At 37.7% G+C, this 221,903-nt stretch overlaps 2 protein-coding genes across 8 annotated transcripts; one reads left to right on the top strand and one right to left on the bottom strand.

Annotated features, from left to right (window-relative positions):
• Positions 1–30,319: 30,319 nt before the first annotated feature.
• On the bottom strand, positions 30,320–171,538 carry LOC131429416 (zinc finger protein 569). 2 transcript variants are annotated; one of them, XM_058593511.1, is made up of 13 exons: positions 171,215–171,538; positions 171,012–171,164; positions 158,692–158,787; positions 73,987–74,178; positions 73,809–73,925; positions 35,540–35,800; positions 35,177–35,469; positions 34,807–35,023; positions 34,621–34,732; positions 34,467–34,562; positions 34,037–34,410; positions 33,519–33,979; positions 30,320–33,356 (listed from the first exon to the last, which is right to left on the bottom strand). In XM_058593511.1, the coding sequence occupies exons 6-13, from the start codon at positions 35,669–35,671 to the stop codon at positions 32,339–32,341; spliced, it is 2,703 nt and encodes a 900-aa protein (XP_058449494.1). In that variant the 5' UTR covers positions 35,672–35,800; positions 73,809–73,925; positions 73,987–74,178; positions 158,692–158,787; positions 171,012–171,164; positions 171,215–171,538; the 3' UTR covers positions 30,320–32,338. The 2 variants fall into 2 exon arrangements, with proteins under 2 accessions (XP_058449494.1, XP_058449493.1); XM_058593510.1 differs by lacking the exon at positions 158,692–158,787.
• On the top strand, positions 56,918–221,582 carry LOC131429415 (ankyrin-3-like). 6 transcript variants are annotated; one of them, XM_058593503.1, is made up of 16 exons: positions 56,918–57,962; positions 151,788–151,895; positions 155,699–155,995; positions 156,067–156,222; positions 156,348–157,201; positions 157,263–158,290; positions 171,548–171,661; positions 193,114–193,360; positions 194,884–194,961; positions 203,422–203,646; positions 203,710–205,409; positions 205,473–205,709; positions 207,254–208,291; positions 214,129–214,560; positions 215,719–215,842; positions 219,407–221,582. In XM_058593503.1, exons 1-16 carry the CDS (start codon positions 57,822–57,824, stop codon positions 219,852–219,854), a joined length of 7,227 nt encoding a protein of 2,408 aa, XP_058449486.1. In that variant the 5' UTR covers positions 56,918–57,821; the 3' UTR covers positions 219,855–221,582. The 6 variants fall into 6 exon arrangements, with proteins under 6 accessions (XP_058449486.1, XP_058449488.1, XP_058449487.1 ...); XM_058593505.1 differs by lacking the exon at positions 171,548–171,661; XM_058593504.1 differs by lacking the exon at positions 194,884–194,961.
• The last annotated feature ends 321 nt before the right edge of the window (positions 221,583–221,903 follow it).

Raw genomic sequence — 221,903 nt, 5'->3', positions numbered from 1 at the left:
CGCGGATTTCACGGTTTTCACGGATTTCGCGGTTTTCGCGGATTTGGCGCGATTTCTGCTAAGATTTTGGTGCGATGGCGCGGATTTGTCGCGAATTTCTAGAAACATCATTTCACATTTGTGAATCGTTTGTTCGAAAAAAAAGTTCTTTGCGAATTTTTGAAAAAACCCAAAAAAAATAAGGATGTGCGAACGTTTCAGCAATTGGTCGAGCTGGCCGAACTGGTGAATTTTCACCTTGATAAAATCAAAATTTTCTAGAAGGCGGTTCTAGCAAATGTTTTCTTCAGTGGACAAAACTTCGATTTTATGCTCTCCGAGTGGTACAAATTACTATTTCAGCAGAGCTGTTACCAGAAATTACAAAAACTTTTCGATATATGTGATTGAGTTTCCCTGTTCTAATGTGGAAATCGAAAGAAGATATATCTAACTGGTCGTGAAATGATAGTGAATATAGGACTCTGTACAACCTCACCATTTGCTGTTACCTCTGGAGTTCCTCAAGGATGTCACCTTGGACTGTTTATAATTTTATTGTATCTCAGCGATCTAAATTTTTCAATCAAATGTATGAAACTATGGTTCACCGATATTTCATATAATAAAATCAGCAGCTGACTTAGAGTTCCTACAAGAACAATTGGATAATTTAACTAATTGATGTAAAATCAACAAAACGGTTGAAATGCCACTAAATGCTCCGTCATATCTTTTAATCGCCAAAAGTCGGTATTCAAGTTCGATTATAATATTTCAAAAACTGTTTTCGAACGTACATCGTTTGTTTACTATTTGTTTCTCGCGTTACCAAAAAATTCTCTGATGTACATTACTTGTATGCACTGTATTGCGCTTTAGTTCGCTCAACTCTGGAATACTACCAAAACGATATCCTTTAAAGTTACCGCTGCAAACTGATTGGTCTTGATTTATTATCTGTTCGTCGCGATGTTTGTAAGGCTAGTTTTGTGGCAGTCCTATTTCAGTGTCTCGAATCGATTGCTCCGAGCTATTGCAATTGTTGCAATTAGACATTCGACGTAGTAATCTTCGATACTATTTTTTCTCCGGATTCCCTATGTTAGAACTTATTATGGATAAAACGAGTTATAAAGTAATCGTTCCTCATGTTATTGTCTCATTAAATTTTGTTGCTATAGAAGCACTAGATATAAGGAAATGTATCATTTGAATGATTGTAATCTGTTGATGTAAAAGATGAGGAGGTTTTATGCCTGCTGGAGAACAAGTTTGACAGAAACTAACTCCAGTGGGTTTTTCTCTTCTCCAAATGAAAGAATAAAAGATAAGGAGGAAAAGAAAGACATTCAGAGTAAAATCCGACAGCAGGAGTAGGCGCTGTTTCAGAAAACAAAAGCTAATCAAGAGGCAGCAAATGATTAAAACTGAAATTAAGGTGACGTTTCGCCGTCGTCAGGTCGAAGCGAGACAACTCAATGCTTCCTCTTGCTTTGTCGTCGAAATTTCACCCTAAATTGCAAATTTCTCCAATACTAACCCGATTCACGAAAAATCAAAAACATACGATTGTAGATAAATGATTTTACTATGCATTTGGTGAAAAATATCAGTTAGAAAGCATTTCTTTCGCGATTTATATACGAATCGATAGAAAAACTAATTATCTAGAATCGTATGTTCTTGGAATATCCGTTTTCTTCCCCGTTCTCTCGCAATTTTGGGTAAAGTGTGTGAGACCCCGGGATAGGCAGCGAACTTCACCTGCACATACTCGCATATCAGTTCCATGTCGATTTTTGCCAATTTTGAGTTATCTTGAGGAATGAAATCTGTTCTTAATATACTCTCAGAAGTTGCAATAAAAGTGGAGGGTTTGTTTAGTAAATTGTAAAAAATATATCAACTCATGTCTGTCCCATATTTAAAGTACCCGCATATCAGTCCCAAGGTGGCTCCCTTGTTTGGACTCGTGATGAACAGAAAGTCTTCTGAACTCCTTACTCCAATTTATAAGTCATATTAGTTGATAGCCATACAAACTTACTTCGGCGGTTCCCGATTTCAGGTTTCGGAAGGAGCGGTTTCCGGTTCAAGAAACTTTCAAAATGAAACTCACATCGATTTCCTAATATTTTCAAACAAATAAGCGCAAGAAGATCGTGATTGTTCGAGGATGCCAAATTGGGTGAATAAGGTGGATAGTGAAGTAATTGGAATCCCTAAATCCCTAAATCGTAAGAGCGATGCTCATATGTTACCGTGGTAGCGATATTCGGTATTCAATCGCTCCAATAATGCACATTAACACTATGGTTTAATTTTCATTTTTCAAGGTAGTTCATAAAAAGTTTGCCATGACAATCCAAGAAAACTTACGTCCGTCCGTCGAAACTGACCTGTACGATCAAGGTTTCATCAACAATTACCAACCTACACCAAAAGTCTAACCAAATCTGCATCAGCATAGCCAAACATGCTTCCGGAGTGTGCTCACCTTCGTCGTTTTAGACCAGAGTATGCATTCGCGGCATCCAGTGAAAATCTTTTTAATCTGCAGAAACTTAAACTATGGTAAATGGTAACATTTGTTTAGTTTTCTTTGCCTTTTCACCTCCCAAACAAGGCAAAAATCTTTTTCCAAGTATTATAATATGTATAAAGAATAAATGAATAAATAGTATGTTTTTTACAATCTATAAAAATATTCGATTTCGGGAGGGGCCAGAGCCCCTTGGACCCCGCTGGATAAGTGCCTGTAAACCGATAGTATATTGTTAGCTCCGTTGCAGTGATCGAAATATTTAGAAGATGATATTTCATTCGAAATCCATTTCAGAATAATAACACAACCTATTACTCAAAAAAATATCGAAAAAAGTTTTGTTTTTTATTTACAGCATGCAGAATGCCTACTCAATATAAAACGAAGGCTGGTGTAATCTGCGATCACCCGAAAATTCAGCAGGAGCTACGAAATGTGTCAAAAAAGAACATGTTTCATGTTTTCTTTTTCTTAATTTTCTATCCAACATTCTGTGAGAAAGTATAACACTCACAGCTGTTTTTTTTTCAGTCAAGAACGAGTACTGCCTTCTTGTCTTGCCCACCTCGAATCAATTCACAACAAGTGGCATCTCACACTGCAAAGTAGCATCTCTAAAAAAAATACTTTCTTGTGTTTTTTTTATACATGCCAATAACCTTAGACTCAGGGAGGTGTTACCTCAATCAAATTCCGATTACCCATTTCATATACAGAATAAATCGTGTTCGTGTCGTAATATCGATCGATTAATCGAGTAATCGATTAATAACCCAGATAATCGAGTAATATTTAATCGAATAGCTTAAAACTAATATTCGATTATTGAGCTAATCGAATAATTAAAAAAATCCCATAGTAATAATCGAACGAATAATCGAGTAATCGATTGATAACTCAGATAATCGAATAAATTTCAATCGGTTAGTTTCAAAATTATACTCGATTATTGAATAATCGAGTAATTCGAAATTTCCGACATCACTAGTTCCGAGGTCACCGTTCCATCAATCAACCCCGACTAAATGAAATGTTTGCATCAAATGGATTCAAATATTACAAAAAGACTTTCGATCCCTTGCAATTGTCAAGCAATCGACGCTAATATAGTCTATGTTCTTCAATTTTATATGATTAACTAACATTTTCCAATCTTATCAATACTTGAGTTTCCATTCAATGTTACATTTCTTACCGTATCGAAATCTTCCGAACCTTCGAGCTTCTGAACCAGCCAATTACACCCTTGGGACATAGTATGATATTGCACACTCCTGAATATTTTTCTATAGATGCTCCTGCATGAAACACTAATAATAAGAATAGAATTTTTATTTATACTCAAAACAGTTACTCTTGCTTATAAGACGTATTTTGCTTTATACGTCAATGTATGTAAGGATGATAAAGAAAAATGCTAATTTATGAATTACAAGGATGCTGCAGATGGTTTTTATGAAAACAAGTTGATAATTGAAAGTTACATATACTTCCGCAATAACACGTCAAGACGAAATACTTCTTATTTGAAGGGTTTTTAATAATTTTCGCGTTTCAAATGAATTATCACATACAAACCGATTCACCGCCTCTCATTCTGCTACTAACGAAAAAGGCGATAGCATCCAGTCTACGCCGTTCTAGGATAGGAAATTGTGAGCACTTAGTTATCTCACTTTTAGACAACAAGAAAAGTTTTCTCTTTCATCTGGTGTTAAAATTAATACTCTATTTTTCATAGCTTAACTGCAAATTCTTTCAAAACTAGATGTTGAGAGGTGGCTCATTCCTGAGAGTACGTCCATTTAATTCAAGGCAGTCTCATGACCACGTCAAGTTCAACAAACCAGTGTATGTGAAGGAGTTGGAAATTTTTCTCCAATATCCTGAATAGAATTACGTGTGTAAATCATTGGTCTTCAAAAACTATCAGCCTCATAATAATATTGTCAAGAGCCTATTTCAATGCACTGTTCAAGTAGCGAAGATAGCCCAGAAATACGGTTTAAATGCATAATGTTAACATAGTAAGACTCATAAGGAAATATGATATAAGAAATTGTGAGTACATAGTTATTAATTCTTCTAGCGACTAGAGTTCAATGAATGAAACATGTAACCATGAATGATGAAAAGTACCTTAATTTTAAAAATAGAAACTAAACTCTGTAACTTTTTACGTTCGATTATGCAACATATCTGAAAAAGACTTTTTTTTTAAATAATGTATAGCCCCACTCCTATATTTTTTCAACTTCTATGCGAGAATTCATTTCTTTCAATTTATTCTCAAGTCAGTGCTCATTCTCGAAATATTGCAAAATAAATTTCGGGTTGAGTATCAACGTTGTTATGATATGCCATTGTGCTCTATACAATGTCAACCTAATTAACCGACACATACGAACCCAAGAAGATACCAGCTATTCTGACTAATCCTATGTATACGATAATTTCAACTAGTCCTAAGCTTTTTTGTTCGACAGGTTTGGATCTTTTATCTGTTGTTTGCAGAAATCTTCTATTATTATGCTTCAATCATATATTTGCTTTTCAATTATGCTGCATATGTATTTTTATATCCCTGTATCAGTTCTACACGATGAGTACTCTTTCCACGGCTCTTATTATTGGACGAAACAATCTATGCCCATGTGACTTCTCCGCAGAGGAAAGCTTTCATTTGTCCTTGCCTAAAACACCTTTAAAAAGCGCCTCCGAGAAGAGAACGGTTTCATTATCGTTTCCACCGAGTCCCGTTTCGTATGCTCACTGACTATCAGTGACTTACTAGCGGTAGTAAAATTACCAAAACGCAGAAACAACAGGACAATCCACCTAAAATCAAAAGCTCTCCCATGTGATTCGCAGCGCATGCTCCTGATCGTTGTCCTCACAACCACTGATAACAACAACATGCGACCGAGCCTCTGCCGAAATGCAGAAAAAGCTTCACATTCCTTTGGAGAACTGATACTCCACGATACCCCGCACCATGATTGTGATTTGATGAGCAGAGAAAGAGATATCCGTTGAATTTTCCACCCAGATAAAAAGCGGCAAATCAGAAGTAGAACGCCAACCGAAAGAGCAGTGGCTTCTGCTCTCCAATGTACCTACATAGAACAGAACTGGTATGGGCTGAACGATGTAGCGGTGAGTATTTTCCAAGCGGATGTGAGATTCTAATAGAGCATTTTCAGGGAATTTACGATTTCCACGAGGCAGCAAAAAAAAGTCGAACAAAGCCTATCTTATCGTGCAAGTATGTGAATGAACAACCAACATCAACTGACTACTGGTTGTAGGTGTTTAGGGGTTTTGTGTACCTTATCAAAATACGTTACAAAAGTAGCTAGAACCATTCAAACTATTGTTTCGAGGTCTAGGTCAGTTTTGTTTTCTTAATTTTTGTTAAACGTGCCCGTTCAGTAATGTGATCTGCCTCATCGTTGGGACCATTTGCCATTAAATGGGATAGACAAATTTGAAATACGTCGAAGTACAAAAACAATTTTACATGCACTGTCCAAATTATGAAAATTCACATGGACTTCCAGCGGTTATAAATAATTATTTGCACATCCTTTTGTCAGAGAGACGCATGCACTTTTCAAATGGCGACTTGGCAACATTCAAAATTAGCTACATGGATCTCCCGCAAGGCTCATGCCTCAGTCCGCTTTTCTATAATTTTTATGTGAACGACATTGACAGCTGTCTAGTCTAGTGCACACTTAGGCAATTGGCAGATGATGGTGTGGTTTCAGTTACTGGACTCAAAGCTGTTGATTTGCAAAAATCATTGCAAGATACCTCAGATAACTTGTCCGTTTGGGCTGTTCATCTGGATATCGAATTCTCTGCGGAGAAAACAGAACTAGTCGCCTTTTCAAAAAGTATGTTCCTGCGCAGCTTCAGTTTCATATGATGGGAAGAATGATCCAACAGGTTTTGACTTTTAAATACCTCGGATGTGGCTCGATTCCAAATACACGTGAGGAGGAAAACATTAGGTATCTGATAACGATATGCCAACAAAGAGTAAATTTTCTTCGAACAATAACAGGATCTTGGTGGGGTGCTCATCCGGAAGATCTAATAAAATTGTATCAGACAACGATACTTTCAGTGATGGAATATGGATGCGTTTGTTTTCGTTCCGCTGCAAACTCTCATATTATCAAACTGGAGCGAATTCAGTACCGTTGTTTGCGAATTGCCATAGGCTGCATGCATTCGACACATACAATGAGTCTCGAAGTTCTGGCGGGAGTTTTTCCATTAAAAGATCGATTTTGGGAGCTTTCATCACGCCTGCTAATAAGATGTGAGGTGCTGAATCCTATGGTAATTAATAATTTCGAACGACTAGTCGAGCTTCGATATCAAACAAAATTCATGACAGTATATTTTAACCACATGTCACTGGAAATCAACCCATCAAGATATATTCCTATCCGTGGCAGCATCCTGAATGCCCCTGACTCAACTTTATTCTTCGATACATCCATGCAGCGCGAAGGGCGTGGAATCCCGGATCATCTACACTCAACTAAAATCCCAAAAATATTTTCAAGTAAGTTCAGGCATATTGACTCTGAGAAAATGTTTTACACAGACGGATCGCGAATTGAAGAAGCGACAGGGTTTGGTATGTTCAACAATAATGTTTCGGCCTCATTCAGGCTTCAAGAACCTGCATCTGTTTATATAGCAGAGTTAGCAGCAGTTCATTATAGCTTGAGTGTAATCGTCACATTATCTCCAAACCATTATTTCCTCTTCACAGACAGTCTGAGTGCAATTGAAACCATTCGCTTAAACGCTGCTGGCAAAAATGAACCGTTTTTCTTGGGCAAAATAAAACAGTTTCTGAACGACATATTGAATAATAATTATCAAATCACAATAGTTTGGGTCCTGGCTCATTGCTCCATTCCAGGCAATGAAAGAGCCGATATTTTAGCCAAATGTGGTGCTATTGAAGGTGAAATTTATGAGAGACGGATTGCTTTCAACGAATTCTATAGCGTGTCTCGCCAAAGAACACTTGCTAACTGGCAAGCTTCTTAGGAAGTAGATGATCTGGGTCGATGGATGCACTCAATTATTCCGAAAATATCGACAAAGACATGGTTCAGGGGACTGGATGTGAGTAGGGATTTCATTCGTATGATGTCCAGACTCATGTCCAATCACTACACGCTAGACGCACATCTCCTTCGAATTGGGCTCTCCGAGACTATTCATTGTGCTTGTGGAGAAGGTTATTGGGATATTGATTATGTCGTTTGGACATGCGTGGAGTATCGTGATGTCAGATCTCAACTAATAAATTCTTTGCGTACCCAAGGTAGTCTATCCAATGTCCCAGTTCGAGACATTCTTGCTTGTCGTTACCTTCCATACATGAAACTTCTTTATCATTTCATAAAGAAAATTGGAGTTTCAATTTAATAAAGGACCCTTTTAAGACTTAGTTCTGATTCCAGCTGCGACCATGTGTTCAACCAATAGCTAAATTAGAATAGAAAAATATGTAATGATACAAACAAACTCGAAATAGTTTATGAAATTATTAACAAAATGTCTGAAAATAACAGCTTATTTTATAATTTAGAGAAGTTAATCGTTTGGTTCAAATTATATATCCGAGTAGATTTCATAAATAATGATATTTAAGTAATAAGAGGAATATGTTTTAATAAATTTAAATCGTTGTGACTATTTTAGAATTGTATTAAAATAAGAATTTTATGTAAAAGATGTAAACCGCCTTAAGAAATAAACGTATTTATGGAAAAAATTATGAAAATAATCATATCGTCATTCCACAATTGGTGACGTTAATACCATTGCGTAAGCCGGGAACAAGTAACGACAAAGTAAGGATCGTATGTATCCGAGGGAAATAGGGAATTGGAGATACTGCACACACAATCACTCGGTACACAATAAGTGTTTCAAGTAGTGACAACTTTACGTCTTCTTGCCGGTTTACCTTTATCTTCACTTATCTCATACTGCGAAGAGGCAAGAGCTCTGGGCACAGGCCCAAAAGTTTTGTTTCGAATGACATAAAAATTTGAGATAACATTCTTGAAATGTTTTATTATAACAAAATACAAAGAGAAAACATGACTTTTCGAAAGTGTTAGACCCTACGCGCTCCCTAGAAAAAATAAATTGTTCCCTCGATTTTATAGACAATAAACTTTAAACGTGCTTTTCTCGAAAGCACGTTTTAAGAGACCGTGTGTGTCGTCATTAAAAAACTACTCCACCAATCGTTTTCATATTTTTCACACACTTTCTACATATAAAATATCCAGCCCCAACGTTTTCCTCTTAAGTTTTTTTGTTACTTTGGGTAAATTTAACAGCTACAAAAGAGGTTCAAATCAAATAAAAACGTAGGGGTCTACAATTATGTTATTTTGGTTTTTTGACTTCTTATAATTTTGCGCTGAGATACAATGGACACCACAAAACGCGTCAACTTATACTTCTTTACGAACTTATTTCACAAAGTAACATAATCTCAAATTTCAACGAAAAAAATACGAAATGCTGTTCTAACGATGCTTTGTATTAAGAAAAACCTGTTTTAATCCACCTAGTGGTGTAATGATGCCTTTCTCATGTACATATAATATTGTGGTATTCTATTCAAAAAAATTCTCTTCGAGTTTTGAAAGAAACCAAGAGATTGTTTAAGCATAACATACAGAATAAAAGAGTGCTTTGATTGCGTAAGCCATCCTTAAGAAAACGAAATGGGTTCACTATTATATGCACTTTCCGGAATCCGGAACCGGATACCGGAAACCAGGATAGCCGGAATCGGTTTGTTTAGTTGCCTACTGATAATGACTATCGATTTGTGTAGTTTTGAGACCAGTTTAGAAAAATTTTTATGTTTTTTGTTTCGCCGATTTAAGTGACGGTGTACAATATTGAACACACTTTACCCTATAATTCCGGAACCGGAAGTCGGATCCGGATGAAATTCAGGAATTCCGTATGGGACCGGAAGACCTTTCATTTGAATCTATCGGTCAAACCATCGCTGAGAAAAGTGAGTGAGATCCATTTTGGTATATATGACCACTATTTCCGGTACTTCCGGAACCGGATACCGGAAACCAGGATAGCCGGAATCGGTTTGTTTAGTTGCCTACTGATAATGACTATCGATTTGTGTAGTTTTGAGACCAGTTTAGAAAATTTTTTACGTTTTTTGTTTTGCCGGTTTAAGTGACGGTGTACAATATTGAACACACTTTACCCTACAACTCCGGAACCGGAAGTCGGATCCGGATGAAATTCAGGAATTCCGTATGGGACCACGAGACCTTTCATTTGAATCCTAGTTCGTCAAAATCGGTTCAGCCATCTCCGAGAAAACCTAGTGAGATTATTTGACACATACACACACACATACATACACACACACATACACACATACACACACACACACACACACACACACACACACACACACACACACACACACATTAACATCCGCTAAAGTTGCCGCTATCACGAGTTCTCTGAAGCAGGGAGGCACCAGTGCAGCTCCGTGAGCTCAACGAAACAAGGGAAAGAGGGGGTTGCTGGGGTGGATAATGTCTCTGTTTCCATTACTCCAAAGAGGCCAAGAACATCTCCAGGAGACGAGAGACCAGGCGGTTCCAAGAGACCTATACGCCTAGACGAGGACTCCTCTGAGGAGGCGGCTGAGCAAAAGGAAGGATGGAATACTGTTGGTGGCCGGAAAACAGAGAGAAAAAAGAGTCAGCAAAAGCGAAAGGAGCGGAGAAAATTGGAGCAGAAGGGGAAAGAAAAGTTTGTGCCTCGTCAAAGGACACCAAAAGGGGACGCAGTTCTCGTCAAGGCTAACGAGACTATGACGTACGCAGCAATCCTCAAGAAGGTCAGAGAGGACCCGGAGCTGAAGAATCTCGGTGAGAACGTGGTGAGAGCAAGGCGCACGCAAAAAGGAGAAATGCTTTTCGAGTTGAAAAAGGACCCTACGGTCGACAGCTCGACCATGAAGGAGCTCTTGGGTAAATCATTGGGTGAAGGAGCGGAAGTGAAAGCTTTATGCCCGGAAACGATGATTATATGCAAGGACCTAGATGAGGTCACCTCAGCAGAGGAGCTAAGCGGTGCACTTAAGACACAGTGCAACCTGGGCGACGTGCAAATTATGATCCGTCTAAGGAAAACATATAGTGGCACACAGACCGCGTTGATTCGTCTACCAACAATTGCTGCTAACAAGGCATTGGAGGTAGGTAAAATAACGATCGGATGGTCGCGGTGTTTACGGAGAGCTGTACCGCGAGTGGAAAAGAGAGCGGAAAGATGCTTCAAGTGCTTGGACTTTGGACATCGAGCAGGAGCTTGTAAAGGCCCCGACAGATCCAAAATGTGCTGGAAATGTGGAGGGATGGGTCATGTTGCGAGAGACTGCACGCAAAAACCGAAGTGTATGCTTTGCACTTCGGAGGAGGGAGATGATCATCAGACTGGTAGCTTCAAGTGCCCTGCCTACAAGAGGGCGACTGCGGGCCAACAGTAATGGAGATAACCCAGATAAATCTGAATCATTGTGATACCGCACAGCAACTGTTATGGCAGTCAATGACAGAAACGAAGTGCGATGTTGCGATAATCTCAGAGCCGTATCAAGTTCCCCCTGATAACGGCAACTGGGTGTCAGATAGAACAGGAATGGCCGCGATACACGTCATGGGAAGATTCCCTATACAGGAAGTGGTCGAGAGCGCAAGTGAAGGCTTCGTGATTGCTAAGATTAACGGCGTCTTTGTATGCAGTTGCTATACCCCTCCGAGGTGGACAGTGGAGCAGTTTAGCCAGGTGCTGGAACAATTGACCAATAAGCTAATCGGACGAAAACCAGTAGTCATAGGAGGAGACTTCAATGCCTGGGCGGTGGAATGGGGCAGCAGAGTAACCAATGCAAGAGGATACATCCTGCAGGAAGCTTTAGAAAAGTTAGAAGTACGATTGTGTAATGAAGGCTCCGTTAGTACATTTCGGAAAGACGGTAGAGAGTCGATCATCGACGTCACGTTCTGCAGTCCTAATCTGGCAGCAAACATGAATTGGAAAGTGAGCGAGGAACACACTCATAGCGATCACCAAGCGATACACTATCGCATCGGCCAACGAATCCCAGTGGCGACACGGAGAAGCATTACCGATGGGCGAAAGTGGAAGACGAAAACCTTTAACAAGGACCTCTTTATTGAGGCACTTCGACCGGACGGCGGCGTCGATAATATCGATGCGACCGAACTGAAAAGAAGAATGATGATGGCTTGCGACACCACAATGCTGCGAAAATCGGAGCCAACGAATAGCCGCCGCCCAGCTTACTGGTGGAACGAGACGCTCAGTACGTTACGAGCTGCTTGCCTCAGAGCCAGGAGGCGGGCCCAGAGAGCAAGGACAGAAACAGAAATAGAGGAACGCAAGTCGGCTTTTCGGGAAGCCAGGTCCGCTTTCAAACGGGAGATTAAGCGTAGCAAATCAAATTGCTACAAGAGACTGTGTCGAGAAGCAGACGCCAATCCCTGGGGGGACGCATATCGAGTTGTGGTGGCGAAAATTAAGGGTCCGTCCACCGTAGCTGAGATGTGCCCGAACAAGTTGAAAGAGATCGTGGAGTGTCTCTTCCCGAAGCACGACCCGACTACTTGGCCACCAACACCGTATGGCGAAGAAGAAGCCGACTCTGTTAATCGGCAAATTTCTAACGAAGAGCTTACACAAGCCGCAAAGCGACTGAAAGTCAAGAAAGCTCCAGGCCCGGATGGGATACCAAACGTGGCGTTGAAAACCGCGGTTCTGGCGTATCCAGACATGTTCCGAACTGTGTTACAGAAGTGCTTGAACGAAGGCAACTTCCCAGACATGTGGAAGATCCAGAAGCTGGTGTTGCTGCCGAAGCCAGGTAAACCACCGGGTAATCCTGCCTCGTATAGGCCTATTTGCCTGCTGGACACACTTGGGAAACTCCTGGAAAGAATTATTCTCAACAGGTTGATGAAATGCACAGAAGGCGAACGAGGATTGTCGAACATGCAGTTCGGTTTCCGTCAAGGAGTGTCGACGATTGATGCAATCCGGACAGTGCTTGAGAGCGCTGAGAAGGCGTCCAAACAGAAGCGAAGAGGTGACCGATACTGCGCCGTGGTTACAGTGGACGTGAAGAATGCTTTCAACAGTGCCAGCTGGGAGGCCATCGCCACAGCACTACACCGAATGCGGGTCCCAGATTATGTTTGCCGAATCCTAAAGAGCTATTTCCACAATAGAATCCTGGTGTACGATACGAACGAAGGACAGAGGTCAGTGCGAGTGACGGCGGGCGTCCCTCAGTGATCCATTCTCGGTCCGACTCTCTGGAACGCTATGTACAATGGGGTCTTGACACAGCAACTTCCCAGAAAAGTGAAAATCGTGGGCTTCGCGGACGACATATCGTTAACGGTGATGGGCGAGTCTCTGGAAGAAGTAGAGGCCTCGGTGACAGTGACGATAAGCACGATTGAGGGCTGGATGAACGGAGTCAAGCTACAAATAGCTCACCACAAAACGGAAGTGTTGTTGGTGAGCAACTGCAAGTCGATCCAGCGTATCGAGATAGATGTAGGGGGACATGCGATTTCAACTAAGCGAGCTCTGAAACTTCTCGGAGTGATGATCGACAACCGGTTGAACTTTAACTGCCATGTCGACTATACCTGCGAGAAGTCCGCGAAGGCGATAAATGCAATAACGAGGATCATGCCAAATGTCGGTGGCCCGAAAAGCAGCACAAGACATCTGTTAGCCAGTGTATCTTCGTCAATACTACGGTATGGTGCTCCTGCCTGGGGAACAGCATTGAAAACGAAGAGGAACCGTGAAAAGCTCAACAGAGCATTCCGGCTTATGGTCATACGAGTCACGAGCGCCTACAGGACAATATCGTCGGAAGCAGCAAGCGTTATCGCTGGAATGATCCCAATCTGCATTACCCTGGCGGAGGATATCGAGTGTTATCAGCGTAGAACCACCAGGAACGTGCGAACGATGGTTCGAATCGATTCGATGGCGAAGTGGCAGCAGGAGTGGGACAGTACGGAGAAAGGTAGATGGACTCACCGGCTCATTCCACATCTGTCGCCGTGGATGAATAGACAACACGGAGAGGTAAACTTCTACCTAACGCAGTTTCTATCTGGCCATGGTTGTTTCCGGAAGTATCTGCATCGGTGTGGTCACGCCGCGTCTCCATTTTGTCCGGAGTGTGAGTATGTTGAAGAAACGCCAGAACATGTGATATTCGATTGTCCCCGGTTTGCGGAAGTACGTAGAGAAATGCCTGCTCTAAGGGTGGATAATATATCTGAGGAAATGTGTCGTGAAGAAGGCACTTGGAATGCAGTAAACAAAGTGGTAACACAGATACTCTCGGAGTTGCAGCGAATATGGAGAAGGGATCAGCGAGTAAGCGTCGGATCGAGAGAACTTCCTTCGTCGGTGTAGTCTTGATCCGTCGTCGGGGACAAGATTAGTAGACCACGTCATAGCATCGTAAGGATACAAGTATCGAAAACGTCGGTTTCGAGAGAACTCCCAGCGTCGGGGAACTCTCTGTCGCGGTAGGCTAGATCCTTCGGCGGGGACTAGTCGAGTAGCCACCACAACACCGACTTGTGTCGTCGGGGCGCCAGCCAACCAGAAGCTATGCTCCAACTGGAATCGCCGGACCGACCTCGGCACTCTCTCGAGCCTCTTTCGCCGGGGAACTCTCCGTCGGTGTATTCTAGATCTTTCATCGGGGATTAGGCGAGCAGATCGTGGCGTAGCACCGTTAAGATAGTCGGGGCACCAGTGAACCGGAAGCCATCCTCCAACCGGCATCATTGGATCGACCCAGGCATCCTTACGGTCGGACCGTAGACGGGTATCGAAAACGTCGGTTTCGGGAGAACTTCCATCGTCGGGGAACTCTCTGTCGGTGTAGGCTAGATCCATCACCGGGGACTAGTCGAGCAGACGCCACAACACCGATTCGAGTCGTCGGGGCATCAGCGAACCGGACGCCATGCTCCAACCTGAATCGCAGAGCAGACCTCGGCACTCCTTCGGGTGTCCCGCGTGGCGTAAAAGGGGAAACTCTCAGTCGGTGTAGACTAGATCCATCGTCGGGGATCAGTTGAGTAGTGCGGCGCGACGTAGCGGCATTGGGTTGTCGAGGCGCCAAAGGTGGATCGAGAGGGATAAAGATAGAAACTCAGGAGCTCATTTTCTCCCAAACGAAGAAGTGCATGAGCACAGCCGAGATGTATATAGAGAGTAGGAGCTCATTTTCTCCCAAACGAAGAAGTGCATGAGCACAGCCTCCCCCGAAGTATTGAGCTTAGCTTAGTTCCGGGGGGATCAAGGCAAGATGTCCAAGGTGTTTTAGTGGGTAAGGTTCAGCCAGTCCCACTCGCTGGTTCACAATAGCGGTAGCTTGACAACTACTGAGCGCGTGAACTGGGAAAGTACATAAGTAGGTATTTCACCTTGTAAAAAAAAACACACACACACACACACACAGACATTGCTCAGCTCGATGAACTCAGTCGAATGGTATATGACACTTGGCCCTCCGGGGCAATTTTCACTGGTCGGCTTTTCAAGTGATTGCATAACCTTTCTATATGAGAAAGGCAAAACATTTGAATTCATTTTTTTGAGCGATAGCTCTAAACAAAATTCGCAAATAAGAGAAAGGGGGCAAAGCGGGGACAGGAGCAAAGTGGAGTTTTCTTGATACGTATTCTCAGAGACGGTGGAACAGATTTCACCCAGGTGTTGGAGGGGGAGAGGAGATTGGTTGTTGAAGGAATGTTATTAAAATCGGATTTCCAGGTGTGGAATTCCACATCCAGACATTTTTCAGGTGCGGCGTTCAGTATACTCCCAATGGGGTTTCCGCCGCCCCTGTGTTTTCTTGTTTATGGTTCCAGCTAGTGAAAAAGTTTGAAATTTCGTTTTGAAATATCCTCGAACTTTACCAAGCGTTTTCGTCAATTTTCTTGTAGAAGTACCTTATGATAAAAAAGAACCGGAATTTTCATTTTAAAATTCCCGCGCTTGTCCAATCGGTAAACTTTTATTCTCTCAACGTTGGCAACACTTTTATTCACATTCTTCACATTCGAATGGCGCTTCGAAGGCATCCATTATAAAAATCGCCACACGAAAATTTTTCAACTTCTTTGTATAGACGCCAAACAAAAACTAATCGTACGATATGCGTTAAAATTTGACAGAATGTGTATAAAAGTGTTGCCAACGTTGAAAGAATAAAAGTTTACCGATTGGACGAGCGCGGGAATTTTAAAATAAAAAATCCGGTTCTTTTTCTATCATAAGGTATAACATTTATGACACCAATCTTTTGTTTAGGTGCATCGTTATAATCGTTCGATATTTTCAATCGCATGTGAGGAATCTAAAAAAAAGTTTCGTAGTGTTCCATAGTGCTCTCTTTTGCGCTTAAATAACGTCAAATATACTATATATCAATATGGATCACTCTTGTAACATACATTAAAGTAATAAGTATAACTTGTTCTTTTGTTTACTGTAATGCACTTATCATACTATTTATTAATATTTTTTCAGTGCTAAACAAACTTTCTATTTATCGAATTTTGGAATGGATAGTTGATTTTTACTGTGTTGATTATGAGCAATTTTAAGTTCACTAAGCAGTATTTCCGGGAAGTTTTTGTTTTCTGTTTTAATTTGGAGAAAAGTGCAGCTGAAGGGTATCAAATGCTTGTGGATGTTAATGGTGATAATGTTCCAACTGATAAATCACGTAGGGAATGGTTTCGACGTTGCGAGAATGAAGATTTCAGCGTTGAAGATAAGTCTCGCTCTGGACAACCAAAAAAAAATTCGAAGATAAACAGTTGGAGGCATTACTCGATGAAGATCCGAGTCAAACGTAAGAAGAGTTTGCAGAATAATTGGAAGTGACTCAACAAGCAGTTTCTATACAATAAAAATCCATAGGAATGATTAAATAAAACGAGGCAGTTGAAGTTATGAGCTGGCAGTTAAAGTTATGAACTGAAACCGAGAGACATTGAAAGGCGATTTTTCACTTGCGAACAGCTGATTCAAAGACAACAAAATAAAGGGTTTTTACACATCGAATTGTTACTGGGAATGAAAAATTGATATTCTATGATAACCCCAAGAAGAAAAACTACTACGCTATACCCGGTCAATTGTTGCCATCGATATTCAACATCAACACCAAAACCGAATATTCATGGTTCGGAGGTTATGTTGTGAATCTGGTGCGACTAAAAGGATGTTGTGGAGCATGAGCTACTACAACCAGGTGATACTGTAACGGGCGATCGGCAAAAGCTGATGCGTTTGAACCGTGCATTACGAGAAGAAAGGCAAAAACATGATAAAGATATTCTTCTGCGTGAAAACGCTCGGCCTCATGTCGCAAAAGTTGTGAAAAAATAATTGGAAACGTTCAAGTGTGATATTTTGTCGCACCCGCCCTTTTCTCCTGATATTGCTCCTTCTGATTACTCGTTGTACCGATGGATGCGGCACGATCTGGCAGATCATCGGTTTACTACTTTCGAAGAAATCGAAAATTGGTTTCAAACTTGGATCACCTCTAAAGACGAGACATTTTGTCAAGATGGAATTCGAAAATTGCTTGAAAGGTTTGAAAAAGTAGTAAATAGCGATACTTTGATTAACCTTTAAATTCTTTTTATTTTGAAATAAATGCATTTTTGATTTCGAAAAAAACGAACCGAATTAATTTGTACTCCCAATATGGTGGTACGTTTTGGCGTTTAGGAGTTATATGACATTTCGAGTTTTTGTAAGGCAATTTGACTTACACTAATTTAAATGAATTAAAAAATAACTCGCTCTCAGATTTCTCCTCAAACATTTCTTATTTCATGACCATTCCAAAACCGTATAAGATTAATTTTTATCGATCTGGCTTCTGTTGAATATTGATATTAAAAGATTAACTAGTTTTTAATAAAAAAAACAATGTTAACTTTGTGAAGCCATCATCAGTTCAAGGCATTACCAGTGTATGCGGGTAGACTTATAATAGATCCGAACTTAATTTTCAGATAGCTTTCATATAACTGCTGTTAAGAAGGCCAAAATGGGTTTTGAGGACCCAGCGCCTTCCAGTAGGAACATCGAGCCATATAATAAAGAATTTCACTATACCAGCTTAAACCCGCCTGATGGTTTGTTTGTTAGAAGGGTGCGTCTAACTCATTTCAGACCTTCAGGGAGAAACACAAAGCTTCCCCCACGTGACTCATGTTGGCAATCCACTCCATCATCCAGTCATTCACTTCTAAGATACCCTGATGCACTTCCTGCCCCTCCCCGTTGTCGATATAATTGAGCATAATACAATATAATCACACTCATTTTTGTTTACGTCCGTATCGGCAGTACGACGAACGGGTACTTTCGAACGAATACGAATAAGCCATTCTTGTTTTCACTCGAATTAATTTGAACGCGACTCGTTTGCCACAAAAAATTCAAATATCAGTAAACTTCTTCAAATAAATGCTACGCCTTGATGAACTCAGTCCAATTCTTGTGATTAACCATATGCGAAACGCTAAAATGTATGGCAGTTCAACTTCAAACGATACGTGTATTCGAACATCATTCGTACGAACGGAAAGTCCCATTCTCGTTTACGAACGAATAGACGAAATGACGTGGTTTCGATTCGTCAGTTTTATGTTGCGAATCAATCGTTCGAACAAATTGAAAAAAGTTTAACCGATTTCTAACAAATTTATTTTCGAGTCTAAAGGTGATTTGCAATCAAATCATAAATTTGTGTATTGCAGAAAACATTTAGAAAGCATAGCAGTATAGTAAAATGCTGTTTTTTTTCTGGCGAGCCTTCGAATATATGCGCGGATGCGAAAAAATTTTTAAGAGTCACCCTACATTTACTCCGAAAATTATTGTAGCTAAATCAAGCTAAGAAGGCATCCTGTTCAAAATAAAATTTCTTACAACTATGCTGTAAAGTGCAATGATTTTCAAATTCAATTAGAAAAGTTAAATTACAGATTTTAATCCAAACATGGACCACCGTAAAACCTTTTTACATGAAAAAATGCGCCTGTTAGTTATGAACCACTTTTTGTGAAGACACTGTGAAATATTTTTGTCTCGCCGATTTCCCGTTTCGGACAACTGTGCATTCTGCAAAACTCTTTTTGAACCGAGGCCTGGAGGGCCTAGTGTCATATACCGTTCGACTCGTGCACTCGATTTTCTCGGAGATGACTGGACCAATTTTCACGAGCTTAGATTCACATCAAGAATGTCTTTTGGTCCAAAAGCCTGCTATTGAATTTTACCCGGATCGAACTTCCGGTTCGGGAGTAACGGGGCAAAATGTGCAAAACAAAATGAAAAAAGAGCATTTGTTCCGGATTCGGAATCACAGGTTGATAAGTATAAAAATTTCATTTTAAGTAGTGTTTTTATACATGACACGGAAAAATCAAGTAAAATATATTCATATAGCCGTATAATTCTTCAATTAGGTAGGCATGGCTAGTTGATGACCAAATTCATTAATTTTGGGTATACCGGATCATCGTTTCTGCTTCCGAAAAAGTGCTCGTATGCTTCAAACCGGAAACATTCCAATTTCTCAAAAACGGCTAGACTAATTTTCACAAACTCAGATTTAAATGAAAAGTATTATGTTTCCATAAGTTAATGTAGTATCTTATCCATTTCCGGGTTCCGGTTTCGGAAATATAAGGTAGAGTGTATAAAAGTGCAACCTGCCATATCGCTCTGATAATGAAAACAAACTTAAAAATTCTACTAAATTTAGGTCAAAATTGTTTTAAAATGATTATACCATGGATGTTCATGATACATAAAAAAGATACCATTTGTTGATGATATATAGACTGGAATTAAATGTTAAAAATACAAAATCAAAAATACCATGCGCACTTTGTATTTTCGTGCCAACCTCTTCCGAGCATATTTCTCATCCATTCTCGTGCTTACTTGTGTCAATGTATGTGGGACAGGCGGGTCAATTGAAATTATTAGAACTACAAAATTGTAGTACATATGATAAGAAAATAAGGGGATTATTGAGAAAAAGAATGAAATCATAGACTATCTCTACCAAATTTGCAATATTTATACCGGTTTCTTGAATGTTAGGGGGGGGGGGGGGGAAGTACCTTGCACCCGCATAGGTGCCGTCGCTGATCTCATCTATTAAATCGCCACATTATATTATTAATTACTTGTCTTACATTCAACGTACTACGATGTAATCGGAGCCAATATCTTTGCAACAGTTCAAAGAAGCTACAACAGAATTGGTATGAAAGAAAGGGCAAAATTTATATTATAGCGCTGCGAAAATTCGAAATGAATGCACCAGTATTCATGTTATCGTTTATGCCAATGCATAGCAGAAATAGCCGATCTCAGTGTAACTAATAGATTTAATATATCAAATAAATAGGTGTATATAAATAAGAACTTTACATTGCTAGATTACAGCAGCATAAGACATGCGCTCTGTTACTTTATTCGTTGGCTAGCTACTGTAAGAAGCCTTTGTAGGTGCCTGGAGCCATATGCAACATAACTCATTCAGTGTTCCATGTGCATTGATATCACAGTACTTTGACCAATTGACGATCGGTTTTCGTTTGCGAAAATATATGAAAATTTGCATGCATGAAGCATTTATAAATCCATTTTTTTTTTCATTTTGAAAAAAAAATTAGGATGTTGAACACTGGTTGGATTCTACTGGAAGCAAAACACGTTTATACAACTACTCAGAGCGTTACCTATGACCCCGACATAGCGTGGCAGTGCCAAATAAATTTCAAGATTTACATTTAGAGCAACACACTGTAGGGTTTCTAGTTTTCCACTTTCGATCGAGTATAAATTTTTAGCAATGGTAAACTGAAATGGAATATTTCGATGTATAAATTAAAATTTCATAATTATTCAAACAAAAACTGAGGGTGGAAAAGCAAACGCTTGAATTGCAATATAAGCGCGAGCAGGCTGCAGATTGAAAAAAATATGAGACACATAATCAAATATGTCAAAGACATAACTGAATGGCGTGCATACGGATTGAACTGACATACTTTTCCTCACGTCAGAAAAATTTTCTGTAGTTTAACAAATTCTATACCTATTTATTATAAAATTTTTAAACAAATATTAGAGTAAAACATTTATGTTCAATCCTACCAAAAATTTAAAACAATTGCAATTTATTATGATAAACTAAAATGATGGCGACGACCGACGTACAGCATGTAAAAAAAATGAAATGAAATCAATTTATAATGCAAAATATTCGTATTTTTGTATTTTCTGGAGTACCTTTTGGGAAGTGTAGAAAGATATTAGTTAAATTGTTGTATCTGAAACATATAGCAATGTATATGTCATAAATTGAAAGGATACAATAAAAAAAAATTTCGACTGAAAACGACGTGGTTATTTCGGTCGCGGCTCATTCGGTGTACGCCATTCGAGCCACTTATAAACCACTGTTTTTTTAAGATCGTTGTCGTTTTTAACGCAAAATTTAATACAAACTCGTTGAAATTTCCAATCGATTTTGAAAACTGTACAAAATCGAGAACACGCACAATCGCAGATGTACTTAATAAGCGTAACTTTTACAAATGTCCAGGTCAATCAAGCTGAAAATTTTATAGAATATCAATGACAGATGCGGCAACCTATAAAAAAATTATCGGGTGACTGAGAACGCCACACGGTGGTGATTCCGGGAACTTTATGATCGAAGTAGTATTTCGACTTTTCGATAAATGCATTTGCTGATTTCCGGATAATTGTTAATCACTGATGAGCTCAGCACAAGATTTTGCTAAATCTCGGTAAAAAGATGCTCTTTACCTTTACATCCCCTTCTCGCTGATTGTTAGCCACAGCAGCACCTTCTTGGGGAGCTTGGTGTGTAAAATGAGCTTCCCCTCGGAGCTCACTTCCTTCGTGGGGGAAGTGAAATACGAAGTGCCATACCAATTGTTGCCATCCAGGGTGAGATAGGTCTCGTCGGCCATCATCGCCGCCACGTCGCGATTCGCTGGGAAAATCTAGTTGATCACCTCTGGTTGTTGTCTAATAGTGCCAAGATTTTGTAGATGTCGGTATTCTGCGTCCACAAAGTGTCGCATGATGCCCGTTTTCGACGCGGCGGTTAGCCGTTCTTTGAACGCACATACTTCTGAACGGAATTGCTTCACTGTTTTTGCCATCACTGTTAGAGTTCGACTGATAGAGCTGTCAATTTTTCTTCTGCTGACTCATGGGTTACTATGATTGATGCTGCAGACATGAAACTCAAAGAACTTAAATTTCTGTTGAATTGCGCAGTTTTTAAAAATCATAATTGCGTTTGACTTTGACACATACAAGGAGAGGCATTCCAAATGCAAAATTGATAAACTTCAAATGATTATTTTACATGAAGAACTCCAAGTTTTACAAATGTCCGTAAATTGTTTTAACTGTAACCTCTTCAATTTTGAAAAGGCACTAGTCACTTTAACTTCAAGTATTGGTTTTAATATCAAATTAAAACAAAAACATCGTACAAAAAATGAATCAAATTTAAAACACAAACATCGTACAAAATTTTTTTTGGCTCTTTAAAAAGCATACGCACTTTTTTGAGTGTGTATTTTTTAGAGTGATACAACTTGAATTCCTACAACAACGCAATCTTTGTACAATTAGTAGTTTTTGAGTTACAACTTATTTATTCATTTATTCATTTGAAGCAGAGAAAAGCCCGGTAGAATAAGTTTTTGCCAAAGCTGTCACGCATTATCAATGATAGAAGCCAACCAACGTTGCCAGGTATACCGATTTCTCGGTATTTATACAGATATTTGACCTCTATACCGCAATACAGATATGTACTCCCAAAATACCGATAATTCACGGATCGTACAGATAAATACCGATTTTCGGGTTTAGCTTGGATAGACATGAGAAAAGGTTCCTGTGGGACCTTTTTTTTTTTGGTCGCCAAAATGAGCTTTGGTGACATTTTCCTGGTACTTATGTTACGGAATGCTGATACCGATATGGTACAGATACATTTTTGCTCCGAATACAGATTTTTGGAAAAATGACCTGGCAACGCTGAAGCCAACCCCCACCCTCATATTAGTTTTTACCGTCTCATTCGTAAATTGCGTAAGTTTCGGTTGAATATCTACACTGCAGAGTATACGGTTTTCACTGACAACTGAAAATGATCGATAGGGTAAATGAAGAAATGAACACAATTTTGAAACGACTGTTCTGCATATGTCATTAACAGGATATGAATCTCATTCTCATAATTTGCAAGTGAAACTGAGAGTGACATTTATTTCTTGTCATTTTCGTCTATTTCGAGTCTGGTTTCTGTCAAATTTAACCTCCATCAGGCATAAAACCTTCTCGTTTTTAGCATCAACAGTTTACAGTCATCCAAATGATACTTATTACTCAAATCTAGTATTTCTACAGTAACTACGAAATAACTATTTCTTGACAACATTTCGAGATAAATTAAAATCAAATGTACTGAAACAGTGATTGAATATACGGCACTAGTGTTTTAATAAGCGGTTCTAGCATAAAGAATCCGAAAACAACCTATTTTAATCCACCTAGTGGTGTAATGACACCTTTCTCATATAAATTATAATATCACATATATAATACTGTGGTATGCTTCAAAATAATTTTCTTCGAATCTTGAAAGCATAACCGAAATCGATTTGTTTGACCATCTACTGAAAAAAACTATCAATCGGAGTAGTTTTAAGGTCAATTTAGAATTTTTTTCGGTCCAGCCATCTCCGAGAAAAGTTAGTGCAAAAAACGTTACATACACACTTTCATACACGCAGACATTTTTCGTACTCGACGAACTGAGTCAATCAGTTTACACCGTTTGTGAAATATTGTAAATGACGATGAAATCACTCCAATTCTTGTGATTAATCATATGCGAAACGCTAGAATGTATGTCAGTTTAGGTTCGAACGATACGTGTATTCGAACATCATTCGTACTGACGAAATGTCCCATTCTCGTTTACAGTCGAATAAACGAAATGCCGTAGTTTGGATTCGTCAATTTAATGTGGCGAATCAACCGTTCGAATACATTGAAAACAGTTTCACCGATTTCCAACAAATTTCAATTGGAATGTAAAGGTGATTTTCAATCAAATGATGAAGCCTACGAATATTTGCGCGATTTCAAATTTTTACTTGTCAAATTTAACCATATCTATTGGATACTTTATGGAAAATACGCCATGAGTAAACATGCTATTTTATATTAAATGCATGATTTTACCTATGTAATAAATGTGTAGACTATCGAAAACATGACAGAATTGCAACAAAAATGCAACATATTTTTTACAGATACTACTGATCGTACTGCTATTTTCAATGCTTTCTTTTATTTTGCACGAAGTTTAATTTCAAAAATCAACTGAACGGCTTGAATAAAATTGATCTTGAGTACGATATTTATATATTATTTTTTTTTAAATAACTATTTGTTGGAATATGAGTTAAAATTAAATTATTAAGATTTAAATTGGGTGTTCAGCCACAAGTGATGACTTTTCAGCCCTATTTTATATATGATTTGGTTGTTACCATGAGGACATCATTTGCTTCCGCAATTCTGAGATTTTTGTGTAGGGAAAATTCTAAACCTACTTGTATTGTGTAATGGGGAAAACGAACTTATATACTAACTTACTAACTAATACAGAGAGCGAATCGATTCAATTGAAGATTGCATCGATTTTTGTTGGAATTTGCTTATAATATTATGTGACATTACATTTAATGGTTCTATATTTGTGAGTCTGTGTAACACATTTGTACTAAACCAGGGAGGACGCTTCAAAATCATTTTCAGAATTTTATTCTGAATCCTTTGAAACGTTTTCTTTGTGGTGGAACAACAGCTTGACCAAATTGGTACCGCATAAAACATGGCTGGTCTGAAAATTTGTTTATAAATTAACAATTTGTTTTTTAGACAGAGCTTAGAAATTCTGTTTATGAGAGAATATAAACATTTAATATATTTATTACACTTTGCCTGGATTCCTTCAATGTGATCCTTGAAAGTGAGTTTTTTGTCATACGTTAAACCTAAGTATTTAGTTTGATCAGACCATGTCAATTCCAAGCCATTCAATTTGAGAATGTGATCATTGTTTGGTTTAAGAAAAGAAGCTCTTGGCTTATGAGGAAAAATAATTAATTGCGTTTTTGCTGCATTTGGTTTAATTTTCCATTTTGACAGATAATCACTGAAAATATTTAAACTTCTTTGTACGCGACTGCAGATCACTCGTAGATTTCTACCTGTGGCTAACAGACTTGTGTCGTCACAGAATAACGATTTCTGACAACCAACGGGTAGATTTGGAAGATCAGAAGTGAAAATATTATACAAGATTGGAGCTACACTCGAACCCTGCGGAACACCGGCTCGTCCTACGGGTAGCAATTCAGATTTACAATTCTGATAGCTAACCTGAAGACATTTTTGCTATTAAACCTTTGTGCCAAACACTGTCGAATGCTTTTTCTATTTATATATTATGTAGCATTCGTCACTTCTTTGATGCTTGGAATCTTCCTAAAAAAAAACTACCTGCGATATCGATAATTCTTTTGCACAGGAAACGCGTTCGTACACATGCGAGTGAAAACAAGAATGGATTGTTCGCATTCGTTCGAAAGTATGTACATAGCCAAACAGTCATAAGTTTTGTTTTACTAGTTGGTTAGTGCGATTGATTCGAACGTAAACGGTAATACGATTTTGACATACTTTGGAACGCATGACATACGGCCGTAAACAAGAATGGGGGTGCATAGATTTTTCACATTCGAAAAAAGACGACGGATTATCATGATTATTCCTGGATGGATATGCAGGTGCTCTCAAAAAAGTCTAATTTCAATGTGTATCAAACAAATTATAGTGAAGTAATTGATCGAAACAGTTAATTTGAGTGATAGCAAAGACATCATATTAACAAGATATCCAGCTCTCACATTTCCCGAACAAATCTTTGGCAACGAATCTCGTACATAGAAGTAGGGGAGAGAAATGTCAAATTCGTACGCGCCAAAATAGCAGCACTCGCACCCATACAATTGACAAGATATGTTGAATGAAACGCCGTGCGATGGCGTTGCTGAACTGAAGATTGATTTCGCTCCAAGCTGACAGGGTCTGGTGATAGACAGCTGTGGAATGTGTAAAAAAGTATTAAAAGTGTTATTTATTAAATAATGTAGATTCGCGAAATTAAAAAATGTTCAAGCGACGGATACTGCTAATTCACCGCCCAAAATTGAACGATGCCAACCGATCGAAGCGCCATCTACATATCATTGTCGATGTTATCATATTTATATGGAATGTGTGAAAATTTACAAATCAATTGTGTGATTCAAGCTGAAAATCTAAAATTGGTCTGCAGAAAACCCATCCGCAATTTATTTTATTTTTTTCAGTAGTATTGTGTTATCTCACGTTGTTTGCAGCAATGCGAATAGGAGAAATAGGATACTGGTGAGATCGTTCCTTAGAGATATTTCACATATTTCTTTTCTACAATCACCCCTATTCTGTATTTCGATCGAATCAGATTACTTCGATCGTATGTCAAAATTTGCATTCTGTAATTCGATCGAGTGATGATTTTGTATGGAAAACTCGAACTCGATCGATATACAGGATGCAACATTTCGCATTCGATCGAAATAATCCGATTCGAACGAAATTCAAATCGGGGTGAATGCCTTGTTATATTTCTGCACAAGCCCGTACCCAGGGTTTAATTTCGGGAGGTGCCCAGAGATAAAAAATAATGTTTCCGAAGATGGCTGATGTACCTTATTCTCGGTGTGCCTTTTACGAGTGTTTTTAATAGAGAAACTTAAACTTTTCCACTGGAACTGTTATTGTATTACATTTCTTTAGGTTTACTGTTTTATTATTTTTGTAACACATGTCTAAGACCTTCTAAATAATTATATACCTTATGATAAAAAAAGAACCGGAATTTTCATTTTAAAATTCCCGCACTTGTCCAATCGGTAAACTTTTATTCTCTCAACGTTGGCAACACTTTTATACACATTCTGTAAAATTTTGACGCATATCGTACGATTAGTTTTTGTTTGGCGTCTATACAAAGAAGTTGAAAAATTTTCGTGTGGCGATTTTTATAATGGATGGTTTCGGCTCGCCTTCGAAGCGCCATTCGGTCGATTGTTGTGCGGTATCGACGTCATATTCATAGATCCACACCTCATCACCAGTTATGATGCATTCGATGAATGTGGGATCACTATCTGCGTTGGAAATCATCTCTTTGGCCACATCAACATGACGCTGTTTTTTAATGAAATTCAGCTTTTTTGGCACCAGTCGAGAAGCGACGCGTTTCAAACCCAAAACATCAGTTAAAATGTGTCCGGCTGATCCTTAAGACATGCCCAACAACACAGCAATCTCTCTAATCGGTACAGAACGATTTTGCAACACGATTTGCTTCTCCGATTCAATGTTTTCTTCAATAACAGATGTTGTTGAGCGACCAGGGATCTCATCATGATCCAAGCTTGTACGACCACCTTTGAAGGGTTTATACCACTCGTATGCCTGTGTTTTTCCTAGACACGATTCACCAAAGGCCTTTTCTAACATTTTCAACGTTTCAGAACACTTAAATCCATTTGCAACACAAAATTTGATGCACGCACGTTGTTCTAAATTTTCATCCATTATAAAAATCGCCACCATCGTATCTGTTTTTTAATTCGGGAGGGGCCAGGGCCACTCGGGCCCTCCTTCTGGGTACGTGACTGTTTCTCCTTACTAAAAATCGGGTTAGACTAAACTCCGTCGATTTTTCGGGAACGATTGATCAATGAATTTTTTTTCTTCGGGTTAAACGCTAAGTTTAAGATGCGTGCAAAAAGTTTATCATCATGCAGATATTTCTTGCGACCGTGCTTAACTAGGACGTATGGGACCGTTCATAAACTCTGTAGACTCTTTAGGGGGACAGGGATCTCACGAAAATCTACGTTAGTGCTCGAGTGGGAGGGGGTGGGGGGGGGGGGGTTTAAACTAAGGTCTATGTAGTTTCAAAATTATTTGACAAATTTTTCAAGACATTTAGAATAGCTTCCGTTTCCTTCGATTCATTAAGAAAACATTAAAAAACAGTTGAACCAAATGCACGTGCAACCTAAACCGACTTAGAACATGAAATTTGTAATAACGTAAATGACCACTCTCGTTCACAAGTGTCGTAGGATAGGACCTTACCACAAGTGTCACAGGATCAATGTTAGTAGGGCAGGTCCGTGCGCAGGGGGGAGGGGCCTTTGGGACTTTTAACTGCCCCCCTCCCTCCAACCCTCCATGGAAGATTTTTCAACAGTGAGTACCGTGAACAATAGAGTACTTTTTATATAAAAGTGCCAAAAACTTGACTTTTCTTTCAAATTTTTGCACCTTCCCCACCTTCCCTCTCCCTCTAATCCTCACCCCCCTTAACCCCCCTATCCCCTTTTTCACCCCTCCTTTGAACCCCCTCCCTTTGCCAAAACATACCTTAAATGTTGAAATCGAAATTGCTAACTATTTCCACCTGTAAAATTGTTACTTTTAATCACTCTACAAGGAAACACATTTTCTTTTTTATCATTCATCCAGTCAAACCGCTTGAGATTTATTGTTTATCTTCATCTCTTAAATAACTGCGACTTTATGACAACGCTTTATAATAGCGAGATTATCATTACCTGAAAACAGATACCGGTATGGTATCAAAATTCATCAAATTTAATTAAAATTGAAATTCGTCATTTCAAATCCATGTGACTTTATTACAGGACTGCGCAGAACCAACTAAATCGAGTCGATGGAAAAATTTAATATCCTTTTCGCAATTCTCAATAGAATAAAATCTTTTACTAAAATTATCAATTTGCTCTCATTTTCAAATAGTCTTTTGTTGCGTTCGCTGTATGCAGACCCTGTCAGCTTGGAGCGAAATCAATCTTCAGTTCAGCAACGCCATCGCACGGCATCACATTCAATATATCATGTCAATTGTATGGGTGCGCAGTGCTGCTATTTTGGCGCGCACGAATTTGACATTTCTCTCCCCTGCTTCTATTTACGAGATTCGATGCGGACTCGCCTGAGGGCACCATGTTCGCAAAAAAGGATGTTGCCAATGATTTGTTCGGGAAATGTGAGAGCTGGCTATCTTGTTAATATGTTGTCTTTGCTGTATGTCATGTAGTGTCTTCTTGTTGGAACAAACCTTTTGTAAATATTTCCACTAACACTAATTGCCCGACCGCCGTTGATTATCTCACTAGGTCAAAAAATGAACGGTATTTTTCTTTTGAAAGCCACGAACAGGCTATTTGGACTCTAAAACATTAAGTTTCGCTGTTGGACACAGCATTGCCACAATATTTTTTTCGATATTCACGATGGATCAACACAACTGACCGATTATTTTTAATATAAATCGACACTATTTCGAAGCGTTCTCGGGGTGTATGTCAATACTTGGTTAAAACTTTACTTTGTTCAATCTTTTTGCAAGCTATCAGTGACTTAGGACACAGCAGAGCAATTCCAGGAATGAGTAGACGAAAGTGACAAAATCAGAATCGACCTTCTTCGATTGAGATGAAGCTTTGCACATGGCTTCAGTATGGTAAACCATAAGTTTTAAACCGATGGAGAGGTCAGTCCGATTATTTTTGCATTTCACAAAAATTTCCTTTTTCAAATCGTTGTAACTCGGAAACCGTTAATTGTACAAAAATGCCGTTCAGGAAGAAGTTGTAGGGAATCGATTGAGCACTTTAAAAAAATATACACTGAAAAAAAATCACAATGACCTAAATGTATGATTTGTTAGCGAAACTCCCGACAGTCGGCTGTCCGGAGTTTTACGGATTTTGGGAAAAAAGTTCTTATTCTAGTAGGAAGCACACAAATTGCAACGTATTCTCGGTAGCCGGCTACCCAGAGCAATAAACATGATAATATTATTCAAAAAATTACAATCCTTCCTTCCCAAGTAGATCTGCATTCGGACGTGACCGGCGTCGGTATTAATCAGCATGCAGGGATCAATGCAGTTTATGCAATGTGTACATTTTGCAAGTTTGATTGGTTCTGATCATTAACGGAGCAGCAACACACGGGTCGTCTCTAACGCTAATGCTAGATATGAACTGATGGAGAACGATAGCATTACTGATGAATCGCTACTTTAAAAAAATGGTAACAAGGGCCGCGGAAAAAGTGAGCCACCAACCGTGAACTCAAAAAGAAAATTGTGTATATAGATTTCTCTATAAACAATGATGAACGGAGTCAGCTTAGATCACGGTAATTTAACCAAATTGACCCAAATGAACTGAACTGAACCGATTTTAAAAAGCTTAGACCCAAACAATATTTGAAACATTTAGGTCAGATTTTTCTACGTTTAGAAAATCAAAGTACATTTTCTTTCGTTACTATTTAAACAAAATTAATTATCATCAATTCCAATTTAAATTGTTTTTACACTTTACGTTCTGCGTGCTGGGTGGGTCAACGATTATCCGGCATGGTAGATTTTTAGTTGGAGAATTCTCTATTTTTCCATTCAATTGTTGACTCACGCATGTATCAGAACGAATTTAAATTTATTGTATTACCTTCCACTATATAAATCAACGAAATAAGAGTTTTAGATTTAGATTTGTTTCTTTTTTTGCTTTTTGCATGCATTACGCAGCTATGCCATCATGCATTTTTACCAAAAGTAACGCAGATTTGCGCAATTAACTGGAGCCAATTTATTACCTATTTGCTTTTCTGTTTTCTAGCAATGAACTTTATACGAATAAATGAAAGGAAATGCTTACTCGATGTATTGTTTTATCTAACAAGTAATAATTCTGTTGCACTAAATTGGTGCTTATCGAAGCCTTCGGTTACAGGTAAGAACGATCAATTGGTTTTCTTTTGGGGGCTGTCCATAAAAGACGTCACGCTTTTTTTGACGATTTTTGACTCCCCCTCCCCCCTTTGTCACAAATTGTCACAGAAGCAAAGACCCCCCACCCCCCCTATGTCACATGTCACGAATTCAAAATAAATAAAATTCATCTCAATACATTCTCAATATGTTTGAAAGGCCATACAAATATGAGGGAAAAATCGATTTATTACATGCTGTCATTAGATTAAAAAATATCCCTAAAACTACAAAATCATCGGAATTATTTTATTAATATCAATTATATAAATTAACGAAAGTATTTGGTAGGAATTGATGAAACATTTAAATCATCTGTTTTATTCCTCCTAGGAGTACACAGATTTATTATAGTTTTAGGTAAAGAATCATATTTCCTTAGTGTAGCATACAGGGCTGGGAAAATAAAGACCAAAACCTCATCAAAACGAGATCACTGCTGGAGAATCTTTTCATGATCAGTTGATCAGTGAATTTTAAATCACATCGATCAATATCGGTACTGATGTTCCGTCACACAATGGGTAGTGATTTTGAGCTAAAAAGATTATTGATTTATGTAAGTTCAATCATTGGATGATTCAATATGCTTTTATGTTGATGGAGGAAAATCACATATGATCAAGACATGACATGATCTACGTCTGAAATCGTTGATCTCCCGCCCATTTTCAAATGGAGTACAATTGAATAAACTGCGCCAGAATCAGATAAGAGAAATTCTTATGATATACTATTATCAATGCTAGAAAAGCAAATTACTGAAAAAATTGTCAGTGCATAACTTAAGTTAAACCGTGTGAAGGTATCTTTTCTTTTTTACTCATGTTAGGCAAAAATTTATTAATTTCGCTAATTTACTCGCTCCTCCGTGCACTTTTGCTGATCACAACAGAAATGATTTCCTGCATCACACATTTCCGAATTTACAAGAAGTAGCTTTTACATCAACAAATACACGTTTTCCTATAGAATGTAAACGTTTATTGTGGAGATTGTTTCAGGAAATTGGGCAAAGCAGTAACATAATTAGGTTTATCAAAAATGCGCTCATTGAAAATATTAAACGTCACATTCCAAAAACCTCCCCCCCTCCCCCCTGTCACAAAAGGTCACGTTTTATGAAACACCCCCCTCCCCCTTGCGGCGTGACGTCTTTTATGGACAGCCCCTTGCGTATTTCGCCTATCTGTGAAGCAGTTATAAGAGTAACATCGAGTAGCATCGAGATGCATTATGTTTGTCTTTTTATCTTACTCTTCTAATTTGCTTCCACGACCAGTTGAGTTCTGAAACTATGAATAATTTTTTGTTAATGAATTTGATTTCTAATCGAAATATCCCTGCTTGCATGGAAAGTAATATAGAAAGAGTTAATTGTATATCAACTAATCAATACTCAATTAAAATATGAATTTTCATCTTATGTTGAGTTTACGAAAGATTTAAGATAGAATGACTAAAAAGTTTAGCATGACTAAAAAGTTTAGCAATGTAACTACATTTTATTCAAACACTGTGAAACTTCATAAAATCTATACCTATTCTATGTTATCGTTTCTCGGATAAGGCAGCACATAACCTTCTGGTAATTCATGATACCCGCCACTCACAATTTTCGAAGCATTCGGTACTAATCCACATGTTGTTTTATGAGATCTTTTGTGTGCTTGAAGATTGGAAACACAACTGAACCTCAATCCGCATCCCGAGCACATGTACCGCTTGATACCGGTGTGCAGGGACAAATGTGTGTGATAAGATTCGCGATGACCGAAACCTTTCGAGCAATACGGACAAACAAAAGGTTTTTCGCCAGTATGGGTTCGTTCGTGAACCTTTACTTGACCGTAAGTACGATAACTCTTGCCGCAGTACTGACAAGAGTGTGGATATTCTTCCGTATGTATGGAATAATGATGTTTCAGCGATGAAGCGCTATGCAAGCATTTCTCACAAATTTCGCACTTATAAATTGGATCCTGACCGCAATTGGCTCGTTCATGATCGCTTACTGCCGATCGAGAACTGAAATTTTTACCACATTTTGGACAAACGTAACTATATTTCGTCTGTCCCTTTTCTGAATGAACATTTTTCATGTGATTGGCCTGGACGTCCGGTTCCATGAATCGTCTATCGCAAATATGGCATATCATGCGATGTGGGTGCTCTGCATAAGCGTGATCTAAAGCATCTTCTTCGTTTTCATAGAAGGTGACACAACAGGGACATTTATGGTTTTTGATTCCGTTCGGTCCGTGAAGCGGAATATGTTTCTCCAGAGCACGCTCGTTCGCGTACAGACGATCGCAGTACCGGCACTTGTACTTCCTATCCTTTGTCCAGACTCGACTGTACTGCAACGTTTCCAGCAAACATCGAAACAAGATTCCGTGTGTTCGTTCTAAATGGCGCCCGATAAGATACTCCGTGGTGTACTGTGATGGACAGTGTTCGCAACGGAAGCAATCGATCGAGATCTGTTTTACATTATCGTCGAAAATCTGGCGTTCTGCTTTCAGTTCGCGTTTTTGTTGTGCTATATCGACAATTATCCTGAAAAGAAAATATTCATCATTCAAATGAAAATTCTCCTATATTTTTACAAATTTTATCATAATGCAGAAGTTATAGTTTAGGCAGTTAGGCTTATGCTAAACCTCATAATGCTAAACCTCATAATGCTAAACCTCAAAATACTTCAAAAGTAAAACTTACGCATCCTTTGGCAGTCTTTTCGGTATGTACGGCCGTTTTGGTCTACCGCGTCGTTTCTTCGTGAGCACAACCGGTGGTTTTTCGGTGAAAACTTTTCTTACGTTCACCGATTCGTTGTGACGGGCTGTGGTAGCTTCATCTGAATCGTCATCGTCGAGGAAACTGGTGGCCAACTCTCTGTCAAATTCTTTCTTCGCAAACAATAGTTTCTGCTCTTTGGTCGGCTCATCTATCTCTTCAATTTTGACATCATCATCATAATAATGGGACACGTTTTCTTTGAAACACTCATCCTGAGAGCTGCCCACAATGTAGTTATCGAAATCAATCGTTTCCGATAGAATTTCCTCAGAGACAATCGTTTCTCCAGCAGAATTCTCATCGATACCTTCCACAATGTAATGCTCCTCGTCATCATCCTCGACCTTTACATCAACGATTTCAATCATTTCGGTAGTTCCCTGAAAGGGCAACTGTTCATTTCATATGTTCTTAGAGTGACAAAAGTTTCACCTTACCTCTGGTTTCCTATCATATGCTTCCTCTTTGGCATCGTTAGAACGACCTATTTCACCAGGTTCAACCTTCAACGTTACCAGTTTAGAATAGTTGTGATTAAATGATCGCTCATCTATCTCAATTTCAGTGGAATGTGCTAATTCCGAAAAAGTAGGTTTCTCATCTTCCTCTTCTTCATCTGTCGATTGATTGCTGTTATCCGGTAAATCTTCAAACGCAATCTTCGGTTTCGGTGCCCTTCTTCCAACACGTTTTTTCGGTGACAACTGATCAACTGTAATTTCTTCTAGTTTCGGTTTCTTTTCTCTTGGCGGTCCGGATCGCTGAACAACCTTTTGATTGTTCACCTGTCGGTCGGTAAGATTTGGCATAGCTGGAAATGGCGAGACTTTTTTATTTAAATTCCATTTTGATATAATATAAACTTACTTTTTATGTTCGGACGAGCTACAATTTTATTTGTTTGACAGTATTGTGGCAAGCCACAAGTGTCCGGTCTTGCTCTGCGATGTTTTAATAAATTTCCTACAATACGAAAAATCATATAGTATTGATAGGGTTAAAACTATGCTAACCAGTTTACCGATGCAAGAAAAACGGCTTTCACAGTGACTGCAGTAATATGGTTTGATTCCGCTGTGGGTCGTGGAATGGGTGATCAAACTTTCTCTGTGAGCAAAAGCCTTATCACATTGCTGCGAGGTAAAGAAATGGAAATGTATTATCAACAGATCGAAAAATGTGCTACGCCAAATGATGGTCAACATACATTACACTTATAAGGTTTTTCGCCTGTATGCATCCTTTCGTGAACTTTAAGTTGACCTTTGTTAAGAAAACTTGCTCCACAATAGTTACAAAGATGACTCTTTTCACCGTAATGTTTGATCATGTGAGCATTCAAGGAAGCTTGGGTCAAATAGCGTGATTGACATATTTGACATTCATATTTTTTGTCAGATCCGCACTTGGATGCGATATGAGCCCTTGAAAGTACATTAAAACATTTAATGAATTGATTGACACTATTAGAATCACATTCATTGTTCATTCTTAAACGAACGGTCAATACCTGTATCTGTTACAATTACGTAGCAGAATAAAGCAGACGAATATCATCCGCGTGACAGGATACTTACTTCATTTGAGCAACCGAGCGAAACTGTTGTCCACAGGTTGGACACATATCATACTCCCGATCGCGTCCATCGTGCTCATTCTGAACGTGATTGTTGTAGTCATCTTCAACTGGAAATTCTTCCTTACACAGACGACATCGGAAAACGCTATGTTCGCTGCGCTTGTGCTGGTTCCGGTCCCAATCGGTGGTAAACGGTTGTTGACACAGTGAACAAATGAATCCACCGGGCGGTTCATGACGTTTCTTGTGTCGCAAATAATTCGACTTGTGCAGAAAAACTTGATCGCAAACCTTTCAATTTCACATAATTTATGCTTATTAGAACAATTTCAGCTAAAATATACGCCTCATTTCAACTTACACTACAAGCGTAATGAATACCATCCAATTCGTCATCAGACGATTTTTTCGCCACTGGTTCCTGAACTGATTTCGGTGGTCTTCCTCGTTTCCTCACAAGTGGTGGCGGTACGTAATCTTCGTCTGAGCTCATTTCTGTTCAATTTACGAAATGACGCTGTTTCTTTGCAGCGTCACTATCTTTTCGAACGGCAATAATATATTTTACACAAGTAGCTTCGAATTTTATTTGAATGTTTCACGGTTTTGTTGACGTTTGTAACTGATTTAGGTAAAATTCAACAATTTAGAACAGTAACGACTTAAAACCAATAAGTCTGTAATACATTGTTAAAATGCAGGCATCCATTTTAACTTAAAAAGCGACTGGATGAGAACAGAACGAATAAACGTGTGAATAAACTTTTGATACGCACACATACACTGAACGCCTAATGTAGAAATAACACTGGTGGCGAGCAGAGATGCCATTTATACATATTTGTCTGCGATGTACAGATTTTTGCATGCGCGTATACTGATTTCATACAGAATGCAGATTTTATACAGATTTGCAAAATTCAATAGAGATTCATTGACAAAAGGATGGATGTTCACGTAATGTATTTGGTAGAAGTGACGGTATAAAAATTAAAAAATTGTCTGAATATCATCAAATTGTGTAGGTTTTTCAATATTACAACGTGTGAAACTTTGTCCAACACAGAATTGAATAACTTAAGGGTGCTCGTTAAGTTCTGAAATCCAATGTCAACTTACGTAGTCAACATTTCAAAAGTATACAAAATTGAATTTATACAATTATAAGCGGTCCTTACACGATCATTAAAAGAGTCATTACTGAAATGTAATGTCATTTTTAATGGGCATTAGTGATGAATTCTCCCTACAAATTTGGAATGTCATTACTCAGTCATTAAAAATGACAATAATAATTCTCGTGTAAGAGGACTGCTATACAATAAATAAAGATTTTCTATGCAAATATCTGGAATCTCTGGTTGCAATATAAGGTAATCTTGGCTGTTTGTAATTTTCTCACGCAGGTAAACATCGAAACAAAACATGACTCAAAATTTTATTTCAGAGCTAATTTGTGGTGTTTTCGGGTATGTAGTTCAATTTCTCTAAGTTATCAAGTATTTCCGTCTAGATAAATTTTCTCAGCTATAGCAACTGGAGGTGATTCGACAGATGATCCTGAAACTCTCGATGTTTACACTTTTAGGCTGTGAACCATTTCGCGGTTAATTTTAACTTTGGGTTAAAATCTGACACTCGAGCGGTTAGTTTGATGTTGTCAAAAATAACCCTGCTCGAAAGCATGGTAATTTTTGACAGATCGATGGTTATTTTCCGACACTGAAAAAAAACTTACAATGAAAATTCTAATAATAATTCTTTAGTTGAAATTATTTCCAGTGGAAAATACACCCAAATAACTTTCCGTCCGTCAAATTTAGAAATGAGCCGCAGTTTCAGTTAAATTTAACTACACGACACAAAATAACCCCTCAAGTGTCAGATTCCAACCAAAAGTTAAAATTAACCGTGAAATGGTTCACAGCCTTATTATTCATAAAAATATGACAACCACACTCGAACAGAAAAATGTCCAATTACCATCGTACACTGAACGTAACCAAGTATTCATAGCTAACCAGATCTTTTGCCAGCTTCTACAAATAAAGGGTGATTTTTTAAGAGCTTGAGAACTTTTTTAAACAATAAAACGCATAAAATTTGCAAAATCTCATCGGTTCTTTATTTTAAACGTTAGATTGGTACATGACATTTACTTTTTGAAGATAATTTCATTTAAATGTTGACCGCGGCTGCGTCTTAGGTGGTCCATTCGGAAAGTCCAATTTTGGGCAACTTTTTCGAGCATTTCGGCCGGAATAGCCCGAATTTCTTCGGAAATGTTGTCTTCCAAAGCTGGAATAGTTACTGGCTTATTTCTGTAGACTTTAGACTTGACGTAGCCCCACAAAAAATAGTCTAAAGGCGTCAAATCGCATGATCTTGGTGGCCAACTTACCGGTCCATTTCTTGAGATGAATTGTTCTCCGAAGTTTTCCCTCAAAATGGCCATAGAATCGCGAGCTGTGTGGCATGTAGCGCCATCTTGTTGAAACCACATGTCAACCAAGTTCAGTTCTTCCATTTTTGGCAACAAAAAGTTTGTTAGCATCGAACGATAGCGATCGCCACTCACTGTAACGTTGCGTCCAACAGCATCTTTGAAAAAATACGGTCCAATGATTCCACCAGCGTACAAACCACACCAAACAGTGCATTTTTCGGGATGCATGGGCAGTTCTTGAACGGCTTCTGGTTGCTCTTCACTCCAAATGCGGCAATTTTGCTTATTTACGTAGCCATTCAACCAGAAATGAGCCTCATCGCTGAACAAAATTTGTCGATAAAAAAGCGGACTTTCCGAATGGACCACCTAAGACGCAGCCGCGGTCAACATTTAAATGAAATTATCTTCAAAAAGTAAATGTCATGTACCAATCTAACGTTTAAAATAAAGAACCGATGAGATTTTGCAAATTTTATGCGTTTTATTGTTTAAAAAAGTTCTCAAGCTCTTAAAAAATCACCCTTTATTACCAGGCTTTACACATTCTCACCAGATCTTTACCAGATCCTTACGCTTTTGGTCTCTAAACGATAAGTGGTGAGACCTTTTTTTGTTTTTTTGCTCAGTTCGCTTTTGCATCTCATCCAAATCAGTCGATAAAACAAAACCGCTTACGTTCGGAACAGAAGAAATCAAGTACAGTATTGTGTAGTGAACAATAGAACGACCTCGAAATGAGTGAACCAAACGAACAAAAGCTACCGCCGACACGAAAGAATTGTTGTTGACTTCGGGCAGTGCAAAATTCGACCTTCGATACGAGAACTTGAAGGTTTGCTTAAGGAGCAAATGCATCTTGACATTAAATGTGTACATTTACTTCAATACAATAAGACCAATAATGTTATTTACATCCAATTTTATGAAGAGTTGGATGCAATTCAATTCGCAAAAGACAATAACAATGTGTACTATGTGGAACACGAGAACATTAAGTACAACATTCCAGTATATATTTAAGATAGTGATATAGAAGTGCGTGTGCATGATCTTCCCTCAAGCATCACCGATTCATATATTCGCAAAACTATGTCCCAATACGGAGAGATTCTCTCTATCGAAAAAGAAAAGTGGGAGAATTTTTTCCTCGGTATTCTAAATGGCGTACGTTTGTTACGCATACACTTGAAGAAGGCTATACCTTCTTATGTGATTTTGGGTCAAGATACAAGAATTCCGTGCAAATAACTTGTTACCTATGACAATCAGATGGCCACATGTCAATATTGCCAAAAAGCTGTTTGTGGGATATGATATATCAAAGAAGGCGTTGGAATAAACGCGTAGAAGAATCAACAGTGAGTTGCCTCACATTTGGAATCAGACAGTCTTCAAGGTAAGTCCAATCATATATTTACTGGTCCCGTATGTTGGGTGATTCTCTGGAGATATTAGCAATTCACATTGGCGACCATGGCAGCAATTCTGTCTTAAAACCTGCGATAAAAAGAAACATTTACATAAAATAAATGCTTTGTAAATGAGGATCACCCAACATCAAATGAGAAAAATTAATAAGAAACAAAAGTTTCCGTGCCACGAATGCTCCAGAATGGGCACACGTATCGAGCGTGGTTAGATACAAAAGAACTTGCTTTTGTATAGCTTTCGCAACGTTTACCACGTGCATATAGTAAATTATTTGGATTGGGACAACCAATTTTCAATTTACTATATGTACAAAAAAAAAAACTGGCGCCATCAAAATGCGTGGTTCGAGACGACCGCTAGCGTGCACCTGTGGTGATGATCGGGATGACCATCGTTGTTGGAAAAAAGTCGCATGGTTCGGGACGGCCATGAAATATCAACAGTATGCAGTAACCTTAACAACATAAACAGTTAATGGTTACCATAGTAACGAATTGGTGTAATACTAGAATTTCTACAATTCTTATGTGTAAAGCTTTGTCGGGACGACTAACAAGATACAAAATTACAAGCGAAGTTCGAGACGACCGTATAGTGGCAAATGTGGCGTTGTTCGGGATGACCGCTAAGCGACAAGAGTGGCGTTGTTCGAGACGACCGCCAATAATGAAAATGTGCCATATGATTCGGGACGATCACGTGGTATCAATAATTCACAGTTTCCATAGAAACGCGAAGTTTGTTGTTACCATAACAACGACATAGTCAATCGTTGTTATTTTTTTTTTCTTCGCAACGAAAAATTATAGTCAGAATGAATGATTTAAAAACATCTGTTTCATTGTGTTGCAGAATTTGCACGGTGACTTCAAACATTTTACGTTTAAATCATGTCAGGATCGGATTGGGTTTCTCCTCGCGAGAGTGATTATGAAAACGACACCGATATGGAGAGCGATATCCTTTCCTCGTCCATCGAATCGTAAGTGTAAATGAATCTATTTATTTTCCTCTCTTCGTTCATTGGTTCATTCTAACTCATAGTGGTTCAGCGGAAGTTTGTGAGTCCGAACAGAGTGACACTGATGGATCAGAAGACGTCAGAATGCCTGCGACAATCGAGAAGTCGGGACAAACAGAGATTCAGAACAGCAATAGTTCTGTTCCATTGCAAACTAGTTCTACAGAATCGGATGCACGCAATGCTGATGTATCCTATAACATCGATAAAGAAGTCACAAATGAACGACTCAATCGTATGGAAAGAATATTAACCCAGTTAGTGGAAACATTACACCCAAAAAACCAACGGCCTCTGTTAAACAACGATGCTGATAAAAGTTGGAGTTGCGCTCGTAATGCAGCAAACTCAGCCATTTCAACCGAGACAGGTAGTATTCATTGGGAACACATAAAGCCTTTTCCCCCCAACGTACCGGCAAACAAAATGTGGGAAACGTGGAGTCGCTATATCGAAAATTTCGAAATAGCATCCTCACTGAGCAACGCACGAGATCCCGTTCGTCGTACACAACTGTTGTATATCTCCATGGGTGAACAATTACAGAATATTGTACAAGCTGCAAAACTAAGACCCAGTCTCGAGGATCCAAACTGCTATTCGATTCTAGTAGGAAATATAGAAAGTTACTTGCGGTCAATGATCGATACAGCAGCAGAGCACGAAGCTTTTTCCGGGATGCACCAAGAAAAGAATGAAACCGTGGTTTCATTTCATGCACGGTTAATGGGAAAGGTGAGACTGTGCGGCTACAGTGAATCGGATCAAGAGCGATTCGTTCGAGCGCAAATGTTAAAAGGAATGACTAATCGTGATCTCGCTAAGGCGGCAAGAACATATGGACATGACATAAACTTTTTGGTTCAATCTGCTACGCGAGAAGAGGCCTATAAAGCCGAAACTGTAATGCAGGATAGCTTGAATGTTGCAGCGGTGAGTAGAAATGGAAAAAAAAATAATCAACTCGAATCGAAAGCGGCAAATAAGTGAAGAAGGTTCGAGGTCACTTACAAAACGCAGTTATAGTAGCGACAATCGAGGCGAAGGAAGAAGGAAACGCTGTTCCAGGTGCAACCGTCATGCTCACAAGAATTCACCTTGCCCCGCAATTAATCGTACATGTAATACATGTGGATTGAGAGGTCATTTTTCCGTGACTTGTCGAAAAAAGCGAGTAGACCAAATTCAGGCCAGGATCGATCAGACTGAGTCTAATGACGAAGAAGATAAAACGCAGGTATGAATATTTAACTATAATAAAATAAAGAATATCAAGTAGTTAGTAACTTGTTTCTCATTTTTTTGTTGGCTGCTCTCACCCCAATTCTTGTAGCAAGTAAATAGTCTCTCGATCAATGACGTAATAGTTGATTGCCGTGTAGGTGAAGCTTGCATTATTAAGTTTTTAATCGACTCTGGATCAGATGTAAATGTCATTGGCGGGAACGACTGGATTCAGTTAAAAGAGAAATATGAACTAGGAATTGTAAAATTAGAACCAATTAAAATTACAGAGCATCAAAATTTACGAGCCTACGCCTCATCGCAACCAATGAAAGTTGCTGTCGTATTCAGAGCTAAAATAGAACCAGTTACAGTAGGAAAACCACCAGTGCTTGCCGAATTCGTAGTCATTAATGAGGGACGTCGTTCACTTCTTGGTAGATCAACTGCAAGTGACATGCGTTTGTTACTAGTTGGAGCTTCCGTGAACAATTGCGAGAAATCATGTCCAAGCGAGTTATTTCCAAAAATGCCAAATGTAAAAGTAAAGTTCAGCATTGATAAATCAATCCCTCCAGTAAGAAATGCGTATTACAATGTTCCGGCAGCTTATCGAGAGGGAGCAAGGAAACGTTTGCAATGCATGGAATCGCAAGGCATAATTGAAAAAGTCAAACATGCACCAGAGTGGATCAGTGGAATGTCAGCTGTTGCAAAAGGAAAGGGGGATTTCCGCTTAGTAGTAAACATGCGCGCCCCAAATAAGGCAATCAAACGAGAATACTTTCGACTTCCACTAATTGATGAGATGAAAGTAAAACTGCATGGAGCTAAATATTTTTCCAAATTGGATTTAACTAGTGCCTTTTATCATCTTGAATTGTCAAAAGAATCTCGAGAACTGACAACATTCATTTCTGAAAGCGGAATGTATCGATTCACCAGGCTCATGTTTGGTGTCAATTGCGCTCCTGAAATCTTCCAAAGAGAAATGACAAGAATTTTGAAGGAGGTGAAAAATATCATAATTTACATCGATGATTTTCTCGTATATGCAGAAAATTTAATCGAACTTCGTAACACCGTTGCGCAAGTATTACAAATACTTCGAGCAAACAATTTAACACTAAATATGGCAAAATGTGAACTGGATAAGACGTGTATCGATTTTTTGGGTCATGTGTTAGATCAAAATGGCTTCCATATTAATGAAAGCAAAATAAGAGACATACAGAAGTTTCGACAACCTGCTACTGCATCCGAATTACGAAGCTTTCTCGGCCTTGCGTCATTCATAAGTCCTTATATTAAGCAATTTTCTGACATTACTAGTCCATTATGGGCTGTCGCTACAACGAATACCTGGAAATGGGGATTGGAGCAAAAGAAAGCGTTCGAGTGCACTAAAGAAAAGATCATCCATTGTACCAACACACTGGGTTATTTTTCAGAAAATGACAAAACTGTGCTATACACAGATGCTTCTCCTGTTGCGCTTGGAGCTGTACTGGTTCAGGAAAATAAATATAAAACACCTCGCATAATCAGTTTTGCATCCAAAGCTTTAACAACAACAGAAAAAAAATATGCACAAAACCAACGAGAAGCACTGGGCGCTGTGTGGGGTGTTGAACGGTTTTCGTACTTTCTTCTCGGAAGAGATTTTGTGCTACGCACCGATGCAAAAGGAATAACGTTTATCTTGGAACGGCAGCGCGAAGATTCAAAAAGAGCTTTGACCAGAGCAGACGGATGGGCACTAAGATTGAGTCCATATAGCTACACAGTGGAATACGTACGGGGCAGAGATAATATAGCTGATCCATCATCACGGTTATATGATGGTATTGATGGACCATTTGAAGAAGATAATAGCCCCTGGGAAGTAGCAACACTAGAAGCTAACTCTGTAAAATTTCTTACTGAACAAGAACTGAAAGAAGCAACTGCAGGCGATGAGCAGTTACAACAAGTAGCCATTGCACTAGAATCCGGTAAATGGCCAAAACACCTTCGAAGATTTCAATTAGTATCGACTGATCTTTCAATTCATGATGGTATCATCACTAAAAATGGCTGTGCAGTAATACCTCTAAAACTCCGGGAAAAAACGTTAGAGGTATCCCATACAGGGCACCCACTAGCGGCCAAGCTGAAGAGTATATTGCGAGAGCGTGTATGGTGGCCAGGTATGCCAACTGATGCAGAAAAATGGGTATCGTCTTGCGAAGTATGTGCAGCTAACGGCAGACCAGAAAAACCGACTCCGATGAACAGAATTTTGGCCCCGAAAACAGTATGGGAAACTATAGCGCTGGATTTTAACGGACCGTATCAAAGATTCGGGGGGATTTCTGTTTTAGTTATAGTGGACTATCGCTCTCGATATTTAATCGCTCGAGCAGTAAAGTCTACTTGTTTCGAAATCACTAAGTGCATCCTTGAAGAAATTTTTCAAAGAGAAGGGTTTCCAAAAAGCATTAAAACAGATAACGGTCCTCCGTTCAGTGGAGAAGACTATAGAAACTATTGCACAGAGAGAGGAATTAACACCATATATTCAACACCATTGTTTCCTCAACAAAATGGTCTTGTTGAAAACTATATGAAAATTATTAACAAAGCAATGGCTATAGCATCTGCTAATGGAACAAACTTCCAGATAGAACTACAAGACGCGATCAATGCTCACAACGCAGCATCCCATGCAATTACCAAAATTCCACCGGAAGAAGTAATGCTTGGTCGTAAGATCAAGCGTGGTCTTCCTCTTCTTTGTCACACTAGGACTAATCACAATGAAAAATTATTAGACGCATTGGATAAAAAAGCCAAATTACAGGCAAAATATCGCGAAGACACAAAACGCTGCGCAAGGAAGTGTAAAATTCTGCCAGGGGATAACGTAATTATCGAACGAATTACACGCGCTAAAGGAGATTCAAGATTTAGTACAAAACGTTACACGGTGTTAAAAGAAACAAACGGTAATCTGCTCTTAAGCGATAAGGAAGGTCAAATATTAAGACGACACGTTTCCCAGACAAAAAAAGTTGGCTTATGGCGGGGAAAAGAAAAACAAAAACAGAATGTATTGGAAAAACAAATTCGACCGAGTAGAGAACATAAAGTTCCGGATTACTTACGGAATTATGTTTTAGTAATTGAAAAAGAAATGGCTTATCATAAGGTTCAAAAGATGAACGGCTAAAAAAAAAAAAAGTAAAATAAGGAAAAATACATACGTTTCTGGTGTACGAAAAAAACATTTTTGTATTCCATTTCTTTTTTTTTTTTTTTTTTTTTTTTTTCTCAGATTGCATATTTCCTTCGTTATTTGTATATACAAATATATTGTGATTCCCACTATCAGAATACTACTCGAAGAAACCTAGTAACGAAAAAAAAAATATATACTAAATAATAAATAAATAAACTAACCTTTATTGAAAAATAAGCAGCAGACGCGAAACTGTTTATTAACCGTTAACATTTTACATTGAATAAACGACAGTTGTCATTAACTGTCATTTTCGGTCGCATTCAGAGATAACGTTGCCAGGTATACCGAATTATCGGTATTTATACAAATATTTGACCTCTATACCGCAATACAGATATGTACTCCCAAAATACCGATAATTCACGGATCGTACAGATAAATACCGATTTTCGTTGATAGCATAAATAGACAGGAGAAAAGGTTGCTACGAGTCCTTTCTAAGATTCTGGTACCGATATGATACAGATAGATTTTTGTGCCGAATACTGATTTTTAGAAAAATGACCTGGCAACGCTGTTCAGAGAATTATTTTCAGGAAATGTATGTGTATGCCCTGCAAAACTTTCGAACATCACAGTGACGTCAATAAGCAAGGGGGTAAAAACATAATACAAATAAAAAAGGGCAATATTTGAGTCTCACATTACCCTATGAAATTTGTCGACCCGTATCGGTCCGATCATCGGCCCGATTATCGGACCGATTGAGCACGATATGGGGCCGATCGTAGCGCTTCCATCGGCCCGTCATCGGACAATTCTGCACCATTTGCATCAACCGCGTCGTCCTAAGAAAGCTTTATTTTTACATTATGTATCGCTAGAGAAACAGAGCGAAGGAATATCAAACAAGGCATTTTCAAGACGACGTCTTCCCGATAGGGTGTGAAATAGTGTTGAACATTATTTTGTTTCGATCATAGAGGCTTTAACCTTAAGGTCATTCGCCTCTTAGGGCCAGAAAAACTCTGGCCCTATGTTCGGAGTTGAAAATTCAACCCCGATATATCCCATCCTCTGTGTATAAGACATCCGCTCTCTGCTTTGGTATTTCTTCACTCTTTTGTTCTATCGATACACTATGTAAGCTTGAAACGCAGTCAAAAGCTTTCTTGCACGATGCGTCCGATGCTCGGATTTACTGGGTATTTGCACATGATTCAATTCCCATTTGCATCAATTTCATGTTTTTTTTAAATAATAATAATAAATGAAAAATTATGACATATTAAGATATGTTAATTTTTTTTCCGGGAGGAGAAGGGAAATGTGGGATATGATATATCAAAGAAGGCGTTGGAATAAACGCGTAGAAGAATCAACAGTGAGTTGCCTCACATTTGGAATCAGACAGTCTTCAAGGTAAGTCCAATCATATATTTACTGGTCCCGTATGTTGGGTGATTCTCTGGAGATATTAGCAATTCACACTGTTCACTACGCTGAGTCATGTGATAAACTGGACAAGGAGACAACTACACCAAAGGACAACGGTGCTTCCTTCACACCAACCCCAAGCAACCCCAGTAAACCTATGACAGCCACCAACAACAATGAAGCATCCCCTTCAATGAATCCAAAGTACACCAGCTGCAGTTAACAACTTACCTTCAACCAACCAGCAATTGCAACCAATGTACAACAAGGTGCATATACAGCAACTAGCAACGAAAAGAAGACGTACAGATAAATAACGATTTTCGTTGATAGCATGGATAGACAGGAGAAAAGGTTGCTACGAGACCTTGGTTTTTTTTTGCTCACCAAAATGAGCTTTGGTGACATTTCCGTGTTGACGAGATTCTGATACCGATATGGTACAGATAGATTTTTGCGCCGAATACAGATTTTTGAAAAAATGACCTGGCAACGCTGTTAAGAACCGTATTAAAGGAACAAGCGAAAAGTGGAATGGGATCATGTCAGATTGTTCGAAAAATTTGTAGGTTTCTTACCATCACTGATTACCCTAATCGGATGAACACATATTGACAGTACAGCAGTACTGTTTGTAAGCAGAGATTTTTTTGTTTGTTTGTTGACAAATTGGATAAGACCATTTACGGCCCATATCGCCTAAAAAGAGTTTAAAAACACGTTCACGATTGGATATGGTTTGTTTTTGAGATTTATTAAATAAGAGTGACTAGTTGCAAAGTGTAAAGATGATTGTTTAAGATGTGTTCTTCCTTTCTTGTTTAAGCTTGTTTGTAAACAGTACCGCTGAACTGTCAAGGATAAATGCTTGTTCATTTGTGACGTCGCGATAAAAAATCTAATTTCTCTATACACGGAACCAGTAAACTACCGAGTTTTGAGTACTTTCGTGTAGGTTCGAATATCGGGCGTATCGTGAACGATTGCGTTTGGAACAATATTGACGTTTTCATTGTGTCACGCTAGAACACAAGAGTAAATAATTTTTAGCTCGCTATCGGACAACGTCAGCCCGATAATGTCGATGCGATTTTAGGTTGACACGGTTGAGGTAAATGATGAAACAATTGATAGTTAATGAAAAAAAATTTCGTTACCATTTCTTTATGCGAGACCTATTTTTCTCAAGAAATTGATCCCGTTCACAATGATCATATCAAATTAAAAAATTCATTCAGTAAAAACCATTCAAGCGAAGAGGTTGTGTTTCGATTGTACTGGCTCGTGAGTTAACGGCTGATACCGAGACAATTCTAAGCTTCAGGTAGTTAAACTGCCCATAGCAAACGTAATATTCGGGGCGTTTCCCGACTGGAAAGCTAGCAACGAAGGCCATCCCGTTCATACGCACAGAGGTGTAGAAACACAGAGGTGCGAGAGCATAGAAGTGACGAGTCACAGAGGTGCCATCGCATAAAGGTGCGAAGACGAAGGGGTGCAAAGGCACAAAGGTGCTAAAGCAACCCAGTGCTGATCTACCAGGTACCAGAATTTGTACGCTGCGTAGGATCAAAAGAGACGGCATATATCGCGAGGTGCTACACTGCAAGCATCGCATTTGATCGCCACCAAGAGCAAAAGCACTGTACCTGGGGTCAGGTACAGGCAGCACAGCAAGTGCAGTGGTGTTCACAACGACGGCAGAGCAACTGAGATAGCAGTAAACGACAGAAGACTGCCAATTGGAAACAGCAGAAGACTGCCAATTGGAAATCGTTGGAAGAGCTTCACGTCGTTCTTCACGATAAAGGAACAGAGACATCAGCTACAAGGTAGATTTAATTTAATTTATTTTTTATTTCTTATATCTGAAATTTTACTAAACATAAGTTTTTATTTTGGTATTATTAATTTACAAAAAAATTTAATGTAATGGATGATCTTATGGAAGATCATCCGAATCCGATTCCGGATACTAGTAAGAGTTTAAATACTCCGAGGGCTAAACATTATCCACAGGGTACCACTGGGCCATGGATAGTCTATCTTCGAAAAAAAGAAAAGATTTTAAATTTGATGCAAATTACCAAGGATTTGACATCACATTTCTCTGAAGTTAAAGAAATATGTAAAGTTAATAGAGATAAAATTCGAGTTGTTGTCAATGACTTGAAACAGGCGAACGAAATTGTAACCTGTAAATTATTTTCTGTTGAATATCGAGTTTACATTCCATCGAAGGAGGTGGAAATTGACGGTGTCGTGACTGAAGCAAGTCTGACGGCCGATGATTTACTTAAAAATGGAGTTGGTCGTTTTAAAAACTCCATGCTTGAGGGAGTTAAGATACTCGAGTGCAAGCAATTGTACTCAGCATCTATTGTCGATGGAAAAAAGTCGTATCGTCCCTCAGATTCGTTTCGTGTAACATTTGCCGGATCTGCGTTGCCTAGCCATGTCTATATCGATAAAATTCGTCTTCCTGTTCGGCTTTTCGTACCGCATGTTATGAATTGCACGAACTGTAAAAAATTCGGGCATACAGCTACTTACTGTAGTAATAAGTCCAAATGTATCAAATGTCAAGGGCCTCATAAGGATAATCTTTGCGATAAAAATGTTGAAAAATGTGTTTATTGTGGGGAGAGACCTCATGATGATCTTTCAGTATGCGCTGCATTTAAGTTGCGTAAAGACAAAATGAAGCTTTCTTTAAAAGCACGGTCTAAGCGCACATATGCAGAAATGCTTAAAACGGTCATACATGTCTCCCCCTTGGAAACCGAAAACGGTTTTTCAAATCTTATGGAGCCAGAGGAATCTGACTCCGACGGAAATAGTGAAGATACCTCGTTTGTCACTCCTCAAGGGTCTGTTAAGAGGAGATTAACAAACCACAAAATACCTAAAAAGACACCTAAAATTACATCTTCAAAAAAAGATCCCCGTGTTAAAGCTAAAAAGCCAAATTTAAAACCAAAAACTGTGCCTCCTGGTTTGTCAAATTCACAAACCAATCCAGAAACTAGCTCAAGGAAAGACAATAATCCAGTGGGCTCCGTTTCACATTCACCAACAGGATTACTTAAGTTTTCGGAAATTGTAGAATGGATTTTCGCAGCATTCAATATTTCTGAACCTCTAAAGACTATCATAACGGCATTCCTTCCAATAGCTAGAACTTTTTTGAAACAGTTATCAGCTCAATGGCCAGTTCTTTCAGGTTTTGTATCATTTGATGGATAATTTATCATCCGCCGCAAATGATTCAATCACTGTCCTGCAGTGGAATTGTCGAAGCATCATGCCAAAACTTGATTCATTTAAAGTTTTGTTGCATAGTCAAAAATGTGATGTATTTACTTTGTGCGAAACATGGCTTACATCAAACATAGCCTTAAGTTTTAATGACTTTAACATTATACGTCTCGATAGAGACTCTCCGTATGGTGGAGTGCTTTTAGGAATTAAGAAATGTTATTCCTTTTATAGATTAAATATTCCTTCGACTTCTAGTATAGAAGTTGTTGCTTGTCAAATAAACATTAAAGGAAAGGACATTTGCATTGCTTCAGTATATATTCCTCCAAGAGCTCAAGTTGGACAACGACAGCTTAATGAAATTCTCGAAGCCCTTCCTGCTCCACGTTTGATTTTAGGAGATTTCAATTCGCACGGAATGATGTGGGGTTCCGTTTACAATGATAGCAGATCATCCTTAATATATAATATTTGCGACAATTTTAGCATGACGGTACTAAATATGGGTAGCATGACACGGATCCCAAGACCTCCTGCACGTCCAAGTGCATTAGATTTATCTCTTTGCTCGACTTCAATTCGACTAGATTGCACCTGGAAAGTATTTCCTGATTTACACGGTAGCGATCATTTACCAATCATCATCTCAATTAGCAGTAACAAAGGCATTGCTAATTCAGTTAATATTCCATATGATTTGACAAAAAATATTGACTGGATTAAATACCAAAGTAATATTTCAAGTGCCTTAACTTCAATGGAAGAGCTCCCCCCACTTGAAGAATATGACTTCCTCGTTTGTTCGATTCTGGAGGCCGCAGAACAAGCCCAAACCAAACGATTTCTTGGTCCATCGTCTAACAGAAGGCCTCCAAACCCTTGGTGGGACAAAGAGTGCTCAGATGCTAAGCACGCGAAACAAAATGCCTTCAAGACGTTTTTAAAACGAGGAGGAGGAACTCCTCAGAATTTTGAAAAATTCTTGACTTTAGAAACCAAGTACAAGAGCATACTTCGGGCCAAGAAATGTAGCTATTGGAGACATTTTGTCGAAGGTTTGTCAAGAGAAACCTCAATGAGCACTCTTTGGAATACGGCCAGACGAATGAGGAATCGTAACGTAGGAAATGAGAGTGAGGAATACTCGAACCGATGGATATTTGATTTTGCGAGGAAAGTTTGTCCAGATTCTGTTCCTACGCATAGCATTATTAGGGAATCTTTTTCAAATAATGGTTCCATTGATAGCCCCTTTTCTATGATGGAATTTTCCATAGCACTCATGTCTTGTAACAATAACGCTCCTGGGTTGGACAGAATTAAATTCAACTTGGTGAAGAATCTGCCCGTCCTCGCAAAAAGACGTTTGTTGGAATTGTTCAACAAGCTTCTTGAGCAAAATATTGTTCCACCTGACTGGAGGCAAGTGAAAGTTATCGCCATTCAAAAGCCGGGGAAACCAGCTTCCAATCACAACTCATATAGACCCATCGCGATGTTGTCCTGCATCAGAAAATTGTTCGAAAAAATTATTCTACGACGTCTCGACACTTGGGTCGAGACGAACGGTTTGTTGTCAGATACTCAGTTTGGCTTCCGTAGAAATAAAGGGACGAATGATTGCCTTGCATTACTTTCGTCTGACATCCAAATTGCCTTCGCTCAAAAGCAACAAATGGCATCTGTATTTTTAGACATTAAAGGAGCATTTGATTCAGTTTCCATTGATGTTCTTTCAGACAAGCTTCACCAACATGGACTCCCAGCGGTTATAAATAATTATTTGCACAACCTTTTGTCAGAGAAACGCATGCATTTTTCACATGGCGATTTGGTAACATTCAGAATTAGCTACATGGGTCTACCGCAAGGCTCTTGCCTCAGTCCGCTCCTCTATAATTTTTACGTAAATGACATTGACAGCTGTCTAGTATCCCCATGTACACTAAGACAATTGGCAGATGATGGCGTAGTTTCAGTTACTGGACCCAAAGCTATTGATCTGCATAAACCATTGCAAGATACCTTAGATAACTTGTCCGATTGGGCTGTTCATCTTGGTATCGAATTCTCTGCGGAGAAAACAGAGTTAGTCGTCTTTTCAAGAAAGCATGATCCCGCGCAGCTTCAGCTCCATATGATGGGAAGAATGATCCAACAGGTTTTGACTTTCAAATACCTCGGGGTGTGGTTTGATTCCAAATGCACGTGGGGAGGACACATTAGGATTCTGATAACAAAATGCCAACAAAGAGTAAATTTTCTTCGAACAATAACCGGATCTTGGTGGGGTGCTCATCCGGAAGATCTAATAAAATTGTATCAGACAACGATACTTTCAGTGATGGAATATGGATGCGTTTGCTTTCGTTCCGCTGCAAACTCTCATATTATCAAATTAGAGCGAATTCAATATCGTTGTTTGCGAATTGCTTTAGGCTGCATGCATTCGACACATACAATGAGTCTTGAAGTTCTGGCGGGAGTTCTTCCATTGAAGGATCGTTTTTGGGAGCTTTCGTCGCGACTGCTAATAAGATGCGAGGTACTGAATCCCCTAGTTATTAATAACTTCGAAAGGCTAGTTGAGCTTCAATCTCAAACAAGATTCATGACTGTATATTTTAACCATATGTCACAGGAAATCAACCCTTCAAGATATATTCCTATCCGTGTCAGCCTCCTAAATGTCCCTGACTCAACTTTATTTTTCGACACATCCATGCAGCGCGAAGTGCGTGGAATTCCGGAACACCTACGCTCGTTGGAAATCCCAAAAATATTTACAAGTAAGTTCAGGCATATCGACTCTGAGAAAATGTTTTACACGGACGGATCGCGAATTGAAGAAGCGACAGGGTTTGGTATGTTCAACAATAATGTTTCGGTCTCCTTTAGGCTTCAAGAACCTGCATCTGTTTATATAGCAGAGTTAGCAGCAGTTCATTATAGTTTGAGTATAATCGTCACATTATCTCCAAACCATTATTTTCTTTTCACAGATAGTCTGAGTGCAATTGAAGCCATTCGCTCAAAGGCTGCTGGCAAAAATGAACCTTTTTTCTTGGGCAAAATAAAACAGTGCCTGAACGTCATATTGAATAATAATTATCAAATCACAATAGTTTGGGTTCCGGCTCATTGCTCCATTCCAGGCAATGAAAGAGCCGATATTTTAGCCAAACGTGGTGCTATTGAGGGTGAAATTTATGAGAGACCAATTGCTTTCAATGAATTCTATAGCGCGTCTCGCCAAAGAACACTTGCCAGCTGGCAAGCTTCTTGGGATAAAGATGATCTGGGTCGGTGGATGCACTCAATTATTCCTAAAATATCGACAAAGGCATGGTTCAGGGGACTGGATGTGAGTAGAGATTTCATTCGTGTGATGTCCAGACTCATGTCCAATCACTACACGTTAGATGCACATCTCCTTCGAATTGGACTTTCCGAGACTAATCATTGTGCTTGTGGCGAAGGTTACCGCGATATTGACCATGTTGTTTGGACATGCGTGGAGTATCGTGATGTCAGATCTCAACTAATAAATTCCTTGCGTACCCAAGGTAGACTATCCAATGTCCCAGTTCGCGACATTCTTGCTTGTCGTGACGTTCCTTACATGAAACTTCTTTATTATTTCATTAAGTCCATTGGAGTTCCAATTTAAATTTTATTTTATGTTAGATTGTTTTCTCTTCCATGAGCTCAACCAATAGCCAGCTATCTTATATTAAATAAAAGTGATGAACTGATACAAACAAACCTGAAATAGTTATAAGATCATGTACAAAATAAATGTATTTCATTTAATGTAATTTATAATAGCAACTCGCTTGATAAAAACAGTGTTTAGATTAACTAATGAATACCAACATACTAATAGGATATTCGAAATGTATTAGGTTTAAAGTACTATGTATTGTAGATGCCACGGCGAAGAAAAACTTATGTATATTGCCTATGAAATAAACGTATTTATGAAAAAAAAAAAAAAAAAATTAAAAAATTAATCAACCTGACATCAGAAAATCTCACAAATATCTTATTTATTAAATGGAATTGAATGAACTGAAAAGAAAATCATGTATATTTAATGAGCGATCCAATGTTGTGTTTCTCTAATAGAGGCATAAGTGTGTGAAAACGATTATTGCAAGTTTAGCTGTTAAAATGCAAGGAAAACGAGTTCAAATTTTTTAAATCATTTATCACTTCCAGTCTCAAGTATTTTTTCGTGTTAGGATAATATTTAAGGGGACGGGTACAGTGTGATGGGTTAGTCGAAACCTTCCACGCAGCGCACCTGGCTTCGATTCCAAATCCTGCACACAGGATTAGAAAATTTTTCTGACTCGAAGAGGCGAGCTACCTTAAAGTTAAAACCTCTATAATAAGGATAAGCATCTTTGACTCATTTTTAAGTTGAATGGAGTGAAGCAATGAGCTGGACCCAGAGAATAAGAAAAATTAAGGATAATTTTAAAAAATAACCAACGAAATTAGGAAGCTTTCTTCGGTTTTCTGTATTTCAACAAGCAAATTTTGTTGAAAAAAAAATATGAGTACTTTTTAGGTAGAACGCTTTATTATCTATTATGAGTGTTATATACATTGTTTTTATATTATTATATCATTATATATTTTATATCATGGCTTTATCATTATATTGTGGCAAATCTCTACTTTTTTCAAGTCGTCCAACGCCGGTTTCAGCATATCGGGAAAGGAATCTCACTCGGTCAGAAAAGGTGGTTTGTTAAAGGCTCTTTATTTGTCCGTCTCTCTATAGTTTCTCCATTGCCTTCCATGTATCAATACAGTTAACAGTTTCTCGAGTACAAATCGACGAACTTGTATCCAAAAGGCAAATACTGGTATTAGGTACAGCCGTATTTCCCAAAAAAATAACTAACTCATATGACTTATGGAATGCCTGCTCGTAATTGTTCAATAACATAGTCTTTACAAACATATCCTCCGGTTTATCTCCGCTGTCTTCGATCTTCGTACAAATTGGCCAGCACCGGCACCGATAGCTGCTTTGATTGCAAAAATTCCTTCCCCTACCATGTTTAAAACTTAAAAGTTCGGGATAGGCTGCCCGTTGTTAAACTTTACCGTAGGCTTTTCAGATGACATAGTGATTGATTATGAATTATGAAAATCCTAGCTAAATGTTAAAATGATCCAAGCCGCAAATCAATGAAAGTTTTCAACATTGAACTTAATAAGAAGTACGACATCATCCAACTTTAAACTTGAACTCATTATATACAATATTAACGTTGTTTTAAACTTATATTTAAGGTTAATTCTATTGGCAATGAATATCAAAAACTTGACCGAGATTTGAACAGCTAAGAGCTTCGGGAAATCGAATTCCGGCAATAGCGAAAGTATTGATTCAATAAAACATTGATTATTTTAGGAAATATATCATATCGGAATTCAATAAATTTCATGCAGTAGATTAGCTTAGTTTTGCACTGAAGAAAAATTGCTACTTTGATGAATCACCGAATCGTGGTTGTCTAAAAGCTGTTTATCGAGATATATCATTATTTTCTGTAAGTTGATATAATTATTTTCCATTAGTTGATATCATTATTTTCCGTAAAACTACCATTTGCTAGTAAACACATTAATTTACAAAACCGAATATCAGTACAACCACAGATAACATATATACAGTCTCGAACAACATTTTTCAAAATCCTGTGTAAATTTCAAATTTGCTATACGTTGGAAACACTACTGCCACCTACTCGACTATTCGCCGCGATCTTTCAAAACGTTTCACTACGTTCCGGAACGATAACAAACTGTAACAATTTTAACACTTATCACACGATTTCCCTAAGTGTTAGAGATAAATTTATTTCCATGTCGCATAAATCACACGAGAACTCGATCGGAATAAAACAAAAATAAATTTACCATTTTAACCAACAGCAAAACTAAAATTTAGCGTGAAGTGAATGCTGTGCTTAAAATTGTGGGTGATGTGAAAGCGGCACCCAAATCGTGGTGGCACCTCGTGTCGATCGTTGTCAAATCTGCAAGTGTTCGTCACGCTGATAGAGGATATTTTACACAGTTCATACGACGACACGACCAGACATTTCGAATAAAAATCGGAATATAAAGTGATCGTGAGCGATGGACCACAAATATAGCGACCCCTTGGAAATGATAAAAATAATCTTCTTGAGCAACAGTGTTTTAGTTGCTACGAACTAGTTACCAAGGAACACTTGTACCTCAAAAAAACAAACAAATTGAAAAAATGCTCTGCGTTCGAAAATTGCTCTGTTAGTTCAAGGTAAATTGAAAATTTGTTTTATTTATTCGATTAGTGCTTATTATTTTTAATCTAGCATATCTTTGAATAAGTGAAAATTGACTCAGATTGCCGATAACAGTTATTGAAAGCTCCCAGCTTTATCAATTTTAGTAAGATACCTTGCATTATTATTCCTTTTAATGACCTTTGAAACATATATCTGCTTCCAGGGCCGGAACGTTTTTTTTTTCAATCTGCTCTGTTTTATTTTTATTTTTTTGAAGATAACTCAACCGATCTCGGATTCTTAAAATCTATCAGCAGAGTAAATTTTAGCATGAAGACTGACGATTTCAAAAGAAATTTATTTCTTATGTATCAGTTCATTAAGAAAAACCTGAAAGGCCCTCCGCAAACGCACTAATAAAAGCGGGCAAAGTACAGAAAGTCTAAAACAACATAAGTGTAGCAAATTTTCATCACCTAGAAGATTTCAATATTTAAGATCACTTACAAAAACAAATTGTAATTCGCAATATTTATAAATAAGGTGAAATCAGCTATCAGTTGCTTCAAAGACAAAATGAAATCTACGATTGGTTCAGTTTCATACTTCTCCAGAGCCAGCTAAATATCTTTCGGAGATACATACTATTTATGAATTAAAACACAATTTTGAGTGACTAATTTTTGTTTTTCTAAGTATCATATCTTCTTGCTTTTTATGTATTTCACTGCAACTTAAACCAAATGTTTATTCATATGAACAAATTCCCGGTTTTCGAATTCAATGTATCTACCGGTTGTGCTATCCATACAAGCTGTAAACGTATGTAAAGCTTTTAAGTTGACTCGATTGATGCAAATGGTATAGAATTTTCGGTTATTTTTTCAAAAAGGCGTATAAGCAAGTGACAGTTTCTCTTTGTTTACTTTCTCTTCTATTAATTAGCAAGCGGTTTCCACGTTTATCACTCAACTCTTTGCATGAAATGATACCCCAAACTTTCGACTTTCAAACAGAATAGTGATATCAAAGAAAATCTTTTTAATCATATCACAATAATCGAAAGAGAGAGTTATTAAAGAGAAACTGTCACTTGCTTATACACTCTAATGCAAAATCAACCGAGAATTGTCCGATGACGAGCCGATCGCAGCGATACGACCGGGCCAAAGCCGTGCTCAATCGGACCGATGTTCAGACCGTCGCGGCCCGACAACATTTACCGGGCGATTTGTCTTGTTCGAATTTACTGGGTGGATTCGTATATACGATTTTTGCGGACAATGGGAACGAATACATGTTACTCTGGATCTGACTACATTTTGTTAAACATGTAGTTTTGTGCAATGATAAACAGAAAAGTCAAACATAATCGGTTCATTCATTTTGGGCTTCGTTTCAAGTCGTTTAGTTGTTCAGTCAGTCTTCGGAAAGACCTTGTTTGCGTTGGTTATTTTATTCGGGTTGTATTCATTGAGTGATATAGAAGAAAAAAAAATGTTCCAAATTATTACAATTTAATGGCTTTGATTTTTGGAGATACAAAGTAGTTGAATTCATCGAAGATTACCGGAGATATATTTTCAAGTGATTGTTGAATAGTATAGTGTATTGTGTATTCATCTGAATTTGCTGGAATATCTTGAAGAAGAGAAGCAATCCCCCTTCACGATAGGAAGAGCTTAAGAAAAGTTTGGTAGCAACTAGATATTTCTTTATTCACACATCCAGTATATTATTAGAATGCCTTTCTAATACTTAATGTTTGGGCAAACGAAAAAGCTTCTAAAGATGTGTATTTGAGTGAAAATTTTAGGGGTGCCAGTAATAAAGCAGTGGATTATTGGTATAGGTGGTGTCCGAAGGGCACCAAGTGTGATCTGTTTGTGCTAGTTTAATTTACGCTAACCGGAAAATAGACAAAGTACAGTGGAAGCGAAAAGTGAATTAAATAACAAAGGGGAAAGCATCGAGAGCAACAAAAAAAAATTGGTGCTGTGCCGTAGGAAGTAAAAGAATAGCCTAAAATAAAGGCGGTGCTGTGTAGAAAAAGCCACAAAGTCTAAAAGTTCGGTTTTTTCGTCTGCAGAGGGGGTACTTCCTGTTAATTCGCACAAAAGAGTGTTTGGTTGGAATCAGAAGCAGATCATCGAGAATAATTTAACCAGCTATGATTGTTTGAAAAAAATCAATATTCCTCGCACAAGGTTAAACTAGGATAAGTTGATTGGCAGCAAAGTGCGAATATAGATATAATTGTTTGCACCTGAATCGATTTGGAGAACTAAAAACTGATTTGTAAAGATGGCTCTGGAAGAAACTCAGAACGGATCGGTTGTCCCGCAGAAGGCAGATGCGCAAAACCAGCACATCGAGCCAGCCTCGTCAACCGAGAAGCTAAATGCTGTCTCTAATGGAACCGAGAAGTCCCGCAATAATAAACAGGTAAATATCCTAGATTAGTTTGAATTATAATTCGAAGAAATCACTGAAATATGGTGTACTCAACAGTACTTTGGTTTGAAGTGTTTTCTGGCTCACAAAAGCTCGATTAATTCGGGTAAAAGTTTCTCGATTTCTCCGTCTTCTATTATTGCTAATATCGGTATCGGTATTATAATAAATGCAAAATTTTTAAATTGTGTTTTTTTATCAAGTGAAGTTGTCCATAATGCTCAAATCGTCAAAGTAAAAAAAGGGTTGACCACCAAACGATGAGTGGTTGGACATTTAATAATATGCATAAATGATTTGCGTGCAAACTCGAACCACAATTGTTCCGCGGTGTGTTTTTTATTTGATATGAATGTGCGCGAGAACTGAACCAACCGGTTTAAAAAAGTGTGTTATATATGTAGAGGGCGTTCAAGCACAATGACTACAGTTACTATAGAATAATAACTACGACACTGGACTATCAATCGACAGTAAGTGTTGAATGGAGAAATATTCTAGTATGTAGGTATGTCGGCAGTTCTTAATGAGATATTTATATTCATGTCGTTTGATAGCTGCTGCCTCGTGCTTCGCGAGAAAAAGAATTTCTGATAAATTGATTCAATTCAAACAATAAACAGGCATAGGTTTCCTTTCATTTCTCAGTCGGGTCATTTGATAACATGGTTCTGCTATTTTTAGCTAGACCGGCAACAACTAATCAGAACAATCTAATTGTACAAGTAGACAAAGGAATAAACGTAATAAATGTGAATGTGAATGCCGATGCCCATGCGTCATAAGACCCAAAAGTTAATTGTATACTATTGGTAATTTAAAAAAAAATCCCAAAAAAGAGTATTTATATAGCTTCTTGTTTTGAAACCATAAAGATAATGTAGATACGAACTCCCACCTATTATTTTATTTATCACAACCACAAAATAAAGTATACAAAATATTTACGAAACGTTAGTAACATACGAAAATTAATTGTTTTAACAACACAAACTGCTTATGACAAGAATTCCGGAACAAATAGTCATACGCAACGAACTCTGAACTGACATAATGTATCTTAAATTGATTCTCATGAAACGATTATTTCTTAGTTTGATTTGGTTAACGTGTATCGCACTCACCTGGGTAACAGCTTGACAGCTCCCATTGTTCTCTGGCGTTGCAAAAATTTTGGTTCTCTGGGTTCTGTCAAAACGATTTATTACATTTCAAAAGGGCGTTATTATGATCTGAATGAAAATATATTTTAGGTGTTCAATTTTTTTTTCCAATTTTGTCATTTCGTAACAAAATTAGCATCATGAGTTTCTTTTGCATTAATTGCTTCGCACGGTCAAACTTCCTTGCGAATTGTTCCATGTAAAGTTTAAAAACCATATGTAATACTGTGGTATTCTCCAAAATAATTTTCTTCGATTCTTGAAAGAATAACCGAAATCGGTTTGTTTGACCATCTACTGATAGAAACTATCAATTGAAGAAGATTTAAGGTTGATTTTGAAAATTGTCTTACGATTTTTCGCCCTTCTCAGTGATGGTACAAAATTTTTAACACACTTTACCCTATATTTCCGGATCCGGAAGTTGGATTCGGATGAAATTTGAGAATTCTGTATGGGACCACAGGACCTTTCATTTGAACCGAAGTTTATGAAAATCGGTCGCGCCATCTATGAGAAAAGCTAGAAAACAAATTTTCGTTTTTTGCACATTTCACCCCATAACTCCGGAATCGAAAGTCAGATCCAAATGAAACTCAGAAATTTAGTATGGGACCTAAAGAGCTTTCATTTGAATTTAAGTCTGTTAAAATCGGTTCAGCCATCTTCGTTGGTGCACTTATTTTCACAATTTTTTGCACATTTTACCCCATAACCCCATCGCGGGAAGTCGGATCCAAATAATATTCAGGAATATGACACTCGGCCCTCCGGACCTCGGTTCGAAAGTCGGTTTTCACAGCGATTGCATAACCTTTCTATATGAGAAAGGCAAAAATAATAATTAATAGTAGATTACGATGATTGCTCACTGCATAAGTGTTCGAAAAAACCATTAACACACCAGGAGCGTCGTTCAATACTCGGAATTACGCTGTCTTTTGTGATGGATATTATCATCAATGTATAATGGAATGTCTCCGAAAACATCTACCTTCACTTCTAAGGGCCTACGTTTTTTCTTGGTGGATTTAGCTTCGTGCCATTACTTGAAAGATGTTTTGGAGTGTTACGAGGCTAATGAGGCCAGCTTCGTGCCGAAGAGTTTCTGCATATCATCGCATGACAACGCCACAATCTGGTGACCAGTAGTGCCAGAACAAGACCGTAAGTACTATCAAGAGGAAGGCTCGTGTATTTGGATATGGTACTGAAATTGAAAAAAGCGAACATGGAAAAAGTTATACAATACAAATCTTTGATTTGATTTCCTGAAAGTTTGAAGATCGGTTGAATGGATTATCTTTGCCGAAAATTTTCTTGTGATGCAATCTCTTTACGAGAAAAGTATATTAAATATCTCGATAAACATTACAAAAGTTCCCTAGTGCAGTTTCTCTTTGTTCACTTTTTCTTTCAAGTATTACGACATATTCCTGTATTTTCCAACAATTTCTTAACCACAGATCGAAAGTCGATGGGTTCAGTCGCTCTTCTAGGTGAAGAGTTAGAGAGATGGATTACCGATAGGACCGTAATAATCGAAAGAGAAAGCAAACAAAGAGAAACTCTCATTTGCACTCATGGACCTTTTCTCGTGTTCGTCTTCATATGTCACTATCACAAATTTAGATCTGTCTAGCTACGATCACGTCATCTATTTTATATTGATATTTGTTCTACAGTAGCGAGAAAAGGCATTGAGCAATGGTAGCAATGATTCGGAATTTTGCTCGCGCTTCGCGAAACTCCATACTATTTGCATACTATTTCGGGATGTCGCAAGCAAGCTGGGATTGACGTCCACAGCCGTGTATCGAGCTAAAAAGTCTTTACTTGCGAAAAGAAGGTGACTTATCGTTATAACTGATAGACAAATCAAGCCAGCCAGAGTACGATCGCGAGAGCTGTACGTGAAGATGCAGACAAAGTATGATTGCGTCGTACAAGAAAACGAAAGCTACGTCTAGACAGCCTTCAAACAATTTCCTGGATAGGTATATTATACCGTAACTGGAAGAAAAAAACGTGTTATTAGTTTTCGAACGCATTAGGATGACGAAATTTTGCCTAGAAACTGTATTTGAAGTGTGTACACCTGTTCCTTGAAGCTTGTATAGCGACATTTAACACATGGGCTGAAAAGTCCAGGGCATAACAAAGAGAACACGATTTTTTTAGTTCAAAATTAACTTTATTCATCAACGTTATCTCCATCAAGAGCAACGCAATCATCCCAGTGCCGCTCTAACATTTCAATGCCACTTTCGTAGAACGATTTATCTTTTACCTCAAAATAGTCACTTGGAGCCAAATTTGACGAATACGGTGGATGTGGGAGCAATTCGAAGTTCAATTCATGTTGTTCTGCCATTGTTTTGATTTACTTGTGACACGGTGCGTGGTTTTGACGGAACAATTTTTTTTCCTTTTCCATATGCGGTTGTTTCTTTGCAATTTTAGGCTTCAAATGCTCCAATAACGCTATATAATATTTACTGTTAGTGGTATTTCCTTTTTCAAGATAGTCGATAAATATTACACCACGCTTATCCCAAAATACCGAGGCCATATCCTTTCCAGTTGTTGTGCTTTCGGGTGCTTTGGACAAGGTTCTCCAATTGCGGTCCACTCAGATGATGATCTGAAGTGATGAATCCATGTTTCACCCATTGTCACATACCGACGCAAAAATTCCGGTTTGTTAGGATTACCCATGGCCAAACACTGCTCAGAATCATCAACATGTTCTCGTTTTTGGTCAACAGTGAGCAACCGTGGCAGCACACTTTGAACAAAGCTTTCTCAGAGTCAAATAAAGTCAATACATTCTTTTGATATCTTTACGATGGTAGCAAATTCACCCAACTTCACTTCTCGATCGTTCAAAACGATTTTGTGGATTATTTTATGTTTTCTTATGATACCGGCTCATTTGGACGTCCACTGCGTTCTGCATCATCGGTGTCTCTACAACCACGTTTACAGTCAGCAAACCAACGTTTTATTGTTGTTTCTGATAGAGCGGTGTCTCCATAACACTTTTCAAGCCATTGCTTTGCTTGAACGGTATTTTTTCCATTGTCCATAACAATAATAAATAACAAAAGTAGCGTCACTCTCAGTACAATAACTCACAAACTAATGAATAGAATATCATGAAATTTTAACAACTGTCTTTTAAAGGTTAGTATTAACTGAAAAAAGGTGACTGCAATTAAACTTGCGCCATCTATGTGTTAGCCCGGAACTTTTCAGCCCGTGTGTTAGTTTAGTAATCAATCAGAAAATGTATGTATGTAAGTACCTCTTGCCTTTTCTCAAGCAACACAGTTTTTCCACTCTCATTCGGCTGGATTTGGCAAATTGCCATTGCGGAAACATCCAACATCCAACAACATCCAGGTCTTTTTTTTATTCAGGCTTATTTGCGTACAAGCTTTACGTGGCCGATTGAGTCGATTTTTTAAATATTTTTTTTTGAGTTGGATCTCGTTGTCACCCTTTTTTAGGGGGAGCTTCCATTTCCCTCCTGCGAGTATTGAGGGGAACTTCGTTCGTGGTTCTCCTTGTCATCCATTGCCGCATCGATGGTATTGTTGCTGGTTTCGTTGCTAGTTGCTGTAGATGAGCCTTGTTATACATTGTTTGCAGTTGCTGGTTGGTTGAATGGTAAGTTGTTAACAGCAGCTAATATACTTTGTTCTATAGGGGATACGTTGGATGGTTTCGTTGAAGGAGATGCTTCACTGTTGTTGGTGACTGTTACAGGTGTACTGGGGTTGCTTGGGGTTGGTGTGAAGGAAGCACCGTTGTCCTTTGGTGTAGTTGTCTCCTTGTCTAGTTTGTCACATGACATCGTAGTGAACAGCTTTTTGGCAATATTGACATGTGGCTGATTGTCATAGGTAACAAGTGATTTGCACGGAATTCTTGTATCTTGACCGATAATCACATAAGAAGATATAGGCTTCTTCAAGTTTATGCGTAATAAACTTACGCCATTTAGAATACCGGGGAAAAAAATTCTTCCACTTTTCTTTTTCGATAGAGAGAATCTCTCCGTATTGGGACATAGTTTTGCGAATATATGAATCGGTGACGCTTGAGGGAAGATCATACACACGCACTTCTATAGCACTATCTTCCATATATACTGGAATGTTGTACTTAATGATCTCGTGCTTCACATAGTGCATATTGTTATTGTCTTTTGCGAATTGAATTGCATCCAACTCTTTATAAAACTGGATGTAAATAACATTATTCGTCTTATTGCATTGAAGTAAATGTACACGTTTAATGTCAAGATGCATTTGCTCCTTAAGCAAACCTTCAAGTTCTCGTATCGAGGGTCGAATTTTGCACTGTCTGAAGTCAACAACAATTGTATTCTTTCGTGTCGGTGGTAGCTTTTGTTCGTTTTGTTCACTCATTTTGAGATCGTTCTATTGTTCACAACACAATACAATACTTAATTTCTTTCGTCTCGAACGTAAGCGGTTTTGTGTTTAATCGACTGACTTGGATGAGATGTGAAAGCGAACTGATTATCAATAATTATATAATAAAAAAACATGTTCAATCATAAAGCATGTCATGCAGCTGATTAACTTACCCTATTTAGCTTGAACATTATACACAGACGTAACAGCCCGGGTAGAAGTGATTTGCAAACCAATTATTAAAAGCAAACATCTCAATGGTAGAAAACAACATTATTTAGTTTGAAATAAGAGTTAAATCGGGGACGGGTATAGCGTGATGGGATAGTCGATGCCTTTCACGCAGCCCGCCTGGGTTCGATTCCCAACCCCGCACATAGGTTCAGAAAGATTTTCTGGTCCGAAGAGGCGAACGACCTAAGATGTTGAAGCCTCTATAATTGAAACAAAAAAAAAAAGAGTTAAAATATCAAAAATCATTGCAAAGTCTGCATGATAAAATAGCAACAAAATATAAAACTCTACCATTGTAACTTCAAAGCAAGAGCGAAACATTAAGACGAATTTTTCAGTAATTTGATTTTCTTGCTTTGAGAATAGTATATCATAAAATTTTCTCTTATCTTATTCTGATGCAGTATATTCAATTGTATTCCATTTGAAAAAGGAACCACTGTATCAATTGTACTTAATGAAATTGGTATGCCTCATCAATAACGAAATAAGATATAATAACAAGTCTTGATGCTAAATAGATTTTGTCTAATCTATCAAGAACAAGCCTTCGATTAAATATCAAGAAAATATGAATTATTGCTATGACAGCACAGGAACAGGTGTACTTATTATATTTGTTACTATTTTGATTTTCGTTTACTATTCACATCTACCCGGGAGGAGTGCAAGTTTTGCTAGGGCAATTCAAACGCGCCTTTCAAACGCAGCGGCTGCTGTTTGCTTAAACCCTGTGCTCCTGTTACTTTCATAAATTAAATTCATGTCAAAAAGCGTTTTATTGAGTTCAATCCAAATAGTGCATCATCATAAACATCATCATCAGCATCAACCAGCTGGAAGTAAAACAATGTCTTTTGTCGCTCTAATCACTATGTGGTGTGAAATATTTTTCTAAACTAATTTTGTATGGAGCATTGCTATTGCGTAGAGAATGATGTCAAATGATGAGAATACCTTATAATAAAAAAAGAACCGGAATTTTCATTTTAAAATTCCCGTGCTTGTCCAATCGGTAAACTTTTATTCTCTCAACGTTGGCAACACTTTTATACACATTCTGTCAAATTTTGACGCATATCGTACGATTAGTTTTTGTTTGGCGTCTATACAAAGAAGTTTAAAAATTTTCGTGTGGCGATTTTTATAATGGATGGTTTCGGCTCGCCTTCGAAGCGTCATTCAGTCGATTGTTGTGCGGTTTCGACGTCATATTCATAGATCCACACCTTATCACCAGTTATGATGCATTCGATGAATGTGGAGTCACTATCTGCGTTGGAAATCATCTTTTTGGCCACATCAACACGACGCTGTTTTTGAATGAAATTCAGCTTTTTTGGCACCAGCCGAGAAGCGACGCGTTTCAAACCCAAAACATCAGTTAAAATGTGTTCGGCTCCATAAGAGATGCCCAACAACACAGCAATCTCTCTAATCGGCACAGAATGATTTTGCAACACGATTTGCTTCGCCGATTCAATGTTTTCTTTAGTAACAGATGTTGTTGGGCGGCCAGGGATCTCATCATGATCCAAGCTTGTACGACCACCTTTGAAGCGTTTATACCACTCGTATGTCTGTGTTTTTCCTAGACACGATTCACCAAAGGCCTTTTCTAACATTTTCAACGTTTCGGAACACTTAAATCCATTTGCAACACAAAATTTGATGCACGCACGTTGTCCTAATTTTTCATCCATTATAAAAATCGCCACACGAAAATTTTTCAACTTCTTTGTATAGACGCCAAACAAAAACTAATCCGTCAAAATTTGACAGAATGTGTATAAAAGTGTTGCCAACGTTGAGAGAATAAAAGTTTACCGATTGGACAAGCGCGGGAATTTTACAATGAAAATTCCGGTAACGAAACGAAACCGGTATTTTCCCTAACTCTGATGATAAGGAGTGTTAAAAGAGCATTTCCCAAAGATACAAAATGGACAATGTTCCATGATTTTGGAAAAGTCGCATTGACACGCGTAATCCTTAGTTATAAATTCCTGTAGGATTGCTGTTATTACTAATTTTCACACCCCTCAGCGGGGGATCAACGATTTCAGACGTAGATCATGTCATGTCTTATCTTGATCATATGTGATTTTCCTCCACCAAGATCAAAGTTGATCGAATCATCCAATGATAGAACTTACATGAATCAAGAATCATTTTTGCTCAAAATCACTACCGATTTTGTGTGACGGAAGATCCGTTCCGATTTTGATCGATGTGATTCAAAGGTCACTGTTCGCTGACCAGAAGTGATCTTTATTGGGAAAGATCACAAGCGATCTTCTCCGGCAGTGATTTCGATTTGATGAGGTTTTGAACTTTATTTTCTCAGGCCTGAATGTTACACTAAGGAAATATTATTCCTTAGCTAAAGAAATAATATATCTGTGTACCCCTAGGAGAATTAAAACAGATGATTTGAATGTTTCATCAATTCCAATTAAATACTTTTGTAAAATTATATAATTAATATTTCGAGATTTTTTTTTTATCTAATGACAGCATGTAGTGAATCGCTTTTTCCCTCATATTTGTATGGTATTTATTTTGAATTCGTGACATGTGACATAGGGGTGGTGGGGGTTCTTTGCTGCTGTGACAATTTGTGACAAAAGGGGGGTGGGGAGTTTTAAAATTGACAAACATGACGTCTTTTATGGACAGCCCCTATGCAAAAAAATGGTTAACCCCTCAATTAAAATTTTTTAGCTCACGTGAGTCGTGCCGTGGCATTTACCGCACATTCTGTTTTCGCTCTTCGTGATGGCGACCAAGCGACGTTTGATTTCATGACACGGCAATGTCAAGAGCAGTCAAGACAGTTTTATTGTGATTGAATGACATTTTCCACCTATCCAGTGTTTTTGATGCGAGAGATTTGATGTCGGGAAGATTCGGAAACGCAAATTGTCTGAAGCCGGCTCTTGATACTTCCGCTCCATTACCGGGGTTTTGGTTCGCGGTGAAGGCGAGTAATAATCAACCAAAACACATACACACAATCCCAGCCGGTGGTTGAAATAATACGGTATCATCGTGAGTCGTGCGCGCGATGACGCAATGAATGCGATTTTTAGCTCGGTGACAGATGCTGCCAGTTACGAATTTGACCTTGTAGGAATATTTTGGTTGAATTTGATTCGTGTTGTTTTCTTGGTGGGGGGAAAATTAATGCATGAATTGTAAGAACGTGTGACAGCATCCGCTAATTGATTTTTTTTTCATGATAATAGATCCATTAGAGGTTTTCATACAATTAATATACAATCTTCTGCCCGTGAGGAGAACCAAACGAGAATGCTACTGCATGATATTTCCTACAATGTTCAACACAGCAGAGCTGCAATATTGTTTTTATCCTTATCTGACACGTACAATGTATAGCTCTCTCAGTACAAATAGTTGAGTAGTTCTTACATTAAGGTGTAACAGATGGGAAGCCGACGTGTCATATCTACAATCACATTGTTGCAGAAATTCCTTTCTCAACTGTCGTAACGGTTTGTGCTCATGGCCACACTTAAGGTAAGTTCTATATAGGGGATTGTGTGAGAAAAATTGTTTTAGTAAAAACCTGAATCGAACCTTGTTGCAGAAATCAAAATTATGTTGCGCATGGTCTTGCTGACACTGTGAATTGTTCCAGATTTGGACTGGAACATATAACAGTTAACGCTTAACGTTCTGAACAGTCGAATTCTGGATCGCCGATTACACTTCGATACAAAAATACTTTCTGGCGCTACTTGTGAGGATGAAAATTTGAACATCGCTAGATTAAGTGAAGGGTGCTATACTTGCCTGCTAATTTCATGAATTGCTTTCTAGTTCTATTTTCAGCGTGAGTTTCAATCGTTCACTGATTACTTTTTTTATTGAGTGCACTGTGTTGTAGACAATACATTTGCAAGTACGTTTTATCAGAACACTTTAATTTCCATAGGTAATTACATACATGCAGTGCCGTTCCTATTAATAATATATAGTCTTTCTATGGTTGTTCTGGTATAGTGCTCATTATCTATGTATGAATATTGCATAGTTAACACATTTTTGCAAATGTTATGTGTGTATATATTTTCATTTTCACAGACTATAGATTATCGCAAATGATCCTTTCGGGGTTGGGTACCAGTGCTCATGACTGTTTCCTTATTTGTGAGTCCTGCATTCGACTCATTAGTGCTAACGCCACTTAATGGTTCAGCATAAACGCATAAGCGCTTGTCGAGCTGAGGGTAATCTATTTTCGATCCATTCACTACCACTCTAAACCTCAATGCTTCTGGTTAGGTCATGATTGTTTGTAAACAACGTACCGCCATTGTTTGTGTGATCGACGCACTAGCACTTTTTATTGATTTATAGTGGTTTTTATTCGTTTTTATTTCCTGCGTTACTCGTAGTCTCGATAAGAATTGGACAGTTTTTTGTGTCGTGGTGAAGTGAAGATAATTTGTGGTGTTTTTCGGTCAGTTTCGTTGCCGCTCTTTTGCTATCGTATCGCGAAGTGACGCCTATCGAAGATATCGTTTTATCAAGATACTCAGTTTCACGCTCTTTCTCACCCGACCGAAGCGCCATCTGAATTTCACTGTTGGCATCTTGAGATTTGTTCACTATGGCTAATGCTTGTGATCGTTGTGCCAAAACTGTAAAATCGGAGGAAGATTTCGTTGAGTGTTCAGGTTTTTACCATCATTTGGTACATATGAAATGCGCAAAACTCAACAAGCCGTTTCTGAAAGTTTTGGACGAAAATCCCAACCTGTTTTGGATATGCGATGAGTGTTGTAAACTGATCAAACTTGCTCGTTTCCGCGACTCGGTTTCTTCGTTTGGAAGCGCATTTGCATCTATCGCAGAGAGAACAGAATCGATTTTTGCTGAGCTGAAGGCCGAAATTAAAAAGAATAGCCAGCAAATATCTCGTCTCTCGCGCAAAGTGCCTGTTTCGTCGCCGCTGCCGCCGAAGCCCGACGGATTTGGTCCCAATGCGAAGCGTCGTCGGGAAGATAGTTCTGAGCCAAGTAAAACCTTGGAAGGTTGCCGGAAACCATCGGATAACTGTAATATCGCCACAGTTCCAACGCCCTGCTCCCTCGTATGGATTTACTTGTCACGTTTTCACCCCAGCGTTAGTAAGGAGCTGGTTTCGCAGCTAACAAAAGATGGTTTACAGTGCAGCGAAGATGTCACGGTCATCCCGCTGGTGAAAAAAGATGTCGACGTAAATACTCTGAACTTTGTCTCCTTCAAAGTTGGGATACTGCCCAAATTTCGGGAAGCGGCTCTTAATCCCGACACCTGGCCACAAGGTGTTTTGTTTCGCGAGTTCGAAGACAACAAAAAGCAAAACATCTGGTATCCTCCAATCGATATTTTTCCACCGATTCCCGACGAAAATGGATGCAGCACCGTTATGAATGTAGACGAAGTAACACCCAGCCCGCTCCGTTTGATGAGAACACCGCCCCGGCAAACGTTATGAGAGTACAATGGAACCACACCGGGACGCACTGAAGTTGATATTTTGGAAGCTCTCGAACCCCCCGCCACAGTCGTGCCACAGCAGCCAGCATTCTCCAGTCGTCCTGGTCCTGTGCGTGGGTGTGGTGAAAGAGTCTTCCAAATGTCTCATCTCGGCAAGTATTTGCATATTCCGTCCTTTCCAAGTGCTGATCTCTCTCGCACTTATAGATGTCCTCCTCTCGCTCTGAATCGGATACCGGGATGCACAGATGTTCGCACCATGGAAGCCCCTGATACGTTCCCCACAGTCGAGCTATTGCAGCCAGCGGTCATCAGTCGTCCCGGTCCTGTGAGTGGGAACGCGGAAGGGGTCTTCCAAACCATCTCAGACGGCAAGTACAATTCAGTCTCAAACGATTCAGGCGTTGATTCACTTCCCGTCGTTTGCAGTTATCCATCGCACGATCAATCTAGTCAACCGCTGCACTTGTACTACCAGAACGTTGGAGGCATGAACATGCACATCACTGACTATTTGCTGGCTTGTTCGGATGATTGCTTCGACATCATCGCTCTTTCGGAGACGTGGCTCAGTGATTGTACGCTCTCCGTTCAAGGTTTTGGATCCAACTACGAAGTCTTCCGTACCGATCGCAGCCCCTTAAATAACTCAAAAACTATTGGAGGCGGGGTGCTTATCGCAGTGCATCGTCGTTTGAAGGCGCAACTGATCGAAACCGCATCTGGTAAATGCGTCGAGCAGGTTTGGGTGCGTTTGAAACTGGTCAATTTTTCCCTCTACCTCTGTGTGATATATCTTCCTCCGGACCGATGCCGCGATCTACCGCTAATCGATGCACACATACAGTCGTTGCAAGAAATTACTTCCACTCATGTACTACCCGTAGATGAAATCTTGATTGTGGGAGACTTCAACTTTTCCAGCATAAAATGGCAAACAAGTTCCGGTGGTTTCTTCTTTCCTGATCCGGCGCTCTCCACTTTCCACATTGGCATTACAACCATGCTCGACGGCTACAACCTCAACCTTCTTCGACAGTCGAATCCTGTCGTTGATGAAAATAACCGGATGTTGGATCTTTGCTTTTCAAGTAGAGAAGATGTTGCACCAAAGATTAGTGCTTCACCGTTCCCTCTGGTCAATTCCGTTCGTCATCATCCTCCACTACATATTGTGCTCGATTCAAATCGCTTACAGAACGCCTGCATTCCAACGGACATCATCTGCTATAATTTTAGTAGAACCGACTACACCAATATGACCGACTTCTTGACGCAAATCGACTGGGATGAAGTTCTCGACAACGATGATGTCAATGCTGCTGTGCAGACGTTTTCTAATGTTATGAGCTACGCAATCGACTACTATGTACCGAAACGATCGAGACGGCAGACCCGGCATCCACCATGGCTGACTGCGGAAGCGAGACATCTGAAAACGACCAAAAGAGCCGCTCTAAAGAGGTATTCTAAACATGGAGGATTTTCCCTGCGTAATCACTACGTGCAGATAAATCAGTTGTACAAGAAAACCGTTAAGCGCTGCCATGCCAACTACTTGAACAACGTACAACGAAAACTGAAATCAAATCCAAGGTATTTCTGGAAACATGTGAATGAGCAAAGGAAAGAATTTGGGTTGCCTTCGTCAATGAGCTTTGGAGATCGTACTAGTTCGTGCACACAGGAAATCTGCCAGATGTTTGCGGAAAAATTTTCTAGGGTTTTTTCAAATGAAATCCTGACTCATCAGCAAATTGCTGCCGCAGCACTTAACGTTCCCCTGTCTAATAACTCATTGAACTGCATCAATATTGACGAAGACTCAATACGGACGGCAATTGTAGGAATGAAAGCCTCAAATTCTCCAGGCCCTGATGAAATACCGGCAGTTATTCTTAAAAAGTGCTCGCGTGGAGTAATCGCTCCCCTCTGCAAATTGTTTCGAATGTCTCTCACTACAGAAGTTTTCCCCAATTTATGGAAAGCTTCCTTTATGTTCCCAGTCCACAAGAAAGGCGATAAAAAGGATATAAACAACTACCGCGGTATCACTTCCCTTAGCGCTATACCAAAGCTGTTCGAAAAGGTTATACTGACACCAATTTTCAATCACTGCAAGCAATATATCGTCGATACTCAACACGGTTTCATGCCTTACCGCTCAACAACTACAAACTTACTATCGTTTTTGTCTTATGTGTTTGATGCAATGTCTAACGGTTCACAAACGGACGTTATCTACACAGATCTTTCCTCCGCTTTCGATATAATCAACCACGACATCACGGTTGCTAAGTTGGACAGACTTGGATTCAGTTCGAACATTCTTCGTTGGTTGCAGTCGTATCTTAGGAATCGTCGTTTAGCAGTTAAAATTGACGATCATACTTCCGGAGAGTTCCTCGCATCATCCGGAATACCACAGGGTAGTCATCTAGGACCGTTAATATTTTTACTGTACTTCAATGATGTCAATTTTGCCTTGGAAGGTCCTCGCTTATCGTTTGCTGATGATGTCAAGATCTATCACATCATCCGCAACTTAGAAGACGTAGCCTTTCTCCAGCGGCAATTGTTAATCTTCGCAGATTGGTGTAAAGTTAACCGTATGATTGTAAATCCAGACAAATGCTCGGCCATTACGTTCACGAGGAGAAAAATGCCATTGCATGTCGAATACTTTCTGGATGGATCCTCGATTGGAAGATCTACTAGCGTTAAGGATCTTGGCGTCCATCTCGATGAGCAACTTACATTCAAGCATCACATCAGTTACATTGTAGCTAAAGCTTCCCGTAGCTTAGGATTCTTAATGAGAATAACTAAGCACTTCACAGACATACACTGTCTAAAATCGCTTTACTGCTCGCTTGTTCGTTCAACTCTCGAATATTGCTCGGCAGTTTGGAACCTATGCTACCTGAACGGTGCTCATAGAATTGAGGGAATACAGCGTAGATTCGTTCGCTTCGCTCTTCGTCGATTGCCGTGGACCGATCCTCATCAACTACCTAGTTATGAAAGTCGCGGGTTATTAATGAGTCTCGACACATTACAAGTGCGACGAGAATTATCACGCGCTTTGATAATAGCAGATATATTCAACGGTAGGATCGACTGTCCCGTTTTGCTCAACGAAATTAATATTAATGTGCGACCCAGAGCTCTCCGCAACAGTGCTTTTCTTCGACTTCCTATACGACGTAACAAACAATGGCGCAAACGGTTCTATTATTGGTTTACAGAGATCGTTCAACCGCGTTTCATCTGGGTATGATTTTAATGTGTCACGAAGCAGAATACGTACAAATTTTCTGAATATTATTAGGAATTATCATTAGGACCAAATTGTGTCTGTTGATTGTAAATAAATAAATAAAATAAATAAATGATTTGATAATGGGTACCATAGGTACTCCGGGTATCTTAATAATACCTTTCTTCTCGTGGTACCGACTGGGATACTAATAAGTTAAGTGAAGGGGTAACCAACCTCGGTGGATGCTTGGTTGTGTGCTGACAGAGACAGAGTATAAGGAGTAGAGTGCGTTCGCGTCATTACTTCTGTGTCCTTCTGTGTTAGGAGCGGTGCTTAACAGCGTCTGACTTGTAGCGGGTGGCTGAATAAGAAATTCGGTGTCTCGTCAGCTATATCTAAGACGACAATCTCCAAACGAATTTAGGCAGCAAGTTCCTAGTATCGATAATATAAAACTACGGACCCGAACACTAGGTTTGGACCGAAAAAAATAAATATCTGAATAATATTAAAAAAACATGTTAATTTTCAAATATTGCATTTAATCTTCTAACTCCGCCTTCATCCTTTTACTTGTTTTAGATTTTTTCGTGTTTCAGTCCTAATATCATACACTTGTATCAAACTGGGCTAAAGGTTTGAAGCTATCTCCAAAAAAAAAAACACCACAATTTATTCAACCCCAACTCATAAAAGCGAGTTAAGTGGTAAAGCTAACAACCAAAACAATCCAAAAAAAGTGCCGCTGGTTGAATGTGATAATAGGCACCATGCTGCAGTCATTATTTCAGCCACCGAAATGTGAATAGGAGTGATTCGAGCGTAGAGACACCACACGAAGCAGACAACCAAGCTAGGGTAGTGCATCCAATTATTGATTATCAACAAATAAGAGATCGAATCGGTTGGACTGCTATAAGACATTTACAGATGATGTATTCCCACGTCTTCCGAACAAACATAACAGATAGTATATTTAATCGCAGAAAATACGCCTCGTTTTATTAACAGTGAATTTTCTTTCGAACTAGCATTTTTGTTACTACTACCATGACTACCTCAACAGTGTATGTTTAGACATGACGAATAAAAATGGAAGCCACCAAATGGGCCTATGTCAGGTGAACTTCATTTGTGATGCCGGGGAGACAAAAGAAAGTCGGAGAATTTAATTAATTATAGAGTATGCGACTAATTAAATTAAGGAAAATGAGGTTAGCCTTACCCGTCGGATTGGTTGTCGCGCATCTGTACAACTGACTTTAATAATCGTTGTTTATTTTTGATAAACGATCATTTCATTCGATCATTTATCGCCTTCAAATTGATACAGTGTAATAATCTAAAATGGTTAAAATTACAGTTAATATCTTTTTTTAAACTTTATACTCGATTTCATTTACCTTTGGTTTTCTTAGGTAGTCACATTTTTCTGTTGATAAACTAAAGAATGAATAGTCTATCAAATGCTCTACTATTGCTGTTCAGTGTCCATGCTAACCGTTGGCAAAAATATTGTAAATATAACTGAGAAAATGATCCACAGTCCGAAGAGAAGTGATTGGTCGAAACAGTTATTTTGAGTGACAGTGCAGCTGTAACAAGTATGTATGTTGAAAAATGTGTTAAAAGTTTTATTTAAAAATGCTGATTCGCGAAACTGAAAAATGCTCAAGCGACGGATACTGCGAATTTATCTCCCAAAACTAAATAATGTCAACCGATCGAAGCGTCATCTGAATATCATTGTCAGTGTTATCAGATTTATAAGGAATGTGTGAAAATTTACAAGTCAATCGTGTAATTCAAACTGAAAATCTAAAATTGGCCTGCAGCAAATCCATAAGCGAGTGTTCATTTTTTCAGTAGTGGTGTGTCATCTCGCGTTGCATAGAGCAATGCGAATAGGAGAAACAGTATGCTGATAAGATCGTTCCTTAGAGATGTTCAACATTTTTCTTCTGTACAATGTCTTATTATATCTCTCTTTACTAAAAATCGGGCTAGACTAAACTCAGTCGATTATTTGGAGAACGTTTGATCAATGGATCTATTTTTATTTGGGTCAAACGCTAAATTTCAGACGCGCACGTGAAGTTTATAACCGTGCAGATATTTCTTGCGACCGTGCTTCACAAGGACGTATGTAAATATATTTTAAACTACGAGGAGAATCCATTTGGTATTTTTTTTTTTGGTTAGGTAATAGATCTCGGATTTTTTTCACTATGATTTAAATGTATGAATTTATAGCGAACCTTCCGACTGTTCGGAGTTTTACGGGTTTCGGAAGAAATTTCGTATTTTAGCAGGAAGCACATATTAATGCGAAATGCGATAAAATTGCAAAATTTCGAAAATTTACTAACAAACGACCCCTTCCTGTGATGCAGGTGAAAATGCTGAGGATTCCTCGGTTTCTGGTAGCAACATGCATTGAACTAACAATCTTTCCTTTCCAAGTAGATCTGCATTCGGACGTGGCATTCCGGCGTCACTGCAGTTTACGCAATGTGAAACTACGTGCTGTTCCCAAGCAAGAAAACATTCTGCAACTTTAATTGTTCTGATCAATAACGGAGTAGCAACACATGGGCGGTCTCTAATGCTAATGCGATTCCGAAATAATTGGGTAATACTAATAAAAAATTAAAATAATGCTACATAATTTCTCAGAGATGGCTGGACTGGATTTTGATTTGATTAGATTTCGATTGAAGGTCTTATGATCTAAGAAAATCCTACATTTTAATGGATCTGATTCCTGGTTCCGGATTTACAGGGCTGAGTAAAAAATGTCAATATTAAGAGTGTGTTTCCATATCTAACGATGTAAAAAAGAGCGAATTTAGATTCCGGAAGAATCGAAAGTAGTATTCCCTCCCGTGGTTGGTGGGCTTGACGGTATTTCAAACATCATCAGATACAATCAATTAGAGTTAGAATTTAACATAGATATATGTTACAGCTTTATCTTAATTATTGAATTTAATGAATGAAATACGGAACGACTTGAATAAGATGTTGATTGCATTACGCTCCAAACATCCGGGGTTTGGAGAGGCCGGTAGGGCTTAACTGAGCTCTGTTTTATGTTTCATTTTCACACTACCGGCCCTTATTACCAGTGGAAATTAAGTGAATTAAGTGACGTGAACGTATCCCAATTGGGTTTCACACGATGACGAACGGTAAATCTAGTCCATCTTTAACGTTTATTGGTGGTTTGTGTACCATGGAATACTGTGGAATAAGATAGAATATTGTAGAATAGAATAAAATAATACAGACTGAACAAATGAGCAAACCACTGATAGCTGTCAAACAATGTTCATCCAGTTCATTTTGTGAGGTTGTGTCGTTTTCATGTGAGACCTGATGGGTGAGATGATCTGTGAGTGAAGTGTAAGAGAAAGTGTATGGAAGAACGGTAATGAAGGCCACCGTTTCAGCTCAGGACTAACGATCGACCAATAGTAGAGATAAAAGTAGGGTAACGGTACCCTCATTTATCTCAGCTCTATTAGTCATCTCATCTATTTTCGAACTACTTTTTCTGCGGTAGTGCTTCACAAATCCGAAGCACAGATATTGTAGTCGATTTTATAACAATGCATTAATTGAAAGTCGAGAAATCGGTAAAATAACATGGTGACTCTACAAATGAGATGATTATTGGTACATTAACCCTAGTCAGAATCTATTAGAATAGAAACAGTAGCTCAATGTTACGATGTACATGTATGTATGTATGTATGTATGTATGTATGTATGTGCATGAGTATGCTTACCTGCATATGCATATGTATATGTATGGGTAAATTGCATGTGTAAATAATTACTAACTCAACATTTCTATTCCATATGAAATTAATTCACACTGAGAAAACTAAAAAATCGAACTAAGAGAAGCTCTTAAACTTGGAAAAGAAGAATTATACAGAATACCAGAAATATTTAAAAAAAGAAACGACTATAATATAATAACAGAGAAGTAGAGCAAGTATGCAAAAAAACATCAAGTACCCAACAGGTCAACCCATTCAAAAGATTATTATTATTGTTATTACTATTGGGTGATTTTTTAAGAGCTTGAGAACTTTTTTAAACAATAAAACGCATAACATTTGCAAAATCTCATCGGTTCTTTATTTTAAACGTTAGATTGGTACATGACATTTACTTTTTGAAGATAATTTCATTTAAATGTTGACCGCGGCTGCGTCTTAGGTGGTCCATTCGGAAAATCCGCTTTTTTATCGACAAATTTTGTTCAGCGATGAGGCTCATTTCTGGTTGAATGGCTACGTAAATAAGCAAAATTGCCGCATTTGGAGTGAAGAGCAACCAGAAGCCGTTCAAGAACTGCCCATGCATCCCGAAAAATGCACTGTTTGGTGTGGTATTTTTTCAAAGATGCTGTTGGACGCAACGTTACAGTGAATGGCGATCGCTATCGTTCGATGCTAACAAACTTTTTGTTGCCAAAAATGGAAGAACTGAACTTGGTTGACATGTGGTTTCAACAAGATGGCGCTACATGCCACACAGCTCGCGATTCTATGGCCATTTTGAGGGAAAACTTCGGAGAACAATTCATCTCAAGAAATGGACCGGTAAGTTGGCCACCAAGATCATGCGATTTGACGCCTTTAGACTATTTTTTGTGGGGCTACGTCAAGTCTAAAGTCTACAGAAATAAGCCAGTAACTATTCCAGCTTTGGAAGACAACATTTCCGAAGAAATTCGGGCTATTCCGGCCGAAATGCTCGAAAAAGTTGCCCAAAATTGGACTTTCCGAATGGACCACCTAAGACGCAGCCGCGGTCAACATTTAAATGAAATTATCTTCAAAAAGTAAATGTCATGTACCAATCTAACGTTTAAAATAAAGAACCGATGAGATTTTGCAAATTTTATGCGTTTTATTGTTTAAAAAAGTTCTCAAGCTCTTAAAAAATCACCCGTTATAACCATTAAAACATTATTATTTCATTATATTCCTATTACAATTATTACCATTACATTCCATACAGACCATACCACAATTTACATTATCACAAAACCAGATCAACGACCATTGTCATTACAAAAACAACAACTGAACTAAAAAACACAACCACACGTTATAAGGACAATTTTATACAATCTATTTGAATCAGCACAATAAAAACAGTGACCAAGTGGGCACCATAGCCTAGGGACATCCGTGTGTTGATTTAAAATAGAAGCGTATAGAAGCAAATCTTATCAAGGGTCCAGTGTAGAACTGAAGCAAGGGACTGCTGTCACTGTGACTACTTACAAAAAAAAAAAGAATCGAAAGTAGTATTCAAAAAACACTGAAATGGAACAAACATCGATTTCTTAGAGATGGATACACCGATTTTCTCAAACTTTAATTCACATGAAAGTTCTAATGATTTTGTTTCATAGGAAATTGTCTTGTAATTATTTTTTCTGATCCAATTTTTGGTTCCAGAGTTACAGGTTGATGATTGACGAAAATTTAAAACTTTCAAGGAAAATGGGCTTGAAATTTTCAAAATGTATCTCTGGATTTTTCTAATTTGTTGGTCTTGTTAGTTTTTGATCGGGCGGAAGTTCCGGAAGTAATAGTAGAAAGACTCCGGAGTAGAATTTATACCGATTTCTTTGGAGTTTATTAAACTTTATCAGGGCCCGACTTCTGGTTCCGGAATTACTGAGGGTTGAGTTATGATTTCAAACAATTAAAATTGTGAAGATGCCCTTAACCTTATTAGTTTATGACCAGACAAACTCACTTTGACTGTATCGATTCCTAATTTCCGTTTCCGGAAACATTGAAGGTAGTAGTGTGATGATGATGATGAAGGTAGTGGTCAGAATATTAAAAAACGAACATACATGGATATTTCCGAGATGACAACCGATTTGTTGAATTTTATGCGGATCCTACTTCAAGCTCCATAATTCCAGAGTGGTGAGTGTTAGCAATTTCAAGCCGTATGCTAAACGACGGCGCGTAAATGATACGAAATCTAGAAAATTCGTATCTAAGCAATGAGAAAGGTCTTCTTAGTTGATGATCAAAACAACTCATTTTGGTGGGGACGGGTATAGTGTGATGGGTAAGTCGATGCCTTTCACGCAGCCCAGGTGGGCTCGCTTCCCAACTCCCGCACATAAGGTCAAAAGTTTTTCTGGTCCGAAGAGGCGAATGACCTTAAGGTTAAAATCGCTATAATCGAAAACAAAACTTGTTTTGGCAATGTTGTTTTTTTGTTTATGGTTTCTGCGTCAGAAAAAAGTGCTGAAAATTTCCGTAAGAGAATTTCATTGATATTTCATATAATCGTCAATGAGAATGCCACCATTTCACCACTAGGAGGATTAAAACAGGAATTCAATTTAAACTTACTTAGTATGGAGTATCACCATCAGAAAATATATCTTGGAATTGTCTTCTCTGCTTGAAGGTTGACAAAATCAATATTCACCTATCTGAATGTATTTTCTGATAAGATAAAAGCGGTATTCGCTGGATACGATGTGCTAATTTTCGCAATTTCGCGTTATCTCACGCCACATATGTATATTTTTTAATTCCGAGTCAGGTCGGCTAAGCAAAATGTTCAATGATACGAGTAAATGTTTACGTAACGATCTCGTGTTTGGTCAGCAAATGTTGCTCGGTTGGCAAACAAAAAAAAAAATTGGGACCGGTTTTTGTTTGTTCTTGGTACAAGTGCACACATAAACAAACACCTACACCTTCAAAGTCTGTAACTGTCAGTAGACCTTATATGTCTCGTAAGCAAAAAAAACCTACCGTGAATTCTGGAGCTCTTCCATATAGCTGTAATTTTCGGGTCGATAATCTTTGACCAGTAGCGTAAAAGCAAGGATTAGAAGCAAAACAAGAATTGGAAAGCTATGTAATGTCCACGATATATCCTCAAGTTGAATCGCATTACATCAAGCCGACACGGGTTACAAAACACACTCCAACTAACACCGGTTTAGGATGACAAAAAAATCGATGTCGATTGAATTCCTGCATGATCACAGCACCATGCAAAAGAAGAAATCCAATAATGAAAATTGCATAACTATTTCTTGCTACCGGCAGATTGTGAGAATGATTGACGTGGTTGCTTCACTTTCACCAATCAATCGCCTAGGAAAAGGCGTTGCTTGACCGCCGTTTGTTTGCGGTAGGCAAATGCATGTGAATGAAAAAAAATGTGGGTAATCGATGATAATGAAAGTGTTATCGTCAGGCCTTCAGTTTCTACCGAAGCGTGGCCACCGAAACTGAGAAAAGTTTTTATTTAGATGCGTAATAAAATTTTTCGAGATGACAGATACATAAACAAGGAAAGTGAAAACTAGCTAATCCAGTTACTTGAAATTCGAACAGGAGTGAGGGAGGAGTGCCAACTGTACTTCAGAGGCGCTTGAAGAACTGAAAACATTTTAATTCTGATACACCAGGATTTTGAATTTAGATTGATCGCAAGATAGAAGTATTTTTTGAACTTGAAAACACGTGCTATTTTGCTATTTCATGAATATTGCTTCTATACTACTAAAAAATCATTTCATTTCTCCATTCCTTCTATTCAAACGACTCAAAAGCATAAAGGCTGAATAGAGCCGGCTTATTGTTAAACATGTTGTGTAAAAAAAGAATGAACTTTCTTCTCATAACCTTGGGCAGGGAAGGATACTGTTATTACGCAGAGTGAAGGGCAATTGGTTCACTGTTGTCGTTAGTTATACATTGGAATCAGCTGGTGACTTAATCGAAGTGAAGAAGTGCTTTTCCAACAATTCTTCTACATTTTAATTCAATTACTGCCCACTTTCATTCTGTTCATTTTATCGAGCTCTTATTTTAGTCGTGTCGCGAACAGAATCAATCCACTTGACCTTGAGACATAGTTTTTAAACTACCACTCTGGGACTACTTATCAGTTGCACGAATCTATCATTGATTGGATCTGTATGGAGATCGAACTTCTTTTAGTTCATATATCTCTCCCTCCTTATTACATCATATTATTTTGTAATAAAATTTTATTGGATACAGTAATTCAACTCTTTAATTTGAAACCTCGTCGGATGGCATCGATTAGTCATTACTGAATGAAAACGAATGCGATCCTGTTGTACAGATTCTACTATGAAAGTAGAAAAGAATGCAAATTTATTAAAAACTCTGTACTAAAGATTCTGAAAAAGTAGCCTAAAACGATTCTATGGAAGACATTTTTGTTGGGATTTACATAATAACCAGTAGTAAAATCTTAACATCTTATTCCATGGCAACAAAAAACGGATTTGAAAACTTTCCTTTTCTTCGCGTTTCGCCTTTGGTTCATCAGTGCTTAAAGCAGTTCCAATTGAATTGCGGTCTCCGCATAACAGTGCAATTTAAACCACTAAGCCAGTAAATTTTACACGAATTATGTTACACTTTTCAGATATTTCACCGGGATGATATCTTTTCGATGGCTTAAACGAAAACGAGTGATGACTGACTTTCTGCCGCAGAATGTGAACATTTAGGGGTTTTTGGTCACTAAGTAACCGTTTACTTTATGACAACAACCCCTAAATGTTTAGATTTAAAAAGTAAATTGTGTTAAATCAACTACATAAAATTTTCTCCATAATAAAGGATTTGTATCGAATCACTGATCAAATAGGAATTCACGCTGTTGGAACATTGGAGATTATTGCCGTTCTCAGTGCATAAAAAGGAACAAGACAATTCTCAAATGTCTCTCCCTGACGAATGATAGGAAGAAACAGATCGATGACTGTGAGTTTAGTTGAGAAAGTTAGTGCGGTATAAGGTTATACGGAAGATAGCCTTAAAAATAACCTAACCGATGATGCACAGTACATTGAAGGACTCAAATGTCTCAATGGCAGACTTGTTTCACGAACTGCAAATGATTTACAGTTTCAATTTTTGACTTTTGAAAAAAAATTTTCCCAAATGTATCAATACTTTTCGATTTGTTTCTTGCCTGGTGCTGATGAAAGTAAAGTTTTCTTGCATATTTTCGCTACCACGGATACTATTTCTATTCCACAAGAAAAGAGTTCAAGTTTTTAAATTAAAATTATTTTAATAGCAAATAAAAAAGAAGCATAAGCGATATTTTTGAAAAGCCGGCTTTGCCTTTCTCATATTGAAAATATGAAAAAGAGGCATAAGGAAAAACAATTTTTTTTTGATAAACCGGTTTTGCCTTTTTTATATAGAAAGGCTATGCAATCACAGTGAAAACCGACTTTTGAACCAAGGCCCGGTGGGCCGAATGTCATATACCATTCGACTCAGCTCGACAAACTGAGCAAATGACTGTGTGTGTCCGTCCGTGAGTGTATGTGTGTATGTATGTAACAAAAATATGCACTCACTTTTCTCGGAGCAGAACCGGTTTTCACAAACTTTGATTCAAATTAAAGGTCTCATGGTCCCGTATCCTGCTATTGAATTTCATCAGGATCCGACTTCCGGTTCCGGAGATACAGGGTGATAATGGAAAAAATATGCATTCATTTTTTTTTTGAGATGGCTGAACCGATTTTCTTAAACTTAAATTCAAAGAAAGGTCTTGTAGTTTCCTTAAAATTTCTGGAACATTTTATCTGGATCCGGCTTCAGGTTCCGGAACTAAAGCGTGATAAGTGGAAAACTACTAATTTTATGAGTATTTTTTCACAAACGATGGTCAAAAACAGGTACAAATCCCATCAAACTGTCTGATAAATTCTTCTAGTTTGCAGAAATTGTTAGTTTTTTTGGCATATAAACTTAATTCGGCACTACTGGTCCCCCCTTTTCCTGTTCCAGAAGCACCGAAAGTAATGAAAAAAAAAACTCCAAAAATAGAACTCACTTCGATTTCTCTGCGATGCTTGAACCGATTTTCCCAAGTCTTAGTTTAAGTTAAAGCTCACATTGTCTCGAAACCTACTGTGAAATTTCACCCGGATCCGACGTCCGGTTCCGCAGTTACAGGGCGATGAGTGTCAAAGCTTTCAAACCGCCATTTAGAATGACAATATGTACACGAACGATGCGTGCTTTGTTCTATTTTGTACACGCTATAAAGAAAACGAAATGGCTACCAATGTCTGCAACTGGTGTGTGATATTGGTAAAGGACGGTGCTGCGGTTGATATAAATTTTAGTTATTTTATGATAAGTGTGACCGAAAAAATAAGAGAATGTCAATGAATTGAAATTTTCACAGCCGGTAGTGCAGTAATAACCGTACCGGTGGTGTAGTGATGTCAATTATAACGATAATAAAAATAATCCTACTACATGATTTATGGTGCTGATTCATGCTGTTTAGCTTGACTTACATATGAAAAAGTAACAGAAACGCAGGTTCGCTTCGTTTGATTGGTTTAGTCGAAATAGAGCATGAGATAGTAAGTCTAGGTTTAACTAGGTTCAAAACTGTTCCAATTTGAAGGTCACATTTGTTGCTGGCGAACGAACCAACAAATCGGCTATTCCGGTCATCTGAATCCGGTTTTGGAAGGATGGGAAATAGTGTTTAAAAACTGTTTCTCACTAGCTTTTCTTCAAGACGGACAAATCAATTTTCGCAAACTTATAGGTTCAAAGGAAAAGTTTTTCAGCTTCATACGAAATAGTTATTTCTGCGTACTGCACAATAATATTTATTATGTAATGAGCAATATGAGAAAAGCATCATTACACCACTAGGTGGATTAAAACAGGTTTTTTGGGTGTGGGTTCGAATAAAACAGTACCGATTTTCTTCAAAACACTGTCCATACAAACCTCAAGAAGTTCGCCGAGAACATGTTTGCATTGGATCACAGAAAGCTGGACCTTCAAGATGACTTTGACCAGAATCTTATAAAACCCTATCGAAATGTTTGTGTCGTCATGAAGAACAAACAGATATGGTTTGGCAAACCAACCTAGGTGTAAGAGTATTACATTAAGAACAGTATTTATAAACAGGAAATACCGAAATAAGAAAGAGTACGGTCTTCTAACTATAGCTTATTAATGTTTTCACACTGTACGTGAATAAAGAATAAGCTATTCCTTCGTCTAAACCATTCACAGTAATTCATGAACATAAATTTGAATGTCCGTTAGATGGGGCACAATTTTTTCCGCTTCTTTGATGTATTTCTTCTATCTTCTGAATAAAGAAGCCGGCGGCAACAACGCTCAATTGCAAATAGCGTTGATTTGAATTTTTTCTGAAGTCACCAAATCGTTAAAAGAATTGCTTATATTGTTGTCCCGCTTATTTTGGATCGTTCGGTTCTATTGTCAGCAGAGGTCATTTTGTTTAGATAGTTACCGAACGGAGTTGGTTTGTTTGCATTTTGAGTGTCGCTTGTGAATGACGGTGCAACGAAAACGGGAGATTCTTTGAATTTTGTGTGTCAATCGAATGAAATTGCATGATAAAATTTGTGTTGGCGCTATCACTTCGAATTATGAGTAGAAAAACTTTGTGATTCTGGTAACTTGAAGGAGAAAAAAAGTTTACTTGTTTACGTAAAGTTAATGCTATTTGCAAAACACTTTTTGCTATTACACTGAAGTGTAATGTCTGAGCTGACGTCTCGGATGAAACAGATTTCGGCTAGTTAGCCGTACAGAATTTGGTAATTTGGAGGGGAAAAAAGCTTACTTGTGGTACTGCTAAACTCTGGCTTATGAACAAGGAATGGGGTTTCCTTTTGTCTATCTATGTCTTAAAAAGTAGAAAAGTGAAATATCATAGCCCTATGATGGTGGAAAGTTCACATACTGGGACTATATTTTATATCAAAGAAGAAAACTAACGCTTACCGGAGTAGAATTCGCTTTGATAACATCTTGCAGCAGACACAAAACGTCCTCGGCTTATAAATTATATTTGTTCGTGCAGTGCAGAGAATTTGCATTCAAGCAATTCATGTGAGAACGATTTGAATGAAGCGAAAGGTATATCCATTAAATATATTGGAAAAATTATCTACACAGTAACAATTTACTTCCCTATGCCTTACTTCCAAAGAAGTAATTTAAACTGGTTCCTTTACATATTAAGGTCAATTATATTACAATTTTGTTTATAACAACGCATCATTCGAATGATCGAACCATTTTTGGCGTAATGGAAGAAAACAAAATATTTGCTGCTGTACAACTGTATCGGTATAAAAGATGAACATTCAACTTTTTCCCATTATTTTCTGTGCAACGGATGTCGAAGCGAGACATACGGAAGAGCAGCACCGAAGGTCTCACGCTTTTGAAATGAAGCGAGCAGCAGAATGTTTTCAGAAGAACTGCCGCAGCAGGACACACAGCAAGACCTCATCAAAGACCTGCTAACCCTACTAGAATTAAGCGAGCTACGGAATTATGCAAAGAAATTTTGGTAGAACACTTTTCAAAGGCAATTTGCGTTTCCAGTGTGGAAGTCGTCTTAGTTTCATGGGAGCGCCGTGTTTGAAAACATCGCTGCTAAGTTAAGTCGTCCGGGATTTGAGTCGGAACTCAATGTGAATTCCAAATGCACCTGCTGATTCCACCTGGAATCGATTGTTTCATCTTATTTGTAATCCAATTGGAAATCACAATGAATTCCAGGTCAAATTTTGGACGAGTTTACCGAGCGTACACTCCAAGATTCATCTCAGTTCTGCTTGAATGCAGATCCCATCGGTCATGGCAATTCAAGGCACTTTTCAGTCCCACAGATCATCATAAATAATCATTTGAATTTTCTCTTCATTTCTTACCAAAGGCATAGGATACTTCAAAATGAAAGTTGAAAAAAAGTTTGCACCATCCCTAACACATTCAATTACGACGGGTAACGTTCACACGCAATGCAAAAATGAAAGTATTGATGTGGACAACATCTTTATACTAGTATAGGTGTCGTTTCGAATCAACGAAAAAACCTTTATATGGAGCCGGGACAGGGATGCCAAGTATTTAAAATAAAAATCTATATATTTCGAAAATTATAACTAACGAAACCTAGTGCCCTATAAGGAGGTGAAAATTAATTTCACTTAAGCAACACTATAGTTGCACTCTGACGCAATATCTTCATTGACGTATTAGACGAAAATTAGAAACAACCCTGCGTTCCTCGAATTGTAACCTCGTACATGGATGCTAATATCCACCAAGCGATCATCTTAATCATATTAGACTAGTAAAATAATTACAGGGTTGTGTACAAGCGACGACTGATTGCGCTGACAATAAAAAAGAGTAATTGAAACATTAACTAAATTACATTAAGATTACGATTCTAGGTTATAGATAAAAACAAAGCCTTGGTATTACATTCCTGTAGTGGAATTTGACCTTCGGTTTCAACAGACTTCGCAGCCGATTCAGAGTGTACAGAAACATTGCATGGTTGGTGCTACTGACACTACGAATCCTTCCAGGTCGGGGCTCGAACATACGACAACTGGTTTGTAAGACAAGTGCCCTACGCATTGAACCGCCAACCCGGGACATATACTAGACATAATATTCATCCGTTATTTTGAAGAACTATTTTTAGTATTTCCTATACTATCGTTGCGTCAACATATTTGATATTGAACTTATTCTTATTATACACTGATGTCTTTTTTATGCGAATTTACGTACCGCATAAAAAAACGCATAAAATAAAACCGCATAAAAAAACCGCATAACTCTGAAAATCCGCATAAAAAAAGTCGCGTTAAAAAAACCGCATAAAAAAGACCTATAATAATGGTACAGATTGAGTTTCAACGAGCCATTGTTGTTAGAAAGCACGTCAATCCGATTATGTCTCTGACAATACCCACTCACCTATTTTCATTATTTGTAGAAGTATATTAATACGCGAAATGCTGTGCTGAAGTCTGTGCATAATGTTTTCACATGGTTACCATTATCTAGTACATTCAGACCTAATGTCTTGAATTCAAGCAAGTTGAATGTAGAAGGCGGCTAAAAGACTAAATATGGCCAATAAAATTTCAAAGTCAGGTTGCTCAAACATACCAATTGCTTTAGTCCGATAACCCATTTTGTATACAGAGTAAATGTTCCGAGGTCACCGTTCCATCGACCAGCCCCGCCTCAATGCAATGCTTGCATCTAATGGATTCATATACTCTTACTCATAAGACGTATTTTGTTGTTTCATTGATAAAAAATGCTAATCTATGAATAATGTAAGAATTTTTGTAGATGGTTTTTATGAAAACAAATAAACAAGTGAACAAGGGTTTTAAATACAATGGCTGGAATCCAAATTTACATATTCTCATTTTTCTACTACACAGAAGACGATAGCACCTAGTCGACGCCGTTCTATTGACCAAATGTCATCACATACACACGGGGAAACATGAGATAGGAACTTGTGTGCTCACCTTTTGATGACCTTCAATGCATACAATAGTGATTGTATGACAGAAAAAAATCTATATTCTGATTAATTACTCACACTTCCTCTTAAGCAAAACAATTAAAGATAACTAGCTCGTGCCTGTTTTTTAGTTTATTATATTGATTTATTCAAATAGAGATTTCGAAGACTTTTTTCCCAAGTGAGCAACATCATAACTCATAAATTCAAAAAAATTAAACTTAAAATATAAGAATTGTTTAACAAAACCAATACTACTCAATATAGTTATCAAATATCCTTTAAAAACTATCTCCAATGAAGGATTAGTCAAGGGAACGCGGTGAACATGCTGTAAACATTTTTGCAGCACTAGTTCACCAGCTTCGCAAGGCCAGCACATCTGTACCCGAGTTGGTACACATCAGCATCAGAAAAACACTTCCATATATCAGAATACCGTACGATGACGTAGGTAACGATGGAACAAACATCAAAACGTGATGTCATCTTCGTGTGTTTCATTTCCCGTCGCACAGAACGGACGGCGGATGGATCGGTTGGTTTTATTAGTTCTGATGGCAAAATGCAACGCGCTGGAATGTTTACAGATCCGAATGAGAAACTGTTGGTCTTCTTCGGCACTAGTGCTAATTTTTCATTACAGTTAATGTCTAATTTTTATGATCGTAGTAGAAATGGTCGAACGCCTACTTGCACGAATGTTGACGTATGTGTGCTAAATTGACCGGAAATCTACATTTTCAGCGAAGCGAGAGGTAAACATTTCTTCATTTCGATAATGATTTGAGAATCGATCCTGGATGTAGTCGTAATAAAATCCCGAAACCGCAAACATTAACTTCGCTGTAGCTTGTCGGCGCCCTTGCGTGCGCGAACGAAATCAATTTCATTCGAATCACTGCCGCCCGCTGTTTTTTTTTGTTTTCGTGGTTCTGCCTTTTTGGAACACAAGTCTTCCCGACCGGTTGGTTCTGCTTGGTTTACCGGCCGCAAAACACACTTTCACAAAACTCCCTACAAGGTCTGTCCACATGGAACCGGTTCTGCACTGGTCCAATACACACACAGAGAGACTAATTCACCCTTGCACTTATACCGACGTGATTACTGACAATCCGCGGTTTTCGCTGTTTCCACCATCATCCGCACTCAATTCAGCTTACCGCATTTGGCCCACCGTGACACAGTGCCACTGACAGAACGGGTATCATCTTTGCAGATTCTCTGCGCCGAAAAAAAAACACGAATCGAAATATAGGAATCAGTGAAATACACGACAGAAGTAAGAGCGCTTGTGGGAGTTGCTGATTCGTACTTCAATTATTTTTTTACATTTTGATTCTTCGAGTTGACAACGGTGATTGTTTTAAATTTCATTTGTTTTTGTTAAGTTTCATCCACACAAAGCTCAATATCTCTTTCGTTTTTTTTGCGAGCCTCAATGAGCAAGACAATAAACGAAATAAGTATAATAGCATAATTCATTTCAGTTTGGCTTGATGAGCCTTAGGGCGCGTCAGACAGGAGCATGAAACAATTCATACCTCCAGGATTAGCACTGGGTCAGAAGGCATATAATCGCCCCGGAAAATATGACTATTTTTTATTTTTTGTTCAAGTGTACATAGTTCGGTTTTATTTGATAATAAATTAACTTCCGAAAAATGAAAATTCTGAGAGTTACTGTGACATGAAATTCTTCTTCAACAAAAAAACTTATCCAAACTTTCACAGATCGTAGATAATACAGTAACATTCGGCGCATACAACAAACGTGCTTCAACCACCTAGCAGTGAGATGATACCATTTTTTATCAATCAGCATGTGTTTTTCGCGTGAATATTCTTTGTTTTTGTTAGTTTTCATGAAATTATTTGAATGATTAAATTATTAAAATTTTGGAACTGCAAGACGAATAGAAGATAGACATTGTATGAAATCTTAAAATTATTCATTTTAATCTAAGCGTGTAACAATCGATTAAGCATTCCATAAGATGTAGAAGTGAGTTCCTCTTAAAAGATTATCTCATTATTCATGGTACTTCCAGAAACGGTATTCAGAGATCAGCATAACCAAAAATAGCTCGTATGTTCATGAATTAGTATGACGAATAAATAGAAATAGTTTTGAGCCCAACTTTGAAGAACTTTTGGAATCGTCATCTTCTATGACGGGTTGAATTTTAAAAACTCATCGCCCTGTAATTTCAAAAATGGAAATCGGATAAAATTCACCAATTTTATGTGGGACCATAAGTTTATTTTAATTTGAATTTTTGTTTATTAAATTCGTTTTGGCCATCTTTTAGTTTCTCTATTCCCGATGCTTTCGGAAACGGAACTCGGAAATCGGTGTAGTCGAAGTTAGTTAAATTCGCCTAATGGATTGTTGATCATTTCATTAGATTCGAAATTTTTGAGAATCAGTTAACTGGAATAAGTTCGACTCTCGAAATCTGGGAACGCGAGAAACCGGACAATTTTTTGTGAAACTTTTACACTAATTGCCCTGTATCTCCTGTACCGGAAGTCGAATCTGATTAAAAACAAGCAGTTTAATGGGACCTTAAGACCTTTTATTAGAATGTTAGATGGACCAAATCGCTTCAGCCGTTTACTAGCAAAATGAGTGACATTACTTTCATTTCATTACATATACCATCCTGTAGTTCCGGAACCAGAAGTCGGATCTAAATGAAATTCAAAAACCTTATATGGGAGCATGGCACTGTTTATATGAATCTAAGTTTGTAGGAATCAGTTAAGCCATCTCCGAGAAAAATTAAAGAAATTATTTTTCACACGCAAATTTGCTTATCTCAACGAACTTCTTCGAATGGTATAAGGGTGTAAGAAGTTGTGCTCTTCCAGCAATTATTGCTTCAAGCAGTATAAATCAATATAAAAATGAAATTGTTTTGAATTTGGAAATACTACTATCTTTCTAATACATATGTCATGTTCGAATGACTATGTTGCCAAAAACGAACCGTACTAAAATCGAAACATCATGAAAAAGGGTGTTGTGCATAGTCTTCTAGGTGCTAAGAAACAATTGCACGAAACAGTATTGAAAATTGTGTTTCACAATGCTCCGATAACCAAGCGCGTAAAACTCCTACTACTGGAATAAGGCGAAAAGTTGCTTACACAAATATATCGATATTTTAACAATCTATGGCTTGTTGGAATCGCTATTACCGTGCGAAACCTAAGTGTGAAAACATATTCTGTTTTTAAGATAAATTGTGACAGATATTGTCAAAAAACTGTAAATTTTGACATAAAACTTCGTATAACTCAAAAAGTAAACATCCTCTCTCAAAACCATTCAATAGCGTTCAGGGTGACGGGGAGACCTTTCATTTACAACAAGTTTGATCAAAATCGGTCCAGTCATCTCTGAGATCTCGACCTCTTTGTTGACAACACACATACAGACACACGCATATACACTAACGGACATTTGCTCAGTTCGTCGAGCTGATTCGATTGGTATATGATTCTCGTCCCTCCGGGCTTCGGAAAATTCTTCAAAGTTTGAGTGAATTCCATACCTATATTTTATATCTATAAAAAAAGGTAAAAACCATGCCACGAATCATACTCGACTATGCTTTATTGCTTTATTATTGTTATGTTCATGAATTTTTCTACTAGAAACCACGGAATCCTCTGAATTCTCATATTTATCATAGGATGTAGTTTGTTAGTAATTTTCCAAATAATATTGTCATGAATTTATTGCTCTGAGTAGCCGGCCACCGACAATGCGTTGAAATTTGTCCTTTTACTGAAAATATTATGCTTGACATGATTATTTTCTGAAACCCCACCCATTCAATTTTTCTCGGTCTGTTTTTAAGAGATAACTGTAATACTTGCAAAATATTAGCCAATCGAACCACCGAAGGTATATCGATATCCTAGAGAAAAAATCTATTCCTGAATGTGAAAATAATAAAAGAAGACGAATGCATCCGTTAAGCATTCCGCGGACAATCGATGATGTTGAGTCTATTTTAATTTTATTTATAATCAAATAGTGGCATTGGTATTTGCGGAAAATATGTAATTAGGAGTAGGCAGCGAAACCCAAATCTCAAATCAACGTCTGACGGCAAAGCAGAGAGTGAAGATATACTTGCGATGCGAAGTGTGGTGATTGTTGGCGGAGGGGTTGCTATAGAGTTATGAATTGAATGCACAGCGAAGTATGCACGGTTCTTCTAGTCAATTAGGTTATTTCGTCATGTGTTTTACATGCATGATAGTTTAATTGGCAAAACGATTTCCCGGGATAGGAGCTAGGTACGGGTTCGAGTACCGACTCTGCGGTAGCTTTTTCGAGATTCTCATTACATAGTTGTATTCACCGTACTGAAATCGATCGTTTGTAATAATTTGTGGTTTCTGATTGTATTCCGACTTGGACAAGCAATCGACCAGGAATAGAATGCATTTCACTCGGTATTCAATCGGAAATCTTGATACATTTCGAAACGATTGTGGATGGGATTTAACAGACGGCGCTCGAAATAGATAATTAGTCGTTTGGTGGTTTCAAGCTAGCCGATTTATGCTTGGAATGAGTAACCGATTCGAATAGATTTCATCCGATTTGTGCCTAACAGCCTTAACTAATCAATTTCGGTTGAATGAAAGGTATAAATGATGAGAAATAAGAGAAAATTAGTATCCTATGAATCTACTGCCAGAAGATAAAGTTGTTGCTCATTGAAATTTGTTGTCTTGGAAGAATTTCAAATCCCATGTGGTTTATTTCTAAATCCCAGTGCACGAATAATATAATTCTCTCGATTATTTTCCATGGTAGAATATATCATCATTGTAGATAACGGTTGAATGGATGACAGTGGATGACGCTTTTAAACCTCTAATCCAAGTTTTACACAACAACCGATTTTTTACTGTAATGAAAATGTTGGATTTGTGCCTACAAATAACAATCTGCGGAGATCATTGCTTATCTACTACCAATGGAATAAAGCGTCTACCGAATCATATCGAATGCTTGCGGAAGCATACGGCAAATAAACTCTTGTTGAAATACAGTGCAAAAAGGCGGGTGGGTAATGTCAGAGACATAACTGGATATCGTGAATACGAAAACAACTGACATGTTCCTTAACACTTCCGAATATCAATTGTATGAATTATGCACGCATTCCCCTTTTTCACATTTTTCGCAAAAACAAAGAAAGCTTCACTTGATCTCGATTACTGTGAATTTCACACAGCGAAAAGTGCACAAATCTAAGCAAACTGTTCTTGATTTGCCGTAAACTGAGGATATTTCCCTACGATTTGCGAACAACAAATCCTAATAGTTCTTTAGAAAACTTTTAGAGCCATTAGAACGGCTGATATTGTGCAATGCTCTCCACCGTTGTTTTTTTTCCAATGCTAATGACTGGCAGCTGTGACTTAATCGCTCTTGTCGAAAGCGTGCAGACGACACAAAACACATCTGCTCGCAGTGGCGATTGAATCCAAACTGATTGAATTTTTGTTAAGAGATTTCCTTTTATGTGATTTCGTTTGTAGCTTTTTCACTAATGGGCGGTCCTAACGGCTATAAAAATAGTCGCATACATAATTTTATTGTCGATTATTTCATTTCGGATTTGCATAATTTATTGAAAGAAACTATCAATATGCTGTAGGGATTCGTTTCTAGCATTCAGAAGGACCAAATTTAGGAACTCACTGTGATATTCACCACTTTTCGGAACATTTTTCCCGGACGATTTGTTGTACAGCAGCAGATATTTTGTTCTCTTCCTTTGAACGCGTTCTGATTGGCTGGTGTTGACATGGAGCAAATGAGACAGGTTTTTCAATAGTGTACTATCGAAATACTTCAATGCTTTTGCTATACACGTTTAAATTGAAAAATTTCGATTCTATTGGTAGTTAGATGATAAAAATCCTTTCATAGATCACTGAGCTATGAGCTTTAAAAATACGAGAAAGGCAAACGCGCCTTAAGAATTAACCTCTTTGATACTCATTTATACCAAACATTTCAGAAAAGTTTAATTTTGAATTATTTGAGACTATGTCACAAAACTGAAAATTTTATCATAAAATTGTGATCATATTTCCATGTCGGCATGGCGCAAGAATTATGTTGATTCGTTAGATACAACAATAGATATTCACGATCAAAAACTTATCACTCTCTCAGAGGGTAAATTTTGAAAAGGCACCCCATAGTAAAGTGAGTCGTATTCACGACAAAAATGGGTTGTATAGAGGTACAGTAAAGTAAATTCCGCATAATTCTTTAGGAGTATTATTATGGTTTTAAGAAGAACCGAATAGAAGTCTGGAATAGAGAACTGGACCCTGAGTTCAAGACCTAAATTTAGATCCAATAACAGACTCAGAATCAGTTTCAGTTTCGCTGCTGGTTCTCGCCTTGATGGCCAGCAAGCGAATGAGAGATGCGACCTGAGCGTTTGAGGTTTTAACCACGCAGAAGGTGCATTCTCCGTCGCTGCTGGTTAACTCCCGCTGCTGCTGCTGGTTAAGGTCATTTCGCCTCGATGGCCAGCAAGCGAATGAGAGATGCGACCTGAGCGTTTGAGGTTTTAACCACGCAGAAGGTGCATTCTCCGTCGCTGCTTGTTGATGATTCCACTCCCACGACGTCTGCTTCCATCGAACGCACGAAAAGAAATGATCGATTTTCGACCACGGTTCCCCTTTTATACGCATTTAGTTGAAGATATGTGCCCGACTTGTCGTCCTTGCGCGAAAAACCCAAGCGAAAATAAAGAGTTTTCCGCGTTGTTTTCAAATTTTAAGAAAACTTAAATTTCGAGTTGTTTGTGGTTATCGCACACTGTTCAAAATATTATCCTGAATTCCTGATCATATTTTTGATGAAATGGTGAAAGAATTATGTTGCTACCATTAATACAAGTCGAGATATTCACGATTAAGTTCTGCCCATTCTTCCATATGGCTAATTTTGAAAAGGCGCCCCATAGTAAAGTAAGTCGTATTCACGACAAAAGTGGTTCTGAAAATCGGTGCTGGTGATTTTGACGTTTGAAACAGAGAGCGTGGCAGACCACCGGATTGGGAAGATTTCTGGACGAAGGTGATGGTCAATTTGCAGAACGATCAAATGTGACTCAGCTAACCATATCTTTGCGTTTGAAAACCATGGGGTAAGGTTTAAAAATCGGAAGATGGGTGCCGCATCACTTTTTTTTTATTTAAAAGGTATTTTTATTCAGGCCTATTTGCGTACAAGCTTTACGTGGCCGAATTAGCCGATTTTTTAAATAATACATTTTTTGAAGTGGATCTCGTTGTCACTCTTTTTCTAGGAGGAGTGGAGCTTCCATTTCTCTCCTGCGAGGGTTGAGAGGCACTTTGTTCATGACTCGTCTCGTCATCCATTGCCGCATCGGTGGTTTTGTTGTTGATTTTCGTCTTCTTTTCGTTTTCCTTGATGTTCGCAGTCTCGAGCTCGTTGCTAGTTGCTGTAGATGCGCCTTGTTGTACATTGGTTGCAGTTGCTGGTTGGTTTGATGGTGAAACAGGAGTACTGCGCTCACTAGTTTCCATTGTTGAACGGTTGACCTTGTCTTTGGTTGAAGATGTCCTTTTCGCAGTTTCGGTGCAAGATTTACCGTAGTGTGCAGGTTGTTCACAAAACTGGCATGTAACCAGCTGATTTTCATAGGTAATCAGCGTTTTACCTTGACCATAATCAGCGTTTTACCTTGACCACAAATAATGTAAGATGGAATTGCCTTACGTAGATGCATACGTACCTCCAGCACGCCATTCCGGATACCGGGGAAAAAATTCCGCCATACTTCCCTTTCGATGGAAAGGACTTCACCGTACCGCGACATATTCTCCCGAACGTACTGATCGGTGACCTGCGGGGGGAGGTCATGCACGCGTACTTCTATAGCACTGTCCACCATGTGCACAGGGATTTTATATTTAATGTTATCACACTCAACACTGTGCACCTCGTTGTTAACCGAAGCGAATGCAATTGCATTGCTTTCACGTTTATCTCACTTACTTTATTATCGTCTAGATGCATTCGTTCTTTAAGTAAGATTTCAATTTCATTTGCTGCTGGTCTAACTTTGCAACGCTTGAAATCTATAAAAAATTGAATTTGGTCTTGCAGGCCAAGATTCCGGCTTTGTTAAATCGTATTTGACCATTCCGTACACTCTATTGTTCACTGTACTGTATTGTCTTTGTTTCTGTTGTTTCGACCGTATATGATTTGCGACCGTAAATGATTTTCGACTGCGTCGTGTGAGATGCGAGCACAAACTGGGGTGCCGCATGACTGATAGGCAGAGAAAAAACTGAAGAAAAAACAAAAACCTGTTTTAATCCACCTAGTGGTGTAATGATGCCTTTCTCATATCAATCATACTATCATATATAATACTGTGGTTTTCTTCAAAATAATTTTCTTCGATTCCTTAAAACAATAACCGAAATCGGTTTGTTTGACCGTCTGCTGATAAAAAAAACTATTAATTGGAGAAGATTTGAGGTCGATTTACTAAACTTTTTACGGTTTTTCGTCCTTTTCAGTGATGGTATACAATTTTTAACACACTTTACCCTATATTTCCGGATCCGGAAGTCGGATCCAGATGATTTGAACCTAAGTTTATGAAAATCGGTCGCGCCATCTATGAGAAAAGCTAGAAAACATATTTTCATTTTTTTACACATTTTACCCCATAACTCCGGAACCGGAAGTCGGATCCAAACAATATTCAGGAATTTTGTATGGGACTACAAGACCTTTCATTTGAACCCAAGATTTGAACCCAAGTTTGTGAAAATCGGTTCATCCATCTCTGAGAAAAGTTAGTGCACTTATTTTCACAATTTTTTGCACATTTTACCCCATAATTCAAATAATATTCCGGAATTTTGTATGGGACCACAAGACCTTTCATTTGAATCTAAGTTTGTGAAAATCGGTTCAGCCATCTCCGAGAAAAGTTAGTGCAAAAAAACGTTACATACACACATACGCACATACACACACACACATACACACACACATACACACACAGACATTTTGCGTACTCGACGAACTGAGTCGAATGGTATACGACACTCGGCCCTCCGGGCCTCGGTTCAAAAGTCGGTTTTCACAGTGATTGCATAACCTTCTTATATGAGAAAGGCAAAAAGGAAATCTTTTTTGCTATGAATTATTACTGCCAATGTATGTCAATTTCGTGAATCCAAAGCAAAAAAGAACAAATCGACCGCAACGCCAACTCACTTCGGCAAGCAAGCCCTGCTCTGTATTTTCTGAGATCTATGAGGTGTCATCTGATATGATCTTCTGAAACCTAGTGAAACCTTGAACGGTAAACGCTACCCACAATTGGGCGATTTAAAGCGTGCTGTACAACAATACGCTTTGAATACAAATTAGGCAGCATAGTGTGATTTTCCTTGATGACAACTGGAGGGCTATTGCTCATGCAGCTTACTCACCAAAACTGGCGCAAACAGATTACAATATGTTTGTATCGATTAGGCACTTATGATAAACGTGGAAAAATGGATTGACACCAAAGACGAACAATTTTTTGGCGTGCTTTGAAGAATAAAACTGTAATCCTTTTCTCAAAATAAACGTGTTTTTGGCAAAAGACAAAAGCGGTTTCATATTTACACACCTGGTGAATTACAACAAATAAACAATGTGAATAAAAATTTTCCAATTTCCAGCACTTCTAGGTCGGAAATTGTTGGAATGTTCATTCCGGAAGTCATTAAGTTTTATAATGATCCTAATCAAGCCAAATTGCAAATACTTCCTTTATAAAAAGTGATTTTTAAGAGGTATATGATTTGATTTTCAAAATCACAAAAAATTAGATAAAATTGATGAAATCTTTATTGAAATCCATGGAACGATCAATATAATTTAATGTTGGAAGATGATTTCATGCAAATGTTGACCGCGGCTCCGCTTTAGATGGACTATGCGCCAGGTCCAATTTTGGCACACACTCTCCAACATATCGACCGGTATTTCACGAATAATGCTACCGACCCATAATCCACTCCAAACAGTGACTTTTTTTGGAATGCATTGGTAGCTCTGGCTTCTGGCTGGTCTTCACTCCAGATGCGCACGGAAAGACCGAAATCAGCATTTTGGCGAAAAAATTAGTTGATTTTCTGATTTTAGTTAGTTATTTTTTGAGACAACTAAAAAATCTTACTTTTGCTAATTTAGATTTTTTAATTCTAATTCCCTTAATAATAATCAAATATTTGTTGAAATGGCTATGTTTTTAGTTGAATTCACCAATTAAACGTGCTGTCATATTTTAGCTAAGGCACGCTTCCTATCCATTAAACTAATTTTTTAGTTGAATTAGAGAAATAAAACGTTGTTTTCAACCAACATAAATGGTTGAATTGGTTTCTGCCATTTGCAGCTATATGGCGCTCTGTCACCGAAAAAACGTTAACACCGTAATGACTACTAGCAACTAGATGGCACACGACTACCGAACAAAATTTCAGTCACGATTATCTTTTCTATATTGGCAGGTATAAATACGATGTTGTATTGGAGAAAAAGACATAAGCGAAACATAAACTTCTTTTTGAAAATTTTTCTTCCTAATTGCTGTTTTCTTCATTCGACTTCGCGAAATTGACTATCTCACTGAAAACTTTGAGCACTCGGTACAAGTAGTACACCGGACAGCGTAGCCCAGAAGGTTGGAAGATACAAAAAACATCATTTGACATATACAATTAGAGTGCAATATTCGAAACTCACTTCACTGTTCCCCGTAAAAACATTATTACGCACAATCGCTTTAAATGCGCACAAATTCTGAATAAATACACTTTCCACTAACAGTTTACGTCATTTTTACATATCGGTTTAGAAATTTATATATGGATATATAGTAACACATGCGAAAAACATCTAAACAATTTGCAAGCAGTTTCAACAAGACTGTCCCGTTTAGCTTTTTAATGGATTGTTTTGCTTTGACACTTCTCATGAGTTTTTAGCTAATAAACTTGTTAATAAAACCAATTTCACTTTTGTTTTCTTTGTCCTGTCCTTCAGTAATGTTGGTGATAGATAAATAGAAACAAATTTTCTGATTTTAATAACAAAATTTGTTGTCAATGAGAATTTCGTGTTGGATTGAAATATTGCTGGTTTGTGTCCAGAATATTCGCCAACTAAACACATTCTCTAAAAATGAGAGTTTTTTTCAGCAAAGTGAATTCTCAATTTTAACTAATTTTATAGTTATTTTGGAAATTTTGTTGTTAAAATCAACTAATTCAAAAACAGTAATGCGAATTAGGCGCAGAGCTAATTTCGGTTTACTGTTCGCATAATTTTCGCAATTATGCTTGTTGACCTATCCATTCAACCATAAATGAGTTTCGTCGTTGAACACAATTGTTGGATAAAAAAAGTGGATCTTCTTCCATTTTCGCCAGCGCCCATTCATGATTAAATTATAGACCAATCGACGATTCATGTTTAAATTATAGACCAAACTGAACAAGTTTGACAAAAGGCACGAGACACGGCACTACTCGGCATACTCATACTTCAGCACTGATGAATACTGTAGTTATCAGAAAGTTTACAATGAAGAATGATTTGCTAAACCCAGATCCTAAAACTTGAAATTCTCTTGTAGTTTATGTTAATTCCTCTCGGCAACGAAGTGTAGCAACCATATGTTATTTTCATATGCTTCTAAAGAAATGACAAAAAGCTCTGTGTATAGAATCGTTTGGCTGCAATTATTAATATTTTATGGTTTTTATAACAGTCTAGAGACAGTGTTCAATATTCATCATTGTCATCAGTTCAAAGATAACAACCTCTAAATGAATGATTTATAGCTAATTAACCGAAACGAGCAGCTAGTTGAAATAGAAGATATTCCCTCTTCAAATCGACCTCGCTATAGGCTCAGTACCGCTGTGCGGTCCAACCGAAATACTTGCAGAAACCATTGATCTTTCGCCCCATTTCCATCGGTCGTATGTAGATCTGTATCACACCACAGTCCTCCTTCGGTTTCCAACCTAACTCCATTGCTCGGAGGGTGGCCATTATTATTTCTCTTTTCGTGTGAACGTGGGAGTACCTATGTAGTTAATTTAACTTTATTACCCATCAGCAGTAGCAACTCAGCTACCACAAAGGGAATCCGTTTTCGTTTCATTTAGTCCACTAATAAACCACAGCTATGACATGATAGCGCTGTTCAAGCTGTGGTTAAATCGAGTTACGTTGGATCATCTGAGTTTTGTTCATTCATAGCATAGTGCGACAACGAGGCTTATCGTACTTATAAATATACTTGACACGGTCTAAGATTTTTGATTCACGATCTTTAGAGTGTATGGAAGCTTGACTACGTAGAAAATGTCATACTTTGGATCACGTATTTACAGCGGTTTGTGTTTAATTTCGAGCTGCGGGAACAATGCGTCATGTTGAATTTTTTAATTAATTATTTTTTGTGTTTTCTATGGAAACTCCATTGAGATTTCGATCCAATATTGAGATTTTGATGCCGCCAACTTCGGACTCAGAGACCATGAATTTATCAATTACAGTCACGGTTGAGCAGCCATCGATTGAATGGGATCTTTTTTCTCAAGGTACAAAAAAAAAACACTTAGCATCCTAATCACGCCTATAACTTTTGCGAGTTTTTTTTTTATATTCGTTGTAATTGATCATCTCTTCCATTGTTCGATTGCGTAAATTCGAGAGGATAGGAAAAAGTTAAGAGCGAAATAATTTTACGGAAGCCCACATCAGACGGAAATTGATGCGCACTGGGTTGTCAGAGTCATTATTTACACTTTCGGTTCGGCCCACCGACATCCGAGTTCGATTAATTTCACTCGATCGACACTTACTCAATACATTGCGTTATCGATCGTATTTCGTAATTTTTATTTACGCCAAACGTGATACCCTGGGAAGTTTACAATGTTGATTTCGTATAATATTTCTTTTGCGGTTTTGTTGTTAGGTTCGACCAACTAAACAAATAAACTCCTGAAGTATTCGTACCGTTGAAGTGCAGTCTTGTAATACATATATTCGACAACTGCTTCAGATCGTAAAACTAAATTAATTAGCTTTCGGAGACAGTAATCACAGAAAACGAAGTACGAAAAAAGCAGCGGGTATCCAACAACGCCGTTACGTTTTCCATGAAATCTATCTACGATCCATTCGTTTATTGACTTTGGCCGAGCTTCCCGCCCAGTTGCAGTATTTACGTGTTTGAGCTATTATTAGAGTTTATGGTTTATATGGCTTGCTGCCAAACCAATCCAATTCTTAAGGAACACGTGTTCGGCTATTTTTTTTTTTTATTCAATATTATAATATAATTTTAAGGCACACTGCTTAAGCTCTAAGATGCCAAGGATATTTACTAATCTTAATTACGACTATATTAAAACTAGAATAGTATCATTATGTAATGCCGGTGAATTGGATATTGCATGAGGGTCTTCCATATGGCGTTTGCAAATATCCATGTTGGCCGCATCCTTCGGTCCGTGTGGGTCCGCGGGAAACACCCCCAGGCTACGAAGGCCTGGCGGGTGGCCCGCATGCTGGTTTTCGACTGGAGCGGTCTTCCCTGGACGATGATGGTGATGTTACGGAAGAGATGAAGAAAAAAAAAGTAAATATTGTGGAAACGGGGTAAAACAGGGGATGTGGGGACAAAATGTCTGAAAACGATAGAGATCTAATTAGTTGCCATCGAGATGGTGAAGAGACAGGGAAGGGGGAACGAAAAAGTTAGTGACAAAAAAAAGATCTTGTTAGTTCCAATGAAGATGGTGGACAGGGACGGGGATCGAGAGAATCGGGCGGATGTTAGTGTCGAACCTGTAGGTGGAGTTTATACTTTCTGAACGAGGATAAACACATTACACTTGTATATCAATGTGTTTAAGGTACTGGTATATGAGAAGCATATATAAACTATCCCGACTCGCCAACACATCCCGAACCGGAACCTCAGGCGGTCTACCTCGGGCCCTAAGGGATTCCAGTAGCTTCGACCTGGCGTCACGATACTCTACGCACGACCACACGACATGCTCGATGTCCTGATAACCGTCGCCACAGGTGCAGAGACCGCTCTCCGCAAGCCCTACACGCCGGAGATGTGCGTTGAAGGTGTAGTGATTTGACATGAGCCGCGACATAACACGAATGAAATCGCGACTCACGTTCATCCCCCTGAACCAAGGTTTCGTCGATACCCTAGGGATAATGGAATGCAGCCATCGTCCCAGTTCGCCATTGCTCCATGAAGTTTGCCAACTTTCGAGAGTTTTCTGACGAGAGATACTGAAAAATTCATTGAAGCAGATTGGTCTTTCATAAATATCACCTTCCAATGCGCCCACTTTAGCCAATGAGTCTGCCTTTTCATTGCCCGGAATGGAACAATGCGAAGGGACCCAGACTAACGATATTAAATAAGACCGTTCAGATAAAGTTCTCAAATGTTCCCGTATTTTCCCCAGGAAATATGGGGGATACTTTCCTGGCTTCATTGCCCGGAGAGCTTCTATTGAGCTTAGACTGTCCGTGACAATGAAGTAATGGTTTTTGGGCAACGTTTCAATGATCTCGAGGGTGTACTGAATAGCAGCTAATTCTGCGACGTAACGTGTTCGGCTATATTTTTACGAGAAAGATCAATATGATAAGTACCTTTCTCTAATACTATTCTTCTTGTGTTTTTTTCGTTACAGGTATGGACACTACTGAGACCGAAAAGGAAATACTGTCATTGTTCATTTGGATAGTGAAATTATATGGCTCACGTTAAAACTTTATAGTAATGTATGATCTTTTTATTTTGGATAACACGAGGCATGTGCTCAAATATTTTAAAACCTTTCTAAAACTCTGAGAAGATGATGTCAAACTACTGATGATGTTATCAGTTTAATTATAAAATCTGTGGAAATCAGGACCGGATTTTCTCCCTTAACTTGCTAATATTTTCCTTCGTGCTGCGAAATTCAACGCAAATGAAAGTCGCGATACTGAATGAACAAAATTGAAAAATTCAGCATTTAGTTCCTAAGGTTGAATCATTAATGGAAAACTCATGCTCAACGCAATGTTAAACTGTATCGAAGCCCAATTCCTAACCAAAACCTTTAAAAACTATTTACAAAAAGTTTAAAGAATTTTACGTGCATTGCGTTAATAGATGAAAATGCGCCCTTTAATTCTCATCAGACAAAAATCTACATGGCAATGTGCAATACGACTTCACGCTACTGCGGATCACTCGCTCTCAAAGAACATAAGCTATAACACGATTGAAACTGGTGGAAGGCGCATGTACCGATTTCCCTAAACTTAGATTCAAATGAAACTCTTATAGTCCCATAGAAAATTCCTGAATTTTGTTTGGATCTGACTTCCGGTTCTGGAGCTATGGGGTAAGATGTGCAAAAAAAAACAAAGCATGTGTACGAATTTCTCTCAGAGATGGCGTGACCGATTCTCACAAACTTAGATACAAATGAATGTTCTAATAGTTCTTCACAAAACTTCTGAATTTCATCTGTATCCGACTTCCGGTTCCGGAATTATAAGGAATTTCAATTTAAAAGCACTTACTAGCTTTTCTCAGAGATGGCGTAACCGATTTCTACAGACTTTGATTCAAATGAATGGTCTTATTGACCCATACAAAACTTCTGAATTTCATTTAAGTCCGACTTCCGGTTTCAGAATTATAGAGTAAATTGTGTAAAAACTTTGACACCATCACTTAGAAGAGCGAAACAACTTCTAAACTGACTCCAAAACTACTCTATTCGATAATCGTTATCAGTAAACGGCCAAACATACTAATTTCGGCTATCCTGGTTCGCAGATTCCGATTCCGGAGGCACAGGAAATAGTGGTCATATTTTCTCAAATGGATCTCACTCACTTTTCTCCGTGATGGTTTGACAAATTTTCACTAACTTAAGTTATAATGGAAGGTCCTGTGGTCTTGTACAAAATTCCGCAATATCATCCGGATCCAACACCTGGTTCTGGATATATTGGGTAAAATGTGTTAAAAAGGGGTGAAACAGAAAACGTGACAAATTCTAAATCGGCCAAAAAACTATTTCAATCGGTAGTCATTGTCAGTAAACGGCTAATCTTTCAAGAATCGAAAAATAAAACTGTTTTGAAAAAATACACAGTATTACACCACCAGGTGGATTAAAACAGGTTTTCGTTTATGTTTTGAATTTCAAAATATGTAATTTTTAAATCGAACGCAACATTCTATAGAATGGATGACTTTTGTAACAGTTGATTTCATGAAATTGTGTTTTTATCGTACTGTAGTTGATCATATGAACACTAAACAAAGCAGTAATACAGTTTTCTTAGTAAGAAGTTATGTGGGCTCGATTTCCGTCAATAGCAGCATTGATATTTTTTCCAGAAGACTTAAAATATGCATTAAAAACAAAATGTTGAATACTTTTCAAGCTAGCAACATAAGTGTAACTACACACAATAGTTTAGCGAAACATTTCCAATGCTGTCATTGTTGACGATTCGCTGCATGAAACAAATGACGTTAGGGGACGCGGCTGAATTGAGCTCACCACCACCCGAATAATGTACTGAAATGTAATTTAATCTAATTCTTTATTCTCAATATTTCAAATGTACGATTTTTTTTACATGTGACACAAAACACGAGGAAACTGCGAAATACATGGGTTTAACGAAAATCCTGCAAAAAATCGGGGTAGTTTTCAAAGATTTGCAAACAACGGTGAACACGAAAACCAAGAGAAATTTTCAAGGAGTGAAAATTTTTGCTAAAACACTATGATAGAAACCCAATTCAGCGATATTTCTCAAGTAAACTAAGATTTTATGTACACGATTCGTTTTGCACAGTTTTTACACGATTGTTAAGTTGCATTCGTCTGCAGGTTACTTTCATACTTCTTCCGAAATAGTCTGCAAAATGAACCGTTTACGGTTGCGACGACTAAAACTAAGAGCAATAAGATAATTTAGACATGAGTAAACCTAGCAAGTAAAACAGGACCGCACGCAACACGAAAAAATATCCTTGTTATTGACTTCAAATGTGTTCGTTTTTGAACTTAGGTACCTTTTTTCTCTGTATCCTCAATGCCATACATTTGTTACGATGCACTTAAAGAAGCCTATAACTATGTGAACCTTCGGTCAGAACACAATAGTTCCATATAAATCGTCCATCAATTAACCCCACGCCAATATTATCATAAATCTGTTCACTATGGTAAGCCTTGCGAGAAACTAGACAAAAAGTCATCTACACTTAACGACAACGATATTGCTTCTACACCGGACCAATCAAGTAAACCATCATCTGCAACCAATGTTCAATATGGTCCATTTAACAACAGGAGAACCCAATGACGATGTTTCCAACAACAACTGCGTCGTTCAATCAATGGATGAGGGCGTGAATAGCGAACCATTGAACCATTGACCACTGATTATGTAATTTATATCAGATGTAACAGCTCGTTGTAAGTGAAAACTAAAAATTGTGGAATGGATATTCGCTTGTGTTTGTCAATACCATGAAATAATAATATACTTTTGGATGGGATTTTTTTTATTAAACTTATTTCGTATCATCGATAACATAAAACTATTCGTCGTGAACATTTCAGAAGGTCACACAAACCAATGAGAGGTTATCTTTGTTTACTTTCTCTTCTGTTAATAACTCATTAATTTCCACGTTTACTTACAAAATATTCGTGAAGAATGGAAGATATTTCCATTTTTATAACAATACCAGATATGTAACGAATATTTGTGTAATAACGCACATATAGTCGAAAGAGAAGTTAATAAAGAGAATCTGTCAATGGCTTTTAGGCCCTTTTGAAATATTTACGTCGAATTCGGTGCGCTGCGCGTCAACCGAATCAATCAATAACTTCACCAATAAAACCGCTTCAACGTTGCAACTGAGATTGCAATTTGTATTCTGCTGTCATAAACATGGATGCCAGATCATTTTTTCAAAAATCTGATGGAATCAAAAATAAGTCTGTGCAAAATCGGCGAACACAAACATCATTGCAATTTGAAAAAAAGTGCAGCAAACAAAAAAAAGGACTCGCTACTTTCAAGCGTTTGTCCGAAATATAATTTTCATTGTGTTTTCTCTACCAATTTGGAGACTGTTAGGAGCCATTTGTCAGTCTGTGAAAAGAGGGCTGCGAACAAAATCTCTCATTATTTTGTATTCCGTACCGTAGAGAATTTGAAAAATAATTGAATGGAATGGGAATGCAATTAGTTCATTCAATTTGACCGGTTGCAAATTTTAATACTTCTGTTAAGAGATGAAACTTACAGGACACTCTTTTCGAAGAGGTCTTGATCCGAAATGCTCCTCAAACGAAATTTAACTTGTAGAATAGTTTTACTGGCAACAGTTTAAACGCTCGAGTCTCACCAATGAAATACCTTACTAAAAAAAGAGATGCTGAAATACGACGTTTGAAATCGAATGACTTTTTTCATAACTTATTCAACACATAATAGACAAACTAATCCTGACAAAAAAAAAACTCAGTTGTTGGAAGTAATAAATAATAGGTTTTCGAAGATTTCATATCCTACCATTTAACTCATTGCATTGATCAGAGCAGAGATATGACAAATATTTAGAAATATTTTACTATGCATATTGGATTGGAGCCACGATCCCATTAGTAATAAATATCTTTCCAGGTTGTTGCTCGAATATACAATTTTTCGATGCAATGAATTGAAATATTTCTTGTGCATATGATCCTAGTCTGACCTAGAGTGAGTGAGTAATCTTTTTCGCCAGTTGTATGAATTTACACTCACCGCCGTGCTGGAACGGACTCAGCTAGTAGCAAAAAAAACATAAAAAGCAACATTACCGTATGCAGCGATACAGCTGATGATGAGCGCAGCAAACCAAATCGGATTTCTATGATACGACACGGGCGGAATAACTTATTGGGCATATACAACATATGGAATGGTTTCACACTCACTGACTGACTCGTGCCTGCATACATAAATAACCCCTAGCAGGAAGTGAGCCAAAGTGCTTTCTGCCATTATGAAATCCGCGTCAGAAACAACCAGACCCTCGGCACTCCGGTAGCAGCCGTTGTTGGTAGCCGAAGCTGCATTGACCGCTAAACGGCCGGCAAATATTTATTGTGCCATTCCAAATAAACGCTTTTGTACCGTTAGAAATCCACGGAGTTATCAGTGTAGTACTATTTTAAGCGAAAATCGACGCTTCGCGTCAACTCAACTGCCCTTACAAAGTTCCCGAGTATAATGCAGATGGAACAAGTCAGCACACCTACGGCATTAGATGTTCGTTGTAGGTTTTATTTTCTTCCATCGGGATCATCCCCTGAGCGATGCACTGCCGGTAATTGATGGGTCCGTTGCGTTAGTTAGCTCCCTCGTATTGAGTTGACCCACTAATTGTGCTTGGAGGCCCACCAGTTTCATTTTCAATCGAACGAGCGTACGATTTCAATCATTTTCTCTGTAGTGTCCGGCAAATCGGAAAGACCAGGCACTGCCAGTTTTGTACATGGACCTGCGCGCTATATCGAAAGGTTATCGACTCTTTCGATCGCATAATTGACAGTTGACCTAGTTTTGCGGATCTGGATTAACGCACATCAGTGCGTGCTATGTGAAATTTTCAATTTTATATTCTTTGATGTGTGTGCAAAGAACGGCTTTATTCATATCACTTTGGGATTTGGTCTTCAACAGAATTAATTGCTTATTAGGCGATGGTGATCGCTATACTAATTTTTTTCGAGCAGAATGCGAAATCTGATAGACCCGAATCGATTCGCTTATTTTCGGTACGATGTCTACAATTATGTAGATTAAGATTTTTATGGAATTTCAGTTAAAACGTGATATGATTGTGACACATATTGTCACTCAAATTTCTCGGAGATAGCTGAACCGATTTTCACAAACTTAAATTCAAATGAAAGGTATGATGGTCCCATACAAAGGTCCTGAATTTCATTTGGATCCGACTTCCGGTTCCGGAATTACAGGGTGATATGCACCAAAAATGTGAGATTAATGTCACTCACTATAAAAAATTTTCTATGTTCCAAAGTTGATTTTCACAAAAAAAATTTGTTTGAGGTTACACCAGATCTGGACGTTTTATGCATTTCTAAGATATTTGGCATCAAATTTTTTTTTCTTTAGTTTGAAGTTTTTTTTACGCGAATTTCCGAAGTTACGCGGTTTTTTTACGCGGTTTTTTTACGCGGTTCGTATCAGCCGCGGAAAAAGAGACCTCAGTGTATGTTGGTTACGTCATCTATAAGATCACATCTCCCGAACCGGCTATGTTCACCATAGCCCTTCCGATCTTGATCAATGATCTTATAGTAGTTTTTGAATAATTCTAATTTTATCGAAACACGTCGTGTCATCTCCGAGAAAATTGAGTCGATAGAAAAAAGGACAGTTTGTCTATTACGTCACTTCTCTACTATACTGGAAGCCGGAAATAATAGCAATTTTATCTTCAAACTTGACCCATTGGCCCAATAATACCTCTAAGACAAGGCTTAATATTGTTGAAATCAGCCCAGTCATCTTATAACAAAATTGAACAAAAATGAAAAAATTACGTTTTGTCGATTACATAACTTATAACATTATATCTTCGGAACAAGAAGTGAGCCAATAGTATCTTTCAAACGTGCCAATAGTAGATTACGTCCAAATTTGTTGAAATCTGTTTGCAGAATTTTGGTTTGTATCGACCTGTGCCGAAAGCTTGACATAGATCCGTATTTCACTAAATTTACAGAACCTTTAAGAGCCTTTTTGCCTTTCTCACTGTGAAAACCGACTTTTGGACCGAGACCCGGAGAGCCGAGTGTCATATACCATTTGACTTAGTTCGTCGACTACGCAAAATGTCAGTGTGAGTATGTGTGCAAAAATGTGCACTCATTTTCTCGGGGATGGCAGGACCGATTTTCACAAACTTAGATTCATATGAAAGGATTGTTGGTTTCATAGGTTGCTATTGAATTTTACCCGGAACGGACTTCCGATTCGGGAGTAACGGGGTAAAATGTGTAAAAAAATGAAGAAGAAGAGAGCTCTTTTTCTCAGAAACCGCTCAACCGATTTTCTTCAATTTACATTCAAATTAAAGGCCTTATAGTCCCATAGATTCCTATTTAATTTGATTTGGATCCGACTTCCGATTCCGGAATAAAAAAATGCACTCGATTTTCTCAGAGACTTCTCAATCAATTTTCACAAGCTTAGGTTCAAATGAAAGCTCTCGTTCCGCAATTACAGGCTGATAAGTATAACAACTTCATTTGCAGGAGCGTAATTTTATATATGAGCCAAATACATTCAAATAATTCTTCAATCAGTCTGGTATGGTCAGTTGATGACCAAATACGTTGATTTTTGGTATAATGGGTCATCGTTGCTGGCTCCGGAAGTACCGGAAAAGTGCTCGTGTGCTCCAAACCGGAAATCATTTAAATTTCTCAGAAACGGCAGAATCCCTAGGCTTTGTATGATGAGCTACAGGGCGCGTACCTTCGCTTGGCGAATGGGGGTGGGAGTCAATTTATACTTCGCGTATTGACAAAGTCGGACCATATCGAGATCGACCGTTCGCTTATAAATGTAAAAAGATGAAAATTATTATGTTATCTGGATCCATCACGGAGTGGACAGGACTAATACTACTTGAAATTGACAATAGGTCATTAGGTGGTTTCGAGCATTCTTATGCCTGGAATTGGTAACCAATTTGAATTATCTTGATCCAGTTGGGATTAATGTGAATATATAACATTCGTCCTGAACTGGTGAATTTAATTCAAAAAAGAGGACTATTGTTATCAGGAATAAGAGTAAATTGACCTCTTATGAAACGTCCAGGAACTTTCAAACCTTTCCGATTCGGTTCGGTATCGGTACTAATGTTTACAAATTGCAATGACGACGAAACTGATTGACCCAAAACCTAAAGTGCTCAAAAGCAGTCAAAATGATTTTCTCTTTAAAAAAGTGACAGATTAACTAAAAGCAAAAACATCATATTAACAAGATATCCAGCTCTCACATTTCCCGGACAAATCATTGGCAACATACTTTTTTGCGAACATGGCGCCCTCAGGTGAGTCCGCATCGAATATCGTACATAGAAGTAGGGGAGAGAAATGTCAAATTCGTGCGCATACAATTGACATGATATGTTGAATGTGATGCCATGCGATGGCGTTGCTGAACTGAAGACTGATTTTGCTCTAAGCTGACAGGATCTGCTAAAAGCTAGTGCAGTGTGCCTTAGTGCATATATCGTTAAATAGAGAATAAAAAAGATCACAGAATTTTAAGCAATTTTAAACAATCCTTCCATTGTGTACATATTGTGACTTTCCTGGGCAATCTAGTGTTAAATGCATTTTTGCATTATATAATTTAACAAGCTCACTAACACCTGATTTTATTTTTTTTTCTTGACGAAAAACGAGCCTGTTGAAATAAAGGATTATCATCGAAGTTTTAAGACCAAGAAAAAAGACCCTAGAATGTCCCAAGAAAATGACGAAAAATAGATATTTTATGTGATTACCTAACTTTTGGTAAGTTAAGGTAAATGCACTACTATTTTTACTATCGATTTAATTATTTTTATTGTTATTATTATTGTTGTTATTATTATTATTATTATTATTATTATTATTATTATTATTATTATTATTATTATTATTATTATTATTATTATTATTATTATTATTATTATTATTATTATTATTATTATTATTATTATTATTATTATTATTCTTCTTCTTCTTCTTCTTCTTCTTCTTCTGTTATTCTTGATAATCTATCAGCTTGAGATATTAACAGGTTTCTCCGGCATAGTAAAAAACGATGCAATGGGGGAAAAGGAAGCGTAACGTAACGTCGACAAAGATAGAAACAATTAGAGTAGATTAGAATGGATAGTGTTAGTAGACCAAACTTATCTACACCTATTTAGGAACTTTAAAGTAATAATCGTAAGTACCGCTTCAGACATAAAAGACTATATAGGAAAACAGGGCCAAGACCGAAGCGGATACAATGCGAAATTTTGCAAAGTTTCATCGACGAGGACATTTAAGACACAGAAGCAGTTGGTAGGATGACAAAATACCAATACGATACAGACGCACGACTCAATGATTGACTGGTTACAGGGTGAAGTACACACTTCCTATCCAAGTGACAAACTCTCTGGCGAACTTGCAATAGAAGATATTCGTATCTTTCGTTGCAAATTGATAACCGTAAAGGAATCTGTCACTTAGGTTACATGCTGGAGAGAACCTATCAATTATAGGTCGGTTTCCTCCTTCGTTACTAGTGTTCATTTGGGCACCATAACCTAGTTCGTCTGGTATGGAAAGTGCGGAGCGTTGTAACCACCCCCCTCGGCCAGAGTAGCCTACAAAGGGGAAAAAAAACTCAGAAACGCCAGAACCAATTTTCATCAAACTCAGATTTAAATTAAATGATTTCTGGTATTGTGTTTCCGCTTCCGGAAATACATGGTAGTGTGTATGAAATTGCAACCTGTCATAAACAGCGATAATGCAAAAAAAAAAACGTTTTTGCGTTTCTTCGTTTTCTTCTAACTTCTTGAAACTGTTTCAATTTATAGGTTTTGCAAGCTGCTGGTTGAACGAACGAAGTTATCATGTTTCCGGTTTCGGCTATACCGGGAATAGTGATCAAGAATTCAAATCCGAAACACACTTCCTTTTCTTAGAGACAAGACTCAAATGAAAAGACTCATGGTCTTATAGGCTACTATTGAATTTCGTGCGGATCCGACTTCCGGTTCCGGAACTAGCAAGTGAAGTGTGTTAAAAATTTTAAACCGTTATTTAGAGCGACTATGCCCAATACGGAGAAATTAGTCTAAATTCAACTTTTTACTGTTTACAAATTGAAAAGGTTATGTTAGTTTATTGCTTAATAAACTTTCTAGTTTTTATTTAAGTTTTAAGTATTTTTTTTTTGAAAAATCCATTATGGCACTAGGTGAGTTTCAACAGGTTTTTTTTTTTTCAAAAATTACGATTCAGCAGCATTTGTCCGTTTCATGTTTTTTTTTGTGATGGGGTTCTAGTGCTTAAAGATCTGTAACATAAAGCTTAAATATATTTTGTTTACTAACTGTCTAGGGAAATATTTTCAATAAAATGACACATCTCCACTTAGAAATATATATATTTTGGTCTGTTATTTTGTTTTTCAACATACTAATATTTTAGGATTCCAAAAAGATCCCAGCGTTCCCGTCCAAGAAATATTGAGTAATTTTTTCATGAATATAGCTAGATTTTCAATTACATTACTCTTACTTTAACGAGGTTTTACATGAAAGGCGGGCGTTAATAGAATGAAAAAAATAGTTTAAAAAAGTTCAGTTTCATATAGAACTTTTTGAAGTTTTCCAATTAATAATGCCATTACTCTATAATTCTGGATACAATTTTTATATCACGATGAAATTCATGAGCTTAACCTAAAGACTGTCCCAGAAAGTATGAACGCAACCAAAAACCGCTGCCATTTCGCAATGGTTCAGAATCTGTCAATTTTTATGGCTGCGTCCTGTTGTTTACACTCTTCTCTAAACACTTGTGCAGTTGTTTATTCGTTTTCATTAGTTTGTTTCGAAATGCGTGGACTTTCAGCAGAACAACGTCGAAAAATTGTGTACAAGTGGTGTACAGAACGCGGACTGTCACTGAGAAAGATAGCAAAAATGGAAGGAGTAAGTGAAAAAGCCGTGCGATATGCAATCAGGAAGTTCGGGAGGATAACACCTTAAACCGAAAACGAGTTGAAAAAAAGTCCTGCTAACCCTCAGTTGGATAAACGTATACTGAAGGCGTTCGAGCAAAAGAAGAAGGTTTCAGTTCGGGATGTGGCCAAAGAAGTGGGCACTTCGAAGTCAAATGTTCTTCGTGCTAAAGAACGTTTGAATCTTCGAACCTATAAGAATCTTGCTTCTTGCCACTACTCAAAATCAACGGTAGAATGGTATAGTACCAAAAATGTCGCTTTCGTCCCAAAAGACATGAATCCACCAATTTCCCCACAACTTCGACCAATTGAGGAATTTTGGGCATTAACGAAGGCACATCTTAGGAAACATGTCTCGGCAGCCGAACCCATTCAACAGTTCGAAAAAGATTGGAAAAAAGTGTCAAAACTTGTCGCCAAGAAGTCTGTACGGAATTTAATGAGGCACGTTCGCAAGAAGGTGCGCCAGCTAGTCTACAATGGCTAAGTAGCAAATGTTAAGAATAATATTCTGTTATTGTAGTCTAATATTATCAGTATATCGAATAAAATTTGAATATCTAACACTTGTGAATTATTTACAGCGAAATCAAAGTGCATCCATACTTTCTGGGACAGTCTTTTCAGCTAAGTTTGTTCACAGCCATCGGTGACATAGCACTTTACATTGGAGCCAATGTTTATGCAAATTAAACCAATCTCTTTCGAGAAATCAATATGACTCTAATTGTGGACTTGGGTTCCCGAACCAGTCTTACAAGCCAGTTGTCGTATGTTCGAGCCCCGACCTGGAAGGGTTCTTAGTGTCAGTAGGATCCATAGTACTAGCCATGCAATGATTCTGTACTCTATGAATCGGCTGCGAAGTCTGTTGAAACAGAAAGGCCAAATTCCACAAAAGGAATGTAATGCCAAGACTTTTGATTTTTGACTTTTCCCGAACTGTACCATTCTGCTATCATTATGTCGAAAGTAACTTGAGTCGGTCGTATTATAGCCAAAATTAATTCGTTCTCTCATATCTCCAAGATATCTACATGTTGTCAATGCAACCTAGGCGATTATAATTGTCTTTAAAAAATAAGAGGTTTGCTACCGAAATTCGATCATTTAGGGCTGACGAATAAATTTTTTGTCTCTATTTGAGTATGACCCTTTTAATAAGTTTGGTGCCGATTTATTTCTTAATTTTTTAATTTCTGTCCAAACTGACAAATTTCGTTTCTGTTTTAGAAACGTTTGAAGATTTCCAATACAATGAAAATGATTTTAATTGGTCCTATTGTATTGAAATTCGAGTATTTTCAATTAGAATGAGTTTTATTGATTCGTGACGCAAATAATTAAAATCTTGGTATTTTTTTGTGGAATTTGACCTTTCTGTTTCAATAGACTTCGCCGCCGATTCTTAGCGTACATAATCATTGTATGGCTGCTATTACGATCCTACTGACACTAAGAATCTTCCCAGGTCGGGGCTCAAACATACGACAACTAGCTTGTAAGAACAGTGCCCTATGCATTGAACCGCCAACCCGGGATATTTACAGCTAAAAGTGATATTAAATTTATCAACTTAGTTACGGTTTAAGTAAATCTGTTGAAAGGACTATGCAAACAATATAAATGTGATTTTAAAGATTAATCTCTTCCTCTACAAACCTTTCATATGTTTCAAAGCTGCATTTGCATGTTTGAAAAATGATTGAAATTTTTTTTCGGATTGATTATGCGCCATTAAAACACAACATTTGCTGCTTATAATATGTTTTTCAGTCTGGCTTTTCAGTCGAAGTCATAATCCTATCACGGTAACCACTGAGAAGTAAAGCTTCTGCAGACAGAAAGCCAAAGGAAGTATAAACAAGTAGTGCATGCAGTATTAATCAATCAAAAAGCATCAGTATAAACAAGTATGAATAGACCAATCCTTTCGACTTGGCAGTGCTAACAATGAACTTCAACTTGAAGATAGTCCCAAGCAAATGACCTGGGCTAGCTAGTACAATATGCAAATAATCACTCAGTTGCCACTTCCTCCATCGAATCGCGCTTGTTCAAATACGAGACAGACAACTTTTCAGTGGAAAAGTCAGCTGTCATTACTGCTAGATGTGAACACCACCATCTAAAACTGACACTACTCACTGCGGAGAAATCGGAACCACCGGTGGAAAAGCGTAGGCTTATAAGGCGTGTAGGCGTTCGGATTTCAACATGGATGGAAATATTCACCCGGCCAGAAAAGATCGTAATTACTGATTGCACAAACGTTTGAAACGTAGCGAGATTTGCTTGGAGAAGACAACAATTTTTTCCGCGGTCAGTTAGTTTTTCTGAGACAAAACTCTGTAAGTTCTCATGTTTATACTATCCGGTTTATTTTTTTGACCTCACAGCGTTCAACGTTGTGGTTTTAGTCTAGTGATTTACTATTATCAAAACGCTTTCATCTTCCGCTAACCGGTCGTACAATCCCTACCACCGTTTCCCCATCAAGGGTATCTTCGGTTTGGACAAGTTGTTCGCTTTTCTCGACAATGCAATATGAAGGAAATGAAACATTAGGTGCTTTTCGTTGGATTGTGGTTCGTCTGTGGTGTGTAGATCTTTGTGTATACGCTAATAAAGATTGCGTTGCTTACGCCAAACGTTCGATGATGACGATAACCATTCGCCCAGATGAATTAAATTTGTATCTGTGAGGATTCCTGAATGCGCTATTCAACGTTCGTTTAGCTGATCGAGTTGAGAGCTATTAAGTTTTTTTTTTCTAAAAGTACCGCAGAAGATTTTGCTTAGACAGGCAGGAGATTGAAATTTTGTATTTTTTGAGTTGTGTCTCATTGTTCTGCATAAGTTACTAGGCCGGTTAGTTTTGTTTTTATTTGCAGTTCTGTCGATGTTTTTTTGTTTTTTTGCACATATCGAAATGTTGAGCAATCTTTTCGGAACACGATCTTTCAACAAAAATAGACTGTATGTATGCATATATAAATAAGGTAACTCTTTTGGATTTATTTGATCATTTTTACAATTTTAGATCCCATATTAAAGATTGCCGACTGCTGTAGAATTACATCCGAATCCGGATTCTTGTTCTGAAATTACTAAGAGCAGAAAATTGAAGTCATACAACACGATAATATATCTTTAATATTGATCATAAAATTGTTTCGATTTTCAAATTTTCACTATTATTGTTCTCTCAAACATATTTGTGATGATTTTATATCGTAATTTTAAACTTTATGCTTTGAAAGTTCACAGTTCAAAATTGTAGAAGTTGTTATTTCGCCTTATTGATGTCTTTCGAAAAGTTCTGAAAGAAAAGTATTGCGATGAAAACCTTCTATTATTATTTACTGGTAAATAATAGAAGAACTCAAAAAATGGTTTGTACTACAGGGTCCGCCATCTAACTTGTTTTTTTTAACTAGCGGTTATTTCGACATTGGTAACCTTAATGTCACTTTTGATTTGACAGAAACTTAGTTTTATCCTTCTGCTGAACGAAAACGGTTGTGTATACGCTTGAGGAACGCGTGAGAATAGTGCCAACGATTTAGTTCAAATTTTGCATGAGGATTTACAAGGTGCTTAAACTTTTGAACAATAACGCTTTATGAAATTAGAGGTGATCCCAAAATATGGGCACCCTTATATACATTAGAGCGGTAAAAAACAACATGTTTTGTCGGTTAAGTCACTTGTACCATTATATCTCTGGAACCAAAAGTCACAGCCATTTGATCTTTGAACTTGATCAATGGCCCAACAGTAGCTTTCAAACGAGCATAAGTTTGTTAAAGTCGGTTCAGCCATCTCTGAGAAAATTGAGCGCGTAAAAATACAACGCGTTTTGTCGGTTACATCACTTATACAATCATATCTCCGGAACCGAAGGTCACAGTCATTTGATCTTTGAACTAGATCGACAGTAGCTTTCAAACGAGCATAAGTTTGTTAAAATAGGTTCAGCCATCTCTGAGAAAATTGAGCGCGTATAAATATCTTCGAAAATTGCATACACACAGACATTTTCCGATCTCGTCGAACTGAGTCGAATGGTATATAACACTATGGGTCTCCGAGGCTCCGTTCAAAAGTCGGTTTTTCCAGCAATTCTAATACCTTTCTATAGAGAAAGCAAAAACCCTTCTTAGTCCACTCAGTGGAATTTTCATATATCTTGAAAAATCACCATGAAATTTTCAAAATCGAAAAAAAATTTTGATGCCAAAAGTCTTAGAATTGCATGAAACGTCGAGATCTTGTGTCATCTCGAAAAAAAAATTTTTTTTTTTTGGAATCGACTTTCTGGGACTTAGAAAATAGTCGCAGAAAGACGATTCAAAATTTTTTTTTTGAGATAACTCTAAATCTCGACGTTTCATGCAATTTTAAGATTTTTGGCATCAAAAAAAATTTTCGATTTCGGAAATTTCATGTACTCCCTCCCTATGGTGCTTTGTCAAGATCGAATATTTTCAAACTTTAACCGCTGGGCAGCACCCCTTACCCACGTCCGATTTAGCTCAAATTTTGCATGAGGACTTTTTACGAGGTGCTTAAACTTTTGAACTATACCGCTTTACGAAATTAGAGGTGATCCCAAAAGATTGGCACTCTTATATACATTAAAGCGGTAAAAACAACGTGTTTTGTCGGTTACGTCACTTATACCATTATATCTCCGGAACCAAAAGTCACGGCTATTTGGTCTTCGAACTTGATCAATGATCCGATAGTTGCTTTCAAACGAGCCTAAGTTTGTTAAAATTGGTTCAGCCATCTCCGAGAATCTTGTGCGGTAAAAAATCAACGCGTTTTGTCGGTTACGTCATTTATACCATCATATCTTCGGAACCCAATCTCGCAATCATTTGATCTTCGAACTTGATCAATGGCCCGACAGTAGCTTTCAAACGAGTCTAAGCTTGTTGAAATCAGTTCAGCCATCTCTGAGAAAATTGCGTGATAAAAAAAACCAACACGTTTTATCAGGTACGTCACTTATAGCATCATATCTCCGGAACCCAAAGTCACAGCCATTTGATCTTCGAACTTGATCAATGGCCTAACAATAGATTCCAAACATGCCTAGGTTTGATGAAATCGGCTCAGCCATTTACGAGAAACTTGCGGGGTAAAAAAACAACACGTTTTGTCGGTTACGTCATTTATACCATCATATCTCCGGAACCAAAAATCACATTGCTTTCAATTATTCAGGCATAGGCTCGTTTGAAAGCTGTTCCCACTGGTTATGAATCAATTTCAAAGATCAATTGGATGTCATGTTTTGTTCTGGAGATATAGTGGTATAAGTGACGTAACCGACAAAAGGCTTTTTTTCTCTGCTCAATTTTCCCGTAGATGGCTGAGCTGATTTTAACAAGCTATTAATCAATTTGCTATCGCTTTCGGTTTCGGAAGTATAATGGCATAAGTGATGTTACCGACAAAATGAATCGATTTCGAAAATCCTTGCCTCGTTTGAAATCATTGATCACGTTTGAAGATAAAATTGCAGATACTTTTGGTTGGGGAGATATAATCGTATAATACGTCACCGACAAATCGCGTTTTTATTCTATCCGCACTTTTTTTTTTCAGAAAGTAACAAATGATAAAGTTTAAATGTATTATTGCTGTTTCTCTTGGTTTCGATAATGTATCGCATATGGGATCCGCTTTTGTGAACTAACCGAATTAATCGGGATGAATTTTTCTCAGAATTTATCAGCCTAAGTTCGTGTCAAAAATTATGTGTATGAAAAAATATTTTGTAATGAGACTGTTTGAATGACAAAAAAAGGCATTATCTCACCACTAAGTTTATTAAACAGATGTTTTTTTTTTGTATTTTTTGTCACATTGCATTTCCAGGATTATTATAATCATCGACAACTTGTTTACGAGCTGCTTAAACTTCCCCGTGTATTTTGCAGCAGCTGCTAGCAATGATTTGAGTTTATTTTCACGTGAATATTTAGAAAAAGTACGAGGCATATGCAAGATTTATTTCAGAAAGCCACGAAGAGGGATTTCAAAATCAATCAGGCTAGACTTACCTATCAAACAAATGATAGAAAAAAACTACAATTTGCGTTCTTCAAATATTGCCGGTTTCTAAAATTTGTTTTTTTTTCTTATTTAACTCATTTCAATTACATTCTTCGTTTTTCTCCTGGCCTAATTTCTCCCATTCCACGCTTCACTAGAAAACCTCCATCACTACGAGATCGGTCTATGAGCCGATGGGCATTGAGAAATCAGCCTACAAGAGGGAAAAAATAAATGTTTAGACTGCATTATGTGTATATCGTCGAACACAGGAATGAAAATCGTTATTTTTAGCTTCCCGTTTACAGTTGAGATAGAACAGAGAGAAACAGTAATAGTAGATTAATTGATTATCACTATGCGCGTCTTCGGAAAGGAAATAAACTGCAGAGCAGAAAATCTGGTTTGGTTTTTCTTGAAACCACTGGTGGCCGTGAGAAATGACACTTGAAAATTTATTCTTAACATTGGAAATAAGATAATTTGGGTTCTGTTATCAAAAAAGTTTCTACGACTCTCACGCTGCATAATGCCTTGATAAAATGTTAATAAGCAACAAGTCTCTACTAGTAAGGCATCGTCAATGTGAGCATAACAACCTGAAACCCGCCAGCTATAAATATTCATGACGAGTTTCATGGCAACATATGGCACATTTTTGGGAAAATATAAATTTTCTACACACTTTTCCCGAGTTCGCTAAAACACCGGTTTCATATACATGAACTTGAACTTATATCATTAGTTTCAAATGATGATTTCGACCCCCTTCAGTTTGAGGGAAAATATGTGACTTTCATGTTCCCCCACTGGTCAATGAAATAGTCGTTCCAACTCGCTGACCATCGCATACACAAACTGAACCGGAATGTATGCGTCTATTGTCTCAGTACGGAATCTTGCAATTGCTGTTAAATTGCCATGTATATTTTTAAACTAAAACAGTTAATGTTCCCGAGGAGCACTGTGTACCTAATTGTATGTAAAATAAATTCACAACGGGTTCACGAAGGATATGGAAAATTATTTTTCTATCTATTTATACTAGATTGGTATTGTAAACGTGTGTTGAAATATTTGACGCTGAAGTGAGTTCATTATTTTGATACCCCCGTGAACTCGGGTGTCTATCCGATTCCAATGCGGGAAATAGTTGAGGGAAAATTCTTGCACTGGGTAGGGCTATTTATATTCTCCGACACTGTTGTTGCTGTTATTGCCGAGTACGATCCGACGTCCATAAATTAATCGTTTTGGTTGTTTCTGTCACAGGCGTTACAGGAAATTCACTATTTTCGGAGCACCTACTGGATAGTTTTTCTTCGAGAAATTTGACATAGGATAATAATCATGTATATTTCTTTAACTTCACTTATTACGATTACAGAACAGTAACCACTGTTGCATAATCAGTTTGAATTTTCGGAGTGCTTTATTAAAATATGAGAATCGGAAGTAATATGGCTTTGTTTTGTTAAAATGATATTCAAGTTATGTAAATTTTGTTCTACATGTATAGTTATGTAAAAAAAATTTCTACATGTATAGATTTTCCTTCCCTTACGAGCGTCAAAAGTGACGTAGTTTTTCTTTTTGATTTAACACAAATTTCACGTAATGACAAAAGTCTCTCTGCGATCATTAATTTAAGTCATTTTTGTAAATTTCATTACATAACATAACGAATTGTGTTACACGTGCATTCATCAGACGTTTCTAAATTGTTTCAAAATCGGACATTGGATTTTTATTAGACTCGCATTCAGATACAGCTTTGGTTTCATTTTTTCAACATTTACCATATTCCTTTAATCTGCGACCATTCCAAAATACGCAGTTACTGTGCACACTCTCTCAATGAATTCGATTACTTAAATTTCTATTGAAAAGAATATCATTTTTTAATAAAGAACTCTTATTCTCTCATTCTCCTAGAAGAACTAGTTCTTTTGAACCGCTCGCGAGCGGATTGCCCATCTCTATAATGAATGACATTGTTATCTATTTTGTACAAGATTAATGATAATGAGAGTTGAACTAAAGCAAAATTTGTATGCTGTTCTACCAACTTTGGCTTTATATTCACACTCTTTTGAACAAGTTATTGCTACCATCGAGCATCAGAAAATCAAGAGAGTACTGAATTTGCTATACATCAGTTGTTGTGACAAAGAAAGATATTAATTTCTACATTGGTGATGTGAGTTGTACTCAACCGTTGTCAAGTTCGACTAATTAGGCGCCTGGTATAGCGATCCTATTCGCAAAGCTGTCAGTAATCGTATCGCACAGCAAGTATGTGAATACGAACCGAACCCGCATCGCAGCACGTATGTAATTATTAACAAGCTGTAGAAGATGTCACTGTTGCCAAAGCCGAAGTCTGGTTTAATTTAACGAACAACTATTTTCAATTAATAGAATGTACACATTGATGTACATAACAAATGTTCCGTTGAGACAGAAAAATGTTGTTTAATGAAAATGTCAATTTGTTCCGTTAAAACAAGGAAATCTCATCTATCTGAACTAAAAACATGGTGGGATAAAGAAAAATCAATCATAATTAAGTCGGCAAATAAGTCAATTGTAATTCAAATTTACATGCTTCAATTTTTTTTGAAAATCATCATAGAAGTAAAATTGAATTGAAATAAATTTTCAATTAATTCAGTTTCAAACTCAGCTAGTGTTCACATTTCAACCGAGACGATCGACACGATTCACAAAATGTGAACAATTAGACGATATCGAAACGGGTAAGCCTAACGAACGAAGAACAAAATACAATTACAGTTGACTTGAAGTAGTGAAAGAATCCGACCTTTGATACAAAAACTTAGACCGTTGTTTAAAAAGCGAATGCTTCTCGATCTGAAATATGTGTATTTGCTTCAGTTGAACAAAACAAGTAATATTATATACATTCAACTCTAAGTACTGCACTCGAAAAATATTTCAACAAACAAAAGTGAACAACAGTTCAATTCAAATCGGTTATTGAAGCTCTCAGGGAATAAATAAACACATATTAGCTTTGGTTTTACAAAGTTGATTAGTTCATTATCCTCTTCTAGGGATTTAGTCGCACTTTGGATTGAAAATTACACATCAAATTCTGTGCAACATTTCCCCCACTTCCTTACGCACTTTCATCCACCCTTTCTTCTAGTCTTTGTTGTTTTTGAAGACTTTCCTTGTTGTACGAAGCAGTCCTTTCGTATTCTATTGGGTTTAGACGTAATCTATTGGGTTTTGGCATTAACTTTACGTCAGCCTAGCGGTTTATGGGTTTATATTGATGAGTCAAAGACAAAATGTAAAATCATTTTAAAAACGGGTATGTGCACCTAGCATAAATTTGGGGGTAAAAAAATTAAATTTTTGCCCATCAGCTCAGCACACGAGCTGCTCTATACCTGCAGTGTGTGCCTATTAAACTCGTGTGTTGTGCTTTTCAAACCAGACCCATGAGCGTGTGCTATTTGTGTAGTCCAACTACTGACAAGAGACAATACAAGAGCGGACACTGTGTGCCTAAAAATTATATTATATTATTAAATAAAAAACAAAAACGGACACTCAACTCAGCACGTGAGCTAGCACATGAGCCAGCTCACGAGCTAGCTCCCCAATTCAGCTCATGAGCCAGAATCGCGAGCTGGTTCTTCGAAGCATACGACTCTCGATCTAGTAGTAATACGGCACACGAGTGTGTGCTTCAGACTTGCGTGTTTTTGAAAAGGTACAGCACACGAACTGTATGAGAGCTGGCTCGTGTGCTGAGCCATCACTGATTGATAGGGTGAAGTACTGGCGAGTTTGATGGATTTACCTCCTCTGGTACAAAAACAACATCGTTGAGTTCGTATCACTCCATCGCCGGTTTTGCGTAACGGTACGATGCCAGTTCCGACCAAAAAATAGTTTCTCCGAAGAAAACCTTACATTCGCTTCTGGAGGCTTTCCTCATTATATATTCGGCTTATAACGGTGACGGTCTTTATGTACTCTTGCGTAAATTATTCGACTTTATTTTTCCGAAGTTTCTCCGTAACATTATGGCGGAACTTGCTGACGAAAAATTCTAGCCCGGGGATTTGTTAGGTATCCGCATTAATACACTCGCGGTTCAGCTCCTGGAGCGGAATTTGGCCATCGTATCCTGATTATTGGTTCGGTTAGACCTTGAAGACATGAAGTGCGGTCCGCTTCATATCCTGTTTAATGAATCAGATTGCCGAATTAAAAAGGTCAATTCGTTCGTTCTTCGTTCCGGATCAAATGGTTCGGACTGTACATGAAGTAATCCCTCAGTAATTCTTGCGTTCTCTTTTTACTAGGAAACCACCTCGTTAACCATTTGACAGATTGTAACGAAATATTGCATATGTAAACATTTCTGCGGATTGTGGACCATTGTTTCAGGTTGTTAGTTAGTAGTCGTAGTCATAGTAGTTTATCGATAAACCTATGTTTTTCGAAAAACTCTGAGGTTTCTACTGACGGTTTGTCGGATAAGTCATTTATACGATTTTATCGCAGGAACCGGAAGTGATAGCCATTTTATCTTCGAAGTTGATTATCGAACCAATGGTAACTTTCAAACGACAGGTCTAAGCCTGTTGAAATCGGTTAAGCCTGCGGAGCAAAAAGTGTACTTTGATGGTTAAGTCACTTATACAGTTGTATTTCTGTAAGTGACCTTTGAAGTTGATCAAAGAGCCTATAGTAGCTTTCGAACGAGGATAAGCTTGTTAAAATTTGGTCAGCCCTATCTGAGAAAATTGAGCGGAGAGAAAAATCTTTGAAAAATGCACAAATACCGATATATTTTTTCTAATTTCATCAAACTGAGTCGAATGGTATATACCACTAGGGGGCTCCGATAAAAAGTCGGATTTTATAGAGCTTATGTGTTCTTTCAATAGAAAAGAGCTAAACTAACCTTTGCAAATAAAACTAGTTTTACAGACTGTTTTTTTTTATATTATCACGAAATTACCGAAAGCGCCATGGTAAAAATTAGCTAACACATAAAACACATGTGATCATTTGCATTGTTTGTTTAGTACTGCTTGGAGCATATATTACACACAATTTTTCAGTTAATTATCTTGACTGGTATCAATCATAATTCTGTGCTGTGTGTGCATTCGTACCGCATCTCTCCGATCGATCGGACGTTATTTCGTGCTCTTAAGCAGTGCCGTGTGTGTTTTTTCTTGCTAAAGGTTTTTTTCTCACACATTCGATAGTTTACCAGACTAGTATAATAGTGATCAGACGGTGCCTATCATCAAAAACTGCCGTTATTCTATTGTGTATCCAAGAGGGTTTGCTCTTTGTTTGCGGTGCTAGTGATTGTTCCCGTGCGAAGGTTCCGCACACTAGCAGCAGAGACAATCATCTTGCTGACCTTGAACTGGATTAGTGGTGTCTAGCTAAGTATAATCCTAGTGTTTTGTTTTTATCATTCTACCCGTTTATCTCAACATATCTCAATAAAGCGTGTGTTTACTTTACTATGAACGAGGGCGGAGGGCGTCCTCCCTCAAATGATAATCTCTCCATAAAAATGGATGGCATAGAACTCCTGGAAAATTTATCTTCCCCTGATAACCCCTCTCGCACACGCGTGTGGCCAACCGGTTCTACGGGGCCCTATGTGGTATACTTCCGGTCCAAAAAAGAACAATCACTCAATTTGATGCAAATATCAAGTGAGCTGGCTAAGTACTACTCGGACGTTATCCAGATAGCAAAAGTTCGAGCGAAAAAGTTGAAAGTTGTCGTGAAAACCCTCGAGCAGGCAAATCAGATCGTTCGCCATGATGCCTTTACGAGGAATTACCGCGTTTACATACCAGCTCGGGAAGTGGAGATTGACGGCGTGGTTAGTGAGGCGAGTTTGACCTGCGAATACCTTCTGAAGAGTGGGGTTGGCTGTTTCAGAGATCCTGCTCTTCAGAATGTTAAAATACTGGACTGCAAGCAATTGAGTTCAGTAAAAATTGCAGAAGATAAGACAAAAACTTATTCTTCATCAGACTCATTTCGGGTAACTTTCGCTGGATCTGCTCTTCCCAATTACGTCCTCCTGGGCAAGGTTCGCTTACCTGTATGCTTATTTGTCCCGCGGGTAATGAATTGTACCAATTGCAAGCAGCTGGGTCACACAGCCACCTACTGCGGCAATAAGCAAAGATGCATTAAATGTGGAGGGGAACATGCAGACGAATCATGTGGCAAAAAAGCTTCAAAGTGTCTTTACTGTGGGGAAAACCCACATGAATTGAATTCATGTCCCGCGTACAAACTGCGCGGAGAAAAGTTGAAGCAATCTCTGAAAGAACGTTCCAAACGAACTTTCGCAGAAATGCTGAAGAACACCATGCCACCTGTCGAATCGATGAATCTCTTTGATTGTTTGCCTACCGACGAGAATGATTCCGATGACCCTCAAGAGGGATCATCCTTTACTATGCCTAGCGGTTCTAGGAAAAGAAGGACGATCTCATCTCCTAAACTGCCTTGTAAAGGCCCAAGGATATCCATTGCGGGGACCAAAAAAATTACAAATAGTCGAAGTGCTTCCCAAAAACCGAAGCAAAAGGCTCCTGGTCTAACGAACTTAGCATCAGACCAAGAGTTTCCTGCACTTCCCAATACACCAAATACCCCGAGTACCCCTAAAATTCAAACTGAGAATCAATCAAGTGCTGGAATACTGAAATTCTCTAACATTGTGGACTGGATTCTTAGAACCTTCAACGTCACTGATCCTCTCAAAAGTCTGTTGATGACATTTATGCCAACAATTAAAACATTTTTGAAGCAGTTGACTGCAAAATGGCCCCTCCTTTCAGAGATTGTATCCTTTGATGGCTAATACATCGAACGAGGTTAAGGATGCAATCACTGTACTACAGTGGAATAGCAGAAGTATCCTCCCGAAAATTGATTCCTTCAAAGTTCTCTTAAATAGTTTGAAATGCGACGCATTTGCTTTGTGTGAAACCTGGCTGACCTCAAATGTAACCCTCAACTTCCACGATTTTAACATAATTCGCCTGGATCGAGATGATCCCTACGGAGGAGTACTTTTGGGGATCAAAAAGTGCTATTCCTTCTTCCGAATTAACCTCCCATCGATACCAGGTATTGAAGTTGTCGCATGTCAGGTCAGAATTAAAGGCAAAGACCTTTGCATTGCTTCCATCTACATTCCTCCAAGGGCCTCGATTGGGCATCGGCGGCTAAGCGATATCATTGAGCTCCTTCCCACACCAACGTTAGTTTTAGGTGACTTCAACTCACATGGTATGGGTTGGGGTTGTCTTCATGATGACAATAGATCAACCGTGATCTATGATCTTTGCGATAACTTCAATATGGCAATTCTTAATACGGGAGAAATGATACGGATTCCTGCACCACCAGCAAGACCAAGTGCGCTGGATTTATCCCTTTGCTCGACATCACTACGGCTGGATTGCAAGTGGAAGGTGATCCCTGATCCCCACGGTAGCGATCATCTACCTATCGTAATTTCAATCACCTGCGGATTACGACCATCGGAGACAATCAATGTTTCGTATGACCTCACACGAAATATTGATTGGAAAGAATACGCTAATTCGATGTCTGAGAAACTCAAAACAACACAAGAACTTCCTCCGGAGGAAGAGTACAAATTTTGGCTGGCTTGATTCTCGACTCCGCGATTCAAGCTCAGACGAAACGTGTACCCGGTGCGAAAACTAACATCCGTTCTCCCAATCCGTGGTGGGACAAAGAGTGCTCATCATTGAACGCGGAAAGATCTTTAGCATTCAAAAAGTTCAGAAAATATGGAACACCTGATAATTATCGCAATTACGCGGCGCTAGAAAAGCAAATGAAGAACTTAGTTAAAGCAAAAAAACTAGGTTACTGGCGACGGTTTGTTGACGGATTAACAAAAGAAACATCGATGAGCACTCTTTGGAACACAGCCCGACGAATGCGCAACAAAAACACCATGAACGAAAGCGAGGAATATTCTAACCGCTGGATATTCGATTTCGCTAAAAAAGTATGTCCTGACTCTGTTCCGGAACAGACGATCATGCGCGTCGCCTCATCAAACAGAAACGAAACACCTTTTTCGATGGTAGAGTTCTCACTTGCGCTCTTGTCGTGTAACAATAAAGCTCCGGGGTTAGACAAAATCAAATTCAACTTGTTGAAAAATTTGCCTGACTCTGCTAAAAGACGCTTATTGAATTTATTCAACAGGCTTCTTGAGGATAATATTGTCCCACATGACTGGAGACAAGTAAGAATTATCGCCATTCAAAAACCAGGAAAACCAGCCTCCGATCACAATTCGTATCGGCCGATTGCTATGCTTTCTTGTATCCGGAAATTGTTCGAAAAAATGATTCTGTTTCGTCTAGACAATTGGGTCGAGACTAATGGCTTACTTTCAGATACACAATTTGGTTTCCGCAGGGGCAAAGGAACGAACGATTGTCTTGCGTTGCTCTCAACAGAAATTCAAATGACATTTGCTCGTAAAGAACAAATGGCATCAGTTTTCTTAGACATCAAGGGGGCTTTTGACTCAGTTTCAATAAACATCCTATCTGAGAAGTTGCATCAGCATGGTCTTTCACCAATTTTGAATAACTTTTTGTATAATCTATTGTCCGCGAAATACATGTATTTCGTGCATGGTGATTTGTCGACAATACGATTCAGTTACATGGGTCTTCCTCAGGGCTCATGCTTAAGCCCCCTTTTATACAATTTTTACGTAAACAACATTGATGAATGTATCAATACATCTTGCACGCTAAGACAACTTGCCGACGACAGCGTTGTGGCTATTATAGGACCCAAAGCTGCCGATCTCCAAGGACCATTACAAGATACCCTCGATAACTTGTCAACATGGGCTCTTCAAATGGGTATCGAGTTCTCTACGGAGAAAACTGAGCTGGTTGTATTTTCAAGGAAGCGAGAACCAGCACAACTACAGCTTCAACTAGGGGGTGAAAACATAGCTCAGGTCTTCACATTTAAATATCTCGGGGTCTGGTTCGACTCCAAAGGCACCTGGGGATGTCACATTAGGTATCTGAAACAAAAATGCCAGCAGAGAATCAATTTTCTTCGTACAATAACCGGAACTTGGTGGGGTGCCCACCCAGGAGACCTGATTAGGCTGTACCAAACAACGATATTGTCCGTAATGGAATATGGGTGTTTCTGTTTTCGCTCCGCCGCGAATACGCATTTCATTAAGCTGGAAAGAATACAGTATCGTTGTTTGCGTATTGCCTTAGGTTGCATGCAGTCGACTCACACGATGAGTCTCGAAGTGCTCGCGGGCGTCTTACCGTTGAAAAACCGATTCTGGATCGCTTATCCGATGCGATATCTTGAATCCGATGGTGATTGAAAACTTCGAAAGGCTTGTCGAACTCAATTCTCAGACCCGTTTTATGTCCTTGTATTTTGATTACATGGCTCAGAATATTAATCCTTCTTCGTTTGTTTCCAACCGTGCTCATTTCTTGGATACTTCTGATTCTACTGTGTTTTTCGACACATTCATGAGAGAAGAAATTCGTGGAATTCCGGATCACGTGCGCCCTCAAGTGGCCCCAAATATTTTTTATAATAAATTTAGAACAGTCAACTGTGAAAAGGTGTTTTACACTGACGGATCAAACATCAACAGGTCCACAGGCTTCGGCATCTTCAATCAAAACATCACCGCTTCTTACAAACTCAGTGATCCGGCTTCAGTTTACGTCGCAGAATTAGCTGCTATTCAGTACACCCTCGAGATCATTGAAACCTTGCCCAAAGACCATTACTTCATTGTCACGGACAGTCTAAGCTCAATAGAAGCTCTCCGGGCAATGAAGCCAGGAAAGTATCCCCCATATTTCCTGGGGAAAATACGGGAACACTTGAGAACTTTATCTGGTCGGTCTTATTTAATATCCTTAGTCTGGGTCCCATCACATTGTTCCATTCCAGGCAATGAAGAGGCAGACGCGTTGGCTAAGGTGGGCGCATTAGAAGGTGAAATTTATGAAAGACCAATTTGCTTCAACGAATTTTTCAGTGTATCTCGTCAAAGGACGCTCGAAAGTTGGCAAACTTCATGGAGTAATGGGGAACTGGGACGATGGTTACACTCCATTATCCCAAAGGTATCGACGAAACCTTGGTTCAGAGGGATGAATGTGGGTCGGGATTTCATTCGTGTGATGTCCCGGCTCATGTCTAATCATAACACCTTGGATACGCACCTCCGGCGTATCGGCCTCGTGGAGAGCGGTCTCTGCACTTGCGGTAAGGGTTATCACGACATTGAACATGTTGTCTGGGTATGTACCGAGTATTGTGGCGCCAGATCACAGCTAATTGACTCCCTTCGGGCCCGAGGTATATCACCCATGGTCCCAATACGAGACGTGTTGGCCCATCGAGACCTTCCCTATATGCTGCTCTTATATGAGTTCATAAAGAATATTAACTTACAAGTCTGATCTGCTGAAGGGTTCCACAACATCCTCCTTCTACCTCGACCCTAACATCCGCTCGAACCTCCCCAACTGTCGTCTGTCCACCATTTTCATCGAAAAACTAACAAGATCTTTCTGCTGTCACTAATTTTTGCTCCCCCGTCCCCGTCTTTTCACCATCTCGATGTCAACTAATTAGATCTTATCGCTGACCTAAGTAGTTTCGCTCCCTTACCACCTTTTTCAACAACATAAACTTCTCTCTGTTTCTTTCCTTCTCTTCCACAAAATTCACCACCACGGAGAGCCGCTCAAGTCGATGATTATGCGGGCCATCAGCCGGCTCCCCGTAGTCGGGGGTGTTTTCCGCGGACCCACACGAACGAAAAGATGCGACCAACAGTGATGCGTACCAACGTCGTGGCAGTTTACTCCAGCGTACAAGATCCAGCTAGCCACTGCCGACCACCCGCTGAAGACTAGATCTCCCAAAGCTCATATGGTGTGAAAATAAAAATAAAAAAATCTAGTTTAAGTAGTTTAAACATATGCCCTCGGCATCTTATAGCTTAACGCAATGTGCCTTAAAATATGTTATTAAATAAAAAAAAAAAATAATTCTGTGCTGTTCCTTGAATAAATAACAGTCTAAAAAATACTACACTACTTCTAACGTTGCACAAATATCTTTACAGTTCTTTACCATAAAGATGTTTCTTAGGTTACGTAGTTGGGTTTATTCAAAACCTATTACCGTCTTCCAATCAATACTGATCCAATATTATAGAAGAGGCCACGAGAACTCAGAAAAAGATAAACAAAGCGAGGCTTTGGGTGAGATAAATCGATAAATCCACTATATTGACATGATAGTCATCCGCTGGAATAACCACGGAAGCAAATCACAGTGTTTGTTTCTGTAAGGATTAAGGTTTATCCATCTGAATAAACACCTGGTAATCACCAGCTCTCGTTTCTTGTTCAGCAATTTCGCTTAGGTAGTCTCACATTGCAGAGTAAAATGTGGTACGGTAAATTTCAAAACCGACAAGAAAACAGCTTTCTTTTCCACGGGTGAACTAAAATTATGCCCATCAAAGCTCCCGTCAATGATGTCATCGCTACAAATCTCTAGACATATACTCAGCATAAGGCGAAATATATCGTTACAGTCTAGCTAAGTCATCCAATGACATTTCTAAATCAGATCCAAATACCAGCAATATACAGGAGACTCCTTTTACTGGTTGTCTGGTCTGATGCAATTTGTCCTGCGGCAATCAGTCAGCAGTAATTGGTATCAACATTTAGAGTATTTTTCCGCGACCTGTTTCTTCAACGAGTCCATAGTGTCCTCATCCATTCAGTAGAGTTTCATGGGAAGACACTTGTAAAGTGGGACTGGAGAGTATATAAAGAAAAAGTGGAAACGCAATTATTTCTGGAGTGAGGTATCATTCAGCTCCTCTGCTACTGAGCACTGTCGGCGAGGAAACAGAACGGAACGATGCCATTTCCTTCTCTTTTAGTTGGTTTTCCCCATGAACAGTGCCAGTGTGCCACGAAGGTGCGAGAAAACCAGGAAGAAATTTAATAAGAATAATGTTCTGATGACATTTTCATGGTGGTTTATTTTTGTACGGGCTGCTAGTAATCGGTCGATAATGGTAGTCTTGAATTAGGAAAAGGATTAGCTCTTTTTCAAGTTCCAGTTAGATTCGCTGATTTTAATTACATATTTTACGCTCAACAAAGATAATTCTAAGTTTGGTTTTACATTTTGAATGCATTCGTAGTAATTATTAATCTGAATTACATCAAATATTACTTTCAATTCAATATTTATACTTCACATTTATCGTGTTCGAATAGCAATAGAAATAAATGTCTTTAGATGCCAAATAAATGTCTTTAGATGCCGGTGCAGTGGCTGCCAGCTGCTGTACGATAATTTACACTAACTAAAAGAGGTTCAGCCCCTTAGTATGATGCATCTTGTCTTCAATCGACGCGGTATTGATCGCAACGCATGTCTTCGACGTTCACATGAACGGATCCAAGCAATTGACACACTACTCGTCACTTGATATGTCGTGTGAACGAAACCGTTAATTAATTTAGGAAATTCAATACCCGCTGTTCTTGCTGTTGGTTCCTGTTCGTAGTATGACTAACCGTGCTCGTGTGGGCAATGGACTGTTATCAACACTCGACGATCTAATCAATCCCGTTTCGTCAGGCCTTCACTGGTGCAGTCGTGTTTCAAGACCCTTCATTGATGGAATGCTTTGCTGATGCCTACATATTTCTTTTGTTTTATAGTCGATAGTAGTGAAAGTTGCCATTCCAATGAATGTAATCGTTTCGACGTTGATTTAATTAACATTATTTCTGCGAAACTTGCTGATACGACGATGTGTAATAATTGTCTCTGTTTATTTTTTCTTTCTTTATAGGTATGTTGTCAAGAGAAAGGGGAATCGTAATCGGAATCAAGCTCTGATAGTAAAGGGTATGAACACGTTGAATTAAGCTGAATTACTTTCAAAATAAAATATATTTGATCTAATAACACACTTTATTCTCGGAATTATACTTTTTGAGTTATTTGTGGTTATCTCACACTTCTGAAAACTCAATCATAAATTGCTGATAAGATTTCGGATGACATGGAGAGATAACTATGTTGATGGGTTTAGTACAACTCGAGATATTCATGGTTAAGTTCGGATCAGGGTCATTTCGCCGAAAGCCGTTTCACCGAATGCCATTTCGCCGAAAGAGTCATTTCGCTGAAAGCCATTTCGTCGAATTCGTCATTAGTCGTAATATCGTAATTGGAATTGATAAAAAAGACAAAAAAAAATTTAATGTTTACTACCGTTTTGTTGACCTACAGTCGTACTTCTGATATGATCCAGAGACTTGAATAGTTTCTGTAGGTTTATTCTTAATCCTCTGAACGGAATTCCCAAAATAACTTGTTGACTTTATTAGTGTGAAATTGTTTGCGGAATTTTCCGATAACTGAGTGCAGATGGAAAAATATCTAATGCGGCTTCGCCAATTCGTTTTATTCGTATGCCATCCGACCTCGCTACCGCTCGTTCAGACCTAACTGAAGCAAAGAAACCCAGCTTTGAGTAGACCGGGCAAACGAGGCGGTTACAGGCACAGGCTTTGTGCCGCCGAGCCATCTTGGCTTCGGTTATTTGGCTGCGCCACATGCGGAGATATAAAAACAAAAAGATGTTTTTGCCTCTAAAAAAATGACCCTTTCGGCGAAATGGCTTTTTCGGCGAAACGGCTTTTCGGTGAAATGACCCATTCGACGAAATGGCATTCGGCGAAACGACTTTCGGCGAAATGACCCGCTCCCGTTAAGTTCTACCCATCCTTCTACAGGTCGAATTTAGAAAAGGTGCCCCATAGTAAACTACTAACTAACGCCCTCTCACAATATCGGAACTTGTGAGCTCCATAGAAGTTTACGAATCAAATTACGAATGCACTAGTGATATGCCATTAAAACTTGTAACATTCTGTAATTTTGTCAACTATGATGTATCAGGCTTAAGTGAAAGTGTATCAACTGAATCACATATGTCGCCATGTGCTGCTCCTCCTGCTATGCACATGACTACATAGTTTCAGACACTGCACGTTAAACCATTGCTGTGAAAAAAAAACTAAAACTAATGTATGAAGTCACATTAAAGCGCAAGTCATCACGCCTCTTGAGTCGTTTAATTATTGTGCAATTTGCCGTCGCTGCAAGGGGACAAACGTGATGACAATGTAACGGTTTGATCGAGTGGAATAACTTTGGGGAAACAAAACAGATCTTTTTATTTTTATTTTACATGATACAAATACAGATTCGAAATATTTCAAATGTTTAATGTAATATTAAAAATTTTTTTCACGACGATCGTTTTACCCTTCTATAAAAACATAGTTCCTCATTTCCCTCCTTTCCGATTGAACGTGACAGAATGGGGTCGAAAAACAATCGCACGTTTGCCGTTAAATGAAACTGGATTAGTTTTGCAGTCTAATAGCTCATTATGCAGCATTAGAGAACGGTTTTAAATCCATTGAACTCATTTAAACTTGAAGCAATTCAAAAATCCGGAGCTGCTACTTGTCGTGAGTCTGATCCAAACAGTCAAGTGGATCAGACGATTGAGAAAACACGATGGGATTTCATTCTTGTGCCATCTACGTCAGAAACGAATCATCCTGTTACTTTCTACAAAGCTGCTTGGTAGGTTATGTTGCTTGATCGATCATTGATACACAATTTGCAACAGAGAAAACGCGTCATGCTTTAACGTTTACACAATCTTCTGAAAAATGTAACGTCAATTGGAAACTAATAATAAAAGTTTTGTGCACGTCTCATAATTGGTTCTCGCAAACATTGCACTTCAAGTCGTTAATTAATTTACATTAATGAATGAGAAAAGTTATAATAACTAACAATCAACTTTGCCCGAGAAGCAACAAGGCGAAACTGGACGTGTTGATTGATTTCCATATATGGTTAAAATTATTGGGTTGAATAATTGAAGCTCATTATCTTACCGTCTAATTATGGTATTGCAAGTCCATCAATGACGGTGATTTTTCATGCCTAGTTATAAAACAGGCAGCTGGACTATTACATAGACGCATTTTTATCGGAAAGAATAACATTATGTCTGTATATTCAGTTTGTTGTATTCTCTGTATTAGCAGGTGCCGTGATTTATCGTATTGATTGATTCTAAATTCGATAGCATTTGACAGTCCTTCAGTTACACAGGCTTCATGTCACCTACAATGTAGTGAAAGTGAAAACAATTACACAACAGTTGTGCGAACCAGATATTACCCTTTAAAGCCGTATAGTGCCTGAAGGACAGTAAAGTAGGTCACAATTCTGTTTCTTTAACATAAACATTCGTCGGGCTATGTTTACAGAATAGATACAAAGTCTGCTCGTTGGAGCGCCGTTTGGGTTTGATTTGCTCAGCCAGCATTGTATGTTGAGATCTGATCCTGGACACATGTTGCAAATCACTTTGTTTGTTTTTAAGTGATGGCTTAAAATTACTGTGTTTTCATGATTATCGTTTCATCAGAACTCATAATAGATTTGAGAATCGTTGGGGTTCTAAGAGAGATCCCACGACACTTTCTGTTCGAAACAAAAGTTAACACTCTCATCATTACTTATCACTTTCTTTTTCCAGACAATACGATCATTAATCATTCAATCAATCAGAGATCCCAGACAACAACAAATATCTCTTGTCGTCATTACAAAGCTGAAAATGACGGTTGTCGCATTCAATTGGGCTCTGGCTCTGAAGGCTGTCTGATCGTTGGAAATAAAACATCAGCAGTGGCATCAGCAGCAATAAATCGTGCTATGGGGAGGGAGGATATATAATTTTCACCATTAAATTGTTTGTCAACGTGTCAATTTTATTGTGCTTTATCTTTCCCATACTTTTGTTTTCTCTTTCGCAATCGCTGGTGATCATTCGCTTTAGGCATGGAAGTGCATTTCGGTTCGTCCTCTCATTATGCAATTGCATATTGGGTTTTATTTTCATGATCGTAATTTGACATATCTCAAAATGGATTGAGAATGCTGTTGTCAACTTTCTGCGAGATTATGTACTCTCACAACGACCTTGTCGGGTCCATGAATGGATGTGAAATACCTACAAGTTAAAAAAAAAACACACAAAAGCGTTTAAAACAAGTTTCTGCTAGAGTTTCAGAGTAGTACGATGATTTCCATCAATCATCCACTGGCACAAATCCATCATTGTTTATTGTTTTTTTACGTTTTAAGGCTCATTTTCAAATTTTACAAAGTCTTTTTAGCAGATAAAAAATTATTGAAGTCTCCATGTGTCATTAAAAATTAGATTTGTTTCCGTTGTCTGACCAGTTTAGCCAGAACTGAGTACCTAATTTTGAAGATAGAGCCTAATATCAATATAGGATCTCTTCGTAAATTTTATTAATTTTTCGAATATGGCTTCAAATTATTAACCTTATGGCAGCTTTGGTGACAAATACCACTGTGGATGCTACATACATCTCATCCATTTAATCAAAGTTACTCACGTCTCTGGGGCGAAAATTTGAACGAACACATATTTTCATCAAGAACCGAAAGAAGTTCTGCGGACTATACTTGCTCATGCACTAGTCGCACAGACGGCTGATGGGATGTAATCAAACGGCTTTTCTTATACAGTGTTATCGAACATGGGAAAGGGAGAGACCACACCAGTTGTGTGCTTTTTTGTATACGCCGCACGTAAAGCTCAGACCAACTGAAGCCATAAGTTGAGTTAACCATTTGGATTACAAAACAGCCAGCTGTACGTCGATCAGCGAGTGGATCACCTTTTCCTGCTTCACCGTTCTAACATTGAGAACTTTTGTTTACATTTTTGAGATAAGTGAAGAAATACGATATCCAGTAATGTCCTTATTCGATACATACCGTCGCATGCATGATGTCATTACTGCATAATTCGTGAAGCTCAAAGAAGTTACCGAAAAAAATTTCAACGGGTGAGCCGATGCCTTTCTCACAACCTACCTGTGTTTGATTTGATACCATTCCTCGCACATAGGTTAATGATCTTAAGGTTAAAAATATCTATAATCGAAACAAAAAAGAGTTAATCAATCATATAAATGAAAAGGAACAAAACGACGACGGAAACTTTTTGCTCTACGTAACATTTATGAAATACGATATTATAGTAGCAGAGATAATCTCTTAAAAGTTATAGAATTTCTAAAAAATTGTTATGTTTCGTTCTAGTTAACGAGATTTTTCGAAGGTTGGTGGTAATCAAAAAATCATTTTCCATCGAAAAGGAAGTGTAGAGATTTTTCACCCGATATTATAACTGGCGTACGTATGTTACACAAGGTTCCAGTTTACATTGCTGGGCTCTTGCCATAATCATTGCCATAAATCCGTTCATTCCGATAAGGCTTGCGTGATACTGAAAACGAGAATACGTTTATAAAATATTCATCGATTTGTTTGCAGAATTGATAGGTTAGTGAGAAAGCGGTGATTTTTGTAAAGTGGCGAATGAAGCAGATTTTGCAAAGATAACACTTTTTGTAATGCAAACCAGACGAAATGCATCTGCACTTTTTCGATTCGATCGATGTTTAACAACAATGAGACACTTCCTGAGCTGTGAGCTCAACAACAATGAGACTTTTATTGATGAAACCATCGTCTGAAACCAATGTACAACACTGTACACCTGCTCCAGCTTACAACGGACCCAACCCCTAGACAAATAACAGTAATAAGACAAAACTCCCCCACAACGATATTGGCGCCTACAACTGTGAAATCGAATCAATGGGCGAGGGCGTGAATAGTGAACCATTGCTCTCATTCATTCACTGGATAGCAATCAGAGTGCCTCTCATATAGAAAGGTTCTCATATAGAAAGGTTATGCAATCACTGTGAAACCCGACTTTTTAACCTTTTTCTATGGCTATCTCCTTCTGCGAAGAAGCAAGAGCTCGGTGCACAGGCCCAAGATTTCTACTTCGATTGACTTCAATACTTGACAAAACATTCTTGAAATGTTTCATTTTAATAAATTATAAAAAATAAAGTATGATTTTTTGAAACTGTTAGACCCTACGGGCTCCCTGGAGTAATAAATTGTTTCCATTGATTTTGTAGACAAAAAACTTTAAACGCGTTTTTCTCGAAAGCAGGTTTTGAAAATCGGTGGCCATCGTCATTCAAAAACTACCGCACCAATTTTTATAAAATTTTGCGCATATTTTCTATATTTTCTACATATAAAAAACCAGACCTCAACGTTTTCCTTTTCGTTGTTTGTTACTTTGGGGAGGTTTAATAGCTACAAAATGGCGAATTTTTTTGTGAAAAATCGAAGTTTCCACTTTGAACAACCAAGAAAAATTTAAAAAATTTCAAAAAAAAATCAATCAGAAACGTTGGGATCTAGAAAAACTTCTACTCTAACTGTGCTGCGTTCATTTGTTCACTTCTGATTAGTCTGCGCTGGCATACAGTGGACACCGCAAATCATGATTTTTAAGAAGTGTCCTCAAAAATACCTCTTCACCGACTTATTTCTCAATATTTTTCAACGAAAAAATTACAAAATGTTGTTCGAATGATGCTTTTCATCATGCAAAACATTGGAATTTTAATTTATTTTGTTGCACGATAATTCAGGAAAAAATTCGCAAAAACGATGTTTTTTTCACGTTGAGAATGGTTTCGACGTTTCGAGAATGGAGATTTCAGCTCTTGAATACAGACCTTGCTCTGGACATCCGAGTCAAACGCAAGAGGAGCTTACAGAATCTTTGGAAGTGACTCAACAAGCAAGGCAGTTGGATGCCTTATGAACTGAAACCGAGAGACATTGAAAGGCGATTCACTTGCGAGCAGCTGGTTCAAAGGCAACAAATAATGGGCTTTTCATATCGAAATGTTACTGGAGATGAAAAATAGATATTCTATGATAACCCTACGCAGAAAAAATACTACGTATAGCGTCAATTGTTGCCATCGACTTCAACACCAAATCCGAATATTCATGGTTCGAAGGTCATGTTGTGCGTCTGGTAGGATCAAAAGGTTGTTATGTACCATGAGCTGCTACAATCAGGTGATACTGGAACGGGTGCTCAGTTGATGCGTTTGAGCCGTGCATAACGAGAAGAACGGTTGAAATACAAGCAAAGAGCTTAGCTTGAGTTTGAGCGACCACCCCTGGTTGCTACTCCGTGACTGATCGGGATTAGCTGAAATTGTACAGAGAATTTTCTAGATGATCCAACTTGGGACTGGTAAATACTCCTTCAATGTACATCTTCTGGTAGCCCCAGAGTTCTTTGATCTGTACCGGTGCCGGCCAGGCCCGAACGTAGATCGACTAAGGACTGGGAAGGGATGTTAGTCCAACACTTGTTATTTTTAGAGGCCGTATATACTACTGCGCACTCCACAAGTGTCACTGGAGAAAAATATTTGTTAGTATTTTTTAATTTCAGTAATGGTAGTATTCGCGCGCGTCTTAGGATGTTCCGGTTTCGAGATGCTCGGATGCATCACTAAATTCACAGTCTTCCCGAGTGAGTCTTTCAACGATATTCGATACTGAAGTCCCGGGAAGTCTTGATTCACAGTTTTTATTCGTGGAAACTGAAGGAAAATTTGAAATACGTTACGAATAAAAACTTCCTTGTTTTCCCTAAATCAAATAACCAACTACAACATAAACGAGTGAATAGTATTTAGACAAAACAGTTGATTCGTTGTAGTGATATATTCTATAAATTATATAAAATCATTTTAAATCACCAAACAAAGGTCAGCAAATTTCACGCGCGTCTTGATTGTTTATTTTTTTTTACTTTATTATTTGTAGTGAAACATGGTTAATTGGTGGTTGATCTGAGTAGCCGGCTACCGAGAAAAATTATTTATTTATCAAACAAACAAATACTTTCCTACTATTTATTAAATGTACCGATCTATGTTATCTCTGTTATTAAAATTGTAATATTACCGGATCTTAGCATTGATTTTTATAATTCAGTTTATAATCTTGAAAGACAAGCAATAACATGGAAGAAGAAAAAATACCACATAAAATTTTTCTCAGAAGGTAGTCAGAAATCGATAAGTTGGATGAAATGGAATACAGAGATAATTTAGTGAAATAGAGTAATCAGATATGAAACGTTGAAAAAATCTAATAACTGAAGGGGAAAAGAAACTTCTGCAATTGTCGCATTCTACGACATGGAAGCAGGAACCCAGTGGATCTGTTCTTACCGGATTTAGATTTTACCGCACCCGCCGTTTTTTTCTGACATTGCTCCTTCTGATTACTAGTTGTTCCGCTGGGTGCTTGTACGATCTGGCAGGTCATCGGTTAACTTCTTACCCAGAAATCAAAAATTGACTTGAAGCTTAGATCACCACGAAAGACGAGATATTTTTTCGAGATGGAATTCAAAAATTGCCTGGGAAATAGTAGTAACTAGCGATGGACGATATTTTGTTTTGAAAAAAATAACGGACCAAATTAATTTGTACTCCCAAAATGATAATGATTAAGCCAATGAGTAGCAAAGTCTTGGCATTACATTCCTTTTGCGGAATTTAGCTTTTCTGTTCCAACAGACTTCGCACTCGTTTCCTAGTGTACAGAATCATGGATCCTACTGACACTAAGAATCCTTCCAGGTGGGGGCTCGAACATACGACAACTTGCTTGTAGGACCAGCGTCCTATGCATTGAACCGCCAATCCGGGACATGATGAATAGACTCATAGCAAAAATAGACAAAAGCAAAATCTCGAATCAATGTCGGCGGAAAAGTAGAATGGAAAAATAGACTCGTGATCGATGTATGTGTTTCTGTTGAATTTGTTTCCGTAGATATAGGACTGTAAATTGAATACCATGCAGACCAAGTACAGCAGAGCATGCTTGGTTTCGTCTAGTCAGCTGGACTTTCTCTTCATGTATTTCCATATGCAGGGTAGTTCAATTGGTAAAACAATTTCCCCGGTTAGGAGTTAGCTACGGGTTCAAGTCCCGTCTCTGTGGTAACATTTTTCGCGGTTTTCATTACATAATTGCATGCACATGTCAATTTTCCAATCTGTTTCCCCGTTAGATGCTGATAATATTTAAAACTAGCTCAAGACGGCTCTACGTCTTAACAAAGACTAAAACACAAATCGTTGAAACTCTATTGTGAACCCTTTAACTTTAACCAAATTAATGTAGACAATGTTGGATCTTCGAGACTATTTGAATGACAAGTAAAAAACATTATCATACCACTAAGTGGATTAAGGAGCGGTTTATAATAAACGTTCCACGTAGTTTGCTCAATGCATGTCGACATATTCACATTTTCACTTCAAAATTATTCTATTTGACAGACATTCACTAATAATTACTGAAATTGTTCTTTATTATCAATAAAAAATAAGAAATGTTCCGTAATATTGTTTATAGAATTTTTCGATATCCTGTAGATCTTTGACAGTGAGTTGGATAAATTTTACATAAATTTTTGCGGAACACCAATAATATTTGATGTGTAATTAATACCACATTGAACTCTTTTACTGCTAGTATCCATTTGCTATTTTCTATTCACCGGGTGAGTTGTCAGAAAGAATTCCCATTCGTGTATGGTGCGAACAACTGTTCAACAACAACTGACACAAATTCAGCTTGGGAATTCATTCCGGTTATGGCACGCGATGTTTGCTGTAAGCGCTCACAGAAAAAAAAATCTTGCCTTTTGCGTTGGGAATTTCATTCATCAAACTAACAGCTAATAAACACCGACGGCGCGTGTTTCTGAATATATAAAAAACATTTTTCAATAACTATCATACAGGGCCTAGCGGAAATAGTATATATTTAGGATGAACACTATTTTCGAGTAAGTACAATCTTCTTGATAGATGAAAACAAACATTTTTTTGTGTATTAGCAAAAACCTGCTAACCATACCAAAGTGACCATTCAACTACCGAATCAGGATAATAGCTCGTAAAGAAGCACCAACGATGACATTGCACGACTGTAATCTACAAATAAATCACTCATTCATTAGTAAATGAATGTGTGCACCTTTCGCGTGTCGTACCTCCGTCCCCAATCAAATTGTCGGTTTCACGTACCGGTGCCTGATCTAAAAAGAATGCTTTTCACTGTCGGCGTTAAATCATTTCTCTACAGTTCTGTTTTTACTACAATGTGTCCTCCTGATCAACTGACACAGATATGTAATTTACATGGTATCGGGGATGTGACCGGCACCGACACCGTGCAGAGGCGGTTTGTTTTAGATTTAATTCGAACAACGAACCGAACTTGTTTGCTGTTCAGTTTGCAACGTCGAGGTAACTATTCTGGTTCGAACAAGTGACGCACTGCAAACCTCACTCGTTCGGGGAGGCATGATGTCATCGTTTGTTAGTTAGTGCTGCTGAGGCTGCTTGGTCAGTGGTGACTCGCACTTACCAAAATGGCATGTGAATGTATAATAGGTATGAATTGCTTCGTTCTCTGGGTCGGATTTTAATGTAATCAAATATGAATTTGTCATTTTGATACACGTGATCAAATGTGTTCGAGTCCAACCCTTATGCTACCATTCCCAGTGTAACCTTCAGCCGAATTGTATGGTTAGTTTCATACAACAAGCTCTCATTGGACAATGATGTCATCAGTAATTAAGCAAAAAATGTCTTTACTGTTGTTTGAATAGTTTTTGCCAAATTTAATCAGCAAGTTTGTATAGCGTTGTATCGTAATGGACCCAGAAAACGAATGTCGCCCACTCAAACAAAATAAATATAGCATTCAATTTTCAAATGATCCTTCTTGTACCCAACGATGCCTGCAATGCGGTTTAATTTCATAGTAGTGTATTGAATCACGAGCTCTATGTACAACCGTTGTTGTTTTTCCTCTCCCCAAAAAAAATCCAACTCATTTTTATGTCTCCCAGATGAAATACAGCGCTTAGCTTGTTTTTTTTTGTTTCATTCTTCATACTATAACTGTGTTGCATATATTTTATGTTTCTCTTAGACTGTTACTTATTCTTCCAGAGGCAGAGACACACGAAACAAGCATCGATAGTCATGCACGATTGAAAACCGTTTAATGTCTTCATCGGCAAGCAACAACGTTAATTATGGAAAGTAAATTATATGTCATCGTCATTTCCTGGTGCACGATGCGGAAACCCAATCAGAGTGAATCTTTATGCTCTGATTAATAGCAACAGACCTGAATCGTAAATATTGTAGTTTTTTTTTCGGACCCCCGAAATCAGCGAAACGCAAAGTAGCTGTGCTAAACTGTCATTATCTTTTCTATGCGATTATTTTTTTGCTACCTGCTACGACACATCTAGGTTAGCAGAATGATGACGATAATTGCGGCTGTGGCTGTGAGTAACAGCTGTTATTATTATGTCAGTTACGTAATTATGATACGGTGTTCTTGTTAAGTGTAGAAAAATTCACCACCGGTAGCTGTATCTGGTTGCTCAAATTTGCAATTGCTAACTCATTATTGTATATCAGTTCCACTAGCGATAGAGGCTTGATTCATTGTTTTGTTTAAATTTGCAGAATAAGCAAAACTTCGAGGTTAAGTACAAAGTGAGAAATTCTTGCATAAATTATGCTTCGCTTATAGATAAACTTGTAACACCCTTGTGTTTAGTTTCGAATGGGTAAAACTCGTTTGTCTCAATAGAGGTTTTGACTAGTTCTTGCTTTGTCAATACGAAACTATTCATATTGTACGGTGTTTCTATTGTTGAACTGTTTCACATATATTTGTGTTCTGTAACAAATGCGTTTCGTGCGTCAAAACATACGATTGTTAGAAAACAGTGGAGCAAATCCTTATCAGACCTTTACTTCGATTTTACACTAATCAAAATAAAATCAAGTGTTGATTTTAATATCAAATTCATAATAAAACTATAGAGCTAATAACCAGAGATGCGTTTTTTTTTTATTTTACTTCTACGATCAATTTTCTAATTATTGAAAAGCATTCAATTGTCAGAAACTTCATAGATATCATTTTTGTACAAATAATAGTTTCCATTCGAGTCAAACAAATGGGTTGCCATACAGCAGATGTGTGAAAATTTCAATCCGAACCGGGACAAGACACATTTCGAAAAGAAGTATATTCGAAATAATGAAAAAACAAACAAAACAGGTGAAGACGCCGAATGCAGAAATCTTGAACGAAGATAATACCCAAAATCAAAAACAAATGGCAGAGTGGTTAATCGTTAGTCGCCAAGCCATTTCTGATCGTGTCTTCACGTCAATTCATCCTTCTTCAGTGTATCGGTTTTATAAGTTTGTTTTTACAAATTTATAAAACCGATACACTGAAGAAGGATGTAAGTAACATTCCGAAATACGCGTATCTGTATTGTAACGTTTGTTATGCTTCATTAAAGTAGAGTGACTTTGTGAAAGTGTAATAACGTGACAGTGAAATAGTGGAATTAAATGGTACAGAAAAAGTGAAACTGTTGAAAAATTTTTTGTTGACTCGAAAATCTCATTGGTAACGACTTAATAATGTTAGATGAGCTTGAATTTTACTGGTTTCGACTGTAACTTGCGTTCTGCTAGCAGGTGCGACTGTGTGAATTTAAATTGACCTTTTACCAGCCAAGCAGATGTATGCTTCTGTGGTCGATTAACAGACGTACTTGCGTTCCAATGATTCTCGGTTCAAGTCGCGACGGTTGCTCTCAGTATTGTTTTTTTTTTAATTTCCATGCATTTCATGTATGGAGTTTTAGACACAATATTAAATGTTCTTCCACGTAAATTTGTGTGAGCTGTGACGCTCCATTTATGTGCATCTAATAAGATGTAAAATCACAGTTTTTTTTTAAAGTGTGTAGTTGAAATCTACAATTTTTAAATGAGAAAGAAATTGTGAATATGAACACTTTAAAATCGACTGAGAAGGGTTTTAGATATCACATTCACCGCAATGATATTCCGAGATATTCGCGATTGAAGTTTTGGTCGGCATATGCTTATGGATGGAATCAGCGCTTCGATCTGGATGAAATTCTACCGAGATATTTTCAGTAGTATGTGTTTTCAGAATAGGCGGTAATAAGCAAAGCCTAGATATTACATTTCTGTAGTGGAATTTGACCTTCTGTTTCAACAGACTTCGCCGCCGATTCAGAGTGTACAGAACCATTGCAGGTGGCTGGTGCTACGATTCTACTGACACTACGAATCCTTCCAGGACAGGGCTCAAACATACGACAACTGGTTTGTAAGACCAGTGCCCAGACCAGACAAATCTTACGGTAAAACGGAGAGTGAAATAGACTTGCGATGTGCAGTGGAGGATATGACTATAATTCAACTGCGTATCGTCCAAGCACAGCTGAACATGCTCGGTTATTCTATTCAAGTTGACTATTTCTTCGTATGTTTCACATGCAGGGTTGTTTAATTGGTAAAACGATTTTCCCGGATAGGAGTTAGGTACAGGTTCTAGTCTTGTCCCAACGGTAGCTTTTACACAGTTTTTATCTCATAATTGTATTCGCGTCATTTTCTAAATCTGTTATCCTTATTAGATACTAATCATATTAAGACCTATTTCGCTGAAATTTAAGCCTAACGTACCTAGCTAGCATTCATGGATATGACTTCAGACATATTTCTACTATTATTGCTTTGGTATTACATTCCTGTAGTGGAATTTGACCTTCTGTTTCATTTCAACAAACTTTGCAGGCGATTCAGAGTGTACAGAACCATTGCATGACTAGTGCTACGATTCTACTGACACTGAATCCTTCCAGGTCGGGGCTCGAATATACGACAACTGGTTTGTAAGACCAGCGCCCTATGCATTGAACCGTCAACCCGGGACAATTTCTACTTCTACTATTTCTACTAGGATAGTCTTTTTGCATTTCTCATATAGAAATGCTATGCAACCGAGGCCTGGAGGACCGAGTGTCATATACCATTCAACTCAGTTCGCGATATCACAAAATGTGTGTGCGTATGTGTGTGTGTGTGTATGTGACAAATAATGTCACTCAATTTTCTCAGAGATTACTGACCCGATTTTCATAAACTCAGATTCAAATGAAAGGTCTTATGGTCTCGTGCAATTTTTCTGAGTTTCATTTCGATCCGACTTCCGGTACCGGAATTACAAGGAAATATGTGCAATTTAATGAGAAAATGTGCACTCAATTTTCTGAAAAATTCCTTTACCGATTTTCACAAACTAAGAAGCAAATAAAAGGCCTTGAAATTATTTAAAAAGTTCCCCAAAAATTAATCCAGATCCGACTTCCGGTTCCGGTATTACAGTGTGACCGATTCTCACGAATCATGATTCAAATTAAAGTCTTAAAAGATACTGTGCCATTTCATCCAGGTCCCTTTCTTCGGTTCAGAAATTATAGGGCGATGAGTGTCAAAACATTCAAATCGTCATTAAAAATGATGATGCAGCGTGCTTTGTTCAATTTCGTATAGCGTGCAGGGTTTCCACATTAAATTCTATATTTTTCAGGTGAAAAATGTGTAAATATCTAAATCTTTTATTCAATTTGTACCTACTTGTTAGTGTTATTACAAAATCATGATAACGATGCTTTTCTATAAAAGTACACTTATTGCCTTTCTCATATAAAAAGTTGCAATTACTTGCAAATTGACTAGTGAAAATTGACCCGTAAGGCTAAGTGTGTATGTATGTGTTAAATAATGTCACTCATAAAATAAAAAATCGCATAGTCCCATAGGTTAATATTGCTTTCATAAGGTAAAATATGTTTCAAATTGCACACCGGGTAAAATATGTTGAAAATTGCATTTAGAGCGACGATGCAAGAGAGGGTAAAATTCTAATAAATTTGACTCAAAACTGATTTAATTTGTAGGTTACATTAGTTGCTTATTAAACGAACCGACTTCGGCTATACTGTTTCCAAGTTCTTGGTTCTAGAAATACCGGAAATAGTGGTCTAAAGCCCTAAAACGAGACTCACTCAATTTTCTCAGAGATGATTTCATCGATTTCCACAAACTTAGGCTCAAATAAAAGTTCCTATAGTCTCATAGGTTTAATGTGTGTTTAGTGACGATGCAAAATGAAGAAAAAATCTTATTAATTTGACATAACTGTTTTCAAATTGGAAAGGTTATGTTAGTTCATACCCAAGCAAAGTTTATTTTATTCAAAATTGAAAAACAAATTTCGTGAAAAAGAATCTTCCTGTGATATTTTTGAAATTATAAGTGATATGAGAAAGGCATCATTACACCGCTAGGTGGATTAAAAAAGGTTTTTAAGCATGAATTCAGATGTTATGTCCTAGTATATGAAAAGATTTCAATGATGACTGAAACGAAACGGTTTTTTTCCTTCATGTTTCTTTTATTTTTAGATTTTTTCACTTTAACTAATTTCCACCTTCGAAAAGAAAACCAGTGAACAGCAAAAACGATTTTTTAAAGATAAGTTTATGTTCTATTTATTTGAATCAGTTTAATTTATGGTTAATATACTGCGTTTTGAAGAACGACGATTTTTTTAAAGATAAGTTCAAGTTCTATTTATTTGAATCATTTTAATTTATAGTTAATATATTGCGTTTTGAAGAACAACGCCTAACGGAGAGTTGGCATCACTGGGAGTCTGATGCGGTGTCCTGGCGCTGCTCTCAAAAAAGTAAAGGGTGATTTTTTAAGAGCTTGAGAAGTTTTTTAAACAATAAAACGCATAAAATTTGCAAAATCTCATCGGTTCTTTATTTTAAACGTTAGATTGGTACATGACATTTACTTTTTGAAGATAATTTCATTTAAATGTTGACCGCGGCTGCGTCTTAGGTGGTCCATTCGGAAAGTCCAATTTTGGGCAACTTTTTCGAGCATTTCGGCCGGAATAGCCCGAATTTCTTCGGAAATGTTGTCTTCCAAAGCTGGAATAGTTACTGGCTTATTTCTGTAGACTTTAGACTTGACGTAGCCCCACAAAAAATAGTCTAAAGGCGTCAAATCGCATGATCTTGGTGGCCAACTTACCGGTCCATTTCTTGAGATGAATTGTTCTCCGAAGTTTTCCCTCAAAATGGCCATAGAATCGCGAGCTGTGTGGCATGTAGCGCCATCTTGTTGAAACCACATGTCAACCAAGTTCAGTTCTTCCATTTTTGGCAACAAAAAGTTTGTTAGCATCGAACGATAGCGATCGCCATTCACTGTAACGTTGCGTCCAACAGCATCTTTGAAAAAATACGGTCCAATGATTCCACCAGCGTACAAACCACACCAAACAGTGCATTTTTCGGGATGCATGGGCAGTTCTTGAACGGCTTCTGGTTGCTCTTCACTCCAAATGCGGCAATTTTGCTTATTTACGTAGCCATTCAACCAGAAATGAGCCTCATCGCTGAACAAAATTTGTCGATAAAAAAGCGGATTTTCTGCCAACTTTTCTAGGGCCCATTCACTGATTTGCAAGCGTTGCTCGTTAGTAAGTCTATTCATGATGAAATGTCAGAGCATACTGAGCAAATAATAATGCATGAAAATCATAACCTCAAAAAATCTGAGCAAATACTAATGCATGAAAATCCTAACCTCAAAAAAATCACCTTTTATAATTTCAATATGTTGTTTGATACGTTGGGTTAAAAATTAAGTTGAAATAGTTATTTTGAGTGATAGTGCAGGTGTAGCAAATGTGTTTCTAGTAGTGAGAGTGCTATTTATTGAATAATATTGATCCGCGAAACTAAAGTGCTCAAGCGGCGGAAACTGAGAATTTACCGCCCCAAAATTCAACGATGTTAACCTGTTAACCGATCGAAGCGCCGTCTGCATGTCATTGTCGGTGTTGTCGGATTTCTATGGAATGTGTAAAAGTTTACAAGTCGATCGTGTCATTCAGACTGAAGGTCTAGGGTTGGTCTGCAGCGGACCCATTCGCGAGTGTTTTTTTTTATTTTATTCTTTCAGTGGTCGTGTTTCATCTCGCGTTGCTGACAGCAAGGCGAACAGGAGAAAAGAAATACTGGTGAGATCGTTCCTTGGAGATATTTTATATTTTTCTTACTTATTATATTTCTCCTGAGAATCGAAAATCAGAAATTTTGTTGAAATCATATTGTTTACCAAAACATATCCGGATCTCTTTCCCTCCCTCCTAACAAATCTCCTATCCCGTGATGCTCGTGGAGATACCGTGGTACCCGCGGTCTCTAGAAACAACGAGTATCGGACTAATATTCCTTCCTTTCCCTCAGTAGCACAGCCTTTTGTCGTAGCCAGCGTCGTTATTGATCATTTATTAAAAACTTAGGAGTGAGTGGGTATGTACAGTGAAATTGATTTGCTTCTCCCAAGCATTATTTTTTTGGTTCATTGTTCATTCCACTCATTCGGTCAATCACGAAGTGTAACTACGGGCGATCTACTTCAGCTCAGCTTAGCGTTTTGAAGAACGACGCCTAACATAACGTGTTCTCTAAACAATTTTTGGTTCATAGCGTCGGGTTTGATGTCATATTTGAGAGTTCACTCAAATGAACTGTGTGAAAAATCGTATGAGTTGAATCTCATATAAAAGAAATTATAGAAGTTTTGAAAATATTTTTGTTATAAACTGCGGTATGATGGTATAGTATGGTGCCATGGGTGATGTCTGACACAAAGGGGCAACAATACATAGAAGTGGAGCAATAAAATGGATATGTTCCTTATTTTGAATATGCCAAACTTGACGAAGCAAAGCAGGGCTAAGATCGAGGCGGATACAATACAAAATTCTCCGGTGTTTCACTGAAGAATACATTAAAAGCAATTGGTATGATGACAAATTGCCGATACGATACAGACGCACGACCCAATCATTAACTGGTAACCGGTGTCAAATTCTCTGGTAGACTTGCAATAAATGAATAGAAGATAATCTTATCTTTCGTTGCAAATTGGTTACCGCAAAGGAATCCGTCACTTGGATTACAAGCTAGCTTCTATCATCTTTATAGAAGGGAATCTATCATTTCGATGATTCCTACTGCGTTACTAGTGTTCATTTGGGTACCATAGCCTAGTTCGTCTGGTATGGGAAGTGTGGAAGCAGAAAACTTCCACTTTCGTCCAGAGTAGACTATAAAGGAGGAAAAATATATATTAAGGGCGGTATGATTTTTGTTTTTTTTTTTTAACTGGTTCGAAAAACCTAAGACGTAATGCAGATAAAGAGTAATTTTTTTTTGTTGTTATCTTTTTAGCAACACTGTTTTGATAGATCACGTGTGAATCGTGTTGGAGAGAGTGTGCCAAAATTGGACCTAGTGCAAAGGCCATCTAAAGCGGAGCCACGGCCAACATTTGCATGAAATCATCTTCATACATTAAATTATATTGATTTCAATAAAGATTTCAACAATTTTCTCAAACTTCTTGTGTTTTATTTTTAAATCAAATCCTATACCTCATAAAAAATCTCCTTTTACATACTTTTTATATAAATTGAAAAAATTAGAAGGGTATAGAAAAATATGTAAGAACACTCTCATATGTATTTGAACAAAACGATAGATTAAACATTACTATGTAACAAAAGCGAAAGATCAAGGGATCGAAACACTTACGAACGTACAAGGTTAATAAACAAAATATGCAACAAAAAGCACTATTCATACAATTGTCCTGTTCACTAAGAATTGACTTCGAAACATATGTTTCAGTTACCCGTCGGAGTTTTGATTTGCTGTTTGATATATGATTTTTAATAAGTTTTTTTTTCATATTCTTAGTGAAAACAACAATAATTTGTAGTATTACTGAATTAACACATGGATCAATAAGTCCCGAGACTAATGCAGAGATGGCGCTCGTAGTAAACCAGTAACCACGTCTTTCTAGAGTACTAACCTTTGCTTGAAACGGGTCAAAATTTTAAGTCGATCCGACCAGAAACACCTGAGTTATCGAGGTTGGAATAAAGTCGTTTCGTAGTTTGTTTAAAAAATGGAAAACCCCGAGTTTCGTGTTTTGATAATACATTGTTTTTTAATGGGTAAAAACACCGTGCAAGCGAAACAATGGATTGAAAAATGTTATCCGGACTCTTGTCCATCAAAAGCAACGATTTGTCGGTGGTTCGCCGAGTTTAAACGTGGTCGTACCGACACAAATGACGCGGAACGCTCGGGTAGACCTGTGGAAGCCGTTACACCGGAGAATGTGAGTGAAGTGACAAAAAGTATAATAAAAGATCGTTAAGTGAAACTCCGTGAGATTGCTGAGATGACACAGATTTCATATGGAAGTGAATTTACTATCCTTCATGAAAATTGAGCATGAAAAAGGGTTTTTCCAAGTGGGTGCCGCGATTGCTTTCGATGGAACAAAAACACCCTGCCACAAGTCGATGAAAACAATGGCGAAATTGAACGAATTGGGCTTTGATCTGCTTCCCCACCCCCCCATACTCGCCAGATTTAGCCTCCAGTGACTACTGGCTCTTTGCTGATCTTAAAAAAATGCTCCAGGGAAAAAGATTTGGCTCAAATGAGGAGATCATCGCTGAAACTGAAGCTTATTTTGAAGCGAAAGATAAATTTTTTTATAAACATAGTATTGAAAAATTGGAAAAACGTTGGAACCATTGTATCACCCTAAAAGGTGATTATGTTGATGAATAAAAAAAATTTTGCAAAAAAAATGTTGTTTCCATTGTCTCGGGACTTATTGATCCATGTGTTACAATCTGAAACTGTCCGGGGTTTGAAAAACACTACCATAAGCAAATATTGACGACCTGCCTTCGTGTATGTCTAACATTCGGGCAATCCGTAGTAATAAAAAAGTAATGCCTATCTTGTGCACCTGAATTTTGAATTTGAAAGCTACGTAATCCAACCAATTCGCACTGAAACCTGTTGGTAGATAAACTTCTTGTGTACGAACATAAAACAATAACCGATGCAGTCATCGTTTATTTGTTATCATTTTTGTAATTCAACCAATTAGTAATCAACCTCGCTAGCAACCAGTTTACCTCAATGCGGCGTCTCTTCCATTTATAGATTGCGCGGCTATTATGCAACCGAAAACCGGCGAAGATGAGGGAAAAGAAGTAAACAAAACTGAAACAGATACCGCTACTGATAATACCGGTCGGAATTCGAACAAAAATAAATATATATACATACCATCTCGAGAAGCAAACGAATGGTGACGGTTTAAACGAAGTATAACTGGTATTTTATTAAACAATTATATCAAGTCTCGTCGAAAAGATCTCGAACGATACAGCATTAAAAGGCCTCGGCCATATGGATCATGACAAGAGTGAACATCCGTGCTATTCCACCATAACGACTCACTTTCGTTAATCTTAATTTTTATGAGATTGACCCTTGCCGAGATGGGCCTTGATGTTTTTTTGTCTTGTTTGGTAAAGAAGGCAGATATCTGCTCACATGTTTTAATCTTTTCAGCGAGTGAAAAACATTCTCTCAAATGTATCTTCACCAAGCAGAACATGCACAAATCATCATCATCCTAAGTTGAACTTGAATTTTGCGGTCAAGCCAACATGCACAGATATGACCGTATCCCTTTGATGTGTGTTTTTCTCACCGAGAGCACTTATCGTTTTATGATACAAACAGCAAAATTTATGGCTTCAAATTATGATTTATGAGTTTGTATGTGAAAGTTCATTCACATTGCACTTTAAGTTTCCAATGTGGCATTTCGAAATGGAAAAGCGTCATGTTGTGTTGGTGTATAGTTTATTTTTGTCTAGTAGCATTGTGGCAAAGTGAAAAGTTTTCTCCGTTGAAAAGTCTGAGTCGCTGAGCTTTTGCTCATTTGTACACATTTTTGTTTCATATGTACGCTTGTTTTGTTTTATAACTGTGTATCTTGAGGAATTTGAGAGACTACTTGATAGCCTTTGATCATGTTTTAGATCGAATCTAGTCTATAATTAACGATTTCGAAAACCATCAATCTTAAAGCTTTTAAGCTTTTCGAATTGAGCGCACTTTTTTGTCCATCTGGCGTAGTTCCGTCGCGACCACTTGACAAATTGTTATAAAATTGAGCCTACCTAATTATTTTGATAGTCTCAATAGGCATACATTGTTAGAATCCTCATTTTAATACATCAATCGAAAAAACAGATCAATTCACGAGCAAAATTTTCTATCTAGAACTAATCAATCATTTTCTCCGGAATTACATCGCCGAAAAAATCGCAGTATACCAGATGGCTACTGATGTAAAAATAGCATCAACCTAAGATAAAAACTTTTTTCGGCTGCCTGACTTATAGTTAATTTATGGCTACTCGTCTATCTAAGTGCTACGGCGTCTGCTTGTATTCCGCTGAGCAGAATTTCGGATCGAACCTTCGGACACTAGAAACACTCAATGGTGCTAATTATAAAACTCTGTCTTAAACAATAGATCTTATAAATACGAAAAATGCATAAAAATTAAATTTTTCCCTTTTTTCTTTGCTTCTTTTTTATAGAACGACACAAACACAGCTTTCCTCAGAGCAGCCAGAGCCGGTGACCTGCAAAAATTAATAGAGTATCTAGAAACAGGACAAGTCACAGACATAAACACATGTAATGCGGTAAGTTGACTATAGTATGTAACGTAAATAACAGCACAGAGTATAAAAAACTGCTTTAATCCACCTTCATCTTCACCCCGTATTTTTGGAACCGGAAGTTTAATCCGGATAATTCTATAGAAACCTATGTGAGTTCCAATTTAGAAGATTAAATATTAAAAACGTGCCTAAATTAAGCTAGCAGTATGATGATACCTTTTTTAGCAAACTAACTAACTCGGTAACTCGGAAACCGTTAATTGTACAAAAATGGCGTTCAGGAAAAAGTTGTAGGGAATCGATTGGGCACTCTAAAATAAATATGCACTGAAAAAAATTTCTGATTTTTTTAATTTTTTTAAGATAATTTTTATTTTAAAGCTTTTATTAAAACCTACAGATTGATGGCTATCCCATCCGTGCCTTTTGCAAAATTAAGAAGTTACAGCTAAAACAGTTAATTCTTCTCGTTGTAATTCGGAAACCGTTCATCGTACAAAAATGGCGTTCAGGAAGCAGTTGTAGGGAATCAAAAGGGCACTCTAAAAAAATATACACTAAAAAAAATTGATTTTTTTTTCAATAATTTCAAAATTAACCAAAAAAATTAAATTAAAAAGAATCAGGTTTTTTTTTGATAATTTTTATTTTAAAACTGTTATTAAAACCTACTGATTGATGGCTATCCCATCCGTGCTTTTTGAAAAATGAAGAAGTTACAGCTAAAACAATTTTCAGATATTATCGAAATTTCAAGTTCTCGTTGAAAGATAACCATTTAAACAGTAGAATATTATTCTATAGGTTAAAGGCAATAAATTTGTTCATGATATCCTTTCTTCAAAAAGTAACTGTTCTTGAGATACTTGGATATTTAATTATAACACTATTTTTTTATATTTCTATGAATTGTTTATTTGCTTGCTATATCTACAATTATTACATGTACATGAATAATTCTTAATTATATTTAAGGTGTAAATTGTTTTAGCTGTAACTTCTTCATTTTTTAAAAGGCACGGATGGAATAGCCATCAATCTGTAGGTTTAATAAGAGCTTTGAACTAAAAATCAAATTTTTTTTTCAGTGTATATTTATTTTAGAGTGCCCAATCGATTCCCTACAACTTCTTCCTGAATGCCATTTTTGTACAATTAACGGTTTCCGAGTTACAACGATTTGAAAAAGGCAATTTTTGTGAAATGCAAAAATACATACGCCCTTTTTGAAAATCAGTCGTGAGTCGGATTGACCTCTCCATAGGTTCAAAACTTATGGTTTGCCGTACTAAAGCCATGTGCAAAGTTTCATCCAAATCGGAGAAGGTCGAGTCTGATGATCTGCTAAGCATTTCTAGAATTGCTCTACTAGAAAATTAGTGACATTATTTTTATTCCGTTACACATATCATCTCGTAGTTCCGGAACCAGAAGCCGGATCCAAATGGAATTCAGGAATCTTGTATGAGACCATAGGACTTTTTATATGAATCTAAGTGTGTAGAAATCGATAAGGTCATCTTCGGGAAAATTTAGTGAAATTATTTGTTACACACACATTTGCTGATCTAGACGAACTGATTCGAAGTTATGAAATTGTTTTGAATTCGGAAATACTTTCGTCTTTCTAAAACATATGTCATATTTAAACGATTATGTTACCAAAAAGGAAACGAAGCAAAAAATCATGCTGTCCACAGTCGTTTTGGTGCTTAGAAACAATTGGTTGCAACAGTATTAAAAATTGTTTTTCACTTTGCTCCCAAGCATCGCTTTATCATAGTTTTCGCTTAGCATTTTTTCTGCCCCGTTCACCATGGTGGTTCGAAATACACTATATTTGTTCTATTTACATGTATGTACAAGTCTCTTTAGCATTTCCGGAACATTATCGCTAGAAAACGGATTGTTAGATACTTTTATCATAATTTCGAATCTTGCCATGCGTACACTCTAATCTTAACCTGATGCATTGTCAGTAAATATCGTACACTCTACATGGAAAGTAAACATAATACTGCAACATAAAACTTCGTAGAACACGAAAAATAAACATCCGATCTCAAAAAATCCAAAAGCGTTCAGGCTAACGAGGATTCCACACAATCGGACATTTGTTCAGTTCGTCGAGCTGAATCGATTATGGTATATGAGACTCGGTCCTCGGTCGGGAATTTTTTCCTAAAGTTCGAGCGATTGCTCTCCTTTTTTATATTTACTAAAAAAAGGTAAAACGTTGACGCCTTAATCCACTTGAGGGCTCTTTGCAAACAAATCAACACGAAATAGTACGATAAATAGACGTTTATCATGTTCAACGCGACTATATCTTCAAAAATTTGAAAAATGGCGTTATCTGAGTTGTTCAGAAAATCCGTTTTTGTCATGAGTTCAGTTCCACTATCCGATTGCATTTTGATGTTCTATAACAACTTAAGGGCATTTAACTAATGGAAGAAAATTTTAAAGAGGGTAGAAAATAACAAATTTACTAGAAGAAGACAACTCAGGTCTATTAGACTTTTTAAGTTTATTTAACGATGTCCTCTTGTGTAGATGATGAAAAGTAATAATGTCAAAGTTTTTATTCTCAAATATATATTTTACACGGTTCATCACCTTAAAGCTGACCGGATCCGGTCATTATTTTTGATTACTTGATCTTGTTGCTATCCTATTCCTTGGGTTAGAGGCGCTTTCTTTGCTATTTATTGGGGGGTGAAGCGAAGGTAATCGTTCGCTATTCACACCCTCTTCAAGGGCTCGTCCGGGGTTTCTGAATTTCTTTTGATTTTTTCCACGCGTTGGGGTTGATTATTAACTGTAACAGGCGTACCTTGTTGTACAATGTTTGCGGTTGATGGTTCCGTCGATGTGAGTGTTACTAAATGATATCTCAGGAATACTGGGATTGCTTGGAACCGGAAAAGAAGTAGCTGAATTGTCCCTGGATCTAGATGTCTTATTGTTCAGTATTTCGCATGGCTTACCATAGTGAACTGTTATCTGGCAATTTTGACATGTATCCTGTTGATTGTCGTAGGTGACCAGCGATTTACATGGGAGCGTTGTGTCTAGATCGAAAGTTACATAAGAGGGTATGGACAGAGAAAAAATCTTCCATACTTCCTATCAGTGAGTAAAGTCTCTCCATACTGCGTCATGGTTCTTCAAATGAAATCATCACCTGGCTATCAACTGAAATTCACCAAAATGCTCCTAAGATTGTTTGACTGAATCATACTGAACAATTGTGAATTGCAAAGCTTAATATTTAATTGTAGTTATACTTCAATGTGACTATAACATTATATAAAATGATAAATGTCTTGGTTTTTGTAATGAAACTCAGAAAGATTTTAGTTGATATACATCACAAGGGAAATATTCATTCCTTCATGATTTTTACTCAACAAAACATTTTACCTTTCGCTAATCCATATCAAACGGGTAATCATATGCTGTTTTTCATTGAAAAACACTGGTGGCGTGGATTGCTCTGGTTTTGCATTTTCGAGCAGAAATGGCAATGAAACACCGTCAGAATGTTGCATTTCTGCTCGAAAGTGCAAAACCAGAGCAATCCACGCCACCAGTGTTTTTCAATGCAAAACGGCAATAGATAGAGGCGCTTTCTAAGGGGGGTGGAGGTTGCCAGCGCTTCCGGCCTTGGGTTACTGACATCAAGCACTTTTGACGAAAAACTTTATTCTGTTGAAGCAAGATAAAAATTTTTGTTATTTTGAAATGAACGAGCTACAAAACTTCTAAATCTATTTCGAACATTTTTATACTTACCGTCATTGTTTGTGTTCCGTTTTCAGAATGGTCTCAACGCACTACACCTCGCTGCCAAGGATGGGCACTTCGATATCGTCCAGGAACTACTCAAACGAGGGGCTAACGTGGACAACGCAACGAAGAAAGGAAACACATCACTACACATAGCTTCGTTGGCCGGTCAAGAAGAAATCATCCAGCTACTGCTCCAGTATAATGCCTCGGTTAACGTGCAATCTCAGAACGGTTTTACGCCACTGTATATGGCAGCCCAGGAGAACCATGATGAGTGTGTTAATTTGCTGCTGGCAAAAGGAGCGAATCCGGCCCTTGCTACGGAGGTATGTTAATATGGCGCTTCAAACCGAGAAATAATTTAAATTAACGCTTTTCTTTGTTGATCTCACCACAGGACGGATTCACACCTTTAGCCGTAGCCATGCAGCAAGGTCACGACAAAGTCGTCGCAGTTTTACTGGAAAGTGACACCAGGGGTAAGGTGCGGCTACCTGCGTTGCATATAGCTGCCAAGAAGGACGACGTCAAAGCCGCGGCATTGCTACTCGAGGTGAGGAATATAGGCATTTTTTGCTAGCTTCACTTTTCAAGTTCGCCATCCGCACTATTAGTTCAGGATGTTACACAGTTCAATAATTTTCACTATTTAATCAACCATCATCGTATCTTTCGCAGAACGAGCACAACCCGGACGTGTCATCAAAAAGTGGCTTCACGCCGCTCCACATAGCCGCCCATTACGGGAATGTCAACGTAGCTCAGCTATTGATCGAGAAGGGTGCCGACGTCAACTTCACCGCTAAGCACAATATCACTCCGTTGCACGTTGCCTGCAAGTGGGGCAAGCTGAATATGGTCTCACTGTTAATTAAAAACAAGGCTCGCATCGACAGCATCACCCGAGATGGCCTAACACCGTTGCATTGCGCGGCACGTTCCGGGCATGACCAGGTCATCGAGCTGTTGATGGAGAATGAAGCCGACATAATTGCGAAAACGAAGAATGGTCTTGCACCGCTTCATATGGCAGCACAAGGCGAACACGTGAGTGCGGCGAGAATCCTGCTGGTCAATAAGTCTCCTGTAGACGATATTACCATTGACTATCTAACAGCACTACACGTGGCTGCCCACTGTGGTCACGTGAAAGTGGCCAAGCTTTTACTAGATCGAAATGCAGACCCAAATGCTAGGGCATTGAATGGGTTCACCCCACTCCACATCGCTTGTAAGAAGAACCGAATCAAGGTCGTTGAACTCCTATTGAAACACGGTGCTACTATCAGTGCAACTACCGAGAGTGGACTTACTCCACTGCATGTGGCCAGCTTCATGGGTTGCATGAATATTGTGATTTATCTGCTACAACACGACGCTAGTCCCGATATTCCAACGGTGCGAGGAGAAACTCCGCTACATCTGGCAGCGCGAGCAAAGCAAAGTGATATTATCAGGATTCTACTACGAAATGGTGCTTATGTCAATGCACAGGCACGTGAGGATCAAACTCCCTTACATGTGGCTTCTAGGTACGTTTATTTCATATCCATAGCGTTAAAAGTTCTTACTAATTAGTTGTGTGCATTTCAGAATCGGCAACGTTGACATTGTGATGCTACTATTGCAACACGGTGCTAAGATCGACGCCGTTACAAAGGACAACTACACACCATTGCATATAGCTGCAAAGGAAGGTCAAGATGATGTCCTCGCTGTTCTACTGGACAACAATGCCAACATGGAAGCCATCACCAAAAAAGGATTTACACCGCTTCACTTAGCAGCTAAATATGGTAATCTGAAATGCGCACAACTACTACTGGAACGTGGCGCCCAAATTGACGTTCAGGGTAAAAACGGTGTAACACCCTTGCACGTTGCTAGTCATTACGATCATCAGAATGTGGCATTACTACTCCTAGAAAAAGGCGCATCTCCATATTCTCCTGCCAAGAACGGTCATACACCGTTGCACATTGCATCCAAGAAGAATCAAATGGACATTGCTAATACTCTACTTGAATACAGAGCAGATGCAAAAGCTGAAAGCAAAACCGGTTTCACACCATTACATCTCAGTTCTCAAGAAGGACACCGGGATATGTCAAAACTGTTGCTGGAAAATGGTGGCAATCCTAACCATGCCGCCAAGAATGGTCTCACACCGCTTCATCTGTGTGCTCAGGAAGACCATACTGACATAGCTAAAACCCTCCTGGATCACAACGCACAAATTGATCCTTCAACCAAAACCGGATTCACTCCACTGCACGTTGCAGCACACTTTGGTCAAATAAACATGGTAAAGTTCCTATTGGAGAATGATGCAAACATTGAGATGAAAACCAACATAGGGCACACCCCCTTACACCAGGCCGCTCAGCAAGGCCACACGTTGATCATCAATTTACTCCTGAAAAATAAAGCCAACCCGGAAGCGGTAACCAATGGTGGACAAACAGCCCTCTCCATTGCAGATAAACTTGGCTACATCACCGTTGTCGAGACATTGAAGGTGGTTACAGAAACCAGTGTCACTCAAACCGTGGACGAAAAGTTCAAGATTGTGGCCCCGGAAACCATCCACGAGACGTTTATGTCGGATTCAGAAGATGAAGGTAGGTCTTTTATGCTCACACTTGCTATGAATTGTATTGTGTATTATGGAATTCGGTGGTAGGAAACAGATTCGAGTATTGAATGGCGATTTCCAAGCTGTCAGGATAAGGTGAAAATGTTGCTTAAATTATGATACGGTTTGGCTGTTAGCACATCGTTGTTGTGTGCGTCTTGTGTAGAGATCTGTAACATATGGCTTAAGTTTAATCTGACAGATTTGGAAGATGCAGCACTAATCGTGGAACTGTTCATTCTAGAATCATGAATCAATAGGATCAGTCATACCTAAGAAACGTGTGAATTTTTAACTACTCGAAATGACACATCATAAATATACTAAATACAGAAACATTTGTGAAATGATGCTTCACCTAACGATTTGAATGGAAAATAATATTACCTCAATGTAATTTACACAGAATGGGACTCATACCCGAACAAGTGTTGATATTTTTCCTCCATTTCGCTGAACAAACCCGCAATTATTATTCAAATTCTGAAAGTGCAAGAGAGTTGGACTTAATTAGACATGATTTCAGAAATCAGCATGAAATAAATAATTTATGTGCGCTTATCAATGATATGATAATCGACGTTGGTCCAAACATACATAGTTCTAGCATGTTCATTACCTTTAAGTGGACGATTGTGCCTACGGTATTTACAATTAAACGAAATACAAGAGCCATCAACTTTATGTATAAGCTTGTCCGAAGATGGCTAGCTTATGGTTCTCATAAAAAGTATCAAATCAAGGATTATTATACCGATAATCATCTCATCAGAAGAGACACCAAACTTTAAGAAACAATACCACATAAAAATTTGATCGACGAATGTGTAATAATACTGTTATAGCAACGTGCAAATTCGATTCGGAACGAATACACAAATTTTTATCGTATTCTTTGAGACAATGCATCGAAAAGGGATAACAGATCTCACAGAAATTACTACATCTACTAAAAAAAACAAAACATTGTACATGTAACTCAAATATGAATATGTTTCATTAATTTGTGCATTCCATAATCCGGTTCGGATAATAAATGGCAAACGACCTTTGCCTTTACTTTCTGACATATCAGAGACTCGTATAGCTAAGATGCCTAAGTTCGACTCCTCTGGTATAAGGTAAAAGTTTAGATACGAGAAGCCTTCTGCTTACTTAAATGACCCTTGTCACGTCTCACTTTTCCGCACTTTATACTTCACATCCTTGCTCTTCCTTGAGTACTATGGCTCTATAATTTCATATTCTTTCTCTTCTTATAATCTCTAGTTAGTTTGATATCGTTAAAACCGAAAAAAATATTCCATATAATGTTGGGACCATGATTCAAGTTTACATCGCTAATATTTATGACAGATGATCTGTTCCAAATGGTGACTTTTAAATTTGTGCAATTTTTTTCGGAACCATTCTGCATCCTCGGAAAAGGATGGTAGCAACAATAAGTTCGACATCGCATGAAGGATGTTAAACAAATGGATTATCTTTTTGAAGTCATGCATTCATCTACTCAAAGGAAAATGAGCTGTTCTGAAGATAGCTACATACGTGGGTGGGTGATAAAATTAGATGATTGCAAAAAAGTAGTCAATAGGACTTCTTAATAACGGTCTCAGTGCCGACAACGCTAAACTTTTATGCTGAAGATTAAAATAATTATCAATCAAATTACTGCACATGCCATTTGCAGAAGACTTGCTTTTTAATACTTAAAGTGGACCATAAATGGTTAATTTGGGACTTTTCAACTGTTCGAATACAAAGAATTGCTAAAAATCGTAACGTGCCCTGCCAAAATGTTTTTGAAAGTGAGTGTATAAAAGATAGTTGAAACCATCACCTTTATAAACCAAGTACTCACCATTTGAAGCATTCACGTGGATTAGTCATACCGCACCTGTGGGAAGTAATTCAGCCAGGTACTACAGGGGACCACTTGCTGGCCTTACCAATACAGAGTTCCCGTTTGCGTCGATTTCACGGCCTGAAATAAGAAACCAGTGGATCAGTTCTGGTTGAAATAATTCTACCAGATGCCACATGGCTTATACAACCTTCAGTAAACAGAACAAATTGAAACAAGTAGCATCTTCCCCAGGTAGTTTGGAGATATATACCTCACCATGTCTTCTCGTAATTAATAAAAGTGGCATCATTCGGCCTGTCCGGGAGGATGCACTACGATTGGTATTAATCATAAGCAGAAGCAAACTCGGGATCCCATGAGGGATGCCAAACAACCTATTAAAACCTTTTAAGGTCAATACAGAAACGATTCATTTACTCCAGGAAGAATGATGAACCCCACTGACTACAGCTCCTTACCACATTCAGAAACGATACAATATCCTTCACTTTGAGTTCACCATCAGGAATCAGAACAAATTGGCTCAAATGGCACGTTCCCCTTGATATTCGGAGATTTGTGCCTTGCCATCAATTTGTTTTTAGGATCATTTTCCCGATATATAAAAGGGAAGGATTGAAAGGAAATGGTGAGGTTTGGACTAGGAGGATGGGAAAAATTGACGACACAAAAACACAAAAAAGCAGAAGTAAATTCTGAACCCCTAAGGGATGCTGAACAATCTGCTGGGGATCGCATTTAGTGGAAGCAGAAGTAAATTCAGAACCTCAACGAGGTCCCGAACAGTCTGCTGTAAAACCTACTAAGGTTTGTTACTATGTGCGTTCTTTCTGATGAACGATGCACAGTTTATAAAACCTCCAACCCCCGAGAGGATTTAGAGATTTCACAAAAGCGACACCATTCTGCACTCCCGGAAGAATGCAGAACGATTCCCAGTATGTACGAGCAGAAGTAAATTCGGTACCGCATAAAGGATGCCAAACAATCTGCTAAACCCTATATGATCACCAGATTCGACCGTGAACCATTAGAACTGAGTGCTTTTAAAGCTGCCTGACTGTCGGAACAAAAATAAATTCGTTTACCACAGATCCTCTGCTGAAGTGCCGATTGTATTCCACACAGAATCGCGTAGATTTCTGCTTCGAACACAGTACAGTATCTACCAAATGAATGAGACTGCTCTAGCCTCATTTCACGACAGTAGACACCAGCACCAGCACGACCATTCAACAAAGAACCGTCCGTATAACAAACTATGTGTTCATCAAGTTGTCGTTCCTAATAACCAGTCAACCATTCCTCACGAAGAGGATAGCTCACATTGAATGTTTTGAAAGGAAAACTGCATGTGAGAGTTAGGTCACTAGGAGTGAGTAAATACTCATCCCACATAACCATTTGAGACCACAAGCGAGTGTGGCTAGTAGCATAGTCTATAGGGTTACTGTTCCAAAGCCCTGTTACCTTAAGACAATATGCACAAGATAATCCTTCTTGTTTTAGGAATACGTGTAGTGGTTTAATGCACAGTAGCGCCTCTAGAGCAGCAGTAGGAGTTGTCGTGAATGCTCCTGTCATCGCCATTAGGACCATCCTTTGAAGATGATTTAGCTGTGACTGAACTATCGCAACTTCTCCTTTCTGCCACCATACAAGACATCCGTATGCTAAAATTGGTCTAACGATAGTTGTGTAGATCCAATGAATGTATCTGGGTTTGAGTCCCCATGATTTTCCAAAAGCTCGTCTACATTGGCCGAAAGCCATGCAAGCTCTTTGAATCCTGAAGTCAATATGAGCAGACCAATTCAGTTCAAGAATAACTGCGACGTATTTAACTTGGTCAACCACAGTGACCTCTGAACCGAAGAACTGTAATGGACGAGCTCCTGTGATTATCCTACGACGAGTGGAAACACCATTGATAATCCAACCTGACAACACCATTGCTCAACAGATCGCAGGGCTTGCTGCATTAAATCAAAGAAAGGGGTAATGCTTATACCGGTCATCAATATATGATAATCGTCGACAAAACCATAAGTCGGAAATCCAAGGTTATTAAGTTTCCTTAACAAACCATCAGCGACTAGGTTTCATAAAAGTGGAGATAGTACACCACCTTGAGGACACCCACCGACACTTAGCTTTGTAATCTCTGCTTGCCGAAGCGATGAACAAATAAGTCGATTGCTAAGCGTTGCGTGTATCCAGTAAGGGAAAAACCCAAGATATTCCGTTTGCGACTGCATTGTTTAACCTCCTGCAGCCATTCAGTCCTCGGCACGGAAATACACCTTGACTTAGGAGTTCCTATTTTTGTGGTTTTTTACGACATGGAACAGGAAACCAGGTGATCAATTCTTGTTAGAAAATAATTCCGCCGGATGCCACACGGCTTACCTTTTTGATGGACTCATACCATCAGTACAGGTGGACCGTAGCGTTATTCTTAGCCAGTTGGGGAACCGCTACCGACACTACACGGCTATCTAGGCTGCTCAGAAAGGGAAGTTGACATTGATGGACAACTTCCATGGATGGCCGAGCAGCCGACAAGGTCAATGCAGAAACGATTCATTTACTCCAGGAAGAACTTATGGCGTTTTCGTTTTTAATTTGCACTACACCGGAGCAGTGCTACACTGAGGCATGAATAAACGAACAAAAATGACGAAAACATAAACAGTAACCATTGACTACAATAAACGATTCCATTGCACAGAGCTACACCAAACTTTTGAAGAGTGCTACACCAGTGGTATCGGAGCAGAAAAAGTGTAGCACTGGTGTAGTTCAATTGGTAAAAACGAACGGTTTCAGTGCAGCTTTCGCTACACCGGTGTAGTGCAATTTAAAAACGAAAACGACATTAGCTACATCAATGCGAAGCTGTTACGTGTCAGATGATGCGAAGTACCGTAGTCGCATTCACACAAATCAATTTGCAATGCCCAGTCAGAGCCTGCAGTGATGCTTGGAAAAATGCAACAGACTTTTTGGCATTTTAAGATTAAAATATGGTAAAAATGCTTTTTTCTTAGCGCATGTTTATAAGTTTCTTCAATATCTGGAATGTTACAGTCCAGGAACAAATCTTGTGCTGGTTGATAGAGGTAAAACAGGTTCTGGCTTAATGAAATCGTTCGTTGAAGCATTTAAAATGTTTAGGCCTTCAATTTAATTCAAACAAATAACCAACAAACCATATGCCGGTCATTAAGTTTACCTATCAAACCAACTAGCGATTGGGTTTCATAAAAGTGGTGATAATACAGCACCTAAAAGACACGCAAAGATTAAGAATTTCCTAATCACTGCCTACCGTAGCGATGGGTGCAGAAATCGATTGTTGAATATTGCGCGTATTCGATTTGTTAAACTTGAAGGTATGCCATGACCTCTCAAGTTGCTTCCCGTATTGATTTGAAAAACACGTTATCAAAGGCACGTTCAATATCTAGGAATACTCCCAAACAAGATTACTTTTGTGAGAAAACTTGTTCAAGCACTAGGAACATATTCAGTCACTGAGCTAAAAGTAAGAATTTTTTCAAATAGTTTAAATGTTCATTTCCTTTCTGGAGTACCACTAGGAGAACTCCATTTCTTTCTAAGAGACTGAGCTAAATCCTCAACTGCTCTTTTAACCGATTCAATCGTCATTATTCTTGGAGCTAGTGTCCAAGAATCGTAACTACCCGAAAATGTCTCAGAAAGTGTTTTTTTTTTTCAATTATATAATTTATTAAGGCACACTGCTTAAGCTCTAAGATGCCAAGGGCTTTTTCTAATTTTAATTAACAATATTATGTTAAGATAATGTAATGACTTTGGCAGATCCCGCCTTCAGCTGGCAATCGGCACCGGCCGGCGTACTGAATGTAACACGTTGGTAAGTATCTTGGTATTAGCCGCTTTTTTCTGTCCGTGTGGGTTCGCGGGGAACACCCCCAGGCTACGAATACCAGGCGGGTGGCCCATATTCATCTCATAGCCTACAGCGGCCGTCCGTGGGCAATGATGATGATGTTACGGAGGAAAATGAAAAAAAAAATAATACAGAGAAGTAAATATTACGGAGAACAGAGTAAAAAGGGGATATGGGAACAAAATGACTAAGAACGACAAAGATCTAATTATTTGACATCGAGATGGTGAAAAAACGTGGGAGGGGGAAACTGAAAATTTAGTGACAGCAGAAAGATCTTGTTAGTTCCAATGAAGATGGTGGACAGACGAGGGATGGGGAGATTCGGGCGGATGTTAGTGTCGAACCTGTGGGTGGAGTTTCTTCTTAGCATCAGTCGAGGAACAGGGGTAACTAACGCAGATTACACTTGTATATTAATGTGTTTAAGGAATTTATATATGAGTAACATATATGATATATCCCGACTCGCCAACACATCTCGAACCGGAACATCAGGTGGTCTACCTCGGGCCCTGAGGGAGTCCTTTAAAACAGACCTGGCGTCACAATACCCCACACATGACCATACGACATGCTCGATGTCCTGATAACCGTTGCCACAGGTGCAGAGACCGCTCTCCATGACCCCAATACGCCGAAGATGTGCGTTGAATGTGTAGTGATTAGACATGAGCCGAGACATAACACGAATGAAATCGCGACTCACGTTCATCCTCCTGAACCAAGGTTTCGTCGATACCCTAGGGATAATGGAATGTAGCCATCGTCCCAGTTCGTCATTACTCCATGAAGTTTGCCAACTTTCAAGTGCTCTTCGACGAGAAATACTGAAAAATTCATTGAAGCAGATTGGTCTTTCATAAATATCACCTTCTAATGCGCCCACTTTAGCCAATGAGTCTGCCTTTTCATTTCCCGGAATAGAACAATGTGAAGGGACCCAGACTAACGATATTGAATAAGACCGTTCAGATAAAGTTCGCAAGTGTTCCCGTATTTTCCCCAGGAAATATGGGGGATACTTTCCTGGCTTCACTGCGCGGAGAGCTTCTATTGAACTTAGACTGTCCGTGACAATGAAGTAATGGTCTTTGGGCAAGGTTTCAATGATCTCGAGGGTGTACTGAATAGCAGCTAATTCTGCGACGTAGACTGAAGCCGGATCACTGAGTTTGTAAGAAGCGGTGATGTTTTGATTGAAGATGCCGAAGCCTGTGGACTCGTTGATGTTTGATCCGTCAGTGTAAAACATCTTTTCACAGTTGACTGTTCTAAATTTATTATAAAAAATATTTGGGGCCACTTGAGGGCGCACGTGATCCGGAATTCCACGAATCTCTTCTCTCATGGATGTGTCGAAAAACACAGTAGAATCAGAAGTATCCAACAAATGAGCACGGTTGGAAACAAACGAAGAAGGAATAATATTCTGAGCCATGTAATCAAAATACAAGGACATAAAACGGGTCTGAGAATTGAGCTCGACAAGCCTTTCGAAGTTTTCAATCACCATCGGATTTAAGATATCGCATCGGATTAGCAATCGATATGAGAGATCCCAGAATCGATTTTTCAACGGTAAGACGCCCGCAAGCACTTCGAGACTCATCGTATGAGTCGACTGCATGCAACCTAAGGCAATACGCAAACAACGATACTGAATTCTTTCCAGTTTAATGAAATGGGTGTTCGCGGCGGATCGGAAGCAGAAGCATCCATATTCCATTACGGACAATATCGTTGTTTGGTACAGCCTGATCAGGTCTCCTGGGTGGGCACCCCACCATGATCCGGTTATTGTACGAAGAAAGTTAATTCTCTGTTGGCATTTTTGTTTCAGATACCTAATATGACATCCCCAGGTGCCTTTGGAGTCGAACCAGACCCCGAGATATTTGAATGTGAAGACCTGAGCTATGGTTTCACCCCTTAGTTGAAGCTGTAGTTGTGCTGGTTCTCGCTTCCTTGAAAATACAACCAGCTCAGTTTTCTCCGTAGAGAAGTCGATACCAAGTTGAAGAGCCCACGTGGACAAGTTGTGGAGTGTATCTTGTAATGGTCCTTACAGATCGGCAGTTTTGGATCCTATAATGGACACAACGCTGTCGTCGGCAAGTTGTCTTAGCGTGCAAGATGTGTTGATATATTCATCGATATCTTTTACGTAAAAATTGTATAAAAGGGGGCTTAAGCATGAGCCCTGAGGAAGACCCATGTAGCTAAATCGTATTGTCGACAAATCACCATGTGCGAAATACATGTGTTTCTCGGACAATAGATTATATAAAAAGGTGTTCAAAACCGGCGAAAGACCATGCTGGTGCAGCTTCTTAGATAGGATATTTATAGAAACTGAATCAAAAGCCCCATTGATGTCTAGAAATACTGATGCCATTTGTTCTTTACGAGCAAATGCCATTTGAATTTCTGTTGAGAGCAACGCAAGACAATCGTTCGTTCCTTTACCCCTGCGGAAACCAAATTGTGTATCTGAAAGAAAGCCATTAGTTTCGACCCAATTGTCTAGACGGAAGAGAATCATTTTTTCGAACAACTTCCGGATACAGGAAAGCATAGCAATCGGCCGATACGAATTGTGATCGGAGGCTGGTTTCCCAGGTTTTTGAATGGCGATAACTCTCACTTGTCTCCAGTCGTGTGGGACAATATTACCCTCGAGGAACTTGTTGAATAAATTCAGCAAGCGTCTTTTGGCGGTGTCAGGCAGATTCTTCAACAAGTTGAATTTGATTCTGTCTAACCCCGGGGCCTTATTGTTACATGACAAGAGCGCAAGTGAGAACTCTACCATCGAAAACGGTGTTTCGTTTGTATTTGATGTCGCGGCGCGGGAGATCTTCTGTTCCGGAACAGAGTCTGGACATACTTTTTTAGCGAAATCGAATATCCAACGGTTGGAATATTCGTCGCTTTCGTTCGTGGTGTTTTGGTTTCGCATTCGTCGGGCTGTGTTCCAAAGAGTGCTCATCGATGTTTCTTTTGTTAATCCGTCAACAAACCGTCGCCAGTAACCTAGTTTCTTTGCTTTAACTAAGTTCTTCATTTGCTTATCTAGCGCTGCGTAATTTCTATAATTATCAGGTGTTCCATATTTTCTGAACTTTTTGAATGCTAAAGATCTTTCCGCGTTCAGTGATGAGCACTCTTTGTCCCACCACGGATTGGGAGGAAGGATGTTAGTTTTCGCGCCGGGTACACGTTTCGTCTGAGCTTGAATCTCGGAGTCGAGAATCAAGCCAGCCAAAAGCGTGTACTCTTCCTCCGGAGGAAGTTCTTGTGTTGTTTCCAGTTTCTCAGACATCGAATTTGCGTAATATTTCCAATCAATATTTCGTGTGAGGTCATACGAAACATTGATTGTCTCCGATGGTCTTAATCCGTTGGCGATTGAAATTACGATAGGTAGATGATCGCTACCGTGGGGATCGGGGATTACCTTCCACTTGCAATCCAACCGTAGCGATGTCGAGCAAAGGGATAAATCCAGCGCACTCGGTCTTGCTGGTGGTGCAGGAATCCGTGTCATTTCTCCCGTATTCAATATTGTCATATTGAAGTTGTCACAAATATCATGGATCATAGCTGATCTGTTATCGTCATGAAGACAACCCCATCCCGTACCGTGTGAGTTAAAGTCTCCTAAAACCAACGTTGGTGCGGGAAGGAGTTCTATGATATCACTGAGCCGCTGATGCCCAACCGAGGCTCTAGGGGGAATGTAGATGGATGCAATACAAAGGTCCTTACCTTTGATTGTAACATGACATGCGACAACTTCAATACCTGGTATCGAGAGGAGGTTAATTCGATAAAAGAAATAGCACTTTTTGATTCCCAAAAGTACTCCTCCATAGGGGGTTTCTCGATCCAAACGAATAATATTAAAATTGTGGAAGTTGAGAGATATTTCAGAAGTTAACCAAGTTTCGCACAATGCAAATGCATCGCAATTCGTGGTATATAATAGATGTTTGAAGGAATCAATTTTTGGGATGATACTTCTGCAATTCCATTGTAAAACAGTGATCAAATCCTTGACCTCATTGGATAAATTAGCCATCGAAGGATACAATCGCTGAAAGAAGGGGCCATTTTACAGTGAACTGTTTCAAAAACGTCTCAGCTACGGGTACAAAGGTCATCAAAATACCTTTCAAGGGGTCAGAGATATTGAAAGTTTTAAAAATCCAGTCCACTATATCAGAGAATTTAATAAATCCAGCATTTGGTTGATTCTTTGACTGGTCTTTAGGGGCAATTGAGTTTTTGTTTGTCTTAGGAAGTGTTGGAAACTCCTTATCAGATCTCAGTTTTTCTAGATCAGGAGCTATTCTTTGCTTCGGTGTTTTACTAACACTACCATTAGCTGTTACTTTTGGAGGCCCCTCAAGGGCCACCTTCGAACCCTTACTAGGTAGCTTATGAGAGGAAATATTTCTCCTTTTCCTGTTGCTACGAGGGATGGCCGAAGATGTGCCTTCGAGAGGGTCGTCTGAATCGCACTCGTCTGTTGACAAGCAAGCATAGGGATTTGCAGATGGGCTTGGTGGTGTAGCACTCTTTAGCATTTCTGCAAATGTGCGCTTGGAGCGTTCCCTCAAAGAGTGCTTTAGCTTATCTCCACGCAATTTGTAGGTGGGACATGCTGAGAGATCATGCGGACCCTCACTGCAGTAGAGACACTTTTCAATGTCTCTTCCGCAAGAGCCATCCGCATGACGCTCTCCACACTTCGAACAACGGGGCCGATTCGCACAATGGGAGGCTGTGTGTCCTAATTGCTGGCAATTAGTACAGTTCATAACCCGCGGCACGAAGAGACGTACGGGTAGACGAACCCTGTCCAGAAGGACATAATTTGGCAAAGCCGAACCAGCAAAGGTCACACGATACGAGTTCGATTGAGGATAAGATTTTGACCCATCCTCGGCGATCGATACTGAATGCAAGCGTTTGCAATCCAGTATCTTCAGATTCTTGAGTAAGGGGTTTTTGAAACCGCCAACCCCGTGCTCAAGAATATCTGCGCAAGTCAAACCTGCATCTGTGACCACGCCGTCTATTTCGACTTCGCGGGCTGGTACATATACGCGATAATCCCGCGTAAAGAGTTCATTTCGAACGATCTCATTAGCCTGCTTTAAGCTGGTCAACGAGACCCTGAGTTTGTCGGAGCGCATTTTTACTATTTGTGTGATAGTCGGGTAATGTGACGTCAGGTTCTTATTTAATGTCAATAAATTCAATGCTTTATCTTTAGATTTGGTCCGGAAGTACACCACATATGGACCGGTCGATAGCGAGGGTTCATCGGAATATTCCTTAATCCGGGGGGTTTTATTACTGTCAACAACAGGCGGATTAGGATCTGTCTTCATTTCTTCGTCTGGAGGGGGAGGACTCATTGTGCTTACTGTAGCACGAGGTTATATTTAGGCAAGTGGTAAATTATAAGAGGGATGCAACAATAAACTCTAATAAGGGTAGAATAAAGAAAAAAGCAATACTTAGCTTGTTGTACAGTTGCAAGGAACGGTCGCCAAGACCTGCTCTTGGTCGATTGCCACTTCAATTGATGCCAAAAAACCTCTACGAGGAAAAGCACAAAGCACCAGCTAACGGTTCGGTGCGAAGGTGCAAAAAACCTCACCGAGGAAAAGGCACAAATAAACTGTTTATAGTTTGTATGGACTAACGGTATCACTTCACTTCAATGTTCGATCACAATCGACACAGGGAACAATGGCCGCTTGTTTATAATCCGCACACTTGGCCTTGATCGGCGGAACAATAACCGGCTAACGGTACCGTTTCGATCGACCGCTCACAATAAGGCACTGTTCTATTATATAATGCGAAAAAAAAAACCTCTCAGAGGAAAAAGCACTATTGTCTATCACACAATATCGTCCGACCACTTTATCACACACACACAACTGGTTTTCAATGCTTTCGCAGTAAATCCAAATCACGTCCGTTCGCTCAGAAGGTTGAAACGGCAATCATCTCAGAAAGTGTTGTCGGTAATGGCTTCATACAAGACAGTTGAGTATTACCATACCTGGTAAAAATAATTGTGTGAACACATAAAATATTGAAAAATTGTAGGTATACAATTTTTCAATATTTTATGTGTTCACACAATTATTTTTACCATTTAAAAAAACAAATAACTATTTACATAAAGAGAAATGTTCAAGAATCCTTTTTGTAACGTGTTTTTGTCATAGGAGAACTATACGACCAGATCGGTCCTGCATAAAGCATGTATGGTAGTATATCACAGTGATAGGTAAAACTTACAGGACTTACCTGATTCTAATTTAGCACATATTGCTCGATTCATGTATCCACCCTGCTTCTGAGTTATACGCTCTAATATAGCAATGGTCGAATTCAAAGTAAAATTTCAAAGCACTGCAACAGTTTTACTTACCTAAATCGTGAAGTACAGACAACTTTTTTTAAAGATCGTTACTAATTGAATTTTAAAGATCGTTACTAATTGAAAATACATACAGTTGATTATTTGTTTTACATCACGATTTTCGCTCAATACAGTATTTGCGTCAATGCCCAAAGTATCGTAATGAAGGTAAAATGTTTTAATTGATGATGATAAAACTCGAGGTGACACTGTCAGGAATCATTATTAGAAAACCATTTAAAAGAAGCTCACAAATTGACAACGAAATTATTCAGTTGCAATGAAGGCAACCTATCCGACGTTGGTGTGGAAGGTACATTAACAAGTAATCCGATTAGTGCTGCATCGTGCCGAACGAATCAGTAATAGTGCATTGAAAATCAACCGAAATATGTTTTATTTAATAGAATCAACCTTGCCGCAATTAACACGTTCTCTTTATTTTATTTTACCTTGCGTATTTTCTCTTCCTCTGAAATGCTGCTTTCCTCCAATATTCTTTCTTTTCTTGTGTTTTGTATGCCAACGCCACTGCTGTAACACTACACTTATAATTACGTTTATCGGGTGACTGCGTACTGCGTATGCATTCGGCTTCGCCTTACCTGAAAAATGAATGGTAATAATGCTATTCTTTTCACAAATGTGCACGTACATCCACCAATAACAACGGCCGGTAATGTGGCCACAATCCAATTTAACAACCGATGAAACGGAACCCTGATTCTACAAACACCCCCGATTGAAACTGTTGTGGTGTTGACGATTGGGTCTGGCGACCGTCTGGATTCATACTACCATGTTGGAACTGAACACGATCGACCGCTCGAATTTTTTCCCACCCACTTAAATCGCACTAACCGAAAACATAACACACACAACAACAACACGTGGGACCACGCGTGCAATACATTGCTTCCCCTTTTCCGGTCGGTCGGTCTGTTGGTCGATCGGTCAACATTTACAACATTTCTCACACTACGGTCAGGCGGAACATACGACGCCAACCTGCTGACTGATACGAACGTTTTGAGCCAAACCCAGCAGTCGTGCAGCAGTAGTGGTGTTATCAAGTACTATCAGTCGCAGATGCGCTACACACGTAAGTGGTCCTCCCCGCGTGCGGTTGGGATAGAACTCTCGCTCTGAGTTCGTTCTATATTCCGTTCGATCTTAGTCACATCTTCACAGAGTTATGCGTTAATAACACTTTTTTTTATTCGCTCGCCTCGGCTCACTGTGCTAACTACATAAACCTGTATATACTCAACGTTCGTCTTTAGAATAGTTTCATGCTATCGGTGTTTACTCAATTGGCCAGCACAAATTCAATCAGCACTCATTTATTTTCAATCAAGCATAATGTCTTAATACAACATTCGGAATCATGACGTAGAGTGATTGTTGATTTATTATGGAGTTGGAATTTATCTTGATTTGTTCCATGTCGCTACCGCATTTTACAAGCAAGTTATTTGTTCGATTTCTTCGTGCTGAACGGTGATCAACCTAATTGGCTTAGTTGTGTTTTCATGCTAATACAGCATGTACAGCTGATAACAAATAATGTAGCCTGTAAAAGGTTTTCTCTTAGCTAGTGTCCAGTTTTAAAAAGGTGAGTGCTTCTAATCAATTCCCTAATTGGATATGCGTTAAATTCTTTAATGTGCCTTCAAATTTTCCTGTGAGTATGCAGTCAAAATTCTCTTCACGGATATTTGTCCTTGCTTCGTTAGGATCGATCATATTTTAGTTAGAATCTAGACTGTATTGACTATAACGAAATTTAATAGAGCTCGGAATAATTATAAAAATCACGTAAGTTTTTTAATATAATTAGTTTTTAAATTAAAAGATCAAAATATGAGTTTCTACGGGAAAATAAGTTGATTTTGTGGTTTTGATTAGTTATTTTTCAGAACAGCTAAAAAAATCTCACAGTTTCTAATTCTTTGTTTGATTTTCTAACTAAACACATTGCACGATGGTTTGAAACGGGAAATTAGCGTGACAAAAATATTTTCACTATTAAATATTAGTTTTTTGTGGTCGGTGTCTTCACAAAAGTTGTTTGTTATCAAATGGCGCTCCTTTTGATATTGAATTTTACTGGGGTGGTCCTTATTTAGATTGAAATCTGAAATCTAACTTTCTTAATTGAGCTCAAAAATGATTTTATTATGCAATAAAGTTGTATGAAATTTTATTTTGAGAAACTTTGCTGAAAAAAGCACCTCTCTAGCTTTTCATTTGACCGAGTTACATCAATTGTCCCGGGTAAGAGTAGGGTGGCTCCCGAAAAATCGATTTTTTTGTTCTAACTTTTTTGTGAAACGTTCTATGGAAAAGTTGACTTCAGAAGAGTTGTTGAAATAAATATTGCGCATAATTCTGCTGAGTAAAGCTTTTTCATATGAGCTACCAGTAAAAAGTTATGATTTTTTTTTCATCAAAAACTAGTCAACCTTCAAATATCAAAATTCATTAGATGCCAGATCGATAAAAATGTATCCTATGCGGCTACTGAAAGTTCATAATATAAGTAAACATTTAAGAGAAAATTGGGAGGGTGTTTTTCTTTTAACTCATTTAAATTAGTCTTGAAAATACCTTGAAACATTGCATAACTCTTAAACGCCTTAACGTATCAACATACTTCCTTCAGCAAAATAATAGTATCAAGTTAGCCCTACAAGTGTTCCATATATTATCCATTCGAGAAATGAGACACACAAAAAATACAGCCGAAAATAGATATTTTGCTGAACAATTTTAAATAATTTATTACCAAAATAACTGATTCAATTGATTTTGATTCCGTTATCGTAATGATCGTATCGCTAACATTCAAAATAAAACATAAGACAACAGTTGATTACGGTTTGGTATGTATTAAATAAATTAAGCAATGAATTATTCTAATTATTATCTAAAACTAAACATTTTGCATGTTCGGGTAAGTCTTCTGAACTTCTCTTATTTTGTTTGTTCGACAATGCCAAGATAGGGTCTGAAGATAACAGCAGCCTTTTAAAAACATCTTCAATGTTCGCGATTCTGCTGAATTTTTTAGCATAATGCTCTCTGAAGTTCCGGATACTTTTATTTCGAGTCTCCACTAAGCATACCAATAGGTAAAATTGCGTGTCGAATTATCGTGGCTCCATGTATCAACAATTTATGAGCAGTTGGTGATAGTGGATACCAGCCATACAACGATACATACAACGCTCGTATTTTCTCAGTGTAACTTTGGAATTCGTCGACGTTTATTTTATCGGCTATTGATTACACTGAGAACAACGTGAAATCCTTCCAACAGTGTTTCATCAAGGCCTGTTATATCTGCTGTTTCTTTACACTTCTTGAAAAATTTCCGGGCCGTGTTTCTGTCGTTGGAATTACCTCCTGATAGCAATGGCTCACCGATACATAGGCCCAAATGATCTCTAAACGCAGTTTTTATATTTTTTATCCCTTCCCTTCACGGTCTTGTTCAGTTTGCTAACACGCCAGGTGGGGGTTTTCATACGCAATTCTTGAATGATATACTGTAAAATGTCCTTATTACTTCTACCAGCAATAATTAAATCTGTTAGCTTTTTGTAAGACAAAGCACTTCCTGAAACCCAAGTAAATCATTAGTTTGTTAAAATGAGTAGATTGTATTTATTCTAACGAAAACTCATTGTGCGTCGTTTTCCGGTTGTCACAGGCTATTCGGTACACAAGTGGATGATGAAAAAGGCTTCTCGATTTGGATAAAAATATTTGCGTTTCACTAACTTGCACCAGCTTGTTTGAGCTTTGGTTGTCAAGATAATGAAAATATCTGTTGATATATTTATCATGGCCTCTACTTCGGAATAACCATATTACACAGTGTCTCTGTTGCTTAAGCTCAACTGAATCAGTTATTTTGGTAATAAATTAATTAAAATTGTTCAGCAAAAAATCTATTTTCGGCTGTAGTTTTTGTGTGTCTCATTTCTCGAATGGACAATGTATGGAACACTTGTAGGGCTAACTTGATACTATTATTTTGCTGAAGGAAGTATGATGATACGTTAAGGCGTTTAAGAGTTATGCAATGTTTTTGAGTTTTTTCAAGGTATTTTCAAGACTAATTTAAATGAGTTAAAAGAAAAACACCCTCCCAATTTTCTCTTAAATGTTTACTTATATTATGAACTTTCAGTAGCTGCATGGGATACATTTTTATCGATCTGGCATGTAATGAATTTTGATATTTGAAGGTTGACTAGTTTTTGATGAAAAAACAATCATAACTTTTTACTGGTAGCTCATATGAAAAAGCTTTACTCAGCAGAATTATGCGCAATATTTATTTCAACAACTCTTCTGAAGTCAACTTTTCCATAGAACGTTTCACAAAAAAGTTAGAACAAAAAAATCGATTTTTCGGGAGCCACCCTACTCTTACCCGGGACAATTGATGTAACTCGGTCAAATGAAAAGCTAGAGAGGTGCTTTTTTCAGCAAAGTTTCTCAAAATAAAATTGCCTACAACTTTATTGTACAATAAAATCATTTTTGAGCTCAATTAAGAAAGTTAGATTTCAGATTTCAATCTAAATAAGGACCACCCTAGTAATATTTCATATCAAAAGGAGCGCCATTTGATAACAAACAACTTTTGTATAGACACCGACTACAAAAAACTAATATTTAATAGTGAAAATATTTTAGTCACGCTAATTTCCCGTTTCAAACCATAGTGCATTGTTAGTTTTCAGCAGAAACTCCATTTTCATTCAAGGAATTTTTAAGTTGAACAAAGCAATTGTTTCAAAGCAACCAGCTTGATTATTAATTTTTGTAGAAATTATTGATGAATACAGATGTTATTATCTGTAGATTGCAATAATAATCTACTTCGATTTCCGAAATTATGCGGTTTTTAATCGAATTGTCAAAGTTATCCGGTTTTCTTGCTTCGTCTCAGAAATGCATGAAACGTCGAGATCTGGTGTTATCTCGAAAATTTTTTTAAGTCAACTATGACAATTTTTTGATATTACACCAGATCTCGACGTTTCATGCATTTCTAAGACATTAGGTATCAGTATCCCTCGCGTAAAAAAGACCTCAGTGTATCAACATGTCATCTAGATTAACACTCGACATACTATCAACCAAGATATACTTACGATGCCGAGAATTGGCATTGTCGATTAAAAAGGCAAAATATCCCTACCAATTTAACTTTAGACAATCGCCTAGAGAAGTTTTAACCTTTACTCTCTAACTCGTAAATGCCCTTTTCAACATAAACGGAAAAACCTGTTTTAATCCACCTAGTGGTGTAATGATGCCTTTCTCATATCAATCATACTATCATATATAATACTGTGGTTTTCTTCAAAACAATTTTCTCCGTTTCTTATAAGAATAACCAAAATCGGTTTGTTTGACCGTCTACTGATAAAAACTATCAATTGGAGAAGATTTGAGATCAATTTAGCAATCTTTTTACGGGGTTTCGCCCTTTTCAGTGATGGTATAAAATTTTAAAAACACTTTACCCTATATTTCCGGATCCAGATGAAATTCAGGAATTACATATGGGGCCACTGGACCTTTCTTTTGTACCTAAGTTTGTAAAAATCGGTCGCACCATCTATGAGAAAAGTTAGAACACATATTTTCATTTTTTCGTACAGTTTACCCCAAAACTCCGGAACCGGAAGTTGGATCCAAATAATATTCAGGAATTTTGTATGGGACCACAAGACCTTTCATTTGAATCTAAGTTTGTGAAAATCGGTTCAGCCATCTCCAAGAAAAGTTAGTACAAAAAAATGTTACACACACACGCAAACATTTAGCGTACTCGAAGAACTGAGTCGAATGGTATATGCGGATGCAATTTGTCGTTTCGTCGCCACAGACATTAACAAAAAAACTCAATTGTTAATGATCGAATCATCCTACTCAGACAAAGCAATGCGCACATTCCAAGCAGTTTTTTAAAGAAGAAGTTCCAGATTCTGAATCATGTAATGGAACAGGATTTGGACCAATAATATAGTAAACCCAGGCCCAACTGATTTGTCGCGTTCAAGTATGAAGAGATCAATTAGACTCAAGACTGATTTTTGAAAAGGGGAAATATATTTTTGCATGAAAGTCTCTTTCAATCATTGTAACACGGAAACTGTTATTGGAACTCTACAAACTATAATAAGTAAACTCTTTTTCAAGAATTCTAAAATTCACCATGAAATAAGACATTAAATTGAAAAAAATCAGATTCTAGTTGCATTGCGCCCTGCTTCTTCTAATCGCTGCAGCTCGGAAATTGTTGATTGCACAAAAATGGTGTCGATTGGTCATTCTTGAGAAAGTATACACCGAGAAAAATATCAATCGAGAAAATCAAAAAAAAATTATTTTTAGTTTAAGTCTTAAATCTACATATGATGTTAATTTGATTAGTGTGAATTGTAAAGTGAAGAAGCTCTGACTTAAATTATTTTGTGCATTTCGCCAGCTTTAAGCTCCTGATGATTCTACAAATAAAATGCAATATGTAGGGTAAGGGCTCCCTATTTCATCTCATTTGTAAGGACGTCGCCTTCAAACCCCGATTTAGCCACTAAAATCACTATAACTATTTCATATTACTGCTTCATTCGCCTTGCTCCACGCTGAGAATTGATTCACATTTCTTGAAAATTTAACTAACATTCATGAAACAGCTAAAAACACTTATAATGTGTTCACTAGTCTGCTCCTAATTTCATCTCAATGGATTTTTATCCATCCTATCGTTGATCCTTCATTCATCCTATAAAATAGCAATGGCGACAGCAATCAATATATTTTCCACTATTGAACTCTCAGGTTCAAAATGTCAGAATTCTTCTTAAAAACGGCCTAATGCAAACTATGAGACAACATACGATATTTTTAGGACCAGTTTGAAATCATTTCAACGTTCAAAAATTTTTCGGTCGTTTCCGTTACGTTTCGCTTTGAATTTAAAACTTTACTGTAAAGTTAATTTGGTGAACTTTAAATGAAAACCAAAATGTAATTGTTACTATTAATTCATTAGCCCTTCTTAAAACAAAGAGTAGAGCCAGAGATGCCATTTATACAGATTTATTTGTATTGTATAGATTTTTGCGTTCGCATACTGATTTAAATCAAAGTGCAGATTTCATACAGATTTCCTACATTTAATTCAGATTTGTACAGGTTCATAGAAAGTGAGAAGTAAAAAATTAGACTTTTCTCTCTGAGTATCTTTTAGTATTTGATTGCAGTGATTTTTTAAAAGCTTATTAATCAACGGACAAATCACATGTTAAAGTGGAAATCTTTTATGTAGATAATTGATTATGAATACTGACAAACATTTATATTAAAATTTATAATCAATTTGAATATATATATATATATATATATATATATATATATATATATATATATATATATATATATATATATATATATATATATATATGTATATATTTATATTGTTATTGTATATATTAACTCGTTGAATATTGTCGTGAGCGGGGCATTGACTTACGGAGATATAAAGAACTATCTGTTAACATCATTTCATTAGTGAAAACAGATAGAGCAGATATCGACTTTCTATGCAATGGAATACATATTTTCTATGAAAATATCTGGCATCTCTGTGCACAACCGATGAAACACACACACTTCACAGCGTTATGTTGACGTATAGCGGAATGAAACCAGTGCTACTAGATTTGCCACAATGTTTGTTTCATTAGTATTTATCGTGATGTTTCTGGTAATATTCGAAGCCGAAACAGTTTTATTGAAATATTAATATCAATAATATAATTAAACTAATGTCACGGATACCAAAAACATACTTTTTGATAATAATTTGAAGAAGAAAAACAATTTATTTTTTGTAACATTATGAGAAAACTTGGCAACTTTGCGAAACCAAATGAGATGAAAACAAAGCGCAATCAAGTGAACTAAGCGAAAAACTTTCATCTCATATTTTTAAAGACTTTTATTGTTTGTCGGGTAGTTTTTGAAGTTTTAAATCGTTGATTAAACAAGTGGCAAGTGAACATTACTAAGTATGAAGTCATCCAGCATCAGTCGGTGTTGAACAGTCGTTCGCACCGCACGCGTATAGCTCTTGGCTCCTGGAATTTTTTTCTGGCTACCTAGAGTTTCATTGATTCAAGGCTTCAGTCTTTTTCAAGGCTACCTGAATCACTAACTAAGTGATACAAAGAGTGATATTAGAGTGACTAAGTGATACAAAGAGTGATATTAGAGTGACTAAGAAATTAATCAGCCTTTTTTAAGGCTAGCTAGGAGTCTAATCGAAGACTAATTTAGCCTAGTTAATTTAATTTAAAATTTCATTAATTTCAAAAATGCCTGCGTCCAACCGGAAAGGCAACAAGCCTAAGGCTAAAAATAATTCAATACGGAATAAATCACAATCCGTTATTCAACATTTTTCTAATAACATTCACGATCTTATAGAATCTGAATGTAAAAATAAAAGACAACGGACGGATTTCCCTTCCGTTGATCCTATGCCGTCTAACAATATTTACGAGATTCTTCCTGAATCCGATTGTAGCGACATAGAAGAAAATTCTTCAAAAATTCCCAAAATGGACGCTTGTCGTTCTGGGAAGAAACATCAATCTATGCCACCAGTGACGGTGATGATTTCCGACTTCAAAGCATTCCGTACTGAGCTTTCTACTTTTCTCCCGGAAGTAAAAGTCTCATTTCAAATCGGACGAAGAAAAGAATGTCGAGTCTTGGTGGATGGATTGGAAGATTACGAACGTCTTATTCGATATTTGTCCGAGAAACTTCATAAATTTTATTCATATGATCATATGATATCATAAATTTTATTCATATGATCAGACAGACCCTTCAAGGCTGTCTTGAAAGGATTATCAAATGATCAAAGTATTGATGAAATTAAAAATGAACTAAAAGAATTGCTTGGTTTTGCCCCTTCCCAAGTAATACTTATGAAAAAAAGAGCGAATGGTACTTCTAAACCACGCTCTGGAATTTCCCATGAACTTTACCTAATACACTTCAAGCGAAGTAAACGCACCGTAAACAATTTGAAAACTTTAGAAAAAGTACGTTTCATTTCCCACATTAAAATTCATTGGGAACATTATAAACGGCATAATCGTATTGCAAACTTAACGCAATGTCGTCGTTGCCAAGGCTTCGGTCATGGAACCAAAAATTGTCATATGGATATACGGTGTTTGAATTGTGGTAATTCGCATTCGAAAGACGTTTGTCCAATGAACGAAACCACTGATAAATTTTCATGTTCAAATTGCAATGGAAATCATAAATCCAATTATTTGAAATGTCCTGTCAGGGAAAAAAATTTAAACGCTCGTTCGCTTCGACAACAAGTCAAATCAACGACCTTAAATTTACAGAACATACCTGAAAAACAAAAAACCGTTACAAATGCCACGCCTAATTATACTAAGGCACTGATTTCTTCGAAACAAAAAACAGGTACGCCTGCCAATTCGTCTTCTAACGAAAACAATTTATTGACAGGTAGATCGACCTCGTCATCATCTTCTTCTAATGTCAGTTATGCTGGTATATTAGGTAGAAATCTATCACCTATTTCTTCTAATGTAAATAATCAAAACACAGGACCGCCTTGCAGTTCTTCTTCTAACGAAAACAATTTATTAATAGGTAGACCGACCAAATCATCTTCTTCTAATGGCAGTCTACCTACAAATATTCCTTCAATGCCATTCGCTTCTTTAAATGAAGTCGATTTAGGCGATATAACTGAAAATAAAATGATCTACCTACAAGATCAACTTTTTCAAATGATCATCCAAATGAATTCGACTTCATCACTTTTTGAAGCATTTCAAATCGGATGGAAATTTGCAAATAATATTATAATGAATTTAAAATTTAACAGTGATGTTAAATAATCATTTGAATATTTTAAATTGGAATGCTCGATCTTTGAAATCGAGTGAAGATGAATTTTATAATTTTCTCAAAGTTCATAAAATTCATATTGCCATTGTGACAGAAACTTTTCTTAAACCAAATGTAAAATTGAAAAGTAATCCACATTATGTGGTTCATCGATTTGACAGGTTTACTGGAATTGGTGGTGGAGTTGCCATTTTTGTCCAACGGCAAATTAAACATCGAATTTTACCTTCTTTCAATACTAAAGTTATTGAAAGCTTGGGAATCGAAGTTGAAACCATTCATGGAATTTATTTCATCGCTGGAGCATATTTGCCATTCCAATGCACCGGCGAACAATTAAATTTCTTTAAAGGCGATTTGCAAAAACTTACAAGATATCGATCGAAATTTTTCGTAATAGGGGACTTAAATGCTAAGCATGTCCAGTGGAATTGTAGGCAAAATAACAGTAATGGTAAAATACTTCATAATCAACTCTCAGCTGGTTACTTCACAGTTCTTCATCCCAGTAATCCTACTTGTTTCTCTTCCGTGAAAAACCCGTCTACAATTGATCTGGTTCTAACAGATCAAAGTCACATTTGTAGTGAACCGATTACACATGCTGACTTTGACTCAGATCATCTTCCAGTAACATTCAGACTTTCCAACGAAGCTATAATTAATCCAATTAGTTCTATTTTCAACTATCATAGAGCTAATTGGTTGGATTACAGATCTCACATTGAAAATCATGTGGATCATGAAACTATTTTAGAAAATTCTGCGGACATCGACACAGCAATTGATAATTTGAATCATTATATTATCGAAGCTAGAAATCTTTCAGTTCCCAAAGCTCAAACTAAAATTAATTCTCCTATCATCGATGACAATCTTCAACTGCTCATTCGGTTGAAGAATGTTCGTCGACGACAATATCAACGTTCTCGTGATCCTGCTATGAAAAACATAGTTAAGGATTTACAAAAAGAAATTAAACATAGATTTACTCTTTTGCGAAATGAAAATTTCGCTAAAGAAGTTGAACAAATTAAACCATATTCTAAACCTTTCTGGAAACTTTCTAAGGTTCTTAAGAAACCTCAGAAACCAATTCCTGCTCTCAAGGAAGGAAATCAAATACTTCTTACAAATGGTGAAAAAGCTCAAAAACTTGCTCAGCAGTTCGAGAGTGTCCACAATTTTAATTTAAACGTTGTGAGTCCTATTGAAAATGAAGTCTCACTGAAATTTGATCATATTTCAACCCAAGTGTTATCACACTATGAAATTATTGAGACGAATTTTGATGAAATTAAATCAATTATTAGGAAACTCAAAAACATGAAGGCTCCTGGTAATGATGGAATTTTTAATATTCTTATTAAAAATCTTCCCGATGTTGCCTTGAGACTCCTGGTTAAAATTTTCAACAAGTGTTTTTCATTAGCTTACTTCCCAAAAAGATGGAAAAACGCTAAAGTAATTCCTATTCTAAAACCTGATAAAAACCCAGCAGAAACATCAAGTTATCGCCCAATTAGCTTACTATCTTCTATCAGTAAACTTTTTGAAAAAATTATCTTGTTGAGAATGATGACTCATATAAATGAGAATTCAATTTTTTTACCAGATCAGTTTGGATTTCGTCATGAACATTCAACTACTCATCAACTTGTCAGAGTAACGAACATGATAAAATCAAATAAATCTTCTGGGTTATCCACTGGAGTTGCTCTTCTAGACATAGAAAAAGCATTCGACAGTGTTTGGCACAAAGGTTTAATAGCAAAAATGTCTGATTTCCAGTTTCCTATTTATTTGATAAAAATGATTCAAAATTATTTAACTGATCGTACTCTTCAGGCCAGCTATCAGAATTGTAAATCTGAATTGCTACCCGTACGAGCCGGTGTTCCGCAGGGTTCGAGTGTAGCTCCAATCTTGTATAATATCTTCACTTCTGATCTTCCAAATCTACCCGTTGGTTGTCAGAAATCGCTATTCTGTGACGACACAAGTCTATTAGCCACAGGTAGAAATCTAAGAGTGATCTGCAGTCGCCTACAAAGAAGTTTAAATATTTTCAGTGATTATCTGTCAAAATGGAAAATTAAACCAAATGCAGCAAAAACGCAATTAATTATCTTTCCTCACAAGCCAAGAGCTTCTTTTCTTAAACCAAACAATAATCACATTCTCAAATTGAATGGCTTGGAATTGACATGGTCTGATCAAGCTAAATACTTAGGTTTAACGTATGACAAAAAACTCACTTTCAAGGATCACATTGAAGGAATCCAGGCAAAGTGTAATAAATATATTAAATGTTTATATCCTCTTATAAACAGAAATTCTAAGCTCTGTCTAAAAAACAAATTGTTAATTTATAAACAAATTTTCAGACCAGCCATGCTTTATGCGGTACCAATTTGGTCAAGCTGTTGTTCCACCAGGAAGAAAACGCTTCAAAGGATTCAGAATAAAATTCTGAAAATGATTCTGAAGCGTCCTCCCTGGTTTAGTACAAATGAGTTACACAGACTCACAAATATAGAACCATTAGATGTAATGTCACATAATATTATAAGCAAATTCCGACAAAAATCGATGCAATCTTCAATTGAATCGATTCGCTCTCTGTATTAGTTAGTAAGTTAGTATATAAGTTCCTTTCCCCATTACACAATACAAGTAGGTTTAGAATTTTCCCTACACAAAAATCTCAGAATTGCGGAAGCAAATGATGTCTTCATGGTAATAACCAAATCATATATATATATATATATATATATATATATATATATATATATATATATATATATATATATATATATATATATATATATATATATATATATATATATATATATAACAGGGCTGAAAAGTCACCACTTGTGGCTGAACACCCAATTTAAATCTTAATAATTTAATTTTAACTCATATTCCAATAAATAGTTATTAAAAAAAAAAAGTCATCCAGCATTCAATGGTAGCGTAATTGTGCGAAAAAGTGATCATGTTTTAAGACGAATCGATTAGTAGATAATCAGAAACATGACGAACTGTAAATCTTGAGACGAAAATGTGTCCTAAATTGAAAAGTGAGTTTATTTTAAATGAAAAAAACGATAAACGAAGAACTTAAAACCATTTCTTTCAATAGGAAAGTGTGACAATAGCTTTTATAATCATTTTAAAACATTTCACAGTTTGGTTCAGGTAGGTTGTAGAATATTATTCATGTTCAAAGTAATGAGGTGAAGGGATGAGATGGAAATAGGAGCTCAGATGAAATAGGGAGCTGTTGCCCTATTCGTTTCTCCTAGAAGTTCCCGTTTGAAATGCAAAGAACTCAGATTTTCGATGACTCACTAAGTGTAAATATATTATTTAAATAAAGTTGGGAGAATGTCTAAAAATTATTCCAGCTGTAAAATCTCCACTCTGTAATCGAAACTAATTAAATTAATAACAAATGTGGATTTAAAGTTTAAGTTCAAAATAAATATTTTAAAACAAAACCTGAAGAGATGTTTTTAATTTTTTAAGAAGCATTCATTTTTTCAGTTTATATTTTTCTAGAATGCGCAATCAATTTCCTAGAACTATTTCTTCGCAATAACGATTTACAATTTACTTATTTTACAATTAACAGTTTCCGAACTGTAGTGATGTGAAAAAAAAAAGGTGCAACAGAAAATCATTTGTCCGGTTTTAAAATTGGAGTCGGATTTGCATCCTTTCCGTGGAAAAAATATGGTTTGGCCTATTGAATACGTGTGCAAAGGTTCATTTAAATAAGATTATGTGAAGTTTCAAAACCTACTACACATTTCTGACATAATTCTACAAACGTCACAATTCATAACTACTTAACTTGTCAAATGACGCAATATTCCATTCGTACAGAATTTTACAAACTCCGAGTGTAATTTGCACTCGGTTTCCAAGTGCCGTTGTATGGATGTAGATGTATCACTTATTCATTAAGTCGATATGTGCTTCTGTGGTTCAGTAGATTAAATGGCGTGCTTTGTGATCTAATGTTTTTCTGTTCAAGTCGCGCTGTTTCTATCGATCTTTTATGTTTTATTTTATTCGATTTCAAGCCATGTAATTTTCAAATCACACAATTTTCCATGTTTTTGAATATAAATTTGTGTGAACTCCATTTAATATAAATTTGTGTGAACTCCTGCACATGCATATGGAATGAATAAGAATAGCAACAGCGTTCTCTTAAATCATAGAAACATTCTCATTTTATCGTAAAAAAAACCATTTGACCTGTTATTGCGCCTTTTTTGTGAAATCGATTATAGTACAATAAAATCATGTTAATTTGCGGTTCGATAAAGGCATATGACTAAAGCATCGTCATGAGCTTTAAATCTAATTTAGTTGAACTTGATATAAAGTGTTTACTGTGTCATGTTTGCGCCTCTCATATCCTGGATCTATGACAGCCTAAATTTTATGTTTTGCCTAAATCTGACAGTTCAGTAGTAGTTTTCTTTGTGGCCAAAAATAACCCTGGTCGAGAACGTGATGAGTTTTGACAGTTCGAGAGTTATTTTCAGACATTGAAAACAATCTTGCAAAAAAGTACAATTTCAAATTTGTTTGAAAAATTATTCCTGGGTTATTTGTTTCATTGCTTTTAGTTTTTGTGAGAATGTACTGTCAATCGAAGTAAATTTTTGTTCGAGGTCGAGGTTTCTGGTTACAATTAAATCAGTCCAGATTCTCGGTTCATTGTTAATAACATACTACGTGGAATGAAAAGTCCCGGACCGTGTATATTTTCGTTGAGAACAAGCCTCTAGATGGCTATCCACTAGTGTTCAAATATCAGCTGATCGTGTCCGACGAATTGAAGTTTTCAGCAAGCTATGGAAAAGACGCACCAGCGCCTTCATGCATAAAAGCAACGTTGAAATTGAATAATTGTCGATACGGATTGGTCCACCATCCTCCGTGTTCTCCAGACCATGCCCCCAGCGACTATTATCTATATCCAATCCTGGAAAGGTTCTCCAGGAAAAGAAATTTTCGTCGAATGCTAAAAGTCATTGCAGAAACGGAAGCCTATTTTGAAGGCCTTGACAAATCTTTTTTTTTTTCAAAGGGCATCAAAATGTTAGAGGACCGATGGGTCAAGTGTATCGCTTTAGATGGAGATTATACTGAAGAATAAAAAAAAATCAAGGTAAAAAATCGACTTTTTCTTTGTTAGGCCCAGGTCTTCTCATTCCATGTAGTAGTTTTCACGTATATATCAGGCGCTGTAAACTTTCCTCCATATGACATTTCATTAAAAGTAACAAGTAGCAATGTTACTTATTCGAATATTGACGAGCGCAAACTTTCTCTCATCGGGGAACTATTTCCGTTTCTTGGGTATGGCGACACTGGTGCTTCAAAAATAGCACTGCTTTGACACGAGAAGCCAAAAATGCCATTTTATTTATAGGCATCGCACGAAGGAAAATGCATTTTTCAAATTATCCTCTGCATTCTACGATCATCATGCAACGTGTTGGCTGGATGGATTCATCATTCGTTTTTTTTTATATTGCGAAACACTGAACCGCAACTCCAATGGAAGTTCATTTCTAACTGAAAACTAACGCCACAGACTAACGGTCATAATACTCAATGTTCACATATTCCCATAAATGACACAACCTACACAGCTGTGTCACTGAAATTTAGTGTATTATGGAAGACCTCCTCTATGACATCTCGACTATCAATGTCTAGAAATAACAACACACCGTGCATGTCTAACGTACTTTGTGCTGTGACAAAATTCATTAACAAATCTATTAAATGGAAGACAAGGCGCCCGTATTCTGTCTGTTGAAGTATACTGCACCGTTGATTGGAATGCAAAAGATGCATTTCCCGTAAAAAGATCGCCCGGAGAATATGCGCAGAGGGGGCTGATCGGGTCGAGTAAGTGCACGCGCATCTTTGGAATTCAAGCCACTTTGTGATAGCGTACTTCCTGCAGATAAATGCAGTAAGTGATGACCTAGCTCTGAGGATATCCATATCAAATATGATCATGAAACAGTTTTTGTTGCATTGCCTGCTAGTACAGGGAGACAATCTGTCGTTATTTATATAATGTCACGTGAATAGGCGAATAAACAGTATCTATAGAACAGGTGATTGGTTAACGATATTTAAGTATTAATACATACGGCATACCTGAAAAGTTATTTTTGGATTGATCGAAATACATAAGTTCAAAATAGGTTATCATTAGTGGCGTCATTCAACTTTTCAAGTTCTACATCAATTACAACAATTGATAGCTGCTTATCGATTCACATCGAACCTTTAGAATACTATACAAATAAATTCAGTACATTCACAAATGTCCACAGTGTTTCAACCAGACTAAGGCCAACTTAATAAATCATGTCTTTTTGCATTGCATATATGTTTATTTCGGCACACATTTTAAAAAACGGGAATATAAGCTATCCATTTTGTAGATGTACTGAATATATTTGTATTACTATTAAAAGCACAAAGGTTTTACGCTCGGTGCCGTTGAAAGCGGCTTGCGGCTCCGGGATAGCTAGATTTTGTATTCTTTTCCTTCATAGAGCAAAAGTTGCTGCATTATGAACACCACGTAGATTACATAAAGACAAATTATCGCAAATGGCACGAAAACAAATTCTTAATCTTAAAATCCACTTTCACTATGATAAAACTTCCGATTTCAGCTTTGCCGGTTCCGGAAGTACCGGAAATAGCGAAAACTCCAAAACGAAATTGTCTTCATTGTCTCAAAAACAGCTAAATCGATTTTCACTTTGTACTTTTTACTCTGTTACTCCGAAACCGGAAGTCGGATCAGGATGAAATTTAATAGCAGGCTATAACAATAAGGGCTTTCATTTGAATCTGAGTTGAAGAAAATCGGTTATGCGATCTCTGAAAAATACGAGTGCGTTTTGTTTTAATTTTTTTTCTGGCCATTTGACCCCGTTACTCTCTAACCGGAAGTTCCATTCAGGTAAAATTCAATAGCAGGCTATGGGGCAGATCTTTAATTTGAATCTAATGTCGCTTTTCATTGAAAACACTCGTAGAGTGTTTTGCTCGATTCGTTCGTTGAGCAATCAAAACAGGTGCACTGTTTCATTGATTGCACCGCCCGGACAATTCGCTGGCAACTATTTTTCTTTTCCGAGCGTGCTAACCAAATTTTACAAATCCATTTCATTGATTAACTTTCATTGCAAAACACTGGCATCGAGTGGAATCAATGATAACGACATAAGTCTGTGAAAATCGGTCCAACCATCTCAAGAAAATCGAGTGTAAATTTTTGTTACATACACACACAGACTTTTCACGTACTCCCTGTATAACTGGTAAGGTTTTGTTTAAACCCGAATCCGACCCGTACCTGATCGAAAATAAAATAAACCCGTACCCGACCCGAACCCAAATCCGATCGATTTTTCTTCCAAACCAGAATCCTATCCGCATCTGATAAAAAATAAAAATCTTTACTTGTACTCGACCCGAACCCGAAAAAAGTCCCGAAACCCGACCCGAACCCGAAAAAAGTCCCGAAACCCGACCCGAACCCGACAAACATATCTTTTTCAATACCCGAACTCGACCAATATCCGTCGGGTCCGGATTCGGGGTCGGGTTCGGTTCTCTAATAACTGTATGAATTAATATGCATGATTATATTTACCTGAGCAGATATGTTCAAATAACGGATGTACTATATGGTCGTATTATTCTCTATTCAAGTCGCAGTCGCTATCATTTTTTTGTGTTTCTTTCTACATCATTGAATTTCAAGCCATCTAATTTTCAAATTACACAATTTTACATGTTCTTGCATGTAAATTAGTTCGAACTGTGATGCTCCATTTATGTGCATCTTATAAAGTATAACACGACAAGATTTTTTCGAACAGTGTACGGTGCAACGCACAATTAAAACTTTGAATCTATGTTTGAAAATGTTACAAGCTGGGTTTTGTTAGATGGTGATAAAATGAACCAGCTTTGGCTATGCCGGTCCCCGCTCCCCGGTTCTGGAGGTATCGGAAATAGTGGTTGAAAACTCCGAAAAATAGGGAACACTTCAATTTTCAAAGAAAAGTTGAACCGATTTTAACAAATTTAGGTCCAAACGAAAGGTCTTATGGTTTCTCAAATTTCTATGAATTTTTCGTTCGAATTCAATCTTCGGTTCCAAAATTATAGAGTGATACGTGTTGAAAATTTCAAAGTATCAGGTGAAATGTATTGAAGTGCGTGCGTCACGTTTTTGATCAATTATTTAAAAACTAGACAGAATTTCTAAAAACCAAAAATTCTCAAGTTTTGGCAATTAAATTTATCACAACTAAGTACTCCTATAATTTTGAAATTTTGCTTTTCCGAGCCGTAATTGGTTTTTGAAATGTATAAACGGTTACGGTTCCACGGTGTTGATTTTAGAACAGAAAAATAGTGCTTGAAACAAAATTCCACAAAGGATCTGAAAAAGCAACTCAAAATTATAAAACTTTAGTCGAAATAACCGAAATTGGAAAAAGTTTCAAGTGAATTTTATAACCTTTACAGCATTTTCTAAATTACTTGCGCACTGCTGTTTCGCATGGTAGTGGTGTGAAAAATGCACAGTGGGTTCGATTGCGTTAAATCGTGAACAAAAATTACAACACGAATTTATTCATTGGATTTTGGAATAACAACGAGTTGAATACAATAAAATGGATGTCTTAGGCAACTTATGTTACATCTTATAAGATGCCCATAAATTGACCGTTTATATATTATTATGAATTTATATTCAAAAACATGTTAAAATGTGTGATTTGAAAATTACATGGCTTGAAATCGAATTAGATTAAAAACAAAAGATAGCAGCAGCGCTACTTGAACCGAGAAACATTAGATCGCACTCCAGTTAATCGACTGATACATACAAAATTCAAACAGCGGCACTTAGTAGCCAAATGCAAATTGCACTCTGAACCTGTAAAATTTTGTACGCATGGAATATTGCGTCATTTGTCAAATTAAGTAATTACGAATTGTATCGTTTGTTGAATTATGTCACCAGTAAAACTCAAAATTCCTTTCTGTGTAGTAATGTCCAAATCTGTTTAGTGCAATCCATTGATGTTGCTTTATTTTGTAATATCATATAATAGATGTTACATCAGATTGTAGTAAAACTAAAAATTTAACCTAGATAGGCTACTGAATGAAATGCATACAAGAAAAGTATCATTCATTCATTTAGAACCCTGAAACATATAACATTCATATCACCAGAACCACCATTCAAAAATATATACGTTTATCGAAAATGTATTAATATGGAACATTTTCGTTGTCTAGTGAATGTGCAGAAATGTTTATATCTCAACAGTTTTTTAATCGATAATGAAAATCGACCACTCTCTCATGTAGTGAATTACTATTTGATACTGGTAAAGATACCAAAGATATTTGAATACTTTCTTGTTTTCAATCGTTCATTAGAAGGAGAATCTATAATAATAAAGACTGAATAAAGATATATTTAAATTGTGAAACATTTCATTACGAGCTCTTTTTTTAAAAGCCAATAAACGTAAGCCCACTGCGCTCAATCATTGAAAATATTCCTGGTTTCAAAGTGTTGCTTTTGCCTGTTATGCTGTTTTTTGGGACTATCAGGTGTACAACTTTGCTTCCGCCGTTTTCTGATAGGTGGCTGTACCGGCTGAGGCTGGTCAAAATACATAGATGGTAATGCCTTTAAAGTGAGTGTGTACAGTGCCTAACGAATTGTAATCGCCGTTTCAGTGACAGTTAAACTTGTTTTCGTATTATTCATGCTCGACAATGTCTGTTTATGTGCTCAATTCTCGTCATTTGCGGGAAGTTTTACTTTTCTGTTACAATTCGAAAAAAAATGCAGCTGAAGCGCATCGAATGCTCTCAGAAACTTACGGTGATGCTGCTCTGAGTAAAAGAACGTGTCGGGAGTGGTTTCAACGTTTTAAAAATGGTGATTTTGATGTCGAAGACAAACTTGGTGGTGGAAGAGAAAAAACCTTCAAAGATGAACAACTAGAAGCATTGCTTGATGAAGATTCGTGCCAAACCCAAGAAGAGCTTGCCGATTCGTTGGGAGTGAGTCAGCAAGCCATTTCAAAACGTCTCAAGGCACTGGACATGATTCATAAAGAAGGAAACTGGGTGCCGTACGAGTTGAAACCGGGGGACATCTCGGCTTCACGTCGCAAAAGTGGTCAAAAAGTACATGGAAACACTGAAATGGAAAATCTTGCCCCACCCGCTGTATTCTTCAGATGATGCCTCTTCTGACTTCCACATATTCCGTTCGATAGCACATGGCCTGGCAGATCAACATTTTCAATTCTTCGAAGAGTTGGAAAAATGGATTGCTTCATGGATAGCGTCAAAAGAGGACTTCTTTTTTCGAGCCGGGATCCGAAAATTGCCAGAAAGATGGGAGAAAGTTGTCGCTAGCGACGGACAATACTTTGAATAATACATCTGTAAGCACGTGTTTGCAATAAAACTATTAATTTTGGAAAAAAAACGGCGGAAGCAAAGTTGTACACCTGATATATTTCACCTTAAAGGAAGCTTCTCCTATAATCGGGGTTTTTCGTTCCTTCATTTCATTTTAACCTTAACGTCATTCGCCTCTCGTGCTTGTATGTAGGGTTGGGAATCGAACCCGTGGTGTGCTGCGTGAATGTATTTATTATTGTTTATTAGAGACTGCTACAGTGTAAATGATGTATAAAAATATCGAGTTGTTCCTGAGATATGGTTGTTCAAAGTGCGACATTGTATTTTTGCAGTGTACATTTTAGAGTCTCAGGTGTTGATTTTGTAGCAAATTATATCATATGTGTTTGGGTTCATAATGATTTTTACAATAACTTGAACAAAATTTGTTTAAAAAAATGAATATGTTTGTTCACAATTTTCTCAACGGTGTTCCATTCAAACTCTAATACACTTCAATCCGATATCGAATGCATACCAGCTTGACACTTTGAGCAACCATATCTCAAGAACAACGAAGTACCTCGATTACAGAAGAAGCTCCCCTTAAGATGACGATGCAGAGAACGTATCAACCGTGCTTTGCCCATTAGTCTGATCAAAACGGAGAAAACCACTTTTAAACAGAGTAAAAATAAATTGTTATATTAAAAACCACCGATCCATTTACGCAACTTAATTTAATATGCCCAACTTCAATAATAATTAATTCTTCAGTTATACGTGGACGTATCGTGATGGATAAGACGATTTTTTAGTTTAGACAACTGTTAACCTCTGTAACTGAAATAAACAAAACATAATTCTTTCGGAAGTCAAAACACGTTCATGGCTTCCGTAATGAATGCGCTACATTATTCGTTGTATGCTTACATTTGCCTATTGATTCTATGTGCTAATTCGGAATAACGAGAACAAACATAGAAGCCTTGCACACCATTGTCAACTTTATTGGATTCCGAGTATGTAGAGAAAATAGATGCTCGTAAAGGGGGTACTAACCAACTGCATGGCTGTCTCCGTTTCAAATTCCGATAGAAGCACACATGTGCAACCGGGATATAGATAAGTTCATATCAACGTTCTAGTTATTCGACTTGATATCTGATTTCTGTAGGTGATTAGCAATAGAAGCTCAATCGATTGCAGTGGTTGTAGTTTCTATATGAACCCGTATGTTAATAAACACTTCAAGTTTCAGCACACTAATGCGTGTAAATCACTATCTTGCACGTACAACATCAAAGACAGTCACAACCACTAAAAGTTAGTATTTTTTTTCGAAAAAGTCATCGCGGTTTACCGTGGATGTCTATCTCGTGTGTGCTTCTGTATGAGAGAGAGAGAGAGCGAGATCATTTGGACATCATCACGGTCGACAGCACCACTATCGGTTTGCGCTGGCAGCAGTATGTGTGAAAGTGTAGTACCCCTACTGTGAATTTAGTATACAGCGGCTCGTTTGGAACATTGCAGTACAATTTTTCGCATCGAGTGTGCACAATGTTCGGTTTGGTCTCGAGACCGATCAACTATCTAGTCTCGTGAATCTGTGACACTAGTAGCGTAGTATAGCACTCATATATATCGGGATAAAAAGATCCAATTTAGTGTTTTGATTTCTTGGTTATTGAAACCTGTTCTTTTTTGTTTTCGTTACTCACAGCTAGTAGTGTGTAGTGTATCACAAAATATTTACTCAGTATTTGCACCCCCCTAGTGTAGACTAGTTATTCGTGTTCTCATCGGAACACATCCGTCTTTCTCTCAGGGAAAAATAACAACCGAACGTAAGTCTCTAGCCTTAAGCAGATGCTAGTTAAGTAATTGATTTTATTGCTGTACGTTCTGTGCTCACATTTCGCTATCTCATTCCTAGTATCCAACAAGCGCAGAGGAAGTGTTCACTTATATTTACGTTTCTTTTGCTCGTGCATTTTTTTCCATTCCATTGCTCGGTTTTCCACCCACTGCTTGGACCGGCAGGCGAAGATCCGATCATGTCTGACCAGCAGCAATACAACTACATGACGAGCGACGAGAATAAGCAGTTTGATGACACCAACATCACAAACATGAGTATTGATCCCATGAAGGATGAGAAGTACTTGGAGAAGATCATCTCAAGCGCCGAAAAGTACACATCGATGGCGCCTCGCGAGAGCACACCCAATCCGCTGGATATCACCGTGACCGACAACGTCAACATTACGCGGAAGCCGATTCACGTCGGGTAAGTTCCGCAATTTCCAACGTAAATATATTTGCTCATGTCGTACAACTCACTCACATATTCATAAACGCTTGGTTCAGTCTACCAAAACATTCAATCTGTGTACTTCCAACGAAAAGCGAACATAACCCAGCCGCTCCAGGTGTATAGCTCAAACTGACAAAACAAATCCTTCTACCATTCTGTACTCTTTTTTTTCTTTTTCCTGCACTGCCCTCTCACATCATAGCAGGACACTATTGATCCGGTAACCTACTGCATTATTCATACTTTTAAGCATAACGAAAAACCGTTTGCTTTTAGTGTCTTTCGGTTTGGCATTTCTATATCTATCACGCTCTCTCGCTCTCTCTCTCCTTTCCTTGTCACCTTAACTATTTGCATCCTGTCTATTTGCTACTCCAAAAATCTTGAACGTGAAATTGCAGTCTTCTTGAATGATTTTGCTTGTTTGCCAAATTAATAACAAGCACGTTTGGTCGGTTTCCCGCGTTGTAAAAATAGATGCTAATGATTTTTCCGTCGATTAAATTTAACATTCCATTGCGATCTTCTATATAAGAAATAAAAATATGCACCAAAAGAAGTTTACTTGGCAGCGTTTTCGTTTGTGGTGAAACGGTTTAAAAAACGACCGCGCGTTTCCATTGAATGAATTGTGAAGGAAGTAGCTTCCATATATAAACAATCAGTTTCTATTTTGCAATATGTAAACCTGTCAGTATCTATTAAAAAAATGAGATTAAAATTATTTATCTTTTTCTATTTGGTATCGATACCTATATTGCAAACCGAACATTTGTCAGAGAGTAGCAGTTTTGTACCCTTGTATTAACTGTAACATTTCAAGCAGTCTAATATCTTTTAGACATCCCAACACCAGCTTTTCAAAGTAATACACAACACGCTACTTTATTGCAATATCTTCACGAATCAATCCGAACCTAAGTTCTAACGAACAAACACCGAGCTAATGTTTGGAAAACTAATAATTAACGACCGTGTTATTCTAGATAAGCCCGATTAATTTTTCTTCACCTCTTTTTCTCTTTTTCGACGATTCGTTCCGAAATGCGTTTCTGACCTGAATGAAATATGCTGTTGAAAAACTTACGTTTGAACATTGGATTTCTTTTGCACCACTAAAACCCTCCACAAATCACCAAAAAACCGATCAACAAATCCATCGAAACTTGGAATCATCATTTTCATCTGCGATTCGATATGCTGTTTTGGTTACCTTTTTATCCTGCTCTGTTTCTTCGAATGCATTCGACTAATAATTGTTTATTTCGAAATCAACCAACATAACATTGTTGCTTCATTCAAACCACAAAAAAACATATTCTAAACTCACACGCCGTACGACAATATTCCTTCGCGATGTTGGCTGGAAAAAAAATCTGAATCATATTACCAATTAATCTCGATTGGCGAACATCGAAATATCTGCAATCCACCCGCCGTCGTTCGGCGGCCTCGGCCTCTAACCAACATCTCGTCGGACGGCGTCGGAAAATCAGTAACGACCTGTCGTTGTCGCTTACCGGCTTGGCGGATTATTTAGTGCGAAAAAACTTTATGCCATTATGTAGGGAAAGGTATATTGTCAATGTTTTCCAAAGAAATATAACACGTATCTGTGTTTGTGTGTGAGTTCTGTAAAGTTTGCGCTACTAACCACTAGTTCGAGCCACAAGGTAAAACTAATACAAGTCAGCTAGTATTGATCCTAGATAAATGCTGTAGGAAACTAACATAATGTGCTTTGTTTTAAAAATATAAATACTGCTCAAGAATTGCATGCGTATTAAAATCTTTCCGTTCATTAGTTTGTGATGTTGCGTAAACTTGAATTTCAGTAATCCGATCTTTCGTTAGCCCAATCCGTAGCCTCCAGCTGATGTAACCTTCGAATTATCGTTTCCTAATATCAACAGTTTAAATTGTATAGACATGAAATTTCAATTATATACTTCTACACATATCACCAGACAATCGTTACAAGGATGCCAAGATTGAGCTAGGTTTGATTTCTTCGTATTTGCATACATCGAAAAGATTTAAGTTAAAGGACGACCTGTTTGACACTATATTGTATAATTTGACGACCAAATTAACACTATACACTTTATCTCAGAATTAAAAAAAAACCATATGGGATTGATTACCTCTTTAAAGATAGTAAGGGCTTCTTTCTTCTTTATATCGTCTTTCACTAGAATCGCTCCAAGCAACCAAAAGTTCGGATAAAAGGAAATTAATTGACTTAAGGGGGGAGTAAGAGATAATTTGAATCAAAAAACTTTCTTTTGTAAGTTTTGTCGTGAATAGGACTTACATTACTATGGGGCGCCTTTTCAAAATGTACCCTTTGCGAGAGTGATAAGTTTTTGATCGTGAATATCTCTTGTTGTATTAACGTATCAACATAATTTTTGCTACATGTAATCGGAAATATGATCACAATTTTATGACCAAATTTTCAGTTGTGTGACATAATCTCAAATAATTCAAAATTAAACTTTTCTGAAATGTTTGGTATTAAAGAGTATCAATGAGGACAACCATGACGCTTGTTTGCCTTTCTCGTATTTTGAAAGCTAATAGCTCAGTGATCTGTAGAAGGATTTACATAATCTAACTACCAATAGATTCGAAATTTTTCAACTTAAACGTATATTGAAACAATATTGAAGTTATTCAATAGTACACTTTCGAAAACCCTGTCTGATTTGATCCATTTCAGCACCAGCCAATCAGAACGCGTTCTGAGGAAGAGAACAAAATATGTGCTGCTCCAGCGAAATAAAAGCTGATTTTGACGGGCCGCGGCCACATAGCAAAACCACACCAGAAGCCTACCAACTGAAGTCATCAGTGTACAGCAAAGAACCATCTCGGATCTAAATGCAGATCCTGTTGGTCATGATAATTCAAAGCATTTTTCAGTGCTACAAATCATCATAAAGAATAAGTTGAATTTTCTCTTTCGTACCAAAAGCATGAGATTTATCAAAATGGAAGCAGGAAAAGTTTGCACGTCATTCAATTATGAATCACGCAATGCGAAAATGAAACACATCTTTATACTAGTATGGGTGTCGTTTGGAAATATGCCGTGCAATACAGGGTTGCACGTTAATCTGTATTTTTATTATAAATAACTATACTGGTTATTTCATAATATTTAATTGTGTTTCAGAATGTTTAATGTAACTAATTTGAACTTTAGTTTAGGTGCATCGTTTCAAATTTCAATAGTGAAAAAGGGGAATGTTTGCATAATTCATACAATTATCAACTAATTGATATTCGGAAGCGTTAAGGAACATTCCAGTTGTTTTCGTATTCACGACATCCAGTTATGTCTCTGACATTACCCACCCGCCTTTTTTTACGGTTGAAACAGCTTAAGCAAATTTATTCAATTTTTTTTTACATTATGAAGCATCATTTGAAGAATATTTAGTTAAATTTCCGAATATTAATATTGAAAAATAAGGCGGTAACAGAGCATCCCCAAAACCTCTTTTGAGACTTTGCCGGCTGAACATGATAACTTGGCGTAGAACTATCTGAAATCAAAAATATTCTTAAATTTACTTAAATTGTGTTCTTTCTTACATTTACTGTGTTTCACTCGTTTTCGGTTTTTAGTGAAAATCGTATACTGTGCTGTGTCGATACTCCACCGGTGCTTCGAGAATTGATAATTCACTTTGATTTTTACCTGTTGATGATCGTTTCTATAGTAGTTTTGGTTTTCAAAGAGGTTCTTGGATGTAATTACTTCGATTTGTCAAATTTTAGACACTCTTTCTAGCTAAACGTCACAGATTTTCATTATATGGATAAAAGAATAAGAATTTAAATTCGAATGATTCTCCCTGTACTCGTTATTTTGGTTTCGTCTTGTCGTAGGGGCATTGATACTCTCTTTTTTTACAATGAGAGATGAAACAGTTTCGTCTCTTCGTTTGTTTTGGATGCGATCATGTACGAATGATACAGTAAAAAACGAATATGAGGCTGGAGCTCTGCATACCAATTCTCACCGAGCCAAACGTGACAAAGAGAACAACAAATCTCTGAGCTAAGCTGAGCGATTCCCTCTCTTCTTGAATCTGTGCAGTAATTCATGTGCACTGCGACAAGAGATACTTGAAATTTTAAGTTGAAAGTATATGAGATGTGTGTAAATACTCGCAATTTCGGTGCACAAGGCGAAGTGCCCGAGTTCAGAGCGCCACGTATTTGCTACGGCAATGCGATATGTTTGGCTGTCATTGACCAGTGAACGCAAGCTGCTTATAATGAATTTGTGCTGTGGACAGAATCGCTCATTATTTTCTATTTTGTGCTTGGTTTTCATATTGATAAAAACCGCTAACTCTATTGTTGCTTTACTTGAGTAGTGATCATTAGATTGAGAGTAGTGATCATTAACGGCGGGTCTTACAAGCCAGTTGTTGTATATTAGAGACATGCGATGTTTTTATATACGCTATGAATCGGCTGCGAAGTGTGTTGAAACAGAAAGCCGAACTGCTCTAAAGAAATGAGGCTTCACTTTTTTACCTCGTATACTAAACCTTGGTACTCTTGGGCCCTTACAGTCTTCGTGGATTTTTAATTTCTAAAATAAAAAAAATTAAGATCCACAAAAATTACAAAAACAAACGAGTTATATCACGCGATTATAGCCACCTTCTAACATCCACTTTTTAAAGAAATTGCAGACGAGCTTTGAAAAATAGAGTATTATTTTTAACACCAAACGAAAAAAAAATATTTTGTCTTTGGTTTACTATTATGACTTACTCTCGGCAAGTACCAAGTTTTTCGGAATTTCTCTTCAAAGTGAATATTGATAGGCCGCAATCATAAAAAACACGAGGTATCTCACCAATTCCTCCTCTCAAGGAAGGAAATCAAATACTTCTTACAAATGGCGAAAAAGCTCAAAAACTTGCTCAGCTCAAACTCAAAAACTTTTAATTTGAACGTTGTCAGTCCTATTGAAAACGAAGTCTCACTGAAATATGATCATATTTCAACACAAGTGCTTTTACAAGATGACATTATTGAGACGAATTTTGATGAAATTAAGTCAATTATTAGGAAGCTTAAAAACATGAAGGCTCCTGGTAATGATGGAATCTTTAATATTCTTATTAAAAATCTTCCCGATGTTGCCTTGAGAATCTTGGTTAAAATGTTCAACAAGTGTTTTTTTCATCAGCTTACTTACCAAAAAGATGGAAAAACGCTAATTTCTATCCTCAAACATGATAAAAACCTAGCAGAAACATCAAGTTATCGACCAATTAGCTTACTTTCTTCTATCAGTAAACTTTTTGAAAAAAATTATCTCGTTGCGAATGATGTCTCATATAAATGAGAATTCATTTTTTAACCAGAGCAGTTTGAATTTCGTTATGAACATTCAACCACTCATCAACTTGTAAGAGTAACGAACATGATAAAAGCAAATAAATCTTCTGGGTTATCCACTGGAGTTGCTCTTCTAGACAAAGAAAAAGCATTCGACAGTGTTTGGCACAAAGGTTTAATAGCAATAATGTTTTATTTCCAGTTTCCTATTTATTTGATCAAAATGATTCAAAATTATTTAACTGATCGTACTCTTCAGGTTAGCTATCAGAATTGTAAATCTGAATTGCTACCCGTACGAGCAGGTGTTCCGCAGGGTTCGAGCGTAACTCCAATCTTGTATAATATTTTCACTTCTGATCTTCCAAATCTACCCGTTGGTTGTCAGAAATCGTTATTCTGTGACGACAAAAGTCTGTTAGCCACAGGTAGAAATCTAAGAGTGATCTGCAGTCGCCTACAAAGAAGTTTAAATATTTTCAGTGATTATCTGTCGAAATGGAAAATTAAACCAAATGCAGCAGAAACGCAATTAATTATCTTTCCTCATAAGCCAAGAGCTTCTTTTCTTAAACCAAACAATAATCACATTCTCAAATTGAATGGCTTGGAATTGACATGGTCTGATCGAGCTAAATATTTAGGTTTAACGTATGACAAAAAACTTACTTTCAAGGATCACATTGAAGGAATCCAGGCAAAGTGTAATAAATATATTAAATGTTTAAATCCTCTTATAAACAGAAATTCTAAGCTCTGTCTAAAAACAAATTGTTAATTTATATACAAATTTTCAGACCAGCCATGCTTTATGCAGTACCAATTTGGTCAAGTTGTTGTTCCACCAGGAAGAAAACGCTTCAAAGGATTCAGAATAAAATTCTGAAAATGATTTTGAAGCGTTCTTCCTGGTTTAGTACAAATGAGTTACACAGACTCACAAATATAGAACCATTACATGTAATGTCACATAATATTATAAGCAAATTCCAACAAAAATTGATGCAATCTTCAATTGAATCGATTCGCTCTCTGTATTAGTTAGTAAGTTAGTATATAAGTTTCTTTTCCTCATTACATTAGGTTTACAATTTTCCCTACACAAAAATCTCAGAATTGCGGAAGCAAATGATGTCCTCATGGTAATAACCAAATCATATATATAATAGTCACCACTTGTGGCTGAACACCCAATTTGAATCTTAATAATTTAATTTTAACTCATATTCCAATAAATAGTTATTAAAAAACACGAGGTATCTGATTTCGTGTTTCATCATCGAGTGCCAACAATAATTCTTGAAGTTTTTCTGCACAGATTTCTGTTAGTTCGTACATGGGTACAAGTCCAGCACCGGTGCTATGAGTGACAAATCATGAAAACTATGAAAACCATGATCATGCCTGTTACTCATGATTTTAAGAGCAAAATGGTTCATATCATGACCAATAACTCAACTTCCATAAACTTTTTCATGATTGAAATCATTCTCCTCATATCATTGATAATAAGTATGATCTCATGAAAAGCCATGTTTCATGATTTTCATGATTTCTCAATCATAGTATCGGCAATGTATTTTTATCCGTGTAGTATGCTAGTTAGTTCGATATAGTAAGACTCCGTGGTCAACTCACATGCGCAAGTTTTACTAAAAGAAGACTAGATTCAAATGAAGAATCTTCAATACCAGAAATTTAGAACCCAATGGTCTATTTAACTTCGGGAAATTTCTATGAGTAGATAGACACGATAGATCAAATCAGTGCCAGTTTGTTTGCGATATAAGACCGCAATGGTAGAACTGAAAATCAAACTACGCCAACGGTCACAGTTAACATCAAAAGTTTCACAATATTAAGAAAGTTTTCTGGTATGAGTCGTTGCTACCCAGTGTTTTGCGCTGAAAGTTTTGGTTTTGTTAAGTTTACATTGTTATTTGTTCATTTCTGTTGGTATGCACGCTCGGTGCTCGGAAAAGAAAACAATTGCTAAGTAGTTGTCCGCGAATTGCTCCGAAACTGCATTTTTGGATGCAAATAAATGAAACGTAGTGCACCTGTTTTGAATACTCGACTGCTCGAAAATCCACGAGTGTTTTCAATGAAAAACGACAAGAGCTGAACGTCGTTCGAAGGTTAAAGAGGCTGCATGTGGGTAGACTAAAGGGACTATATGTAAAGGTAAGGGAAAGTTGGGCCAACTAGATGATTTTTTGAGTGTTTTATACAAATTCTATTTGAAAAAGCGAAACACAGTTCGTTAGTAGTCCTATCGAAGAAAAAAAGTGTCGTAAAATGTAAAACTGTCTTTTTGCAGAGGCTTGTGGTGAATACTTTCCATGGTAAACCGATAACTGAAATAAAAAATGTCAACGAAATATCGAAGAGAATTGTATTGTGGTGTACCTGTAAAAAAATCTTGTTGACTAGAAAACCAAATTTTTTGGTGCTCAATATTCTGAAAACAAAATTTTGAAACAGTTTTAAAAATATATAGCTGAAAAAAGGAATAGTTCAAGTTTGTTCGATTTACGGAATTTGATTTCTACAGACTTCACAGCCGATTCATAGCGTATAGAACCATTGCATGGCTGGTGCTACGATCCTACTGACACTAAGAATCCTTCCAGGTCGGGGCTCGAACATACGACAATTGGATGGTAAGACCAGTGCCCTAAGCATTGTACCGCCAATCTGGGTGCTCCTCAACACCTCTACCTGGAAATAAGCAGATATTTTTACGTATATATGAACATTAGATAGTTTTTGATTTCACGAAATATAAAAATCTTTTCCCCTCTTCCAACAAAAATGTTTTCCAGTGACGTGGTGCTTTGCAAAATCGAAAACAGACAAGTGTCTACCGACTATATCGATTTTGATTGGTTCTTTTCGGCAAGCATTAACTGAGAGAGACGAAAGATAGGAAATGAAAAGACGGATAGGTGTTCTAGATTGTATCAGTTATAAATGTAGAATGGAAAAGCTAGCCAAGGCAGGCTCATATAAGCATGATCAGAAGAAAGAAATGAATTCTATTTTACCTTCTGCTTGAGGGAGTCGAGCACTAAATTCGAGTCCCCAAGTATGGTCGTGTAACAAGTGTAGTTCTTCACCACACTATGCTACTGACACCGGCTGTTAGTTCGGTAAAAGTGACCCGGATCGTATCATCGAATAAAAAAAGGATTTTTCTTTATTATTGTATGAAATAATTATCAAAAAAGCTAATGTTGTGGAAAAGGGGTGTTTTATTATTGTTGACTTTAATTCAGCACACAATAAATAAATATTGTTTCCTAACGCCTCTATCTGGAAATAAGCACATATTTATAAATACTACCTTAATCAAAAAGTTCCCGGAATTCATTCAGGAAATCAATTTTCAGTTCAGCAACGCCATCGCACGGCGTCACATTCAGTGCTGCTATTTTGGCGCGCACGAATTTGACATTTCTCTCCCCTACTTTTTACACGAGATTAGATGCGGACTCGTCTGAGGGCGCCAAGCTCGCAAAAGAGGATGTTGCCAATGATTTGTTCATGAAATGTGAGAGCTGGATATCTTGTTAATATGATGTCTTTGAAGGAATAATAATACACAACACCCTTGTAATCAATGAAAACTGTGAGCATCGAAACTGACAAAATACATTAGATGACAGATGTCTCACCAAGTTTCAGTGAAAGCTATCTCACTGTTCGAAATCTCAGCAAACGGATAAGCTGATTTCGGTATATTTGTTGTTTACTGGCAAGTTCAGTATAATATTATACCAAACATTAGCAAAAAAATGCGTTTTACCGATATATCAGCACATTAACTTAACGAATGTCGGAAATGTGAATTGCTGAACAATCAGTAAAATATCGTGTTGCCGATTTAACTCGGCATTTTATTATGTCGAGCTCGAGAAACCTTCTCTCCTAGGATGAATACCCACACCTTGGACTTGACACTACTCATCGAATTCTGTGCAACACTTGCGTCATACTTTTTACATACTATCATTCACAAGTTTCCCAAATCTGTTTTCCGGAACTTGGCCTTCATAATCACTTAGAATATTTTTATCGCGTAAAGTTGTGGCGAGTTTGAGGATTTACCTCCTTCGGCACTAAAACAACAGGTTTCTCGTTATGACGCGATGTCAGATTTGGCCAAAACATACCATTATTTAGCCGTTGATGGTGTTGAATTCGCCGCACCCACAGATCGTCTGCCATACCAAGTGCTTCTTGGCGAATTAGTCAACCTTCTTTTTACGGGACATTCAGGCCGAACTTGCCGACGAAAGACTCCATTCCGGAGATCACTCTCTGGGTTGTGGACGGTTAAACAACCTATAACCACCTACGTTCAATAAAGTGAAATAAGAATTATATGTCTTTGATCCTTATGTGAAATTTTCAAAATACGCAATTTATCGCTGATTTCCTTATACAAATACTTTCTGTAATCGGTTGTGGTTTCAATTGAACTATAGCGATTTATCCAGTAATCACACCTCTTTCTGAGCATTAATTTCATCTATTAGTTAGTAGTCATCTACACATTTACAGTAGTGTTCATTCATGTATCGTAACAGCAAACGTTAAACTTCACTCCGTGTATCACTCTAACTAATCACCCATTAACAACGGTAACCACGAATTTTCAGATTCCTCGTTTCGTTCCTGGTCGATGCACGAGGCGGTGCTATGCGTGGCTGTCGGCACAGTGGTGTCCGAGTGATCGTTCCACCACGATCGGCCGCCCAACCGACACGCATTACTTGTCGATATGTAAAGCCACAACGAATAATCAACGCACCTCCACTGATGGAAGGTGAAGCACTGGTCAGTCGGATCCTCGAACTAGCTCCCGTAGGGGCTAAATTCTTGGGGTAAGTTTTCTCATTCATTTATTTTAAATCGTTTTTGTTTCAATACCAAATGTTTCATTGCAGTCCTGTTATATTGGAAGTGCCACATTTCGCTTCATTGCGCGAAAAGGAGCGTGAGATTATAATACTTCGTTCGGATAATGGCGAAACCTGGAGGGAGCATACGTTGTACGATAGCGAAGAAGCCATTCACGATGTTTTAAATGAGACATTCAAGGGAGACACCCTCAACCTCCTGGAAGATCTACACACCAACCGAATCACTCGTATTTTAACGAACGATTTTCCCCACTATTTCGCTGTCGTCTCCAGAATTCGACAGGAAGTTCATGCCATTGGGCCAGAAGGTGGAACCGTTTCCGCTACCGCAGTACCACTTGTTCAAGCCATCTTTCCGCAGAATGCTCTTACCAAAAAGATTCGAGTTGGATTACAAGCACAACCGATAGATATGAACATGACAGCGAATCTTCTTGGTCGTAGCGTGGCTGTATCACCGGTCGTCACTGTAGAACCACGACGGCGCAAATTTCACAAAGCAATCACCTTGAGTATGCCAGCACCGAAAGCCTATAACTCGGGAATGATCAATCAGTATTCGGGTAACGCCCCGACGTTACGGCTGCTATGTTCCATCACCGGCGGTCAAAATAAGGCTATTTGGGAGGACGTTACTGGTTCTACTCCATTGACTTTCGTGAATGACTGCGTTTCTTTCACCACAACGGTTTCAGCAAGATTTTGGTTGATGGACTGTCGCAATATTAATGAAGCCACCAAAATGGCTACAGAGTTATACTCGCATACGTCTCATGTACCGTTCATGGTGAAATTTGTGGTATTTGCTAAGCGAGTTGATCAGACCGAAGCCAAACTGAGCGTATTCTGCATGACTGATGACAAGGAAGACAAAACCCTAGAACATCAGGAACAGTTCACCGAGATCGCTAAATCTCGGGATGTTGAAGTATGTGAAGGTCGTGTTGTCTATTTGGAGTTTGGTGGCAACATAGTACCGATGTTAAAGAGTGGTGAACAACTCTCCACTCAGTTCAATGCATTTAAGGAAAATCGTTTAACATTCACGGTAAAAATCAAAAACAATCTTGATGATTTACTTGGCCGCATTGCTTTTATGAACGAACCAAAAGTGGCGAAAGGTGAACCCACACCTACTCCTCTGTGCACTCTGAGCTTTACTCTACCATCAGAAAAGTACGGACTTGGAGGCGATGAAATGGAAACAGCTTCAGAGTTCGATCTAAGTTCAACCGAAGTGCTGAACTACGACCAGCAATCGATCGTGAATGCAGCAAATCGTGGCAAGACACTGAACTTCACCTTCCAAAACGGAGATGCAGACAACGAAATACACAAGGCTGACATAAAAATCACCGACATTTGCAATCTATTAGGATCGGATTGGCCTCTGCTGGCAGAGGAACTGCAGATTTCGCCGACTGATGTGGATCTCATCAAGGCTGAATATCCAAATGACGAGGCCCAACAGTCGATAGTGATGCTACGGCTTTGGCTCCGTCAGGCTGGAAGGGATGCTACCGGAAATGTGTTGGAGCAGGCCCTTATCAAAATTAACCGTTCCGATATTGTCAGCAAATCTATAACAAACTTGGAATTAGTCACAGATGAACGTGAGAGAAAACTAGCAAAGCAGCAGCTTGGGTCAACTAACGGAATTGACGAAGTGGATCCAGTTAAAATCAACGGGATCGAGTGCAATAGAGTAGATGTTTCGATGGAAGGTAAACTCAGTTATTGAACCCTCAGTAGATAATCGTTGTTATGATCATGCCCTTACACGACAGATTCTACCCACGAACCAGCGCACGAAAAGCAGGAACATGAATTGGACGAAAAGACTAGTAAGGAACCGTCACAGTCCTCTTCTCCAGATAATAGTGAAGTATACCAACAAATTCGGAGGGACAGTGGTGCGGTTTTTGGGATCGCCTCAGTCAAAAAGCAAACAGAGACTCCACCCCCCAGCCCAGCCGAGTACAACACACAGAATGACCAGTTGACCAGTCCCGATCAAAATCAGGGTAAGTAGGTAGAATGTGTTCTTCTGTGTACTAGACTTTATTTCCTCCTTGATATCTCTATTCTTTTTCTCTACCTACTTCACTTTTCCATGGAGGATATTTCGTGTTTTTTTATGCCTAGTTTCTTCGTGACTCGCTGCCAAATATACGAGATAGTTTAGTTTCTCTTTCATTTGTTTTTGCTCTACATTGTTTATTTTTTATGTTCAGTTACGCAACATTCCCTCGTATGTTGTTCTCAGTTGTTTCAAATCTAAACAAAAAATGCGTGTTTGTGAACTGACTTTAAGAGTGTTTGTGTACCTAGCGGGTGGGTGTGTGACATTGTGTGCTTTCGGGATAGTACAGTTAAGTGTTTTCTGAGTTTGGTTTAGATTAGTTCTTCAATTGTTATGTTTCGCACTGTTTGGATTCTACGTCTTGTTTAGTTTTAATCATTTGATATTCTAATCAACTAAAAATAAAATGAGCGCAATGTTCTACTCGAAACAGTCTCCGATAGTTTGTTTATAGGTCTGTATAGCTGTGAATATTTGACTCAATTTGTATTGTAGTTATAGATAGTTGAATACCTCTTTCCGTGCTAGAGGATAGTGGAAAACATAAACTTTGTACAAACATACACACCAATTGAATTGCGTTACTGTTTTAGATTATTCATAATTTCCCTTGTGATTTAGATTACTAATAAAAATTCGAAAATGAGGAAGATGCAGGTTCAAATATCAGGTTTATTGTCATTCAGCTTTTTCGCTATTTGGATGAAAATAAGAGGGTCAAACTTCTTCAAAATTCAATGCACACACTGTTTTTCCTTTTCAGTTTCGTCTTGTTTCGTTTTCTTCGTTTTTCATTTCACTTCTTCTTGAATTATTTCATTATTTGGTATTTAAAAGTGATCTCTGATCATATTTGATGTTAAGTTGTTCGAGTAGTTGGTAATGTGTTTCAAGCGTAAACATGAAATTTTACGTAAACGTAGAATCTTTTCTAGAATCTATCGAATTCGCGCTAGAACACTACTGAAGAAAATAACCAGAGAGATAGTTAATGATTCGTTTTAGTAAAAACGATTTTACTATCGCTAAACAATGTACTTTCATTCACATAGTAAACAAATGCACAATTTTAAAAATATTACCGTATGGATGCTAGATTTTGTGAGCTATTGTAAGATTTACAGTAGTTCAGCTTCCAGATTCTCATCATTGAGCTCTAATTTCATAAATACAGACATTCGAGTTCGTTTGAAACACACTGTCATCTACCCTAATCATCCTTTCAATACATCGTTTTTACTAATCAATCAAACCTTCCGAAAATAAATCAACCAATCAATCTACCAACTATGCAACCGACAACTCAAATCACCGTTCATCAACCGCTCGCACCACACGAATGCGTTTCCGTGCACGTCAACAAATGCCACACCACAATAATTGTTCGAAATCGGTGAATTGACGTCCACGCCTCCTCACGCACGCAAACTATTTGATTGGCTTTCATTTATTTGTGCAATGAATCCCTTTGTAATGTCCTGGTAGAAGTTGCAGCAACTGTCGAGGATGTGCAGGAAATCATTCAGGCGGCAATCGCTGAACATGACACCACCGGGGATGATGATGATGATGAATTTGAAGAGATTCACGAACCTATGGTTATCACTCACAAAATAACAGTACAAAAACCATCGTTCGATGCCAGTAACGACGAAGATGATGATGATTCGGAAGATTTCGAGCAGCTAGATCTGGAAACAGACAAGAGCGGGAAGGTCAGAACCATCAAGAAACATTCGAAGGTGAATATTAAAATTAACAAACAACTCGCACAGCGACCAACCGTGGAAGACATCGAATGGGAGGTGACACCGGCTACGCCTGCAGCCGGGTATGATGACGATAAAACTGAGACAGAAATTGTAACAAAAGAGATTTCATCAGTGAACTTGGAGGACGTTTCGAATGATCGAAGGTACAGTTTAGATAACATAGACCCTCTACCAGGATCACTTAGAGTAGATTCTGGGCGTACGTTCGAAAAATCGTTCTCTACCCCCGGTGATAATCAACAGAAAGGTGAACAAATCATAATGATTTCATCCGATAATAATATCTCGGAGATAGCCGCCGACTATTCCGGTGATATTGATGAGTTTATTTTTGTGCAAACATCACCGGAAAACTTTGCAAAGCTTGAGAATGAGCAAAATGTCACCGACGAAGATGATAACAGCAACCTGGTGATCATCACCGAAGAACATTATGATTACGAGATGGACGGTGATCGACAGTCGAGTGTGATTGATCAGTCACCGCAGGAAGAGGAGACCTTGCCTCAGAAATTTACTGTCGGTGGCAGCAGTTCCGAAAGCGATGAGGATCGCCTTGGTGATATTCGAAGAGGTTCGACGTTGAACAGAGTAGATGGAACCGAATATCCTACACCTTCCATTACGGTTACGCAACCAGAGGCCACAACTTGCACAACTAGTTTCTCCACACGAACGGGTGGTTCTTCCAGCGGATCCGATGTAGCACTGCACGAAACGGGCGGCGAGCTAAGCGATGACGACGTAACAGGTAATTTCATCCCAGTATCTTTCACTTATTTCGTTTAACCATCCACAATCAAACTACATGGTGTTAGGCTTTGAATAGGAGATCGTCTTGTATTCGATTGCGTATTTTCGTGTCGTCTAAAATATTGCATTTGAATTAGGACGAGGTAGGAGAGAACCGTCAAATGAAATGCCTTAAACTATTTTTTTTTGTTTTTATTGTTTCGGTACAAATGCTTATTATGCCTTTCATTTCGACTATCTCTTACGTTTTTTACGGTTTTATTTTACATATCCTTTTTTTTGGTTTTCGTTGAGGTTTTGTCGTTACATTGTACTAACATTTAATTTTTTATGGGACTGGGTATTTAGCAGATTGGTCGAACTTGGTACACGCACTCCTAACATAATGCACAACGATCTAGATTTCCATAACTAATTTACAGTTAAGTCTTGAAAAACGGTTTATCTTGTATCTCAATGGCCCGGGGAACATCTATTTTAAGGCTTTGTATAATGGTTGGAAGCAATAATTAAAAAAAAACTTTTTCAGTTGCACTCAGAATTGGATTGTAGAAAATTGTATCAATGTAGTACCTTACAGACAATGTTTTTCAAATACTGAATTCCTGCTGAATATGTCTTGGAGATCTGTGGTGGTACAATGGTTTTCTTGAACGGTGTAAAACTACAAGAGAGATCTGCGTTCCTAAACAATAATACGGGGTTGCGCAAAGGAATCTGACCTGACACATTTTGTTCTCGGGACACATTTGACCCAAACAAGGGCGGGAGAAACCAATGTTTATTATCGTCTAGTAGTTCTCCACCATTGAGCAGTGGAGTGCCACTCATCGCGTTTTTATTTATTACTCGTTTTTGAAGAATCAGTCGTACGTTACAACTAATCGTGAGGATAAAAAACATAAATTAAAGCCGAAAAGGTCGGTGCCTTCGCGTAATACGGTGAAACTGTGGGTGAAATTTGTTTTGTAAAAACAGGTTCTGTGACCCACATAAAACCTCCGGGTCACGTCCGGACTGTCCGGACACCAGAGAATGTTGAACGAGTTCGATCCGCTCTTGTGACGAATCCCGCGCGTTCGGGTGAGAAAAATTCGGTTGCTCTTCAAATTTCTCGTCGTTCTTTTCATCGAATAGTCAAGGAAGATTTGTCGTCGTTTCATCTATATAAGATCGTCATCACCCAGCAGTTGAAACCGGCAGATTATGGAGCTGTACGGCGCGGTAAACAAGCAAAATTGTCGTTGCTATGCCGACACAAATCCGTTACAGACTGTGGAGAAGTCCCTCCATTAATTAATGTCGTTGCTTGATGCGAAACCTAACCCAGTTTCCACCCTAACTGCTGTCAAACCGTTTGTTTGATTCTTCCAAAACGATGGAAAACTACTAGACGAAAATAAACCTTCAATCTTCTACTTTTCGACGCCGTGTTCGATCTATCCCTTCCTTGTTGGGTACCAGTGCCAACGGAGAACAAAATGTGTCAGGTTCCTTTGCGTAACCCTGTACTGTCATGAAAATTTCCTTATCTTCTAAATCAGTTCACTTATGTCGTTTTCGCTTGATGCCAAACCTAACCCAGTTTCCACTCTAACTGCTGTCAAACCGTTTGTTTGAAACCAGTTTTGTACCTAGCTTCAACGTTGTTGAACTGAAAATCGAGTCAGTTTCGAACCTGGTTTTTATATCAGGTTTGCAAAATCAACACAGTTTCATGAAAAGTGTTTGTGTGATGAAATTACCCTGGGTAAGTTTCAGTTTTCTCAAGCGAAAACGACATTATTTTATTGTTGTCCAAACTTATCAGGTTGTCTGCTTACTCTAAGTTTAGTAGCTGTGATATCCGCTAAATATAATGTACTTATAAAATCAATACTTCAGTAGCACTCAGAATAGTTATATTGAATCAATCAACATGTTACTTTAAAAGTTCCTTAAAATAGCAATGAGTTTTATTTTCACCGTTCTGTACTACTCAAAACTGCCTAGAAACTACCTCCCTAAATTATCTAGACACTAGTTCGTGCCCTTTATTCATATAATGTGTACAATTTATTAAAAGTCCATGTTGAAGTGCTAAGATTCAGAATTAAGGCATTATAATGAAGTTGTTTACTACTCCATTAAGGATAATTGGAACGTACAATATGGTAATGAGTGTTAAATTTTGGCCTACGACATCTTAGAGCTTAAGCAGTGTGCTTTTAAACTTATGTAATTGAATAAAAAAAGTGGTAAATTTTCACAAATTGTGCTATATGTAAAAAAAGTTACATACTTTCTAAGCACGACGAGTTTTTATTTTTAGGTGCAATATGCCATGGAGACAATAACCACCCGAACAAGTTTAAGAAGTAACTTTATCCCCTCACCGGTGTGAAACTGTCACGCGAATAGCTCACTCGACCAATCGGGCCCAGCCCTGGGGTTGGTTGGCCGATTTTTTTCTCCGTATTCAATTGTTAATAACTTCTTCAAGCATGGAAAAAATTACATATGATCTCAAATGTTTGATGTTAATGACAGTGTGAACCGTGTGTCAGAATGTCTAACCAGAATGATGTTTAGCAAAACCAGCCCTGGTCTCTCTTACTCTTTCACGGAAGGAAAATTTCACGGAAGAAGTTAATCAAACTAATGTTTTTGCGAAACCAACTCCAGTCCTCAAAGTAGAAGAATCGTCGAAAAAGCTCAAAAACTAGCTCAGCAGTATGGGATTGGCCATAGTTTGAATTTAAGGGCTGTGAGTCTCATTGAAAAGTCGATGTCTTACGGAAATACTGAACAATATATTTACCGTCTGGAAATTATAGAAATTCGAAAGACTTACACCGTTCACGTACAGTTTCCTCGCTGGAAGACAAAATTACAACTTTTCACTTCTGAAAAATAAGCAAATTAGACAGATATGACTCTTAATGAAGTAGTCAGTAGTGTTTACTGAAATACTTCATTATTATCAATCGATTTTTAAGAAAATTGGACTTTATTTTTACTCAATTGGGAAATTACAATTCAAAATTTACCGACCATTGCAGTAAAAAGAAAGCAAATGTTCGGTAATATTTTTTAGAATTTACCGAAATCCGGCAACAACAATTTGCCGAGTCATCAGTAATCGAGCATAGAAAAAATGTTGCTTTATTATTATAAGAAATTATTCTCATAAAAGCAAAAGTTAAGGGAAATTGAGGGTGTTTTGTTATTGCAAACATTAATTTAAAAAAAACCGAAAAAATACCATGGATGAAAATATTTGTTTCTAGTGCTTCTTTCTGGAAATAAACAAATATTCAAATGTATATACGAAAAGTAATATACATTTTCCAACTCCACGACAAATGACGACGTGGTGCTGTACAATATCGATAGGTGACATTAGATGACAAGTGTCTTGTCGAATTTCATACTAACTAACTAACATACTCTTCAAATTCTCGACAAACGTATTTGCTGTTTACGGTATATTTGATGTTTACCGACAATTTTAGAAAAATATTATGCAAAACTTTGGCAACAGAATGCGCATTACCGAGAGATTAGAATTTTACTTCAACTAATTGCGGAACAGAGCATGTGGATTACTGAACAATTAGTAAAATTTTGTGTCGCCGATCCAGCAAATCTCAAACAAAAATATCATGACTAAAAATATTTGGTTCTACACGCATCTACCTGGAAATTTACAGATATTTATAAGTATTTATGACAAGTAGATGGCTATTGATTTCACTTATCTTTTCAAGAAAAATGTAGACATGTTTTTTCTTCGTCCAATTTATGTATTTTCCAGCTTCCCGAGATGCTTTGCAAAATCGACAGGAGACAATAGATGACAAGTGTCACGCCGAATTTCAGTGAATGCTAATACTCTGTTTGAAACCTCGGCAAACGGATCTGTTGATTTCGGTAGTTCAGTAATACATTATGCCAAACTTCGACAAAAAACGCTCTACGCTTTACCGCGATATCAGAATATCACTTTTTCGAATCTCGGAAAAAAGAATGACTTGTATCGCAATTATTAATTTACAAAAACAATTTTTCATACCAGCCATTTTTTATGCAGTACCAATTTGGTCAAGTTGTTGTTTCACCAGAAAATGCTCAAAACGATTCAGAATACAATTCTGGAAATGATTTTGAAGCGTCCTCCCGTCTTTAGTTTAAATGTATTTTACAGTCTGAAAAATATAGAACCATTAGATGTAATATATTAAAATATTAAGCGAATTCTGACGAAAATCGATGAAATTTTCAATTGAATTGATTCGATGATTGTATTAGTCAGGAAGGTAGTTTGTAAGTTCTCCTCTTCCCGGTCACATGACATGGTTTACAATTTTTCCAAAGACAAAAATCACAGAGCTGCGGGAGCAAATAATATTTTAAATGGTAATCACCAAATCATTTGGACAATAGGCTTGAAAAGTTACCACTTGTGACTGAACACCCCACCTAACTAACCTCATCGCAATGCCAAACTAAATCATAGTCCAACTAATAATACAGGGTGTGCCAGCTGAATGTATACTATTTCAACATTGAACAACTCTGCTATTTTTCAACTTTTTTTTTTTAAATATACTATGTCAATTATTTCAAACCAGATTTAAAAATACAATGTCGATTAAGTGACTACCACTTTTCGATACACATAAAGCAGCTCTTTTGCGAGCACTTTGCATAATATTAGTCAACTTTTCGGGCTTTATCGCAAGTGTTTCAGCTCACACATTAGCTTTGAGTTTAGCAATGCTCTTCGGCTTACTGGAATAAACTTTACTTTTTAAGAAACCCCACGAAAAAAAGTCTAGTTTGTACGCGCCGAATACCTGCATAATATTTTACGATTGACACGCACAGTTTTTACAATTGAACGATCGTTTTCCATGTAAGGTGTGTATCGACTCATAGCTGAAATGGTACTGAATGAGGTTTCAGTATTGTGTTGACAGTCGGTAAAAACTTTGAATGCATAAAACCGGATAAATACATTTGTTTTGGAAGAACCGGTTAAGTTTTTGTCCGGTTTTTGCGTCCAAAGTTTTCCTGTCCGTTTCTTGCAAAAAAAGATGTCTTCAAACGATTCTTGCATTGCAAAGTCCATGTCCGGTTTTTGCTCTCAATGTTTTTATCCGGGTGTTGCATTCAAAAATACTTAAACGGGTTTTCCAAACCCAGTTACCGACTTTTGCATTTAGTCGTTTATATGATTGTCCACTGTTTTTCTATACTAGCTTATCAGTCCCATATCCTAAATTGGTGTGCTAATAAAAAAGATTTTAATAAATAAAGGTTCGATCCACATTTTCTCAATAAACCAACAATTACTATTGCATTTTATTAAAGTATAGTGCGAGTATATGGAGTATGCACTTCATTATTCTACGGTACTTGTGCTCTCTGACTCTGTATATTGAAAATTAGGCGAACCGTTAAGTTAACAACACTGTACGAAAGAGAAAACTATATTTTAATTGCTTTATTGAACTGCTTGGAATATTTTTCGTATACGAGAAGTTTAACAGTTAGCTTTTAAGCCTGAATCTCAAACTCCACGATATTTGTTATCGAGTACTATACAAATGAAGCTTGAAAAAATTGATTCTTGGTACTAGAAAAATCTGATGATATGCGTCCTTTTTTGTATTTTGACATAATCAAACATCAGAACAGCTAAGGATCTGCTGCACTATATTACAAAGCCTTATATTAAACTTAAACATTTACTCTTCGTGACCTTTTATCTTTACTTCCAACTGTATTTATACGATTATACCAATCGAAATAGTTTAATCCACACTATTGGCAATTACTATTCACATTAAGGTAAAGTCATCCTCACGCAACAAACATGCGATCAATCTGCACCAGAATGCACAGCTTCGTCAGCAGTAATTGACATCACGCTAGGTCACCCTGTAGACCCGCAGGAAACGGAAACTGGTGTTGAGCAGCTCGCCTCGGAGCAAAATTTTATTGAGTTCGATAGTAACGAAGTTGCAGCTGGAAATCAGCAGAACTCGTCAAGTGTTGATGTAGCGAAATCTCAATTTGAAGAAGATGATAACACTATTCAGGGTGGTGAAACTCAGCATAGTTTCGACGATGTGCTCATACCAATCATGAGCTCGGAGGACACCATTCTGGTTCCTATTACAGCACAAAAGCACGTTTCTTCGGTTGATGATGGCAGCACAGCGAATCACGCGGTGATGGTCATTCCTAACACCTCATCAACTGCAGTCTCCAATGATGGTAGTACGTAGAATTAAACTTTGATGCTTCAATTTATTTTTTTCTTGACTGTCTTTCGCTGTTCTCTACCGGAAGTATTTGAGTTGAAGGAGACTAACGATGAAAGCATTCCCGGCTAATGTGATTCCGTGTCAAAAGCACTCTACACTAATATTTCATCAGCATTCTGCAATATGTGTATGCCACCTTTCTCCTTGTAAAACAACAATGTGTAGTTTCTGATATTCTTGAAAAGATCCTCTTCTACTTCCAGCCAGTTGTCTTGTTTTATCTAAAAAAAGTTACTTTTTTTGCTTGTGTTTAATCTAATTTCTGTACCATTTTGTTTGCTGCGTAAAAACTGCAATCTCCTGTGATAGCTTGCTTGATTTCGTTTGTATTATATTATATCGGTTTGCCTAGTGGTACCAGGATGTTGGGCTAGTAGTGCACTTGATCTATTGCATGGTATGTAGTTAGATGGAACTCTAATTTGACAGTATATGATTATACTAACATTTAACGTAGATTAAAGAGCGACTACACCAGCGCTCAGTTTTCGAATCTGTCATGGGAATGCGACAGTATAGACAGTATCTGGTGTAGCAGCTCTCATAGACAATATTTCTACTACAATTAATCGAATTTCGAAATCGAAACTACGCATGGGACTTAATAGACATTCAATCATATTACGAGTTCCCGTTTCTATACTTCTCATATTGTATTCCGATCCTGTGTTTTGAATCAATAAAACAAGGAATGAATAAGATAGTCAGGCAAAAGTACAAAATGTGTTCGTTTTTAGCTTATATTAACCGGTGAATAAACAGAAACGAGGATTCGTTGAAGCATTTAGGATTGCATCGAAAATAAAACACAGTAACAACATTAACAAGGGCGTGTCGATTTATTGGAATTGTTTGCCTGATACAGTTTATGCGTCCTTATATTCCTAAGTCCATACGCCCTCACAGTTGGTTTTGATCAGATTTCTAGCGTCGTTCTTTGATTACCATATATTCGTATATATTGCTTTAATATTTACTACATAGAATTAAACTTCTTCCAATCCCAAACAAATATGTAACCAGTATTTTCAATTGCCATCGATGGTCTTAGCAAACTAACGGAAAATCTGATCATGGAGAAAGCTAATCGGTTTATTGATAATCGTTTCAGAAAACTATTTAGTTCAAAACAACGATCAAGCAATGGCAGTGGAACCTAGCGAGCCACCCACAATCACCGAAGATGGGATATGCCGGACTGAAACCAACACGATCGTGAATGAAACAGATGATGGGTAAGTATTTAAGTACAATGTTACAAATTTTCTATCGCATACTTGAAGCACGGTTTCAAAATTCATGGACATTGCCGTTGTTTTTCGAGAAAAAAATATATTAAAAAAGTCTACAGCTCAGATTGCACAGTGGTCCGAAACGGGAAATTAGCGTGACAAAAATATTTTCACTATTAAATATTAGTTTTTTGTAGTTGGTGTCTTCACAAAAGTTAGTTGTAATCAAATGGCGCTCCTTTTGATGAAAAATGTTACTAGGGTGGTCCTCATTTAGATTAATATCTAAAATCTAACTTCCTTAATTGAACTCAAAAATGATTTTGTTGTACAATAAAGTTGTAGGAAATTTTATTTTGAGCGACTTTGCTCAAGAAAGCACCTCTCTATCTTTTCATTTGATCGAGTTACATCAATTTACCCAAACAAAAGTAGGGTGGCTCCTGAAAATTGACTGGTGAAACCGGTTTCAGGTTCATTGGGTTCAAATTCACAAGACTCGAAATCTATTTTTTTACGTAAATACATCTTACTTTAGTATTATGCGCCTTTTCGAAATTCGTTTTGTGTAAGATAAGCTAGAACTTGAGCATGAATATTCCATGCTGTAATGATGGTAACATCAAATGTTTTTTGACTATATCTGCCACAATTGACCTTGAAAACAGAATAAATTTGAAAACAGAATAGATTTAATAGTTTTTAGATTTAGATTCCGCACGGTAATTGCTATCCAACAAGCCATAGAGTTAAGCGACTTATTCCAGTAGTAGGAATTTTACGCGCTTGCTGATCATGCGATGTTTCGGAGCAAATTGACACACGATTTTCAACACTGTTTTATGCAATTGTTTCTTAGCATTTAAAAGACTTAGACGCATCACCTTTTTTCATGACGTTTCGTTTTTAGCACGGTTCGTTTTTGGCAACATAATCGATCGAACATGGGATATGCGTTAGAAAGATGGCAGTATTTTCAAATTCAAAACAATTTCATATTTATATTGAATTATACTGCTTGCAGGAATAATTGCTGGAAGAACACAACTTCTTACATTCTTATACCATTCGAAGATGTTTGTGAATTTGTGTGTGAAAAATAATTTCCTCGGGGATGGCTAAAACTGATTTCTGCCTAATTTTTCGGAGATGGCTAAAACTGATTTCTACTAACTTAGACTTATATGAACAGTCAATTATGCGTAGAACGGCAGCATGCTCCCATATAAGGTTTCTGAATATCATTTGGATCCGACTTCTGGTTCCGGAACTATAGGATGATATATGTAATGAAATTAAAATAATGCTGAACTGATTGTCCCATGAAAACTGCTTGTGTTTAATCAGATTCGACTTCCGGTTTATGAGATACAGAGTGATTAGTGTAAAAATTTATCGGGTTCCCAAATTTTGATCGTCGATGACCAAATAAACTTATGTCAATTTTACCGATATTCGGTTTTCGATAGCGGAAGGTACCCAAAAATTTTATTTGAAACTACGATTTTTCTACAATTTTTCTAAGATGGCTACACTGATTTTCAAAATTTTCGAATCTAATGAAATGGTTTACAATCCATTGGGCGAATTTAACTTACTTCGAATACACCGATTTCCGAAAAGTATCGGGAATAGAGGAGCCAAGAGATGACCAAAACGAGTTTAATCAACAATAATTCAATTTAAAATTGAATTATGGTCTCATACAAAATTGGTTAAGTTAATCCGACTCCGACTTCTAATTTTGGGATAATAGAGTGATGAGTTTTTAAAATTCAAACCGTCATAGAAGAAGACGATTCCAAAAAATTCTCAAAGTTGGGCTCAAAACTATTTCAATTTATTCGCCATACTAATTCATGGACATACGAACTTTTTTTGGCTATGCTGGTCTATGAATACCGTTTCTGGAAGTACCATAAATAATGACAAAAACTTTAAAGATGAACTCACTTCTACATCTCATGGAATGCTTAATCGATTGTCGCACATTTAGATTAAAAGGATCTTCAATTAGTCTTGCAGTTCCAAAATTACAAGGTAATGAGTGATTGAAATTTCAAACTGTCGTTTAAAACGAAGGTCATTAAAATAATTTCATGAAAATTAAAAACATCAAAGAATATTCACGTAAAAAACATATGCAAATTGATAAAAAAAATTATATCTTCTCACTTCTAGGTGGATTAAGCACGTTTTTTAATCAATCATCATGTGTTTCTGCATGTATATTCTTCGGTGTTTTTAGTTTTCATGACCATCGTTTTAAATGATAGTTTGAAACTCACAGTCACTCATTTCATAGCTGCAAGTCGGATCGAAAAGAGAAATTGAATGAAGTCAAAATTATTCCTAAATCTAAACATGTGACAATCGATTGAACATTCCATGAGATGTCAAAGTGGTTATTATTTACGGTACTTCAAGAACAGGGATTTTCGTTTATAAAATTCGTGTTAGCCTTCTTTGAGAAATCATAGTTCGTTCCAAAAAAAATTTGGGTGTCTTCCGGGATCGAAAACCGAATACCGGTAAAACTGAAATAAGTTTATTTGGTCATCGACTATCAAAATCTACAAACCCGATAAATTCGATTAATTTACGTAAATTGACATTTTGTCACTAATCACTTTGTATCATCTCCTGAACCAGAAGTCGGATATGAATAAAAAACCAAGAAGTTTTTATGGGATCTTAAGACCTTTATAATCTTAGATGGAGGAAATCGGTTCAGCCATCTGAGAGTAAAATGAGTTACTTTATTTGAATTCTTTACATACATCGTCCTGTAGGTCCGTTGTGAAATTAAGGAATCTTATATGGAAACATAGGACATTTCATATGAATCTAACTTTCAATAGCGTTCAAGTCTACGAGGAGACCTTTCGTTGGCGACTAGTTTAGCAAAATCAGTCCAGTCGTCTCTGAGATCTGGACCTCTTTGTTAACAATACAGATACATACACACACATTCACTCGCGGAATTTGCTCAGTTCGTCGAGATGAACCGATTACTATATGAGATTCGGTATTCCGGGTCTTGGATTTTTTTCTAAAGTTTAAGTGAAACTTGCGAGTCGGTCTAATTTAGAACATGAACTGCTTACAAGCGATCCAATCTCCAAAGGATCATTATATCAATCCCAACGAATTAGTTCGGGGGTATTCAAAGAAAATCAACCAGAATACAAGGCCAGTTACGATGTTATTCGGATATGTGTATTGCTCATCTTCAGTCCAGGTTTGAGAATATTTTTCTGATTCGAGAGACAAAATACCGCAAGGTTAAAAAATCTGTAATAGATAACACAAAAAATGAAAAAGTACTCGGAATATTTTATGTGATAATTCATAAAACAACGCTAATTTACATCTATAAACAGTTTGTCTAACTTCGTCGGAGCATTCTGATCTCGCCTTCCTTATGACTTTGCAATCATTTCAGGGAACTAAAACTTATTATCTTTTAAGTAGATCCGTGTACTTTCTGCAGTGTTACTCATGAATGAGAGCGCTCAAACAAGATTCAGCCAACTCTTTCTCATTACCTATTGGTTCCATTTCCAGATCACTGCGTACTACCGTGATTACAACGACCACTACCATCAACGCCACTACCGAGCAGATACCGGAAGAACTCCAGCAGCAATTGCTCGAGCAGATGAAACAGGCGGCGGCGGCAGCCGGATTGAACGAAAGCGATGCGGTAGTTACGACCGTAACAACGACCGATGAGGAGGAAGCACAGCCCAACTCACCAAGCAATGCCAAAACTACCACTACGACCACAACAAATACCATCACACTGACCTCAACCGATGGTGATTTCCCCGAGGATGAACTGTTGCAAAAGATAACCACAACCACACAGCTATTGCAGCAGTCCGGTAAACCGGAGTTGGTCAAGGAAACACGAACCGTCACCGTGACGGAGGTGGTCGACGGAAAGCATGACGCTAAACCGTCTATCAACACAATCGTTGACGAATTCATGAACGAGGAGAGAAAAAACTAACCTTCTAGTTGTGGCAGCTTTCGAAGTAAATGTTTAGGCACAACAAAACGTTAATTAATATTCAGCTTAAGTCAGAAATGTAGAGCTGTTCTGTTTGATGTGGCCAAAATTGTGGATCAAGAACAAAATTTAAATGATATTGCTACATTATAGGCTTATGTAGTGCGTAAAATTAGAACTTTGTTTTATCTATTTGATTAGATTTTTTTCAAAAGTTTCCAAATTTTATTGTATTCATCGTGTTTAAAACCAGTAAGTTTGTCCTTCACATCCCGATAGGTGTACTATAATGCAGCTTGCAAAAATAAGTGAATTGCGTTTAAAAAGTATTTTATTGTCTGATTGATTTTGGCAGTGCCTCAATTTAATGAGTACTAACGGATAGGTAGTACGATTGAAGTAAGCAAACACGCGTCGAACTTCATTCGTTGCAAACGCGTGGAGTTGTAAAAATGTTTACAGTAAAGATCGAGGATAGCAGATTATTTATTTTTCTAACATTTATCGATGTCGTCCGTGTTTAGAACTCAACGATCATGGAACAACAATAATTCATTCTATATTTTGATAGAATTTAAAATGAAACATAACTACCAGGAGGTACATTTTTAGTTGTATTTATAAAATAAAATGAGCGAGAAAACCTTTTTATTTATCTAACGCAAAATTACAAAAACCCTGTCAGTTGACTAAGTACAGTTGGGTGCTGATGAAGAAAACGATAAATCGTGATAGATGGCAACTAGGTTCATATTTATCTGCTATACACAAAATCAATTGTAACAAATATTACAACTAAATACAAAGCATGTATCTGATGTAAGGAACAAATTATATCAACAAACAGCTTCTTCTGGATAATGTAGTTTTTAGTAACTTCTTCTCATTCTCGATTGCCTAACAAACAAAAAAGAGACGCATAATATTGTAGATGTCACTACTATAAAAACAGTATTTTAAGGAGTGTTTTGCTTTTGTTTTTAATGTTATTCTACCAGTTTTAATTCTGTGTGACTATTTATTGACTTTCGAATGAAACAACCTAGAATGGAAGTTTTATTTTATCCATTATTGTTTGTCATCATTTTTGTTGAAATGAGTATTGAATTCTACGTATTTTTGTTTTCTCAACATAACTTCACACAATCAATCGCCCGTCCTATCAGTTATTACACAAATTTTTCGTAGGTTCTTTCGGTCCAGCCCGAACACTATCGTACGAAAAATGAGAGATTACGGTTCCCTCCCTTTCGAGAAAGCTATAACAATACACAAGCTTGCTACGTTTATATTTATTACTCTTGTTAAAATATAAGGAAGAATTATATAAATCATTGAGATAAAACAAATAAACAGTCGTATATTTTCGAAAAACAAACTAAGACAGTCAAAAATTAGCTTGTTTCTATTGATTGCTAGAGAGAAACAGTTCATGGATTGTGACTACTAAAAAAATGTTATTTACAGATTGTCGGAAGCATACAGATATTAACACAGATATGAAAATAAACTATTCTAAGTGGAAGTTAAAAGAGTATCTCACAGCTTGGCAATCTATGGAAGGTGAGCTGAAAAACGCATTCACTACAATACAAACATCATTCGATCGGACGCTGAACATTAGTAATTATTGCATTACACAATATTAAAACTACCAGACAAATATGTGAATCATATATAAGGCGATCAAGTGAATCAGAAAAAAAAATAAATTCATCTAAATGAAAATTGTCGTTGTTACTATGAATTGAAATTCCCAGCAAACGGATGTACGGATAAAATATTACCGAAATATACACTCATACAAAGTTGTAACAGCTTTTGATCTCACTGAGCTCAAACTTACTTTTACAATATAATAAACTAGTACCATAATTTCTGCACATTACAACATTACCTTTACAATCTATCAACTCAATTTTTAATCTTGAGCTTCATTTGCATTCCGTCATGGTAAGAGCACTAAGAACTTCTAGATCACTGCCAACATTGTTCAGGTCTCGTGGGCATAAAGAACAACCGCCGACAGGTGCGGCAACTATGGGGGAA

The sequence above is a fragment of the Malaya genurostris genome, chromosome 2 (assembly GCF_030247185.1).
Source record: "Malaya genurostris strain Urasoe2022 chromosome 2, Malgen_1.1, whole genome shotgun sequence".
Lineage (NCBI taxonomy): Eukaryota > Metazoa > Arthropoda > Insecta > Diptera > Culicidae > Malaya > Malaya genurostris.
Note: the sequence above shows the minus strand (reverse complement) of the source record. Positions and strands in the feature narration are given on the sequence as shown.

Bases quoted from the DNA above. Each gene is read 5' to 3' on its own strand.
- LOC131429416 (XM_058593511.1), bottom strand. From the start codon at position 35,671: ATGAGCTCAGACGAAGATTACGTACCGCCACCACTTGTGAGGAAACGA. The intron at 34,733-34,806 runs GTATGTTGACCA...TTTACCTCGCAG, and splicing joins AAAAACCTTATAAGTGTAAT to CAATGTGATAAGGCTTTTGC. The intron at 33,357-33,518 runs GTAAGTTTTACT...TTTTCTTTTCAG, and splicing joins AAAAGACTGCCAAAGGATGC to GATAATTGTCGATATAGCAC.
- LOC131429415 (XM_058593503.1), top strand. From the start codon at position 57,822: ATGGCTCTGGAAGAAACTCAGAACGGATCGGTTGTCCCGCAGAAGGCA. The intron at 194,962-203,421 runs GTATATTGTCAA...ACGAATTTTCAG, and splicing joins ATGCCATTATGTAGGGAAAG to ATTCCTCGTTTCGTTCCTGG. The intron at 205,410-205,472 runs GTAAACTCAGTT...CTTACACGACAG, and splicing joins AGTAGATGTTTCGATGGAAG to ATTCTACCCACGAACCAGCG.